Consider the following 276,115-nt stretch of genomic DNA (forward strand, 5'->3'; position numbering starts at 1 on the left):
GGTTGGTCCTGTTTGTTGTCTGTTGTCCCCTGTCCCCCTCCCCCCCCACCCAGTGTAAATCCTGTATACAAGGGACCTCTTTCTTTTAACACCATTTTATTTTATTTTTATTTTTTAACACCATTTTAATAGCTTTATTTAGATATAATTCACATACTATAAAATTCACCTTTTTAAGGTATACAATTCAAGGGGTTCGATATCTTCACAGAGTCATGAAGCCATCACCACCGTCTTCCAGAACATTCTCATCACCCAAAAGAAACTCCATACACAGCAGTCATTCCCCATCCCTCCCTTCCTCTCGCCCCTGACATCCATGACTCTGCTTTCTCTCTCTAGACTTGCCTATTGATGTGTTCATTTTTTTTTTTTTTTTTGATGTGTTCATTTTAAACCATCCCTATATCTCCAGTGAGCAACCAGTGCTGGGAAGATGGGTTGGTTATGTCCCCATTTTACAAATGACAAAACTGAGGCTCAAGACCCCTCCAGAAACTGACTTTCCCTTTTTTCAAGCCTGGTGTCTGGTATCCCCCTCAGAGCTGGGCTACACTGGGGAAGCTGGAAACTCAACAGAAAGAGAAGGAATGAGGTGTGAACATGGAGTGGGGGGGTCCCTGCTCAGCCACCTGGCTGCAGCCCATACTTGGGCCCTCTCGGGCTGGGAGGTCACTTTCCTGGGCAGGCTCACTGACTGCAGATTCAGGGAGTCTTCATGCCCTCAGTGCTGGTGGGCTGAGCTTAACTCTGTCTGGCCTGTGCTGGAAACAGACCAGTGCCACCCTCCCACAGGAGAACAGCACAGGGACATGGGGGCAGGCAGGTAAGGGGAAGGCCTATCCCAGTACCTGGACGCCCAAGAGGGCTGAGGGTAGCTGGTGCAAGAAGGACGGCCCAGTCAGGGGCAGTGGGGGGCTGTTTGTTGAAGTTAGGAGCTCTGTGACTTTGGGCAAGTGACTGCATTTCTCTGGACCTTTGTTGCCTCATCTGTGAATGGTACCCATCCCTGGGGTACACCAGGTTGCTCTGAGCCTGGAAGTCCATGTGGATGCACCCACCACCACATTGGGAACCAAACACAGGTTCCCTCCCTCCAGACCCCTCACCCCAAGGAGCCTAGGCTCAGAAAGGCTGGCGACTTGTCAGAGGCTGAATGAGGGCCAAAGCCAATGGTAGATTTCCTGACCCTTTGAAGCCTGTCTCCTCAGCTGTAAAAGAGGTTTAATAATCATTCCTCCCTCCCTGTGAGTGGTGAGGGCTAGGGGTGTGTAGTTATCAGCACCCTCTGGGCCTCAGACAGGGAAACCAGACAGGCTCCTTGTTACCCTCAAGCTGCCTTCCCTCCCAGGGCTGCTCTCATCCTGGCCTCTTTCATCTTAGGTTTAATTAGCCAGGCTGCCCCACCCCGAAGTCCCTTGGGCGGGAGTCATCACTCCCATTTTATAGATGGGGAAACTGAGGCACCTAGAGGGAAGTGGTTTGGGGCTGCCGCCTGTGAGTCAACTATGGAGCCAGGGCCCAGAGGAATTGGGACTGGGCTTTCCAGCTGGACTTGTCCCTCGGGGTGGATCCCTGTCTCCATCCCCTGGCATCCCCAGCACTGTGGGCACCCAGACAGCCTCATTTCCAGCTCTCTCTGCCCCACCACTCCCTACCACCTTCTATCTGGAGGACAACAGGATGGGGTAGGGAGGGGCCCGCGAAGCCTGGAGAAAGGAGAGAAACTGGTTGGCAGCGCTAACATGGGGGCTCAGGTCTGTTTCATCTTCAAAGCCGCCTAATTATAGCCAAAGGTGTTACTGTAGCCCGTGTGGCCTGCACGCCCGCAGTTCTGGGTCCTGGAAGCCTGTCAATGGGGCCTCTGCGGCGCAGTCCAGAGCTCAGGAGACGCTGCTTGGGGAGCCCCAGGCAAGCCCCCCTTAGTGTCCCCAAACAGCTCCGATCCAGCCCTCTGGAATTCAAGAATGCTGGGTCGATGCCCTGCTTGGCCCTAGGTCTTCAGTGGTGAGGTCGCGGTTTCCAGGTCTGGGCTCCGCAGGCGTGAGCCCCGTGACCTCCCGGGCCCTGCCACTCTGCACATCTGCATCCCGTTGCTTCCCGCCTTCATCCAGGATTACGGCCTTGCCCTGCCCAGCTGCCCTCCCAGCTGTACCCTGGCGCGGCTGCCGCAACCCTTGCCGACCGTCGGCTGCTGGTGCGGCCTAAGGCAAAGGTCACCAGCTTCCGCCCGCCGTGACCCCGGCACCGCCGGCTCCGCGCCCCCAAGCCCAGCCGTTGGGGGACGGGGGCTGGCGTCAGAGAAGCGAAGCCAAACCCGGAGGCGCCCGCCCGACCGGTTCTGCCGGGGCTGCGAGCAGCACTTCCTGCGGGCGCCCTGGGACCGCACCTGGCACACCCCCCAGCGGGCACCCCGGGAGCCCAAAAGACCCGCACCCTACTCCCCCCGCAGGGTGCGCGGCGCTGCGCCCGGACGCCCGCGGGGATGGGGGCGCGCTGGTTGTCATCCTCGCGGGCCCGGCGGGCGCCGAGCCTGGAAGGCCCTGGGATCGCAGGGCGCGCGCGGACGGGACCCCGGCAGCCGGGAGCGCGGGCCCACCCAGCCCCACCGCCTGTGCCCGGGCCTGCGGCAGTTTCGGGGAAGGGGCGCTGCGCGCAGCGGGACAGTTACTCAGCCCCAGCGAAACCGGCGAGTCGGCACCTGTTGGCGGGGCGGAGGGGGAGGCGGCCCCGTTACGGCCCCGCCCCTGCCGCCCACGCGCCGCGCGCCCCGCCCCGCCGCGCGCCGCCGCCCGGAAGGAGCCGGCCAGCCCGAGCGCCCGCGGCGGCTGAGTCAGACGCGGTGAGAGCGGCGGGCCCGTTACCGCGGGCGCCGGGGGCCGGGGCGGTGCTGTGGTTTCGGTGCCGGCAGCGGGCGGGCGGCCTAATGAGCTCTCGGCACGCACCCCGCGCCGGCGGCCCTGCCCCGCGGGGACCCTTGGCTGCCCGCCCTGGAGTCGCCCCCGAAACCTCTCGGTTTCGTCTTGGGGTTCAGGCGCGGGGTTCCCCTGGCGTCTGCGCGTGGCAGGGGGCAGCTGGGATTCGAGAAGCGGCCCTCGGGTGTCGGTGGCCCCTTTGGGGTGCGCGCAGGTGCTTGGGCGCCCTCTGGCGGCCACGGGCCTGACCTTCCCTCGCTTCTTTGCAGGGACCTGGGTGCGGGACCATGGGACCCCGGAGCCGGGAAACCTGGGCCCAGCGCCTGGGCGCCTTCCGGGCCAGCCCGTCCGCCTTCATGGCCGGTCCCGAGGGTGAAGATCTGGGTTGTGACCTGCTGAGCGAACTGAGGAGTGAGAAGCTGAGCGAACAGACCAAGGTAGGCTCTGCGTGCACCCCCTGCCCTGGCCCATCTGGTCAGCTCCGTCCACCGCGCCCTGAGCCTCATTTCCGTGATTCCCACCCAAATCTCCCATCCCCAGGTTTCCTTGCTGGCCCTGAGCCTGGAGTACCCAGCCCAGCTCTGGCCGGACACCGCTGCGGCCGAGGCAGCCGCCACCTCCCTGTTGGACACCCTGGTCCTTCTGCCCCCACGGCCCTCGGCCCTGCGGCGGCCCCTGCTGCTGGCGGCCACCACAGCCTTGGCGACAGGAGATGCGCTGGGCCCCACCTCTGCAGCCTCCCTCCGGCTCCTGCCCTTGCTTCTTGGCTTGGCCTCCGGCAGCGATCTGGGGCGAGGCTTTGGCCCCGCCTCGGAGCAGCGCTCCCTGCAGGCCACAGCGTGTGAGTGCCTGCGGGAGCTGGAGAGCTGCAAGCCTGGGCTGCTGGGTGGCCGCCTGGGGCTGCTACGGGGCCTTCTCGGGCAGGAAGGCCCGGTCCAGCCGCTCAGCCTGCTGCTGGCGCTTGCCCTGCGCAACGCCTTGGTGATACAGGCCAGAGCCAGGGCTGGCCTACAGGGCCTGCTCATGGCGGGGGATGCTCCCACTGTGGGCATTCCCTGGAACTGGGCATTAGCTGAGGAGGGGGCTGCCCACCTGCAGCCCCAGGCACCTAGCTGGCCGGCCACTGAGGCGCAGGAGTGTGGCTTTGCTGTACTAGAGCCCAGTCCTGAGGAGGCCCGGGAGCTGCGGGCTGCCGTGGCCCAGCTCCTGGACACCTCCTACCTGCTCACTCCTGTGGCTCAGGCCCAGCTCCTGTGGCTGCTGGGCTGGGCTCTGCGGGGTCTTCGGGGACAGCCTCCAGTGCTCTTCAAGCCACAGCTGGTACGGCTGCTGGGCACGGGACAGTTGACGCTGCTGCATGCCATTCTGGCACTCAAGGCAGCCTTTGGTGAAGCACTGTTCACGGCCCAGGACGAGGCCTTGCTGCTCCGTCGGCTCACCTTGGCTGCTCAGCACCCAGCCCTGCCCCTGTCCGCCCATCTCTTCTACCTGCACTGCCTGCTGAGCTTCCCGGAGAACTGGCCTCTAGGCCCCACAGGTGAGGAGGCCGCTCCACTGCTGCTCGGGCCCCGGCTATGCCGTGGCCTCCTGCCCAGCCTCCTGCATGACCCGATGGCCCTCCTGGCCCGCTTGCATCTGCTTTGCCTGCTCTGTGCGGACGATGAAGAAAAGGAGGAGAAAGCCCAAGATTGGAGCCCCCAGCATTACCTGGAGGAGCTACTGGCTGGCCTGCGGCAGAGGGCAGCCCTGGATGGGGGCCCTCGGGCCTTGGCCACTCTCTGCTTCCAGGCCTCATACCTGGTTGTTCGCTGCCTAGCCATGCAGCCTGCTGTGCTGACACCCTTGACCCGTGGACTGGCCCAGCTGTACCAGTCCCGGCCTGCGCTGGCTCCTCATTTTGTGGATCTCTTGGACAGGGTGGGCCCTGAGCTGGGGGAGCCCCTGAGAGTGGTATTACGGCAGGAGGTGGTGGCCAGGCCAGGCAAGGACGAGGCTCTTTGTTGGCACCTGCAGATACTGGCAAAAGTGGCAGATGGGAATGCTCAGAGTGCCACCCTAGGCTTCCTGCGAGCTGCGGCTGCTCGCTGCACGGACTGGGACCTCCAGCAGGCCCTGCTACAGGTCTGCCGGGCCTTGCTGCGGGCGGGTGTTGGGAAAGGCTTGGCCGATTTGCTGCAGGCACTGGCCAGGCAGTTGGAGGACCCTGACGGGCGGGACCGTGCACGCCTCTACTACATCCTCCTGGCCCACCTTGCGGGGCCCAAGCTGGGGGTGGCCCTGGGCCCCTCGCTGGCCGCACCTGCGGCCTCCTCATTGGTGGCCGAGAACCAGGGCTTTGCTGCTGCGCTGATGGTGCAGGAGGCCCCAGCCCCAATTCGGCTAAGCGTGGGGCCCCGCAGAGCCGAGGGCCCAGTCCCCGTGCTACAGCTCCAGGTGGAAGTGCTAGAGCCAGTGTACTCTCTGGAGCTACGCTTCCGTGTGGAAGGACAGCTCTACGCACCCCTGGGGGCCATCCATGTGCCCTGCCTGTACCCTGGCCGTCCTTGCCGTCCCCTGCTCTTGCCTCTGCAGCCCCGGCGCCCGGCTCCCACGCATCTGGATGTGCGTGCCCTGTACACCACACCCAGCGGCCTCACACGCCACGCCCACCTGCCGCCTCTGCTTGTGACCTTTGCTGACCTTTTTCTGCCTTTCCCTCAGTCCCCTGAGGGGGACAAGCAGGGCTTCTTTGAGGAGCTCTGGGACTCCTGCCTGCCCAAGGGCGCTGAGAGTAGTCTCTGGTGCCCTCTTGGGCCACAGGGGCTGGAGGCCTTGGTGTCCCACCACCTGGAGCCCTTTGTGGTGGTGGCCCAGCCCCCCACCAGCTACCATGTGGCCATCCACCTGCCCCCCAACTCAAGACTGCTGCTGCGACTGGAGGCGGCCCAGGTGGACGGGGTGCCGGTGGCTCTGCGGACAGATGACTGGGCTGTGCTGCCCTTGGCTGGGGACTACCTCCGTGGGCTGTCAGCCGCTGTCTGAACATGGATGCCAGCTCAGGTCCTCAGAGGGGCTTGCCCAAGGAGGGCACAGAGGCCCAGGACACAGTCCTGTGGCTTCTTTCCTAAAAAAACAAACAACTTAAGTTCACTGATGACATTCACTGGTTTGTTTTCTTTTGAGCCCTGGTTGGGGGCATGCACACTGGGATGGGGGAGGAGAGGCTCCAGGAGTACTTCTAGACTAGGAACCTCCATACCTCCCTACTGCAGTGTTCCAGAGTTTCTTCCTGCCCAGCAGGAGGGAGAAAAAATATCCTTATCTCTGCCTCCCTGAGAGAGTCGGGCCTTGGCCCAAAGCCCTGTGGTAGCTTAGGAACTCGAGCCTCCTGGACTTGGGCCTCTTCACCAAGTGGCCAGTGCTTTTCAGTTCCAGAGGCTTGTAGGGTCCCTGCCCCAAGGAGCTCAGGCTGGCTAGGACGGCAGCGGCCCCTTTCCTTGGTGGGGGCTCTCCACACTGTGTTGACGGGACCCAGATCTAGGAGGGCCCATCAGTAGAGTTTGGGAGCTAAGAGAGAGTAGCCCCATGATGTGGGCTAACTCTGAGCTGACATTTCCTCACCCCAACACAACCTGCAGACCTAAGAATCTTCCTGGTGAGAAACGAGTCCCCCTCATCCTCTTTCCAAACATGTCAGATAGTTTGAGCTCAAGTATTTTGAGGCCGACTCTGCTGCCAGGCACTGAGCTGGTATTTTCCACATTCACTGCCTTTCTTCGTGCTTGCAACAGCTAGCAGGGCCCCACAGATGAGGAAATCTTTAGGCCAGAGGGGTTGAATGATTTTCCTGTGGTCACCCAGCTGGTTAGCAATCGTATTTTGTCATCTCGGACCAGGTTTCTATTGCCACATCGTCAAAGCGCAACCTGTACGGACCAGAGGGCCACCGAGTCCCCAGGCCTCCCTGCCTTGAGCCAGCCCTCGGGAGCTTGCAGGAGCAGCCATTGGCAGTGCTGGGTGGAAAAGGACCGAGGGCTGGGGCCTAATTGTTCTACTGGCGAAGGGTCTGTTCTGGGGCCCCTGCCTTGGACTCCCAGCCCACAGGTTCCTGGAGGCCATTCCTTCCCCTCTTGATGGTGGCGGGATGGGAACGAGAAGTAGGGCCTGGGACAAGCAGGGCTGGTGCAGGTCAGGTCAGGAGGTCTGTCAAAGGGCTGAGGTACGGCAGTAACTCATGTGATCTGAGGCACATGTGAATCAGGAAGGGGTTGGTTCTAGGAAACAAGCTTGTCCAGCTGTTTGCAGCAGACAGGGATTTAAGATAATTGACTACTCCCAAGGTGTCTGGGAAGGCCAGAGAAGGGGTGCCTCCGGGAGCCAGCCTCGGCACTGCCAAGTTCCAGAACAGACCACCCTGCTTGCAGTCCAGTTCCTCTCAGTGCCCAGATGCTGGGCCTGGACCCCGGAACGTGGGTGGGCCTGCCAGTACCGCCCCTTGACACCCACGAAACCTGAGCGTGCTGGCACTGCTACAGAAGGGCTGAGCTCCCAAAGCTGCCGAATGGCCCCGGCCTGGTTTCCTCTGCCCACATCATTCAGAGGGCATCCAGTGAGTGGGCCATATGTCTCCCACAGACCTCAAGCACAGGGAAGTCTAGAAAATGTCCTCAGATGTAGGAGGTAGTGTTAATCCTTAGTGTAAGATTGAGGTAAAGGGCCTGTGTAAGGGCCCCAGATGGCCTCTGACTCTCCCACCCCCACCACAAATATGCCACAGTGGACTTCATATTAGGAGGGGCAGGAGGATGGGCGCTGAGCATGGGCAGCAGCCGCAGTCCGGGGGCCGCAGGGGCCGTGGTTCTGGCGACAAGAAGTCCAAAAAGCGTAGCCAGCGCAAGGAAACCTACTCGATGTATATCTACAAGGTGCTAAAGCAGGTGCACCCGGACATCGGCATCTCTTCCAAGGCCATGAGCATCATGAACTCATTTGTGAACGATGTGTTTGAACGGCTGGTTGGCGAGGCCGCCCGGCTGGCCCAGTACTCCGGCCGGACCACACTGACATCCCGGGAGGTCCAGACAGCGGTGCGTCTGCTGCTGCCCGGAGAGCTGCCCAAGCATGCTGTATCTGAGGGCACCAAGGCCGTCACCAAGTACACCAGCTCCAAGTGACCCAGGGCCTTCCATTAATAAAGAGTGAGCTGCTCCAAAAAAACAAAACAAAACAAAACAAAAAACAACATCGTACTGTATGTCTTCATAGCCACCTTTTTTTTTTCTTCCCCAGTCACTTCGTTTTTACTACTTCACATTTTCAGCAAACAAATAAAGGTGCAAACAGGGTTTATTTCACATTAATATATTAACTTTTTTTTTTTTTTTTTTTTTTTGTCAAATAAATAGGGAATTCTCTTTTAAATAACCATCTCCTCCCTTCTCGGCCAGTCCAGAAGCAAATGAAAGCAAATTTTAGTGCATCCAGGGGGCATATCACCAATTATGCATGAAGCTTAAATGGACAAGTTTTTTGTTTGTTTGTTTGTTTTTTGTATAAAAACCAGAAGAGGGAAAGTTTATTTGAGATGCAGGATTTGGAAAGGCAAGCCTGGGCTTTTATTGAGAGTTGAAGCGTAAACATTTTTGAGTTCCCCTAAGATGTCTGGACTAAAGTAACAGACTTCTTTGTTCACAGCCAGGACTTCTAATCTTACATTTGTGACACCCCCGGGTGTCTCCACATATCTCCGGAGGTCCTGTAAAATTACCTTCTCAGAATGCCAAGTAAAATAATTTAAATTCATTTAAAAATTATGCCACACATGTCTGCAGGCAAAGGAGGCTGTCCTGGAGTCACAAGAACACTTCTAAGTATTAGAAAAGCTTGATCCCTGTCGATTCCATTTTAGTCTCAACCAACTGATGAATAAAGGACATTGAGCAAGAGGAGACTGTGCGACTTCTGGTTTGTTTTTTTTTTTTTTTGAAGCGTTTTTTGTTTGTTTAATACATCTGAAAAGAATGCATATACAAAGAATTGAGATATGAGAAAGCATTGGTTCAAGACTAATGAATCTACAAGAATTAGGATTTGGGGAAGGGGGAGATGATTACCTAAATATTTTTAAAAATTGGAAATTGCAACCAAAATAAGTGGATAATATCCCTATTAACACTTATGAAGAGTCTACCTAAGACTCCATGATTTTTTTTATTAAACCAGAGAGCCTTAACGAGCTACTCTAGGGTTCCTCATATGCAAAACAGAAATAAGGGGATTCCCCTGACTGGTCCCCATGTTGTTAAATGTTCTCCCCACCCCCACCCCCACCCCCACCCCCAGCTTCTTCATGAAGCAGGTCTCCATCCTCCCAACTTAAAAGAGGATGTGCATCATTCCATAGACATCTGTCTCCTAGCACCACCTCTCACATTTCTTCGATTCACCAGGTCTTCAGTTGTGTTCTAGGAACACTGTTATCATACACTATTAAGCTGGACAACTATGCTAAGCATATAAGACAATGACTGACAGGGAAAAAATGTTTTTTAATTACGTACTCAATCCATTTGGTGTATTTCAAAAGGTGCAATACTTTTCTTCATTTATCAGTGAAAGAAGTTAGAAATTAACTTAAAAAAAAATTCAGTAAATGGCAAACAAATTTCCCCCCTCATGTGTCTGTGTGACACTTCCCCTGGGGTACACACTAGGAGCAGAATTATTGAATCCTAAGGCATGCATGTACTTAAATTTGACTAAGAGATATCCAAGTAATTCAAGTGTTTAGTTTCGCCTCCTCTCAGCATGCCTAGGAGGGTAGGGACAGACATGAGTGAGCCAGCCCATGACATCCACCACAGTCCACCCCTTTGCATGCTCAGTGTCCATGTAACCCTGCTCATATTTAAACTTCTTGAAGGTCATAGGAACAGCAACACACTCCTCCACCAACCCCTCTTACAACCAAGACTTCTTCGCCAAGAGGGAAGAACCCCAAATTCCATCAGCCACTGGCCACCCATCTGGATGTCACCAATGCTCACCAGTTACTGGTTCTCCACTTCCAGGTACATCCATACCCTTCCCCACTTCCCTGAGGTTAGGCCTGGCCAGGAGATCAGCTCTGGCTAATGGAATGTAGAGTGTTGATTTGGGGGCAGAACACTCACTGCTAGCACTCAGCCTCCTGGCCCTCTCTCGCCCTGGCATGGCAGTTGTGGAAGTGTTCACAGTTCGCAGTGTTGATGTGGAGGTGCTGGATAGTTGAGTCACAATCCCATCTCAATCTACTGTAACAAACACTGGATTATGAAGGTAATCATCAATAACGCACTTTATATGACACTGGGGAAAGGCATGAGAAAGAATATTGGTTAAGCTATATTTTACTTGCAAGGAAGAAAGTATGGTGGAATGAGCTACAAGGCCATAATGGGGGCTTCCAGCTTTAGCAAATAAGTATATTGTACAGCATGTCCCATTAACTTCAAAGAAACAACAAATAATTTTTTAGTATCAATATGTCCCAAACATTAGGACAAACTTTTTCCAAAATAAAAGAGTTTCTAAGAAATTCAGATGTAATTGGGCATCTTGTATTTTATCTCTCGGTCCTAGACATATTTATAACTTGTTTCTCCTACAATCCACTCTATTTTTTTTAACCTTCAAGGCTCTTTATCTAGTAAAGTGGCCTTCATCCCTGAGAGACGTGAGTCCTTGGTAAGTCTGCTTGTATTGAGTGTCTTTAGTTTGTTGAGTGAATGTTATCACTGGGTCTGGCAGTCCTGGGATTCTGCTTCCATTGTGTGGCAGCAACAGTTTCTTCACTGATCACCAGGACTGATCATCCTTCTGGAGCTGTTGTTTCCAAGGCTCATAAACATAACTAAATATACTCAAAACAAGTGTTTGAAGATATACAAAATCTACTATGAGAAAATTTTTAAATAGAAATAGATAAGACCTAGGAAAGAATGAAGGAGGTTGATTGAACTCAGGAGAGAAACGGAAGAAACAGACTATTATCTAGAAATACAGATTACATTATAAGATGCCCAAGGGAAAATGGACTCAAATAAATGTATAATAAGGGGCACTGAAGAAAGACAGAAAAACAACGAAGAGAATAAAAATGAGATAAAGAAGTAGAAGCCAGAACAAAATAATAGTAGCAGAAGATTGTCAAAGAAGAAATTCTATTTGTATTATTGGAGTCCCAGAAGAAAAACCAAACAATGAACCAGAGCTGATATTTAACATATAAGAAAACTTTCTAAGAGCAACAGATTTGCAAATTGAAAGGAACTGCTGGGAACCTTGAAAAATTAACCCATAACAACCAATGTTGAGACATATCCTCATAAAACTATTAGATTTCAAAATATTTTTTTCAAAATATTTTTTAAAGATTTTATTTATTCATTCATGAGAGACACACACAGGCAGAGACACAGGCAGAGGGAGAAGCAGGCTCCCTGCTGGGAGCCCAATGCAGGGACTCAATCCCAGGACCCCAGAATCACACCCTGAGCTGAAGGCAGATGCTTCACCGCTGAGCCACCCAGGCATCCCAATTTCAAAATATTTTTTAAAAAGAATTCTCAAAAAAAAAAAAAAAGAATTTTCAAAGGGATGCCTGGGTGGCTCAATTGGTTAAGCATCCAACTCTTGATTTCAACGCAGGTCATGATCTCGGTGAGGTCAGGCTCTGGACTGGGCATGGCGCCTGCTTAAAATTCTCTTTCTCTCCCTCTGCCCCCTCCCATGCTGGCTCCCGCGCCACCCCCCCCCCCCTCAAACAAACAACTCAAGATCTTCAGGAAGAAAGAACAAATAACTTACAAAGGCAAAATAAATAATGGCATCAGATTTTAAAAAGCCAACTGACATATAATACAGCAATGGGACAGCATTTTTTTTAACATTCTATTTTCTAAAGTGTGAACCAAGGATTTTATATTCAAAAAGTTGTCCTTCAAGTATCAAGGTCATACAAAACAGTTTTCTGTTTTTTAGCAAGTAATTCTGTAATTCTGCACCGATGAGCCAATCTGATAGAAAATGCACTTCATCCAACCAAGAGCTGAAGAATATATATATAAAGGACCTAAGGTGGGCAGCCCGGTGGCTCAGTGATTTGGCACTGCCTTTGGCCCAGGGCATCATCCTGGAGACCTGGGATCAAGTCCCACGTCGGGCTCCCTGCATGGAGCCTGCTTCTCCCTCTCCCTCTCTCTCTCTCTCTCTCTCTCTCTCCGTGTCTCTCATGAATAAATAAATTAAATCTTAAAAAAAAAAATAGGGAAGCCTGGGGCTGTTGTGTGAGCTGTTCATGCCACAGTCAGTAACAGAGGACTCATAATTCCAGATGCTTTCCCCATCTCCTCTTCTCCTGGGGACCTTCTCCTAGGCATTTCTCTCCTCTCTCAGACCCTCAGGATGGGACACAGTTGGATTTCCCACCCAACGGCCAACACCACCCAATGGCCCTTAATCCACACCCATGGCACCCCACCTGCCCCTGGGGGCCTGCCCGCCTTTGCCCTGACCTCAGTATCTCTAGGTCATGTTTGCCAAGGGGCAAACCTTCCCCTCAGAATGGGATGGGAAGGCCCACCAGGAGATGACCCTACAGAATAATATGGGAAGAGAAGGCCCAGAGACACCTAGAGTGGTAATGTCTAGGGAATCCTGGGGTAGACTTCTCTGCACTATACAAATAGCTCAATGCCAGGGTGGCTGAGCAGTTGAGTGTCTGCCTTTGGCTCAGGGCATGATCCTGGAGTCCCAGGATCGAGTCCTGCATCGGGCTCCCTGCATGGAGCCTGCTTCTCCCTCTGCCTCTGTCTCTGCCTCTCTCTCTCTCTGTCTCTCATGAATAAAGAAATAAAATCTTAAAAAAAAAAAAAAAAAAGGCCTAAGGCTAAAACAAAGGTAGCATGAGGGTAAATAAGTAGAAATATTATATATTGCGATAATTAATGTAATTAAAAGCATGGGAGAAGAAGAGAGGAAGGGAGGAAAATAGGGTAAAGCTCACTAATGGTTGTATGAGTGACTCTCAGCTCTCAACTCACTCTTACTGGCTGCTCTGTGAAAATAAATCTGGGCCCTTTAAATATTGGGCTTTGCTTCTGGCTCATTACTAAGCTTTGTCAGCAGAGGGCGCAGAGGAGCCATTGCAGAAGGACGTTTTCCTTCCACCTTTGATGAACTCACTAGATAATCTGAAGCTTCTCCAGTACCCAAGGCTCCAGGCATCAAGCAGCTCTAGCACCCAAGGCTTTGCCAGCACCAGCCTCCTGTAGTGCATGACAGTCAGCAGCCGCCAGCAGCCAGCAGCTTCCCAGAACCTTTCCTTGGACAGTTTTGCAGCAGAGTATCTGCAGTGAGACCTCTCCCCATAAACAGCCTTCCCTGGCCCCCTACAGAATGGTTTTCCAGCAAATTCTACCAGCACAGCCCACAGAAACTTCTCTTCACACTGTGAACCACAGGCATGCTTTGTCCAACTGGATCTGGATCTCAGACTTGTGGTTAGGAAGGGAGGTGCTCCTCCAGGTACGGCCTTGACGTAAATGGGGGGTGAGGAGAGCTACTTCTTATATCTGGCATTTCTGTACTCTTCTATGCTCTTTGCAGTTCTCTTTTCCTATTACTGGGCAATGCCTTGGTACTTCAGTCCCCTGTTAAAGTTGATAATTCTTTATATTAAACTTCTCCTATTCAAATTACTGTGTGATTTCTCTCCTGGTTGGACCCTGACCGATAAATAGGAAGGCTTATATTTTTGTTGTAGTGTTTGCTTTTCTATTTATACCTTTAAAAATCCTCAATTTCAAAACCATTTTCAAAACAGATAAGCCACATAGAGTTTTGAAACTGAAGTTTTTAAAAAAGGTATAACTATAACACTAAACACTAGAACAAAAATATAAGCCTTCCTATTTATCTTATAAAATAAAGATCAGACAATATTTTTGTTTTTTAAAGATTTTTATTTATTTATTCATACAGATGCAGAAAGAGAGAGGCAGAGAGAGAAGCAGCCTCCATGCAGAGAGCCCAACGCAGGACTCGATCCAGGGTCTCCAGGATCACGCCCTGGGCTGCAGGCAGCACTAAACCGCTACACCACTGGGGCTGCCCATAAAATAAAGATCAAAGAAGAGGTGCCTGGGTGGCTCAGTTGGTTGAGCATTCAATTCTTTTTTTTTTTTTTTTTTTTAATTTTTTTTTTTAATTTATTTATGATAGTCACACAGAGAGAGCGAGAGAGGCAGAGACACAGGCAGAGGGAGAAGCAGGCTCCATGCACCGGGAGCCCGACGTGGGATTCGATCCCGGGTCTCCAGGATCGCGCCCTGGGCCAAAGGCAGGCGCTAAACCGCTGCGCCACCCAGGGATCCCTGAGCATTCAATTCTTGATTTCAGCTCAGGTCATGATCTCAAGGTCATGAGAGCAAGCTTCACGGTGGGCTCCATGCTCAGTGTGGAGTCTACTTGAGATTTTCTCTCCCCCTCTGCCTCTACCCCTTCCCCCCACTTGCACTTTCACTCTCTAAATAAATATATGAATAAGTTCTTTTAAAAATGTATCAGGGGTGGCTCAGCAGTTTAGCGCCTGCCTTTGGCCCAGGGTGTGATCCTGGAGTCCTGGGATCGAGTTCCGCATCGGTCTCCCTGCATGGAGCCTGCTTCTCCCTCTGCCTGTGTTTCTGCCTCTCTCTCTCTCTCTCTTTCTCTCTCTGTCTCTGTCCCTCATGAATAAATAAATAAAATATTTTTAAAAATAAAAATATACCAAAGAATATACAGATCATAGAGAAATTTCAGAACCAGAAAAGATCCTGAATAGCCAAAGTGATGTTGAAAAAGAAAACCAAAGCTGAAGGCATCATAATCCTATACTTTAAGCTGTATTACAAAGCTTCAGTCATCAAGACAGTATGGTACTGGCACAAAAGCAGACACATAGATCAGTGGAACAGAATAGACAACTCAGAAACGGCCCCAGAACTATAAGGTCAAGTAATCTTTGACAAAGTAGGAAAGAATGTTCAATGGATAAAGGACAGTCTCTTCAACAAATGGTGTTGGGAAAATTGGACAGCAACATGCAAGAGAATGAAACTGGACCACTTTCTTATACCATACACTAAAATAAATTAAAAATGGATGAGGGATCCCTGGGTGGCGCAGCGGTTTGGCGCCTGCCTTTGGCCCAGGGCGCGATCCTGGAGACCCGGGATCGAATCCCACGTCAGGCTCCCGGTGCATGGAGCCTGCTTCTCCCTCTGCCTGTATCTCTGCCTCTCTCTCTCTCTGTGTGTGACTATCATAAATAAATAAAAATTTAAAAAAAATAAAAAAAAATGGATGAAAGACCTAAATATGAGACAGGAATCTGTCAAAATCCTAGAGGAGAACACAGGCAGCAACCTCTTTGACCTTGGCCATAGCAACTTTTTACTAGACACATCTCCAGAGACAAGGGAAACAAAGGCAAAATTGAACTACTGGAACTTCATCAAGATAAAAAGGGGAACCCTGGGTGGGTTGGCACTTTAGTGCCTGCTCTTAGCCCAGGGTGTGATTCTGGAGTCCTGGGATCAAGTTCTGCATCAGGCTCCCTGCATGGAACCTGCTTCTCCCTTTGCCTCTGTCTCTGCCTCTCTCTCTGTGAGTGTGTCTCTCATGCATAAATAAATAAAATTTAAAAAGATAAAAAGCTTCTGCACAGTTATGGAAATAATCAACAAGACTAAAAGGCAACCAACAGAATGGGAGAATACATTTGCAAATGACCATCAGATAAATGGCTAGTATACAAAATCTATAAAGAACTTACCAAACTCAACATCCAAAAAATAAATAGTCCAGTTAAGAAATGGGCAGAAGACATGAAAAGACATTTCTCCAAAGAAGACATACAGATGGGGCACCTCGATGGTTCTGTGGTTGAGCATCTGCCTTCCGCTCAGGTCATGATTCCAGGGTCCCAGGGATCAAGTCCCACATTGGGCTCCCCGCAGGAAGCCTGCTTCTCCCTCTGCCTATGTCTCTGTCTCTCTCTCTGTGTCTCTCATGAATAAATAAAATCTTTTTTTAAAAAAAGAAGACATACAGATGGCCAACAGACATATAAGAAAATGCTCCATATCACTTGGCATCAGGGAAATACAAATCAAAACCACAATAAGATACCACCTCCTACCAGTTAGAACGGCTGAAACTAACAACTCAAGAAACAATAGATGTTGGCAAGGATGTGGAGAAAGAGCAACCTTCCTGCACTGTTTGTGAGAATGAAAGCTGGTGCAGTCACTCTGAAAAACAGAATGGTGGTTCCCCAAAAAGTTAAAAATACAACTATCCAGGGTGCTTGGGTGGCTCAGTTAGTTAAGTGTCCGACTCTTGATTTTGGCTCAAGTCATGGTCTTGGGGTTGTGAAATTGAGCCCCACATCAGACTCCATGCTTAGCAGGGAGTTTGCTTGAGATTCTCTCTCTCCCTCTCCCTTTGCCCCTTCTCCTGCTCTCTCTTTAAATAAATAAATAAATAAATAAATAAATAAATAAATAAATAAATAAATATTTAAAAAATGGAACTACACTATGACCCAGCAATTGCACTTCCAGGTATTTATCCAAAGGATACATAAATACTGATTTGAAGAGGCACCTGCACCCCAATGTTTATAGCAGCATTATCAATAATAGCCAAAGTATGGAAAGAGCTGAAATGTCCACTGGCTGAGGAGTGGATAAAGAAGATGTGGTAGATATATACAATGAAATATTACTCAGCCATTAAAAAATGAACTATTGCCATTTGCAAGTTGGGGTGTGACTGTGGAAAGAGTGACCACTTCATCTTGACCACATCAGTGCAACAGGTAGGCGATAACCTTCCAAGTACCTATGTTTGTGTGTAACTTACTGGGTGGCACAAAAGCAGGCTTGGATGGCCAAGCCTGGTAAAACTGTCAGGATGAACATGTGATTCTTTTAAATGTTAAAGATTTTTGTATAGGAAAAAAAATCCATGATGTGGATGAAACTAGAATACATTACTCTTTTTTTTTTTTTTTAAGATTTTATTTATTTATTCATGAGAGACAGAGACAGAGAGAGAGAGAGGCAGAGGGAGAAGCAAGCAGGCTCCATGCAGGGAGCCTGACATGGACTCGATCCCGGGTCTCCAAAATCATGCCCTGGACTGAAGGCGGCGGCGGCGCTAAACCGCTGAGCCACTGGGGCTGCCCAGAATACACTATTCTAAGCGAAATAAGTCAGTCAGAGAAAGTCAAATACCATATAATTTCACTCGTATGTGGAATTTAAGAAACAAAAGAGATGAACACAGGGGAAGGGAAAGAAAAATAAGATAAAAACAGAGAGTGAGGCAAATCCCAAGAGACTCTTAACTGTAGAAAATAAACTGAAGGTTGCTGGAGGGGAGATAGGTGGGGGATGGGCTAAAGGTGATGGGAATTAAAGGAGGGCACTTGTTGTGATGAGCACTGGAGTTATATGTAAGTGATGAGTCACTAGATTCTACTCCTGAAACTAATACTACACCATATGCTAACTAATTTGAGTTTTAAAAAATCTTGGCGGAAAAAAATCAAATATAACAAACATAATATAAAATATTATGACAGAGAGTTAAGACCAAATATGCCTATTATATTGAGAAATGTAAATGTAAGGCTTAACTTAGCTATTCTTAAAAAGTTCTTAACTTGGTTCAAATAGCAAGACCCAACAATATGTAATCTATAAGAGAAACACTTAGAGCAACATGATTCAGAGAAACTAAAGGTAAGAGGACGAACAAAGGTATACAGGCACATGGAAACAATAAAAAATCAGAAGTAATGCCCCTGATATAAAACAAAGTAGAATCCAAGTTGCAAAGTATTAGACATGACAAAAGAGTCACTTTTAAACATTATAAGCCATAATTTACAACCAAGCTGTGACATTTGTCAATATTTATGCACCAAATAGCACAGCAAACTTTCTTTTTTTAAGTAATCTCTCCACCCAATGTGGGGCTTAAACTCACAAACCCAAAATCAAATTCACACACTCTTCTAACTGAGCCAGACAGACAACCCAGTAAACACTTTTAAGATATAAACTATAGAAGATGCAAATAAATATAGATGGAAATACACTAATTACAGGATATTCTAATTCATCACACTTGGTGTAAGACAAATGAAGAAGAGGGCCAAAAATAAGGAATGAAAATAAGACATAAACAACATAATAATCAGTATAGTAGATCTCAAGGATGTCTGTTGAACTCTATACGCTAGCAATGAACAATCCATAAAGGGAATTAAGAAAAAATTCCATTTATGGTAGCATCAGAAAGAATAAAATACTTCAAAATAAATCTGATAAAGAAAATGCAGGGTTGCACATTGAAAATATAACACATTTCTGAAAGAAATGAACGAAGATGTAAATAATGGGAAGGCAATCCACGTTTATGGATTGAAAGACTGAATATTATTTTTTTAAGGATTTTATTTATTTATTCATGAGAGAGGCAGAGGGAGAAGCAGGCTGCCTGCGGGGAGTCCGATGCGAGACTCCATCCAGAGACTCCGGGATCACACCCCGAGCCAAAGGCCAGGTGTGAGCCACCCAGGTGTCCCTTGGCAATGGTTTCTTAGATATGACACTCAAAAACATAAGCAGGAACATAGGTAAATTGAACTTCACTGAAAATTCTATTTTTTTTTTAATTTTCATTTATTTATGATAGTCACAGAGAGAGAGAGAGAGAGAGAGAGGCAGAGACACAGGCAGAGGGAGAAGCAGGCTCCATGCACTGGGAGCCCGACGTGGGACTCGATCCCAGGTCTCCAGGATCGCGCCCTGGGCCAAAGGCAGGCACCAAACCGCTGCGCCACCCAGGGATCCCTTCACTGAAAATTCTAAAACTTGTGCATCAATTGATAGAGACACTATCAGGAAAGTGAAAAGATAACCCACAGAACAGAAAATATTTGCAAATCATGTATCTGATAAGGTTATAATAGCAACATATATTAAGAATTATAATATGGGGCGCCTGAGTGACTCAGTTGGTTAAGTGTTTGGCTCAGGTCATGATTCTGGGATCCTGGGATGGAGCCCGGTGTCTAGCTCCCTGCTCAGTGGGGAGTCTGTTTCTCCTTCTCTCTCTGCCCCTCCCCCTTTCATATTTTTTTTCTCTCTCTCTCTCTCAAATAAATAAATAAAATATTTTTTTAAATGTGCAAAGGAATGGGCTGCCCGGGTGGCTCAGCGGTTTAGCGCCACCTTCAGCCCAGGGCCTGATCCTGGAGACCCGGAATCAAGTCCCACATCCGGCTCCCTGCATGGGGCCTGCTTCTCCCTCTGCCTGTGTCTCTGCCTCTCTCTCTCTCAATCTCTCTCTCTCTCTGTCTCATGAATAAATAAAATATTTAAAAAACAATAAATGTGCAAAGAAAAAATAAAATGTGCAAAGGACTAGAGTAGATATTTCTCCAAAGAAAACATATAAATGGCCAAAAAACATATGAAAAGATGCTCAGCATAAGTCATTAGGGAAATGCGAGTCAAATGCAAAGCACAGAGAGAGAACATGCAAGGATGCAGTGAGAAGGTGGCCATCTACAAGCCAGGAAAAGAGCTGTCATCAGAAACCAACCTTGATGGCCCCTTGGTCTTGGATTGCTAGCCTCCAGAACTGTGAGAAAATAGATTTCTGTTGTTTAATCCACACAGCCTGTGGTTGTAGCATTATTCATAATGACTAAAATGTGGGAACAACCCAATGGGCATTGATAAATGAATGGATAAACAAAATACGAATATTATTCATCCGTAAAAAGGAACAAGACCTGACGCCTTCTACAGCATGGAGGAACCTTGAAAACATTGTGCTAAGTAAAAGAACTGAGAAACAAAAAGCCAGATACGAGATCATTTTTATGAATCTTCAGACAAGGCAAATCCATAAAGACAGGAAATAAATTAATGGCAGCCAGAGACTGGAAGAAGGGGAAAACAAGAAGTGGCTACAAGTGGAAATAGCATTTCCTTTTAGCATGATGAAAATATTCTGGAATTGGATCATTGTGGTGGTTTCATTATCTTGTGAATATACTAAAATGACTAGATTTTATACTTTAAAGGGGTGAATTTTATGGTGTGTGAACTATTCATCATTATGAAATTTCCTAATGATGGTGACTTGTTCAAAGTATGAAGGAAGTGAATTTGAAGGAGCTCTCAGTGGCCAAGCCTGGAATGAGTTAAGTAAGAAAATAATAACAATAGATTAAAACCATTAGAATGAGTAAATATCCTTGAGCCCATGTTGATATAAGTAACTGAATGAATAAATGAGAATGGACAGCTCTAGAATTCCAATTAATCAATGTAGAAGGAATGTCTGAAATAGAAAATCACTACCAGGCAAACACCATAGTAGTAATAGTTTCAGGCAATCATCAGAGAATTCTTTTTTTTTTTTTTTTTTTTTTTTTTTACCAGAGAATTCTTAAATAGTGGGAAAAGTGTGATAAGGGTCAGATTATTTGCATAGTCTCAAAATACTTCCATATAAGACACTTATTATTTATAAAACATAGTAACTCTAAAGGAGAGGACTCTGCAGTCACCACCTTCACCAAGTGATTGGAGTTAACATACTGGTAATAAGGGTAATGATGGGGTGCCTGGCTGGCTCAGTCTGAGGAGGGTTAAATTCTTGATCTCGGGGTTGTGGGTTCGAGCTCCACATTGGGTGTAGAGATTACTTCCAAATAAAATCTTTTTTTAAAAAAATGCAGTGAGGGATCCCTGGGTGGCGCAGCGGTTTGGCGCCTGCCTTTGGCCCAGGGCGCGATCCTGGAGACCCGGGATCGAATCCCACGTCAGGCTCCCGGTGCATGGAGCCTGCTTCTCCCTCTGCCTGTGTCTCTGCCTCTCTCTCTCTCTCTCTGTGACTATCATAAATAAATAAAAATTAAAAAAAAAATGCAGTGATATGTGTTGGTAGAGAAGGGCATAGTAGCACTTCTGTGATATTTTTGCCAAAATTAAATATCTTCAATTCAGTTGGGAGAAAACATCAGGCAAACCCAAACAGCGATATTCTACAAAATAACTGGCCAGTGCTTTTCAGAAGTGTCATGGTCATACAAGAAAAAAAAAAAATGATTAAGGAACTGCCACATATAGTAGAGGCTTAGAAAGCATGATAATTAGGTGTAATGTGAAATCTTAGGTCAGATCCTGGACCAGAAAATGTACATTGATGGGAAAGCTGGCAAAATTTGAATATTGTCTGCAAATTAGTTCTTAGTATTGTATCAGTGCTAATTTCCTCATTTTGATCATTGCACCCTGGTTCCATAAAATGTCAACATTAGGAGAAGCCAAGTGAAGAGTATTTGGGAACTCTTTCGAGTTCTCTGTATTCTGTAAGTCTAAAACCAGTTCAAATAAAAGTTTTTAAAAACTGTGAGATAATCATTATACATAAGAGAAGCCTACTTTTATCCCTTGGTTCCCAGATTCTCATATTCTGATCAAAAGTGGAAAAAAAAAAAACCCCACCACACCACACATAGGTCCTTGATTCAGAGCACGGTTCTCTGTTTTCTTAAATTCTGTATTTGTCTATTTGACATCCGTTAATTACAGGACTGAACTAACAGCCAAATTTGTTTACATTTCTCCTATAATCCAGAGCCCATACTCTGAAAACCACCTCCTCTATTTATTTCTCAAATACCAAGCCAATATTCCCTTGCCCTGAATCAGCCCAGGGCCAGGTACCAGATACCTGGGGACAGTCCCTATGCCCCAAAGTCCACCAGAATTATTCAAACTAGCCAGTCCTAAACTGTTTACTCTGCCCTGCCTGACTTTCCCACAGAAGCCCTGAAAAGGCAATGGCCTCCTATGCCTTCCCTTCACTTCTCTCCACCTCCGACAAAATCTGGTGCTTCCCTGTGAGGCCCTGTGTGACTTGCCAAGCCTCTTGTTTTCAGGGGAACTGTAAGTAACATTGAATTTTCTTTCAATGGCACTGACCTCTCCAAGTCGTCACTCAGTCACCACTCTAGATTGAAATTCACAGATACATTGATAGGACATTGATAGGTATGATAAGGACATACATATCCTATAGGGCAGCTGCTTGAAACTAGCAACAGATTGTCTCCCAGTGGGCGGAGTACCTGGTTTTCAGGAAGCACTCCCCTGTTCTATAAAGCCTGCTGTCCTGAGACGGCTCGCAGTAAGACCTGTGATGCCCATGGACCTGGTCCCATTGCCTCACTTCTTTTCCAGCCAAAAGAGGTTCCATGCTTGAAAGCGGTGCTGTGGGGGATATAGCCAATTAAAATACTGGTTGGGGCACTACAGTCAAGGAAAGAAAAGCCATCTCCAGAGTAAGCAAATTCTGGAGATGAATTTCTGCCCCCTTCATAATAGAGGCAATCCAATGTAATCAAACTGAAACTGAGGGTTTGGCTAACCTCTTGGAACATATTCTGCTATATCAGGAGTTCAGTGCAGGTCTCTCCTTCTGGACTGTGGGGCATTTATTTGTGGCAGTGGTAAGATCAGCTTTGCTGGAGAGAAATCCATGTTGTTGAGCTCATTATGCGGCCTCTATCCCTGACCCATAATGACTTTTTTTCATGAGTCTTTTGGGCAAGAATAGGCATGAATGGGAAATTAATGTCTCTTCGCACCTGTACAAGGTGCCCTTGTACAGGAGATAAAACATTACACTCAGACCCCATTCCAAGAAGTCTATGCACATATCTCTTTATTAGGCCTCTTTGCCACTAAGTTTCTCCTCCTCCTCCTCCTCCTCCTCCTCCTCCTCCTCCTCCTTCATCTTCTTCTTCTCCTTCTTCTTCTCCTTCTTCTTCTTCTTCTTCTTCTTCTTCTTCTTCTTCTTCTTCTTCTTCTTCTTCTTCTTCTTCTTCTTCTTTTTAAAGACTTATTTACTTATTTCAGTGAGAGAAAGAGAGAGAGCACACAGCAGGGAGGGACAGAGAATGAGGGAGAGATAAATCCAAGCGGACTCCCCACTGAGTGTGGAGCCCAATAGGGGCTTGATCTCAAGACCCAGAGATCACACAGACCTGAGCTGACAACAAGATTTGTATGCTGACTGACTGTGCCATCCAGGCGCGCCACTAAGTTTCTTTTTTCAAAATTGTATTGAGGTATTACTGACATACAATACTATATTAGTTTCAGGTGTACAACATAGTGATCTGAGTCACCAATTTTCTCATCTTTCCACGTCACAGAACATCTGCCTAAACTTAAGCTTCCACCATGAATCACTGCAGAGCAGTAGTTATCAACTCGGGGTGGTCTCATTTTCTAAGAGACATCTAGCAATAGAGGGAGACATTTTTGGTTGTCATAACTGTAGGGGACTTGGGGAGGGGCACTGCTATGGCATCTAGCGCATAGAGGCCAGGGATGTTGCTAAACATCCTACAATGTAAAGGACAGCTCCCACAACAAGAATTATCCAGCCCCAAATGTCAGTAGTGTCAAGGTGGAGAAATCTTTTTTTTTTAACTTTATATTTTTTATTTTTATTTATTTATGATAGGCACACAGTGAGAGAGAGAGGCAGAGACATAGGCAGAGGGAGAAGCAGGTTCCATGCACCGGGAGCCCAACATGGGATTCGATTCCGGGTCTCCAGGATCGCGCCCTGGGCCAAAGGCAGGCGCTAAACCGCTGCGCCACCCAGGGATCCCAAGGTGGAGAAATCTTGATGTAGAGCCACGCTGCTGGGCACCCTCTTTCTAGGCCAGGTGGATAACTAGATGTCCACTTCTCCTTCTGGACTCCTACCAGTGGGCTGTAATGATACAGCATTCTATGTCCAGTTGGTACTTAGGATGCACACCATCTATAAGCCCGTCTTGAACTTTTATTCCTCACTTAGTTGGTCATAGGGGACCTACCCATGAGGTCAAATATATAGTAACTAAGAGACTTGACTGCAAAGCAGAAGTGGGACCCTTGGGGGCATGAACAATTAACTCAAGACAGCAATGTAACATTTATGACAGCAGGGTAACAGGGAATGTTACAAACTGAAACTGGGAATACTCTGATCAAGGTATCTGCACTTCCCTAGAAGTGGTATAGTGTTACTTGAAAGCAGACTTAGATTAATTATAAACATATATTGCAAACTCAAGGGTGACTACTAAAAATATTAAGTGTAATTGATACACTAAAAGAGGAGAGAAAGTGGAGTCATATAAAATGCCAATTAAAGGCCAAGAGAGCGGGATCCCTGGGTGGCGCAGCGGTTTAGCGCCTGCCTTTGGCCCAGGGCGCGATCCTGGAGACCCCAGATCGAATCCCAAGTCAGGCTCCCGGTGCATGGAGACTGCTTCTCCCTCTGCCTATGCCTCTGCCTCTCTATCTCTCTCTGTGAAATAAATAAAAATAAAGATTTAAGGATTGTCAAGGTGGCGTCGCTTTAAAAAAAAAAAAAGACCGAGGGATCCCTGGGTGGCGCAGCGGTTTGGCGCCTGCCTTTGGCCCGGGGCGCGATCCTGGAGACCCGGGATCGAATCCCATGTCGGGCTCCCGGTGCATGGAGCCTGCTTCTCCCTCTGCCTATGTCTCTGCTTCTCTCTCTCTCACTGTGTGCCTATCATAAATAAATAAAAAAAAAAAAAAAAAAAAAAAAAAGACCGAGAAGGCGTGGGGGGGGGGGGGGGGCTGGCTGGCTTGATCAGTAGAACATGTGACTTGGGGATCCCTGGGTGGCGCAGCAGTTTGGCGCCTGCCTTTGGCCCAGGGCGCGATCCTGGAGACGATCCTGGAGACCGGGGATCGAATCCCACATCAGGATTAAAAAAAAAAAAAAAAAAAAAAGAACATGTGACTTGATCTTGGGGTTGTAAATTCAAGCCCCACAATGGGTACAGAGATTACAAAAAAAAAAAAAAAATTATTTTTAGATTTATTTATCTATTTGAGAGAGAGAGAGAGAGAGAGAGAGCGTGCATGAGGGGAAGGGGCAGTGGGAGAGGGAGAGAGAAACCCGAGCATACTCAGTGCTCAGTATGGAACCCAATGCAGGGTTTGATGCCACAACCCTGGGTCCACAATCTGAGCTGAAAGAAAAAATCTGACAGCCAATTGACTGTGTCATGCAGGAGCCTCAAAGAATAAAATCTTAAAAAAATCCAGTTGATTAGGGACACCTGGGTGGCTCAGCGGTTGAGCATCTGCCTTCGGCTCAGGTCATTCTGGAGTCCCGGGATGGAGTCCCGCATCAGGCTCCCTGCGTGGAGCCTGCTTCTCCCTCAGCTTATGTCTCTGCCTTTCTCTCTCTGCGTGTCTCTCATGAATGAATAAATAAAAATTTTTAAAAAATAAAAATATAAATATAAAATAAAGGCTGATAAGGCAGAAAGGAATATTTTTTTAAAGTGCCACAAATAAAACAGTAAAAACATGGTTCATATTAATCCAACTGTATCAATAATAATCAATTTCATCGTGAGTACACCAATTAAAAGACAGAGACTGTCAGCATGAATTTAAAAAAAAAAAAAGACCCAACTATATGCTGTCTACAAGAGACCCACTTCAAATATAAAGACACAGGGGGAGTAAGACAGATACACCATGCTGACACTGATCCAAAGAGAGCTGGACTAGCTATGTTAATTTCAGACAAAGCAGGCTTCAGAACAAGGACGTTTATAAGGGATAAAGAGGGGCATTATAGAATGATAAAGGAGTCAATTTTCCAAGAAGACCTAACACTCTTTCATGTGTATTCGATGCACCCAACCACAGAACATCTAAACATGAGGCAGGGGCACCTAGGTGGCAAGGATAGTTAAGGGTCTGGTCTTGATTTCAGCTCAGGTCATGATTTCAGGGTCGTGAGATTGAGCCTTGCATCAGGATCCATGCTGTGTGTGGAGTCTGCTTGGGTTTCTCTCACCCTCTCCTCTGCCCCTGATGAGGCATGTGAGGCAAAAACTTGACAAAACTGAAAGGAGAGATAGACAAATGCACTGCTTGTGGGAGACTTCAATACCCTTTTGTCAGTAACTGCCAGACCAGCAAGCAGGAAATCAGTAATTATGTAGTTGAATTGAACAGTACCATTAATCAAATGGACTTTTTAAAGATTTTATTTATTCATGAGAGAGAGAGAGAGAGAGAGAGAGAAGCAGGCTCCATGCAGGGACCCCGACATGGGACTAGATCTGGGTCTCCAGGGCCACACCCTGGGCTGAAGGTGGCGCTAAACAGCTGAGCTACCCCGGCTGCCCTCAACTGGATTTTTTTTTTTTTTTTAAGATTGTATTTATTTATTCATGAGAGACACACACAGAGAGGGAGAGGCAGAGACAGGCAGAGGGAGAAGCAGGCTCCTCGCAGGGAGCCTGATGTGGGACTCCATTCCAGAACCCCGGGATCACGCCCCAAGCCAAAGGCAGATGATCATACTGAGCCACCCCGGCATCCCTAATCAACTGGATTTAATTATATAATACTTCTGTAGATTATAGAATATTTATAGATAGAGTACTGCATCCAACAGCAGCAGAATACATGTTCTTCTCAATTGCACATGGAATATTCACTAGGAAAGATCACATTTGGGGCCATAAAATACACCTTAATGAATTTAAAAGAATAGAAATCTGTTCTTGGACTGAATGAATTAAATTAGAAATCAATGACGGGGGATCCCTGGGTGGCGCAGTGGTTTGGCGCCTGCCTTTGGCCCAGGGCGTGATCCTGGAGACCTGGGATCGAATCCCACATCGGGCTCCCAGTACATGGAGCCTGCTTCTCCCTCTGCCTGTGTCTCTGCCTCTCTCTCTCTCTCTCTGTGTGACTATCATAAAAAAAATAAAAATAAAAATAAAATAAAATAAATTCTTAAAAAAAAATAAATCAATGACAGAAATATTGCTGGAAAGTTCCCAAATAGGGATGCCTGGGTTGCTCAGCAGTTGAGCATCTGTTTTTGGCTCAGGGTGTGATCCTGGAGTCCTGGGATCAAGTCCTGCATCAGACTCCCCACAGGGAGTCTGCTTCTCCCTCTGCCTATATCTCTGCCTCTCTCTGTGTGTCTCTCATGAATATATAAATAAAATCTTTACCAAAAAAAAAAAAGTTTCCAAATATTTGGAAATTAACCAACACGCTCCTAAATAACCCATGGGTCAAAGAAGTCTTGAGAGAAATTTTAAAATATATTGAACTGGGATCCCTGGGTGGCGCAGCGGTTTGCTGCCTCCCTTTGGCCCAGGGCGCGATCCTGGAGACCCGGGATCGAATCCCACATCAGGCTCCCGGTGCATGGAGCCTGCTTCTACCTCCGCCTGTGTCTCTGCCTCTCTCTCTCTGTGACTATCATAAATAAATAAATAAAAAATTAAAAAAAATATATATTGAACTAAACGAAAATAGAATATAACTTGTCAAAATCTGTGGAATTCAGTAAAAGTTAAACTTAGAGTGAGGTTCCTGGCATTAAATACACATATTAGAAAAGAAGAAATCTCTACGAATCAATAATCTAAGCTGCTGCTTTAGGAACCTAGAGAAGGAAGAGTAACATAAGCCTAAAGCAGGCAAAGGGGAAACAATAACAAAAATCAGAGCAGAAACCAATGACATCAAAAGCAGGAAATCAACAGAGAGCATCAATGAAACCAAAAGCTGATTTCATGAAAAGATCAGTAAAAATTGATAAGCCTCTAGTCAGACTAAGAAAAAAAGAGAGGACACAAATGACGAATACCATAAATAATAGAGGAGTCATCACTACTGATCCCACAGCCATTAAAGGGATAATAAAGAAATATTACAAGCAACTCTATGTCCACAATCTGATAACTTAAATGAAATAGACCAATTCCGGGGCACCTGGGTGGCTCAGCAGTTAAGCGTCTGCCTTCAGCTCAGGGCGTGATCCCGGGTCCAGGGTTGGAGTCCCACATCGGACTCCCTGCATGGAGCCTGCTTCTCCCTCTGCCTGTGTCTCTGCCTCTCTCTGTGTTTCTCTCATGAATAAATAAGTAAAATCTTTAAAAAAAAAAAAAAAGAAATAGACCAATTCCTTGAATGATACAAAGCAAGAAAACTAGAAGAAATAGATTATCTGAATAGACTCATATCTATAAAAGAATTTGAATCAATAATTAATAAGTATATAAAATACAATAGTTACCATTATATACTGTTAATATATAACATATAATTATATGTTATATGTATATAAATTATATATATTTATAACACTAAACATGTGGGGTGATGGAAGTGTTACTTAACTGGATGGGAGGAACTCTCACAGTGTATGCATGTATCAAATCATCATGATGAACAATTTAAATACCTTACAATTTAGCAATATGATCAATCTGAAAAAGATTTAAAAAATCTATTTAAAACTGAACAACAAAAAAAATTAAGGTTAATGTTAATTAACCTTTCAAAAAAAGAAGCATCAGGCCCAGTTGGTTCCCCTGGTGAATAACAGTGGTGAAAACCCATTTAAGAAAGAACAATAAAAATTCTCTATAAACTCTTCAGAAAATAGAAGTGGAGGTAATACTCCAACTCAGGTTAGAGGGAACAGGGAAACACAACAGGTTTCTCTAAATATACCTTACTTTATGGATTTGACTTTGTAAATATGGGGGGAAAACCCATACTTGTTAAGCAAAAGTAACTTTTTCAAAAGCTATCTGAAAAAGTCAAAAGAAAAATGAAAGGAATAATCCTCACTTTGTATCCCATTGATGGCATACCCATAACCATAGGACTATTTCCAGTAACTTTTAAAAACAGTAATTGAAGGGACGCCTGGGTGGCTCAGTAGTTGAGCATCTGCCTTTGGCTCAGGCGTGATCCCCGAGTCCCGGGATTGACTCCCACATCAGATTCCCTGCAAGGAGCTTCCTTCTCCTTCTGTCTATGTCTCTGCCCCGCCCCCTCCCCCATGAACAAATAAATAAAATCTTAAGAAAATAATAAAATAAAAACAGTAATTGAATTATATATCTCAGTGGAATATATCTCAAGGACAAAGAGAACTCCAAAAATCAATGGTTAAACTATGTTTGTTAATGTTATTAGTTGTAGTGTTGTTATTTTTATTCTGATACTATTATGTATAAAGTGGGAATAAATCTTAATAAATAAATCTTCAAAAAAGGAATAATAACCACAGTTAGCTAAATTATATCAAAATGTTAAAATCTATTACTTAATATTTTTTTAAAAGGTCACAGTTGGAGCATGCCAGGGAAACAACTTACCATTTTAAAAACAGAAATAAAAGGAAAGTATATATATTAAAAAAAGGAAAGTATCAAGCATTTATTTTGCTTTTCTTAAAATTACTCTATCAAAAAAAAAATTACTCTATCAATGGGCAACCAGGTAGTTGATGAGGGGGAGTGGTCTTTAGAGAAGTATTATAGACAGTGAAAGAAGAATGATGGACTTAGAACATTGGTTTTATAACCCCTAATGAATGAAGGGATCTGGGTCATGATCATCTATGACTGCTAACCTCCCAAAAAATTGATGAGGTATTATGTACCCCTGGTGGAAAAAGATGCCACCACTCGAAAGAGTCTTGCCACCCCCCCGCCCAAGAATCTGATGAAACTTCTATATCTCACTACTAATTTGCAGGACAGATGACCATAGCAGTAGGAACACAATCACTAGAATCCATACTATGGGAAAGTTGCAGAATAATAAATACAAAAATATGGGGATCTCTGGGTGGCTCAGCGGTTTAGCCCCTGCCTTTGGCCCAGAGTGTGATCCTGGAGTCCCGGGATCGAGTCCTGCCTCAGGCTCCTGGCATGGAGCCTGCTTCTCCCTCCTCCTGTCTCTCTCTCTCTCTCTCTCTCTCTCATAAATGAATCTTTAAAAAATACATAAAATAAATACAAAAATAAAATCCAACATCTACAGTTAAAAAACAGTTAGTAGTATAGTATATAACAAATCAAAAGGTAGCTTCACAATTTTTGGTGAAATAGCAAAGCAGTCCCATGAAAATTTCAGGAAAAAGAAAAGGATGTCCACTGATACTAGTAACATGTAAGATTGTTCTGAAAGTGCTAGAAAGCGCTACAAATTACACAATGCAATGAGGAGGCAAAGTTATCATTGTTTGGAAGTGGAAAGAACTAACTCTGGACAACCCAAGAAAGTAAAGTGAAAATTCTTAGAAATAAGAGAAGAATTCAGTACCTATCTGGTTTAAAAACTAATGTGTAAGAATCAACAGCTTTCCTGAAAACTATGCCTGCAGACCAAATCCAGCTCACTTCTTGTTTTTGCAAATAAAGTTTTTCTGGAAGACATCCATGCTTATGTATTGCATACTGTTTATAGTTGTTTTATTTATTTTTTTAAAGATTTATTTATTTATTTATGATAGACACAGAGCGAGAGAGAGGCAGAGACACAGGAGGAGGGAGAAGCAGGCTCCATGCAGGGAGCCCGACGCGGGATTTGATCCGGGGACTCCAGGATCACACCCTGGGCCAAAGGCAGGCGCCAACCTCTGAGCCACCCAGGGATTCCCCTATAGTTGTTTTAATGCTACAACAAAGTTGAGTAATTGTGACAGAGATAATATGTGAGATTTGCCAATCTCTGCTTTAGATAACTGATAGTTAAAAAGAAAATGGAAAATGGGGCGCCAGGGTGGCCCACTTGGTTAAGTGACCGACTCTTCATTTTGGGTTAGGTCATGATCTAAGGGTTTTGAGATTGAGCCCCACCTTGGGCTCTGAGCTCATCTTGGAGTCTGTCTCTCTCCCTCTGCTTGTCCCCCTGCTCTCTCTCTCCCTCTCTCTTATAAATAAATGAAATCTTTTAAAAAAGTCTCTCCCCTTCTGGCCTTCCCAACTCCTCTGTCTCTAAAAGTAACAAAATAAAATGAAATGGAAAAAATCTAATTTATAATGGAAACAAAAACTACCTAGGAATAAACATAAAATATGTAATAACTATTATATACAAAAAAAACTTTAGAGTTGCTTTAGAGATGATTTAACTCATCTCATAAAGATGAGACATCTCTCATTATGTCTTATGAGAGAGCAGACATAAAAGGAGATAAGAATAAGGGTGGCTCAGTGGTTTAGCGCTGCCTTCAGCCCAGGGCTTGATCTTGGAGACCTGTGATCAAGTCCCAGGTTGGGCTCCCTGCATGGAGCCTGCTTCTCCCTCTGCCTGTGTCTCTGCCTCTCTCTCTCTCTCTCTCATGAATAAATAAATAAATAATCTTTAAAAAAAAGAATAAATGGTATTAAAGGAAAAAAACAACAACAAATGGTATTATATATCTTATTCTTGATAGAAAACTACAGCAAGATGCTCTAATCTGTTAGTACCCTCCAGCCAAAGACTACCAGGAACACATCTATAGTTGAACAGACGTGTTTATTACTCTTGTTCTGTTGGGCATCTCAGTAAGATGGTGTTCAGAAAGGATTTATAGGATTTGGCTTGTGCTAAGTGATTTGGGGGAGGGTTTAAGAAAGCCAGAGTTTTTCTCTGGATTGGATACTGTCAAGAAGGGGAAGTATTTCTAGGATGGGATATATTAACAGATCTTACCCAGACAAAAGCTAAAGCTGTAATTGGTAAAGTTCACTTATATTTCCCAACATGGTCGATGTTTCATCATTCTTGTGGTTTGGACAATGTTCCTCTCTTTGTTGGTGTTCACATGACTATAGAGTGATCTTGTTTTTGTCTTGATCCCTCACACCACGCAGTGACTTTGTCCAATGTTGATACTCTGTGAAATTGTTCATGTTTAACAGAACACCACGGCCAGTACCTGGATGTCTGGAGGTGTGTTTAACTTTCTCAAATCTATAAATTAAATGCAATTTTAAACTTAATTGCCAGTTATGTCTGTTCTTGTTTTACGAAAGAACTTGACAAAACATATTTGGGTATCTGAACAAATAAACATTAGGAAAGAGTTAAGAAACCAAAAAAGAAATAGTATTGCGTAAACAAAAAAGACGTAAGAAGAAAAGATTGATTAATCTACTACAAAAAAAAATAAGTCAGTTTGGAAAACAAATCACAAACTCGGATAAAATAACTTCAACGCATTTGAGGAAGTGATGTCCCCAGTAAAACAAACAAGCAACTCTCCCTACCAATAACATAAAAAGAGTACTTTTCGGAATAGTTTCGATTTTTTACCATAACAGAAACTCCTGAAGATCATTTTCAAGAAAAAAAGACTGGGATTTGAACACATCGAGGCAGGGCTCGCAGAGGCTCAGAGGAGCCTCAAGGAAGGACTACGCTTCCCAGGAGGCTCTGCGCTGAGCGTCCCCGGACTCCCGACAGGCTCCGCGCGCTTTACGCGCCAGCTTTGGCCTTGGCCACCGAGCAGCGGAATCGGCGGCGGAGAATGGAGAGTAGCGATGAGGCAGCAGTCGAGAAGTGCCGCGTCCACTTGCGCCCCGGCACGCTGCGCGACGCCGCTCGCGCCACGCTGCATCTTCTGCCTTGCGAGTTTCTAGTTAACCGGCCTGCCCCCGTGGACCGCTTCTTCACCCCAGCCATTCGACAGGGTCCGGACGGTGAGTGCTCACCGCCGGACTACGACTCCCGGCAACCCCCGCGCCCACGCCACGTTCTCCTCGGCGAGGAGTGGCGCGAGGGCTCCTGGGGATCGTGGTCCAACGGAGGTGGCGGGAGGGCCCGGGGGGCTTGCCCCGCAAGGCCTGAATCAAGCCCGTACCGAGGCCCCGAGCCTGCCTTCTGCAGGACTCGAAGTGTCGTTTCGGGGCCGCAAACTACGAGGCGAGGAGGTGGTGGTGCCTCCTGGCCTCGTGGGATACGTGATGGCGATGGAGGAGCAGGGAGAGGTGTCGATGGAGGACGACTTCTCGGAGGGTGACGAGCGAGAGGAGCAGGAGCGGGCAGAACCCCGCGAGGCGCTGGAGCGGGACTTCGTGAGCACGGGGGTGGAGGGACAGGGCTGGAGAGTGGTGCGGGCGGCAGCGGTGGCCCTCATGTTGAGCCGGGTCCCTTCCTCAGGACCAGTTTATCGGAGCCATCGCCAGTTTCAGCCACTTCACGCTATGGGGCCTGGAGACCATTCCTGGTCCGGACGCCAAAGTGCGCGGGGCCCTAACCTGGCCCAGTCTGGCCGCAGCGGTGAGTAGGGGGATGGGACCTCACTCTTCAGGCCCCATCCATTCCCTTGTGCCTTCAAGGGTATTCCCTGGACTGTCCAGAATCTTGTCCGAGTGGACTTGGGGCTTCAGGGCCGGGGAGTACAATGGGGCACAAGGAGCCTGGGTCTGACTGGATTAGACTGGTCAGGGGCTGGGGGGCTTCCCCACCTCTGACCTGTCTAGAAGGGGTTGTCATTCTGAGTAGCTGGGTCACTCCCAGAGTATGTGGGCCACCCAGTGTGTGTCAAAAACCCAATAGTAGAGGTGACTCCTGTTGCAGATTCACGCACAGGTGCCTGAAGACTGAGAGCCGGAACTTGAAATTGAAAGCCACTGGTTCCTTCACCCCAATAAACCAGCTCTTCATTTTGGAACCACTGATTCCATCACCCCAATAAACAAGCTCTTCACAGCACCTGCGAGTTTGTGGGCACCTTGGAGTCTTCTAAGCTGGCACTACCCCTTCTCCCACAAGAAACTTTCATGGCTCAGTCTATAGAAAGGATTTATTGCCAAGGAGCAGTGAGGGCAAGAGAGGCCAGAATTTTGCTGCCAGTACCCACCCCTCCTCCCAACTCCTACTTACAAAAGAAATTTTTACAGCCACTAGCCCTCTGTACAGAGTGCACCCACCCCCCATCTCACTGTACATAGCTGCTTGGCTCTGTCCAGTCCCTGCTTCATAGCAGGCCCAGACCTGCAGCCAGTTGACCTTGGAGTTGACCTGAGCCCTGAGCTCGCCTTGGTGCTGGGCAGCTAGCCCCTACCAGGCCTGTCCTCTCCTTATGAAGCTGTCTTCAGCCCCACCTCCCTTGGTGTGCCTCTTGGGGGCCCTGGTAGGGGTGGGATGTGCTGTCAGCCCCAGTTCTGCTTTGTTGCCACTGCTATAGACAGTGCCTGGTCACCATTTTCCCCTCTTGCTCCAGTCCTTGGGAGTGAAGTGCAAACACTTGGAGTCGATTCGAAGGAGCCGCTTGAGCATAGCTCTTTCATGCCCATCCACGATGTCCTCAGACAGTGTGAGGATATACTGGCCCTGGATGGGAGATAGGACCGGAAGGGTCAGCCCATGTGGGGTGCACACTCTGCAGCCGTACACACACGTCTCCCCCTGCCTGCCTCCCTACCTTGTAGTAGTTGATGAGGTTGAGGTACTGTAGAGTAGAAATGACATCCTCCTTCTTGATGCTGGTGATTTCACTGATCTCGCTGTGGGAGGGCAAAGATCAGGTCCTCTGGAGGCCTTCCTCTCTGCCCCAAGCCCCCAGGAGCCCCAGGAATGAGGATGGGCCATGCCATGCACCCCCAGGGTCAGAGGTAGGGCCAGGCTCACTTGATGGTGATCTGTGGCCTCTCCCCGCTCTCTGACTTCAGCCCCATCAGGATTTCCAGGATGGTCTGGGACCAGTAGCTTCGGTAGGATAGGAGGCCAAGGTCTGAGAGGGGCTTCTCAGGGGTCCCTGTTTTCCCTTCCACTTTGGAGAGTTCATAGCCTACAGCAAGGCAGCAAGAAGGGGTGGGTAAGCGATCACACCTTCATGCAACTTTCAGAACATGGTTACAGGAGTAAACTGCCTGGTTCCCATCTCACCCTTGCCATGTGGTAGTTCTGTGACCTGACATACGTAGCTAGTCTGCTGTGTCTGTTTCCCCAGAGAGCTAATGAGCATTCACTCTTCATCTCTGTGCTGTGGAGGGTACTGAAAGGAACAGCTATAATCCACCTGGAGGAAAACTCAGGAACCAGGGAAGTGCAGAGAAAATGACAAGAAAGGCGAGTGCCTGATTGTCATCATTCCAGACCATATCTCCTGGGTATGTGAGAAGGGAAGGCAGCCCCCACGTGTGGTCTGGGCCTCAGGATGTCTGGATTTGCAGTCAAGTCAGTCCCCCTAGCTGTGACCTGGGGAGCATTGGCTGCTCCAGGACCAGGCTGGCCTGACTAGGTGTTGATAAGAAGCAAGGAGAGGCACTAATGTACTTCCCAGGTCAGAAGGCGGCCGTTCCACAGCAGGTAACTCATCTCTCCAGAGGCACTCTCCGACTGCTCTGTCCTCCTCTACCCTGCTGATTACTGGGCACTAGCAGGCAGTTCCCAGGGAGCCCCTCAGGCTGTGCAAAATCCTATATGGTTTCGTGTCTCTTGGCAGAGTCTTCATTCTCTCCCTCAGGGTCCTGGGGTGTCCTTCATTACCTCTATAAGCCCTTCTTCAGCCTCAGTCACAGCTATGTGGGCTCACAGCCCTTTTTGCCTGCCCCTCCCAATCTTTATCAGCTAGTCTTCCCCAATCTTCTGTGACTTCCACCAAGCAGCCTGCTGGGGAGAGGGACAGAGAAGCTCCTGCTTTAGAGAAAGGAAGCCTGGAAGAGGAAGGGAGCACACCTGGGTCCCTACTTGACTTTGCTGGGCCTGCCAGTGCATGTGGGATCCTGCCACATCAGCCTCCCCAGCTGCAAGGAGCTCCTGGCCCCTCCCCAGTGAACATCCACCTGCCCTCAAGAAGTGCCCAAAATGGGCATTCCCAGTGCACCTGTCTGCTCCTGCTGGGCAGAAGTGAGCACATCACATTGGTGCCCTTGCCCACATCCTATCTCCATGGAGGTCTGAGCTTCAAGGCTTGGATTCATTTTAAGTATCCGCCCACATATTAGGCTGAGGGCTTCCTGAGAATGTGACCCCATCTTGGTATCATTCTATTAATAAAATAACTCAAATGGATCATGACCTTGATCAAGTCAAGCCTCTGTGACTTCACCAAACAGCTAAGTCTCCCTCCTGTCTCTCAGGTCAGAACTTAACTATCCCAAGGGTTCAGTGAGTGGTGAGTTGAGTGGAGTGATATAAGATGCTGGGAAGCAAAAGGGGGCCTTGCGGGTGGGGGACATAGAAGAGTTCACGGATGATGAGGGGCAGAGTCCCTTGTGGGCTTTAAGAGACTGACCTGCCTGAATCCAAAGAGCAGAGACCAAATCCACACAAATCAGTGCTTCCTTATTTTCCTGAGTTAACATCACGTTAGCATTTTGAACATCCACTATCTGCAAGGCTCAGGTGACAGCTGGGGAAATGAAGCACTGGTCCTCACTCAGGAATTTGTATGGTGGCACAGAACCAGGCAGATGAGCAACAGTGGCTCACCTGGTTTCTGCTGATGGCTCCCTGGATGGGAGCATATGAGTCAGATTTGTGAAAAGTTGGGTGGTGCTTAAAACCTCACCCAAGGAAGAGTGAGGAGCTGAAAACCTAGCCCAGACAAGCAGGGTAGTTGCCCTGAAAATGGAGAAAGCCTTGGGAGAGTCCCACCTTTATTTCTGGCCAGCTCCCCTGGTGACAGCAGAGTTAACAATCATAGCAACCTAGCTTGTCTACAAGGGAGGCACAATGGCAGCACTGGCACTGAGCCTGGGCCCCTGGCTGGGAGCAAAGGTACTACTCACTGAACTCGATCAGCAGCTTGCCGTAGCCCCGGCGCTGGTAGGGAGGCAGGGTCAGGATGCAGGCCACATTGTAGTCTTCTGTGGATTCCTTTTCCTGAAAAGGGGAGGAAGGTGAGTGAGGAGGGGACACAGCTCAGGGCAGGGCCAAGAGATGATCTGGATGAGCACTCACCTTGGAGAAGTAGCCGACGATGTGGAAGCCCTTGCAATCATACTCTGTCATGACATAGAAGAGGAAGGGATCTGTATCATAGTACAATGTCTTGTGGTCGAGGAAACACTTGGCCAAAAGACACAGGTTCTGAGAATAACTCTGCAAAGGAAAAGGCGTGTCACCACCCTGGGTACCCTGTCTTAAATGTGGTCATTTGGTTTCTTTACCCAGGGCTGATAGATGATGAGTCTTCCTCCCTGGCGCCTGACCCGTTCTATTAGGCTGTCCCTCCCACTCAGGCAGAGCTAATTCTCAGAGTCAAGGAGCCCATGTACCAGCTCTGTGATAGTGTCTGACCTCCTGTCTTGCTGGTGAGCTGGGCAAGTTTACCCCTGTTCCCCATACCTCCCCCTAAGTCTTGTCTGGGGGGCTTCCACTGCTCTCTGCTGCAGTAACAAAAGTCAATAGGTTGTGGCATGTCTAGAAAGACACTGCCAAAGCTTAGAAGAGGACCTCTACCCTGGTGATAGTCTTAGGAATCTACCTTTTAAAAACCACAAAACTCTCCCACCTCCAGTCACACATACTGGAGACTGATCTCCTAACCTACAATGGAGATCAGGTGTTCTGAAACTCAAAGTAACTGCCTTAGGGGTCTCCCCACCAAAAGGATTCATCTTGCTGCTTTGCTTTACCTCTATACACATTTTCTCCTGCATATAAGGCATGGCTTTTTAGCCAGCTGCTGGGCTATCAGCATGCCCAAGTCCACACAGAACAGTAGTGAAAGCAGCCTCCTTCCCTTGAGCTTCCTCAGCACCCAGGCCAGAGCTCCACCCTGTAATTCAAGATGCCCTGCTTCTCCCTTACTGCCCTCTTTGCCCCAGGAATGGTCCCACAGTCTTAACGGTCCAGATTACTCCCTTCTTCCTTCCCACAGACTAAGGCAGGTTTGAAGCCCAAAACCTGCAGTGATCCCTACTCCTCCCCCAACTGGCCACCTTCTCCCCACCTGAGCTCTGTATCTTGGAACAGCCTTGCCTCATCCTCTCTGCTTCTCAGCCAGAATGATCTTTACCTTTCCCACCATCTGTACATCTACGACTGCCCTTCAGAACCCCACTCGTTGGGCTTCCCTTACCTATCTTATCCTTCATGTTAAGGATCAAAGATCATCTCCTATGTGAAACTGCTGGCTACCTCTGGGTCCTGATAACCCACCCTTTGTTTCATGACACTTATCTCTGGGATCTGAGTGGATGTTGGCAGATCTGTTTTTGCCATGAACTGTGAACTCAAAGATTCTAATTACTGGTCATCTTTATACCTCCCATTAACTACCTCACAGCAGAAACTCAATAAAAATGGAATGAGCTAGTCTGTTGGCCAGACTGCCTAGTATTTTCCTGAGCAGGAAAAAGCTGCTCGTTTAACTTCCCCCCAGACCACCAGTGCCAATGACTCCCCACTGCCCCTCAGCCACAGACCTTGTTCTTCCGTCCATCAATCTCAAAGAAAGAGATGGTGCCCTTGCGGTAAATCTCATTGCCTGGGGGGTGTCGCAGGTCACACTTGGTCTGAGGAAGAGAGGAGGATCAGAGGCAGGGACAGGGTGGGGGATGGTAGGAAAGCAACCTCCTTGGACCCCTCATACCAAGTGACGCTGCAGACACTTCAGACTACGGCCGTATTTGAGGCAGAACTCGCAGAGGTAGAGGACGGGCAATGTGGTAAGTTCCTGTGGGTATGGGGAGAAGTACCACGGCTTCAGGCGATGCCGGCCCAGCTCGATACACTCAATGTTCTTCATCCGGGTGACAATGTCGTCGTGGCTGCGGTCAGACACCAAGCTGCCAGTCATGCGTGGAGCGGACGGTATTCCATCTGAGCTGTCCTGGGAATCCTGCCCAGGCCCAGTGGAAAACACCAGGTTATAGAAGGCAGCTCAAGCAGGACACCCGACAGCTCACACAACCCTTACATAGCTTTCCTTATTTTCAGAGTGTAACAACAACTCTATGGCAGGGGAAGGAAAAGGCTGGTACTACATTATATTCCCCACTTTCCAGATAAGGAAAGGGAAACTAGGTAAATTATCAATTGCAGCTTGAAAAAGATCACCAATGACTGATCTGAATCAGCTCTGCCTGGCTCCCAATCCTGCCAAAAACCATCATTGCCTGCCACCTCTTGTTTATTTTTTTAAGTTTACTTATTTATGTATTTTTAAAGTTTTTTTTTTTTTTTTAAGATTTTGTTTATTTATTCACGAGACAGAGAGACAAACAGAGACATAAGCAGAGGGAGAAGCAGGCTCCATGTAGGGAGCCCGACATGGGACTTGATCCTGGTCTCCAGGATCACACCCTGGGCTGAAGACGGTGCTAAACCGCTGAGCCACTCGGGCTGCCCTGTTTTTAAAGATTTTATTTATTTATTCATGACAGACACAGAGAGAGAGAGGCAGAGGGAGAAGCAGGCTCCATGCAGGGAACCCGACGTAGGACTCGATCCTGGGTCTCCAGGGTCATACCCCAGGATAAAGGCAGTGCCAAACCGCTGGGCCATTGGGACTGCCCGAGTTTATTTTTTAATAATCTCCACCCAAGGTGGGGCTTGAACTCACAACCCCAAGATCAAGAGTGGCATGCTCTTCTGACTCAGCCAGGTGCCCCTTCTTGTTTATTTTTAAATCCATCAGTAAACTCTCTGTGCTACCTATATTTCCTCCTTTTCACCTAGCTTCCCTCTTCCTCAGACCTACCTCGTCAGTGCCCAAGCAATTTGATTTTCGCTTCCGTCCTGGCTGAGCTGCCACTGCCCTACGGGCTGATCCATTCTGTAGGTAAAATAATGAGAACAAGAAAGGAGGATTGTGAGAGGAGCCTGATCGGGGCTACCAGAGAGTAGACAAGAGGAAGAAAAAAAGGGTTTGGGGGACTCACCTGGGGAAAAACTGAAGCTGGGGCTGTCTCGCTGGGCACTGGAGTTGCTGGTGAAACCACCTCCACCTTCCGTTTCTGCAGAGAGAAACCAAGAAAGGTGGGTCAGAAGGTAGAGAAGGTGGGACCTCAGAGGAAAGCAAGGTCCCTGGAATTGCTGAGGGTACCGTTGAGCGGTGGTTGGGCTGCAGGCAGGAGCTGGAGGAGAGCGGCTGGTCAGGCTCGCCACCGGGAATGGCCTCCCGCTCCTTGGGCAGGTTGAAGCGGAGTGTGATCTGGACCGGGATTGGCAAGGTCTTCCCGCTGGCCTGGGCGGAGGCCGGCTGTAGAGATAGGTCCAGGGTCTTCCTCTAGGGTGGGGATGGTGGTGGGATGGGAAAGGGGAGTAGGGCCCCTCAGCATGATCAAGTCCCACCCTCTGCCCTCTCAAGGACACAGGAACAGCTACTGGACTCTGGAAGCTACAATTTGGCCCCCATCCTTTTGCAAGCTAAAGCCAGAGTAGAAGGATGCAGACTTCTACCCATCCAAAAACCCCTGAGGCCAAGAGATGAGAAAAGTAGGAGGCAGGAGAGAAAAGGTGAAGCAGGGGACCTACTCACCACCTCTCTCTCTGGAGAGCCGGGGCGAGACCCAGGAAGTCCGTTCTTGGTGGGGGTCTTGGCCTCTTTCTTGGGGAACTGGATCTTCTTTAGGTCCAGCCGCTCGTGGGTCACCCATTCATCCAGGCGTTTGTTGACTGTAGCAGTGGGGATGGCTCAGGAAGGAATGCCAGAGACTGTTTCCCAACCCCTCCCCGCAGCCCTACCTCACCCCAGCCCAGGACTCACAGTCAATGTAATGGACGTAGAAAAGCTTGCGGCCACTGATGTCCTTCACGCTCAGGATCTCGGCCAGGGCTGTGGAAACAACACAGGCAGGAGCCTTAGAGGAGCCAGGCGAAGAGAATTCACCCTCCTAAGACCTGATCTCCACCGTCAGGCCGATACCTAAGCCCCAGGACTTGGAGGCTTTCACCCAAACCCCCTTCAATCACCAAGTGCCGCCCCCTTTCCAAGCCCCGCCCTATCCATTCGGAGCGGCAGAAAGCCACGCCCCTCCTGAGTATCGGCGCCCCGCCCGCCCCAGGATTATAGAGGCCCCACCCCCTCCCGAGGGTTCCGTTGACTCCCGCCCCTCGCCCTCAGGTTCCTTAACCCCGCCCCCCGACGTCACTCACGCCACTCATCTTCGTTGTCCTGGTTCCGCCGAAGCACGGGCAGGCGGCAGCCCTCGATTATCTCCCCCTGGGGAGACAGCGCGGCGCCAGGGTCGGCTACTGGGGGGCCTCGGGTTCTACCCACCTCCCCTGGCTCCCTCCGCCCCGCCCCGGGCACCGGACTCACCACCTCCGCCATCTTCCCTCCCTCCACTGCCACTTCCGGCCCCTCTGGGAGACGTCACTTCCGGGACTGAACGCGCTGTAGGCCCGTGCCTCCTCAAGCCGCTTTAGAAGAAGACTTTTGAGAGACACCGCTGCTACCCTGGAAGCAGGCAGCCGCGCCGTTTGGCTGGCGGGAGAGTGGGATGTTTTAAGTTTCGGCCCGAGTCCTAGGCAGAATCCCCGAAACGCGCTCGATTGGCGGAAAGCTGAGTCCGTCACGTGACGCCCACCGGGTGCGACGCCGGTCACGTGGATACGGCGCGGGTCACGTGCAACTAGGTTTGTGCTTCGAGGACGGCCCGGCTCGCGCGTCTCCTAGTGGCAACAGGAGGCGTCGCCGGGAGGAACTGCGCGTGGTTGGCGCCGGGGGCGGGGAGTTGGGGGAGTTCTACTGGGGGGACTTGGGAAGCTGGATAAGGGGGCGCACTGCAAACGGACCTTGTGCCTGGCGCTTGTGGACTTCTTCCTTAGGGTTGGGATTCAAATACTCAGGCTTGTTTTTGTATATTTTTAATTTTAAAAATAATACTCATGCATACATTCAACAGATATTTGGTGATCTTCTAGCATGTACCAGGCATTATTCTAGGAGCTTCTACTACACTAAATATAATAAGCCTTATCTCATGGAGCTTACAGTCTTGGGGATTGAGAGGAAAAAGGGGCATAGATAATATGTGTATTTAAAATTAAATTATTTAGGGCAGCCCCGGTGGCGCAGCGGTTTAGCGCCGCCTGCAGCCCAGGGCGTGATCCTGGAGACCTTGGTTCGAGTCCCGCGTCGGGCTCTATGCATGGAGCCTGCTTGTCCCTCTGCCTGTGTCTCTGCCTCTCTCTGTCTCTATGAATAAATAAATAAAATCTTAAAAAAAATCCCAATGGATAGTTTCCAAAAACTGGCAAGCAAATTGTCAAATGTGTATAGAAGTGCTATGGGTCAGTCACATGTAACTAATAAAAAAATCTTTTAAGATTTTATTTCTGAGAGACAACACAAGCAGGGGAGTGGAAGAGGGAGAGGGAGAAGTAGACTCCACTCTGAGTGCAGAGCTCAACATGGGGCTCAATCCCAGGACCCTGAGATCATGATCCAAGCCAAAGTCAGACATTCAACCTACTGAGCCACCCAGGTGCCCTAATTCTTTTCTCTATTTTAAAAGTAGGTTCCACACCCAGTCTGGAGTCCATCACAGGGCTTGAACTCACAACCCTGAGATCAAGACCTAAGCTGAGATCAAGAGATGGACACTTAACAGACTGAGCCACCCAGGCACCCCTAAGCAGTTTTTTTAAAAAGAATGAATGGGGGATGCCTGAGTGGCTCAGCAGTTAAGTGCCTGACTTCAGCCCAGGGCGTGATCCTGGATCCCAGGATTGAGTCCCACATCAGGCTCTCTGCATGGAGCCTGCTTGTCCCTCTGCCTGTGTCTCTGCCTCTCTCTCTGTGTGTCTCTATGAATAAATAAAATATTTTTTAAAATAAAATTAAATTATTTAGTATATGAAGAAGTGATACATATTATTAAAACAACCCCCCTCCCCCAAAACAATGCAGGCCAAAGGAGATGGGTAGGTGGGTTGCAGTTTTAAATAGAGTGCTCAGGGAAAGCCTGACTGGAATGGAGTACTTGAGCAAAGCTTTAGAGGGCCGAAGGGATGAGCCATGCAGGTATCTGGGAGGAAACTGTCCCCAAAAAAACACCACAATAAAGGGGAGAAAAGTATAATCTCAGATCATCACAAGAAAATACCTGCAGTGAACATTTTGTTTGATTGTCTTGGAGACCTGAGGTGGGTAAACTAGCTGGTGGGCCAAATCCAGCCCTCTGCTGGTTTTTTTTAAAGCCAGTGGGATGGTTTTGTATTTGTTAATGGTTGTAGAAACATCGAAAATAATATTTTGTGATACATGAAAGTTATGTGTTCAAATACTCCTCGTCTACATTTTATCTATGAAGCCTTCACATTAAGATTGGATGATTGTGCTTGGGATATGTCCCATAAAACCTAAATTTTTTACTCTCTGGTGCCTCGCAGAAAATGTTTGGCAACCTCTGCTTTATAGACTGCTGTGTTGTCTGTTCAGTACAAAAGGATATTCTTGATCGTGTATGTTATGCTGTTCCCAACTCATTTGCTTAGCAACATAAATGGAACACTTGTCACTAAATACTCTTTAGCAGTACTTCAATGGGTATGTAGTGTTTTGTTGTTTAGATGCATGTTAGCCACCATAACCAGTTTCCAGTTGTTGAATACTCCAAGTTACTTCTGATTTTCCCCTATTACATAGTACTACAAACAGCATCCTTCCTTATACAACTTTCCAGCTATTCATCCCAGCATGATTTGCATTGAAGATGTAAGTGGGGGAATGATTTTATCTGCATTTTGAAAAGATCACCCTGGTGGCACTGTCCTTGGGTTGAAAACCAGAACAGGACCAATCAGAAGATTGTCAAAATTGACTGTTCACTAATAAATCAGTAAATGTTTATCCAGGGGCTGATATGTATCACAGTTAGTACAGGTTCAGTCCCTGCTGCCTTGTCAAAGTCACCAGTGACCCCCCTGTCAGTCCTATGGCTGCCGCTCTCCTCCAGCTCCTGTCTGCAGCCCAACCACTGCTCAACGGCACCCTCAGCTGAGTTTGGCGGGGAGAAATCTAAGCTGAAGATAGGAATTTGGGAAACCTTGGCATGTGAATGATATTTAAAGCCATGAGCCTGTAAGGGGATCATGAAGAGAGTGGAAACAGACGCAAAGTCCAGGACTGAACCTGGGCTCCGTGGACATTTAGCAGTCATGGACAGGAAGAGGAACAAGCAAAGGAGATAAGGCACAGCCACAGAAGTTGGATGGGAACCAGGAGGGTCTGGTATCCTGGAAACAAGGACAACAGTGTTTCAAGGACGAGAGAATGACCAACCATGCCAAATGCCACTGACAAGTGGATCAAGAAACAGCTATGGGATTGATTTATCTTTATTTTTTTAAAGATTTTACTTATATTTGAGAGAGAAAGAGCACAGCACGGGCAGAGGCAGAGGCAGAGGGAAAAGTATGCTCCACACTGAACAGGGAGCCCGACACGGGGCTCGATCCCAGGATGACGACCTGAGCCAAAGGCATACGCCCAACCGACAAGGCCACCCAAGCGCCCCTCCCACTATCTTTCTTGTCCCTGCTAGTGATGATTTATCCATCCAGTTTCTCAGACCAAGAACCTTGAAGTCATCTCACTTTACCTTTCACTCAACCAGTCAGCAGATATTCTAGGCTCTATCATTTCTCTCTGCCGTCAACACTACTACTCTGCTGCAAGCTACCACCATCTCCTCCCAGAACTATTGCAATAGCTTCATAGAAACAAGAGGGATCATTCAAAAGTATAATTCACACCTGGGTGGGTCAGTCAGTTAAGCATCTGACTTCAGCTCAGGTCATGATCTCAGGGCACTGGGATCGAGCCCCTTATCAGGGAGTCTGTTTCTCCCTCTGCTCCTCCTGTTTGTGCTGTGCTCTCTTTCTCTCTCAAATAAAAATTCTAAACATTATATGTATATAATTCATACCATGTCACCCTGATGATCAAAGTCCACCAGTGGTTTGTCATTTACTCAGAGTAAAACCCAAAATCCCTGTATAAATCCAGCCCCATTACCACTCTGCTTCTTGTCCTTCTGTTACCTTACTCACTACACTATCCACACTGCCTCGCCATGTTTCCAGGACATAGCAGGAAGTTCCTTTCTCTGGTCCTTTGCTGCTTCCCACCTACAACATTTTCTCTCCATTTATCCACTTGGCTTAATCTCCTACCTCATTCAAGCCTTGGTTCAAATGTTACCTTCTCAGTGATGCCACCTTTGACCTCCCCAGGTAGGTCTGCCCATCCCCCACCCACCTCATTCCCCCCCCCCCTTCCTTTGCTTTGTTATCCTACAGGGCATTGATTAGCTGTTGAACCATATATTTTGCTTATTCACTTGTTAACTGTCTTTCTCTCACTAGAATATAAGATCCCTGGACACAGTGTTTATATTGTTTTGTCCGTGTTGTTTTGTAGTGCTTCTTTCCAGTGCTGTTTTCCCAGCTTCTAGAATTGTGCCTACCATCAAATGGATTAAGTACATGGTCTCCCCAGTGAGCCAGAGATGTGAACTGATATTTACTATAGAGAGTGATTGGTCTTGTAAGATGGAAAGGAAAGCTAGGGCTCAGAGAAGACAGATCCAGGAAGGGATCCCAGAGCAGCTGAGATCTGACATGTAGTTTAGAGGATGAATAAGTGTTGGCCAGAGGAAGGACTTGGGGCCATTCCAGGAAGTGAGGACGGCAATAGCAAAGAGGGTAAAAAAGGAGAAAAGGAACAGCTGTTGAACAGGGCATAAGGCATTCAGCAACATTAATTGAGCACCAACCGTGTGCCATACCATGCAGGAGCAACTTGAGTGAAAACAAAGGAGGCCCCTGTTTGAGGGGGATAGACATGAGCAATTCACAAAACAAAACAAAAATAATCCATGTGGAGAGTGTCAGTGATAAAACAGTGAGATCTGGCTGAGATTGAGGTACTGGTCAGTGTGGGCTTCTCTGAGGGCGGCCAGTCAGGATCTCTACCACCCAGAGCCTCACAATGCCTTGCGTCCAACTGGTCGAATGTCTTGGCCCATGTGGCCCGAAGGCCTACAGGGCTGAATTCAGAATGGCTTCATTGTCAGTGTCATCAACAACGAAGTTCATGTCTTTCCACTGCAGCATTGTCATGATTACCTTCCTCCTACATCATGGTGGGTTCCTCTCATGATCACAGGACAGCTACCCCTAGCTTTCAGGCCTACATGTGTTTGAGGCCATAGCCAAGGAGAAAAATATCTTACCCACCTACTGAAGGGAAGTCCTGGGCTTTCCTCAGGGTGAACCATTTTAGGGCATGTGCTTCTGCCTCAGCCAATACCTCTGGTGAGGGGATGGAATTCCACCGGTTTGGACAAAGCAGGGTCCGTCCATCCAAGCAGCACAGCAGCTGGAGCCAGGAGAGGTTAGAACAGCTGTTGAGGTGGCCAGGATGGCCACTGCAGAAGCTGACCTATGACCTATGACCTGAGACCTGAACAAAGAGGTAGATGAGTGGACAAAGAAGATGGGGTACAAACATACAACATTACTCAGCCATAAAAATAATGAAATAATGAAATCTTGCCATTTGCAACAACATGGATGGAGCTAGAGAGTACAATGCTAAGCAAAATAAGTCAGAAAAGACAAATACCATACAATTTCACTCATGAGTAACTTAAAAAACAAATGAACAGGACACCTGGGTGGCTCAGTTGGTAAAGTGTCTGCCTTCAGCTCAGGTCAGGATACCAGGTTCCTAGGATCAAGTCTCACATCAGGCTCCCTGCTCAGTGAGGAGTCTTCTCCCTCTCCCTCTCCTCCTGCCCCTACCCCCTGTTTGTGTGCATGCATCCTCTTGGCTCTCTCTCTGTGTCTCTCTCTCACTGTCTCTCAAAATAAATAAATAAATAAATAAATAAATAAATAAAATCTTAAAAAACAAAAACAACAAATGGACAAAGAGAAAAAGAGACAAAAACCTTGACTCTTAAATACAGAGAACAAACATGGTTACCAAAGGGGAGGGGTGTGGGGACTGGGTGAAATAGGTGGAGCGGATTAAGAATATGCTTCTCACAATGAGCAGTGAGTCGTGCATAGAATTGTTGAATCACTATATTGTACCCCTGAAAATAATATAACACCATAGGTTAACTATACTGGAATTAAAATTTTTAAAAAGAGTAAAGGCACCCTTAGAAGATCTGGAGGACATGTGTTTCAAGCAGCAGGAATGGCAAGTAAGGAGGTCAGCTTCAGCGGGGAAGAGAAGCCAGTGTGAGTAGGGGGGTTGATGTTCCAGGAGTCAGAGAGCTAGTAGGGCCCAATCACGGAGCCTTTCATGGCACATGTGTAAGGAAGTCAGATTTGCTTTAAGTGCAGTGGGAAGCCATTGAAGAATTTGGAATAAGAAACCAAAGTGTCTGATTGAAGTTTTATTTTATTTTATTTTTTGAAAGATTTTATTTATTCATAGAGATGCAGAGAGAGAGAGAGAGAGGCAGAAATACAGGCAGAGGGAGAAGCAGGCACTATGCAGAGAGCCTTACGTGGGACTCGATCCAGGGTCTCCAGGATCACACCCCGGGCTGCAGGCAGCGCTTAGCTGCTGCCCCACCGGGGCTGCCCTGATTGAAGTTTTAAAAGATGACTAGGGAAAGAATGTTGTTGAAGACACAACACACAAGTAGCAGCCTGAATGCAGCTGGTTCTTACTGCCATGGGCAGGGACTGAAGCTGCCTGCAGACTGAGGTGTAGCCCAAGCATGGTGAGAGAAAAGGCCCTGCCTGGCAGGGCAGAGGGACAGGGATCCTGATCCTGTTGGGGGAGCTTGTGGTTCCACCCAGGCCCCAAAACTCTGGGGAGGTCTCAGATCCTGCAGGAGGAGAATACTTATTCCAAGAGCTTATCTCTTCAGAAAAAATGAACATGGACTTGTATTTTCCAAAAGCATGCACTGCAGCTATACCTAATAAGATCCCAATCCATTGGAATGCTTGCTGAACTCAGTGAGGATAAAGGATGCTTGGCATGGGGTCCTAGGCTGAAGGCTTAGGTCTGGGAATCCCCAGCCTAGACAGCAGCAAGGCCAAGAAAACGCCCACTGGACTCAGTAGAGTGGCCATTGTAGATTTCAGGGGGGCCTCTTTGCAGAGGTGGTGTTAGGTGAAAGCTAGTATGTGAAGGGATTGAGGAAGTGGAAGCAGCAGACACCCCTTTAGGGCAGTTTGAATTTGAAATGTTAGAGAAGCTTAAGTGAAAAATGGAAGAAAATTATAAAAATCTTAGCTGTGGGGTGCCTGGGTGGCTCATTCGGTTAAGTGTCCAACTCTTGATTTTGGTTTAGGTCATGATCTCAGGGTAGTGAGATCAAGCCCCACATCGTGTTGGACATGGAGCCTGCTTAAGATTCTCTCTCTCATTCTCTCCACTCACCGAAATCAGGGGGAAAAAATCTTACAATTCTTCTACAATAGTTAAAGCTTAGCAGTCAATGTGGACACATTAATGCCTAGTGGGCAATCGTTAACTCACTGATGTCAGGTTGACAGCAAATGCAGAAATAGGAGTACATAAGGGAGAAGTCATCGTGATGAAATTAGTTTTGCTTTTAGTTGTTTCCATTTGCAAGTGTGGGTTCTCCTAGTCCTATTTCTTCTAACAGTGAGGCATCGTTTTTTAAAATTAATTCTGGTAAAATATACATAACTTAAAATTTATTTGTTTTTTGAAGATTTTACTTATTTATTCATGAGAGAGACAGAGGCAGACACATAGGCAGAAGGAGAAGCAGGCTCCCTGTGGGGAACCTGATATGGGACTCAATCCCAGGATCATGCCCTGAGCCAAAGGCATATTCAACCACTGAGCTACAGAGACATCCCCAAATATACATAACCTAAAATTTAACATTCTAACCATTTATAAGTGTACAGTTCAGTGGTATTAAGTACATTTACATTTTTGTGTAACCATCACCACCATCCATCTCCAGAATATTTTTCATCATCCCCAACATGAACTCTGTACCTATTACCCAATAAGTCCCCATTCTCTTCTTTCCTCAGCCTCTGGGAACCACTGTTCTACTCTCTCTCTAAGAATTGAATTGCTCTTGGTAACTGATGTAAGTGGAATCCTTCAATATCCATCTTTTTGTAGCTAGTTTACTTCACTTAAATAATGTTTTTAAGATTCATCCGTGCTGTAGTGGGTGTCAGAATTTCATTCTTTTTTAAGGCTGAATAATATTCTATTTCATGGATAGACCGTATCAGTGAATCCTTCTTGCAACTCACATACTAATAAGTCTATATGTAAAGTATCCTTTATACAAATCCTATGAATAGTGTTCCAAGATCTAACACCTTTTGGAAGTACAATAAGTCCTTAAATTGATTATTTTGACATGGCATTCCATGCCATTACATGGCAGTGTAACATTGCACATCTTGCTAGAAGATACAAATGTTCATTATTCAAATACTACCTAAGAATGTTCACTGAAGTATTCCAGCATTTAAGTATCAGCTGTAGGTGGGGTGCCTGGCTGGCTCAGGCAGTCGAGCATGCAACTCTTGATCTCGGGGTTGTGTTTGAGCCCCACGTTGGGTGAGGAACCTGCTTAAAATAAAATTAAAAATTAAAAGATACATATATTAGCTGTAGGCTACAGCTGTTGCAAAAATTTCAAGAGGAGAAATCCAAGGAGATGAAGAAGATGTGAATGTGGTGAAATACTGGCAACAGGAAAGCAGAAACTGGTCTGAAATCTGAATTAACAATATTGATTTCAACAACAAAACCAAAATCAGGACAAGCACACAAAAGATACTCCTCATTAAAAAAAGGAAATGATGCTTCAACATGGATAGAACTGGAGGGTATTATGCTGAGTGAAGTAAGTCAATCAGAGAAGGACAAACATGGTTTCATTCATTTGGGGAATATAAAAAATAGTGAAAGGGATTAAAGGGGAATGGAGACAAAATGAGTGGGAAATATCAGTGAGGGTGACAGAACATGAGAGGCTCCTAACTCTGGGAAACGAACAAGGGGTACTGGAAGGGGAGGTGGGTGGGGGGTTGGGGTGACTGGGTGACGGGCACTGAGGGGGCCACTTGACGGGATGAGCACTGGTGTTATCCTATATGTTGGCAAATCGAACTCCAATAAAAAAAATATACAGGGCAGTCTGGGTCGCTCAGCAGTTTAGTGCTGCCTTCAGCCCAGGGTGTGATTCTGGGGACCCGGGATCAAGTCCCACATCGGGCTCCCTGCATGGAGCCTTCTTCTCCCTCTGCCTGTGTCTCTGCTTCTCTCTCTCTCTGTCTCTCATGAATAAATAAATAAATAAAATCTTTTTAAAAATTTAAAAAAGGAAATGGGCTTACATGAAGGATATATGCCCAAGTTGAAGTTGCTTGTGGACACCTTTTCAACAATTTGATCAAGGTCAATGAAAAATGAAAGAGAGGTTTTTACATCTAGAATATTTGTCACAAAACAATTATCAGGACTATCAGGTAGGCCAGTTAATACTTTGTATGTTCTATGTTTTCATTTTAAGAAGTGGTAACCTCTAAAAATTAAGTACTCATTATATTTGTTTCTTGGTAATTGGCTTTTAATTGGCATTGAATTTATTCATCTCCTTTTTTAAAAAATTGTATTATTTATTTGAGAGAGAGAGAGAGTGCACAGCAGGAGGGGCAGAGGGAGAGGGAAAGAGAATGTCAAGCAGACCCTGCACTGAATCCCACTTGGGGCTCTATCCCATGACCCTGAGGTCATGACCTGAGCCAAAACCAAGAGTTGGGTGCTTAACCGACTGTACCACCCAGGGGCCCTTCACTTCTCTTCTTTTAATCTTTTCTGTAATCAAATGTCTGAATTAGAGATTATTTTTAGTTGTCATTGACATATATAGTCTTGTGATAATTGGTTCATAATGATAAACCCTTTTTTTTAAAGATAATTTATTTATTTATTCATAGAGACACACACACACACAGAGAGAGAGAGAGAGAGAGGCAGAGACACAGGCAGAGGGAGAAGCAGGCTCCGTGCAGGGAGCCTGACGTGGGACTCTATCCCAGGTCTCCAGGATCACGCCCTAGACCGCAGGCGGTGCTTAACCGCTGCGCCACTGGGGATGCCCTGATAAACCTTTCAATTACTATATCTTTTTATAGAAAGCTCTGAAATTCTTAGTACAAGTCTATTACAGGAAAATGACTCAATGTTTATGTTCAGTCATTTTTATTTAAAAATACATAAAATATTGTGAAAGATACAAAATGACTTGTGCACTTGGTAGGATCATACATGGGGCATGGGGAATACATAGGTGAGTAAGAGGAGGGTGTTGGAGGAGAGAGAGGCCCCCTAGAGGCTGGAGACAGACCAGGGCTGATGCCTCTCACAGGAGATCCAGGACACTTCCCTTCCCATCTGGAGCCCTCCCTCTGACCTTTTACTACTCTTCCTATTTGCCCCCTCGACAGTGTGATAATGCTTTCTCAGCTCAGATGACTCTTCCTCTGGACCTCCCAGCCCAGGTTGCTTGTCATCTGGTAACATGTCAATATCTTTCCCCACCTTCCCAAACTCAGGCTCTGTGGAACCAGGGACATTTCTGCATCGTCCATCCCAATTTCCCCAGTGCCAGCATGGCACCTGCACAAAGGAGGCTCTCAGTGAACATTTACTGGAGAAATGAATCTGACCCCACAGTTATCCATAAATGGATAAGCCAAAAAAGCTCGGAGCTTTGGGGACTTAACCAAGCCATAGAACCAAGGATTAGCAGAGACATCATTTGGACACAGACCCTACCTTCCAATCCACTATCGCACCCACTGCCAGCCCTGCTCCAGGAAACCCAGAGCCGATGGGCAGGGACCCTGGGAGCACAGATCCCACCTCAGCAGAGAAACCCAGGGTGTGGTCTGAGTGGCTACAACAGTGACTGCTGGGCAGGAGATCCTTTAGGTACTGTGAGTAATCTTAAAGTTTATCTGAGATTTTTTAATTTAAATTTAAAGGAGTGGGCTTTCATTGTGTTGTTTTTTCATTATTGTTGTTACTAGGTAGCATTCATCTGGTGCTTTCTCTGTTTGTCCTAATAAACACACTTCTGCACATCAGGTAGTTTTCTGAATCGTAAGGTTGAGTAGGGCTCTGCCTAGAATCATCCTGAAGATGGAGGGTTCAGGAAGGCTTTTCACAAGTTTTATTTTACCTCATAGGATACCTGGATAGATTAGTTAAGCGTCCAACTCTTGGTTCCAGCTCATGTCATGATCTCAGGGTTCTGGGATCAAGCCCCATGTCAGGCTCCACGCCCAGCATGGAGTCTGCTGAGGAGTCTTTCTTTCACCCTTTGTTTCTCCCCTCTGCGTGAGTATGCACACACACACACACTCTCTCTCTCTCTCAAATTAATTTTTTTAAGTTTTATTTCACCCTCAACATACTTTTTGCTTAAAAATATTTCTATTCTTGGGATCCCTGGGTGGCGCAGCGGTTTGGCGCCTGCCTTTGACCCAGGGCGCGATCCTGGAGACCCGGGATCGAATCCCACGTTGGGCTCCCGGTGCATGAAGCCTGCTTCTCCCTCTGCCTATGTCTCTGCCTCTCTCTCTCTCTGTGTGACTATAATAAATAAATAAAAATTAAAAAAAAATAAAAATAATATTTCTATTCTTAAGTTTTAAAAAATATTTCTATTCTTTGATTATAGACAACCATTACAACACCTGGTCTACCCTCAGTGTTACCATTCTGTTGGGTTTGTTTCTCTGGAGAACCTGATGAATTAGTGGCCATAACACATGTGTTTTTACGCCTATGTAGGATTGTAAATATGTGCAAATGTTTATACACAGGATATGTTTTCATTTGGTTTCTTAGTCACTCTTAGTGCTTGGACCAAATGTACTTTCCTCACTCAGCAATACCTCGTGGGACCCCCCCTCAAAGCCAGGTGTTCAAGTCCTGCTTCATTCTTTAATGCCTATAATGTTCCACAGGTGGAAGTCAGCTCTCTGGGGCCTTTTGCTTTGTTCTTGGTTTTATGCCAACATGAACACAGCTACAGTAAATCCCTTGGGATGGGTTTCCATGAGTGGGATTGCTGGGTTTGAAAGATTTTTCAGTTAAACTCATTACTAGCTAAGTGAGTGGGATTTTTTTTAAGCAATGAAAAATGTGTGAAAATTCCTATTTCCCTATATCCCCATCAGCAACAGGTGTTAGAGGCCTTTTTAATTTCTGCCAGATTGATGGGTAAAGTGATGGAGTAGCATAACTTTAATTTGCATTTTGTGGCCTTTTGTCAGGTTAGCATCTTTCCTTCTGTTTGTTGGCCACTGGAGCTTCTCTTCCGTGAGTTGCCTTTCTATATGCTTAGCTCATTTTCTGCTATGTTGTTTGTCCCACCTTGATGGTAGAAATTTTGCTTTGCAAATATCTTTTCTAAATCTATCCTTTGTCTCTTTGCTTTGTGGCTGGCATCTGTGGCATGTGTACATTGAAGGTTTTTTAAATTTAAGTCAGAGAAGGGATCCCTGGGTGGCGCAGTGGTTTGGCGCCTGCCTTTGGCCCAGGGCGCAATCCTGGAGACCCGGGATCAAATCCCACATAGGGCATCCTGATGCATGGAGCCTGCTTTTCCCTCTGCCTATGTCTCTGCCTCTCTCTCTCTGTGACTATCATAAATTAAAAAAAAAAAAATTTAAGTCAGAGATGGCAATCCTTCCCATGGTAACTTCTGGGTTTGCAGGCTTGATTAAGACAGTCTTCTGGGGCAGCCCAGGTGGCTCAGTGGTTTAGTGCCGCCTTCAGCCCAGGGCGTGATCCTGGAGACCCGGTATCGAGTCCCATGTCCGGCTCCCTGCATGGAGCCTGTTTCTCCCTCTGCCTGTGTCTCTGCCTCTCTCTCGTGAATAAATAAGTAAAATCTTTAAAAAAAAAAAAAAAAGACAGTCTTCTCATTTTTTTCAAGTTTCTCATGAGATTTTTATTATGCTATTTTTAACATTTAAGTGTTTGATCCTTCTGGAATTTATTTGGGAAACAGGTGTAAGAGACTGACCCAAATGTATTTTCTTCCAGATTAACAGCGAGCTGTGTGCCAGTACCTTTCATTACATAATTCAGCTCTTTCCTGCTGAATCAAAATACCCTATGTGTCATATATTAATCCTAATAAAATGGATTTGAACCCAATATATTCTTTTAAGATTTTATTTATTTATTTATTTTAAATTTTTATTTATTTATGATAGTCACACAAAGATTTTATTTATTTATTCATGAGAGACACAGAAAAAAAGCCAGAGACACAGGCAGAAGGAGGAGAAGCAGGCTTCATGCAAGGAGCCCGATGCGGGACTCGATCCCAGAAATCTGGGATCACACCCTGCGCCACAGGCAGATGCCCAACCGCTGAGCCACCCAGACATCCCAGTTGGAACCCGATATTATGTCCCTGATTTGGCTCCATAAGTTTGTTTGTCTGCTTCTTTGCAAATTGTATATTGATTGTGTCATAGTGTCCTTATAATGGCTTCTTTCTGGGTAGGCAAGGCCCCGCATTATTCTTTTCTATATATTTTGACTATTCCCAGGCTTAGTATTTTTCAGGTTAAGAATTAGGATCATTTAAACCATTTAAAAGAGAAAACTTGTTAGAATTCTAATTTATTTATTTATTTAATTTATTTATTCATGAGAGACACACAGAAAGAGACAGAGACACAGGCAGAGAGAGGAGCAGGCTCCACACAGGGAGCCAGATGTGGGACTCGATCCCAGGGCTCCAGAATCACGCCCTGGACCAAAGGAAGACACTCAACTGCTGAGCCACTCGGGCATCCCTAGAATTCTAATTTAAATTGTGTGAAATATATCTACTAATTTGGCAACACATGACTACTTTATGCTATTTTGTCTAGCCATGTCAAAACCTGGGATACCTATTTGTTCTTTTTTTTTTTTTTTTTTGGAGAGAAAGTGTAAATGCATGCATGAGTGGGGTGAGGGGATGGAGGCAGAGGGAAGAGGAGAGAATCTTAAGCAGAGGCTCCATGCCCAGTGCACAGCCTGATGTGGGACTCAATCTCACACCCTGAGATCCTGACCTGAGCCAAAATGAAGAGTTAGATGCCCAACCAACTAAGCCCCCCCAGGTTTGCATTTTTAAAGTGTCTTTCAATGTGATATTTTTTTTAAAGATTTTGTTTGTTTGTTTTTTAATTTTTATTTATTTATGATAGTCACAGAGAGATAGAGAGAGAGGCAGAGACACAGGCAGAGGGAGAAGCAGGCTCCATGCACCGGGAGCCCGACGTGGGATTCGATCCCAGGTCTCCAGGATCGCGCCCTGGGCCAAAGGCAGGCGCCAAACTGCTGCGCCACCCAGGGATCCCTCAATGTGATATTATAGTTCTGTTCATATTGCTACATGCTTTCCTTAAAAATTTAGATTTGTCTTTGATCCATTTTGAGTTAATTTTTGTATATGATGTAAGTCAAGGGTCCTACTTCATTCTTTTGCATGTGGATATTCCGCTTCCTTGATACTATCTGTTGTAAAGACTGTCGTTTCCCCCATTGAATGGTCTTTGTACTCTTGTTGAAAATCCATTGTCCACGTATGTGAAAGTTGTGGTTTTTTTTTTTTTTTTTTTTTGACAGAGAGAATGAGTGAGCACAAGCAGGGAGAGCAGCAGGCAGAGGGAGAGAGAGAAGCAGGCTCCCCATAGAGCAGGGAGCCCAATGTGAGGGTCCATCCCAGGACCCTGGGATCATGAACTTGAGCCAAAGTCAGATAATGTTTGAGGGACTCAGCCACCAGGTACCCCCTATATGCAAGAGTTTTTTCTGGGGTCTCAATTTTTTTTAAAAGATTTTTTTATTTGAGAGAGAGAGAGTGCACAGGGAGGAGCAGCAGGAGAGGAAAGAAAGAATCTCCAGGAGAGTCTATACTGAGCTGAGCGTGGATCCCAGGTTGGGGCTCTATCCCATGATCCCTGAGATCACAACCTGAGCTAAAATCAGGAGTTGGACACTTAACTGACTGGACCACTCAGGAGTCCCTCTGGGGTCTCCATTCTATTCCAACCAGTCCATGTGTCTATTTTTGGACTGCCAGAATTATACTACTTCGGGCTGTTTTTTTTTTAACCTAATCTGGTAATTTACCTTTTATAGTAAGCATTTCAGTCCCCCCACGTTTTGTATAATGAATGATATACTTAGCTTATAATCTGTCAATGTTACATTATGGTTTGAATTTATTTTGTGTTATTACTTTTTTTACTTTTATTTTTTTGTTTAAAATAAATCTTATCTATTTTAATGTTTTAATGTACTATTGAGAGTTAAAGTGATGTTACAGAAAGAACCCTTGCTTTGCCACTTACTAGCTCTCTGATTGGACAAGTAATTTAACTTCTCTGAGCCTCAATTTCCTAATGTATAAGGTGTGAATAATTACACCTCTTTCATTTGGTGGTTGTGACAGATAAATAACTATTGAATGTAAAGATCTCAGTAGCATGAGTACACAATCATAGTAGCTAAAATAAGTTTTGTTGAATTAAGGCATGTTTAGTTTGTGATATCATGGGGCCTTAGCACTGGTGAGGTCTTTTGAGTTTGAGAACCCTTCCTTGGTATCTTTTTGGGGGGGAGTGGTTAACCAGGTGCTTTGTTGAGGATGTGCATGAGTGTATAGAGGCAAAAGAGGTTTGGGTTTGGAGTAGTTGACAATAAGAACTGGAGAGGGAACTGCCCAAGGGATGGGCTAAGATCAGGATGAAAAATGACTTCACTTTAACAGTCAGGGGGCTTCTGGTGTCCTTAGAAGATGGATCAAAGGGAGCAGGAACATTGCCGGGTAGAGTGTGGAGGACCTGGATGGAAGAGGATGTGCAAGAGAATCTGGGAGAATTGCTGGTTAAGAGTTGTTTAGGGGCTCCTGGGTGGCTCAGTGGTTGAGCGTCTACCTTGGGCTCAGGTTATGATCCCAGGGTCCTGGGATCAAGCCCCACATCAGGCTCCCTGCAGGGAGCCTGCTTCTCCCTCTGCCTATGTCTCTGCCTCTCTTTGGGTCTCTCATGAATAAATAAATTAAACCTTTAAAAAACGAAAAGAGTGGTTTAGAATTCAAGAAAGAAGCTGCTGCTGTGGAGTAGGTTGACTAACAGGGAACAAAGGAAGAATAGATGGACTTTGTGACATATTAAAGAACATACATCCTTGGACAGCCCGGGTGGCTCAGCAGTTTAGCCCCGCCTTTGGCCCAGGGCCTGATCCTGGAGCAAGTCCCATGTTGGGCTCCCTTCATGGAGCCTGCTTCTCCCTCTGCCTGTGTCTCTGCCTCTCTCTCTTTCTGTGTCTCTCATGAATAAATAAATAAAATATTTAAAAAAAAAATAAGGAGCATCCATCCATCTATCCATCAATCCTTCTATCCATGCAGTAGTCACAACACTGTTGAGAAAGCAGAGAATCTTTATTTCTTCCATAACTCAGCTTCATCTCTGCCTTGGGATCCAACATGCCTGGAGGGTGGGGGAACTAATTTTAGTAATTTTTGTGATGTGGTCTTGAATCTATGGTAGAGATGGAGAGAAAAGGGCCTAACGTGGAGCCATGGTATTGGTCATTTGACCTGATAGTTGAATGCTATAACTCTCTTTGGAAGAAAATATATTACCAGGGATAAAGAGAGACATTTTATAGTTGTGAAAGGGGTATAGCATCAAGAAAACATAGAAGTCCTAAGTGTGTGTATTCAATAAGAGTTTCTAAATTCATGAAGCAAAAACTGACAGAACCAAAAGGATAAACAGAAAAATGCATAGAAACATTAGCACTCATCTCTCAGGAATTGATAAAAACAGTACAGAAAATAACATTTGGTATATAGAAGACCTGGTAACACTATTAACCACCTTGACCTAACTGATATTTATGGACCAAAAATAGTCTCTGTTCCCACCAGTCAGAATGAAAGACTTCATAATACATCGGTCCTAGATGGGTCTTTCTCAGTAGTGAGGAATAATTAGCCAAACTAAATGTTGCTCTGGTCCCACCTAATAGATCTGTGTTATAATCAAAAATATACATTTAGTCTTTGTCTTGATTCCTGGCACAGAGCTCATAAAACCCTTGGAATTTACTGAATGATAGGAATGTCTTTTGTTATTCATAGTAAGCCCCTTAAAGTGATTCTCAAATTTGTGCTAATAAGGTGACTGTTGGTGGGCCCCTTAATAGCTTTAGGATGGGAACTGGTAGCCAGAGGAGCCAGCCTGTGATTAGAGGGTTAGAACTGTTAACCTCACCCCCAATCCTGAAAGAAGGGAGAGGGACTAAAGATTGAATTAATTACCAATAGCCAATGAGTTAATTACCAATGGCCAATGATTTAATCAATCATGCTTACATAAGGAGATCTCCATAAAAACTCCTAAACAATAGGATGCAGAGTTCTTCCAGAGTGGTGAACATCTATCTACACAGTCAGAAGGTGGTGAGTCCAGAGAATGCATGGAAGCTCTGTAACCCCCATACCCTCCCTTACACATCTCTTCTATTTGGCTGTTCTTGAGTTATGTCCTTTTTAATACGCCAGTAATTCTAAGTAAAGCATTTTCCTGAGCTCTGTGAGTTGTACTAAATTATTGAACCTGAAGGGGGAGGGGCATGGGAAACCTCCACATTTGTAGAACACCAGGCAGAAATGTGGGTAGTTTGGGCATCTCATCTGATATTGGCATCTGAAGTGAACTTAGTCTTGTGAGACTAACCCCTTATCCTGTAAAGGCTGTGCTAAATACAAATAGTATCAGAACTGAAATGAATAGTTGGATATTCAGTTGGGGCCAGAGAACTGGTTGGTGTGAGGGAAAAAAACTTTCAAAATCTTAAAGGCATGACTCAAAAGGATCAAACCATTTTAAAGTAATTTAACTGTGCCCCAAAACACAAGTCAAGAATATTTATAGGTATACAAAAATATTCTAGTCTTCCAAAAGGCAAAATTCATAATGCCTGGCATCCAACAAAAGATTACAAACATGCAAAAATGTAGGAAAAAGGACCCATAGAGAAAAGAAAAAAATCAATCAACTAAAACTGACCCAGAATTAACAGATGTTAGAATTGACAGATAAGGATACTTAAAAATATAACTATTCTATATGTTTAAAAAACTAATAAGAGGGGCACCTGGGTGGCTCAGTGGTTGAGTGTCTGCCTTTGGCTCAGGTCATGATCCTGGGATCCTGTCCCTCATCAGGCTCCCTGCAGGGAGTCTGCTTCTCCCTCTGCCTCTGTCTCTGCCTTTGTCTCTGTGTCTCTCATGAATAAATAAAAAAAAATCTTAAAAAAAAAAGAAGCTAAGAAGAGACATGTAAGATATAAAAATTCCCATATCTCCTGGGATGAGAACTACAATATCAGAGATGAAAAATATGCTGAATGGGATTACTAGATTAAACACTGCAGAAGAGGGCAGCCCTGGTGGCTCAGCAGTTAAGTGCCACCTTCAGTCCAGGGCGTGATCCTGAAGACCCAGGATTGAGTCCCATGTCAGGCTCCCTGCATGGAGCCTGCTTCTCCCTCTGCCTGTGTCTCTGCCTCTCTCCCTCTCTCTGTGTGTCTCTCTGTGTGCCTCTCTCCCTCTCTCTCTGTGTCTCTCATGAATAAATAAATAAAATCTTTTTTTAAAAAACACTGCAGAAGAAAAGATTAATGAACTTGAAGATATATCAAAGAAATTATCGAAATGAAACAGAAAAAGAATACAAAAACTGAAGTGTATCAGTGAGCTGTGAGACAACCTCAAGTGGCCTGAGATGTGTGTGATTGGAGTCCTTGAATGAGGGGAGTGGGACAAAAAATATTTGGAGAATAATAGCTAAAGATTTTCTAAATTTGATGAGAACTGTAAACCCACAGATCCAAGAAGTTCAATTTACTTCAAGCACCAGAAACATGAGGCGAAAAAAACCCAAATCAAGACAGATTATAATCACATTGTTCAAAGCTAGTGATTAACAGAAAAGCTTGGAAGCAGTCAGGAAAAAAGTAATTTGTTATATAGAAATAAAGATAAGGATGGCAGCAGATTTCTCACTGGTAACAATTCAAGCAAGAAGACAGTGAAGCAATATCTTTAAAGTGTTGAAACAGAAAAGCTGTTGGTATAGTAGAATTCTGTACCCAGCAAATGATGACAAATAAAGATTTGTAAAGAAATGAAATTCACACCATAAGAAATGTTAGGGAAAAAGATGTTAAGCCTTTTAAGTGGAAGGAAAATGACATCAGATGAAAGTGTGGGTCTACAAAAAGCAATGAAGTACACCAAAAATGGTAACTATGTGAATAAAAATATAAGATTTTAAATTATTATTTAAATCTTTTAAAAAATTTATTGATTTATTGAGAAAGAGAGCATACACAAGCAGGGGGAGCAGCAGAGGGAGAGGGAGAAGTAGGGTTCCTACTAAGCTGAGAGCCCAGCTCAGGGCTTGACCCAAGAATCTTGAGATCGTAATCTGAGCTGAAGGCAGATGCCCAACCAACTGAGCCACCCACATGCTCCTACTTAAACTTTTTTAAAAGATAAAAAAGGGTAACAAGTAAATATTTTTAACATTATATTAATATATTCAGTAATCTATGTGAAATGGACAAATTCTTTGAGACACAAATGACTAGAACTGATTCAAGAAGAAGTGAAAAATACAGAATAGTCCTATGTCCATTAAAGAAATTGAATTCATAAAACCTTCCCACAAAGGGAATGCTAGGTCCTGTTGGTTCACTGGTGAATTCTACCAAAGTTAAAGAAGAAATAATACCAACCCTACACAAATTCTTTTGGAAACAGAAGAGAAGACACATCCCAGCTTGTTTTATAAGGCCAGCATTACCTTGCCTTCAAAGCCATGGCTATCACAAGGAGAGAATATGTGGATCAGTATCTGGCATGAATATAGACACAAAATTCTTTAACAAAATATTATCAAATAATCCCTTCTCTCCATTACATGTATCTCTACTTGATATATTGCCACTGTACTTGATATATTACCTGTATCTTCCAAGTAGAATATAATTTCCCTGAGTGCAAGGACTTTGTTTTGTTCATGGCCATTCTCTCCACACCACCATCCCAGAATTTAGAACAGTGCTTGACCAATACTAGATGCTAAATAAATATCTGTTGACTGATTAAGAGATGAATTCCCAGGTGATTTCAAGAAACACATTGTTGCCCTTGTGAGCTCAAGTGCAAACGAAGATAATGGGACGCATTTTAAAAAGATTAAAATGAGGAACCCCAGTCCTGGCCCACACTTCCATTTTTAAAAAGATTATTCATTTATTTGAGAGAGAGCACAAGCAGAGGGAAAAGCAAAGTCCCCACTGAGCAAGGAGCCTGAGGTACGGCTCAATCCCAGGACCCTGGGATCATGATCTGAGCCAAAGGCAGATGCTTAAATGACTGAGCCACCAGGCGCCCTGGGAATACTATACCATTTTTATTTTTTATTTTTATTTTTTTTACTATTCCATCTTTAAATGTAACTAGGTATATGCCATTGATTCATTAATAAAGATTTAGTTTTTATTTTGGTAAAATATAGCATAATATTTATCATTATAACCATTTGTAAATGTATAATCGAATGGTATTAAATGTATTCACAATGTCGTGTAACTATCACTACTATATATCTTTTTTCATCATCCCCAACATAATCTCTGTATTACAAACAATAATTCACCATTTCCCTTTTGCACTCCCGGTAACCCCTAGTCTGCTTCCTGTCTTTATGAATTTCCTTATTCTAGGTCCTCATATAAGTGAAGTCATACAATATTTGTCCTTTTGTGTCTAGCTTACATCATTTAGCCATAGTGTCTTCAAGGTACATCCATGTTGTAGTATGTGTCAGAACTTCCTTCCTTTTTATGGCTGAATGAAATTCCATTGTATGGGGACATCTGGGTGGCTCAGGTCATGATCCTGAGTTCCTGGGATTGAGTCTACACCGGGTTCCCCTCTGGAGAGCCTCCCTCTCTGTGTCTCTCATGAATAAATATATAAAATATTTTTTAAAAATTCCATTGTAAAGATGTGGTATATGTATACAATGGAATATTACTCAGCCATTGGAAAGACAAATACCAAAAAAAAAAAAAAAAAAAAACCTAAAAAAAAAAAAAAAAAGGAAAGACAAATACCCACCATTTGCTTCAACGTGGATGGAACTGGAGGGTATATACTGAGTGAAGTAAGTCAATCGGAGAAGGACAAACATTATATGGTTTCATTCATTTCATTTCACTATAAAAAATAGTGAAAGGGGGATCCCTGGGTGGCGCAGCGGTTTGGCGCCTGCCTTTGGCCCAGGGCGCGATCCTGGAGACCCGGGATCGAATCCCACATCGGGCTCCCAGTGCATGGAGCCTGCTTCTCCCTCTGCCTGTGTCTCTCTGCCTCTCTCTCTCTCTCTGTGACTATCATAAATAAATAAAAATTAAAAAAAAAACTGCTTATTGGAGTGTCTCATTTAAAAAAAAATAGTGAAAGGGAATAAAGGGGAAAGGAGAGAAAATGAGTGGGAAATATCAGAGAGAGTGACAGAAATGTTCTGGGAAATGAACAAGGGGTAGTGGAAGGGGAGGTGGGTGGGGGGTTGGGGTGACTAGGTGATGGACACTGAGGGGGGCACTTGACAGGATGCGTACTGGGTGTTATGCTATATGTTGGCAAATTGAACTCAATTAAAAAATATACTCAAAAAATTCCATTGTATGAATAGACCACATTTTGTTTACACATGCATCTGTTGATGGATATTTGTTTTTGTTTTTAAATTTTATTTATTTATTTATCCTTGATACACAGAGAGAGAGAGAGAGAGAGAGGCAGAGACACAGGCAGAGAGAGAAGCAGGCTCCATGCCGGGAGCCCGATGCAGGACTCGATCCCGGGACTCCAGGATTGCGCCCCGGGCCAAAGGCAGGCGCCAAACCACCGAGCCACCCAGGGATCCCCCTGTTGATGGATATTTGGGTTATTTCTGCCTTTTGGCTACTGTGAACAATGCTATTATAGACATTGGTGTACACCTATCTGTTTGGGTCCCTTCTTTCCTTTTTTTTTTTTGGATATATGCCTAGGAGTGGAATTGCTGGATAGATCATATGCTAGTTCTATGTTTAACTTTCTGAAGAATCTGGGAACTGTTTTCCATAGTGCCTGTACCACTTTACATCCTCACCAGCAATGCATAAAAGTTCCCATTTCTCCATGTCCTCACACTTATTTTTTAATAAGGATTTAAATTTAATAATTATTCAGATTAATTAAACATTAAGTTTGATGGCTACAGTTAATAATTGTATATCCTAGAAATTTGATTAAAGTGTATACTGTTTCTAAGCAGCCTTTTCATTTTGAGAATGAGATTCAATTTTATAGACTCAAAAAAGTAAATCAGTCAAAATCTCAGCAGGCTTTATGGGTAGAAATTGAGAAGCTGATTCTAAAATGAATACAGGGGCAGCCTGGGTAGCTCAGAGGTTTAGCGCTGCCTTCAGTCCAGGGAGTGATCCTGGAAACCCTGGATTGGGATGGAGTCCCACATCAGGCTCCCTGCATGGGGCCTGCTTCTCCCTCTGCCTGTGTCTCTGCCTCTCTCTCTCTCTCTCTCTCTCTCTCATGAGTAAATAAATAAAATCTTAAAAAATAAAATAAAATGAATACAGGGGCACCTGGGTGGCTCAGTGACTTGAGCGTTTGCCTTCAGCTCAGGTCGTGATCCCAGGGTCCTGGGATCGAGTCCCACATTGGGCTTTCTTTGGGGAGCCTGGTTCTCCCTCTGCCTGTGTCTCTATGTCTCTCATGAATAAATAAATAAAATCTTAAAAATAAAAAGAATGAATAAAATGAATTCAGAAATTCAAAGGACCTGGAATAGCCGATATAATTTTTGAAAAAGAAGAATGAGATCAGAGGACATACAGTGCAGTGTAATATTAGCATAAGAATATAAATATATGGGCAGCCCCGGTGGCGCAGCGGTTTAGCACTTCCTGCAGCCTAGGGCGTGATCCTGGAGACCCTGGATCGAGTCCCACGCCGGGCTCTCTGCATGGAGCCTGCTTCTCCCTCTGCCTGTGTCTCTGTCTCTCATTCTCTGTGTCTCTATGAGTAAATAAATAAAATCTTTTTTTTAAAAAAAGAATATAAATATATATCAAAACAGATCTATGGAACAGAATAGGGTCCAGAAATAGATCCTCACATATACAGTCAATTGATTTGAGACAAAGGAGTCAGGATAAGTTAATGAGGAATGGATAGGCTTTTTAACAAATGAAGCTGGACCAGCTGCATATCCATTGGTGGAGGAGGGGGAGGAGGAGCTTTGATCCTTCATTCTTACCTATACAAAAACTAATTAAAAAAAAAAAAAACTAACTGGGATCCCTGGGTGGCGCAGCGGTTTGGCGCCTGCCTTTGGCCCAGGGCGCGATCCTGGAGACCTGGGATCGAATCCCACGTCGGGCTCCCGGTGCATGGAGCCTGCTTATCCCTCTGCCTGTGTCTCTGCCTCTCTCTCTATCTCTCTGTGACTATCATAAATAAAAAAATTAAAAAATTAAAAAATTTAAAAAAAAGTTAAAAAAAAAACTAATTCAAAATAGATCATATAACCTAAATGCAAAACTAAAACTAATAAGTTATAAACTATAACTATAAAACTTCGTGAGGGCAGCCCGGGTGGCTCAGCAGTGTAGCGCCGCCTTCCATTCAGGGTGTGATCCTGGAGTCCTGGGATCGAGTCCCCCATCCGGCTCCCTGCATGGAGCCTGCTTCTCCCTCTGTCTGTGTCTCTGCTTCTCTCTCTCTCTCTCTCTGTCTCTCATAAATAAATAAATACAAATCTTTTTAAAATAAATAAATAATAAAACTTCTAGAAGACAATGTAAGAGAAAATTTTTGTGACGTTAGGGGTCTTTGATAGGACATAACAAGCACGAACCATAAAAGAAAAAATTGATAAATAAAAATCGACCCTTAGACATCATTTGCAAAATGAAAAGGCAAACCACAGCCTGAAAGAAACTATTTGCAATACAAGTATTCAGACTTGTATTCAGACATATAAAGAACCCTAAAAACTCAAAACAAATACAGAGCAAAAAACTTGAATGGAAACTTCACAATAGAGGATATATGAAGCCAGATACAAAAGAGTACTGATTGTATTGTATGATTACATTTTATGAAATTTTAGGAAAGACTAATTGAATTAATAGTATCAGAAAGCAGATCACTTAATGCCTGGAGCATGGAATGGGTATGGAGATTGACTGGGAAGAGGCACAAGGGAACATTTTGGAAAAATGGAAGTGTTCTATGTCTTGATTGTGGTGATGGACATTTATGTTTGTCAAAATTCATCAAACTGCACACTCAAAATATATGCATTTATTGTATGCATATATGTCTTAATAAAATTGATTTTTAAAAAAATATTTTATTTATTTATTCACGAGAGACACAGAGAGAGAGATAGAGGCAGAGACACAGGCAGAGGGAGAAGCAAGCTCCATGCAGGGAGCCTGACATGGGACTCGATCCCGGGTCTCCAGGATCACACTTTGGGCTGAACGTCGTGCTAAACCACTGAGCCACCAGAGCTGCCCTAAAATTGATTTTTTAAGTGAAAATACCTGCCCTGCCACTCTTGTACTGTGTCCTTGAGTGGGTGTCTTCATTTTTCTGTGCTTCAATTTGTTCATCTGTAAAATGGGAATAATAGTATCTCACAAGGTTGTTTTGAGATGTAGATGAGGTCCATTCCCATGAAGTGTCATGTTGTGAGCACTCCACAAAGGCTAGGTAATATTATTGGGGGAGGGCTTCCAGCCCCTGCTGGCACCTATGGGAAGTCTACTTGGTCCCTTCTGCATCTTGCCCCTCCCTGCCATGAAGGCAGGGAGGGCCATTCCAGGTCTACCAACTCTTGATGCCAAAGCCATACAACTCTTGGTGGCAGAAGAACCCTTCTGTGACCCATCCCTCTTGATGCCCAGGGACTCTGTGAGTCCCATCAGATCACAGGGGCTCCCACTGACCATCATCCTTGAAGATATCCTTGACCTTGGCTCCAGCCCAGAAACATGACACAGACATGGGGCTGTCAGCAACCCAATCTCTCTGGGTCCTATTTTTATTTCTGTACCTCAGCCAGGGTGGGGATTGGTTGGGGGGGCCTGGGATACAGGGGAACACCCCAACTTTTTGAATCCTTCCTGAAACCTCTGCTGTTCCTATCATCTCTGCTCCTCATTGTCTCATGATTCCCTTCGGTAGGCATTCATTCTTCCAAATCTATTGTTATGACACTGAAACCAACATCATGAGTTCTTTTGTTCCACTGTGCCCTGAGTCAGTGACTAGCGAGTCACAGGATAAAAGGAAGTGTGTGTGTGTGTGTGTGTGTGTGTGTGTGTGTTTGACCTGTGATACTATCTCAGATGTTCTCCTATTCCAACTATCTGTTGGAGTAGGGTTGGGGAGGTGAAAAGGAAGGATGTAAGTCTGAGGGAACAGTGCCAACACTTGATCTTGGGCCATGGCTGAAATAGAGAGATTTGGGAGGCGGAAGAGGCCAGAAGCCTGGGGGAAGGTAAAGGGGACTGAGACAGGGAGTGGGAGGGCAGTGAGAACAGGCAAAGAAGCTTTGGGCTGAAGAAGAGCAGAATGTGAGTTTAGTCAGAAGTGCCCATGCTTTCTGGCTAGGAGAGGAGCTGGGGACAGGTGTAGGAGATAGTTGGCAGTGGTAGGAGTGGGAACTCTGGAGTTTGGGAGAAGGTAGGGAGGCCAGTGAATTGGGCTTGTTTGCTGCCTGCTTGTTTGGTGTATGGAGACAAGATTTTCTTTCCTTTTTTGCCAGAATTTGGACAGAATAAAGCTTTGGGATTACCCTGGACCTATGGCCCCTCCAAACCCCAGAAATAAGCCAGAGCATCTTATGTGGGCTCATTAGAGCCAGCCCAATGGCCTTGCTCTTTGTATTGCTACCTATTTTGGGACCACATTTTCAAAGGATCTTAAATTTGGAAAGCTGGAATAATCCAGAGATACTAGAAGTGTGTGTGTGTGTGTGTGTGTGTGAGAGAGAGAGAGAGAGAGAGAGAGAGAGAGAGAGAGAGGGAGAGAGAGAGAGAGAGAGAGAGAGAGAGAGACAATAAGGAACTTATTGTCTATCTCCCCTTTTAAAATGCCAGCTCCACCAGGGCTACAACTTTGTCTTGCTCAGTGCTCTGGCCCAGGCACATTGTGGGTACACAGTAAAAATCTGGTAAATGAATGAGTAGAAATCTGAGGGGATTCCCTAGGATGGGGACTAGATTTATGTCTTCTATAAGGCCCCATAAGGCAAAAGGCTGAGCATCTAATGGAAGCCAAAAGGAGGCAGATTTTGACCTTATATCAGAAAGGACTTTGAAAACCCAGAGCTGCTTTGAGCATCATGTTGCTTGAACTAACCATATTGGAGCCAAAAGTAAACATGGAGGGATACTAGGGAAGATGACTCGCTTCAAGGCAGACCTGAAGGGCCCCAAGGGTCCTTCCTGCCACTGCATCTGGAATTTGGCCATGGTCACATACACTGTCGAAGGTAATTGCAACAAAATGTCAGCTTTCGGGATCCCTGGGTGGCGCAGCAGTTTAGCGCCTGCCTTTGACCCAGGGCGCGATCCTGGAGACCCGAGATCGAATCCCACGTCGGGCTCCCGGTGCATGGAGCCTGCTTCTCCCTCTGCCTGTGTCTCTGCCTCTCTCTCTCTCTCTCTCTCTCTGTGTGACTATCATAAATAAATAAATAAATAAATAAATAATTTTTTTAAAAAGTCAGCTTTCCAGTCAGACAGAACTGGGTTTTAATCTTGGCTTTTCCAGAAGCTGTGTTACCTTAGGCATGTTACCAATGTCTTTGAACCTGCTACTTCACATGTAATGTGGAGATGAATGGTACAACACCTACCTCAAAGACTGGCTGTGAGCATTAGATTCAAGTGACTACCCATGTACAGCATTTAGTGCAATATCTGGCACACAACCAATTCTCAATGTTAGCTATTGTTACAATGCTGGAAATGGGCCAGGGGAGCTAGTTCCCAGGGCCCAGTGAACTAAGACAAGTCACATGTAAAATAAATAAACTGGTTGGCAGCCAGAGAGGTGCAAGGCAGTGATTTCTTTAAATATCTAGGTGTACTTTTTTAGTTTGATATAATTTTGATTCATACATCCCCCAATTACCACTGGGAGGACAATACCAAGAGATAGGGAAGACGCCATTTTTAGGAGATTTAATAGAAACAGATACTAAATCCATAACTGGTACAGACATTTCTCATATGTGTCAGAAAAACTGACAGATAACCTGGTTCTAAGTCCCTTACTTAAACTGGAAGGTTTGAGGTGCTTGGCCTGCTCAGTCAGTACAGCATCTGACTCTTGATCTTGGGGTTGTGAGTTCAAGCCCCATGTTGGGCATAGAGATTACTTAAAAATAAAATATTTTTAAAAACAAATAAACAGGAGTGCCTGGGTGGTGCAATCAGTTGAGTGTCTGACTCTTGGTTTTGGTTCAGGTCATTATCTCAGTGTCATGAGATTGAGCCCCCTGTCAAGCCCCACATGCAGCTCCATGCTAAGCATGGACTCTGGTTAAGATTCTCTCCCCCTCTGCCCCTTCCCCTCACAGATAAATAAATACAACTTAAAAAAATAAATTAGTAAACTGGGAGGTTTAAGGACTAGTTCTGGAACACCTGGGTGGCTCAGCAGTTGAGCGCCGCCTTCAGCCCAGGGCGTGATCCTGGAGACCCGGAATCAAGTCCCACATCGGGCTCCCTGCATGGAGCCTGCATCTCCCTCTGCCTGTGTCTCTGCCTCTCTCTCTCTCTCTCTCTCTCTCTCTCTCTTTCTGTGTGTGTGTCTCTCATGAATAAATAAAAAAAATCTTAAAAAAAAAAAAGAGATCCTAAAATCAGCCAAAAAGAAAGGATAGATTTCTTTTCTTAGAAAAAAAAGATTTTTATTTATTTATTCATGAGAGACACACACACACAGAGGCAGAGACACAGGCAGAGAGAGAAGCAGGCTCCATGCAGGGAACCCAATGTGGGACTCGATCCGAGGACTCCAGGATCATGCCCTGAGCCAAAGCCAGACGCTCAACTGCTGAGACACCCAGGCGTCCCATGATGGATTTCTTTCTTTTTTTTTTTAATTTTATTTATTTATTTATGATAGTCACACACACACACACACACAGAGGCAGAGATCCCTGCGCCACCCAGGGATCCCCTCAGGATGGATTTCTTTCTTTCTTTTTTTTTTAATTTTTTTCTATTTATTTATTTATCATAGTCACAGAGAGAGAGTCAGAGACACAGGCAGAGGGAGAAGCAGGCTCCATGCACCGGGAGCCCGATGTGGGATTCGATCCCAGGTCTCCAGGATCGCACCCTGGGCCAAAGGCAGGCGCCAAACCACTGCGCCACCCAGGGATCCCTCAGGATGGATTTCTAATAAAGAAATAAGAGTTAGAATAATAACAACCTTCTCAACACAACAAAGGGAGCCACAAGACAATCTGTAAAGTATTGAGAGGATAACCAAGAGAGAATTGTGTGCTTACCAAAATTGTCTTTCAAGAATGAAGGTAAAATGAAGTCATTTGCAGATAATCAAAAATTAAGAGCTTAATAGCAGGAAATATGTACAAGGATCTTTTAAAAGATATGTTTCAAGAGGAGAGACAATTATCCTAGAAGGGTGACTTGAGTTGTGAGAAGGAATGATCAACTATAAAAGCGCATGCATGTAGTTAAATCCATATAAACACAGATGCTTAGGGCAATAAGAATAGTGTCTACCTGATGTAATTAAAACAAAAAGTGAATCTGAGATATTCTGCTACAATTCTGTATTGATCGTGAGGGGTAAGACAAAAACCAAAGAGTTTTTTAAGGTCTTTTATTGTAGGGAAGTAAATGAGGCAGTTCAGATATTGTTTTACATTAACACTTTTTGAAGTTAAAGATGATCATCTCAATAGATGTAGAAAAAGCACTTGACAAAATCCAATAATAATGATAAAATTTCTCAGCAAAGTAGTAATAGAAAGGAATTTCCTTAACCTGATTAAAGGCATCTATAAAAAACCTGCAGCAAACATTTTACTTAATGATGAAAGAGAATGCTTTCCTCCTAAGATCTGGGAAAAGGTAAAGATGTCCACTGCCACCACTTTTATTCAGACTTATACTGGAGGTTCTAGCTAGAACAAGAAAGCAAGAAAGCAAAGAAAGGAGGAAGGAAGAGAGGGAGGAAGGAAGAGATTAAAAGGCATCTAGATTAGAAAAGAAAAGGCAGAGGGATACCTGGGTGGCTCAGTGGTTGAGTGCCTTCAGCTCAGAATGTGATCCCAGAGTCCCGAGATCAGGTCCAGGGATCAAGTTCCGCATTGGACTCCCTGCAGGGAGCCTGCCTCTCCTTCTGCCTATGTCTATGCCTCCCTTTCTGTATCTCTCGTGAATAAATAAGTAAAATCTTTTTTTAAAAAAAAGGAAAAGGCAAAACTGACTTTATTTGCAGCATGATCATCTATGTAGAAAATCCTAAGGAATTTACAATAAAGCTACCAGAACAAAATATGAGTTTATCAAACTGGGATGCAATATTCAAAAATAAATTATATTTCAGAGCACCTGGGTGGCACAGTTGGTTGAGCATCTGACTCTTGGTTTCAGCCCGGATGGATTCAGGGTCATGATATTGAGCCCTATGTTGGGCTCCATGTTCAACGAGGTGTCTGTTTAAGGCTCTCTCTCCCTCTGTCCCTCCCCTCACACATCCCCATATGCATGTGCACATGCGCGTGCTCTCTCTCTCTCTCAAATAAATTAATTAATATTTCTATAAACTGGCAACAATCAAAATTTTAAAATACCATAAAATATTGAATACCTAGAGATAAATTTGACAAAAGATGTGCAAGACTTGAACATTAAGAACTATAAGACATTACATAAAAATTTTAAAAAAACCTAACCAAGTGGAGATCATACCATAATCATGGACTGAGAGACTTGATATTAAGACGTCAATGTTCCCCAAAGTGATCTATAGATTGATTCAGTGCTGTTTTATAGAAATTAACAAACTGATTCTAACATTTATAAGGAGATGGAGGGCAGCCCCAGTGGCACAGTGGTTTGGTGCCGCCTGCAGCCCGGGGTGTGATCCTGGAGATCTGGCATCGAGTCCCATGTCGGGTTCCCTGCGTGGAGCCTGCTTCTCCCTCTGCCTGTGTCTCTGCCTCTCTCTCTCTCTCTGTGTCTATGAATAAATAAATAAAATCTTAAAAAAAAAAAGAAAATGAAAGGGCAAGACACAGACTGGGAGAAATATTTATAAAACATATTCAATAGCACTGTGTTTAGAATATGTAAAACTGGGACACTTGGGTGCCTCAGCGGTTGAGTGTCTGCCTTCAGCTCAGGGCGTGATCCCAGGATCCTGGGATGGAGTTTCACATCAGGGTCCCTGCAGGGAGCCTGCTTCTCCCTCTGCTTGTGTCTCTACCTCTCTCTCTGTGTCTCTCATGAATAAATAAATAAAACCTTAGAAAAAAAGAATATGTAAAACTTCTTATAATTCTAAAATATCCACTCATTTTTTTACATAGACAAATATTTGCATAGATCCTTTACTAAAAAAGATATATGGATAGCTAATAAGCATATGAAGCATAGGAAAAGATTCTCAAAAACCTCTGACAAGGTGTATACAGAAAAATAGAATGTACAAGTAAATAGCATAATGAATGAAAAGAGATAACTTTTCTCTTTTGGGGAACCTGGGTGACTCATAACTATAGTTACAGCAGATGTTAAAAAGATAATAAGAGAACTGTCATCAGTTTAATACCAATAGATTTAAGAATTTAGATAAATTCCTAGGAAAATACGCCTTCAAAATTGACTCAAAAAGTGGAATAGTCCTATAAATACTAAAGATTCCTTTATACTGAAGAAACAAAGAACATTTTTTTCCACAAAAATGTTGGTTTTTTAAAGCAATAAATCCTTAGACATAGACATACATAATTCTGTATTTATGAGTTAATGTAATGGTGGCTTTTAAATACTCCACCACCCCCTAAAACAGTGGAGGACAGAGATGGAGCAAAAACAGAAATGTCAATAACTTATGTAAGCTAAAGGCTGGGTATGTGTGAGTTAATTATGCCATTCTCTCTAACATTGAGTGCATGTGAAAATGTTCCTGATTAAAAGGTTAAAATAAAGAAAGTGTACTGAAAAAATAACAGCCACAGCCAGTTTTACTGGTGTGTTTTACCTATCTTTCAGGGATTAAATCATTCCAAATTTATATGGACTCTTCAAGAGAATAGAAGAGGGGGATTTTTCCTCCAGTCATTCTGAGGCTGGTACAGTTGTTTTTTGTTTTTTTGTTTTTTTTAAAGATTTTATTTATCTATTCATGAGAGACAGAGACAGAGGCAGAGACACAGGCAGAGGGAGAAGCAGGCTCCATGCAGGGAGCCCCACGTGGGGCTCGATCCCAGGTCTCCAGGATCACACCCTAGCGTGAAGGCAGCGCTAAACCACTGAGCCCCACGCCCCCGCCGGCTGCCCAAGTTTTGATACCAAAATTACACAAGGCCAGGAGGAGAAGATAAAAAAATTTTTTTAATTTAAATGGCAAAGCCACAGCCATTTCATTTACAAATAATAGTTGTAAAATCCCTTCCTCAGATATCAGGGAATCAAAGTCAACAATATAACACACTGTGACCAAGTTAGTTTTATCCCAAGAACACAGGATCGTTTACTGTTAGGAAATCTACATCATACTTTACATTGACAGACAAAGGACAAAAATCATATGATCTTTGTAGATGTAGGAAAAGCATTTGAAAAAATTAATACCCATTTACCATACATTTTCTTAGTAGAACTAGAACTAGAAACGAGCTACCTTAACCTGATCATGGACATGTGCCCCCAGGTTATATATACCTAAGCACAAGCACTGCAAAGAATATTTTCTGTTTTCAATAACCACACTATTGGTGGCAGTTGGTGTTGTTATTCTGAGAGTGTTTTGTGTATAATGTAAAACACATCAAATGAGTATTTGGTGATTTGATCACTGAGAACAGATTTTTTAGTGGGGTAAAATACGCATTGTATAAAATTTACCATTTTAACCATTTTAAGTCTATAGTTCCATGGCGTTAGGTACACTTACACAGTTGTGCAACCATCACTGCTATCCATTTCTGGAGTCCTTTTCATCAACCCCAACATAAGATCTGTACTCACTAAATACTAACTCCCCATTCCTCTCTCTCCCCAGCCCCTAGTAATCACCATTCTATTTTCTGTCTCTAGGAACATGACAATTCTAGGTACAATCATATAAGTATAATCATACAATATTTTTCTTTTTGTGTCTGTCATATATCACATAGCATAATGCCTTCAAGTTTCATCCATATTATATTGTAGCATATATCAGAATTCCACTCCTTTGTAAGGTTGAAGAACATGCCATTGTATGTCTGTACCACATTTTTTTAATCCGTTCATCTGTCTGGGGACATTTAGGTTGTTTCTATGTTTTGGCTATTGTGAGTAATGCTGCTATGAACATTGGTACATAAATACCTGTTTGAGTTTCTGGTTTCATTTGTTTTGTATATACACCCAGAAGTGGAATTCTGGATATATGCTATTCTGTTTAATTTTTTAATTTTTTGAGGAACAGCCGTACTGTTCTCCACAGCTCCATTTTACATTCTCATCAGTAACACACAAGAGTTCCAATTTCTCCACATCCTTGCCAACACTTGTTATTTTGTTTCTCTAATAGCAGCCATCCTAAATGGTTGTGAAGTGGTATGTCGTTGTGGTTTTATTTATTTATTTATTTATTTATTTATTTATTCATTCATTTATTTATTTTTAAAGATTTATTTATTTATTCATAAGAGACACACACACAGAGAGGCAGAGACATAGGCAGAGGGAGAAGCAGGCTTCTCGCAAGGAGCCCAATGCGGAACTTGATCCCAGACCCCGGGATCACAGCCTGAGTGGAAGGCAGCCACTCAACCACTGAGCCACCCAGGTGTCCCTCATTGTGGTTTTATTTGCATTTCTCTGATAGGTATTATGTTGAGCATCTTTTTATGTGCATATTGGCCACTTTATATCTTCGTTGGAGAAATAATCTAAGTGCATTGCCCATTTTTTGCATTGGGTTTTGAGTGGTTGTTGAGTTTTAGGAGTCATTATATATTCTGATACTAATTCTTAGCTGCTCATGCCTTGTAAATACTTCTTCCCATTCTGTGGGTTGCTTTTTTACTCTGTTGATAGTGTCTTTTGATGCAAAAAAGTTTTCAGTTTTGATAAAGTCCAATTTACCTATTTTTTAAATCTATTTTTCTTTCGTTCCCTGTGCTGTTGTGTCACATCCAAAAAATCACTGCCAAATCCAATGTCATGAATGTCATGAAGATTTTCCCCTCTGCTTTCTTCTAAGAGTTTTATAGTTTGGGGAACCCGGGTGGCTCAGTTGGTTAAGTGTCCAACTCTTGATTTCAACTCCGATCATGATCTCAAGGTTGTGAGACTGAGCCTGGCATTGGGCTCCACACTGGGCATGGACTTTGCTTAAGACTTTCTCTCTGTCTCCCCCTGTCCCTCCCCCAACCCCACGCTCACTCTCTCCTCCTCTTTTTTTTTTTTCTCCTCCTCTTTTCAAAAAAGTTTTATAAAAAAAAAAAAAAAGTTTTATGGTTTCAGCTCTTTAAGTCTTCAATCTATTTTGAGTTAATTTTTTTATATAGTTTAAGAATCCAACTTCATTCCTTTGAAGGATATCCAGTTTTCCCAGCACCATTTGTTGAAAAGACTGTCCTTTCCTCATTGAATGGTCTTAGCACTCTTATCAAAACTCATTCAGCCAGGGGCACCTGGGCCGCTCAGTGGTTAAGCGTCTGCCATTGGCTCAGGTCAGTTTGTGATCCCGGGGTACTGGGATCCAGTTCCACATCCGGCTCTCTGCAGGGAGCCTGCTTCTTCCTCTGCCTATGTTTCTGCCTCTCTCTGGGTCTTTCATGAATAAATAAATAAAATCTTAAAAAAAAAATCATTCAACCATATATGTGAAAGTTTCTTTTTCTGGGCTATCTATTCTATTTCTTTGATCTATATGTCTGTACCACATTGGTTTGATTAGCATTCTTTTGTAGTAAGTTTTGAAACCAAGAAGTATCACTCTTACAACTTTGTTCTTCTTTTTCCAGATTGTTTTGGCTATCCGGGGTCCCTTGAGACTGCATATGAACTTAACGATGGATTGTTCTATTTCTGTAAAAAGAGAATCGAGATTTAAAAAAAAAAAAAAACACAGGAGAAATACATAAGATGATTGAGGTTAAGTTTTTTTAACTCTATAGGACTAACCCTGTAGTCCTGAATTTGAAAAGGAGATCAATGTGAACTCTTAATGAATTTCATATTATATATATAGCCTCTTTATTGAAAAGATGTCCAATGACTGACCCAGTGTCAATACTTATTGATATTAGCACTCAGACTGTGGCCTCTAAATACCATTTCTTACTAAGAAGAACCAGGACTCCTTGGAAAGCTTTCCAATTCCAGATTTTGGATGCTAGAATTCTGGAATTGTGTCAAAAGGTTTCCACTGGTCAAAGATGGGACAATTCAGACTTCAATAACAATAGATCAAATATTAATAGGTCAAAGCACATTGGGTATGTTTAAATCTATGTATTCATTATGATTTTTTTTTAAATGGGGGCGCCTGGGTGGCTCTGTCAGTTGAGCCTCTGACTTTTTTTTTAAAGATTTTATTTTATTTATTCATGAGAGACACAGGAGAGAGGTAGAGGCTTAGGCAGAGGGAGAAGCAGGTTCCATACAAGGAGCCCATTGTGGGACTCAATCCCGGGAACTCCAGGATCATGCCCTGAGCCATGCAGGTATCCTGAGCCTCTGACTTTTTTTTTTTTTTAAGATTTTATTTATTTATTCTTGAGAGACAGAGAGAGAGGCAGAGACACAGGCAGAGGGAGAAGCAGGCTCCATGCAGGGAGCCTGATGTGGGACTCGATCCGGGTCCCCAGGACCACACCCTGGGCTGAAGGCAGGCTCTAAACCACTGAGCCACCTGGGCTGCTGGAGCCTCTGACTCTTGATCTCAGCTCAGGTTGTGATTTCAGGGTCATGGGATCAAGCCCCATGGCAGGCTAATCACTGAACAGAGTCTGCTCATCCCTCTCCCTCTGCTCCTCCCCCTGCTTGTGCTCTTTCTCTTTCAAGTGGATAAATAAAATCTTTTTTAAAATGCCTATTGATGGGGATCCCTGGGTGGCACAGCGGTTTGGCGCCTGCCTTTGGCCCAGGGTGCGATCCTGGAGACCCGGGATCGAATCCCATGTCGGGCTCCCTGCATGGAGCCTGCTTCTCCCTCTGCCTGTGTCTCTGCCTCTCTCTCTCTCTCTCTCTGTGTGTGTGACTATCATGAGTAAATAAATAAAATCTTTAAAAAAATGCCTATTGATCAATTTTCGAGGATATTAGAGAATCAAAGCTTTATTTAGAAAATTACTAAAGGGAAATTCTAAGCCCTAATAAACCACTTTTGGGTATATACCCAAAAAACCCTGGATACACATACACCAGGACACATTCAAGGAATGTTCTTAATAACACTGTTTATAATAACAGAAAACTAGAAACCCAAGTGGCCATTCTCAGGATGAATAAATAAACTGTGGTATATTTACACAACAGAATAGTATACAGCAATAAAAAGTGAATGAACTATGGAACAGATATGAATCTTAGTAATATATTGAGTAATAAAAGCAAATACCGAAGGGTAAGTAATATAACTCTCTTCTTAGAAGTTCAAAACTAATCAAAACCAAACAACATATTGTGTAGACATGTATATGAGTACATTTTTTTTTTTCTTTTTTAAGAAGTGTCAAGAGAATAACACAGAATACTGGGTGATGGTACATGGGACACCAGGGTAAGGAGGGGATGAATAGGTGAGGACAGATAGGTGGACACAAGTCCCAGGGGTGTTCTACCTACCTAACCCCTTAAATTTTGCAATAGGTTTGCTGCAATTCAGTGTGTTACGTCACAAGTATATGTGAATTTTTAAAAGAGGACCACGCAAGGATTAATAATTGTGTCATTAACCAAAGATTATAATTAATCCATTCTGTTAACCTGAAGTCGGCCTCCTCAAAAAAAGTCTGCTGACTCTTCAAATCCGGGCCAGCCACAGTTGAAACTGAAATGAGTGGGAGGAGTGGTTAACTGTTTTCACTTTTCTCTTCCTGTTTTTTCAGAGCCTGGGAAAGCAAGTCAGAATTTCCAGTCTTTTCCAATTCCCACATGATTCCCTAATTTAGAACGGTCTTTCTCCATCTGGGGAAGAACATACGGCCTGCCATCCAGCATCTTCTTCCTTTGGGGATGAGGAAAAAGCCTGGAGTGGGGGGTATTCCAGCCTCCTCCCTCACACCGCATACTGGCCTTGAGCTTGGCCTTGGGGAAGATCATTTGGTGGGTAATTAGTGGAAATGCTTTGGCCAACGCTGGACCCTAGCAGTAGGCCCTGGAGAGATGAGCGGAGGCGGGAATGACCCTGTCGGTTTAGGCAGCCCCAGAAGTACCGGACTTTCTAAGAAGGATATCTGGCTGCAGAGACGAGGCTCCTAAGATTTACCCCTGGGCGCCCCTTGTCCATCCATCGCCCCCGAGGGCCGACAGTATGGAGGAACCCTAAACGCACAGGCTTCTTAATCCTAAAAGCCCTCAGGTGCCCCCTCGCCAGCGGGAGCAGACGCGGCGCCACCTCGGTCGCCCTCGAGTGCAGCAGGCTCCACAAAGCCCAGGGTGCAGGCGCTGCCAGGTGGAGAGATCAGGTCGTTCCCCTTCGCCCCCACAGCGGTGGGTGGCTAATTAAAAAATGCTTATGCCGCGACCACCACCAAGAGGCGATTAGAAGCCCTGTGGAGTTCAGTCACCTGGCCTTTGCGGTCGAATTAGGCCCGGGCCTTTCCCTGCGCAGGGCGGGCGGCCGCAGCCAGCAGTCCTGGCTGGGCTCCAGACCGGGCCCGGTGACATCACCAAACTCCTCCGATCAGCGGGAGGGGGCCCCGAAATCCCCTAAAAACATTGTGAGTAATCACCGGGCCCGCCCTCCAGACGGAGCCTAGACCGGGGAGGGAGCCCAGCAGCCCTGCCAGCCCCGGGCGCGGCGTCGGGACGAGCAGCCTCTTAGTCCCCGGAGCGGCGCAACTTGTCCCCAGCCTCCGGCCGTGGCGTCTCGCGCGCAACCTCTCAGGCGTCGGCGCGGGGCACAGTTGCCCCCCGCCCCGCCCCGCCCCGCCCCGCCCCAGAGTGGCAGCGGTGGCGGCAGGGGCTGCGGCGGCCGCGGCGGCGGCGGAGGTGGCGCAGCGCGCAGGCGCGGCCGGATTCCCGGCAGTGACGCGGCGGCGGGCGCGCGCGGCGCATTTCCGCCTCTGGCGAATGGCTTGGCTGTAGCGCGCGCCGCGGGCCCAGCTGCGACCCCGGCCCCGCCCCCGGGACCCCAGCCATGGACGGTGAGGGCGCCCTCTGACCCCGCGGGGTGGACGCGTCGGGGCCGCGGGGATGGCGACGGGAGCCCCCGCGCCGCCTTCCGCCCCTTCCTGCGCCGACGGGTGCTGCGCAGGGAGCGGCCGGCCGGATGGTGGCGCGGGGCGGGGCGGGCTTTGAAGGGTCTGACTCAGTTTCCCCTTTGGGTGGCGGGGTCTTGACTCCGTAATCTCCGGGGTGGCTTCGACTCAGCTTCACCCCGGGGCCCTGGGCGCAGTTCTGACTTCGTTTCCTTGTTAGGGGAAAATGTATCTGACTCCGTTTGCTCTCAGGATGAGGCGTGGGGGTGCCCTCCCGTAGTTTTCCTTTTGGACGTAGAACAGTCTCTGACTCCGTTTCCCTCAGTAAGCAGAAGGCGCTATAGCCAGTTTTCCCTCAGGAAACAGGTGTTTCTGCCTTCTTCACCCCTTCCCCTTAGTTTCACCACAGGTTCCAGGGAGCGGGCCCTGCCTCAGTGCCCTTGGCGGGGAGGGATCCTGGCTCTCTCTCCTCTCCGTGAGGAAGCAGGCGCTCCCTGGTAAGGATGGAAAGTGGGCTTGTGCTGATCCTTGTCTCCCTCCCCTTTCAGACCTGTTTCCCCTCATCTTCCCAGCTGGTAAGTAGACCATCTTCTCTCCCGGTGATTAGGGGGAGGAGTGCCCTGGGTTAGGGGCAAGGAGGGCAGCCGCCTGATTGGAGCTGGTCGGTGTCTGGCCACAGAGCCCGCCCAGGCCTCTGGCCCCTATGTGGAGATCATCGAGCAACCCAAGCAGCGGGGCATGCGCTTCCGCTACAAGTGCGAGGGCCGCTCAGCGGGCAGCATCCCGGGCGAGAGGAGCACAGACACCACCAAGACCCACCCCACCATCAAGGTCAGCAATGACTGTTAGTGGTGGTGTGGGGGGCACAGGGTGGGTTTGCCGGAATGAAGTATGGAACCCCAGCAGGCTCACCTCCAGGTGGGGGGTGGGGGTGGGTGCAGTGTCTGGGAGTTAGGTTTGGACCTGCCGGAGTCTCTAGAAGTTCTCTGTACTTTGAACAGATCAATGGCTACACGGGGCCAGGGACAGTTCGCATCTCCCTGGTCACCAAGGACCCCCCTCACCGGCCTCATCCCCATGAGCTTGTGGGGAAAGACTGCCGGGATGGCTTCTATGAGGCTGAGCTCTGCCCCGACCGCTGCATCCACAGGTGAACTCCTGACCATCTGGGTATGGGGGGGTGAGGTGAGGAGACGGGAGGCTGGGTGGGTGTGTAGCTGTTATAGTGTTACTCCATTCTGGACACTGGGAAAAATACTTCACTCCTAGCTTTGCAAGCAGATTCTCTTTGCCTTGAAATTATCTGTGCATCTCAACTGTCAAGTAGATATGAGCTCCATGGGATAGGAATGGATCCCTAATAACCTCTGAACCCCCAAAGTAACTTCACTGATGAAAATAACATAGTTAGGTTGGAAGAACAGCCCACTGGTGGAGGGAAGGCCGGCAAGTTGGAGGTCAGGAAAAGCCTCTCTGTTAAGGTTTGAATAGTGAGGAGAGCAGAGAAGCATGGGAAAAAACATTCCAAGCAGAGTGAACAAATGCAAAAGCCTTGAAGTGGGGGTGAGTTTAGTGTGTTTGGGAAACAGAAAAGAAGCGGCTCTTACTGAGGGTAGGGAGCCCAGGCAGCAGGGCACAGATGCTTGTCAGCCAAGGTAAAGAGTGGGTTTCTTTGCAGCACAGTAGGAAGCACAGTGGTGATTTGGTGAATGGGTAGGGGAGGGAGGAACAGACTGGGCAGAGACAATGGGACTAATACCTGGAGAGGGACTCAGCTTCCAGAACCTGGGGATCCAGTGTGTAAAGAAGCGGGACCTGGAGCAGGCCATCAGCCAGCGCATCCAGACCAACAACAACCCCTTCCAAGGTGAGGGCTGAGGGCTGAGGGAGCAAAGGCTGAGACCTGTCCGAAGCACCCCCACCCTCTCTGGTCCTTCCAAGCCACCTCCCTTATTGGCCAAGACTCTTAGTACAGATGGAATTTTGCTGCCCATTCAGTACCCACTCCCATTTACCACTGGGGAAACTGGGAGCCAGTGAGGGGGCATAACACCCAGGGGCACAGGTGGGTCACACAGGTCAGTGATGGGTCTAGAATCTTCTCTCTCTCCTCCTTTAGGACTCCCACTGTTTGACACACCCTCAGACAATGCTCCCGGGTCCAGAGCTCCCTGCCCCCCTCATCCCCTGCCACGCCTCCCGGTCCCCTGACCGTCTATTCTTGTGGCAGTTCCCATAGAAGAACAGCGTGGGGACTATGACCTGAATGCGGTGCGGCTCTGCTTCCAGGTGACAGTGCGGGACCCGGCAGGCAGGCCCCTGCGCTTGTCACCTGTCCTCTCCCATCCCATCTTTGACAACCGTAAGTGACCAAGGAGCCATGGGAAGGGTAGAGGGAGGGACAAGCCTGTGAGGAGGAAGGGGTTGGCGGGGAATGGCCCACTAGAGGAGCTCTGGCTTCATGCAGGCATCTAGTGTATTTGTCACCTCTTCTGTGTCCAGCTCTGTGCTGGCTGTAGTGGGGGTTGGGGGGGGCGTGGTTAATGAGACAAAGAAGACCTGGAGCTGCCCTTAAGGTGTTAACTTCAAGGCTGGCAGGAAGTCAGATAGAAGACAGGTACTTGGAATATGTGATGGGAGGATGGTGTGCCCGTAACTGTACTAACGACTCTGGGAAATGAACTCCCAAGAACAAGATGATGTTACAGAGTAGTACTTCAATGATGAAGCTCATAGGAAGTTCACAGATGGGGACGCCTGGGTGGCTTGGCAGTTGAGCGTCTGCCTTCAGCTCAGGGAATGATCCTGGAGTCCTGGGATCCTGGGATGGAGTCCCACATCGGGCTCCCTCTATGGAGCCTGCTTCTCTCTCTGCCTATGTCTCTGCCTCTCTATGTCTCTCATGAAAAAATAAAATCTTAAAAAAAAAAAAAAAAGTTCACAGATGAATTGGGCCCATGTTGATCATTTGTAGTTTTAATCAAGTAAACAGCAAGGATGAATGAAAATAAAAGGACTCTGGAGCCCTTAGGACAGGAAACCAGGATGAAGTGGAGGTCAGGAGGGAAGGGTTTGTGGCCACACAAACTGGGCCTTGAAGGTTGCTTGGGTCTGGTGGAAAGAGAGGTGTGACCAGACTGCTTCCCTGGACTATAAGCTCCATGAGGTCAGAGATGTTTGAGTTTTGTCGTGTTCTCCGTTCCTAGAATGGTACTGGGTCCATAGTGATACCAGTATGGAAATAGTTGCCAAATAAGTTGGGGGTGAGGAGCCATGGGATTGGTTGCACCTCGGCTGCAGAGGTATGGTCAGCAAGCTCTGGACAACCTTGACTGTGGGATGGATAGGGAATATTGCAACTCCTGCAGGCCGGTCCTGGAGACCTCTGAAGGGGGCTTATTTTCTCCCCACACCCTCAGGTGCCCCCAACACTGCTGAGCTCAAGATCTGCCGAGTGAACCGAAACTCTGGGAGCTGCCTCGGGGGGGATGAGATCTTCCTGCTCTGTGACAAGGTGCAGAAAGGTACACACCCAGAAGGGGGCTAGACTCTGGAGCAGGAGGTGAGGGGCAAGGCTGAGCAGAGATGGTGAGTGTCAGGAGGCTGGCTTTAAACACTCCCCACCAACACCTCGGGGGCAGCAGATTGATGTATCTCGGGAAACAAGTCTCGGCAATTGTGGGGGGCAGTGAGCTGTGTGAGTTGAGTGGTGACCCACACTGATGCCCCATCTCCCACAGAGGACATTGAAGTGTATTTCACGGGACCAGGCTGGGAGGCCCGAGGCTCCTTTTCTCAAGCTGATGTACACCGACAAGTAGCCATTGTATTCCGGACACCTCCCTACGCGGACCCCAGCCTGCAGGCTCCCGTGCGTGTCTCCATGCAGCTGCGGCGGCCTTCTGATCGGGAGCTCAGCGAGCCCATGGAATTCCAGTACTTGCCAGACACAGGTACACAGCTGGGGAGGGAAGCAACAGGGCCATCAGGCTGGACGCCTGAGGCTGTAGTTGAGGGTCAAACACTCAAGCCGGGGCAGGAATGTCTGCAGCTGGGGCAGGGACTGTCTGCCTCTTTCTTGCCTCAGTTGATAGGAAGAATACCCAAGACTCACTGAGTCCTTATTACATGTTTGGTCCTATTCCAAGCGTATCAGTGAATTAATCTGATTTTGGAAGATAGCATTTAACTTGGCTCAGGATCACAGAGATAGTTGCAGAGTTAGTATTGAAACCCAGGCTCTCTGGCTCTAGGGTCCTGTTGCCACACTGTGTGCCTCTACCACATAGTCATGATCTGGTCATGATCATGGGTTTTGGGCACCTGACCACATTAGGAACAGCCAGCATCATCTTCAATCCAAAGCCCATCATTTAGTCAGAGGCTGTTTTTTTGCCCTCAGAGCAGTCAAACAGAGTTTGGAAAGCAGCCCCTGAAACAGCCATCAGTTCCTGCCACAAATAATTACCAAGCACCCACTTGGTGTCAAGACCCATGGCAGGTAGAGGGAACACAAAGATGAACGCAGTATGTTTCCTGCACTCTGGAAGGTCAGTCACATGAGAAAGACAAACCTGCAGAACAGATTCTAAAGTGACAGAATGAAATGAGCCGGAGGGAGGTGGTGCAGAGAACTGGAGACGGCCTCACAGAGCGGGAGCATCTAAGGTAGAGAAAGACCCAGAATTCTGTGCATTCTCCAGGCAGGTGGACAGGCACCTGGAGGTGCAGGTGTGTTGGAGGGTGCCCACTGTGTTTGGGGGCAACTTTGTGGGAGCTGTCAGTGGGCAGTGATCAGGTGCTGGTAGGAGGGCCTTGAGTGTCAGACTCGAGGCGTTTATCCAAGATTTCATCCTAAAGGCAGCGGGGAGCCACAGAAGGTTCAAGCAAGGGGAGGGGATATCAGTGGATCTGGAAGCTCACACTGGCAGGAGTATGTAGAGGAGCTGAGAGGGAGAGACTCAGGGCAGAAAGGCCATGGTGGAAGATGCTGCAGTGGTCCAGGAGAAGATGTGCTGTGAACCTCATGGAGCCGATGGCAAAGGTCCCCTCCGCTGCTGTCCTCCCTAGGTACTCGTGAGCCCCCGGGCCCTTTTGTCTGAAACACACTAAGCTCAGTCCCTCCTCAGGACCTGTGCTCCAGCTCTTGCCTTTATTTGGAATGCTTTGGCCCAGATCTTTACATGATGAGCTCCCACCACAGTGCTTCTCTGGCCACATCTAAACTCAGCTTTCCAGCCTCACTTCCGGTTCTATTATGTCACCCTGTGTCTCTTCCTCAGCATTCCTATCATTGTATATGGTTGTGTCCCTGCCCCGTGTAGCTAGGATGTCCACTTCTGGGGGAGCAGGAGCTTTGCTTACTCCCGGCCATAGCCTCTATGGCCAGAGTGGAGTCTGCACAGGGTGGGTGCTTGGTGAATGTGTGTCATGTTAGTGGACAGTGGGGAGTGAGAGAAAGGAAGATGTTGATGATGATTTCAAGGTTTCTAGTTCGGGTGATGGGGAAGATGGGTGGCGAGCAGACACTGGAGGAGGAAGAACCAGGTTTTTGAGGTGAGATGATGAGGTTGGCTTTGGGCCGACAGTGTTGAATACTTTGGGGTTACCCCACATGCCACAGTACTTAGAAAGGCAGTCCCGGAGGTTGCGGACTGAGCTAGCCGGTTGGTTGATAGCCAACCATCAGAAATGAATACGGGTCTCTGTTGGTCTTCAGCAAGCCCGTCATGCCTCAGCTTCCCCAGAGCACAAAGATCATGGCCAGGCCTGGATCAAGGCTGTGGGTGAGCTAGGACCTGGGCAGTGCAGGTAAGAGAAGAAGCTGGAGACAGGGCTCCACGAGGGGTCCTGTTCCCTAGAGCCTGGCCGCTTCATTTGGAGTCATCCCTGTGGCCTTTGGTCTGTCACATTCAGCTGATACAGGCCTTCTCAGAAAGCTGTGGGAGTCTCACAGTTGTGTGTCAAAGTATCATGCAGCTCTTCTCCGTGGTGGGGTGGGTTTGGAGAATGGGTCTTACGGAAAGCTTGTCTCATCCTCTTCCTCCTGATGGTCATTTGAAAGCCTTGGGGATCCATCTGAAAAGAGCGAGGCCCACTTCTCCCCATTACTTTTCTAGATGATCGTCACCGGATTGAAGAGAAACGTAAAAGGACATATGAGACCTTCAAGAGCATCATGAAAAAGAGTCCTTTCAATGGTAAGGGGGCAGTGGAGAGCATGAGAGAAGTGGCCAACGGGGGAAGGGAGACCAGGAGGGGACGAGGAAGTGGGAGCTAGAACTGACCCGTCCTCACCCCACAGGACCCACTGACCCCCGGCCTCCACCCCGGCGCATTGCTGTGCCTTCCCGAAGCACGACTTCCGTCCCCAAGCCAGGTGAGGATTTCCTGTTGTCCCACCAGAACTACAAGCTCAAATCTGTTCAGCCTGTGGTTGGGGGGATAAGCAGTCAGCTTCACCAGCAGGTGTCTGAATCCTGCTCTCTGTTGGGCTCATGTTTCTCAGGGCTTGAGGCCTAGTTACTACATCAAGAGCCATTTGGGGTGTGGAAGACATGCATTCCCGGGCCCCATTACTGACCTGTGCAATCAGAGGCTTTGGAAACATGGCCCAGGAAGCAGCTAATGCACTAGTGAGCACTGAGGTCTGAGAGCCACTGTGTCAGCTAGGTCCCATATTGGATGCCTTGGGAGATAGTTTAAAAATGTAGTCTTTGACCTCAGCTCTCAATTGAATTAGGGAAGCAAAATCCCCTCCAATGTAGTAGAGTGTATATGCTGGTAGCTGGTAGCAGAGTAACAAAAAAGTAACAAAGTGCCCTGCTTCAGGCCATGACACTGGATGCTACTTGGGCTCAGTGTCCAGGCTCCTGGTCTCTTGAAGTTTTACCAGCTGATCTCTGACAGCATCCCTTCCTCTTAAAGGCTAGGAGAGCTTTGTGGGGCCCCACAGGAGGGGGTGAGGATGGAACTGCACGGGTCAGATGGAGTAAAAGGAAGGAGTGAGGGTGCTGGCAGGGAGCTCCTAGGGAGGTGTTGATCCTAATCCCTAGCACAGGGGCTAGGGCACAGACAACGGGGTGGGTCTCTACAGCTTCCTCTGGCCCCTGATTCTCTGTCTCTTTCTCCCAGCTCCCCAGTCCTATCCCTTTACGCCATCCCTCAGCACCATCAACTTCGAGGAGTTCTCCCCCATGGTCTTTTCTTCGGGGCAGATCTCAAGCCAGACCTCTGCCTTGGCATCAGCCCCTGCCCCTGCCCCAATCCTGGCCCCGGCCCCGCCAGCCCCAGCCCCAATCTTAGCCCCAGGCCTTGCTCAGGCCATGGCCCCCCCTGCCCCCAAGACCACCCAAGCCGGGGAAGGGACGCTGACAGAGGCCCTGCTACAGCTGCAGTTTGATGCTGATGAAGACCTGGGGGCCCTGCTGGGCAACAGCGCTGACCCAGCCGTGTTCACAGACCTGGCCTCCGTTGACAACTCTGAGTTTCAGCAGCTGCTGAACCAGGGTGTATCTGTGGCCCCCCACACAGCTGAGCCCATGCTGATGGAGTACCCTGAGGCAATAACGCGCCTGGTGACAGGGTCCCAGAGGCCCCCTGACCCAGTTCCTGCTCCCGTAGGGGCCTCTGGGCTCCCCAACGGCCTCCTCTCAGGGGATGAAGACTTCTCCTCCATTGCAGACATGGACTTCTCAGCCCTTCTGAGTCAGATCAGCTCCTAAGTGGGTGTTACCCTGCTCAGAGCACTGGGTTGCAGGGGATGGAAGCCCTCCCAAAGCAAGCACTTACGGATTCTGGGGGGGGAGGGGGGGTTGTATGTGCTCCAACTGCCCCCACCTTCTTTGGGTGATGTCTTGGGGGGGGGGTGCATTTTATTCTTTTATTGGCAGTGTCTCTCTTTTTGGAGGTGCTTAAGCAGAAGCATTAACTTCTCTGGAAAGGGGGGAGCAGGGAGGACTCAAACTCTTCCCCTATCCTAATGTTCAGCTCCCTTCTCTTTATAAGGAATTCTGGGGGCCCCCATCCCTACCCTCCAGCTTCTAATACTCTCCTAGAGAGGGCCAGCTGGAGCTATGGCCTTTGAGGCCACAGAGCCTTATCACCAAGTGTCTTCCTCAAATCATGGATTCATTCCCACCTTGTGCCAAAATAATGCCCCCTACCAGCCCCTCTGTGGTGCTGGCATTGTCCTTGAACTAACACCAGCATTTGAGGGCCTGTCCCCCTGGCCCTGCAGAGGTCTCTACCAGCTCTTCCCTTGCTCAGCTGTGGCCCAGGGGGACTGGTGGGACAACACTGGCCCTTTCCAGGATCCAGGGAGGTTCAGTCCGAGACTTTTCTGTTCCCCCTTTTCTCAAGTGCCTTAATAGTAGGGCTAGGTGTTTGGAGAGTAGGGGGTAGGGCAGGCTGGCAGCTCTCCAATCAAGAGGCTCAGTTTTTACTGAAGAATGAAAGCAGTTGGACTCTTGCTCTTTCTACTCTGAACTAATAAATTCGTTGCCAAGCTGGCCGTTGGTTTCCCTTCTTTTAGCAAACCGAACACTCTTGGCTGGTCACGTCAGGCTGGACATTAGTGAGAGCTGGATGAATATTTACAGTGCCTTCTAGAAGTCTGAGGATCAAAGCCCGTGGGTCAAGGCAGGCAACTAATGTGGGTGGGGGCTCAGCATAGAGAAGAAGGCCCAGTGGGGCCCACTGGCTGTGGGGATGGAGTAGTTTCAGGAAGGGCATCAGAGAGGCCATACCAGCTTTAGGTCTTAGATCAACAGAGGGAGGAGTCTTACAGAGCCGCTACCAGCGTTCCAATGTGAGACAATCTTGAAAAGCTTTGATGGGGCCAGGCTTTAAAGGTCAAGGACTCTGAACTTAAAAAAGGTTTGAATTTCATCTCTTGAGTGGCCAAAGGAAAGTCCACATCTGTTGAGGAAGAGGAGATTCCAGGTAAAGGTCTATGCTTTGACATCCTGTTCTGCGAGGGCCGGAGAAATAAATCAGCGTAGAGAGGCCTAAACAAAAGCCAGGCCACAGCCCAAAGCGGCGGAGCTGTAGTACTTCCTGCTCAGCCCCACGCAGGCGCGGTAAAGTCGTGTTCGCGAAAGGCCCCAGCCCGCTAGACCCTGCCTTCTAAGTGCGCAGGCGCAGATAGCCTTCTGCGGGGGAAGCAGGTATGGAGCCCTGGGGGAAACCTCTACCCACAGTCCGACGGCATCTAAGTTCTGGGCTTCGCACAGGAGGGTGTGTGGGAGGGTGAAGGCAGAGGCGTGCGGGTTATCGGTGGAGCTTGCTGCAAAAGCTAGTGCGTCCCCTGGGGACAGCAGGCCCTGGCTGCAGACTCCCACGGACCGTGCCGCCTGGAACACGCCAGCGGGCCGCGGAACGCCGGGGTACCGGAAAGCGCCTGGAGCGCCGAGCGTGCCCTCCAGCCTCTGGCCCGGGGGGCGGAGTCACGGGCGGGGCCTGGAGTAGGGCGGGCCACTCAGCGGGCAGGCCACGGGGCGCTTCCGCGCAAGGGGTTGGTCCCGAGCGTGGTCGTCAGGTGAGGACCCCTGAGAACCTTCGGAGTAGCACCCCGGGAGGCGGGGCGCGATGGATCCCCAGCAGCCCGGCCGTGGCCAGGCTGCAGCTGGACCACGAGGGGTGAGGAGGCTCCTCACCAGAGGAAGCCGGTGACTGAGCTGAGAGCGGTGCGCGCCGCCTAAGGCCCCAGGGGAAGGAGTGAGCCCCAATCCTCCCGCCCAGGCCACGCCCCTCCCTTAGCTTTCCCAGTGTCATAGTCACCTCTCTCGGGGCCAAGGGAGCACAGGCCTACGCCTCAAAAAGTCAGAGGGCCTTTACATCCCAGCATAGTCAGGCTCTCCTTAATCCCTAAACTTCATCTCTCCCTCTCCTGCCCTGCAGGTCCACTGCATGTCCACGTCTGTCCCTCTGCCCCTGATCTCCATCCCTCACGTTTGGTTCCAGGAAAAGGGCCTAGCTGGGGCTGGCTCCCCCGACAATGCAGAATAGGTGTGGGATGTGACCATCTGCTTCCCAACAGACCAGTGTTTGTGAGAGAAGCCAACGGGTGGCCTAGCATCCGAGAAGCCCTCAGTGAGTGCCAACCTAACCCTGAGCCAGTGTTCCAAAGTCCTGTCCTGAGTGGTCCTGGGGACTTGGCTGGAGCCTCTGGGGGCAAAACCTCTCCCCCTAGTCATGTCATGAACACCCACACAGACACAGAGTAGTGGCTTCTTTACTCCCTGAAGTCCCCTTTTCTCCACAGAATATTTACACACAAAGGATGGGGGAAGGGCAACTTCACCACCAAGTATCCAGCGGGGGAGTTGTGGGGCAGTGCTAAGAGAGAGTTCCTGAGGAGGGCCCAGGGCCCCAGGGGGCCCAGGTATCCTGATGACCTGAGCAGTTAGGTCCATGGCCAGGCTGCAGCTGGAGCAGAGAGCTCAGACGGGGTCGGTGGTGGGTGAGCCCAGCTGCTTGGAGGCCAGGAGCAAGCGGGTGGCTGCGCTCTCCGACTCAGCCTGCAGTCTCTGGTTGTTGTGCCGCAGGCTCCGCACTTCCTCCTCCAGGGCTGCCCTGTCTGCCTTCTCCTGGGGTGGTGGAAGGCATGTGTCAGAGCGCTGGCTCCTTTCCGAGGGCAGCCCTGTAATTCCCTGCCGACCCTCAGCCCACCCTGTCACCTTCTCCAGGTCTTCCTGCAGCTTCCAGAGCATGGACTCCAGGTGAGAGACCTTCTCGGACAGGCTCCCAGATTCTGGCCTGAGGACATAAGGGTCAGGTCATGGGACCAGGTAGGCAGCAGTACCTCTGGCTGGCTCCCAGGCCCACTTAAATGAGATGGGCGCGTTTTCAGACTTATATATGGGGGAAAGCAGAGCCCTGCCTGGGACAGTGCTTAACTCGTGTATGGTCACATGGGCACAGTGAAGGGGCTAGATCACCACAGGGAGGCTTACTCAGCATCAGACTTTGGAGTTTCCTTCACATCTCCACTCTCTGGGATGGGCTGTCCTGTGGGGAGACAGCGATCATTAGAGCAGGTAGGTAAAAGGAGAAAGAGCCCTACCCTATCCTGGCTCTGACCCCCAGTGCCCTCGTGCCTTACCATCCCGAGACAGTGACTCCAGGATGGTGTTGCAAGAGGAGGCGATCTCCGAGATGGACTGCCACTCGTCTTCCAGGGTCTCACTGCCCACCTCGGACATGACTATGGGCACAAGGAGGTGGGCTCAGCCAGGGAAGCCCAAGCCAGCTCCTCTGAGCCCCCACCCCCATACCCCACCTTGCTTGAGACTCACTTTTGCTGATGGTGTTCTGCAGAGACAAGGTTCGTGGAAGGAAGGAGGCCCTCAGCTCGGGGGCCGGGTGTCCACTCTCCTCACAACCACTGGAGCTGTCTGGCCCATCCTGGAGGGTATTAATGAGTATGGATGCAGTGATGTCCACCTTCACCACTGTGCCCACCCCTGCTCTTTGGGCTCCAGAGTCCTGTTTCTGCTTACCTGGGTGGGGGATGTCTCTCTGCCAATACTGGGTACTGCCGGCTTGGCTGTGGCGGCCAGGAGGAGGTCTGGGGTGGTGTTTGGCAGGACTGGGGCCTCGTCTGACAGGGAGCTGGGGAGAGCAGAGATAGCTCAGCAAGAGAAGCTACACCCCATGGCTCTGGCCTTTACACACCGTGCCTGTCTAGCCTCACCGGGCTGGAGAAGAGGGAAGGCCGAAAGACGGCACCTGTGGGGTGATGGTGAGTTCTGGCTGTGCAGGAACTCAGTCCTCTCTTCAGCCAAATCCCCAGGCCCTGTGGGAATGCCACCATCATGCAGGCATACTTCCAGCAGCTGCTTTGTGTTGGGCAGCAGGGTCACCACCCCCAGGGCCTCATCCTGCACCGGCTCTGGGGCCCCCCGCCGGCTGGGCTCCTGCAGAGATAGTGTGTACAGCTCCGAAAAGCTCCTGCGGGGAGGAATGGGCAGTGTCAGGCAGGAACCCCCAGTCGCCAGTGTCCTGCATCTCCAAACCCACTCCCAAATGCGCCTGAGGCTCACTTCCAGGAGGAGAACTCTCCGAACTCCCTAACTATATATATATTATATATAGTATATACATATATACACTATATAAATATATAAATATATAATATATATATAAATAAAAATATATATACTATATATAAATATATAACTATATATTATATATAATAAGAAAATGTTTGCCTGACTACTAGCTATTTTTCCAGACCCAGTGCTGCCCCTGTGTATCCTGGGCAACTCACTCCAAACATTGATTTCTCCATCTGTGAAATGGGGCTAACAGTACTGATTTATAGCTTGCTGTGAAGCTTTAAATAGTAACACAGGTAAATCACTTAGTATAGAGATCTAAAACCTGCCTGGGAACCAAATCCAGCCTGTGCCTTTTTCTGTTTTAGCAGCCATGCCTATTTTTGTACTCCTGTGAGCCAAGAGTGGTTTGTACATTGCTAAATAGTTGAAAGAAATAAAAAGGATATTTCATGACATGTGAAAATCAATAAAATTCAAATTTCAGTGTCCACGAATAGTTTTAGTGGAATAAAGACAACTCCTGCATTTACCAATCATCTAGGGATGCTTTTGTGCTACAGCAGAGCTGTGTAGCTGTAGCACAGACCAGATAGCCCAGAAAACCTAAATATTTACTATCTGGCCCTTTACAGAGAAAGTTCACATATACTGGCTTAAGGCAGCAAGTAATTAATCATGTATGTTCTGTGGATAATCCTTTAAAAAAAAAAAAAGATGGGGTTGTAGGGGCGCCTGGGTGGCTCAGTCTGTTGAGCATCTGAGTCTTGATTTTGACTCGGGGCGTGATCTCTGGGTCGAGATCCAGCTGGCGTAGACTCTGCACTCAGCTGAGCCTGAAGTCAGCTTGAGGCTCTCTCCTTTGCCTCTGCCCTTCCCCCTGCTCCCGCTCTCTCACTCTCTCTAAATAATTTTTTTAAACTTAAAAAAGAAAGGGCTGCTGTTAAATAATGAGCAAGACAATAATGAGGAAGACAGCCTGCTTAATTGGCTTCACTCCACGAATGTGACTCAGATTAAGAGACGTGGGATTCTCCCGAGGAGGCGAGCCCTCCTCATGGTATTATGTATTCTCGGGAGAACGCTCATGGCACCGGGAGGCACAGGCTCCGGGTGGCCAGCTGCCTGGTCCTCCCACCGCCCCGCGTCCCCGCCCTGACCTGCGGGGCCGGCCGCTCTCGTCGGGGGGCAGGACGGTGACGCAGACCTTGGGCGCTGAGCGCAGCAGCCGGGTAGCCCCCTCGGGGCCCAGCGTGGGCAGCGTCTGGCCGCACACGCGCAGCAGGCGCGCCCCGGGCCGCAGCCCCGCGGTCTCTGCGAACGTGAAGCGCTCCACGTGTGTGACAAAGCCCTCGGCGTCCACCTCGAAGCCCAGGCGGCCTTGGCCGTCGCGGGGCAGCGCCAGCTCGCGGGTCTCGCAGCCACGGCTCACCACCTAGGGCCGGGCGGGGCGTGAGCGGGGCGTGAGCGGCCGCGCCAGCCCCAACCCCACCCCCGCGGGGTCCCAGGCCACAGGGGCCTCCTGGGGCTCAGAGAGCCACTTGCCCGAGGGCCCCCTCCCCCCTTCCCAGCTTGGCCAAGCGCCAGGGCCGGGATTGCCTACCTCCCTATCTCCCCCACCGCGGGACACGGGGCGGGGGCGAGGGGTTCCGCTGACTCCCGGGCCTCACCTGCAGGCGCGTGACCACCTCGCCTACGGCTTGGCCGGGGGCCCCGTCGAACCGCAGTGTGATCGCCTCCCCGCGGCCGTGGTACAGGTCGAGCCGCTGCTCGGAGAAGGTCCAGGCCAGCACGTCGCGACAGGCGCAGTTGAAGACGACGCGGCCGTCGCGCGGCGCCACCAGCACCAGCGCCTCAGCCGAGATGCCCAGCAGGCAGGGCACCTCGGCGTCGTCCAGACCGCCGGCCTCAGCCCCCGCCCCGGCCGCGCCCCGCGCCCCAGGCGCAGCTCGCACGCCCCACACCAGAGCCCCCGCCGCCTGCAGCTCGGTCCCCAGGCCCCGAGGGGGCGCCCGCCGCCTCCCGCCTAGGGAGGGCAGGCCAAAGCGCGAAGCTGAGTCCAGGGACGTCGTGGTCACTTCGTTGGTGGCCAGGTCCTGCAGGTACTGCTGACGCGTGCGCGTGGCCATGGCGTGGAACTGGCGTGCGTGGCCTGCTGCCTGCTCGCCGTTGAGCGCCTTGGCCAGCAGGAAGGCACGGAAGTCGGCATTGGCGGCAAAGGGGCCTCCGCCCTGGGGCAGAGCTGGCCCAAAGGCCGGGGTGTCCTGGGTGCGGCTCACAGCCACCCTGAGGGGAGGGAGGCGGGAATTAGGGGCAACTGGGAGAATCCCTGACAGCCGCAGAACCAGGAGCACTTAGGCACCCACCTGTAGGAGGTGTGCGGAGTGCAGGGTGCGTGAGCCCGCACCACTAGGAACACGTGCTGGAAGTGCGAGCGGATGGTGGTAGGGCAGAAGGGCTTGCTGTCAGGTTCCTGGAACACGATCGTCACGATGTCATTCCCAATGTGGCGTTTGCGCAGGAGCTGGGAGTTAGAATGGTGGGGGATGTAAGCTGGACCTGTCTGTCCCCCAGACCCCTCCTCAGTCAGGGCAGAGCCTGGGTATCAGTGGCTCCCCGACCTGCCCCTGGTGAAGTCTGGGTGTTTGTCTTTGGGGAGGGTTGTTAAAGCTCAAGAGAACTCAGGCCAAGGTTCAAATGCCCCCACCCCCACCATACCTCTCCCTGGTCCCCCAGAAGCCCTTGGCATTCCCCCAGCCCCATCGTTGCCCCCTCACACCTGCTGCTGGTTATTGGGGGTGTAAGGCAGCATCGTGGACACGTGGAACATGATCTCGTGGTCCTGGTATGTGGTATAGAGGGAGTGCGTGCCTGTGGAATCCGCTGTGGCCGCAGAGGGAGAGGAGGGGGGATCTGCTTGAACTTGCCATCTCTACCTGCAGTCTGGAGCTCCTATGACCCCAACCAACAGATGGGCTACCCCTTCACGCCACCAGGCCCTGAAGTCTAAGGGCCTCAGATTTGGCTGCTCCCTTTCCCTCCCCACCAGGCTCCAGCCTCCAGCCTCCGGTCATGGGGGTGCTGAGAGAGAATGATGACCCAATGAGGAATGGCCTGCTATGAGGGATGAGGGGGTGGAAGTCCCAGGAGAGGATGGATATTGGCCCAGGCACCAGCATGTGTGGAGCTGCTGAGAGTGGGAGGCAAGACCAGTGCTCCAGAAGGGGCCCTGGGGCCCTTCCAACCAGGGAGGCAGGGGCGCTCCCCAAGAAGCTGGGCTGGTGGAATATGTGTATTTGAGGGGCAGGTGTGGTGCCCGCAAAACCCCCTTGGCTGCAGCTCAGGCAGCAGGGGCACCACCCTAGTTGCTCCTTCCAGCCTATGGCTTGCTTGGCCTTTGACCTGCATCCTCAGCCTACCCAAAGAGTTCTCCAACCCCAGCCCCAGGCCCGGGACAATGCGGGACAGAGAAATGACAAGGCAGTTGGTTCTCACAGAGGCTGTCTGCCCCTCGGCACCGGTCTGCCTCACTCCCCACCCCCTGGGCCTCACTTTTGGTGTCCAGCTGGGCCCTGTAGCTCTCAAAGCCTTTGAGCCGCACCACGTCGCCCAGCAGGGTGAGAAACTGCATGAAGGCCGGTCCTGCCTCCTGGTTGTTGTACATCTCCTCCTCCGAGCCCTGGCCCGCGCGGCAGTACAAGATGCCCACCTTGCGCTGGAAGCTTAGCTGCAGGGGAGGGCACAGTCAGAAGGCCCTGCACCCACAGCTTCTGGGGGATGCCCAGGGTGGCTGTGCTATTTCTGTGCGGGGCCCTGAGCACCACCCTCCCTATGCTGCCTCTGGGTCTCTACTCATAAGAAGCCTGCTCCCAGTGCTCAGGAAGGTAGTGAAGCCACAGGTGGAAGGGACTGGGAGGGGGTCGGTTCTCACATGATCACAGTGGAGGTGATTGGTGGAAAGGATCCTGAATCCCAATAAATGTTCACATTGTCACCCTCTTTATCTCAAGGCTAGCCTGTCCTTCCCTCCCTAGAATCCCAGGCACCCCCAGCCCAGCCCCTGGAGGCCTTGACCCTGTACCATCTCGGCTTACCCTGCGCCCGGCTCCTTTGGCCTTTTCATCTGGGGTCAATCACGCACAGCTCTAGGTGCTCTGGCCCCTCTGGCTCTGGCCCTGTCTACAGCACAGCCCCTGCTTTCATTTCATCCCTCCTAAGCCCTGAAGCCCCACTTCTACTCCAGCTCCTAAACCCCAGCTTCCCTTGAGGGCCCACAGCATGGCTTCATCCTGGCACACTCTCACCATAGTGAGCTGGAACTTTACTTTGCCTGAGCCCCTAGCGACCATGTTGTCTCAGGCCTGGGCCTCTTCTCTACCACAGTCTTCGCCCTCAGTGACTGCAACAGCTGCCTCCATGGGAACACACTCCAGTCTCTGCCCCCAGCCCACACCTTTCTTCTGAGCTCCAGACACCCTTCTCCAGCTGCCCAGATGTCCTTTCCTCACCTTGGCACCTCATCTCACTGGATCCTCCCATCCCACCTCTCTACCCCTGGCCTGTCACCTCCTCTTCACTTCTGCCATCATCACCACCAGGTCTGGCCTGGATGAATGCAACAGCCTTTGGCCTGGCCTCCCTGCTCCTCCAGTCTGGCTCCCATACTACAACCAGAGGGCTGCTCTGCCTCTCATATTTTCCGTGGCTCCCCAGTGCTCCCCAGCTGGACAAGCTGGATGGCAACCAGGTATAGCCGTTAAGCTGAGGGTGGGGGTGGGGGACACTGGCTACTCACTACTTGCTCATCCAGAGTGAGTAGCGTGCGTGGCACCTTCGGAGAAGCTGAGCCCAGGCGCAGGCAGGTCGGGCTCAGCCGCGGAGCCACGTGCTCCAGAAGCTTTCTAGGGGACAGGCCCCTTGGGGGCCCCGGTGGCAGCACATCCTCAGAGATGGTGCCGCGGAGGGTCCGGAGCTGAGGAGGGGAATGTAGGGACCCTCAGAATCCATACAGGTTTCCAAGGAGGCAATCCGCGGTCTGATCCCATGACCCCGGCCCACCTGTGTGGTCCGCACAATGATTCGATAGCTGTGCAGAGTGCCCCCTCCGCTGCCTTCCTTCTCCTCCCGCCGCAGGCTTACTGCCACCGGACCCAGGGCCTCGTCCAGTCCGAAGAAGTTCTGGTGTTCTGACGAGGAGGGGAGCCAGGGTAGTGGATGACCGGTCCTGTGCCCCTGGGAGTCCCACTGGGGCTCAACCACACCCATCGCTAAACCCTGCTCACGCCCCATTTCATCACCTAGTGATGACTCCTGAGACTAAACCATCAACCTAGTCTAGACCCTAGACTAAGGCTCATTCCCTCTGCTGCCAAATCCTTATTCGTGCAGGCTCCCTAACACTCCAGCCAATGCCTAGCCGCCTTGGCGGCTCTGTACACATCACACCTTGCCCCAGACATAGGGGGCCAATGCCTGTCTGCTTCCAGGCCTAGATCCTCCCCTAGGAGGCTTGGTCCCATGCCTTGCCCCCTTGGCAAGGCCGTGCCCGCCACGCCCAGATTCTGAGGCAGGATGTCTTGGACCCTCCCTTCTGGGCACTGACGAGAACAAGGTTCCCAGGTGCAGAGGTATTCAGGCCTAAGTTTTCACTTCCCACAAACGTTGATTGGAAATCTCTCCCCAGCCCTCAGGGATAGGAGGATGAATCAGATGGAGGCCAAAGGCCTTACTTAGGGAGGTGGTTAAAGCGAGGCTCCACAGCACAGCCTTGGCCTCAGAGGCAGAGCCTGATCCTTCATGTGGCCGGGAACTTAACAGGGAGAGGACAACTCATGAGCTCTACCGTGTGCTCCTCAGGTGACAGAGACGGCTGCCCAGCCAGGAAGCCCTCCCCTTACCTTTGCCATAGAAGTACTTGCGGTAGTAGCCAGCACCCAGGTCTGCATGCTCCAGGCTGTAGGCTGAAGTTCGGTTCTGCGGCTCCTCCAGAACGGACACGGCCGCATTGGGCAGCGCAGGCGGCACAGGTGGGGCCACGGCTCCACCCAGGCCCAGCTCGCCCTCACCCCCAAGCTCACTCACAAAGCCGGGCGCTTCAAGCAGTAGGTCCGAGCTGGCAGATCGGTCCTCGGCAGAGGCCAGAGTCCCAGAGGCGGACTCTGCGTGGCCCCCCGTCCCCCGCGGCCTCGGAGCCCAGTCAAAGAGCAGACTCTGCACATCATAGTGGGCAAACCAGTGGGGCTCAGGCACTGGCGGGAAGGCGGGCTCTGGCTCCTCGGCTGGCAGCCCCAGCAGGGCCAGCGGGTCAGTGAAGAGCCGGGTAGGGCCGGCGGCTGGGCGGCCGGCCTCCTCGTGGCTGTGGGCACGGGCGCGGGGGCTGGCCGGTGTGGGGGGCCGGGCCTCGCCAGCATCGCTGCCGCTGCGGAGGAGCGGGCCCCGGGCTGGCCGTGGCTCAAAGGTGTGCGGGGTCAGCGGGGGCCGGGCCGGCTGGCGTAGCTTGCGGGCGAAGAGGTCATCAGTGGGCGCAGGGGCGGCGCCCCGCCGCGGGCTCCCCACACCGCCAGCCCACATGGGCGTGCCGTGGGCCTGGCTCGCCGGGGGCCCGGTCGCATTGGCGGGCACAGGTGGTCGGTGCCCGAGTGGTAGGCCAGCTCCTGCCCTGAGGGAGGAGGGGGCTGCTCAGAGGGGCCTGGGGAGAAAACAGGAACCCAGGCCACCAGCCTGGTCCTCCACCACGCACAGGGTGGCTTCCGGCCCCCTCCGCAACCATCAAAGCCGCTTCCGCTTTCCTGGCCACTTCCTTGTCTGCCTTAGGCTGAGGTTTCCAGCCCCCTCCTCCACTGAGTGCTGGGCAGGGCTGGGGACTGGGCTGTCCTCGCCTTAGCCCTGGGGGATCTGGGAACCTGGGTGGCCCTGGGGCTGCCGGGCTCCCTCGGTTCCTACTCATACACCTTGGCTTTGGCCTGAGACCAGAATAAGGGTCCCCAACAAGTCCTGGCCCAGTTGGACAGATGATCTGTCCATGGGCCACTGGTGTCTGGGTCCTGCCCGCTTGACAAAGGGAGGACGTCCTGTCCCCAGAGACTTGCCCCTCCCACTTCCTCCAGGGTCCCTGAGGAGCTGGGCACCCAGAAGCTGGATCTCGGTGCCCTGGCCCTCTGACTCCAATACCTCAAGGACACAGGGATTCCCAGGGGACACTGGCAGGGCAACAGAAACGGCAAGAGGACTTCCTTCAGCACAGGAAGTGGCCCCAGCTCTGAGCCCGGCCCCTTATCCTGAGGAAGGTGTTGGGGTCACATCAGCTCAGTCATGGGACCCATCACCCTGACCTAAAGCACAGGCCCAGGCTCAATCTCTGCAAGCTACTGTGGCCATGCCTGGTGGCAGGGGGAGGGGTCACAAGGCTGGAGCCCCTTTGCAGGAACTGGGACCCACGGGACCTCTGCCTACCTGGACTCACTGATGCTGACAGGGAAGGCTGAACCTCATGTGACAAAGAGTCACACTGAAAAGGGGATGTTCTTTCCTGAAGTAATTCCATGTTACAGCTAGGATCTGGGGTCTGTCGACCTCTGGGGCCTAAACAGTGCAGTACCTGCCCACTCCTGTTTGTGGGTGCTGGGTGAGTGGGGGTTGGGCTGAGGTTCAAAGTCTCACAGGATGTAAGACTGAGACACCCAAGGCCCCAGGGACCTGCTAGATGCGGAAATGTCGCGACCAGGGGCAGGTGCAAAGGGTAGTGTGAGAAAGTGAGGGGAAGCCACCCCAAGTGAACCCCAGTAGGTGTGGGCAGGCAGAGAAGGGATGTGGGACGCTCCACTAAGAACACAGACAACTGCTGGCAGGTCTTAGTGCATCCTCCAGTGACACTGTGAGTGGCTGGGGTAGGACAGGGTGGGGGCAGAGGCTCTGTGTACCCCTCATCTAAAGCTCCAGGACCAAGCAAGTGTGGGCCTCCAGGAAGCTTGGAGTGCCTCCTCCGGTTTCTCTTAGAAGAAAGAGTCCCGTCTTTGACACGGACCCAGAGCCTCTGTTCTCTCATCTCTAAAATGGGGTTAATCCTTCTGCCCTTTCCCAACACCATGGGGAGACTTGCAAGATGGTTCAAGAGTGTAAAGCTGACCATGTGTTAAGGACGTGGTGGTGAGGTAGGCGCTCGCTCCATGGGCCGAGCTCTTTGGCCTGGGCTGTGATGTGTGTGTTGGGGTGGGAGGGGACATGAGAGGGAAGCCGAGTGGGCCTCTGCTCTGTGTGGGCTGAGCTCTGCCTATGTGTGTGTGCACAGCCCATGGGCTGCCTCTTGTTCCGGCCCAATGCTGGGCTCTGGCCCTGCCTTGGGGGTGTTCTTGAGCTCTGCCCCCCACCCGGCAGCCTCACACAGGGTCCATTGAGGCCGGGACATTCCTCTCAGCCTGTGTCACTGGGGGGAGAGGGCCGGCCCCGCCCCCACAGATCCGGAAGGCCTGGCTGCCCCAGGAGGAGGCGCTGGATGCTTCCCAGCACATCTGGAGGTCATGACCCCATTTCTGCTGCCAGGGGGTGCGACAGATGTTTCCTCCCAGGCCAGGCCCGAGACTAGGGGCCGGCGCGCAAAGGCTGGGGAGGAGGCCGCCTCGCGACAAGGGGAGCGCCGGGACAGCGGGGTAGTCCCACACACGGCCGGCATTAGGGGCAGCCGCCAGCGCCGCCCAGAGGAGTCAGGGACCGCCTCATCCAATCGCCCGCACACTGACCGGACCAGGCCGGGCGGTAACGCCGAGAAGTGGGGGCCGCGGGTCGGACTCAGGGGAGTGGACGTGCTGACTCGGAACTGGAGCTGGAGCCCAGAGGTTAGGAGGGTGCAGGCAGCGAACGCGGCTAGGAACCCCCTTCCACACATACACCCCCCGGGCCCACGCCAAGCCTTTTCCCCTGTCCGGCCCCACCGCGGTGCTTCCACTCCCCCGCTCCCGCCGGTACCTCTGGGGCTCCCGCCTGGTGGCCGCCTCCCGCGCTGGGGTCCCGCTGCCTCTCCCGCTGCTGCTCCAGCACCGGCTCCGCCTCGGGGGCGGGGCCTGTCGGGGGCGGGGCCGCCGCGGAGGGGGCGGGGCCGGCCTGGGAGCAGTCTGCGGCGGGAAGCCCCGAGGGCGGGGACTGCAGACCCGGTGCACTCGGGGCAAGAGAACCGAGCTAGGCCCAGCGAGCCAGGCCCAGCACAGCGCGCTGTTGGGTCTCCTGTGTCAGTTGAGAAACGCAAAAACATAGACCTGCCTTCCAGACCAACTGGGACGCAGGATTCCTAGTGTTTAGCAGCCCCTTCCCTCACACCCCTCCACCCCACACCGGCCAGCACAGAGCAGGTGCCCAGAAAACAGTTGACCATTTATAAGCACTTAACTAAGCACTGGACCCTGCTCTCCACACGCTCTCATTCTTAAAAACACCTTAGACAGGTGTTTTCTCTGCTTTATAGCTGGAGAAATTGAGGTTCAGAGAAAGGCTTTTGCCAAGGTCAAGGCTGATAATTTTAGGCACTAGCCTCATGAGGTAGAAGTCTTTGAAAATTCAGGGGTGAGAAACTGAACATGAATTTCAGACCAAGGCTTAAAAAGGAACAAGGTTGTGAGGAAGGGGACCTAAGCCTACTTGAACCCCACCTGGGTCTTACCTCTGTCTCCATCATTACCCAGCCCCAGATTCTTGATCCCCCTCTCTGCTCATCTACCCTGACCTGGCCACCTGCCTCTGTCTTCCACCCAAACATTCCCAGACAGAAAAAGAAAACACCAACCAAAATCAAAAATAGTGTTATTAATTCTGGTGTCTCCGAAGCACGAAAAAAAAAAAAAAAAAGAAAAAAAGAAACCACCCTTCCCACATTTCAGCCCCAGGTCCAGGCCAAGGGCTGCCGCCTCTGAAGGCAGAGCGGGCCCAGGGGCCAAGTCCAGTCAGTCCTGGCCATGGGCTCGAAGCGGGACCAGCCCATGGATTTGGCTTTTAGGGCCTGGCTGGGAGGCTGCCTGCCTCAGTTTTGGGAGCCCAGGCCCTGGACTAGGGATGAGAGATCAGGGATCAAGGTCAGAGGTCTGGGCCACTTAGTTCTGATACTCTGGCTAAGGCAGCCAGAGGTCAGGGTTCAGATGTGGAAGCCAAAGCCACTCAGTTCTGTGGTCCAGGAGAGAGGGCCAGAGGCCGGGGATCCAAGTTACTGAATCCTGGGGCTGGGATCCAGAGGGTACCAGGCTGCTCAGTATTGATGCTCCAGCAGGGGCTGAGCGGCCGGGCTCTCCCGCTCCTCAGCAGGGGCAGGCCAGTCCCCCAGGGTCCCAGTAGGTGTGCCACTTTCAGGAGCACTGCTGTCCAAGCAAGGAATGTCCTGGGCTGCTCTGGGGGGCGAGGAAGCATTGGTGCTGATATCCGGGCTGAGGCTGAGGTCTAGGGGCGCCTAGGGGAGGGAAGAGCGGTTGGTGGAAGAGCAGACCTGAGTAGCTCAGGACCCAATCCTTCCACAGAATCCTTACCTGAGATTTGGGGGTGCCTCCTTTGGGGCTCCCTGAGGCTGGTTCTGCCTCAGATCCCCCTAGCCCCTTTCGACCCCCCAGGCTCCACTTCCCACTAGGACCCTCAGAACTGAGGAGCCCAGGGCCAGGGGGCCTTGAGGGCCGGGGACCCTCCGTTGAGGCAGGGGAGGCAGGGGTTGGTCCAGGGATCCGAGGGGGTGGCCACTGCAGCAATGGAGGGGGTCGCCCATCACCAGAACCGCTCAGGGAAGGCCGAGGGCCCCAGCCTGGGCCCGGGGGGAGGGCCTGGTCGCCACTGCCTGTGGGAAACAGGTAAGAGGGTCAAGCTTTCAGCTAGGCTGTCCTCCTCACTCACTGGCTTAGGTTGGCCTTGCTCACTCACCTGCTGTGTTCTCAAGTGTGGGGTGTGCCAGGGCAGGGTTATTGCTGAGGGAGGTTAAGCCACCACCTCCGACACAGTCCGAGTCATCCACGTTCCCACCGCTGTTGCAGCCGGCACCACAGCCCTTATGAAGCCTGGAATGGGGGGCGGCAGGGAGGGACAGGTTGGCAGGCGGAGGGCCTAAGACTCCAGAGGCGCAAGTCCCCAGCTCTAGGACAAGCCAGCTAATATCTTCTGAGCCCCAGGATCCCGTCTCTAAGAGATGTTGCCATCTCCTTTTCAGGATCTTCTAAGAGAGGTGTCATTGACAGCTCAGAAGGCAAAAGGCCACCTCTAACTTTGGGAAAGCAGCATGAAGGTGGGTCAGCTCTAGGGCAGTGTCACCTCTCAGGACCCAGGCCTGGCTCCAGCACTTCCCCACTCTGAGCCTTAGGAGGAACCTGCTTCACCTCGCTGAGCCTCCGCTTCCCACTCCAGGACCTCAGCCCCACAGGCTTGGGGCAGCGTTCAGGGCTCACCTCTCCCAACTGCGCAGAAGCCAGCGGGCAATGGCACTCAGGCTGACTGGGCCACCCCACAGAGCCCGCAGCTGGGGGTGGCTACCGGCCAGCGAGGTGGTGAGGGGCGACACATAGATGGGGTAGCCCAACGGCTGGTCACAGGAAGAATTAATCATGTTGCGGAGTGCCTGCTTGGCATTCTGGATACTGCCACGTTCAGGGTTGCGGTTGCGCAGAAACACCAGCTCCTGCTGCTGCCCGGCCCATAGGCCACGGACGCACTCACGGTTCACCTGCGGGTGGCCATGCACAAGGGTCAGGGGGGGGGCCAGTGCCTGGCAGGGGACCAGGTGCCTGGCAGGGATGGGCCATCCGCACCTTGATGACTCGGAAGCTGAGGTGGCGCCGGTTGAGCATGATGATCTTGTACTCATCGGAGGCATCATCTAGGACGTGGCGCAGAGCCAGCAGTGAGGGTGTGTTGCTGAGGATGGCACTGCGCCAGGCCGGGTCACCCTCATGCGAAATGACCAGGCGCTCCTCATTGGCGGCAATGGCATCATACAGAGCAGCTGGCTCCTCATACTCATCTGGGGACGTGAAGTGGTCCTGGGGGGCCAATGGGAAGCCTGGTCAGTGGCCCCTGACCCAGGGAGGGCTTCATCTCCCAAATGCCCACCCTACGTGGGCACACTTCTCCCCACCTGGTGAAGCTTGAGGGCCATGCGAACCCCAGGTGCCACCACACGATGAAGCAGGTCCATGTCCGCGAAGACCCACTCGTCGCGTGGGGAGGTGATGCGGAAGTCGCCCTTGAACAGGGCGTGCAGGCCGTAGAGGAAGGGCTCCAGGCTGGGGATGAGAAGGAACAGGCAAGCATGAAGGTTTCTGAGCCCTGGCTCTCCACACGGTGGTCTGAGCTGAGACCATTCTTTATGCTGGGCCTCTGTTTCTCCATCCTGACAAGGCCGGTGTCTGTCTAGGTCCCTCATAGGGTGGTGAGGAACAGGCAAGGTCTATAAGTGGGAGGTACCCTGCCCGAGGAGAAGAGCCACCCTGAAGGAAGGACTGAGGTGGCTCCTGGGGGCTTCTGGCCCAGAGCTCTTTGTGGAGGGGGTAGAGGGGAACACGGCCAGACCTGTGGCACTCACCTGGCCGACATGCTATGCGAAGCTGTCCCCAGGGCCCGGCGGCCCAACACACACAGGCCAAAACACAGCGTGACCAGCGGCGAGTTCCAATCTTGGTCCACGGGCTGTGGCACAAGGACCCCGTCCCCAGAGCCCAGCTCAGACCCAGGACAAGGAACCTGGGATGGGGGCCAGGGCCCAGACCAAGGGAGGCCGAAAGAGGAACCCATCCAGGGAAGGGAGAGGGGGCAGCCCCAGGGTAGTGGTGGCCAGACCTGGCTGCGCCGGGAGGCACAGTACTGGATCCACTCAAGGTGCACCGCACAGAAGGAAGGCAGTGAGAGGCCAGAGAGGCGAAGGTCATAGTCCTCATCCACACTCAGTGAGAAGGTGGGGTCCGAGTCAGCATAGCCGGGCGCCCTCACTGGGCGCAGGGCTGCCGAGATGCCCTCATGGCTAAGCCACGCCTCCAGCTTCGGTGAGCGGCTCACGTAGTAGATGATGCTCTGGGAGGAGAGGGCAGGCATCAGAACTGGGGCCAGTGACTGGGGTGGTACCCTAGCCTCGGAGGACAAAGCACCAGGATGCTTCCTAGGACACCAACCTCGTGTCCCCTCTGAGTTCTCTGAGGCCACATAGGCTAGTGTGCTCCCCTCTCCGAGGCCAGGGAGGAGGAGTGAGAAAGCTACCAGGAAGCACCCTCCACCCCTTGCCTTACAGAGCATCCCCCGGAAGGTTCTGCACTGTGGCAAGTGCTCACCTGCTTGCTTCAGAAGATTCCCCCCCGCCCTGCTTTTTTTTTTTTAAGATTTTATTTATTTATTCATGAGAGACAAAGGGAGAGAGACAGGCAGAAACACAGACAGAGGGAGAAGCAGGCTCCACGCAGGGAGCCGGATGCAGGACTCGATCCCGGGTTTCTAAGATCACACCCCGGGCCGAAAGTGGTGCTAAACCACTGAGCCACCTGGGCTGCCCAAGACCCCCCATTTGTAAGACAGACTGAGGCTTGGGAAGACAGTGGACTTGGGGTGCCTGGGTGGCTCGGTGGTTGAGCATCTGACTTTGGCTCAGGTCATGATCCCGGGGTTCTGGGATTGAGTCCCGCATCAGGCTCCCTGCAGGGAACCTGCTTCTCCCTCTGCATGTGTCTCTGCCTCCCTGTGTGTCTCTTATAAATAATAAATAAATAAAAATCTTTAGGAAAAAAAAAAAAAAGAAAGACAGCAGACTTGCCTGAGGTTACTCAGCAGGGCAAACTGAGCTAGGATTGGAACCCCCAGGACCTTACCACATCATAATGCTATGGGATCCATATCTCAGAGGCCTTGGAAGGCCAGGCGGGGGCTGCCTACAGGCCAGTGGGCCTAAGTGCCTGAGTCACGGGTCCCTTTAGGCAGCCGAGGTGTGACAGCCACAAGGCATCCCCTCAGAAAAAAGGCAGAGAGGCACATATCGTGTGTCCAAAGTCAGAGGCTCTTACCCCTTAAAAGAATGTTGGTTGCTGAACAGGGGTTTGAGCAAATGGAGAAGAGCTTTTGGAAGGCGGACAGGATGGATGGGCAGTGCAAGGCTGGTGGCTGGCAGCCAGCAAGGTTATTAAGATTCCATGTGCCACCCTGGGATGGAGCTGATGGGGCTGGCCCTATGCCTGGGTACAGGGTGAGAAGTCCAGGGCCGGGGAGGGTGCTACAGCTGGCCACGAACAGAGGCCACCCAGGCAGCAGGAGTAGGAATGTCCAGCCGGGTAGCTCTAGTAGAGTATGCAGGCCCAAGGGGCTTCCCTGCACAGCTGCCACCCCACCCAGACACTGCCCCTGGCACCCCCAACTCATTCTTCCAAACTTCACCTGACACTCTCTCTTTGGCAAAGCATTCCCCAGGTACCCCAGACACCTCTACCCAGCTCTGACTGTGCCCAACTTTTGAGGCTGCTGGAGCCATGGAGAGTTAGCTTCCCCCAGGGGATATTAAACTTGGCAGGGGTGGAGCTCATCTCAGTCTGCCAGCCTGAGCCTGGCTGGGTGCCTGGTGTGCTACCATGAGGCTGCACTGGCCTTGAACTGGGTTTGTGGGAGCAGGGTGACCTGGGTAAAAGCACTTCTCTGACAACAGGGGAGGAAGGTGGAGAGAACTGTGACCCCTGCATGACCTGAGGCTGGGAATGTCCCCATTTGGACCACAGCCTCTTTCTTGGAGAAGGCGAGGGGCACAAGATTTGCAAACCCTTCCCTAGGAGTGGATGGGTGGATAGAAAAAATTACAGGAATTATAGCTTCTCTGACATGTGTCCCAGATGGGATGTCCATGGGGATAGTAGGACAGCTGGGAGGTGCAGAAGACTGCCCTGGAGAGAACCTCAGGTGAGCAGGCTTCCCTGGGCCCCTCCAGGCCTCCCCTCCAGGCTCTGCATGGGGAGCCCCAGGGTAGATGCTAAGAGGACACAAGGGAATGTGGACAGGAGCCACCCTCACCCCACTCCCATAGTAATCCCTCTTCAAAGAGATACACTTAGGCACAGCAGAGGAGGTGACAATCCAAAAGAGGCTTCCTAGAACCCAGTCCAGGGCTTCTGCTGGACCCCACACTGCCTCACAACCCTCAACAACCCCGCGGGTTCTCAGAGCATCCGGAGTCTGATAGGGAGGCCCAGGCTTGGGTCTAAGCTTGCCTCTGCCATCTTCACCTTATCTGGGGCCTCAGGCTAATCATTTTGTTCTCCCAGCCAGCTTCCACAGCTGAGACATCAGAACCTCTCTGGGAGGGCGTGGTGGGCTTCACCCAGCTCAGGAGGGTTGCCTGGCACAGAGCTTACCCCTCGGTAGGCATCAGTGCTTGGTAGCCACTCCTATGATTATCATTTACCACTACCACTGTGAATATTATCGTCACTGTCCGCTGGTGGGAGTTGGGCAGGGTCCTGATGGTCTAGAAGGCTGGCCTCAGCAGCTGCCCTTCCCAGCACCATGGATTCCCAATGAGGGGATCCATGCACAAGCTGCCCACCTACCCCCAATACTCACTGTCCAAGGTGCCTCTTCCAGGAGGGTGACAGGGAACCCCACCCCAGACCCCATTAGAGCCACATAAGCTGCTGGAGCCCCTGAGGCCTACTGGCCAGTGGCAGGTGGCACTTTGCAGGATGCTTAAACTCTCTAAGGCTCCTGTTTCCCTTGGGCAAAATGGGCTCCCTACCATCCTGAAGATGACACTCAGGATGCTCCCAGTCAGTGAGTGCTAATTAGCAGGGACTCTGCTGCCCAGCCACCCACCAGCCATACCTTGACATAGTAAGTGATGAGGATTTTGCGGAGATCAAACACCTGCAGCATGGAGGCAGCGTTATTGTCGCTGATGCTGTAGCCTTCCAGCACGTACTTGCTGGCTGTCACCTCCCAGGCCAGCCAACGCTGCCCAAAGGCGGCATTGAAGGACAGAACCCGAGGCAGGTGGCCAGGCTCACAGCAGCAGCAGCCCTCATCCTCCTCCACGCCCTCTGTGATGGCCTCTACCTCACGCTGCTGGCAGTACGTACCTGGAGGCAGGGAACGGCCAGTCAGGGGGCTGCCAGGACCTCCCTGCCTGCCTTCTCCCTCACAAGCACCCAGGCCTTCACCGTTCCCTGCCTGGGGATGCCGTGTGAGTAATCGCTAAATGCGGGGGTCAACAAATGAACCCTTTTCCTCCTGACTCCCAGAGGCCACGGTGAAGACTGCAGTTCAGAGAGGAGTGAGCGGTGCCTCAAGCCGTTCTGTACCCTCAGGACCCTCTTCTGAAACTGGCATCCGACACATACATCTTCCTGAGGGCAAGGAGCTAGCCCATTTACCAGGGGCTATACATGGCGCCCAGCCTGAGCCAAGCCCAAGAAAAGAGAGCAGGCAGGAGGAGCCATGGGAGAACCCAGAGCTCCAGGCCCGAGCTTCCATCAAAGCCACCCACTCGGGCCAGTGGACCCAGAGTCAGGGCATGGATACAGTGTGGCCACAGGAGACCCTGCCACCTCACCACTCATCCTATGAACCCCAGGCCTAGGGAGGAAGAATGCTCTGTTCTAAGTCACTCTGCAAACCAGGGCAGGGCTGGACTAGAATCCAGCATCTGGCCCAGGCTCCACAGCTTACCCCGGAACTCAAGGCCACGCAGCTGGAAGGTGACAAGGCCATTGCCAACCTCAATGAGGTGCACCAGGGCGTTGAGGTAGTCAGAGGCCAGGACGAAGCAGTCGCCGGGGCCGTAGTTGCCCCAGCGGCCCAGCACCAGGTCCCCACACAGTGTGTGCTGCAGTGAGCGTGTCAAGTGCTCGTAGAAGATGGAGTTGAGGTTGTTGTCATCAGCGCCTGAGACCCAAGACAGACAGACAAATGGACAAAATGACAAATAAGTGAGGCCCCCTCCCCAGAGAGGCACCGCCCAAAAGTCCCCTGGATGGCCGAGTACACACCAGGGTTCCGATCCAGCTGTGTGACCAGGCGGGTGTTGGAATGATCCACACGTTTAGTGCTGTTCAGACAGAATGACAACACAGTTGGCCAACAGGGTGAGGCTGCCAGGGTTCAGATGATGATCCTGCCAGTCCACCACCACATCCTCATAGCCCACACCCCTGTTCTCAGGGCAGATGCCATGACAGTCCCATTTCACAGGAGGCTGAGGCTCCAGGACATGAGGGGACTCCCTCAGGAGCACCCAGCCAGGAAGCCCAGGGTGTGAGCCCAAGGCTTGGCCCAACTCAGGTTCTGCCCTCATCAGATCAGTCACCTGAAGCCCACTGTGCTTAAGCACTTGCAACCCTGCTGTGCCCTGTCTTTGCACCACACCTGGCCTGGGCTCCAAGCTCCCTTTCCTTCCAAGGCCCCTGTAGGTGATCCGCCTAGTCCCTCCAGACTCACTTGTAGTCACGCTCCCAGAACTTGAGGGGTCGAGCATAGGACATGATGAAGACGGCGCTGCCCAGCAGGGGGTTGAGCGGTGTGGAGAAGAGTGCGGAGAGCAGAGCTTGAACAAACAGCATGGCCGAGTCTGGGCACGAGTCAAGGAGGCGGCGGGCATACGGACCCGCCCTGGCCTCCCTCACCACCCCACCCCGTGCCCCCCATCAACCCACCCCACACTCCCTCATCCAGTCCCCCTCCCCACACTTCCCCAGCCAGGTGGCAGGCAGCAGGCCGGCAGGCTGGGTACGTGGCACGGCAAAGGGCTGGGCAAAAGCGTGGAAAGCTGAGCCCCAGGTGATCTGCCAGGGCGCGATGTAGGTCAGCACGAAACGTAGCTTGTACAGCAGGTCCCACAGCTGGCAGAGTCAGAGGAGGTAAAAGTAGACAATACGCAGGTCACACAGAGGTGCAGTTGGCCAAGGACCCATTCAGAGCCTCCACTACCCCAGTGGCTGCCACGTGGGAGTCAAGCTCAAGCCCAGCCCTTTCTCTCTGGACCTGGCTCAAAGCACCTGTTCCTGTTAGCAAACCCTCTAAAGGAGCATTAGCCATCTATTTGCAGGACCACCCTGTGAGCTTCCTATTCTTGCCCCGTTTCACAGATGAGAAACTTCAGAAAAAGCAGAGCAGGACAATGACTTGCTCAAGCTATCAGTCAGTGATGAGGCTGGGCTTCCACCATGATGCTGAAAGTCGAGACAAGCCCTGCCCTCAGAGGAGGGCACAGTTTGGATTGCTACCATCTGGAACCAGACCAGAAAACCGGACTGGGACGCCCACATAGAAGAGAAAAAGCTTCAGGGCTTTGCCGGGATCCCACTGCAGGCAACCCTACAGGCCTTCCAGACAGTGCCAGGGAATGGTTCTTTGTTCAGTGATCCCCCTCAACCCCAGATCAGGGCACCCCACAGCCTGGCAGATTCAGGGAGCCCCACCCCATAACCCGATCCATCCAGGCCCCAGGGGCTTGTGAAACTCTGCTCTTAACTGCTCCCCAGGGCTGTGGCTGGGAGAGGGGCAGAGCTCAGAGGCTGGTTCCCAGAGAACAAGGACAAGTCCTCACCATCTAGTAACTGCTTAAGAGGAAGATGAGAACAGACAGCGAAGTCAGAAAGACCTGCTCACCAATTCTCTAGGGAACCCCGAAGCAAGTCACTTTAGCTCTGTAAACCACAGCTTCCTCTGTGTCCCTCGGGAACCTGGGGCTGATGTGGAGCTGCAGGCCCCTGGGGAAGTTCTCCCCACCACCAAGGCAGAAAAGTCCTGCTCTCCCGTACAGCCCAGAGCCTGCAACTCAGCCACCAACTCACCTTGCTGCAGAGCAGAGACATGAGGAAATAGTCGAGCAAAAAGCCCTGGGAGAGGCGCGGGTAGTCGAAGTGGAATAGCAGGACAGTGAAGGCCAAGGTCAGGTACTGCTGGGGTGGGCAGCAGAAGGCTGAGCGCAACAGCTTCAGCCCAGCCACAGTCATCAGCAGTGCCCGGCAGCTGTGGGTGAGGAACAGACATTGTGTGCCAAGTGGGACTCAGGGGGCGGAGGGGGTGGGTGCCCATCCTTCCCGAATCCTGGACTGGGCTCTGCTGGGCTGGGTCCTACTCTCGGGGGGCCAGGGACTCTCGGTCATCACTGTTTTAAGACCCATCTGGGAGACACATGTTTTCAAACAGAAGGGTATCAGGATCTAGAGCATTGTGATAGCTTGCTGGGCAACTGAGGCAGGTTGCATTCCCTCCATAGGCTTCAGCGTCCCACGGGCCCCTGGGAATGTGGACAGTGAGATGGTGGGGGGTGGGGCAGTCCTTACGAGAGGCAGAACTTGTCTGGGTGGCTGACAACAGTGTGGGCGTCCACCGTGAGAGCGTTGAGCACCACGGCAGGGTAGATAAGATACTTCTCAATGCACTGAAGGCTGGCATAGAGCTTCTCAAACCACATCACCTGGGCAGCACCTGCAACAGAAGGCAGGACTATTGGTCCTCCACATCCCCCTCTCCCTGAAGGGTCAGGTCAGGTGCCCTCCTGAAGAGAACCCGGAGGGAGGGCGAACTATAAGATGTGGCTCTCCAGGTTCCCAGAGAATTTGTGGCAGCTCAAATGAGGGTGATGAGACCCGGGCAAGGCGTGTCAGGGTCTTCGGGTACATGCTTTGCCTGCTCTGCGGTCTATAAAAACAAACCTAAGGAGGATGTCCTAGATGCCCACTGGAGCCAAGGCAGGCTAGGTAAGGCCCACATCCTCAGAGACCCAGGTCACTGGCACCTGGCTTGTGTTGACTGTGGGAATGCACAGACCAAATGAAAACCAGCCAGGGAGATCTAGTCTATCGACAACCAGTTGATAATTCTGGACAACAAATCCCTACAGGGCCCTTGGAATTGTACATCCTCTATCTCCCCACAGAAAGCAAGATGGGCAGAGAAAGGGCAGGGTGGGCAGGGTGGAAGCGAAGCAGGGGCCCAGCCAAGGCACAGCAGGCATGAGGAGAGGACAGGGGCAGGGCTGCGAAGGGGCCCCGCAAGGACAGCGCGGCTGGACGGAACAACGTGGACAGGGCAGTGTGGGCAGAGGCTGCCCCCTGCTGGCACTCTCAGCCAAGAGAAGGCTGCCCTCACCAGGCTGCAGGTCCTGCGGGAAATCAGAGCAGCAGGGGTGCAGGGGTCCCAGTCCCAGGGCAGGGACTCACCTCGAACTTCATACTGGCTGTACTCTGATGGCTTCAGCACAGGCTGTGACAGGCAGAACCAGGGCAGCTGTTTGCGGAGCTGCGGCAGCAGGTAATGTGTGAAGAAGCCCACAGCCCCGGCCAGAGCATACAGCACGAAGCCCAGCACTGACTGCAGGGGAGAGGCCAGAGGCTCAGCTTAGAGGAGCGGGCCAAGGAGCCCACGGGGCCTGGGCACAGGCCAGGAAGGGGTGGAGAGGAACATGAAGCCATGGGTGCCCAGGGCCCTCAGGTGGAGTGGGCTCCTGTGAAGACTGAGGGGGCAATGGGGGCGGGGGGGCACACGCACCTTCAGGGCAATGAAGACAGTGCTGGCACTGATGGCAAAAGTGAGCACAGCAATCACCACACACATCACCAGGTCAGAGTGCAGGACCTCACGCTGCAAGGCCAGGAAAGACTAGCTTGGGTGCCCACCACCCAGGAGCCAACCACACACTATTAGCCCTCCGCCCCGAGAGTAGAACCCCACACTCCAGGCTCTCACCACCGACTGGCGCATCTTGTCTGGCAGTGGATCTGGGGGCTCAGCTCGAGCAGTCTCTAAGCTCCGCTCCTCCAGCTCAGGGAAGAGCTTGCTCCGGATCAGAGACCTGGGTTGGGTGAGAAAAGGCAGGAGCCCGGAGTCTGCGGAGGCCATTCTTCCTCCCACAGATTCCAGGGTCAGTTGGTGACAGGCACATGCACAGGACCACCCCTCCAACCCTTGCCATGCACAGACACTCACACAAACACACACAAGCGCACAGACAGGCACATGCAGGCACCCACCAGAGCACAGTGGGGTCACTGCTCTGACGGCTCAGGTGGTAGGACAGTGCCACCAGGAGGCCACAGAAGACCGAGAAGAGGACAGGGACGTGCTGCTCCGGCCAAGGAGTCTGGGGAGAGAACTCATGCTGGTCAAGGGAGGCAAGGGTAAGCGTGGCAGTAGGGGGATCCCCCCATGGGAGAAGCCACTGCTGAGCCCACTTCGCAGCCCTATCCCACCCCACCCCCCAGGTCTCAGCATGCCCCCCCACCCCATAGGTCATCCCTACCTTGATGGCCCCAAGGCAGAAACCATAGAGCAGGGCAGCAGCCAGCAGGCTGCGAGAGAGGCTGAAGACTGCAGTGAGTGGACTGGTGGCGGCTGTGAGGGGAGAAACAGCAGGTAAAGCCTAACTTCCATCTGCTAGCAACTCACCTCACCCCCACCCCACTGCCCCTCGATTCCCACAAGCTAACCTCCCTGCAACCCATCCACAGCCCATTCTTCTCTGGTCCCCAAGCCTTGAGAAGCCTTCAGATCTTCTGGCTTTCTTGGGTTTAAACCATTGCTTGGGAAGGGGGCAAGATGGGCTCTTGAAATCCATAGTATAAACAAAGGAGAGGGATCAGCAAAAGGCTGGAGCCACATACCTAAACCACAGCACTTCCTGGGCCTCACGCTGCCCCCCCCAACCCCCAAGCCACCTATGGGCCCCATACCTGTACCCCCGAAGCCGTGCATATCTATCTGCTCCAGCAGGTACATGAGGCAGGTGTTGACCTGGGGCAGGAGGCCCAGGAGGAAGACGAACGGGAAGCACAAGGTGAATACTGGCAGGGAGGGAAAGCAAAGGCCTAGTCGGTCAGCCCGCAGGCCACCCCCTGGCTCACCCTTGGGACTTCGCTCCCCTGGGCCACCTCAACGTGGCCCAGTCTCACCAGTGGCCACGTCCCGGGCACAGAAGAAGAAGGAGGCGGAGAAGAGCGTGAGGCCATACAGGGAGACGGGTGGGAAGGGCTGAGCTGAGCCCAGGGCGTCCAGTAGCCAGATGAGCAGACAGCAGATGCAGAAGTAGACAGGCCGGCTGTATGCAATCACCCAGTTGTGGCCCTGGGAAGTGGGACTGTGAGGAGCCAGATCTCCCCAGCTGACCAACCCACACACACACACGTACACACACACACATGCACGCACGCACATGCTAATGCACGCTCGTGTACCCTGCCCATGGCCCTGGATCCAAGACAGAAAGCTTGGCAGGGTGAGGGCCACGGGACTGAGGATCTGAGGCCACAGGGGTAGTCCTCCCAGGACCCTCCAAGCCTATCTCAGCCCCCTGCCTGAGCCTCCTGGGTAAAGGCACAGGTACTCACGTGCATGGGAGATGCCGCATCAGGCTGGACACTCTGGAAGAGACAGGAGCTACATTGGCAACAAGAGCCAGAGCCCAAGAGAGGGTCAGAGACCCCAGACTGCTTAGTTCTACCATTGGGACCATCAGGAGTGACCAGGGCAGGAACCTAAACCATCCTGAGCCTCAGTTCTCTCATTAGAAAGATGGGGGGCTGATTACAGGGGCTTTTAAGCACCTTATCTGCTTTCTAACTCACACTCCTCAAAACAGGTTGTGGGAACGGAGACATCTGGAAAGAGGTGGGTGGGGGAAAGAAAGCCAAGGAATAAAGCCTGACCTTCAGCAGGGAATACTGGCAGGAGGCAATGACCAAACAGAACTGGAAGACCCAGATATCCGTGAAGAAGCCCTTGAGCAGCAACAGGTAGCCCAGGAAGGCAACAAGGCTGCTGAGGCCGACGCCAAGTATGTTCTCCACCAGCCCCCGAGTCCTGGAGAGACAGCAGGGTCAGGGTACACCCATCACCTTCCTGGCTAATGGGGCAAAAGCAGGTTGGGTGGGGAGGACAGGACCCAGCCACAAGGACCCACATTTGAGCCTGTGCCCACACCACCCCTCATCCTCTAAATATCTGAACTATATACCTTTTAGGGACAGGGATAGGGCCAGGTCGCACCTGTTCAGGAAGCTGCCCCATTGCTACCCTGCATACCAATCTTTGCGCCTTCTAGACTCTAAAGGCTCCAAGCACCACCACCCTGGGGCTTGCCTGGCTCTAGCTAATGTGTGCCTCATCAAGCATGCCCAACAAACACTGTGCCAGGGAGGAAATCCAGAGTGTGGGAAGCCAGGACCCAGGCTCAAGGCCCAAGTCATCCACATAGACAACAAAAGTCATCTGACTTCTGATCGGACTTCCCCAGCCTCAGTTACCCCATAAGAAATGGGGAGATTGAGACAAAGGGTTCGCTAGGTTTTTTTAGACCATAAAACTCAACTTTGTCAAATCTAACTCAGAAGCAAATAAAAGCAAGAGACTAGATGAGAATCTAGTTTTGAGCAGAACTTTTGGACAGGGGGATGCCGGGGTGGCTCAGTGGTTAAGTGTCAGCCTTTGGCTCAGGTCGTGATCCCGGGGTCCTGAGATCGAGTCCCGCATTGGGCTCCCCACAAGTAGCCTGCTTCTCCCTCTATCTATGTCTCTGACTCTCCCTCTCTGTGTCTCTCGTGAATAAATAAATAAACCTCCTAAAAAAAAAAAAAAAAGGAAAAAGAAAACACATACACAAAAAGAAACTTTTGAACAGGGAATAACCACAGCAGTCCCCATTCGGCCACCTCTTTTCACCCCAGAGGAACCTAGTAAAACCCCACTGCAGACCCCACCCCTCAATGTACCTTCAGTGACCCCCGGCAGTTAGGTTCTCTAATGCAATGACGGCTTCCACACATTTAGAGGGTCCAGAAGGCCAGGGGCTAGGGACTGGGGGCCAGGCAGGCGGGCACTCACCGGTCCAGCAGGGCCAGGAGGGCCAGCCGCTCATAGCGCACAGATGTCCAGCGGCCAGGAAGAAGCCAGTACTTGTAGCTGTGCTGGGCGCGGGGCGGTGCCTCCTCCATCAGCGTCTGCTCCTGGGATTCGTGCAGGGAGTCCTGGTCCAGCAGGTCAAGCTGCGGTCCCCATACCGCAGCCATCAGCCCCTCGCCCCCCAACCTGGCCCATCGCCACCGTTCCCCTTCCCAGGGCCCACTGTCAGCCATTGCCTTGGGCACAGGAAATCCCCGCCATCTAGTGGCCCTATGGCCTATCCTGATCTTCCACCACAAAGGCATGCTCCTTTCTTTCTCCAGGTCCCCAAGACACGGCTCAATGGCAGCTGGGGCTGCTAGGGTTGCTGAGGGCCAGAGTCGCCAGTGCCTGTGCCTGTTCTCGCTACTCGGGTACCTTCTCCTGCCTCTTTCTGGGCTCAGTGAAATCCACCCTGTCCTTTGGGACCTGGTACAAATGCTACCGTCCTCCTGGACAGAGCATCAAGGTCACTCTGACCACTCTACCGCAGAGCACACAAAGTACCAGCCCTGACGACAGGCCCGCTGATGGCTATGCGATGAGGCCTGAGACAAACTACTCGATCTCTGGGAATTTCTTGTGTCCTTCATTCAGTAAATACTTAGAGGGCAAGCTGTGGGCCTGGCCCTGTGCCCAGCCTTGGGGATACCATGCAGAGCCAAAGTTGCACAGCCCCCGCCTATGGATGTGGCCATCAGCTCTATCAGGACCATGGTGGCTACCCTGTGTGACAATTAGGGACAATAAATGCCTCAGTAAGGGAGACATGAGGCTTCCAGACACTGCATGTGCTCTATGACCCTGAGCATTAGATGTGTGGGTACCTCTTTTACCACTGTTCTTCAAGTCCCGAGTCTGTGTTTTATGTGTCCTTAATGCTTCTGCTATTACTACACTGACCATGTGAATTATTGTCCAAACTGGGACACTTCCAGGAGTGAAATGGGAGGGTATGGTAACAAGCACAGAGTACCCCAAGCCGTGCCATGAGCCTGGGCCCAGCCCAGTAAGCTGACCAGTCTCTTCTGCAGGTTTCACCGCAGATACCAACTGCCCCCTCTACCTATGGGACCCTCCAGAATAAAGATACTCCAGACACGCTTGTCTGATAAGCAAACGAACAACTCCTTGAATCACAGAAATCCAGAGCCTGCACACCCAGTGCCAGCTGTCAAAGGACAGGACAGACACCTAGGGCCCCCTAAGAGTCCTCACTCGAGTGGCCAGTCCCCCTGGGTGCCTGGGCAACTGCTCTGCGACCTGCTCCCCTGCTGCTGCCCCTCCTGCAGGCCCTTCCCTGACCATTGGCTCCTCACCTCTGGGATCTCCAGGGGCACGCGGCGCACCTGCATGCCCTGCAGAACCACAGGCCTTGGCTGCAACAGGTTCAGGCTGCCCGCTGCCTCAGGGACATCAGCCGAGTGGAAGCTGGAGGAATGTGAGTGGCGGTCCCTGTGGGAACAGCAGCCATGAAGACTGGGGCCACTGGAGAGCCCTGGGACAGCGGTGGGATTAAGGCCACAGCCAGGCCGTACCTGGGGGCCTCAGGGGGCTGCTCAGATACCCAAAAGGAGGATCTGGAGAAAGCAAATGGCAGAAGTGCCTCCCTCCCAGGCCCTGGGCTTCCTGGAAGCCTCCTGCCTAGAAAGGTCATGTTTCTACAGTGTCAAAGGATCCCTGTAAGCCTGGCCTTTGCCGCTCCCCACTCCCTTCTAGAAGTTCTGAGCTGCCCCTGCGAAGAAAGAGAAAATCCCTAGAAATGGCAACCCACCAGGCTGCTGGCCAGGAGAGCCCAGGACTGGGGACTCACCACGCTCCGTTGGCTGCCTGCTCCCCCTGCTGCCCCACGGGGTTCTCATAGCCGCCTCCAGCTAGGCCAAAGGTGTAGGAACGTCGCACGCCTGGGCCAGGGGTGTGGGACACAAGGCAGCACGTCAGGGACAGGAGCCCTGGACCTGACCCAAGTGACCATCTGATGAGGAAGAACCCCATCCCCTGGTCCCCTGCATGACAGCCCAGCCCCTAGGGACCACAAGCTGGAGCAGAGCGGGCCTGTGGGTCAGCCTGCCCTGGGTTTGGGTCCCTGTTCTGCCATTTGCTCAACTGTCACTTCAGGTTGTGCCTCAGCTTCCACAGAAGCAGAGCAGGGATAACGAGACCACCCACGTCCAGCTGCAAGTGTGACAGCAGACAGCACAAGTAAAGTGGTCGCTACAGACCCGAAAGGGTGCTAAGTACCCAATAGAGCGAGTACTACCACTGGGGCGACAAAGACGTGCAGCAGAAAGGGGCGGGGGGTGGGGAATGCTGGGATCAGGGGCTTGGCCACAGGACTCAGAGAGGGGCTCACCGCTTTCGTCGTAGAAGTAGTGCACAGCACCCTCAGACGTGTCATCGAAGGTGCAGGCTTCATGCACGGTGGCACCGGCCCGTGTGAGCAGCAGCGAGGAGGCGAAGTGCAGGGCAGAGGGCAATGTCAGCGCCCGGGAGTGAGAGGCAGCCCGACCACGCTGAGCCTCCTGCAGGCTGCTGAGGAGGGGTCAGCACTTAAGTCAGCGCCACTCAGAGCCACTGGCCCCCACTGCCCCTTTGACCAACCAGTAGGTGCTCACCTGGGCGGGGAACCCATGACAGAGGCTGGAGGAGTAGGGTTGCTGCCTGCATTGTGGCGTCTGCGGATGGCCTGAGTCCGCCACACACTGCTTGTGCGGTCTCGTTTACCAGGCTCCTCAGCTGCTGCCCAGAGAGAGGTCCCATGCGTAAGCCAGAGAGACTTGGACACAGCCTTGGACATGGTTGGGGCGAGGGAGGGCAGGAGGGGATAGCTGCTCCTGCACGGAGCTAAAGGTGAGGCCTAATCCAACTGTGACCTGCCTTTGGGGCCTAGCCAGGTCACCTAACCACTCATGACTCAGTTTCCACATTTGGAAATAAGGACAAGATCTTCCCCTGCCCTGCTGACAGCCCAGGGGAATGAATGTGGATGCTGAGAGTTGTCGATGGGTAGGTGCTTTGTGCAAACTACAGGACCTGGAGCCGAGTGTCTGAGGTCTCCCAGCCCTGCTTATCTGAGGGGTTCGGCAGGTGGCACTCAACCACTCAGTCCACATCCACCTGCTGCCTGAGACAGAGGCTAAGATGACTCTGACTGGCTCCACTCCAGCGCAGCCCTTGTCCAAACCCAAGCCCAAACCTAGCTCGCCTCCCCACCCCCACCCCCCAACACAGCAGGCACTCACCTCCCCCCACAGCACCTTCCTCTTGCAGCTCCCCCCGCCAGCCGGGTTGGTTGGCAGCAGGTCCCCTGTGGACCTCAGCAGGCAGCAGAGCAGGCTCAACAGAAGCCAGCTCCACCCCCGCCTGGGCCTCCAGCTCAGCCTTGGAGCCAGCCAGGGGGGCCCTCAGGACATCACCCCCTGCCCCATCCATGCTCAGCACACGGGCATGTGTTTTGGCGCTGGCGGTACTAGGCGTCCGCTGGGTCCCATAGGGCCGCTTGGGGGGTACAGCAGTCCCCTCCTCAGCCCCATGAGGGGCCCGTCGCTTCCGGGGTCCCCCTGCTGCACCACGGGAGCTCTCAGGGGAATAACAGGAAGTAGAAGAAGAACTGTCAGTACTGTAGCGGCGCTGAGATCGGAGGCTAGAGGCTGGGCTCAGTTCACTGCCCTCGCTGGTGTCCTCATCCTCAAAGAAGCCCCCACTTTCAAGCAGGGGCCGCCGAGGGGCACGGCCAGGAGGAGAGTGTCTTCGCATGGGTGGTCGCCGTTTGGTGGGCCGCAGCAAGGCCAAGTCCTTGGGCCGCACAACCAGGAGTGGCTCAGCTGGGCCCGGCGGTGTCCCTGCTCCTATGACTGTATCAAAGGAACGCAGCGTGTCATCTGAGGGGACTCCAGCATCTGGCGATGCAGGCAGCTCAGCCTCAGAGGGTGGGTCTGTGTCGCTGCCCTCCGGGGCTTGCCCACCGGGAGGGCTGTCCAGGTGGGTTGAGTTGGTCTTCTCACTCTTGAAGCTGCTCAACGTCTCCCTGTCAGTGCCACTGAAGCAGGAATCTGAGGAGCCTGCTTTCTGGGGCGTGGGCTCACCCGAGCCCCGCCGGTCCAGGGGCTGGTAGCCTCCTGCTCCCCGGTGCTGTTCCCGTCGACTGCTGGTCCTCACCAGGGCCCGCTCAGGCCGGGTCAGGGTCAGGAAGCTCTTGCTCAGCTCCTGGCTGAGGCTCCCCTTCAGAAGGGGGCTCATGGGAGTGTCGGCCACACTGCTCCCACTCCAGGGGGCTCCATCCCCAGCCAAGGGAGAACGTTCTGAAGAGTCTGTGCTGGGGAGAGAGGGGTCTGGGGCAGCCCCCGGGGGTGTCTGGGGAAGGTCTCCAACTATCAGAAAAAAGGAAGACAAAATGAGGGGAGGGCATGCTGCAAAAGGAACCAGCTGCTGAGGGGGTCCTGTGGCCAGGCCACAGGATGAGGTAGGCTACAGGACGGGGCAGATGGGGCAGGACAACGAGAAAGCCCCATCCTAAAGGACAAAAAGAGCTCCGGAAAAGCAAAAGTTGAGGTGACTCAAAGACCAGACAGCTAGTCCTCCCCCTAAGCCCCTGCCACGTCACCCCCACTCACTCAGTTTCTCCTGTGAGCTTAGCTTCAGCATCTCTCGATCCGCTGAGGTCACGATCACATTATTGCTGCCCTGCTCTCGCACCAGCTCCTTGATGTCTGCAACCACGGCCCCACAGGTGTCAGCAGGACTTCGAGGCATCGCTGTGCCATCTCATTCCACACCGCCAAATTCAGACCTGAGCAGCAGCCACCTACCTCTGAGGGGCCCAGAGTCCTCCATCCGGGGCAGCAGCTCCTGAGCAAAGAGAAAAATGAAGGAACAAAAAGAGTAAGACATACCCCAATGAGGATGGGCTCCCAGGAGAGGAGTGGGACAGGGGTAGGAACCACTCACCGAGACCTGGTTGAAGCCAAACACAGAATGCTGGGAGCTACAGCGTACCGGGGGTGTGGAACTCACTTTCCGAAACACTGTCATTTCCACTCCAGGGTCCCTAGCAGTGGAGAAAAGCATCAGCTTTCAGCTAACCTCCTGCACCTTTATACTATACTTCCTCCACTACCCCAGCACTCCTTTCTTCTCAAAGGTCCTCTCACAAGTCTGGAGCTGACCACAGAACAACTGCTCACCTGCTCATGGAGCCAATGTCCCTAAGGCCCCAGTGCTTAAGCCCAGGCACTAAGCACCCTTAATTCCCAACACAGCCCCTCCGAGACTCACCTGGGCAGACTGCTGTCCCCCTGTGCAGGCTCCTCCTCTGGCTCCCCCATGGTAGAGTTACGCTTCTCCACAATCTCGCCCTGATCGAACATAGCGTGTAACCGATAGTTCACAGTCTTGATGGTAGTGAAGATGACAGCCACCACGAGGCAGTACACGCAGGCCACCATCAAGCTGGGGGGCAGGACCTGGAGGTGGCAACAAGTCAGGTTCCCCCTCACGCAGCCCTGACCCTATGGGGTAGACCTACCACCAAAATCATAGCTAGCGTTCACAAGAGTTCATCACCCATCCCTCGGAACTGCTACAAACACCCTCCTCAGGGAACTCTGTCCTCTTATTGAAGAGAAATTAAGTGAGAGACTCAAGGTCACCCAGCCCAGGAAAGGAATAATTTGGCCACTTCTCCATATACCCCCAAACTCTGCAGGAGTCCTCTGTCTCCACACCCCACGCGCCCAAGGCATATCCCCAAATCCCTGCCAGCTTGGCACCCCTCCGTGACATCTGCCCTCCCTTTCCCCAGAGGGAGTTACAGGTGGCGGGAGCATCTCACCATGTACAGCAAGAAGGGAAAGGTGAGCAGGAAGATCCAGACATAAAGGTGGAAGCAGTTGGAGAAGGTGCTCTGGTGCGGGTCGAAGAACCAACCGCCGGTGAGCGAGGCCCACACCCCCTGGCGCAGGATCTGCAATACCTGCGACCCCATGGCCCCGCCGCTGCTGCGCGCGCCCCCCTCCCGGGACCCTCATGGGGGCGGCCGCCGGCCCACGCCCCGCCTGGCGCCCGAGGGCCCCGGGGCCCGGCCTCGCGCTCACGCCATGGTCTCCCACAGCCGGAGAGAGGGGTCGGCTGGGCGAGGGGGCGGGCAGGGGGCGGGGCCGACCCGGGCAGTCAGCGGTGCGAGGCCTGGACGCGGGGGTGGAGCCTCATCAGGGGCGGGGTCCAGGCCCCCACCCCTGGCCCAGAACTGCTCCGAGAGGCCGAGCCGGTAGACAGGCGCGGGGCACGGGCCAGACCCTCGTCGGCGGCATCCAGAGATGGGCGTGGGGTGGGTGCTCCGGGGATGCAGGCGACGGCTCCCTCGGCTCCGGCCCGGGGAGAGCCCCGGGACCCTGAGGTCCACTTCCGGGGTTACAGGTCACTCGCTTCGGTCTCCGCGATCGCCCGGCTACTGCGGGACCCGGCCCAAGGGGGAGGCCGGAAGGAGCAGCGAGCCGCCAGCCAGCAGTGGCGCATGCGCCAGACGGGCCTAGTTGGGACCCGGAAAAGGAAAACTTGAAGGCATGAAACCTGACGCACGCGCAGGAAGGTTGTGGAGCGCTAAGACGCGGGGGAACCCTTTGGGCGTGCGCGGAGTCCAGGCCTAAAAGAGCTCCAAAAGTGGTAGCGCTAGGGCGCATGCGCACACCTAGGCGTTGTCAACCCAGCAGACACCCCTGGGCGGAACCGAAGGGATAGTTGAGTGGCCACTGAGTAATGGCGGGATTAACTGGCACAAAACTCTCTCAGTGAGTTACAGGAGGCGGAGCAAAAAAAGGCGTGGACTTCTCGGGGCTACTGCGATAGTTGTGTACCACCAAGGCACGCCCCTCTCGGTCCGCCCCTTTCAGTGTAGGACCGCATACCCGCACTCTCGCCCCAAGCAGCCTCTACTTCCGGGTCAGAGCTCAGACTTAGCGGGTAGAGAGCTACCCTCCAGAACAGGCATGAATAATAGAAATAGGATAGCGTCGCTTTTCTTAAAGTGACAGGCTCAAGGCAATGGGGGGGGCGGGGGGATGTCCATCCAGCAGCTGTAAGGGCAATTTAGCTCTTCTGAATCCAACCACTGGGCGAAGTTCAGAATTACAGTCTCAGGTTTCCGCCCACTTGGCTAGGGGTGAAGAAGTGGATTGTTTCCCAGGTAAGGGGAAGAGGACGGTCTTAGACAACTCGTTCCAAGAGTTTGAGATGCAGCCAGTTCCGTCTTCCAGTCTTGCCCACTCCCATCCCAAGCAGAGCTTCTGGTCCCTATTTCAGCTATGAAGGGAAGGAGGCGAGAAGATGAGTTATGCAGTCCTGCAACTTCGGAGCCAAGACTAGGCTTGCCCCACTGCCAAGCCAGGTTCTTTACCCCGTTTTGAGGATGCGGATGCGGAAGAGATGGCCTGTCCTTAGCAAAGACCAACCCTGACCCTGAACCTTCTGCGATGGGTGTTCGGGGCGATCATCCCCTCCTGCCCTTCATTGCCCGCCTACCCGGGAACTCCCGGGACCGGCGCCGGCAGCCTCTGGGAGGGGAGCAGCGCTACCCGCCCGCGTCATCTGATGCTGTTTCCTGCAAGAGGGAGAAGAGCGGAAAAAAGTGAAACTCCACCCTCCACCTCTGCCTCCCGCCCCCGGGGCCAAAGTACAAAGGGAGGAGGAAGAAGGGAACGGGGTTGGAGCCGTCGGGCTGAGGGAGCCGGACTGGGAAGCGGCAGCTCGACCAATCTAGGAACACTCCAGCCACCCCCTGCGCAGAGACCCAACGGAGTCCCCGCGCTGCCCGTTGCGGACCCCACCTTGCCTGGCGAGTGCTGGAGCCAATCTCCCAGGACTGCTCTGGGACGGAGGGACTTCAGGCCCCTCCAAGCTGGCCATGGTGAGACGCAGGAGGCCCCGGGGTCCCACCCCCAGAGCCTGACCACACTGCCCTGGGTGGCCCTCTAGAAGCCCGAGATGCGGGGGGCTGGGAGTCAATACTCCTGGCTCCCCAGAGAGGTGTGGGTCTGGAGCTGAGGGCCAGGGCCCGGATGCCCAGGTTCCGGGACTAGGGGGCCTCAGCAGCCAGCAGGGGTGGGGACCAGGGGACACCCAGGGAAGATACCCTGCTTGCCCCCAAATCAACTCCAGCCATGGAGCCCTTGAAGAACCTCTTTCTCAAGAGCCCGCTGGGGTCATGGAACAGCAGTGGCGGTGGGGGCGGTGGGGGCAGTAGCGGAGGCTGGCCAGAGGGGTCCCCGAAGACAGCGGCTTATGCCAACCCCGTGTGGACAGCCCTGTTTGACTATGAGCCCAATGGGCAGGATGAACTGGCCCTGAGAAAGGGCGACCGTGTGGAGGTGCTGTCCCGGGATGCAGCTATCTCAGGCGATGAGGGCTGGTGGGCCGGCCAGGTGGGTGGCCAAGTGGGCATCTTTCCATCCAACTATGTGTCTCGGGGCGGTGGCCCACCCCCTTGCGAGGTGGCCAGCTTCCAAGAGCTGCGGCTGGAGGAGGTGATCGGCATCGGTGGCTTCGGCAAGGTCTACCGCGGCAGCTGGCGAGGTGAGCTGGTGGCTGTGAAGGCAGCTCGCCAGGACCCCGATGAGGACATCAGTGTGACAGCCGAGAGTGTGCGCCAGGAGGCCCGGCTTTTCGCCATGCTGGCACACCCCAACATCATTGCCCTCAAGGCCGTGTGCCTGGAGGAGCCCAACCTGTGCTTAGTGATGGAGTACGCAGCAGGTGGGCCCCTCAGCCGTGCCCTGGCTGGGCGACGTGTGCCCCCCCACGTACTGGTCAACTGGGCTGTGCAGATTGCCCGTGGGATGCATTACCTGCACTGTGAGGCCCTGGTGCCTGTCATCCACCGAGACCTCAAGTCCAACAACAGTGAGTTTTGGGGAGCATGGTTGGAGGGTGGCACAGCCCAAGCACACACCAGCCAACTTCTCAGCTGAGTCCCCTGGGGATCTACTCGAGGCAGGAGCTCCTTCCCTAGGGGAGTCCTAGTAGAGTCGGGGTGCCATTTACCCACACTGGCCGCAAAGCAGGAGACCCAGGCACCAAACAGTACTTCACGCCCCAGCCTCAGGAGTCTTTGACCCTGGCTCACAGCCACCAGGTTAAAAAATTGGGATCTCTCAAGTGAGCCATAAGTGTCCTGCCTAACCATGGGCACCACTTCAAGGCAGTAGAGCTCTGGATGCTGGCAGTCATCTTCTTCCCCCCTAAAGTTCATGCCCATGCTGTTGATGCTCTGTTCTTGGGGTAGGAAGCTCCTCCAGAACAGAGATCTTGGAGAGGAAAGCCCCCACCAAACCGGTGGTTGTCAAGGCTGGGGACAGGGCTGGAATTCTGGCTCTGCCCATACCCCTGACTGCATGACCTTTAACTGGTTATTTCAACTCAGAGCCTCAATTTTGGACTCTGTAAAAAGGGAGTGACCAGGAAGGTGAAATGGTGTAAGGGGCTGGGTGAGCCTGGTGTCTGCTGCCTGGCACACAGTGGGTCTGCAGCTATGTGGGGGAACATTCGAGGGCTGGATCACCTAGAGGGCTTTGCCTGGAATTAGCACTTAGGGTGGGCCTGGTGGGGTTAAGGGAGACTCAAGCAGTCCAGTACAGCATCTCCAGCCATTTCAGGCCCAACACACTGCCCAGCATGGGCCCAAGACAAGCGAGTGACAGGTTCAGAGGGCTTCCTGGAGCAGATAAGCTTCACACTAGGCCACAAGCAGGCACCCTGTTGGATGTTCAGGTAGAACATGACCAGAGCAAAGGCAAAGAGGCAGGACTCAGAACCACCTACCCTGCCCCCAGTAGTGGGGACACAGGGCTAGATTTGCCAGGGGAGGGGGGAACCAGGGTCCAGGCTGTAGAGCAATAGGAAGTGCAGAAGGAATTGATGGGTTATTGGAGAGGCTTGGGCAGCTCTTGGTGGCGGGTGAGCATAGATATTTTGGACCGCCTGGCTTGGGCTGGCCATATACAAGTGGCTTGTGGGGAGTAGGACGCCATGACACAGTAATATCCGAGTCCTTGCCAGGCCCGGAGGGACAAGGGAAGGCCTGCCAGCCACCCCACCTACTCCTCTCATCCAGTGGGGTACTTCTCACTGCTCGCCTGGCGCTAGCCCTCCAGGGACCCCCACTCCCTGCCCCAATCCAAGGGAGATTCCCCGAAGGCTTTGGGGGAGGGGACTCCCTTCTTCTGTTTTTCCTCCAGTTTTCTTTCCAGAAAAAATGGAACAATAGCCCAGGCCCCTGCTCCCCACCCTCCCCACTGCTTCCTGCGTTTCCTGCTGCCCCTGAGCCGGCTTCCTGCCCCTGCTCCAGCCTCTGCTCCCTCCCCACCCCAGCTGCCTGCCGGGGAGGAAAGAACCAAGGGAGGGGGGTGCTGTGGGAGAGGAAGGAGCCAGGGATTGCATCCCCCCCTTCCCCTGTATCTCTCCCAGAGTCTGGGTGATGGTGAAGGACAGGCCAGGTGCCCTCAGCCTCGCTGAGCCTGGCCTCCCACCTTGGAGACCCCAGTCCTCGGCTTGGGGTGCTGTCTGTGGGATGGTGGGGGGAGTCCCTGGGCTGGGGGGGGCACAGGCAGGAAACAATGGCGTGATTTTCCTGGACAATGGGGGCCTTGTGAGGAAGCTTGGCGGGGAGTGGAGGGGGAATTCTCTGGGCCCACGAGTCACAGGACTGACCAGCCAGCCCAGCCTGGGTCAGACCTCCCCCAATTTCTCCCCCAAAGGACTCCCTTCCCAGTTGGAGACCTGGTCTCAGCCTCCCAGAAAGGAGAAGTAGGGACCATGGGAGGGAAGCGGAAGAGGCGTGAGCTGCCCAGGCCACTCCCTGGCCCCACAGAGGCTGGCCTGGGGAGGGGGCTGGGGGCCAGGGCCCTGAATGGGACTGAGCTTGGGGTCTCCAGCCTTCTCCGCTCCAGGTGGCCCCTGACCACCCCTTCCCCAAGGTCTATATCATACACCAAAGGGGCAGATCGGGTTGGGACAAATTCAGGGCACTTGGAAAAAAGCAGGGGATGCAGAGGTGAGGATGAGGCTTCAGAAGTGTCAGGCCAAGTTGGTGGTGGGAGGTGACAGGCCACTAGGACAAAGATGTCCCAAGATTTCGGATAAGAGGCTGCGTGTCTCTGGGCCTCAGATTACCTGATGGAAAAGAGGAGGCTGGCCCCTCAGCCAGAGAGGCTGGTGCAGAAGCCCTTCACTGGTCTGTGAGGTACGAGTGGCTAGAGACCTGACCAGTTGGTCTTCAAGAGGATGGGTTGGTGCTGTTACCAGAGGAGATGGGAGTCCCTCTCCAGCCTCCACACATAGACCCCTTTGCCTGGTCCCACTCCAGCCACCTGCCCCCACCCTGCTGTGGTTCTGCTTTGGAATGAGCTTGTGTAATGTCTACTAAGTGGTCCAGTTCTGAGCTTCCAACAGCCAGGACAGAGGCTGTTGCAAAGCCGGGAGTACCCTTGACAAAGGACAGCAAGGAGAGTCCATATGAGAAGGTAGAGGACTAATCTTTAGGACAGCTGACAATCTTTAGGGTACTCATACTAGATGTCACCCCCTGGGCTAAGGATTTAAGAAGTATGATCTTGTTTGGGTGTCTGGGTTGCTCAGTCAGTTGAGCATCCAACTTGATCTCAGCTCAAATCTTGATCTCAGGGCTGTGAGTTCAAGCCCCATGTTGGGCTGCACACTGGGTTGTGGAGCCTACTTAAAAAAAAAAAAGTGTGATCTTGTTAAATACTTATGACAACCATCTGAGGTGGGTTTTGTTATCATCCTTAGCTTTATTAATTGTTTGGGACTCAGCAAGTTGGGGATCTTGGCAAGTTGTTTCTCTGTCCAGTCAGTCTGGCTCAGAGGAGAGGGTGGATTGTAGGACCATTCTCTGAATCAGGAGAAATTGTCGGAAGATTTGCTGGTATGGTAGGATGATGAAGGTGGTTCTTGAGGGCCTTTGGACATCAGACAGGGCAGTGATGGGCAGCTGAATTGGTTTCCGACCTAGAGCTCCAAATGTGGGAGAAGCCAATGGGGAGTGGGCAGTGGGGCACTTGGGAGAGGCCAAGACAGCCTGAGGGCAGTGGGCAGAGGTTGAGGAGAGGCCAGGCTCTGAGGAACACTGGCACTGGAAAGGCTGAGGTTAGAGGAGGGCCTAAGGAAACAGCAGAAAGGGCACCTGGGTGGCTCGGTGGTTGAGTGACTCAGGTCATGATCCCCAGGTCCTGGGATCAGAGTCCCACCAGCAGTGAGCCTGCCTCTCTCGGTGTCTCTCATGAATAAATAAATAAAATCTTTAAAAGTGGGGGGGGGGGGCAGCAGAAGCAGGCAGAGGCCCCAGAATCAAAGACAGAAGGGAGCAGGTGGACAGCAGTACCAGTTGCCCCCACAAGGCCCAGAGAGTTTGGCCTGCAGCAGGATTGGGGGTTATAGCTTTATGCCTGGAAAACTGAATATCCTAGTTCCACCACCAGCCCTGAGAAGTCCTCCATTTTGCCAGGTTAGGTTAGGTGTCCATCCCCTCTGCCGCAGCCCCAGTACCTTGAGCTGTGCCCAGAAGGGTGCTGTCACCCTGGACAGGAGAGCTGAGAGGTGCATGTGCCCTAAAATGACATATGTGCGGGAAGGTATTTGGCTTGGATGTCACTTCTCTGCAGTAAATAGAAAAGTGAGAGGCCCTTTCAAACCCTCGATGATTCTATGACTTTATCCCCTTTCTGTCCTCAAAACCTTCTCATTTGAGTCACGTTTGTCCTGATGAGAGATTTGCAAGTTGCTGCTTCTCCTCTCTGTACAGAGTTTGGTGGCCCCATCTGGGTCAACACCATGAGCCCCTGCCAAGTCTGACCATCCACTCCTACATTTGTCCCCAGCTTCTTTCTTTTCTAAGAACCTTCAGTTCTTAGACCCCCTATTTCTTCACATCCAACTGCATCAGTAGACGTCTTTTGTTGGAGTCTTTCTCTCCCGGGAGTGGTTGTACTAGCCAAGAGGCAATAAGGGGACCAGGGGCCTGCTGGGCTTCCTCTCTCACCAAGGAGTTCCCTCCTGCTCCCTCCTGCTCCCCTCCCAAGAGAGGTTCTAGTTCATTCTTCTGCTTCAGCAACATGACAAGACACATTGGGTTTCTATCCAATGCAGCATTAGAGAAAAGTTAGAACACTGGATTTAGAACCACATAGATGTGGTGGAAATTTGTTCTTTATTTGCAGATGATCTTGGCAAGTTGTTTCTCTGCCCAGTTTCCTTTTCTATAAAATGAGGATAATGGTGTGTACCTCAGAGATTTGTTAGTGAGTGTTAGAGCTGAGTGTATATGCCCCGCCCCAAGTAGCCCCTCCACAAGTTTCCCAGTATTGCTATTTCTCTCTGATTCTACCCCAACCCCAGCTGTGAACTCTCCAGAGCAAGATCACTTCTATGCTCCCAGTACCTAGCCTGCATGTCTGTCAGGTGATGGCTTGCTCCTAGCTCCTCCCCTGTCCCCACTACCTGATGTGGAGCACCTACAATCCAGCTGCCCTTTTCCCCAGTTCTGCTGCTGCAGCCCATTGAAGGTGATGACATGGACCACAAGACCTTGAAGATAACGGACTTTGGCCTGGCCCGAGAGTGGCACAAAACCACACAAATGAGTGCTGCAGGCACCTATGCCTGGATGGCTCCTGAGGTCATCAAGGCTTCCACCTTCTCTAAGGGCAGTGATGTCTGGAGGTGAGACCTGGGTAGAGACTGGGCAAGGCCATCTGTGGGGCTGAGGAGGACACAGGTGGCTGCCAAAATCTAGGGCTGGGTAGAGAGGCAGTGCCCAGTGGAGAGGGACCCGTCATTTGGTTCCTAGTTGTTTTGGGGTGAAATGGCAATGAGTAGGTAGAGGAGTGGATACAGACCTTTTGTCTCGCCCACAGTTTCGGGGTGCTGCTGTGGGAGTTGCTGACTGGGGAGGTGCCCTACCGTGGTATCGACTGCCTTGCTGTGGCCTACGGAGTAGCCGTCAACAAGCTCACACTGCCCATCCCATCCACCTGCCCTGAGCCCTTCGCACAGCTCATGGCAGGTAAGGGGAAGGGGCTGGAGGGGGCGGGGCAGAGCTCCTGGGCACAAGACACATCCACCCACAGACCCCTTCTCATTCTGTCCCCCCCTCCACTCCGTGTCCCCAGACTGCTGGGCGCAGGACCCCCATCGCAGGCCCGACTTTGCCTCCATCCTGCAGCAGCTGGAGGCGCTAGAGGCGCAAGTCCTGCGGGAAATGCCGCGGGACTCCTTCCATTCCATGCAGGAAGGCTGGAAGCGCGAGATCCAAGGCCTCTTCGATGAGCTGCGGGCCAAGGAAAAGGTGGGGGGTCACGAGGTTGGAAAGAAACGCCGGGAAGTGCCTCCCCGGTTTCCTTGGGGCAGGGGTGGGGGCCGACGCTAGGGCCCAGACCCGGCTGATCCCACCGCCTTCACTGTTCCGGGCACAGGAACTTCTGAGCCGCGAGGAGGAGCTGACCCGCGCGGCGCGTGAGCAGCGGTCACAGGCGGAGCAGCTGCGGCGGCGCGAGCACCTGCTGGCTCAGTGGGAGTTGGAGGTGTTCGAGCGCGAGCTGACGCTGCTACTGCAGCAGGTGGACCGCGAGCGGCCGCACGTCCGCCGCCGGCGCGGCACCTTCAAGCGCAGCAAGCTCCGCGCGCGGGACGGCGGCGAGCGCATCAGCATGCCCCTCGGTAAGGGGCGGGGCCCGGCGCACCGCCCAGCCGTTGGCTGCGTGAGCGGAGGGTGGGGTCAGGCCGCGCTGGCCACACGGATTGGCCGGGGTGTTGGTGGGCGGGCCTGTAAACTGAAGGCTGGGAGGGGTGGGGCCCGCAGCGCTGTTTCGGCGTGTGGGCGGGTTCTGGTGGAAATCTTGGCTGGCGGCCGGGGAGGGGCGGGGTCAGGAAAGTGCCGGTGAGGCCTTGGGGACCCGGACGGTGTCCTCCCGGGAATCAGCGAGTCCCTCACTTCTGATGGTGGCGGCGTCCAGGCTGGCTGCTTTTCTTACCGAGAACCTGGGGCCCGTGAAGGTAGTGATGCTCGCCTCGGTCACACAGCCGCCGTGCCAGGCCCGGTCCTTGCGCTGCCTTGGTGGCCTGGGAGCTGGCCGAGAGGACCCTGAGGGTTGGAATCCTGGCTCTTGTCCACCACAAACCTGTACCCTGCTTTCCCCCCAACACCAGATTTCAAACACCGCATCACTGTGCAGGCCTCACCTGGCCTGGACCGGAGGAGAAATGTCTTCGAGGTCGGAGCTGGGGATTCGCCCACCTTCCCCCGGTTCCGGGCGATCCAGTGTAAGAAACCTCTTCCCATGCTCCCCCCCCACCCCACACACATACACCCCGCCCCTTATCTTTCTTTCAGACCTTGTCTTAGGAGGTGGATTCCACCCACTGTCTCCTCCTCTAACTCCCCACATCCAGGCTCCCTTCCCTGTCTCTAGACTGATAGTTCCAAGTTCCCTGGACAGCATTCATTTTATCTAAATTTGGAGAAGAGAAAAGTGAAAAAAGTAACTTGCCTAATGTCACACAGCTAATGATGGGCAGGGCCAGAATTCAAACCCAGGCAAGTTTGCCACAGTGTGCTAACTATTAAGCACAGATGCCAGCAGAAGGACTAGATGAGATGTCCCACCACATTGCTAGCCCCAGGACACAAACCCACCTACCCCATCTCAGTTCTGCTCAAATTCTCTGTGGCCCCAAACCCACCCTCAGAATGGTATGGGTTCCAGCCTCATCCCCCATCCTCTAAGAAGTTGTCCCTGGTGCCCACCTCTCATGATAGGGTTCTTGACCTCAGCTCAGACTCCCTGGTTTTCCACCTACAGTGGAGCCTGCAGAACCAGGCCAGGCATGGGGCCGCCAATCCCCCCGGCGTCTGGAGGACTCCAGCAATGGAGAGCGGCGAGCATGCTGGGCCTGGGGTCCCAGTTCCCCCAAGCCTGGGGAAGCCCAGAATGGGAGGTGAGCGCCTGAGTGCCCCCAGCCCGGCATTGTCCACCTCTCAGTAATTCTGAGATTCATGAAGTCCAACTCCCCTCCACTCCCCAGGAGAAGGTCCCGCTTGGATGAAGCTGCGTGGTACCTGGATTCAGATGACTCATCCTCCTTGGGATCTCCTTCTACACCCCCGATGCTCAATGGTGAGTGGTTTTATCTACCCCACAGCAGACTCTTGCTGTACTCCTGTGGCTACTGCAGGGAGAACTATAGGAAGTTAATCCTGGGTTCAGGCCTAGCCTGCAAGAGGGAGCTTTCCTAGCCCTGTGGAAGCTACTGTGCCTCAGCAGGCTGTAGGGAAGGAAGGAAGACAGGGAATGGTACTCCCCATTTGGGATCCAAAGGAAACTGGGTTCAGGGAGGGGAGGGAGACCACCCATGCATAGTGGAGCCAGGCAGGTGGCTGCCACACTGGCACTTCTCAGTCCCAGGGATCCTCTAGGTAGAGAAGAGGATAAGAAAGCTGAGCAGGTGGGGATCCAGGGCCCACTGTCACTGCATCTGGGGCAGTTCTGAGCTTCTCTGTCCTCCACGAGGAGAGCAGCAATTACTAGGTGCCAGGCATTCCATCGGATCAACAGCCCTGTGAAGGATGTGCTATTATTATTGCCATTTTAGATGAAAAAATTGAGGCTCCAAGAGGTAAAGTAACCTACCTAGAGCCCTAAGCTAAGGATTTGAACTCAGAGAGACTTAGAAGCTTTTTGAAGAAAGAGTTGGGTACATACACACTGCTTGGGAAGCTAGGGGGTTGGGCAGAGAGCAGGGCCCCTGTTTCAGAGGGATAAGGGCTCAGCTCAGGATTGGCAAAGAGTAGGAAGCTGCATCCTTCCTTGCCTCTGGGTCCTGTCAGAGCCCCTGTCACCCCACCCAGCATATCACCTCCACCCTTACTTGAGTTATACTTGATAGTAGGAACAACGGGTAACATTTACGGGGTGCCTCCTACGTGCCAGACAATGCTGTGAGGTGGGTATGATCATTAGCACCATCATAGAGAGGCACAGAAGGTTATGTGGTTTGATGTAGGGCACACAGCAGAATAGTGATTGGAACCAAGGTCTGACTCCAGAGGCAGGTCCTAGACATCTGCAGTACTACTCCCCGGTCCAGAAATTTTACTGCCCCCAACTGGCTGTGCTGCAGGGACTGAACTGAGAATTAGAAGGCCAAGCAGGCCGCTTGGATTCACCTGCTCTAGAACATACCAAGCTAGAAGGGCCAGGAGAGAACCTAAAGTACCATCAACCCAGGTGTGTAGGTTGAAGCAGCCCCTACCATATTCTGCAGAGCCCTCTGGAGGAAGCAGGACTAGGGACACAAGGGCCTGAACCCCTCCTTCTCAAGCTTGCACTTTATCTGGAAGGATCTCACCAACCCCAGCCCAACTGCTCGCTGAGCACTGGGTTCCCCGAGCATAAGCCCACACTCCAGTGGCTGTCTTGAGCCCACAAGAGTACATGAACTTGACCTACAGCCAGAACCAGAAGCCTGGCTGAGAATCAAAACAGATCCTGTGAGATTGCCCTAGGCGTCAGCCATACTACTGGGGAACAGGTCGCAGTAAGCTCCCTGCTGATGGATGCAGTCAGCCTCTACCGAGAGAACGTCCCTGTGCAGCACGTTGTCCTCGAGCCACTGTCACATGGCACCTCCTCTCTGTGAGGCCCCATGGAGGCGATTTCACCTTCATCTCTGGGTCAAGGGTGGTTGTACTGCTTTATCCTAAACTACAGGGTTGCCAGCTCTTCATGCTAGGAAGCTTAGAGGCAAATTCAAGGAACTCCTTGCTGCATTACCTTGAGCAAGGCACTTAACCTTTTGGAAACCTGTTTCTCAGGCCACTGAGCACAGGAACGTCTTTATGCTCTCATTTTGTGCGGGTACTGATGTCCACCTTCCCTTAACTTTGTCTCATTTCTCTTCCTGGTTTTGTTTTTTGTTTTTTTTTTAAGATTTTATTTATTGGGCAGCCTGGGTGGCTCAGCGGTTTAGCGCCGCCTTCAGCCCAGGGTGTGATCCTGGAGAACCGGGATCGAGTCCCACATTGGGCTCCCTGCGTGGAGCCTGCTTCCCCCTCTGCCTGTGTCTCTGCCTTTCTCTCTCCTCTCTGTGTATTCTCATGAATAAATAAATAAAATCTTTTTAATTTTTTTTAAATTTTTTTTATTTTTTTAAGATTTTATTTATTTATTCAGAAGAGAGAGAGAGAGAGGCAGAGACCCAGGCAGAGGGAGAAGCAGGCTCCATGCAGGGAGCCCGACATGGGACTCACCCGGGTCCCCAGGGTCATGCCCTGGGCCAAATGTGGCGCTAAACCGCTGAGCCACCCGGGCTGCCCTCTCTTCCTGGTTTTAAACATGTTTTCCCCTATTCTGTTTAATATCACTGTAAAGGGTGAGTTCCTTCACCTTAAAGTGGTTGTTGCTAGGGTCGTAAGAATGGACCCTTCCATCAAACATGTATGGATGCATTTTATGAGCCAGGCGTGGACCTATTAGAAATCAGCCCTGCCCTGACCCGGGAGAGGGCCTAGTCTGGTGGACAGGGCAGCTCAGAAACAAACAAGTAGAGCCGACCGTAGTAAGTGGTGGGGCAGAGGCAGAGGCTGTATCAGGCATGCTGTGAGCAATAACTGCTCAAGTGAAGAGGGGTTCAGGGAAGGCTTCTAGAAGAGGAAAAAGCTCTTGTTCTCCTCTAGGTGTTGCCAACTCCACTTCTGACACCACAGATGTGGCTCATGTTCAGTCCTGACATAGTCTAGCTGGAGTTATTAGCATCAGACCCCCTGGGTGAAGGGCTCAGTGCCATAAGCCTGCCCCCGACCTGAGTTCAGACTCCGGTCATGAGTCCCAGCTGTCACCTGTGCTTCTGACCAGCCAGTTCTAAATCTCAGGTTCCTTCCCCTTGGGCATGATAATTGGCTAGAGCAGCTCACAGAACTCAGGAGAGCAGTGTACTTATTAGATTACCAACTAAGTGTAAAGGACCACAGACCAAGCACAACCCGAGAGAAGAGATGTGTAGGGCAAGGTATGTGGGAGGGGGTGTGGAGCTTCAGTACCTTCTCTGGGCATGCCACCCTCCAGCACCTTGATGTACTGACCAACCTAGAAGCTCTCCAAACCCTCTGGCTGGGGTTTTTAGGGAGCCTTCATTACGTGCACATGATCAATTGATTAATCATTGGCTGTTGGCGATAGACCTCAATCTCCATCTGCCTAGTCATGTGGCTCATTCCCCTGGCAACTAGACCTCCATTTTTTACAGGCTTTCCAAAAATGACTTTGTTAATATGAACTTAAATGTGATTCATAGGGGCTGGTTAGGAAGAGTGGAAGATGCTCCTTTTACTTCTACCCACCTATCACTGAGTAAGATCTGAGAGTTTTAGTTAGAAGTTCTGTGCCAAGAAGGAGATGAAGACCAAATATATATTTCTTACTATAATTAACAGCATCACAGTTTCACAGAGGAGGCGCCCTTTCACCTAGGTGTTAAATCGTGAATAAGAGATCATGGAAAGCCAAGGTGGAGAAGGTGTGCTGGGCATAGGGAATAGCGTGTGTGTAGGCACCGGGCTTATCACACCCCAGGAAAAGGAAGCTTGGCTGGAACTCAGAGGAGAGCTGAGAGCCAGGGAGTTGCAGGCCTTCATCCCCCAGGTCTGTGGGGCCCAGCCCAGTCCCAACAGATGTCAGTTGAGTGAATGAGTGGGTGAAGCTGGAAAAGCAGGCAGGAGCCAGTTCTGGAAGGGTGATGGGGAATTTAGCCAATTTGCATTTTAAAGGCAGGGGCCTGGATAAGTAGGGATAAGTCGAAGACTGGATCAGGGTTGTAGCTGAGAAAAGGGACCCTGAACCAAGTCTTGGGAGTAAAAGCTCAATTTCCCCAGCATTGCATTTCTTCCTCTGGACACTCAGCCCCATGTCCCACTCCAGGCCTGGTCCAAGGTACGTGGAGTAAGGGAAGGCTTTGAAAACCTAGCCAAGGAGCTTGGACTTTATTTTAGTGGTAATGGAGAGTGGCAAGTTCTAGCGCCAAAGACGACTTTGGGCTTTGTGGGAGGCCATCATAGGTGGCGCTACCACCACCCCCTCCTCAATTTCAGGTTCCCAACACTCACCCCTGGTGGTCTAGAATGGAGTCAGGCCAACTTTAGGCCCATAGGTAGGACACTGATGTCCTGAAATCCAGAGCAGAGTCTGGCTAGGAAGTAGTGGAGAGCAAAAGACTCCGTTGCCTCCACCTGGAGTGAAGCCATCTCTAGCCCTCACTGGCTGTGCAGCCTTAGACACACCCTTAACCTCTTAGAGCCTGGAACCCCTGGGGCACGAGGATCAGACAACATAATGCCCCTAACTCACTGAGCTCAGGCCTGGCACAAACAACTGACCACCCGAGTCTCAGTTTCCTCATTTCTAGAATGAGGACAGTGATGTGTGCCTCTCCAGGCTGTTGTGTACAGTGTAATTGACCTGTGTGCCCAGTTCAAGCTACGGATGGAATAAGAGCAGGTGGGCAGAAGGACCAGGGCTGAACAGCCAGGAAGGAGGTGGGCACAGGGCACAGGTCCCAGCTCTGTCCCTGGAGCCCTGCAGATGCCCCTGGCTGCCCATTAAGGCCACTGAAGTCAGCTGGGATCTGGCCTCAGCTTACCTCCTGGTGGACCCAGCCCCACCCCTTCTCTTCACCCCAGTCCCCAGCTCTGGGCTCCAAGGCACCTAGCTGCCTCCCAGGCTTTGTTCCCGCTGGCTCCTTAGCCTACACTGCCCTCCCATACCCACCCCTTCAGAAAGGCCAAAGTGAGAGAGAGAGAGAGTGAGAGGTGGGGGGAGGCCGTCGGGGTGGAGGAACTGGGTGGGGGAATAAGGGAGTCAGGGGAGATGTTGGTGGGGAGCAGAACTCAGTCCTTGTTCCAGGGCCACTGAGGGGTCCCTGGGGTCCCCGCCCGAAGACGGCCTAACATGTGCCCGCCCCCGCTGCCAGGTAACCCCCCGCGGCCGAGGGGGAGCCCGGAGCCTGAGGAGCCTCGGCGCCCAGGCCTGTCGGAGCGCGGGAGCGGCTCCGGGACGCCCAAGCTGATCCAGCGCGCCCTGCTGCGCGGCACCGCCCTGCTCGCCTCCCTGGGCCTGGGCCGAGACCTGCAGCCCCCCGGGGGCCCGGGCCGGGAGCGCGGGGACACCCCGCCAACGCCCCGCGTACTACCCTCCGTGTCCCCTGCCGAGCCGCCCCCGTCCCAGCTCCTCCGCTTCTCTCCCAAGACGCCTGACGCCCCCGCCTCCCCGCTGAGCCCCGATGCCCCCAGCCCGCCGGCCCCCGCGCCCCTGCTGCTGGAGCTGGGGGTCCCTGTGGGCCAGCGGTCGGCCAAGAGCCCCCGGCGTGAGGAAGAGAGGCGTGGTGAGTGGCTAGTGGCTGGCCCACTGTGGGGCCGGAGGGGAGGGGGGCTGCTGGATGCCAGACCGGGCCCTCGGGGCATGGGGGCGCCTATAGGGGGCTGACTGCCAAGTTCAGTCACCCAGTGGAGGGGGGTGGGGTGGGGCCCGGCCTGGCGGGTTGTGAAATACTAGGAATAATCATGGGGTGAGGAGAGCAAACGCCTACTGGTTGCTAACTGGCGCCAGGTGCTGTTCCTACTGCTGTAGAGACCTTGTCTCACTAAACAACCCGGGGAGTGGGGGGGACCCTGTGCACAAGGCACTCCAGTCATACCCATGTTTTAGATGAGGAAGTCTAAGGCACAGAGATGGGGAACTCAAGGCTCCCACCAGTACCAGGTGGAGCTGGAATCCAAGTGCAGGCCCCTCTACCCCAGAGATCTTGCTCTTAACCACTGCATAAACAGATGCACACACACACACACACACACACACACCCAGCAGAGTACAACAGGGCGGGGGGCATGGAAGTTCAGAGTCAAGCACTCCCTGTGCAGATGGTAAAACCAAGGCCCAGAGCTGGGCAGTGCCTCGGGTGGATGCCCAGGACCCGATGGCTGCCTGACCCTAGGCCCCCTCTCCCTACTCCCTAGGAAGTACTGTCTCACCCCCACCCGGGATATCGCGCTCGGCTCCTGGCACCCCAGGCACCCCACGCTCACCACCCCTGGGCCTCATTAGCCGACCACGGCCTTCACCCCTTCGCAGCCGCATCGACCCGTGGAGCTTTGTGTCAGCTGGGCCCCGGCCTTCACCTTTGTCTTCGCCACAACCTGCGCCCCGCCGGGCACCCTGGACCTTGTTTCCAGACTCAGACCCCTTCTGGGACTCTCCACCCGCCAACCCCTTCCGGGGGGGCCCTCAGGACTGCAGGGCACAGACCAAAGACATAGGTGCCCAGGCCCCGTGGGCGCCAGAGGCAGGGCCGTGAGTGGGCCGGGCTGCTCCCCCACGCTCCAGCTGCCCTAGAGGAGCCACAGTATACACTGGAACAGGAGCCGGGCAAGCCTCTGTAGCTGCCTTGGTTTCCCCCAGGGACCCCACCCCTTCTGGGGGTCAGGAACACTACACTGCACAGGAAGCCTTCACACTGGACGAGGGGCCTACGTCCCCCGACACACCTGAAACCTGTGGGTCCCCCGACTTACCTGCCCCATTGGGGCCCAACACTGTACCCAGCTGGTTGGGAGGACCAGAGCCTGTCTCAGGGAATTGCCCCCAGGGTTGGTGCAGGAAGGAGGGGATGTGCCTGGGAGAGGGGCCAGCCTCAGCTGTCACCAGCACTTTTGATCAGGCCCTACTACTATAGCCCCTGCCCCAGGGCTCAGTGCCTGGGCACCCCCCCCCCACCCTCACCTTGCCCTGAGGTCATTTGGGGCTAGGACTCTCTGGGTGCCTTCCTGCTGCCCCGGCCAGGGTTGGGGCCTCGGCCTCAGGATCCAATGAAGCCAAATAAACTCTCCAAGCTGTCTCCCCAGGCATAGCCTGTCACCTTTCTGAAGGTAATGGGGCGGGTGGGGGAGATCCAACCCATCACACACCCCTCATGACCTAGTGCCCCCAGCGCGATGAGCAGTTGGCTTGTGTCTAGGCTGGAGTTGAGTCCACTGGCCTCAGCCAGGTGGTCTAGGCCGGTTCTCGGCATCCACATGCACTGGTCTCACCCACCTTTACCCTGCCCTTGCCAGGCCTTTCCTGCCATTACAAGTGACTGGTGACTGTTCACCCCGATTCTTCCTGCTGCTGGGCAGTCTCTGCTTGTCGTCAGGGCCCAGCTCCAACATCACCTCCTCTGGGACATCTTCCCTGACTGTGCTGCCCCCACCAGTTAACTTGCTAAGCTTAGGGGGCTGGAGCCCTCTGGGCAGCACCTTGGGGATTTGTCCCAGGTTTGTCTGTTCCATGGTCTGGAACTGGAAAGAGTGACCCACACTGGCACCCAGCTCTGCCCATGCTTCTTCTGCTGCAGGCTTCTGTGGGCAGCAGCCGCCCTCACATCATGCCCCAGGGCAGGGCCCTCCATGATTCAGGGGAGTCGCAGCCTAGGCTCCTCCCCTCCCCTACACACTTCCTAGCAGCCAGGCCCTCTGGGTCCTCCATGTTCAGTGGGGCAGGACTCAGGAGGGCCCAGCTCAGAGGGTTTTCAGGGAGGACTCAGAACGGAGGTGTGAGAGCATCATCTGTCCAGGGTCCTCTGGGCATCCTTGGCTTCTCTTAGTTCACCACCCTGCCTCTACCTGGCCTGTCCCAGATCCTGCCACTCCCCTCCCCTCTTCCTTCCTACCTGCAGTAGCCCCCCAGAGGTCTCCCTAGGCTATTCTTGTCCTCATGACCCCATGTCTTTACCCTCTCTCCCACAACAGCCAGCCCGCTGTTCCTCTCACACCCCAAGCTCTCTCCCACCTTGACTGGCCTCTTCTGTTCCCCAGCTGAAATGTCACTCTTCACTCCTCCAAAAGCCTTCCCAGGGAGTCCCCCCTGCCCCAGAACTTCAGGCATGTGTAACTGTGAACTTGTCACATCTCCTTGCTAACAGTTTTCTTGTGGCAACACCAGGAGGGAAGGGACCTGTGTCTGTCCTCTTCTTAGTGTCTTCAGGATTGAAGTGTGTGCTGAGTAGGTGAATGCAGTGTGTGTGACAGAGGAGTGAGCTCCTCCTTGAATAAGCCACCACAGTGTGATTTTTGAGCCAGTCGCTATCTCTTAGGGCCTCCTCCTGCTGCACCCCACCCGTATCTCCCCAGCGCAGGGAATTGAGCAAACAATGCCTTGCCCCCAGAAACCGGGCAGAGGGACCCAGATGCCCTCCAAGCTCATTCACACTCTCCCTTGCTGCGTCCTAGGCATTGCTCTGTCTTCAGCCACCCACGTAGCACCTCCTCCCTACCCCACCCTGCCCAGCCCCTCTGAGGTAGGTGCCTGTGGTGGCGCCGCCATCAGCTTTCACAGCGGATCCAACCCCGGGTAGCTCACCATGGGGACTCTGAGGCCTTGGGCCCGGTTCCCACTCCTGGTGGCAGCCCACCTGCTGGCCCTGGGCATCGGGGCTGCCGTGCTTCAGGCCCTGGAGGGGCCTCCAGCGCTCCAGCTCCAGGCCAAGCTCAGGGCAGAGCTGGCTGCTTTCCAGGCGGAGTATGGGGCCTGCCTGCCACCGGGGGCGCTGGAGGAGCTGCTGGGCACTGCCCTGGAAGCCCAGGTACACGGGGTCTCCAGCTTGGGCAATGGCTCAGAGTCCAGGACCTGGGATCTGCCCTCAGCCCTGCTCTTCACTGCCAGCATCCTCACTACCACGGGTAAGGCCGCCAGACGGCCCAGCAGGAGGGGTTCCTGGGGGCACTGGAGGTGTAGCCCTTCTGCCAGACCCAAAATGCCAGACAGCCCAGGCCTGACTAGGCCTGATGTCACAGCTGGGGCTTCCCACCCCAACACCCCAACTGGTGCCTCAACTTCAGCTGCCAGGTGGGGTGTGCCCTCCTCAGCCACACCCTCTTGCCTGCCCCCCAGACCCAGGAAAGATGCCCAGACCCGTGGCCTGAGGCCAGGTAAGGGACAGATACTGTGGGGCGAATTCTTGAGTGGAGTAAAATGGAGTGGACCCAGGAGTACAGATTCGGACCACCAACTCAGGAGAGTGTGTCCAGGGGGAGGAGGCCCTGATGACGTTAGCCATGGTGAGAGGGCACAGAGATGAGGGATTCCTGGCAGATGAAGAGATTCCTGGCAGAGGGAAGATGTGCAAAGGCCCGGAGAAATAAAGGAATGGGACCCACAGCCCTGGAGGTTTCTCCACCTGCCAAGTGTCTAAGTGTTTTTTGAATTAAAATCTATATTGCCAGATTCTTTTGAACAATCAGGAAACCTACTTGCATGGAGCCAAAAACCCTGCAAGGGATTCCATATTGTCTGGAGTGGAATAGGCCTGCACTTTGGGCAGAGTGTGTCCTCTCCAGGCCAGCCCAGTCCCCACCACTCCCTCTTGTCTCACAACAGGCTCCTCTAGGCATTTGAATTTACAACCTCTGGACTAGCTGGTCCTGTTTGCCCAGCACACCCTGCTCCCCCACCTCTCCCTAACTTTGCACATGTTTTTCCAGTTTTGAATGCCTTCTCTCAGGCATGCTGGCTCTCTTGCCACCCTTCACATGAAGTGTCTCTACTGATTTTCCTGCCTGTCTCCAAATGGCAGGGCCTGAGCACACTCAGATTCCAGTGCAAGGCCTGGCACACAGGATGTCTCAGTACACCTTTGGGAAGTGATAGACTGGGTATTATTCTTCCTAGGGGATTTGGAAGTATCAAGGGCAGAACTAAGGAATCTGAGAAAACCAAGCTTCCTCTGGGGCAGGACAGCAGTTCTCAAAACTGTCCCAAGCTACAAGAGGCCTAAGGTGACTGCTTCTTTTAATCCTTACATTTTCCAGAAAAGATTGGCCAAAGACGTTGGTTGGTTTGTTTATTTAAGAGTAGGGGAGGTTGGGGAGGAGGACGGTGCCCAGAGAGAAAAGGAGAGAGAATCTTAAGCAGGCTCCAGGCTTTGATCTCATGACCCTGAGATCATGACCTGAGCCAAGATTAAGAGTCAGACACTTAACTGGGAAGAGCAGTTACAGAGGTTAAAAGACTGGTTAAAAGACCCGCAGCAAATGAGGAGCAAAGCCAGCCAGAGCCCAGGTCTGAACAGTTCCCATCATCTCAGCCACCAGAGGGCAGCCTTCTGCCAGCGGCCTTGTTGGGGGAAAGAGGGGAACCACACCTGGCACCCCACGCAAGTGACCTTGCCTACCACCTCTCTCCTTTCCAGGTTATGGCAACATGGCCCCACTATCAGCAGGTGGAAAGGCTTTCTGTGTGGTCTACGCAACCCTCGGGCTGCCAGCCTCCCTAGCACTCCTGGCTGCTCTGCGCTGCTGCCTGCTGCCCCTGCTAAGCCACCCTGGGGCCTGGGTGGCCATCCACTGGCAGCTGGCCCCAGAGAGGGCTGCACTGCTGCATGCAGCTGGATTGGGCCTGCTGGTGGCCGGGACCTTCGTGCTGCTTCCAGCACTGGTGCTGTGGGGGCTGCAGGGTGAGTGCGACCTGCTGGAGGCCATCTACTTCTGCTTCAGCTCACTCAGCACCATCGGCCTGGGGGACCTGTTGCCAGGTGGTAGCCGTGGCCTTCATCCAGTACTTTATCACCTTGGCCAGCTTGCACTTCTTGGTGAGTCCAGCTGCCACAGAGTGTGGGAGAAAGGAGAGGAGGGAAGTGGAGCCTGGACTAAAACTCCCATAAGCCACCAGGAAGGCTGAGCCTCAAGGGTGAAGGAGCACTGCCCTAGGCTGTGGAGTGGGAGTTGTAGTTGGAAGAATCCTGATGGTGGAGTTGAGAGAGTTGTGACTGGCAGTGGGTACTGGTGGGGAGGGGGTCACCTGCCTGGGAGGTGGGCAGGGAGCATCACTGGCACCCCAAGAGCTGCCCTAGCAACCTCTCCTCACCAGGTTACTTGCTCCTTGGGCTCCTGGCCATGCTGCTGACTGTGGAGACCTTCTCAGAGCTGCCACAGGTCCATGCCATGGTGAAGTTCTTTGGGTCCAGTGGCCTGCTGACTGCTGAAGACCAAGGTGGCATCCTAGGCCAGGATGAACTGGTTCTGAGCACCCTGCCACCCTCAGCAGCAGCCCCAGAACAGGCTGCAACCTGCTGACGGGTGTCAGGTGATGGAGTGGAGCTCCTCTCAAGTGGACAAGCCTGACAACGAAGCCTCCAGAGATGGGAGGGGGAATTGTAAGGACCTCAGGCAATAATGTGTTTTAAAAAGGGGATGGTGTAAGAACCCCAACTGTTTTTTGTCTCTTCCTTCAAAATGGGACCCCCTAGAGCAATCAACGACCCAAACCCCATTATCCTTAACCACCTACCCCCAGTCCTTTGAAGGTGAAAGCCAGGCAGGGCCCTCCTCCGCATCTGGGAACCTCAAAGCCAGAGCAGGCCCCACTTGGGATCGCAGATAACCTTATCGGCCTCTGCCCCACCCCCTTCCGTCTATTGAAAGCCCCCTCATGAGAAAGGCCATTGTGGTGTAGCTTCTCCAACTTTATTGCTCACGAAGATCAAGAATGGGGGAAGGAGGGGGGCGCACGGTCCAGCGGCCATCCCTGCTCCCCAGCCCACAGGCCGAGGGCCCTCGGCCTGGGGGGCGGTGTCGTACTTCGGGACACTCCTGGGACCCCTGGGACCCCCTGGGACCCTCCCCCCGCCCCCGCCACCGGCGAACACACGCACACACTCACACGAACAAATAAATACGGCCCCGGACTGCACGGCCGTCCAGCCGCTCCCATCGGTCGGGCTCGGGGCCGCCCTGCTGCCCTGCTCCCCGCCCTGTGGGCGACGGCGGCCCCACGAGTGGAGCACGCTGCGACCATGTGCGGTCCTCCAGGCGCCAGCCCCGGGGCGGCGACCCCGTGCTGCGGCGAGAAGGGCTGCGGTGCGAGCCGGAGGCCTCAGCTCAGCGAACAGCGCTCGCGCCGGCTCAGCTGGCGGCTCAGCTTACGGCGCCGCTGCTCCAGGCCGCGTTCCAGGCGCTCATCCTCCTCCAGGGCGCTGCGAGGGAACCCCATCGGGTCAGAGCGGGGCGCTGGCCCCCTCCGCCCCCTGCCGCCGAGCCCAGCAACCCCCGGGAGTGCGCCCCAGGCCCTCCCCGCCTCCCCGCGCGGACCCTACCCACTCACATCCGCTCCTTGTGGTCCAGGTCCCGGACCAGCTCGTCGCGCTGGTTCACCAGCGACACCAGCTCCTCCAGGAGCAGCTGCTCTCGGTGCTGCTGTGCCGCGGTTTTCAGCCAGTCTGGGAGCAGAGGGGGCTAAGAGTCAGGAGGCGCCGGCCCCTGCTGGGTCCTGCTCTCGGGCCCCCACCGGCGCCATCTCCCAGGTCCCATGTCCCACCTTCGATAGCCAGCATGGCCCGTAGCTCCCGGCTCAGCAACTCAAACCTCCGCTCCAGGTCCTGCTCCTCGATGCTGGGGTAGGGGTAGGGGGTGGGAGTAGGGGTGGGTCAGGTAGGGGGAATGGGAGGGGGAGGGGTCTCAGGGCTCTGACTACTCGCTGGCCCCCATCCCACTCCATGACCAATTTGAGGGAAGGCCTGGGCTGAGAGCAGCGCTATACCCCGTCCCTGCTCCAAATCATCTTCCTTCCAACTCTTCTCCAAATGCTGAATGTTTATATTGTCTCCTCCCATCCTCACTGCTCTTTTTTTTTTTTTTCAATTAAGAAACAATCTTGCAGGATTGTTTGGATGAACATTATTCACAAACAGCAAGTATTAGACAAAATTATTCTGAAAATTGATCCAAAATGCAAAAGGGAAGAAAAACCATCTTCATCATGCCAGACTATAAAAAGAAGAATCACGTTTGATCCCACTTGGGAAACCAGCTCAGATCTCCCTGGGCCTCAGTTTTCCTTATTGTAAAAGAACAAGGTCAAACTGGGGCACTAAGCCCTGACCTGCCTGTACTATGTTTTTATCTTGGGTTTTGGATTCATAAAACAGTTCCAATTTAAGAGGTATGTAACTTATACAGGACTTTTGAGAGGAAAAAAATAAGATGACTGAACAATTTTTCAAAAGAATCTTTGAAGAAAGAAGAAAGCCGTGAATATTTGTAACCAATGTAGCCAAGATTCCCTATTCTGCAGGCCCTGGGTTAGGGGTGGTTGACGCCTGCCCCAGGGGGGGCCTGCCTGCACTCACAGCAGCTGCAGCTGGTCCTGCCTTCTGATGAGAGCATTCTTCTTGTTGACCAGTGTGAACCACTCCTGGATCAACATCTCCTCCTGCAGCTTGTCAGCACCTGAACCAGGCCAAGAGTGTCACCAGGCCTGCCAGCAACCCAGGTGGCAGGGTAAGGTGGCTGGAGAGTGGGGAAGGGGCTTGCTTCATTATGGCATCCCAGAAGCCAGTGTGCCTCCGGCAAGCTGCTTCCCTTACCCAGCTGTAAATGGGGACAGTGACCCCAGCTTTGCCCTCTCCCAGCTCCTCCCCAGAACAGGAAGTGCTGCAGGGCTAGGCAGCTCTGGTACATTGTGCAGGGGAGTGGACTCCAGGCGCCTGCCCCACCTGACTCCATAAGTCTCCTCAGTTGTGTCTCCACCTCGGCTGCCCGCCCATCAATCTGTCTTTGCTCCTGTTCCAGGGCCTGCAGCTCTGCACACACATACTGACTTGTGTCCTGGAACCGTTGCTGCAAGAAATGGGGGCAAAGGACAGGGTGGACTCAGCCCAAGCTCTGCCTAGGAAATGCCACCCACCAGTTCCACCCACCTCGGCCATCCTTACCAGCCCAGCCTCTTCCCCTGGACTTAGGGGTGGCTCCTCTGATGGGAGACTCTTACCTGCAGACAGAGACCAAGCTAAGGCACCTCCAACTGACACCTGCCCTCAGGGTATCCCCAGTTCAGGATCAGCCAGAGCTGAGCTCGGTCACTACTCCAAAACTACTCACCGGGGGACTGCTGTGGGGCTGCAGTCGTGGGTGGGCCAGGGGCAGAGCTGGGGTCAGGGCTCAGACCTTCCTGTGGAGAAAGAGACCAGTGAGGCTTGTGGGGGTTTCCCAACAGCCCCACCCTGGGGCCAGCCAGAGGCTCAGTGCACACACAGGGAAGGAGGGGCCCTCAACTCCAGGCCCTGGCCACCCCAGCTGCTTCTCCAGTCCTGCAGGCACAGAACTCCACCCCCACCTCCTTTAGGAAAAATGCCTCCTCAAGCAAAGGCCACGGCCTTCACCCTCCCTGGCTCTGTGGTCCTGGGCCAGTCCACTCCCACTCTTGGAGCCTCACAGTCCTCATTCCCTGGGCTGGGCTGATAATCCTGGCTTTATAGGGATTTTGTGAGAGTCATCAGTGAAAGGCTGAGAAGGGCCTGACTGGGGCCTCTCCTTCCCCGTCTCACCCCTTCCTCCATGGATCTCCCTCAGGTCACCTCCGACTCCCATGACCTAGCTCTTGCATCTCCAGCATGGTCAGGGGACCACACAGTGACAGTGAGCTGACCTGACTCACCTCATCTCCTGACCTAGGCTGTCCTGAATCACCACCTCCATATCCTGTCCTAAAGGGGGCACCCTCCCACCTTATCAATTCCCATGCTAGGGACTGTAGTGCTCTTCCTAGAACACTCAGAACAGGACAGGTTGGCTAGACCTACCACTTTTAGCCTGGAAAGGCAGGGCTGGCCCCTACTGTGCGTTCCCTACTGCCCCCTGCCCTGGCAACTTGCTGGGAGACTCAGCGCTGGGGACTTAGATCTGAAGACAGCCTAGCCCCTTTGATGGCTCCTGCTCTGGCCACCCTTCTAGGTCACAGGGTGGGAAGAAGAGGTGGAACCACTCTACTGTCCACTCCACCCCACACTTCTCTGTGAGCCATCGCTGGGCAGATCCCACTCAGGTGCCATCTTCTCTGGCCTGGGCCAGTAGCAGCCTCCTCACCAGCCACTGCCCAGGCCCTGCCTGCTGACGCTCCCCTCAAGCCATAATGGAGGGATCTGCCTAAAACCTTCACCCGATGGGGTTCCTCTGCCCTGAGCCCTCTCAGGCCCCAGTCTTGTTGCCAAGGCCTGGGGCCAGCTCCAGCCTCAGCTCCTAGTAGCCCACACAGCACCCAGACTCCGCCTAGCCATAGCAACGGCCTTGGGCTTTCACTTCCCCAAAGTTTCCTCAGCCTGGGCTGGCCTCTAGCAGGGGCTGCCTCACTTCAGCAACCTCCATGACCCAGCTCAGCTCAGCCTCTTCAAGCACCCTTCGGGTTCCCACTTGGGTTTCTGTATCCCTTCCTGACCTTCACGCCTCCCAAGGCTGTGATCCCCAGGCCGCACGATGCTCCCCTCACAGCTTCCCTGGCCTTCCTCAGCACAGCTCCTACCCTAGTCAGGGCCGCTGGTGAGGTGACCCACGTCTCCCTGCCCAGAGGTCACCTCTGCAGGCAGGGTGGGGCCCAGAGCTGGCATTCAGGGCCACTGATGAGAGCTTATTGACAACAGTTATGCATTGGACCCTGCACATGTACATTGACTCCTTCAGTTCCCCCAACAACCCTGTGAGTCATGGTGATCACCATCCCGAATTCACAGATGAGGAAACTGGAGGTCAGAGGTGAGGCTCATACAGAACCCGGCCTTGGACCCATGGCTGTCTAATCCAAAGATTTGCTCCCAAGCTTGGCCACCAACGTACTGTTTGCCTCTGGGCCAGTCACACCCACAAGGCTTCCATTTGTGTCTTTGTATGTGAGAGAAATCCCAGACTCATGTAACCTGGGGGCTGCAGGGCTCCTGAAAGGCAGCTGGGAGAGAACACAGTGCCCCTTTTTTGACAGCACCCTGAGCTGGTGTCTCAAGGCCACTCCATAAGAACTTTCATGTGTTTGGCTCTCATCCTCAGGGAAAGAGCACAGAGAGGTTAAATGGCTTGCTCGGGGTCACACAGTGGGTCAATAGCACAGGACCTAGTAGAGAGCACCATTTAAGAGTTCTGTGTTCACAGGTGTTCTCAACTTCCTTTGCCTCTGTCTTCACCTCCCTAAGTCTCAATGTTCCCACCTGCAAAATGGGGTAATGGTTCCTCCCTGGAAGGGGCATTGTGTGGAGTCACTTAGGAGCTGATGAGGGGTCATGGAGCTGGGCCAGGCACAGAGAAGCAGGCACTCCACCCACAGAGCAGGCAGGGGCAGGGGAGTGAAGGAGAAACCCCAACCTCAGCAACAACAGAGCTTACTCACACTGGCCCTGATGGGAATTCATTCCAATGCTTCCTCATGTCTGACCCCAATTCCCCTTTTTCTGCACCTTCATGTGTGGCCCCTCCTCCAGGAAGTCTTACTGGGCTGCAAGAGAGGCACCCTGCTCTGCTCACAGTGTTGTGTCAGCCCTATCCCAGCTTCTGGGTGCCCGATTTTGTCCCATCCAGGATTCTGGGAATTGCCAAGGGCGCAGCAGGGCCTGACCTCCTCCCACCGCAGGCATAGGGCATGGGGGATGGGACTGGCCAACATGGAGGAGTCCCAGAGGAGTCCCGGGGTGCCTGGGTGGGTCAGTCAGTTGATCTTGGTTTCCGTTCAAGTGCTGGTCTCGAGGTCATGGGATTGAGTCCTTCAGCGGGCTCAGCACTCAGCTGGGAGTCTGGGTGAGATCCTCTCTCCTTCTGTCCCTCCTCCCACTTCTCTCAAATAAATAAATCTTTACGCGGGGGGCGGGGTGGGGGGAAAGGAGTCCTCTCCAGGCCTGTGGGTCAAAAACCTCCTGTGGGACAAGGGCTAGAGAGTGGCCTGGCTTGGAAGGACCAGACGCTGGGACTTGGGCAGAGAAGGGTGTAGGATGGAGCCTCCCCTCAAGATTTGCTGAGCCACTGACACACATCAACAAGGCTGCGGTCATGGCCACAGCCATGGACGGCTGTGTCCCCCTGACCCCAGCCTATCACATCTCCTATGGGTGCCCCAGGTAGCCCTCCCTATCTCCCATTCACAATGCAGTGCCTCTGACTCTGTTCTCAATGCTTCAGTTCTACAAGCCAGCCTCACCACCACTGCCGCCTGCTGACATTCTGGGAGGGGAGTGGCAGGCAGACCCCGAAACGAAACCTGAGCCTTCCTGCTAACACACTTTTACTTCAGCAGGTCCCCCCACGTGAGAACTAACCCCTCCCAGTTTTCACCTGGGAGAGCTTGCCCACCTTATCAGCCTCGCTCACATGGTGGCTGCTTCCAGAAAGACCTTCCCCATTTATTCTCGCTTTTTAAAAGATTTTATTTATTTATTCATGAGAGACACACACAGAGAGAAAGGCACAGACACAGGCAGAGGCAGAGGGAGAAGCAGGCTCCATGCAGGGAGCCCGACACAGGACTTGATCCCAGGTCTCCAGGATCACACCCTGGGTTGAAGGTGGTGCCAAACCACTGAGCCACCCAGGCTGCCCAATTCTCGCCTTTCTTTAGCACTCAGGGGTCATCCCTGGGCAGCTGAAGGCTTGGAGTGGCCTGACAGAGCTTCCCCTGTTGTCCCAGGCAGGATGGGTGCAGTGAGTGGAAGGAGCCCCAGCTGGGAGGCTACTTCAGTGGCTCTGAGTCCTTGAGCAAATCCGTACCTTCTCTGGGACCATCTCCCCTTCAGTGCAGTGATCATGTGACACCCAGGGAGACCCTGACCTGGGACCTGCAGGGGCTGGTGTGAGGGACATGGGCACCTGGCAGGGTCTACCATCCCCAACCTCCCATTATTAGAGAAGAATGGGTTTCCAGGATCTGGAGTTAAGGATCCAAGTCAGAGATACTTGGGGTTGGGAGGCCCTGGATGGTCCCCTGGAGCATAGAAGCTTTGTCCCAGCTTACAGAACAAATAGTGGCTGCTGGTCGACCCCTGCAGGGAAAGAAACACCCCAACCCACTTTACAGTCTATAAAGAGCAGTGCACTGAGTGCTGAAAACCTAGAGCCTTCTAGGAACTACCCACTACCATGATTCTACTCTACCTGGATGTCAAGCATTAAAAACCATTAGCATATATGGGCAGCCCGGGTGGCTCAGCGGTTTGGCGCAGCCTTCATACTGGAGACCCGCATGGAGCCTGCTTCTCCCTCTGCCTGTGTCTCTGCCTCTCTCTGTGTGTCTCTCATGAATGAATATATAAAATCTTAAAAGAAAAAAAAAAAACAGCATATATCCCAAGGTTGGCAGCAAAGGTGGAGGCCCTGCCCAGGCCGCTGCTCTGTCCCCCAGGGGGCCTCGGCTTGCATGTGTCCCCAGAGCAGGAGCTCACTACCTTGCCAGGGTACTCTTCCGTGGCACCATGGTCCCTCCACTCAGAAAGCACTCCGCGGGGTCCAGCTGAGCCCTGCTGCCCGGAAGCGGCCACCCCTGGGCCAGCTCGGCCCTTGGGGCCCCTCCACGCCGGTGCTTCTCTGCCCAGCTCCCCCTATGCCACAGGAGGGCACTCACTGCAGCCGGGGCTCCAGTCGCTCCGCTGGCTCCAGCCGCTCCCGAGTCCGGCTCGTCCGCCGAGAAAGAGTTGCTGTTCCGCAGCCGCGAGCGCCTCTTCTTGAGGAGGTCGGCGTCCCGCACGTGGGAGAAGGAGCCGTGCGCGCGGGGCGGGGGCACGGGCCCGACCTCCCCGTTGACCGACGACCGCCGCTGCCTCACGCCGCCCCCCGCGCCTGGGGCCCCCGACCCGTTCACCAGCCCTTCGGCCGGGGGCGCGGATGGCCGGGCTCCGGGGCCGTCGCCAGGGGCCTCCGCGGAGCGCGCTTCCAGGGCGGGCTCGGCGCCGCCGTCCTTGGAGGTCGCCTCGGGAGCCGCGCGGTCAGGGCGGTCCTCGGGCTCCTTGGGCTCCGCCGGCGCCTCGGTCCGGTGCTCCCGCAGCCGCTGCGCCAGGCCCCCGGTGTCCAGGCTGTCGGGCGGGCTGGGCCGGGCGCTGGCCACACAGTACGTGCCAGCGCCGCCGCCGCCCTCCAGCTGCACCAGCTGCAACTCCTGCCCCGTGCAGAAGGCGCGGATCTGGCACAGGTACGTCATGACGATGAGCTTGTCGGGCACCGACAGCAGCACCATGTCCGCTGGCTCCAGCAGCCGCGACACGCCCAGGGCCGCGAAGCCATCGAAGGCCTAGGGACCGAGCGCGGCGATAAGCGGCGGCGGGCGTTACCCAGGGACGCCGCGGCCCCCGCCCCGCCCTCGGCCGCCGGCGTTGTCCGACTCTCAGGCGGGGGTTTGCCTAGGGAGCCTTCACCCTTCTGTTGGGGGAGATCCAGCAACAGGGCCCGCCCTCCCGTCACCCAGCAACTGCACACCAAAGGGTGGTTTTGGAAAAACCATCTGATGGAAACAAAACTAACTAAACTAAGGAAAACGAACAATTTAAAGACCAAGAGAGTAAAAAGTGGCAGAACTTCTAAAGTCTGCTCTGGGGGCCCTGCAGCCCATAGATTCCTCTCCCAAAGACCGGCCGACTCTAAATCTGGGATCTAGGGCCTAGCTCAGGAACCTTTCCCTCCAGGCCTTGGTCCTGTCCCGTCTCACCTGCTTGTTGTTCTGTTTGATGTTGAGCGGATCCAGGGAGGCGTAGTCACTGCAGGGAGAGGGCTGGTCGGAGGCTGGAATCACACTGCCCTCCCAGGAGACTCCCTCCTTCATTCCCACCCCCTCTGGCAGCTCACATCTTGTCTGGGTGGAATCGGTGCAGGATGGCACAGAATGCCAAGCCATTGCGCCAAGACGTAGTAAAGTTGGTGACTCGGACACCACGGTAACCAGCGGTGACTTCCTGGCACCACTCCAGCAGGGATTGACTGGAGCTGACCTGGGCAGGTGGTGCCTAGAGACACAAGGATGCACTCAGGGAATGTGAACATAGGACTGTGCCCTCTGCCCCTTGGACACAAAATAGCTCCAGCTCTGGGTTTACAGGGGTCACCAGAGACCACTGGCCAGAGCCCTGGGACCAGGCAAAGGGTTTCCAGCTCTGTGGTTATCTACCACGGTCACCTAAAAGGCCAGTGGGCCCCAGGCAAGATCAGAGGTAACCAGCAGCCACACCTCAAAGTCAGCCCAGAAAATCAGCTTAGGGGTGTCTGGCTCCATGCAGCCCAGGGAAGACAAGATGGGGGAGCCAGGGCATCCTGAGAGAGGAGAGGGTGAGGGAGGCTCCTTGTAGCTGAGCCCCGGTCCTACCACACCCCAGTTGACCAGGTGGGTCCATGCAGAGCCGCCGTTAGCTCAGCCCCAGGTTAGCGGGAAGCAGCAGACTGGGCCCTCGGCGGCCCCCATCCCTACCTGGCTGCCCAGCAGCCTCCCGTCCTCTTCAGGCTCCTCTGGGGAAGAGGCCCCTGAGGGCTTGCGCACCCCAGCCCCCGCCCTACTGGCCACCTGTGCCTCAGTCAGGCTGGCCTCTGGGAGGTTTAACTCAGCGTCTTTTCCCTTCTCAGTTCCTGAGACCCCAGTTTCTGCATCCTGGGGCTCCAAAATACTTAATTTGTTCTCTGGAGGCCCTAAGCCCTCCATCTCTGCTTCCTGGGCCCCCAAAACCCCAGATCTGGCCTCTGAAACCCCCCAAGCCCCAGCTTCCACCTCCTGGACCCTCAAAACTGTAGTCTCTGCCTCTGACTCTACCCCCTGGGGTACTACAACTCCATGCTTAGTGATGGAGTCCTGTAGAGCCTCATATTTGAGGGTCTCCCAGAGCCCAGGCTCTGCCTCCTGGGCCTCCAAAGTCTCTGCCTTCACTTTCACAGTCACTAAAACTCTAGTTTCTGTCTGTTGAGTCCACAGTCCCTCCATCTCTGCCATTCCAACCTCTGGTCTCAAAACCCTTGAATCAGCCACCTCTGTCTCCTGGGCTCCTGCTACTTCATTCTCTATCCTTGGGACCCCTGCACCCCCAGCTGCTACCTCCTGGGTCCCCAGTATCTCAGCTGCTGCTGTCCTGGTCTCAAACCATGGGACCCCTGAACCGCCTATCTCTGCTTCCTGGGTCCCTGCCATCTTGTATTTTATCCCTGAACCCCCTACTTTTGTCTCTTGGGTCCCCAATATCTCAGCCTCTGCCCTCCTAGCCTCGATCTCTGGCACGCTGGCACCTCCCACCTCTGCCTCCTGAGCCCCCCATATTTCAGATTCTGCTGCCTCAGCCTCTGTCCCCAGCATCCCTGAACCACCAGCTGTCTCCTGGGTCCCCAGTATCTCGGTCTCTGCCATCCTAGTCTTTGTCCCCAGAAATCCTGAATCCCCAGCCTCTGTTTTCTGGGTCCCCAGTTCCTCAGACTCTGCCATTCCAGCAGCCTCTGACTCCAGGACCCCCAACCCCATGTTCTCTGTCTCCTGGGCCTCCAGGGCCTCAGCCTTTGCTGTCCCAGCCTCTATCTCCGGGAATCCTGATCCCCCCACTTCTGTCTCCTGGGTCCCCAGTACCTCTGACTCTGCCACCCCAGTCTCTGTTCCCAGGATTCTCGAATCCCCAGCCTCTACCTCCCAGAACTCCAGATCCCTAGACATCACCCCTTGGTCAGCTGCTGGTGGGGCCCCCTTGTACCTGCTCACCTGGGGCCTGACACCTGCTGCTCCAACAGAGGGACCCTGCTCCGGGCCTGTCCCCCCAATACCAGGGATTCTGCCTCTCACCTCTGTACCCTCTCTCTCGTGTCCTGCAGCAGCCCTGTCACCTTTGAGGTCACCAAGATGCCTGGTGTGCCCTACAGGCTCTGCTGCAGGTGTGCTCAGGATTGTAGGAGCCTCATCCCCGGTCCTGACCCCTGTCCTCCCTTGAGAGCCCCTTGGTGGAGCCTCGGGAGTCTCCCTGAATCTTGTCTCAGACATCACTCCTATAGCCTCTGGTCCCTTAGTGTCCACATGTCTCACCTTTGACCTCTGCTCAGCATCCACTTGACTCACTTCTAAACTCTCTTCAGCCTTCCCAGCTCTGATGTCTAATCTCTTAGTGTTCACCTCTGTGACTTCTGACTCATGCTCTGTGTCTACCCCTCTAGCCCCTGGCCTGTCCCCAGGGCTCCCCTCCTCAACCTTGTTTTTCTGCCCTACCAGAGAGTCTCTGGAGCCTTCATCCTCAATGCCTGGGCCCAGCTTGGCTCCCTGAGCCTCTGTCCCTTCCTGAGGGCTTTCCTGGACTTGGATCTCCCCAGAAGAACCCACTCCTGCTAGGGGGGCCCCTGAGGCTTTGGAAGCCTCATCTTCCCCTTGGGGGCCTGGGGGCCAGGGGGCATCAGAGCCTTTCCGGAACCGAGGGGCTGGAGTAGGGGCCACATCCTGGCGTGGCTGTCTTGAGGACCTGAGGAGAGAGCAGGAGAAAGCATTGGGGAACCCACTTGGCTCCCCACTGTCAGCCCCATCCCCACCCTTCAGGTTGCTAGGGCACTGGAAAGGTAGGTTGGTAGGGGGAATGCAGCTTTCTAACAGTAGAGCAGGGGATGGAGGTGGGGCTCATTCCAAAGCTCACCTCTCCTCTGGTGGGGTTCCCAGGGGCCTTGGGGCCTTGAGCCCCACCTGGCCCCCTGCTACAGTAGCTGGTTCTGGCCCCTGGCCCCGGGAGGCCCTGGCTGGGGGCGCAGGGGCACTCACAGGGGTGGGGCTGGTATCCTCCGCACTAGAAGGGCTGGCAGCTGGAGAGGAAGGAAGGGAGGGGCGCTGAGGCCTGGGCCCCAGACTGGAGGTCCATTCCCTCCCCAACCCCAACCCCAGCCTGGGCCTCACCTGCCTGCCGGGACTGTACCCGGCCCTCCTCGTCCTCCTCACAAAGTGTCTTCAGCTCCCGAGAGGGGTCTGGGGTGGGGATGGGGGGCAGGTCAGCCCAGGGGAGGACCCCACAGGTCTGACGGCTTCCCCCCAACCAGAGTTTTGGGCCTACCTGGGAAACGCCCCAGCCTCAGGGCACTGCCCCGACCTGCGAGAAGAGACAGGCCCTCGGATGCAGACAGAAAGAGAGAGAGAGAGAGAGAACCACAAGGATAGACAGAAACAAAGCCTTAACAAGCAAAAGGGAGGGATGAGAAAGCTAGTGGCTGAGTACCAGGGTGGGAGGCGAGGCCTGGAAAGAATAGACTGCATCTCCCCACTGTGCTTTTGGCCCAGCCAGTTCAGGGTAGGTACTGACCCAGTCAGGCACCCACTCAGGGCTGAAGACAGGGCCTGTGGGACTCAGCTAAGGACCCAGGCCGCCATGGGACTAGGAGCCAAGTTTGAATAGTCAGAGCTGCTGGGCAGGTTGGGACTGCCTGGGCAGGTGAGCCCCCCGACTGGGCATGCGCAAGCACCACCCCGTCCCCCCCACTGCACAGCCAGCAGCTCCTGGCCTGGCTTATCCCCAGCACTCCCTAGGTCCTGGTGATCTCATCCATGGCAGGCTGTGAGCCCACCTGGCTGGGGGACATGAGACCGTGTCTCAGGGGCCCCTGGGCCATTAGCTTCCTCCTCGTCACTCTCAGCAAAGTCATCCAGGTTGCCCACATCGCTAGGCTTCACGCTCATGAGGCTCGCAAGACTCTGCATGTCATCGTCCCTGGGGGGTCAGAGGTCAGGGGTGAGGGCTGAGGTCAGAGGTTCCAGATTCAGGCCAAGGAAGGAGGATGGGCACTCACGTGGCACGGCCCTCCCGCAGCAGTACCCCCGAGAGAGTGAGGCTCAGCTCAGCTTGTACCACCTTCACGGACTTGGGCTTTAGCCGCAGCCGCAGGGGTGCTCGGGCAGGCACGGGCCCCGCGTAGTGGGCCAGGTCCACCTCAGCAGTGGCCAGCACCTTCCGTTGTCCCTTAGATTCCTGTGAGCCAGGAAAAGAGGCGGGCGGGGAAGGATAGTCAGTGCTGCCCCAGAATCCCCAAGAGCCCAGGTCCCAGCCTGCCTGGCCACTCACATTCTCGATAACAAATGTCCACTCCTTGGCCTCGTACTGGTCCACGTGAGGGTCCTAGGAAATGAGGACACCAGTGAGTACAAGGGCTCTGGGGTGAGAGCAGTGTGGGGAGAAGGGCCAGCTGTCTCTCACTGTGTGCGGCAAGTATGTGTGCGTGCCACCCCCTCCGAGGAGACCTCTTGGGCCATCCCTACTCCATCTTGGTTCTCCATCTCACCCCTCTGTTCTATCCTATTTGGATGGATAACCCAATGGGGATCCCCCGGGGCTGCCTGGGTTGTAATCGTCCCCCCACCCCCGCATTCCCACCTATGCAGAAGGGCTAGAGACTCACCCTGTAGAGGGTCACAGAGATGTCCACATTCTCTGGCACCATCCACACCACGGTGCCCCGGTATGGGTTCTGGATGCCTGGCTGCCAGCTGTGGGCCTGCAGGGAGTGGTGGAAGGCCTCCCCTGACTCTTAACTCTCCCCTCACCACCTGCCCTTAGCTCCAGACTTGATCTCATCTTTCTCTCCCTTCTATGGATTCTAATCCAAACCTGAACCTGACTCTACTCTCCTATCAGTTCTCATGTACCCACTTTCCCCACACCCTCTGTTAGCCTCACCCACAACCCACAACCTGGACCCCTTTCCAGTTGACAACCTCCCCCACCTTGGAGCAGATGCGTCGATTCCGCCGGGTCCACACCACCACCAGCTTATCCGGTTGCCTGGGAGTTGGGAGAGGGGGTCTTCTCAGTCAGGCCCACCCACCCAGCCTCTCCATATCCTCCAGGGTCTTCCTTCTGCCCACATCCCCCTCCCCCAGGAGAGGGCCCCCCGCACAGCCCCTTATCTGGAGCCACCAGGAGCAGGGTGGGGCTGCGGAGGCAGGGTGGGGCCCAGGGCAGAAGGGCAAAGGCTCCAGCGGGTCAGCAGGGATTACGAAGACTGACAATGAGAGACACAGAGACATAGAGAGAGACCAGCACACACAGAGAGAACCACATGCACACAGCAAGGACCCTCCAAGAGACACACTGACTCAGAGAGACAGACATGGAGTAAAACAAACCCATTTGCTCACAAATATTTGGGCAGTGTGGATGTAAACCCAGCCCAGTTTAGAGGCAGAGCAGGGCAAAGGAGAAGCAAGACCCTTCTCAGGCTGAGGACAACAGAGGTTGGGGAAGAGTGCCAATCGAGAAGGGAAATAAGTTAACCAGCTGACTTTAGGGAGACAGGAGAGAGCCACTGGGGTCTCCTTGAGGTTGGGGTGTCTGAGCAGAGGCTCAGAGGGGAGGGATGGGCTGTGTGAGTTGTCTAGAGAAGGAAGGCTCAGGAAGAAGGAATGGAAAGCACAGAGGTCTGAGATGTGGGGAGATTCAGGGTTAGAGTGAGAGTCAGAGGTTGGGAGGTGGTCAGAGAGGCAGAGCATCAGCTTGTCATTAGACAGCCACCCAGGGCCTTCTATGTCCAGCCCTCTGCTGAGCCCAGGGGCCCTGGGAGTCAGCCATGCTCCCCATCTCTCATGCCCCAAGCCCGGGACTCTAGCTTTGCAGGGCCCCTGATTCCCACAGGGGGCATCAAGGAAGACTTCCAGAGGGTGACCTCCAAGCTGAACTGCATATGCCAGGGCAGACTCAGAGGAGAGGCAGAGATGTGAAGAGAGCAAAGAGTTGCCTGAGCAGGCCCGGCCCCACAGAGCTAACGTGTGGCTGGGCCTGGCAGGGAGAAGGCTGTTTTGGGTTAGAAGTTCCAGCTCCTGCTCAGGAGGGTGGAGATGGTTGAGGGGACCATGAAGCCGAGGACAATGCAGGAGCCCTTCTTGCTTGCACCCAGCCCCATGCCAGGACACTTAGGTACACCCACCCCCCTGCCCCTCTGCAGGCTGAGCCAGGATAATTGGCTCTGCTGTCAACCCCTGAGAATGCTGAGGCCCAGAGAAGTTGGGAGCCAGGGAAGGTCACAAAGCCAAGCCCAGAGCTCTCTGGCCTATAGCCAAGCTCCCCTCCCGAACCCTAAATTGCAGACAATGCAAACTGCAAACTTCCCAGAAAGGGGAAGCAGACAGGGGGTGCCTAGAGAGGGCGGGGCCTGGCTAGGCAGCCTGACTCAGGCTGGGCACGTCTTCCTGGGGAGCCAAGACCTGGGCATGGGCAGCTTCCTAGCATGGGCTCCTGGCTAGGAAGCCCAGGAAGCCCTGCCCACCCCCGTGACTCAGATGCACTGATACTGCCCGCACCCCAGGCCTGCTCTCTGGGACCAAGCCCAGCGTCCCCTTGGCCTCACCCAGGATGCTGGGGCAGAAGGCAGAAGCCAGAGACCAGAGTTGAAGCCCTAGCTCTGTGCTGTGCTACTTTAGCCAGCTCTTATCTTCTCTGGGCCGCACCAAATGGAGTGAATGGCCTTCTGGCTGGCCCAGTGAAAACCAGGGACATGGCTGCTGCCCAAGGGACCCTAGCCTCCTGCTCACTACCCTCCCTTTGGACCCCATGATCCCTTCCTGCCCCAGCAGCTCTTCCTCTTGGGAACCTAAATTTAGCCCCGCCTGACGGGTGAGGCCCCCACAGCTGTGCCCTAATCCAGCCAAGGGAAGCCGACACCAGTGAACACGTATATTTAGGGTGTGACGCAGGGGTCCGGGCAGCTGCGGGTGGGAGCATGTGAACAAGATGCCTCTGGGCCCTTAGGCAGTCCAGGCCAGGTCCTGTACTCTTCTCACAAATCTCCCCCCACCAGGCTACCTCACCAGCCCCGAGACCTCTCCTTCCCAACTCACAACCTTCTAGGCCTGCAGGCCCCTTTAAGCCATCCCTGCCTCCCTCCTCATCCGTCTTGATGCTCAGTTTCCCCTTTTAAGGACATAGTGGAAACATATCCAGCCTCCCAGCACCCATTCAGCTGAAGTGGGTGTGTGGGTTCCTTTGGCTCAACAAGTGGGTGGGCGAGGCAACATCCTTGTTCTGGGCTGTACCATGAAGGTTTCAGCCACAGCCTGGCCACCAAAAGACCTCAAAATTTGCTACCTTTTCTGATGTTACCCTGAACCATCCCTCTAGTCAAAAAAAAAAAAAAAAAATGAGGCCTCCCTTCCCCCAGTGCTGCATGCAGCTGAGGAAGGTGTGAGCACAGACAGATTCTCAGGCCTGCAAGTTCTGACCTCAACACCCCAAAAGCTACCCACAGCCCCAACTCCGGGGGTCCCACAAGCTGCAAGGGCACTTTTGAGTCTCTGTGTCTGGGACACCAGAGCCCAAGGTGGGGGCGAGGGGCCTAGTTGGCCACTGGGCTGGGGAAAGGTTCTCTCTGGCTCCCAGCAGCGCCATGGGGTCCCAGCCGAGTACCCCAGGCCTCCCAGCCACTCACCATTTCTTGGTGCACTCCACCACCAGCTCGTGGTAACAGGCCACAAACTGGAACTTGGCGGCCCGCTTGCCCACGCGCTGCAGGCGCTTCCACACCGAGGTCATGGCCCCCTGCCGCCTTGGCTGCTGGCTCTTCAGACTCGGGGCTTCCGCTGGCCCGCGACCGCTGGCCCGGCCTGGGTCCCCATGGCCTCCCGGGCTGCTATCCGCGCCGCCCGCCCCGTCCGTCGGAGATGTCCGAGGCTCGGACCCGGAGCCGATTTCCCCGCAGCGGCCGCTGGGGCCCGCCGGGGGCTCTGGCTGAGTCGGCGGCCGGGTCGTCCGGGGCGCGTCGGGTCGCGGGAGCGCTGAGCCGCCAGCGCGCCGTTTCCTGGAGCCGCACCCCCCGTCGGGAGGCGGGCGGGGCTCCGGCGCGGGGCGGAGGCCGGGGCCCCGGCCGGGGCGGGAGCGGGAGCGAGGGGCGGGGCGGCCCGGCTTCCGGGACTTCGCGCCGTCGCCGCGGTTGGGGGGGTGGGGGGGCCGTACCAAGGGGGAAGCCTGGACCGCAGCGCCCGCTCGTAGCGCGCGGCGGCGGTGTGGACGCGCAGGCCGGGGAGAGAACCTAGTGCCGCCCTCGGGAGCATGGCCCGGAACGCCACCCTTCCTGCCCGCAGCCCTGGGAGGTACGTACTGATGGCCCCATTTCACAGGCGGGGGAAATAGAGCCCCAGAAAGAACAGACTTGCTCAGGGCCAACTATTCTCAACATCAGGAGTCTGCCACCCACGTCTCAACCTCAATAGGAAGGAGCAGAGTCAAGGATCAACCTGGGTGGCCCTACCTGTGGGCAGCACCCACTTGCCAGTCTCAACTTAATTCCTTAGCTGTCAAGTGGGAGGATGGTCCGAACATCCCACAAGCAGCCGATTTCGAAAAACTATGGGACCTTGGGCAAAGCCTTAACACTCTGAGCCTGTTTCTACCTCTGTTAAATAGAAATAATTATATTTCTGTCTCTTACACAGCCACTGAGAGTATGAAATCTTGGGAAGCATTTAGTTCGGAGACTGGCTGGTTTTCTAGTCTCATTAGAATCCGTTATCGCGGAGGAGAAAGTGTGTGAGTATGCGCACCTGCGCAAACACGTGTTTACTCTCCCCTAAGAAGCCTGCCCCAGGCATTAGCCGCCCTGTTCACACGTCGATTAGAACCCTTATCGCCCACCCGCTGGCCTGGCATGGTAATGAGCACCAGCAAGTATCACAGCCGGAGTTAGAGAACTGTCCTGGGGCAGCGCATCAGCTTCTTTCCCTCTTGGCCAGCACTCAGCAAGGGTTGTGAATGAACTGGGTGCTTAATACTTGGTTTGAACAGGATATCTGTCTAATCTGCCAAGAGTGATTGCGGTTGTCTCCAGAGGCAAGTGACTGTGCATAGGGTGTGGGGATGAACAGCCTGTAAGCCTAAGTGTGTAACTTCGAGGTCCTCTCCTCTTCGTCTCAGGGAGTTGCGGGGGTGTTATGTATGTGCCCAGATGTCTGAGCATCCACCGTCCCCAAATGTGCAGGCTTCTTTTAGCGAGCCTGACACGTGGTCTGGCTCCCAGGCCCAGCGTTGTGGTCCTCGGTTTCCTCTGTAAGAGAAAGCCCTTTACATACAGACCAAAGGCTCCAAGTGCTATGGGGGCAGCCAGGAGGCCTGTATGAATAAGTGCAGAGTATCTGGCACCCAATCACTCCTCACCGAAACTGGGTCTCAGGTACGAAGCCCAGGACCCTGCCCCCTGCTTTCCCCCGCCCCAGGGTTTATGTGGCCTCCAGGGAGACACGGGCCTATGCAACTTCACCCCCTTCAGCTTCTGCAGCGGTTTCCTCCCACTCAAAGAGCACTCACTAGCTCCCAGGCCCTTCCGGGAGGCGCCTTCCCCTCTCCCGCCTAGAGGCCCTAGGCCCAAGGGCTCAGGCCCACCCATTTCCTGTGCCGCCCCAACTCCGCCCCTACTCGGGGTGGAAAGTTTCTCTCAAGATAGGCGGTTCCTTCTCCTTCCTTCCCGCCGGGAAGGACGAAAGCAAGTCGGGGTGGGGGGGTGGGGGGTGGGATCCCAGATCTCTGGCCAGAGAGGGGAAATTACTCGCCCGCCGTCGCAGAACCGCGGTACTAGCTCCGCCAGCTGGATGTGCTCCCCAACCTCGTCAGTGGAGGGAGGATTCGCACTTATTTGGCGGCAGGCCTTTCTTCCACTCGGGGGTCTTGCACGCCACCTGCCGGCAGAGCGCGGGGCCGCACTTGCCAGAAACACCGCTATCATCCCCTCCCAGAGCCAGGCATTCAAAACACAAGAAAGCTGAGAGAGGATTTATTTAACTACGTGCCCAAGAGTCTGGCCCCTAAACTTAAATATCCAGCACGGAGCCTTGGCCCTCCCGGCCGTGGGTGGGTGCAAGAATGGGTATGCCCTGGTCTAGAGCAGTGGAACCCAGGGACCAAAGGTGGGATGCCCCTGAGCCAGCAGCTGCCATAGCAGCAAAAGGTGAAAAGATGGGAACCAAGCACTCATCCCAATCCCAGAGACGTCAAGGGGAGTGCCAGATGCTTTGGGCCCCACCACCAGACTGAAGGTTGGCCAAGCTGGGGTGCACACATGTGGGAGTAGTGGAGGTCCAGCGTGATGGGCAAAGGCTGTGGCCCAGGTGCCTGCCCCAGTGTTAGCTAACCAGAGTCAGAAAAGAGGTGGTTGGCAGTTTTGCCTCTGAGGGGCTCAAGGCTTGCCTTGTGAAGTGGGTATAGGGGAAAGCAGGCACTATAAGTCTGAGTACTTACTAAGGGGTGAGTTTCTGAGCCTTTTGCATGGGTGCATGTTCCCCCCACCCTCAGCTCTTCAGAGGCTGATGTGAAAGGCGTCCTGCAGCCACTGGTCACGGGCATTGTGTGTCTGGGGCACAGTGAGGGGTGGTGGGTCCGGGGGTAGGCTGGCATCAGGAGGCTCATCATCATCAGAAAGGCCAGCATCAGGTGGATAAGAGCTGTCTGAGTGCAGGGAGGATGACAGGTCCTGGCACAGGCTCAAGTCTTGGCACAGGTGCTTATAGTCTTGGATTGACTCGTACAGGCCCCACAGCTGGCACAGCAGGGACATATCCAGCTGCCGCAGCCCCACCTGCAAAAGACTGAGGGTGGGCTGGGGTTGGGGTCCAGGCTACCCTCAGCCCTAGCCAGTCTTCCTGCACCTTTTTAAGCATAAAGTTTTGTGGACATCAGATTGCCACCTGCAAGCTGACTCCTTAGGTAAGTCACTGATCCTCAACTGTAAAAGGGGATAACATTTACCTAGCAGGATGCAATGAAGTAATATGAGTAAAGCATTTAAAAATACATGGTAAGTATTGCCATAGGTAATAACTAAAATCATTGTTACTATATCCCCTCTGACCCAAAGGGCTTTTGTAGATCTTCTGAAACTCAAGCCATGAGTTCCCGATTCCGTGCCTCTGCGCTGCACCCCATCCTGGGACCCTCATATTCAGCTGAGGCCCCCCGCCCAGCTGGCCCGGGGCCCAGCTACTCACCATCTCTTTGCGCAGCGCTGCTAGTGCTGAGTCGAGATTAACAGGACGACGCGGGCCGGGGGGACCTGCGGCGGCTCCCGCGTTGGTGGCGCCCGCCGCGTAGCGGGGCCCATCTGGGAGGCGGGCGGCGCGGCTCAGCTCGTCGTGGATGCGGCTGCGCTGGCTGTAGACGCGCTCCAGCTCCCGCCACGAACCCCCGCTTGCGTTGAGGAGACCGCTGAGGCCGCGCGGTAGCGGAGGGAGCCCGGCTAGGGCGCAGCCAGCGCCGCCCGGCGCCTCGGCCGAGGGCAGCCCATTCATGGCCTGGCCAGCGCGGACCGCGACGCTGCCTACTGCCCTTCAATGCTCCGCCCGGGCCGCAGCCCGCAGGCTCCGCACCGCGCGGCCCCGCCGGCCGAACCCAGCCGCCGCCCGCAGGCCGCGCTTTGTTCCTTCCCCCGACTCCTCCGACTCCGCCCCTGCCCCACCCCCTTCGCATAGGCAGGGCCTCTCTTAAAAGGGCTACGTTGGTGGACCCACAGTGTGAATCCTAAGCAAGGGGAGTGAGGCAGCCACTGAAAGGGAGCCAAAAAAAGGGGCGTGGGGGGCGGCGGTGGGGAAAGACCCCAAAAGCGACGAACACGTCTCTTTTACGGCTCTTTCTGCTCCCCCTACAACAACATGTTTAGTTATTCTGCCCAATTTTAACTCTCCAGGGTAAGATCTAAACCTGGGGTTGGGGCGGAGGGAGGGCGGGGTCATGAGACTAGGGTAAGTCCATACTTGGTCCCCAACGTGCAACCTGATGCCCTGTCAGTGTCTCAGTGTCTGAGACAGGGGCATGAGGTGGGTCGGGATGATGGTATCAGAATGCTCAGGGGAAGAAGACCCCATAGGGGCCTGGAACCCAAAATGTCATTCAAGGGTGGGAACTGAGCATTGGAGGGCTGAGGAGCCTGAAGGGGTGCTGTAGTGGTCTATCTCTCTTGGTTCTGCTTTTAAGGAGGCTCTTTCTCCTCAGAAAAAAAGTATCACATAGTTCTTTCCCTCCTCCCTCATTCTGAGTGGGGAATCCAAGCTGAAACAAGCCCAATTAATCTCTCAGGGCATCAAGGAGAGCAGAACAGTGGCAGGGTAAGAGGCCAAAGGCAGGAAAAAGGCAACCGGAACTGGAGCTGGCATGCACACTCAGAACCAAGAAAAGAACAAACCACACAAGAGGACAGCTGTTTTTCTAGAGGGTTTTTCTCAAGCGGGGCTTTTTTAGTGTTGAAGCTGCCGAAGGCTGCGCAGAGCCTCAGCACAAGCCCGGATCAAGCTACACAGCTGGATACTAGTCTCCAGGGAGGTGCTAGAGCCCAGGTCAGCTGAGGCCCAGGTCAGCTTCTGCAGGAGGGCCTCCTGTGTGCAGGCCAAGACATCTGCATTTGGAGGCACAGCAGGAGGGGGTGGCCCCTGGGCTGCCTTGAGCCCTGCTGCAGCTCCCTCACAGTGCTCTGGACGGGGTACTGGGGGCTGAGGGGCTGGCCGAGAGCCCGAGGGGAGCTCCGCGGCAGAGGCAAGCTGGTGTTCCCGAGCTTGGGAGAGAGCGGCCTGGGCATTCAGAGCTAAAAGAGGAGAAAGTGGGTGGAATGATCAGGAAGCATGTCCTGCGTCAGCCTTGGACCACTTCCTCTTTACTGCTCTGTTCATTCTGTACTTGAGATGCCTCTCTATAAGGTAACTCATCCATTTTCTTCTTGGTGTCACAGTTATTTATGCCCTTGCTTCATCTCTCCCATCAACACTATGCCCGACTTAGCTCAGACTTTTCATACTGTCTGGCACACAGGTGTTTAGTGCCCCTAATAAATGAATGCTCCTCTCTAGATCCGAAAGTAGAAAGCACCTTACCTCCTCTTCACCCACAGACTCCATTGTCACCTCCCAAACCTACTGTTACCGGGCCTTTATCACCACGCGGCTTCTCCACCAAGCATACTCGGCCCCTCACCCGGATTATCTTTATCCACGTCTGAGTCGAGCTCCTGACAAGCCACGCAGTAGATTTTCCGCTGTTTGTCTTGAAGGAGGATCGTCTAGAAGCAGAAAGCACGGGGACATGGGTGAGACGCAGGGCGATGCGGTCCAGAGGGGAGAGCTGGGGTAGGGCCGTGCGGCCTGGTCCGCGGCCCCATGCCCGATCCCAGGTCCCGAGCCTCTCCTCACCCCGCAGTCCGCGCACGTCTCGCCCAGCATGCGGTAACCACGCAGCAGGTAGTCGCCCATGAGCCGAGAGATGCGATCCTGTCGCTCCCTTCGCGCTTGCAGAACCTTCGTCTCCGCTTCGGTTGGGGGCTCCCAGGAGAAGTCGTCGACTTCTGGGGTTAGAGAGGCACAAGAGACAGAGGGGTCTTGCCCGAGCGGGCTACCTCCTGCACCCCGCAACCAGAGGCCCCCACAGCCCAAGTCCTCACCAGCACCGTTCAGGGCCATGTTGCCGTTGTCGCCACTAGGCTCAACGGACGTGACGTACAAGCGGAGCGCTTTACGCTCGGCTCCGCCCCCTCCGCTTAGACCTAGGATGGGGGCGGAAATAGCGCCTCTCAGACGTTAGGATGCCGGTAGTGGGGCGTGTCTGCTGCGGGAGATCCTGGCCTAGGGGCGAGCCCCTCGGCCCGAACCCAGTGGACGAACTGGGCTGGCGGGGCCGCAGGAGGGCAGTCTCCGGGGTAACGTCGCTCAGGGCGCAGGACCTGAAAGTGGCTGCGCGGGGTCGCCCTTCCTGCCGGCCGCTGATGGAGAAGACCCCTTGGCTAGAGAAATCCACGCTGGCCTCCGCCTCCCCTTGGATTTCCCGTTCTGCACTGGTCGGACCTGGGCCAGGCGGGGCAGCGGCGTCATCACAACACCACCCTAGATAATAACAAGTGGCCACTTGCGCGCCGCGCCCGCACAGCCTCTTCAGTACTCGGTGCTTTCTCACTTCAACCGGCAAGGCAGGCCAGGCGGGGGTCGTTCTCCCTTTCTATACCTTTCAGCCTATTTCAAGACACCCTCACCCCCTTCTGCATGTTCAGAGGCCCAGTCTGCGGATCCCCTTAACTCCAAGGCCTGGGACTGATGTAAAGTCTGCCCCTAACTTTTTTTTTTCTGTTTTAAGTTTAAGGCCCCCAAACGCAGGCTGCTTGGAGAAGCACTGCACTGGGCTTGCCCAGGTCCGGGTCCGCAGCAGCTGCAGAGGGGTTCCTGATGGATGGTGAGGCTGAAGGACCTAATAGTTACGCTTATGACCGTTATGCTTTTTTTAGGTGGGCTCTGTTAAAATTACTAGTGCTCCCTGAGCACTGGCCTTAATTTTGCCCCCTCTTCTGTGTTCTCTTTCTTTACGCATCCTCTCCCTTATTAGATTTGGAGAAGCCAGATAGGGCAGGTAGTGGTGCCCAGATGTGCAGCCTGAAGTGCCTTAAGGCGGCACATCAGGGCAGAGGAGAAGGAGCTAGGATTTAGACCGTACAATCTCATTGCAGCCTCCTTTTTTGACTAGACAGCCCGTGCTTCTGCATTCTTACCTGAAGAGCAAATGCCCTTCTGGTGCCATCTTCCTTCTTCATGGACTCCATCATCTGACCCTTGCTGCCACCTGCTTGCAGAGCCTTGTGCCCCTCTTCACTCTACCAGCAGGCTCTCTGCCAGTGGTGTTCCTGACTCAGGGTCTGACCCTAGGTCAGTTCTGCCAAGCTGATTAGAGGAACTCTTGGACTCTAGCCTGCATGCACAGACCCTCCAGGTCCGTACTGTCTTCATCTCCCAACACCATCCGAAATTCCTCAGTGTACCCTTCTGGGTCATCATAATGGCCAGTATCCAACAGCTTATTCTTTCTGGAACCAAATAAAACCCTGGCATTTGTCCTCCTATTTAATCCCTGTCATTTACTCCTCATGACACCCTTACCAGGAAGATACTACTGTTATCTCCATTTAACAGAACAGGAAACAATAATCCCTTTATTTATTTTAAAATTCTATCTATCCATTCATGAGAGAAACAGAGAGAGAGACAGAGACACAGGCATAGAGATAAGCAGGCTCCATGCAGGGAGCTCGATGTAGGACTCGATCCCGGGACTCCAGGATCACGCCCTGGGCTGAAGGCAGGCACTTAACCACCAAGCCACCTGTGCGTCCCCAATAATCCCTTTAAAACAAAAATCAGGGACTCCTGGGGGGCTTAGCAGTTGAGCGTCTGCCTTTGGCTCAGGGCATGATCCCAGTTTGGGGATCAAGTCCCGCATTGGGATTCCTGTGGGGAGCCTGCTTCTCCCTCAGCCTCTCTGTGTGTCTCCCATGAATAAAAAAGACAAACAAAAATCATAAATCAGAGGGTGCCTGGGTGGCGCAGTGGTTGAGCATCAGACTCTTGGTTTTGGCTCAGGTCATGACCTTGGGATGATGGTATCAAGCCCTACATGGGGCTCTTCACTCAGCTCCCTTCCTTTCTACCCCTCCCCACCATGCTCTTGCGCACATGTGCTCTCTCTCAAATAATCTTTTTTTAAAGATTTATTTATTCATGAGAGACACAGAGAAAGAGAGAAGCAGAGATACAGACAGAAGGAGAAGCAGGCTCCCCACAGGGAGCCTGATGTGGGATTCCATCCCGGATCCCGGGACCATGCCCTGAGCTGAAGGCAGATGCTCAACCACTGAGCCACACAAGTGTCCCAATAAATAAATCTTTAAAACATAAATTAGGTCAAGGATGCCTGGGTGTCTCAGTTGGTTAAGCATCTGCCTTTGGCTCAGGTCTTCATCCCAAGGTCCTGGGATCAAGCCCCCGATCTGGCTCCCTGGTCAGCGGGGAGTCTGCTTCTACCTCTCCCTCTGCCCCCTGCTCATGCTCTCTCTTATGCTCTCAAATAAATAAATAAAATATATTTTTAAAGATTTTACTTATTAATTCATGAGAGACAGAGAGGCAGAGACACAGGCTGAGGGAGGAGAAGCAGGCTCATGCAAGAAGCCCCATGTGGACTTGATCCCCGGAATTCGGAATCACACCCTGAGCCAAAAGCAAACACCCAACTGTTGAGCCATGCAGGCATCCCTAAATAAATAAAATATTAAAAAAAAAATCAGGTCAAATCACTCTTGCTCAAAACTCTCTGGCATCCCCCCATCACACTTAGACAAAAATCCAAAGTCCCACAAATCTGGTTCCTGGCACTGCTCATCCCTTCCCACTCCCCCTACAACCCCTTCTCACTACTCAAGGGCACTCCCATCACCTTTCTCCCCTCAGGGCCCCTTCCTGCCTCAAGTTCTGCAAGAGGATGGACAAGGCACAGGCCTGGAATTAGGCTGGATCTGCTGCTGTGTCCCCAGGAGTAATTCACTTCATTTCTCTGGACTTCAATTCCTCATCTGTGAAACTGGGTCAGTTATACCTACTTGGCAGGGGTTGCCATGAGGATTTAGTGAGATGTGAGGAGATAGGTGGTAGGAGACAATTGACTCCCAGTCTCTCACATGAATGCAGGTTTAGTGAGCAGAGACACTACCTTTGTTCTGGACTGTCTTTTCCAGAATGCTTGTATAGTGAACAGCCTTGGACAACAGAGATAACTGGCTCCCTCCAGAGCAAAGGGCACGCATACTTACTGCCCATTATAAAATACCTAGATGCCCCAAGCTCAGAGTTAGTTCCTCCACTGTAACACAACTCACCGCTGTGTGTAGGCATTCATATGAGTCCACCTGCCTTGCTTTGGTGAGACTTGAGGATAAGAGGAAGTGACAAATATACTCATGTTCATAACACTTGTGTGCTGGGAGGAATAAAGTCCTTTATCTCTGACCCACAAGTCTCATGTCCTCTGCCAGTATCATGAAATTGTGTCACCATAACTTGTTAATTTGAAAGTAGGCTGAAATGATCTAAAAGGAGGGGGGACGCCTGGGTGGCTCCTTGGTTGAGCATCTGCCTTTCGCTCAGGGCATGTTCCCAGGCTCCTGGGAATGAGTCTCGCCTTGGGCTCCCTGCAGGAAGCCTGCTTCTCCCTCTGCCTGTGTCTCTGCCTCTCTGTGTCTCTCATAAATAAATAAAATCTTAAAAAAAAGATTAGAGAAAATCAACTAACCTACAAATTAATTCATTGAAAAGAGCAACAAAATTGACAAACCTTTACCTAGACTGACCAACTCAAGCCCAGCTTAGCCAAAGGATATGAACTTTGCAGCTCCAACTGGAAAGCAATGTGACTGTGGTTGCTAAGTCAAGGAGTCCCCAGATGTGAGGTAAATAATGTCAGTGACTACCCAATAGGGGGTTTTAGACAGTAACATTTCCAGCTGACCGTGGAAACAAATTACAGCTGATCCATCTAGAGCACTTAGGTAGATGCCCATGCTAATGGGTCATTCTCTAATGAGACTGACAGGAATCAAGCTGTTGATTGACACTGCATTGCCCAGATTGTCTCCATTTCTGCCTGGGTCCTTCATCATAACAGACATGGCAACGTGTCCACCAACACAGAGTGGGAGCAAAGTAAAGGACTCTTTACTTCTGGTGCGGAGCCCACTGCCCCATGCCAGACTTGTGATTCCTGACAACTTTCATCTGTATGTCCTGGAACTAGAGAGGCCACATTGTATGCAGTGTTGCTCCTGTTCCCTCCTAAGGGGTTTAAATACATAGAATCTTTTACTCCTCCTTGGGGCTATGGGCGATGGCTCACACTTTTCCAGGTTACAATGGCGCTGCTCCAGTCCAATCAGCCAACTTCAGCCACATCATTGTGGTTCCTGAGACTTATCTGTGTTTTTTATTTTCTGGGTGATTTCATTTAACAACAGTGCAACTTTTATCCCAAAAGCTATTCAACAATGGGCTGATAGTCTAAGTATTTTGTGGTCCTTCCAAGCTCTCTATTATCCACTGTTGAGTGGATACTGTTGAGTGTTGAGTGTTGAAGTGGTCTCCTCAAATATAAACTCAACAGATGCCTGGGTGGCTCAGTGGTTGAGTGTCTGTCTTTGGCTCAGATCGTGATCCCAGAGTCCCAGGATCAACTCCCACATCGGTTTCCCTGTGAGGAGCCTGCTTCTCCCTCTGCCTGTGTCTCTGCCTCTCTCTCTGCCTCTCATGAGTAAATAAATAAAATCTTTAAAATATATATATAAACTCAAAAAAGCATTCAACTCTTGATCTCGGGGTCATGAGTTCAAGTCCCACATTGGGGATAGAGTTTACTTAAGAAAAAACTCAGAAAGATTTCTGGCCCTCCCTCCTGGCCCACACACAGTGCAGCAGTTCAATCACTGAATGTAGCTGTCCCCAGGATGAAGCCATCTCCTCTTGGTCAGGTCCTTTGTTAATGATCAGGATAAGAAGTATGGGGTTTAGATAGACCAGTGTTAAAAATTCACTGGGGCATCTGGCTGGCTTGGTCAGGAGAGCATGAGACCCTTAATCTCAGGGTTGTGAGTTTGAGCCCCACTTTGGGTGTAAAGATTACTTTAAAAGAAATAAAAATTCAGGCTTCTACACTCACCATTCATGGACATAGAATTCTTTCTTCCCCCTCACACTAGCCCCAGCCTGGTTGGTGCATCTCTTGGGTGGCAGCTCAGTCAAAAGGGGGCCTACACGATTTACACTGAATTGTGGTTCAACCACTGAGGTTCTCTTGTTGGACTGCTATGGCCCTGGATCGTGAGAATAACTGGAGTGTTCAGTTATATCTCTTTGAGTCAGTGGCCCACATGTAGACTGGGGGGACATAATGAGTCCCTGTACATTATATAAAAATTTCCTTTGGGACACCTGGGTGTCTCAGTGGTTGAGCATCTGCCTTTGCCTCAGGTTATGATCCCAGAGTCCTAGGATCAAGTCCCTCATTAGGCTCCCCTCAGGGAGCCTCCTTCTCCCTCTACCTGTGTCTCTGCCTCTCTCTGTGTCTCTCATGAATAAATAAATAAAATCTTTTTAAAAACGATGTCCTTCTTGTGCCAGATCCTTCCAGATGAGAGGTATAAGTAGGGAATGTTTGGGAAAAGGTGAAATTCTAGCCACTGGAATAGAATAGATTGATTTTATAACAATGGAAGGAAAACAACCACCTCAGCAGCTGGGGAAGGAGTTCGTCAAACACAGGAGACATAGAGGAAGAAGAGACTTTAATGATCTTTGTATTTCCAAGCCACCTGGAGTCTCCCTTACTGAGCAAAATATCTTGGTCCAATTTGTATGAGTTGGACTGTCACTTAAATTTAACTGACTGCTGGGTCTGGTATCCTCCACTAGACAGTCTGACCTTGATTTGATTGCCGTTCTAATCCTACTGAAGGCATGGAAGCAGCAGAGGGCATCCTCAGCTCCAATATTTCCCACATAAAATACTATGCCAAAGCCAGCACCTCCAGGTTCCCTCCTCATCCCCCATCTTGTAGCCGTCATCACTCACAATTCCCTGGGGCAGATGAATGCCATTTGGCTAGTGGCATGGACAAACAGGACAGGCTGGGCCCTCAGTGGGTCCATCCCAAAACAGGGACTAGACTCAATTCTTTGGCTCGGACTGGAAACTCAAAGGCTACTAATGTGTGGAGAGGCCATGCCGGGGGCACTGTCAGCCTGGGCTCCCCAGCTGATGTAGGTCTGTCCCACTCGGGGGGTGCCAGATTTCTTTCCAGAAGCACCATGTGCACCTTTAAGACCACACAATTTGTTTGGAAATCAAACAGAAACCCGTCTCTTTCTTGAAAACAGGATGACTTGAAACTTATCCCCAACTTTAGTTGAAGTGATCGATGGCAAATATTGGCCTGGAAGGCTCTTAGGAGCCCTTTAATTCACTAACGTTGCTATAGATGATAGAAATTCCCTGGTCTTCTTCCTTGCAGGTCAGGGCAGAGTCTGTGTGACTGTTAATATATTCTGCTATGCCTGGGTTAACACTTTTGACCAAGTGGAGGGGCTGATACAGAGAACTAAGGAGCAAGCAACCTTGCTTTTTAAGGCAGATCTGATGCTTCAATGAATTTGTTCAGCTAAGACCCTGAGGGGTCTTGGTTGAGGTGAGTATGTAAATTGGCCTCATCCTGCTGCTTAAAGTCCTGTTGAGAGCAGCCTTAAGTAATGCTGTGTGACAAATTGAATGGGTTTGGCTCCAGACCCTGTTGATCAGGTTTGCCAATAGAGTGATGCAGTCATGGGAAAATCTGTCAAAATCAAAGACAGTTCAGAAATGAGGGTTGGTTATTATCACAAAAACAATTCTCCAGGACTCACACATTTTGCACTGACTCCCTTGTCCTGGACTCTTCTCAGGAATGTTTGTGTAATGAGCAGCCATGGGAAGATGGAGACGATGTCTCCTCCAAAGCAAAGAACAGACGTGCTTGTTGACCATTTGAAAAGATTTGGCGTTCTCTAAATTTAGAGTCCTTTCCACATTGCAATGCCCTGTGTGCAGACATCTATCTGGCCCCCTAGTGCTCTTTCCATGGGACTTAGGGACAAGGGGATTGATGCCAATAGGCTGATGATCACACTGTTTACTACATCATGAGTAATAAAGTCCTTTGTCTCTGACCCAAGAATCTCGTGTCTTCTGCCAGCACGCACAAAGCAGTGGTGGGCTCACTTATTAGTTTGCAAGTAGGGGACGATCTCAGTCCCTTCCCAGTCCTTGACAGGGGTACATAGAAAATCCTAGAAAAGCTGACAGTAAAGCCTTTTCATAGCAATCATGGTGGGTACACCAGTTGTCTGGGAAGCAGTGGGCTTGGGCTCTTTCAGACTATTCCCTCACCAAAGAATCTATCACACCCTGATGTGAGGCAGCCCAACATCTGCCCCTACCTGTGGCATTGTTGACGTGGTGGTAGTTAGGCCCATTCCTCAGGGACAGCAAACACCATGGTGGCACATATGCTCACACAACTCTATTCCAGCCACCGCTTGACTGCCTGGTTTGGAGGTCAGGTTCACACAGTACCAAGTGGTCTATGCTGAATAGCTGTGAGTCTGAAAAACACAACTTATGTTATTGTAGTTTCACACTAACAGGCACTCAAAAGGGGTCAGTTTTTCTTCTTGTTTTTCACCAAGATGTGAATTGGCCTGATGTTTCTGTGAAACAGGAAAGAGCTAGATGATGCAGTGATAGAAATAATACTATTCAGCTTTTGGAGCAGCTGGATGGCTCAGTTGGTTAAGCATCTGCCTTTGGCTCAGGTCATGATCTCAGAGTCCTGGGATCAAGCCCTGCATCAGGCTCCTTGTTCAGGGGGGTATCTGCTTCTCCTTCTGTGCCTCCCCCTTCTCCCTGCTCGTGTTCTCTCTTCTCTCTCTCTCTCTCTCAAATAAATAAAATCTTTTGAAAAGAATACTATTCAACTTTTGATGCCTGTTTTCTTTGGCGCTGTATGAAGGGCTTTGCATGAATTATCTCACTTAATGCTCAGGACAGCGCCGTAAATTAGGTCTTATCATCATCCCCCATTTATAGACGAGGAAGCTGAGGCTTGAGCAGGATAAGATTTCTCCACCATCACTCAGCTGGGATGTGGCGGGGCTGGGACTCCATCCGGGCAGTGCACATCTAGAACCTGATTCTCTCAGTGGGGTTTTCCTGTGTCTGAAAGGTGGAGAAGGGTAGCAGGGCCTAAGATCCAGTCTGATTGCTCCAGCATGAAGCAAGGTTCATTTCATTGTCCAATCCCATCTCTCAGTGCCCTTCATCTCTTGGTGGCACATCGGACAGCCATGCTCAGCAGAGTGTCTTTGGAGAGAGATGCTTCAGGGCAGAACTGTCCCCTCCAGGCTTCTGAAACTTCCCACCCTCATCTTCAGAACTGATGAGGAGTCTCACCCCCCACCCTCCAGAGCCATGTCTTTCTTCAGAACCCAGAAGCTTCCCAAAGACATTCAGAACTCTGAAGGTGGCCCAAAGGCTCTCTTTCGGGGGCTGTGGCCCACATCCCCACAGGCAGCCCAGCTTCCACTGGCCAGCCTGTCATGGTTCCCAGACCCAGATCACAAGGATAGGAGCTATAAGATATATTGTGCACTTACTACGTGGCCAGCACATACCAAGGGTTTCCTAAGTGTCAGCTCATTTGATTCTGGGTTTAACAATGAGGAAATTGAGACTTAAAGATGTTGAAGAATTTTCCCAATTCCCATAGTTAGTACAGGATGCAGCCAGGAAAATCTAAGGCCAGAAAACGACTGCTGTGCTATGCCGCCTCCTGAAATAGAACCTCCTTATGCAGGCTGCTGATGCCCTGTCCGGCCAATTCCCCTCATGAGCCATCAGGAGCCCTGGGTTGGAGTCCTGGCTCTGCCATTGACCGGCGGTGTAACCTTGGCCAAGTCCCTTGCCTTCTCTGGGCCTCAAGAACCTCTGCACAAAGGAGCCTTTCCTAACCTTTAAGCAGTCTTAACATTTCCTGAGTCTGGGTCCCCTGTTTCCTTTTTGCCCTATTCCAGTGGAGCTCCTCATTGCTCTCAGGGCCCCATTCACCTATCTTCAGGATATTTGTGGGACCCTTCCCACTCCTCCTTCCCAGGAGCACTGTCTAGGTTTTGGATCAGGCAGGCTGGATTTCAGTCCCCATGCCTTACCTGATGACCTGAGTCTGTTTCATCTTTCAAAGCCTCAGTCCAGAGGGCCAAGGGTTGTTTTAGAGAAGTATGTAGGGAAATGCCTCCTACAGACAGGAACCTTAGACAAGAAGGATCATCCCCACCACCCCATCCCACCTCCCAACCCCACAAAGGATCCTGTGGGCCTAGGCCAGCCAAGGGAAGCCTGGAGTTTTTTTTAAGCAGGGGAGTAGCATGGTTGGAATCAGGTTTTATTTTTTTATTTTTATTTATTTATTTATTTTTTTATTTATGATAGTCACAGAGAGAGAGAGAGAGAGAGGCAGAGACATAGGCAGAGGGAGAAGCAGGCTCCATGCACCGGGAGCCTGATGTGGGATTCGATCCCGGGTCTCCAGGATCGCGCCCCGGGCCAAAGGCAGGCGCCAAACCACTGCGCCACCCAGGGATCCCTGGAATCAGGTTTTAAAAGGCGACTCTGGCACCAGGTAGAGGAGGGACCAGGGCAGGCAGAAGTGGCAGTGGGGAGCCCTCTTAGGCGATGGAAATTATCTAGAATGACAGAAGAGGTCATGTCTCCTTGGACTTGCAGAACTCCGTCTAGGGGGCGTGGAAGCATGCCAGTAGATTCTAGGGAAGTGGATGGCTGGTGTGGTGACACAGGAGATAAGGACAGAGAGTGTGCAGGCCAAAGATACCCCATGGGCTGGACTGTCACAGTCTGCCCTGCTGGTCCACTCTGCCTCCTTGTCCTCCCTGCTCCATGGCCAACCTCGTGTGCTAAAGCCCCCCAGGGGCCTCTGCCTGCAGGCTTCCTTTGGAGTTCAGACCCTGGGAGGCCTGGCTCAATAAGAGGAGACTAGGGGAATATTTATTTCCCCAGCCCCCCTCCCTGCAGACAGCAAGAGAGTCTCTGCTGCAAGCCACAGGAGCTTTAGTTAGTGGGGCACTAGATCCCCCTCCTAGTCCCTTCAGCGGCCAGGGCTTCCCTCTGTTGTCCCTGGTGGTCTCCTAGCCCTCTGTAAAAACTCCCTCCCATCTAGCCCCCTCCACCACCCACTCCTAGCCCACTGTTCCCTGCTGAGCTTTAGGAGTTTTGTAATGACAATAAATGACATTTACTGAGCTCACAGTATGAGCCAGGCACTGGGCTGGGTGCTTGCTTGCACTGCCCCAAGTCACCACCCTATCCTGCTTTCAGCAGCAGGAGACACCATTGGCCACACACTCCTCCTAAAACACTCCTCTGACTCTTTCCAATCATGTCCCTGGTTTTCCACTGTGCCCTCCCCAGCTGCTCCTTCTGAGTCACTTCTGACTCTGCCTTTTCTCCCTGATCTGGGAGTGGGGACCTCCCTGGGTCACCCAGGGCCCTCTTTCCTCCCAGGCTAAGCCCGTCCTTTGCCACTGCCATCGATGCCCCTGTATGCTGGGGACCCTAAGTCTGTGTCAGCAGGCTGCACATTCTGTCTGAGCTCTAGGCCTCTGGGTGGAGATGTCTCTTTTTGGATGATACAAGCATCTCAAACTCAGCAAGCCCCAAACAAAACTCCAGACTCTTCCCCGTGTCTCCCTCTCTTCTGCCACCCTCCTCACCCACCCACGGGCTCAAGCCAGAAACCTGGAACCATTCATGCCACCTGCCTCTCCCAGTGTCTGGAGTCCACCGCCCAAATATATCTCTGTGTCCAAACTGTATCATCTCTCCAGGGATGTTGGCAACAGCACCCCCTCTTGCCCTGATACAGTCCCATTGCAATGAAAAGGAAACCCAGATTCCTCATGGTGGCCTCCCATCTCCATATTCTCTCTCCCCCTTCGAACCCTGTAGCTTTGCTTGCCTTCTATTAGTTCCTAGAAGAACAGAGCCTCTCCCCTCCCATCCCTCAGACCTGCAAGCCGTCTGTAACTGTCTCTTGATCCCCTGACCCTCTCAGGCCCACTGAAGGCTCCTCTCCAGCGTGGCCGGCTTCACATACACCCTGTGCACCCCTGTTCCTCTGCCAGCTTCCTGCTTACAAGTCCCCTTGTCCAGGTCCCACCACACCTTTGCTCTTCTCTCACAGCACCAGTCTCTTATACCCACAGTCATGTGTGAACTGATTTGTGTCACATGTCAGTCCCCTCCTGTACAGAGGCTTCAAGAAGGCAGGGGTTGGTTCTATTTCTTGGCAACAGCTCGGTATGTGGTAGGTTTTCAGTTTGTTGAACAACTAGATCCCCATTTCACAGGTGAGAAAACTGAGGCTCGGAGAGATTAAGACTCTATCCCTGGTCTGTCTGTACTGTGTTCCCAGGGGAGCCACAGCCTGCTCTAGGGTCACCGGAGGGTCAGGTTCAAAGGAGTGTGAGGAAAATATGACTGTAAAACACTCAGCCTTGCCTCTGGCAGGTGGTAAGCACTCAGTAGTATTCCCTGAACCTGTACCCTGAGGGAGGGTGGGGCTGCTCCTCACACCCTCTTTGGGGTTCCAGCAGTAGGGATCCCCTGAGGATGTGGCCTCACCCCATCCCTGCAACACCAGACTGTATGAACAGGTCAGAGACTACTGAGCAATTCAGGTAAAGGCACCACTTTAAGGGTCTCCCTTAGCCCCATCGGAAGCTACCCAAATAAATCTGTCTTCAAAGTAAAAAGCAGGAGTTCCTTGGACAGGTGTTTCTAAAAGCAAGTCTCCGAACCCCCTCTCCTCAGTAGAGGGTTTGGTGCCACTCTGACTTAGCAGTGTCCCCATCTGGATACCCTGGTCACACACACACACACACACACACACACACACACACACGCACCCCCAGCATAGTCTGTGAGTCAGACCCTGAATCCTGGGGTCTCCTGGCCGGGCTCTGTCACTATGGCTGGGGCCTCAGGACACTGCGGCTTTCTGGGCCTCCGTTCCAGATGAGTGGACAGGCCTGGCCCCTCCTCAGCCCCTGCCAACCCCTGCCCTGGGGCCCTGCTGTGTCCCTCCTCAGCCCCCTGGGCCTTCAAGCTGCACCCCCCTCCTCCCGGCTGTTAGCCTGGGAAGGGGGCCAGGCCCTGAGCTCAGACCTTGGCGATTCCAGAGTGTCTGAGGCTCCGAGCCAGCCCCGCCAGCCCGGCCAGACAAGGCGAAGGAGGTGGGGGCAGGGTGGGCACCAGGAAGCCATGGAGGGGGGGGCTCGGCAGGGAAGCTGGGTCTCCAGCTTTGTTCTTTCTGCCCCTCTTCTGGACCCCTCACGGAGCCCCTGGCCAAAACGGTGCCCTCTGCCTTGGGCCCCCTCCTCAGAAGGGAACGGACCGGCACTAATGAGAAGTGACTCTGGGGGTGGTGAGCCCCCCGCGTGCGCAAGGGCGGCTGGGAGGGTGCCGAGGGGCCGGGGTTCAGCCCCACCTGGCCGCCGGCAGCCGCGTGACCTCGCCGGGCCCCGGGCCCTCCCCCAGCCTCGGTTTCCCGCTCTGACGCGGCCGCGCCGCCCCGCCCCGCCCGGAGGAATCTGGCGGGCGGGCCGCGTCCCAGGTGAGGGCCCTCTGGAAGGCGCCCAGCGCTGCGGCGGCGGCGGGTTCCGGCGGGGCGGGCATCTGGGGCGGGCACCGCCCCCCGGCCTCCGCCCGCCCGCACGCCCTCGCTCCTCCGGGCGGCGGCGGCGACGCTCGAAACAGAAAAAAACTGTCTCCCTGGCCCGGGGCCAGCGTCCCAGCCCCCCTCGCCGCCGCCGCGCCGCAGCCAGGGAAAACAACTGCTCACTTCTCCCTGCGTCCGCCCCGCGCGCTCCCTGCTTCCCGGCGGCCGCGGGAGCCCAGCCCGGCCGGGGGAGGCGCGGAGCGGGCCGGCCGCCCGGCCTTCCTCTCGCCTCGCTCCTCCTCTCCGCCTCAACTCGCTCGGCCTTCGCGCGGCCGCCTCAGTTTGGGGCCTCCGCAGGCCCCCGCCCCCGGCCCCGGTTCGTGGCTGGGCTCCTTCCCGGGGCTCTGGAAGTTTCCGGGCTCCCCGCAGTCCAGCCTCCATCTCTTTGCCTCGCGCCGGGCCCGCGCCCGCGCCTGCCGTCCCCTCCCTGCGCGCTTCCTCTGTTCTTCTCCCTCTCGGCCCTCGCTCCCGCCCCCCGGGCTCCCGGCTTGCTACCCCAATCCCCCACCCCCGGGCGCCGCGACTATAGCCCGGGCGGCCCCGGATGCCCCGGCCCCGCGGGGCTGCTGGCGGCCAGGCCCCTGAGATGCGCGGGGCGGGGGCGGGGGCGGCGGGGCTGCTGGCGCTGCTGCTGCTGCTGCTGGGCCCGGGCGGCGGGGCCGAGGGGGGGCCGGCGGGCGAGCGGGGCGCCGGCGGGGGCGGGGCGCTGGCCCGCGAGCGCTTCAAGGTGGTCTTTGCGCCCGTGATCTGCAAGCGGACCTGTCTCAAGGGCCAGTGTCGGGACAGTTGTCAGCAGGGCTCCAACATGACGCTCATCGGAGAGAACGGCCACAGCACCGACACGCTCACGGGCTCCGGCTTCCGCGTGGGTGAGGGCCAGGGGGCGCGGGTCGGGGGAGCGGGAAGGCAGGCACCGGGACGAATGCGGGAGACACGCCCGGGTAGGGTACATGACACCGGGGGCCAGGGGTGCGGAAAGCAGAGCTCTGGGGCCTGGGGCCCCGGTGACCTGAGGAGCTTGGGAGGCTGGAGTCCTGAGGCTAGAGTCAGAGGGCTGCATGGACCCCGCCTTACAGCTTTGGGGTAGGGCTGAGACCTAAGGTATAGGGTCATGCTGGGGTCCCAGATGACACAGGCCACTGGGAAGGCGCTGGGTTCTGAGAGGGAATCAAAGTCAGCACACAGGGGCTTTTGAGGGATGTGAGCTGGGGCCTGGAGGTCACAGAGAAGGGATAAATATTCCCTTAAGGAACAGATTTGCTGGAAGAAACGAAAAGTCCTTCCAAAACGTCTAAAGCAGGGCCTGCCAGGGGTAGACACCTGCATGCTCTGGGAAGAGCCAAGGCCAAGGCTGGGGGTGAAGTTAGATATTGGCAATGTCTTGGAGGAAAGAAGTGCTGAGGCCTACCAAGTGGAATGCAGGCTTGGAGGTGGGGGCTGGTTTGGTTCCTCGGTCCTCCTTTTTCACGGTGTCCCATCTATGCCTTCCCCTTAAGCTCTCAAGAGCTCTGCCGCAGAGTCTCCCTTCCCTAACAAGCCCTCAGGACTCCCCAGTTCCAACTGGAGCCTGCCCCTTCCCCGGCATCTCTCTTCAAAGGGCCAGCCCTGGCGCTCCACTCTCCTCCTACCAGGGCCCTGTGGGCCAGGCTGGGGGAGGTGTCCCAGCAGTAATTACCCTCCTGGACAGGGTAATTAAGCTGGGCCCAGGATGGCACCAGCAAAACGGCCCCTCTTACACATTCCTATACTCACATACAGACTCACAGACCCAAGGAACCCCACTGATGTGGTCCATAGTTCTTGGGAGGTGTGTGTGTGCTTGTGTGCGTGCATAGGCTTTGGAGTAACACTCTGTGATTAATTACATGTTTCTTTGTGTTGTCTTGGGTGCATGTCTCCAGTCACTATGAGAGTGTTTCTGTGAGCTTGTGTTGGTGCCAGAATGAATGTGTGTGTGTATGTGTGTGTGTGTGTGTGAGAGAGAGAGAGAGACAGAGAGACAGAGAGAGAGACAGGATGACCGTGCATGTGAGTGTATGTGGGCCCAGCCTCCCAGACCCCCTGGCCATACTGCCCAGGCTGCTGTCTCCATCTGTGCTGCCCACATCCCTCAGGCTTGGTGCCCAGGCCACAGTGGGCGGGTGTCATTGAGAGGTCACCCTCACCGCTATGGGTGACTCACTGGAAGGCAGGAAGAAGCGGATCCTGTCTCCCCCAGCCCAAGACACGCCTCTTCTGCCCTGACAGTCCTGGCAGGATGGGCTGGGCTGGGATGCTCTTAGCCAGCCCTGATGGCCATAGATGTGGGTTGTCCCTCTGAGGCACTGCAAGTGTCCAGAAGAACATCACCCTCATCTTTCCATTCTAAGAAGTGAGAGCAGGCAGGAGAGGGGCTGGGTCTGGTGTGAGAGCTCAGGGCCCCAAGGCTGGATGTGGGATGTGAGTGTGTGTTGCAGAAAGACATAGATCTCAGCCTGTCACTCAGTCACTCCTTCATTCATCCCCCCTGAACCTCCTCTGGGGGGAGAGGCAGACCCAGAGCTGAGGCAGACCCAGCCCTGCCCTCCAAAGCACCCTTTACAGTGTGGGAGACAGACATAAATATAACCAAGTCAAGTGCCAGACAGAGCTGGGTGGAGGGTGATAACTCAGGAGAGGGAACAGAGGTGAGGGGGGTGGGTGTATGGGAAAAGGCTCCCTTCCCAGAGGAGAAGCTGAAGCTGGAAGGGTAATATTTGAATACGTAGAGGTGGAGGGTCAGGGCCCCAAGGGGAAGCAGTGGCATGAATAAAAAAAAAGCCATAGTGGCAGGAGATGTGATATGTTTTTAGGAGGAGGGAGAAGAGTGCTAAGGCATGGGGTGCATGTGGAAAGAGCAGAGGGGGATTAGCTTATAACAGATTCATTCTGGGCCATGGAGAGCCTTAAATGTTTGGATGATGAAGCAAGCAGTGGGCAGGGGTGTGATATCAGGGCTTTGCCTGAGAGGGGTTTCTCTAGGGGCAGTAGTCCAAGATGGGAGGGGAAGAGGGGGAAGAGGATGTGGATTTCTGACAGTGTTCCCTGGATGGAGGTGGCCAAGAGAGGTCCCAGAGAGGTAGTAGCTAGAGATGTGGGCATCGCTGATAGTGGTGAGGTATAGGCCCTGGGATGGCAAGGCAGAAGGAGGAAAGGAGGGAGGGCTCAGAGAGGGCTGAGGTCTGAAGGAGGGAGAATTTAGAAGAGGAGGAAGTGCCAGATAGAGGTCACATTCCCAGGAAAGTCTGGAGGGGAAAGCCAGAGGAGAAAGCAGCTGTTCCATCACCACCAGCACCATCATTTGCTAGTACTTTTTAAACACCCTCCATGTGCCAGGCACCGTGCTGAGTATTTGTACAGGCATTACCTCCTTGAGTAGACACAACAAACATCCCTACAGATGAGAACGCTGAGGCACAGGGAGGAGGAGCAAGATGCTCAGGGCCACACAGCTGGCACATGGCCTCCTTGCTAGGATTTAAATCCAGGATTTAAGACTCCAGAAGCTAACATGGGTAGAAGGATGTTGGGAAGACCTAGAGAGCAGTTTCTACAGGTTCCAAAACCAGCTTCTCAAGGAGGACAGAACCAGTGGGTGGCAAGGAAGTGGGGAGGAGGGGAAAGAGAGGGATGAGGAGGGACCTGGCTGAGGACTGGGGGCTGGGGGTGCCGATGTGCCTGGACCCTGATCTACCTCCCCTCCTCAGTGGTGTGCCCTCTGCCCTGCATGAACGGTGGCCAGTGCTCCTCCCGAAACCAGTGCCTGTGTCCCCCGGACTTCACGGGTCGCTTCTGCCAGGTGCCCGCCGGAGGAGCTGGCGGGAGCACCGGCGGCTCGGGCCCTGGGCTGGGCCGGGCCGGGGCCCTGTCCACAGGTGCGCTGCCGCCCCTGGCTCCAGAGAGCGAGTCTGTGGCCAGCAAGCACGCCATCTACGCGGTCCAGGTGATCGCTGATCCGCCGGGGCCTGGGGAGGGACCCCCTGCCCAGCATGCAGCCTTCCTGGTGCCTCTTGGGCCAGGACAGATCTCAGCAGAAGGTACCGGACCACACGGGGCAGACCCGGGGAGGCCAAAGGGGGCGGACACACTGGTGGTGGGACCTCCAGGAGACCCCGCCCCCTGGCTCGACAACCTGTAGTGTGGGGCAGCACTGAAGCCACCGTGCACCGCCCCTCAGTGCAGGCCCCGCCCCCCGTGGTGAACGTGCGCGTCCACCACCCACCGGAGGCCTCGGTCCAAGTGCACCGCATCGAGGGGCCGGGGCCGAATGCCGAAGGCCCCGCCCCTTCGCAGCACCTGCTGCCGCACCCCAAGCCCCAGCACCCCCGGCCACCCACCCAGAAGCCCCTGGGCCGCTGCTTCCAGGACACACTACCCAAGCAGCCCGTGAGTGAATCCACAGTCCAGCTGGACCAGCCCTTGGGTCTCAGGGTTATCCTGTCCCAGCTCAATGCTGATTGCGCAAAACAGGGGTCCCCTGAGGAGGGAGGCCGGGCGGGGCTGGGCCCCCTGTGACCCCTGTTCCAACTTCCCCTAGTGTGGCAGCAATCCCCTCCCGGGCCTCACCAAGCAGGAGGACTGCTGTGGGAGCATCGGCACCGCATGGGGCCAGAGCAAGTGCCATAAATGCCCTCAGCTGCAGTGTGAGTGCCTGGGCTCAGGGATACCCGCTGCTGCAGGGGGGAACCCATGCATACCTCCTCCTCCCCTACAGGGGGAGGACCTAGCCTATGCAGCTTGAGCCTCTCACTGCCCACCAAATTACCCCCCTCCCAGCATCCCACTCTGCTCCTCCCCAGCGCCCTCCTTTCCCTCCCCGCAGGACCCCCAGTATCCTCCCCTGCCATGCTGTCCTCTCTCTGCAGACACAGGGGTGCAGAAACCAGGACCTGTACGTGGGGAGGTGGGCGCCGACTGCCCCCAGGGCTACAAGAGACTCAACAGCACCCACTGCCAGGGTATGGGCCAGCCAGGAGATTCTGTGGACTGGAGGGACAAGCCAGTTGTCACTGTGGGAGGTCCCATGGTGGGTGACAGAGGAGGTGGGGCTGGAGCAGGACCTTGAGGTTCTTGGAGCAGCTTGCTGTCACCCTGTGGCCCCACACTAGAGAGATCACATTCCCACTTACCACAGATATCAACGAGTGCGCGATGCCGGGCATGTGTCGCCATGGTGACTGCCTCAACAACCCTGGCTCCTATCGCTGCGTCTGCCCACCTGGCCATAGCTTGGGTCCCTCCCGAACGCAGTGCATTGGTGAGAATGGGGGGCTCAGGTCCTGGGGAGGTCACAAGGCATGGACAGGAGAGGTAAGGCTCCAAGCAGCAAGGATCAGAGGTCGCAAAGGTCAGAGTGGGGTCAGGGTTGATTGGAGGAGGAATAAGGCCCAGAGCCGATAGGATCAGGGATCAGTGGGCTCAGGAGTCACATGAGATCTGGTTAGAGGTCACATGGGGTCAGGGGCTATACAGAGCGAGGGTCATATGAGATCATGGGCTGGTTGGGTAGGAGGGATAGAGTCTAGAGCAACTAGAATCAAGGGCCAGTGGGGCCAGTTGATCACAGAGATTTCAGGGGTCACATGCGGCCAGAGAAACCAGGTTCAGGGATCACATGAATTCAGGGTCATGTGAGGTCAGAGGCTGCATGAGGATCAAGGGTGGTCTGAGCCAGAGAGGCAAGGTCTGGAGCAGTTGGTAAGAGGGACATGGGCAGTGTTCAAGGCAGGATGCCCATGCCTGCCCCTGGCCCCTGCAGCGGACAAGCCAGAGGAGAAGAGCCTGTGTTTCCGCCTGGTGAGCCCCGAGCACCAGTGCCAGCACCCACTGACCACGCGCCTTACCCGCCAGCTCTGCTGCTGCAGTGTGGGCAAGGCCTGGGGTGCGAGGTGCCAGCGCTGCCCCACTGATGGCACCGGTGAGCCTGAGGCGTGTGGGGCTGAGGGGCCGTCTGTGTGCCTGTCCAGGAAATACTCATTTTTCTGCCCCTTGCTCTGGCAGCTGCCTTCAAGGAGATCTGTCCAGCTGGGAAGGGGTACCACATCCTCACTTCCCACCAGACACTCACCATTCAGGGAGAAAGTGACTTTTCCCTTTTCCTGCACCCCGACGGGCCACCCAAGCCCCAACAGCTCCCTGAGAGCCCTAGCCGGGCACCACCACCTGAGGACACAGAGGAAGAGCGAGGTCTGGCCTGACCCTTTCCATTCCCTGACAGATGCCAAACACCTAGACCTGACCCCTGGACTCCTGACCTGCAGATATGACCTCAGGGTCTAACGCCTAACTCCTAATCCTTGACCTAACCACTGGCCCCCAGAGCTAACCCTCTTGTCCCTAAGCAAGGTTGCAACCCTAGGATTTATCCCCTGATCAACAGGATCTGACCATCCATTTTCCTCCAGATTTATTCCTCTGAGTACGGAACCCCTTTGATTTCCACCAGGGCATTGATCCAGCTCAAATGTTGTACCTAGATATGACCTTCTGACTCTTGACCCAAGGATTTTGACTCTAGAGATCACCTCCTAAGCCTTATTCTATAACCCAAGGACCTTGACCAGCCATTGTTCCCTATAACTGTTTCCCTGGCCCTAGGATCTAACTCTTGACACTTGACCCAGAGACATGATTGTTGAACTCTTAGAGACCCTAACCACAAATAACTGCCGATCCTAGTCGTACTCCCTCCTCCCAGCCCTGCACTAATGCCCCATCATCTTCCCTTTTAGGGGTGAGCACCGACTCAGTGAGTATGAGCCTGGGCGGGAGGAGCAGGGAAGCTAAGGAGACAATGGGAAGCTAAGGAGACTACTGTCCTCACAGCCAGTGATCGAGGAGGAGTCAGCACAGCAGAGTCACCCGACTGCCACCATGTCTCCTGCCAGGCCATACCCGGGTGAGCTGGGCACTGCAGGAACCAGTCCTCATGGGGGTGGTTGACAGAGGAGCCACAAAAGGATAGTGAAGCTGGATGTGAAATCCTAGCCAATGGCTTGCCTAGAGAGGGGTGGCTTTCCCATTGTTCACAACCCCTGATGGATCTACACTTCTGCCTACAGAGTTGATCTCTCGGCCCTCGCCTCCCACTGTGCGCTGGTTCCTGCCAGACCTCCCGCCATCCCGCAGTGCAGTGGAGATCGCTCCTACTCAGGTCACAGGTAAGACCTGTCCACCTAGGCCACGTCCCAGAGAAGACCCCTCCCTGGCTTAATTTTACTCCTCCCTCACCACCTCCCCAATCATTCCTGAGCACTAACATTTACCCTGGGGTTACTCTGTGCCAGGCTGTGTACTGCACTGGCCTCTGGGGAAGCCATTGTGTGCAGCAGAGACCCCATTCTGCCCTTGAATAATGCCAGTATTTTGGTGCTCAGCTCAGTCCGAGGGTACTAATCCACTCATCCAACAAATATTTATTGAGCACCTACTACATGCCAGGCACTGTTTAGGTGCTGGGGATACAGTAGTAAACCAAAGCCAGAAATTCTCTGTTCTTGCAGGGCAAACAGACACCAGACAGATCAGTGGCTAAAAATCTAGTATGTCTCATAAATGCCGTGGAAAAATAAATCCAAGAAGGAAAGAAGTTTGGGAGTTGTGATAATATGGAGGGTGGCAAGGAGAAAAGGTTTTCTGGGCAGGGCTTTGAAAGAGTGTTAGAAATGAACAAGAAGTGGGGAAGGAATGGGTGTGCAGGTTGGGAAAACTGACATTCCAAGGGAAGATCAGGCAAAGGGTACATGAAACATTGGTGGATGGAAAACCACACACAGCCCAGTGTTTTTGAACCAAGGGAGGGCCAACTCACAGAGCCTTGTTAAGAGGCCTGGGTTTGATCCCAAAGGCTGTGGGAAGAGTCCGTAGGGTTTGGGGCATCATGATAATTGCTAGCTATGGCTGAGCAACTGCCTTGTGCCAGGCACTGACTGAAGGGTTTTACATACTAAATATCATTTAACCTTCTCCTACTGTGAATGTGGGTATGGTTAGCTTCATCATCCAGATGAGAATACAGGGGCTCAGATTCAATAGCTTGTTCCTCCGCCGCAGTCAGGAGCCAGATTCTAGTCTGTCTGGGTGGGCTCCAGAGCTACAAAGGAGCTACCAGCTGATTGGAATCTAGGGGGCTCTGGGGGTGGGGGCCCAGGGTGGCAGTCCTGGAGGCCTGTATGGGCTAGGACAGCGAGTGACAGCTCCCTCAGGGCTGTGGGAATGTGGGGGAAGAGGCACCTGGGGAGGCTTCTCAGGGGAGGGGGTGTTCAGGAGGCTGGGGAGCCAAATATTCTAGGTGAAAAGAGCAGCCTGCTGGGTATGTTTGGGTTGGGGCAGAGCTCAGGATCCAGTCCAGGGTTTCAAGGAGGAGGGAAGTGAAGGAGGAGGAGGAGAAACAGGAGGCAGGGAGTTCAGGACTGGTGACAAAGAGTGCAAAGGGGGTTTCTGGATCTGACCACTTCTGCACAACCAGGGGGCATGCAGATTCCCAGGAAATGAGCTCCTTGCCTGCCTTGGGAGGAGGAGGAAAGCAACCATTCTGGAATAGGGGACCCAGGTCCTTGAGGCAAAGGTGTTGGGGTCACTGGGCTAGAGTATAGGGGAGTGTATAAGGCTACAGGGTTTTAAATATTGTGAGTGGAGGGGGAGGGTCTCAGAGCCTGTTGGGTAGGGGTATTGGAATGACTGAATGGCCCTGAGGGGAGGTGATGGTGTTTGGGGTGCTGGAGATGGAAGGCAGTAGGGATAGAAATATCAGGGATACTAGAGTTGAGGTTAGGAATGGAACCTGGGGTTGCCCTCTGGGGTCGTGATGTTGGGGTTATCTGGGATGGAGGTGCAGGAAATCCTAGGATTGGAGTATGAGCTACAAGGACCCGAGGTCATGGTGTGATCAGGCTCGGGTATCTGGGTCATAGGAATAGGGCATCGAGGTCTGCCCGGGAACCGGGAACCAGAACCATGGCAGAAAGTGAGCGCTCCCTGCTCAGCCCCCTGCTCAACCGCCTCCCCCTCTCCCGCCTCCCAGAGACAGACGAGTGCCGCCTGAACCAGAACATCTGTGGCCACGGAGAGTGCGTCCCGGGCCCCTCGGACTACTCCTGTCACTGCAATCCCGGCTACCGATCGCACCCGCAGCACCGCTACTGCGTGGGTGAGCGCGGGGGAGTGGGTGGCCCCGGGGCGGCCTAGGATCCCAACGCCCTGAGACATCTCCCCGCCCGGGTCCTTCTCAGACGTGAATGAGTGCGAGGCGGAGCCATGCGGCGCCGGGAGGGGCGTCTGCATGAACACGGGCGGCTCGTACAACTGCCACTGCAACCGGGGCTACCGCCTGCACGTCGGCGCCGGGGGGCGCTCGTGCGTGGGTGAGCATGGTGGGGGCTAGCGCGGGGTAGGGGTGGGGCAGGGCGGATGGGGGCCTCTCCTCTGGATTGCCGTGTAACCGCCTCCACCGCCCCTGGCAACCCCCTCACGCCCTCTTCCTCCTACTCAGACCTGAACGAGTGCGCCAAGCCTCACCTGTGTGGCGATGGCGGCTTCTGCCTCAACTTCCCCGGCCACTACAAGTGCAACTGCTACCCCGGCTACCGGCTCAAAGCCTCACGACCACCCGTGTGCGAAGGTGGGGGAGACCCCATCCAGACCGACAGGGGGTCCTCTACTGTCCCTCGACCTGGGCTGGGGGCAGGAGGCCTGGACTCCAGCTCTGGGCCTCTCAGAGGTTGGGCTGCGGGAGCCCAGAGGACTGGGTTGGCCTTGGTGATCTGTAACGGAGGGAGGCCCCACCCGGGACACTGAGCGCCTGGCCCGCCACATTGTCCCCAAATGGGTCTCCCTCCTCCCCCGCCCCGCACAGACATCGACGAGTGCCGAGATCCCAGCTCCTGCCCGGATGGCAAATGCGAGAACAAACCCGGGAGCTTCAAGTGCATTCCCTGTCAGCCCGGCTACCGCAGCCAAGGGGGCGGGGCCTGCCGCGGTGAGGGGCGGGGCGTGGATCCAGACGGGGCGGGGATTCGAAGGCTGATGGGCGGGGCCCGTGCGGAAGTTGTCTCCGGGACCCAGCAGTTTCCGGGTCCTGTTAGGACAGGGGCGGGGCAGATGGCGGTGAGAGGCGCCTGGCAGTGGGGGCCTGCCCCATCCCAGGCAGAGACCCCCGCCCCGGCACAACGCGGGGTCCGAGGGGGCGGCGACCGAGGCGCGTCTTCGCCGCTGCAGACGTGAACGAGTGTGCCGAGGGCAGCCCCTGCTCGCCCGGCTGGTGCGAGAACCTCCCAGGCTCTTTCCGCTGCACGTGCGCCCAGGGCTACGCGCCGGCGCCCGACGGCCGCAGTTGCCAGGGTGAGCCCCAGCCCCTTCCCCGATGCTCCCGCACCCACTCACGCGTGGAAGCTGGGGACCGAGTAAGCCTGTCTGTCCCATGTTGGGCAGGAGATAGCTAATTCACCCTCCAGTTCACTGGACCTGGCTGATGAAAGGGCCACCAGAATTTCTACAGAAGAAGGGTCTTAGGGAGGCGAGGCTTGAAGCTGCTTTTGCAAAGCACATTTCTTACATTTAAAGGGGAAAAAAGATATTAAAGGACAAGGAGGGGCGTTAGTAGTTCTGCTGCACTGTTTCTTAGGCACCAAGAGGTGGGCTGGGGCTGGGATTCAGAGAAACTGAGGAACATTAGGCACAGACTGGAGAATGCAGGGCTGTGGGCCTGGCTGGAATGTGGGTTCGGGGCTGGGAGGAGGGGAGGCCAGAACTGCCCGGAAAGAACAGTAGGAATTTAACCAAGCAAAGAAAGCCAGCACCAGGGAACTCAGAGGTGAAAATCAGTGCGGGATGCACAGGAAACTGAGGTGTAAGCAGAGGGTGAGGGGCTGAGTTCTGGCTGGTGAGGGGCAGGGCCCCACCCTCTAGGAGGCCTCCTGAGCCCTGCTCAGATGAGGCTGAGCTTCATCCTGAGGGTGTTATGAGGCACCTGAAGCATTTTAAGGGGAAGGCCGATGAGATTCACCATTGGCTTTAGAAAGTTTCCTGCTGCTGAGTGTGCAGAGTAGCTGACGGTTTGCTGGAGACTCAGGACACAGATGGTGGTGGACATGATGAGGGTAGTGGCCTCAAGATGGTCATGGGGTGATGTGATATAAGAGAAATATTAAAGCAGATTACCTGGGCTTGTTAACTGGATGTCAAGGTGAGAGAGGCGGGGAGAGAGGGACCCTCCAGGTTTCTGGTTTGGGTGACTCTGTGGGTGGTGCTGTTTGTTGGGATAGGGCCTCCAGGGGTGGTGCAGATTTGAGAAGGAAGACACTACATTTCATGCTGGACAAATTGAGTAGGTGGTCCCTGTGGGCCTCTGAGCTGGAGATGCCAGCAGAGGGTGGGCGGTACAGATTAGAAGCCTTGGCCAGACACAGTCCCCTGGAATTGTGGACTTCTGGGGACTGTGGAGCCTTGGGGTGTGCTTGCTCAGCCAAAGAGGGTGGGTCCAGTGAGTGGAGCCTCAGCAAAGCCTTGTGGGCAAGGCCACATCAACAGAAGGTAGGGGGATAGGAGTGAGAAGTGGGGGCGGATGGAAGAAGGCTCAGCGAATATGAGCTGAGAAACTGGGGAGAGGCTTCCAGGGCAGAGGAAGATGAACCAAATGCACAAGAGACGTTCTTGTAAAGTAAAAAGTGAGTAGTGAGATGAGAAAGTCCCTGGTAACCTTGGTTGGGTGGCTTCTGTGGCATGAGGGGGCCAAGAGATGCAGGCGGCAAGTGAGGAAGAGTGGGACATGGGGCTACCAGAATGGGGTTTAGGGTTGTAGGCTAAGGAGATACGAGGAAAGTAGGCCAGGGGATGATAATCGCAGCTGGGGGAGGAGCCATGGGCAGGAGAAGGGACATCTCTTGCTCTAGCAGATGTAATAATTTTCAGGAGGTTAAAGGAGATTACCCTTAGTTTTCTCAATGAACACTGGAGGAGGGCCTGAGTCCAGCAGGGGACTTGCAATGACCAGTAGAGGTTTGGGACTGCCCAAGGGCATGGGAGCTGCCTAGGGACTTTCCAGAAGTCCAGACTTGGAAGGAGGGGCAGGGTGGTGCCAGCCACGCTGAGTATCAGGCAGGGCCTAAGGCCAGAGGGAGTGGCCATGGCCCAGGGTGCTCAGCCTGGCCATAGCCTGCACCCTACTCAACATCCTGGATCTGGAGGCCCAGAGGGAAGCATGGCCTGGCAGAGCAGTGCTGAGGGAGGAGAGGTGTTGCAGGCCTCTGAGGGAGAAGGTGGGATAGGGGACTTGAGAACAGCAGAGGCCGGGAGCAGGGGTGGGGGGGGTGGGGGAGGAGGAGGAAGCAACTGCCACTAAAGTGAAGGTCACAGAAACTGATGGTGTAAGGTCAAGGCTAGGCCTGGCTGACCCTATGGACGCTGAAAAGTACTCGAGTGGGGAGCAAGACAGAGAAAGGGAGACTAGGAAGGTGGGTGCTGACAGCAAAGAGAAAGTGAAGGCTGGCATGGGGGCCAAGTGCACCGTGGAGGCAGAGCATGTTTGGAAGGGATCTGAGGTGTGGCCAAGAACCAGCTTCTGCCACAAGGGACTGCAGAGAAGCATGCTTTCAGGGGAAGGCCAAGTTCCTTTACTGCACAAGCAGAAGACTTTATTCTGTGAGAAGGACAAAGAGAGGGGCTTGTTTACGTGGGAAGAAAGGGAGCCATGGCAGATGAAAGGGTGAGAGCAGCTGGGCAAGGAAGACCAGGGCAGCATGGGAAGAGGAGATGGGGAAGGTGCCCTTGTCTGATGAGGATGGACGAAAGCTGGGGAAGCTTGAGCTCTTTGGAACCAGACACAACCCAGGGTCCCTGGCAGCACCTGGCCTGGTCACCAGGGCACTGTGTGCCACACAGAGGGGTGGTAGGGGCCTGTACTTCCCTTGAGCACCCCGGGCCTCAGCTCCGGTGCTCCATGCCACAGGCATGGGTGGGGAAAGGGGATCAGAGGCCTGAGACCATCCCGTGCTGGCCCTCACCTCCCCTCCCCCATGTCCTACAGATGAGGATGAGTGTGAGGCCGGGACTGTGTGTGACAATGGCATCTGCACCAACACGCCAGGCTCTTTCCAGTGTCAATGCCTCTCTGGCTATCATCTGTCAAGAGACCGGAGCCGATGTGAGGGTGAGCAGTGCCAAGAGTTGGGAGTTAACCTGTTCCTCCCTACCTCAGGACTTCCACTGCGCAGGCTCCAAGCCCAGGGGCTCCCTGTAAACAAGCCAGGCCCTTTCCTGTCCAGCCCCAATCCGGATCAGAGATGGGGCATGAGGTGTGGGCCCGACCTAGGGGTCTGGGGGTAGCCTTGGCAGTCTGAGTGGAGTGCTGTCTGAGTGGAGTGAGTCCTGAGATCCCCTACCTTTGATCCTCTACAGACATTGATGAGTGTGACTTCCCCGCAGCCTGCATTGGGGGTGACTGCATCAACACCAATGGTTCCTACCGATGTCTCTGTCCCCAGGGGCATCGGCTGGTAGGCGGCAGGAAGTGCCAAGGTATGGGGGGGATTGGCTGAGAGTTCCTGAGGAGGGATGGCTGGGAATGGCAGTCATCTCCTAGACACACTGTTGATCTGTCTTTCCATAATCCGTCTGCCCACACATTCACACAGCCTTCAACTCCTTCACCTAGAATAGCAACAGTAATAATGAAAGTAATTATGTGGCACTTACTCTGTGCCAGCTCACCCTTAGGTGCAGTAGCCAGCAGGAGTTTACTGAGAACCTACTATTTGCCACCTTCTATCCGATGTACAGGTGTGGAGCAACCACCCAGGGTTCCCACTAGGGGGGGCTGACATATAAACTGATTCCTACCATTCAGGATGCCAAAAGAGGTCTGGACAAATGATTAACTGGCAACAGAAAGGTGACAGTTGAATTGGAACTTGGAGCATAAAGATGGTCCCCTAACACATAAATAAGTCCCCATGCAGAGAGAAGCACGGATGGTATTCCAGGCCCAAAGAACAGTGTGTTCAGAGCACAGAGATCTGGAAGGAGCTAGTTGTGTTTTGTGTGGAGAATGCTCCTAACATAGAGTTGGGGGGTGTTGGTGTTTAAAGGATAAAACTGAAAGATATCAGGAGGCCAAACTGCAGGTCCTCAAATGCTGAGTTGAGGACTCCATTTGTTGTCAGTGACAGCCATCGCAGGTTTCAGGAAGAAGACAGTGAATGTGCACACCTCTACCCACAGGCACAGACAGACACGAGCAGACTTCCTGTTGTGTGTACTTTGAGATCAAAGTGGAAGTTTGAGTTCTGAGCTTGTGTGAGTCCCTGGAGGCACATCCTTAGAGAGGAGGGGCTGGTTCCCTTGGAGCAACTATTTCTGCTTCCCTCCCTCACCACAGACATAGATGAGTGCAGCCAGGACCCGGGCCTGTGCCTTCCCCACGGGGCCTGTGAGAATCTGCAGGGCTCCTACACTTGCATCTGTGATGAGGGCTTCACGCCCACCCAGGACCAGCACAGCTGTGAGGGTGAGTGCCCTCCAGGCTCCTCCTCAGGCTGTACCACTTCCGTTAGCTGCAGCTTTGGTGCAGAGATGGACTCTGGTCCCACCCTCTGGAATCTGGGGAATGGGGAGAAGTGCCTTGCAGGGGAGCCCTGAATGCCACCTTGAGGATGGAGCTTGACCCTGGACAGGGCAGCTGAGGGGAGCCAGGGAATGTGAAGGAGCAGAGGAATGAGGTTGGTGGGGAGGTGGGTTGACGAGACTGCAGGGCCCTGAGCTGCCCTCCGCTCCCCTCAGAGGTGGAGCAGCCCCACCACAAGAAGGAGTGCTACCTTAACTTCGATGACACGGTGTTCTGCGACAGTGTACTGGCCACCAATGTCACCCAGCAGGAGTGCTGCTGCTCACTGGGGGCTGGCTGGGGAGACCACTGCGAGATCTACCCCTGCCCAGTCTACAGCTCAGGTCAGGAGTCTCCATTTCTTCATTTTGGAAACAGAGTAGGGGAACGGCCCTCCCTGGGTCGGTGGGAAATGGGGCGGAGAGTTCCGGCCTGAGCCCGAGGGCTAGTGCGCACGCGCTCAGTCCTGCCTCCTTTCCTTCCCACGGCCGTTCTCTCACCGCAGCTGAGTTCCACAGTCTCTGCCCAGACGGGAAGGGCTACACCCAAGACAACAACATTGTCAACTATGGCATCCCGGCCCACCGTGGTAAGCCCCAACGCGGCTCCGCCCACCGATGTTTGGACCGCCCCGATCCCGCCCGTGCTCTCTAGTTCGGTAGCGAGCACTGGGGTAAGCCCCGCCCACGCCTTCAGCGCCTGCCCCGCCCCTACCCCCGTCACGGCAGCGTCGGGAAAAGCCTCTCCCACGGAGTTTGCTCCGCTCCCGCGGTAAGCCCCGCCCACCTCCCTGACCGCGTGCCGGAGCCGCCGGGCAGGTGGAGGCCACAGGCACCCGCGGCTTGTCACTCCATAGACATCGACGAGTGCATATTGTTTGGGGCGGAGATCTGCAAGGAGGGCAAGTGCGTGAATACGCAGCCGGGCTACGAGTGCTATTGCAAGCAAGGCTTCTACTACGACGGGAACCTACTGGAGTGCGTGGGTAAGGGGCCATTGGACAGTGGCCGGGAGACGCGCACAACCGTCCCACTTCGGGCCAGTACCCTCCACTCGCGCTCTTCCTCCCCGCAGACGTGGACGAGTGCCTGGACGAGTCCAACTGCCGGAACGGAGTGTGTGAGAACACGCGCGGCGGCTACCGCTGTGCCTGCACACCACCTGCCGAGTACAGCCCGGCGCAGCGCCAGTGTCTAAGCCCTGAGGAGATGGGTGAGGCCCAGGCCTGCTGGCTGGGGAACCAGGAGGGGAGCGGGGGCGGGCCGAGCTGTGACCGCCACCCCCCCATGCCCTCGCTACCCGTAGACATAGACGAGTGCCAGGACCCGGCAGCCTGCCGCCCTGGTCGCTGCGTCAACCTGCCGGGCTCCTACCGCTGCGAGTGCCGCCCGCCCTGGGTGCCCGGGCCCGCCGGCCGAGATTGCCAGCTCCCAGAGAGCCCAGCCGGTGAGGGCGAGTTGTCCTGGGCCGACTCCAGGGCCCGGACCTCCACTGTGTGGTGTCCAGGGGTCGCAGCCCCGCAAGGGTAGGTTGGAACCGGGAGCTGACTGTCCCCCCTAGCTGATGCCTGGTGTTCCTCCATAGAGCGTGCCCCAGAGCGACGGGACGTGTGCTGGGCCCAGCGTGGAGAAGATGGCATGTGCGCGGGGCCCCTGACTGGGCCAGCCCTCACCTTCGACGACTGCTGCTGTCGCCAGGGCCGCGGTTGGGGGGCCCAGTGCCGCCCCTGCCCACCTCGCGGTGCTGGTGGGCACCACCTGGGAGCAGTTGGCAGAGGAGTATTGGGGCGGGAGCCTGGGTGCATCCCAGTCACTGACCGCCCCTGTCCTTCCCAGGGCCCCAGTGCCCGACATCGCAGAGTGAGAGCAACTCCTTCTGGGATGCCAGCCCCTTGCTGCTGGGGAAGCCCCCTCGAGGTGAGTTTAACAACGGGGAAGGGACAGAGGCGACGAGGGTCATCAACCATCAGCTTGGTGGAGGTGGAGGTTGATGTCCGCATTATCCCCGCCTGGCGCAGAAGAGGACAGCTCTGAAGAGGATTCAGATGAGTGCCGCTGCGTGAGTGGCCGCTGCGTGCCCCGGCCGGGCGGTGCGGTGTGCGAGTGTCCCGGCGGCTTCCAGCTCGACGCATCTCGTGCACGCTGCGTGGGTAAGCGAGCAGGGCGAAGGGGGCAGGGCAGGGGTTCTGGGGGGTGGGGCCAATGCCCAGGCCAGCTGCAGGGGGGTGGAGGGGCACACTAAGGGGGTTGAGTGCTCTGGCGCCCTTGATGAAGCCCGCACCTGTCGCCCTCACTTCCAGACATCGATGAGTGCCGAGAGCTGAACCAGCGCGGGTTGCTGTGCAAGAGCGAGCGCTGCGTGAACACGAGTGGCTCCTTCCGCTGCGTCTGCAAAGCTGGCTTCGCGCGCAGCCGCCCGCATGGGGCCTGCGTGCCCCAGCGTCGCCGCTAACGGAGAGCCAGACCTTGGCCATCAGCGAGGGGCTTCCACCTGACCCTCTGGGCGAGCTCTGCCTCTATCGTCTGCCGTGACTCGGGGCTTGGACCCAGAGCTCTCCAGGGCCCGCAGACCCCTTCCTGTGCCTGGAGTTACAAGGGCATCTGTAGCGGGATGCCACCCAGGTCACAGGTGGAGATTGGGTCTGGGGCACTGGTGGCTTCCTCCCAGAGGGCATTTCCTGGAAACTGATAAATCAGATTGTGCCTCTACTTTTGGCTTTCGAACAAATCGATGTTCACGTCTGCGATGGGCATGGACTCCACAGGGCAGCACCAGACCCAAGCCTCCTAGGAGGGGCTACACTGAGCCCAGCACCGGGGTGTGAAATAGAATTTATTGTGGCTCTGATTATGTACACGTGAGATGTGTCTGGCCAGGGGGCCAGGCTGGCAATGGTTTGTACAATAAATACATCTGTGGGCCTGCTCTCCACAGCTACAAGTGCCCACACCGACAGTTCAATCCAGCTTGCGGGTCCCCAGCTTCATGGGACCCTTGGCTGCCTTCTTCTCCGCGCGTTTGGCCTCCATCTCTCGCCGCCGCTCCTCACGCTTTTTCCGGGCCAGCTCAGCCTTCCCTTGCCCTGGGAGCAGGAGGAAGAGGTGGGCTGAGGGCTTCAGGACCACAGGGGTCTCGGCTTCCCAGCGTGCACCTGCCCAGGGCCCTGGTCCACCCCCCCCCCCGCCCCCCGCCACTGCCACCCCTGCCAGGGGAAGCACTTCCCAGGGGAAGCACTTACGGCTCTCTGTCTCCAGACCCTCCCAGTTGTCATCGCCCCAAGAATCAGGTCTCAGCTGAAAGGGAAGTGTGGCTGGAGTGGAGGTGGACTCCCAGCTGAGGTATACCCCAATCTGTACCCTCAAGTGGATGGGTGCCAAGTACCTGGGTGCCAGCCTCCCGTCGTGCAGACATGGCAGCAAAGGGATCACCTTTGTCACTGGGCTCCGAGCCACCCCAGTTATACTCGCTGGCCAGCCTTGTGCCCTCAGGGGGCGGTTCTGGGGGACTTGGCTCCTGCCAGCCCTGCTCCCATGAGCCCTCGGCTTCCCAGCTGCTCCAGTCTGACTCAGGGGATTTGGGGTCCACATTGCTGGTCTGCAGGTGGAGAGGTAGTGCCTGATGGGATGGGGGGGGAGCTGACCACCCCCCACACAGGAACTCCCCTGTCCCACCCCACTTACCTGCCCACCACGGCTAGCCTGGCCCCCAGTACTCCAGTCTTCCTGCTGGGCCAACACAGATTCGGCCTCCTGCTGCAGTGTGGGAAGGGGAGCACGACTATAGACACTTCAGCCCCCACCCAAAGGGCAAGGAGCCTGCCAGCCTCTTCTCAGCCATGGGCTCCACCCTTTCTTCTTTTGCATTCCATCTCATTTGCTCCTCAAGCCTTGTTTCCCATCTACAGAGTGGATGTGCCATCATTCCTCTGAGGCTAGGGAATGAGATCTAGCAGTTCCACACCCCTCTCCACAGCCCTGGGCCAGAGACTGCTGTCAGCAGTGGAGAGGTCTGCCCCATTCCCTTCAGGGTAGCTCCACTCCATAGGCCTGGGAATGGCCTCTCCTTACTAACCATTGGAGCTACTGGGGGAAGGATGGGGAGCAGAAGAGGGTGAGAAGACCAATGGACTGCCTCCAAAACCACCCACCTGGACTTTCATTTCCAGCCCTGCTCCCAGAGGCCCTTGGGTTTAGTGGGTGTCAGCTGCCAGCTCTTATACACCAGGGCCACTCCATGACACCTACTTACCAGGGATGCTGTGCAGAGGCCAGGCATGACTCCAGCCAAGCTCACCTGAGCTCTTTGAAGGCAGCCTATAACCTCTGAGCTAGAGTGGCCTGAGGAGACCCTTTCAGCCCCACTCACCTCCAGGCTGCCCCAGTCTTCATCATCCCATCTGTCGGCAGCACTGCTGTCCTCCGCTGTGTCTGTGCTCTCCTCTTGTGTCTCCCAGTGGCCTGAGGTTGTGGATGTGGCAGGGACAAGGGTGGGGGCCAGGGCAGGAAGTCCTGAGGAGCAGAGGATCACTGAGCTCCCATACACTGGGGCCCAGAAAGGTCTCAAAACAGGGAGAGGTTGCTGGGGTAGGGGGGAAGGTAGGGAGGAGAAGCTCATGAAGGGATAAGACCCTGCCCTGTCTCCCACGTCCCCACCACCACCCCTGGGGAAGCCAGACAGTAACAACTCCTCCGAGCCCTCTTAGTCACTGATGCAGCCCTGGGGCACTCACCCTCAGGTGTGGGTCTCTGGGGGATGTTGGGCTCAGCCGGGGCAGCTGTTGGGTGCGCACGGATCAGCTTGGAGGTGAGCGAGGAGACTCCTGTCACAGCCCAGCCTGCCCAGCTGGCTGCAGCTCCTCCCATTCCTGGGCTGGAGGCCGCATGGACATCCTTTTCTAGACAATGATGAGAGAGAGAAACAGGTATAGTCACCCCAGGGCCTCATGGGGAAGATGACAGGAAGGCAATAACTGACACGGAGCAACTTGTAGTGGCCCTCTCTTCTCCAGACCTGTGCATCCGCACCCCATCTGTGAGATGGGAGTGGGGTGGGTGAGGAGCAATGGTGTCAGGTCTGCTCTCTGGGGTTCTTCCAGCTTTCAGATACTCCAGGGAGGTGGAAGGGGGCCATGTCAGGTGATAGTTGAAGATGTGGGAGAAAGAGGGAACATGAGTGTGGGCCACTCACCCACTTCAGCCAGCTGGGTGGGGTCCTCTGACACAGACTCCAGTTTGGACAGGAAGCTTCGAATGGCCTTGAAGGCCTGTGGGGTAGTAAGGGGCAGAGCTGGGGCCTCCAGGGTTCCCGTGAGCCCACCAGGCCAGCTAGAGCCCAGATATCCCCTGAGCCTCAGCTCCAGAGCCCGGGCCCAGCTGTGCCTCACCTGGTCTCGCACGGATTTCTCGGGATCCACGGTGAGGCCACAGAGCACAGGCAGGATCTTGTGGGCACAGTCATTCATCGAGTAGAGGTTGTGGGTGGCAGCAAAACCCAGGACCCCCGCCACCCGGGAAGGTGCAAAGGGGTCCTTAGTGGCACGGCTGAAGGCGGAGGTGAGGACCCTGTGCCTAGTCTGGGAGGGGCAGGGGAGAGGGCTCCTGAGTGTGGGGTCAGTCCTGGGACCCAGAACTGCCAGACCTGCTGCAGAGCAGAGGCCATCCACAGGCCCCCTGACCCCAAGTCTGAAAAAGATGAGCAAATCACTAACAAAGGAGGAGAATTTCTACTTAAAACTCCAGCTTGGCTTCTCCTCCCAGTTCAGTGGGTTCATGATGCCTCAGGACCATAGGGGCCAGAGCAGCGGCTTCCCTGGAGCCTGTGCCTCTCTCCCCACCTACACCATTGATACCATTCATTCATTCATTCATTCCTGCTGTCTGTGCGTTGCAGTAGTCTCCATTTACAAACCCTGGCTGAGGGAATGCACATGGGTCATGGGGCCAGGCAAGCCTAGGTTCAGTTCCCAGATTCACCACCATCTACCCCTCAGACACTGGGGCTGGGAGGATGCCAGCCCCTGCACAAGGAGGCCTAGCCCTAGAGGATGCTGGGTCCTGAGACAGGGACAGAGGTCCCAGGGCACTCACACTGGCATTGAGGTAGGAGCCGATTTTGCCCAGGCAGACGGTAGTGTTGCAGCGAATGGGGCCCTGTTCATCCTTGGCCTGCAGCCGCGCGAAATGCTTCATCAGCTCCACATTGAGGTTGGCCTCGTTCAGCTTTGGGGCCAGAAGCAGCATGGACTGCAGGGTGGGGGAATGTGGAAACTGTGGGCTACAGCCAGCAAGGGTCACATATAGGAGTGGCCTCCTGGGAGGGTGCGGAGGCCAATTGGGACACTGGGCTCTGGCAGGACCTGCCAAAGCCCTCCCAAACCTACCTCCCTACCTGGTCCTGGCCCCTACCCAGAGTGTCGAGGAAGGGGATACTTCTGTCCCCTTTACAGCAAAATCTCCAAAGTTTGTCACATTCTCACCTCCCATCACTCTCCTTCTGCTCCCTCTTGGATGCATTCAATTCAGACTTCCACAGAAACATCCCTGTACCACACTCTACCAAGTGGCTCGAGTAGAGGTCACAAGGAACCTCCATGTTGCTAAATCCAATGGCCAGTTCTCCATCCAAACCAAAACGATATCTGATCCCTCAGCAGCTTTGACACCCCCAAGATCTCCTTCCTCCTTGAGACTTCCATCTCTGGCCCTCCAGGACCCCACCCCCCACTCCTGGTTCTCCTCTGACCCCAATGGCTGCTCCTTCTCAATCTCCTGTGGATGAGACTGTTCAGATCCCCAGATCTGTTCCCCAGGCCTCTTCTCTTCTACCCCTCACGCTACGCGATCTTACCTCCTTTGTGACTTTAAATGCCTTATTAGCGGACAATACCTAGGTGAGCACCTCCTGCCTAGGCTTCTTCCTTAAACTTCATACATGTATAACCAGTGGCTGAACAGACACCTGCACCTGCCCAACTTACGTGGCCAAGACCAGACCAACCGCTTCCTGTGAAACTGCTGCTCCCAAACTTCTTGATAAATGGCAATGTAAACTTGCAGCTGCCAAGGCCAGAAACCTCAGAGCCACACTTGGCTCTACTGCCACCCATCAGCATATACTGTCTGCCCCACCTTTGGGATGTGGTCCCTTCTGTCCACCTGCTACTACCGTTCAGATGGGAGCCACTGTTACCTCTGACTCTGCCTCTCTCCCCATTCCCCTTCAGCTATGCTAAACTTCCTCCTGCTCCTTCACTCCAGGCACAGGCTGGCCTCAAGACCTCTGCACATGTTCCTTCTGCAGGGAGCACATTTCCTCCCAAGCACCCTGGAGCCTGATCCCTTGTCTCTTTTCCTTAAATGATACCTCCTTAGCAAAGTCTTCCCTGATCGCTGTTTTTAAAACTGCAAACCGGGGATCCCTGGGTGGCGCAGCGGTTTAGCGCCTGCCTTTGGCCCAGGGCGCGATCCTGGAGACCTGGGATCGAATCCCACATCGGGCTCCCGGTGCATGGAGCCTGCTTCTCCCTCTGCCTATGTCTCTGCCTCTCTTTCTCTGTGTGTGTGACTATCATAAATAAATAAAAATTAAAAAAAAAAAAAAACCTGCAAACCCTTCTCTTTATACTCTGTGACTTTCTGACATATCCTTTCTTTTCCTTATTTTTTTTTTTTAATATTTTATTTATTTCTTTGAGAGTGCAGGCTTGGGTAAGCAGGGGGAGCAGCAGAGGGAGAGAGAGAAGCCGACTTCAGGCTGAGTGCAGAGCCTGATGTGGGGCTTGATCTCAGGACTCTGAAATCATGACCAGAACAAAAATCAAGAGTCAGGCTCAACCTACTGAGCCACCAGGAGCCTCCTAACATACCTTTTCTAATCCAGTTTACTGTCTGGCAAGCCCATTCCCTGCGACCTCAAAAAGCAGCTTCCCAAGACATACTGCATCCCAGCATGGGGCACAGGGCTGGGCATAGTGAGATGCTCAGCCAGGGTCTGCTGTACAGAGGACTACAGGCCATGCCCACCCTGCAACCCCCACCAGCTGCTGAGCTAAGCCCAAAACCTGGACCAACATGCAGGATGGTACCTGCCCCTCCCAACCTGCTTAGATGCCCAGGCCAAAACCAAGGCCTCTGTGTCCTCATGTGAGCCCCATTCAAGACCTGGAAAACCAGGGCTTAGCTACCTTGACTGTCTGCTCTCGGATGGCAGGGTTGGTGTCCAGGAAGCCATGTACAACATGGGGGAAGATCTGTGTGTTGACTGTTGGCTCATCAAGGTACTGGATAAACTGTTCCATCTGTGGTCCAGTAGAAGTGAGAACACAGTCAGCCCTTCCTACCTGACCATGGCCACCGGCCCGTTTCATGGCTCGGTTATTCCCTCTACGCAGCCAGCGGCTAAACAGGTGAGTCTCCTGAACCCTCCAACTGGCATCTGGCCCTTCTCTGGCCTTGGACCTTGTGGAGTGATGAGGAGAGCCCAGGAGGGTACTGGGAAGAACCAAGGACTAGGAGCTGGAAGGTCTGGCCTCTGGGCCTGTACCACACCCCTTCTTGGAGCCTCCACTGTATTTTCTATAAAAGGGGTTATAACCCTGACCCAGAAAGTAGCAAGGGGAAAACTAGCATGTTTGGCAGTTAGAGAGAGAATGATACCTGGGAACCTCTAGGATTTCCTTGCTTATCAGATGCCTCCACCCCCGAACCCATAGATTTGTCTGATACTTCCAACTGACCTAGAGTTGGCAGGAGAGACACTCTATTATCCCTACTCTAAATGGCTAAAGTGACCAAGCCAAGAGATTGGATGGCAGGGGTAGGGCCTGCAGTTTGGGCAGGATGTGCCTTCCCAAAGCTGCCAATGAGCCCTGATTGTCTCCATTTCCTAAGAGCCTAGCCTTACCAGTATCTCACCTGTGTGTACTTAGGGAAAGGTTTCTGGGGTGCTAGGGTGGGGGCTTTGGCTACCTGCTGGGTGCTGGAGGGGGGGGTCTCCCCAGCAGCCAAGGTGGGGTCTGGGTTGGGTAGAAGGAGACAGGGTCTAACTATAGCCCCTACCTGCTGTAGGAGGCGGATGCGCATGGCCCGGTCAGTGGATGAGAACATCTTGACCACAACAGGGATGATCTTCTGCTGATACTCCTCAGCGTTGAGAAACTTGCCCACCTTCAGGAAAGAGCAAGAAGAGGGAGCTCAGCTACTTCCATAGAAGTGGGATGACTTGGGCAGCCCCGGTGGCTCAGCAGTTTAGTGCCGCCTTCAGCCCAGGGGTGTGATCCTGGAGTCCCAGGATCGAGTCCCATATCAGGCTCCCTGCATGGAGCCTGCGTCTCCCTCTGCCTGTGTCTCTGTTTCTCTCTCCTCTCTGCGTATTCTCATGAATAAATAAATTAAAAAAAAAAAAAAAAAAGAAGTGGGATGACTTTACTAGGCTCACTTACTTTCCTGGAACTCCCTGCTGATTTCCCAGGGTGGGAATGGGGTGATGGTAGGAGTCAGGCACTTTCCAGCAGCACCTCTGCCCATACTCCATCTCAGGCAGACCTGCCCTTAACCTTTCTGGGTCAAGGCAGCCTCCCAAGAAGTTGATGAAAGCTCTGTGCTCCTCCCTATAATCAGGCACCAATATACCACATGCACACAGAATTCTAAAAATAATTCCTTTTTTTAAAAAAAATCTGTTATTTTGTTTTTAATTATCCTAAGCCTTATCACATAATTTACATATTTGTGCTGATGATATATCACCTCTATTTTAACCCTTCTAATGACTTGGCAAAAGCACCATTACCAATCATACATATATGGTAATTCTACAGTAGTGTCTTTGAATAGCTGTTTAGAAAATAATCCTGAATTATAACTTAGTCTTGATTTAGTAAAGAATTCACAAGCCAAGTCTGCAGCTTTATCTTGTCACACTGAATTTTAAAAGCAACTGACCGTACAGATCATCTGTAAAATGTGAGAAGTGTTAAATATTCTTCATTTAATATTACCACATAAACCACACTAACATGCCTTTCATTAAGCAAAAGGCAACATTTTAGATGCAGGGAATTTTAATTAAATTGGCATGGTTAAGACCAAAAAGATAAAGTGGACACTGCCAGCTTATCTTCAGTCCTTGCCTCTAACAGGCAAAGCAAAACAACTTGAAACACAGCCGAGTCTTGCTGTTCTGAGACAGTGAAGGGATTTCCTCAGCGTTTAAATACATTAATATAACCAGTTATATAAGTTTAAATATAAAACCAATCTCCTTTAAGTTTAGAGATGACATTTGCCATCTCTGTGAAAAGCTGAACATCAATAATCAATTCCAATCATACTTTTAGAAGGGGGAAACAGTGACAGCACTTGCTGAACCAGAATTACTATCAAGTTCAAAAAGCTGATTATATTCATTTAACCACAAGCCAGCCTTATTTAAACCAGGACTGTCCAAAAGAAATATTCTATCAGCCATTCATGATCTGAATTCTGGCCTTTGAGACCCATTTGAATATGGTACACTTAAAGGTTATGAGACATTTTTGTTTTGTAATAAATAAGGCAATGGCCAACTATTATCCTTATTAGCTCTTTTGAGATAAGCTATCAAGTTCAGTCTTTCCTCCGTCTTCTTAATGTCAGCAAAGATCATTTTTGTTCCAGGAATGTGCTTCTTGGGATTCTGCAAACACTCCATCAGTGTCTCCTCTCCCCAGGTGGTGCCTTCATTCTGGTTGGCATCCTTGTAAGAAAATCCAGGGGCTTGACCTGTCTTTCACCCAGATAAACCACAGAGATCTGGCCCAGTCCTGCGCTTGCCTCCCTTTCCTACAGTATGGCACTGGGCACACCTCTGAACCAAAATCTTCTTGCCCTTCTCACCATCACCCATTTTTTTTTTAAGATTTTATTTATTTATTCATGAGAGACACAGAGAGAACGAGGCAGAGACATATGCAGAGGGAGAAGCAGGCAGGGACCCCGACGTGGGACTCGATCCCAGGTCTCCAGGATCACACCCTGAGCTGAAAGCGGTGCTAAACCGCTGCGCCACCGGGCTGTCCCCATCACCCTTTTTTATTTATTTATTTATTTATTTATTTATTTTTTTCATCACCCTTTTTTATTTTTTATTTTTTTTTTTATTTTTTTAAAGAGAATCTTTTTTTTTTTTTTTTTTAATTTTTTTAAATTTATTTATGATAGTCACACACAGAGAGAGAGAGAGAGAGAGAGAGAGAGAGAGAGAGGCAGAGACACAGGCAGAGGGAGAAGCAGGCTCCATGCACCGGGAGCCCGACGTGGGATTCGATCCCGGGTCTCCAGGATCGCGCCCTGGGCCAAAGGCAGGCGCCAAACCGCTGCGCCACCCAGGGATCCCCATCACCCTTTTTTAAATTGTTCTTTTGTCCCCCGGGAAATGAAGGTGCCCGCTGGCAAGCTGGATGTCCCTCTAACTCTAATTCTGTAATTTCTGGAGATTCCCAGCCATACAGGATTTGCTTGCTGTCTTTCCCCCTTCGGGGGAAAGGGTTCTCCCAGGCTAGATAGAGTAGGGAATGGCAGGTGCCCAAGTAAGAGTGGGCTGGGGTCTGAAGAAGGTGGGGAGGATCGAACCCCTAGAAGTCAAATGAACAGAGGGCCAAGTGGTCAGGAGAGAGGACGGAAACTGGGGTTGGAAACTAGAGCGCACAGTCAGAACAAGGGCGTTGTCTTGGGGAAATGGAGGAAGGTTTAATGGCTCTGAAGTAAGGGGTCTTCGAAAAAAGAATTTTAGAGGCATAGGGTTTCACCTCCTCAAGGACAAGAAGTCCCCACAGCCTCCCTGAGATCAAGTGGCCCTTGGTAGCTGAACCAATGAGATATCAGCAGTAGCTCCTCAACTGCATGCGTGTGTCTCTGTGTGTGTGAGCGTGGTCTGCCCCCTGTGTATATGTGTATCTGCCGTGTGTGTGTGTGTGTGTGTGTGTATGGGTCTGCAGTGTGTGTGTGAGTGTACACCTGCAGTGTGTATGAGTGTGCATCTGCCCTAACCAGGCTGTCCCTCCCCAGAGCCTTCTCTTTTGCAATGGACACCCACCCAGCCCCCGCCCACCTTGAAGAGCGGTGTGAGGACCACGGCTCCTGCATTGCCAAACTCGAAGGCGGTCAGCAGCTGGGGCAGTACCCTGTGCCGGCAGAAATCCTCAGGGAAAGAGTCTAGGCTCTTGCTCAGCTCTTGGAAGAACTTTTGCTTCTCAGCCGGCTCTTTGATCTGGGGGAACAAGGACAGAACACAGGTAGGAGTTCAGTGTCATCAGGCCATTCCTCAGCTATGGGCAAGGACAGAGGGTCACCAGCCCCCACCCCGAAAAAGAACTTAAGCTTATGAGCTCTGGAGCTGAACTGGTCCGGGTTCAAATCCTTGGGCAAGTTCCTCCATCTGTGAAATGGGTTAATAACAATACGACCTCACAGAACTGTTGTGCACAGGAAAGCTGCCAGCACAGTGCCTGACACAGCATGGGTGCCTGGTCAGTGATCGTCACTCCCATCACTGTGCGTGACCTGTTGCTGGGAAGCCAGCCGCCTGGGGCATAGGTCCTTTGTCAACATGGCCTCTTCTCCTCCCAATAACCCAAGGTGTGGGTACTATAAACCCTAGCACAAGGATGAGGAAACTAAGGCTCAGAGGGGAGAGGGTTTAGTTCCCCCATCCCCATGGCTCCAGCTGGGTTGGTGTTTGTGGCAAACTGAGGGGAAAGCAGGGATTAGGTGCAGTTGACCTCTAAACCTGGTCTTCCCACTGAACCCAAACAGGCCAGACTGTAACCTCAATGATCCCCCAACCTCCTTCTGAGGCCGTGATCCCCACAACTCACATTTCCTGAGGATAGACTACAGGCCAGTCAGAGCGATATACTAAAACTTTTACACAGGTTAAATAATCTCGTCACAACTTGATGAGCTAGGTGCCAACATAGTCCACGTTTAATCCACCAAGAAAGCTGAGGCACAGAGAGGACAAGGAATCTGTCCAAAGTCACATAGCTAGGAAACAGTCAGAGAAGAGTGTGATTTGGTGGTCTGGTGCCTCCACTGTGCTGCACCTTGTGAAGAGGCACTCATCCCCTCATGTACAGGCAAGGAGGCTGAGTCTCAATGTCACTAGCCAAGAGTGACAGAGCAGGGATTATAACCTAGTTCTGCATGCTTCCAAAGTTCCTGAACTCACGATCGTACCTTCATTCCCCTAAGCCACCGCCTGGTGCAGAAGAGCTGACCTCTGGCTGGGGAGGAAGAGGACCTGGTTGGCACCTGAGCAGTCCAGTCGAGGGTGGAAGGGAGTCTTCGTGCTCTGACAGCAGGGCTCATGAGGCGCCAAAGCCCAGAGGAAGACCCAACCACACTCAGGGTTGCCTAGCTAAGCCCCCTCCCCTGGTCTGCCCTGTGACAGGAAGGGGGGCCCCCTGGCACTGCCCTCCCACATTCTCCTCAGGACTGGCCAGACACAGCCCGTTTCCTATGGAGCACATTTTTTAAGAAGGGCAGCCTGGCAGAGTCAGCCATGTGAGAATTCCACAGATCTTGCTATCCCCACACTGCCCAGGAGGCACGGGGCTCAGCGTCTCTGGTGCCTCTGCGCCAAGATGCAGCTCAGGTCCCCCCCGCCCCTGCTCCATCAGGGTCTGTGCAGGGGCCTGTCACTCTTTTCCCGCTCCAGACTCTCTGTCACCTTTCTGTGTGCCGCACACATGGCCAGGTCAGAGCAGGCATCTGGGGCTGAGCCTTCCTCTTTCATTCCCTACAACTACCTACCGGCCAGCAGAGACTACTATTATCCCCATTATACAGACCGGGAAACTGAAGTCTAAGGAGATTAAGCCAAAGATTCCTTCCTCACATCTTTCCATGTGCTATTCCCCCTGCCTGGAATATTCATTCCCAGTTATCATCCCCATGGCTCCCACCTTCCTACTCTTCAGGTCTCAGCTCAAATGCCAGCCCTGAGAGAGCCCTTCCCTGGGCACTCTGACCCACTATTTTCCTTCCTGGTACTTACCCCTGTCCTGGGGAGTTCAAATTCCCTTATTTATGTATTTTCTGTCCCTCTCCACGAGCTAGAATCCCCGAGAGGGGGTACCTGGCCCATTTACTCCCTGCTTGATCCTTGAGGGCAGGGATCTGGGTCTGATTCCACCCCCACCCCACCACCCCCTGCCACAGCACATCGCAGCACTGGGCACAGCATATATCAGAGCCAGGGCCACTATGCACAAGTGGTTACTGGAGTGCCAGGGGAGTCCCTAAGTACCTACTATGTGCCAAACACTATGCTGTGCACTTCAGACTCACTGAACCCTCACCAAGCTCCTCTGAAGTAGTAGGTACGATTATTAGTAACAAGTGTCAGACAAGTCACACAGTAAGAGTCGGAACCAGGGTCCAGACCCAGAAAGCCTGGCTCCATAATCCATGGTTGCCTCCCAGGGTCTAGTCATGGAGGAGCCCACAAAGTGGGTAGGGAGGATGGGGTGAAGAACCCAGGACCAAAGCTCAGGATCGGCTGGAGGGCTCACCTGAATCTCTTCCAAAAAGAGGTTGGTCTCCACAAAGCGGTTGTTCATGAAGCCGCCGGGTGCCCGGCAGTTCTGCAGGAAGCGGGCTGGGTTGGGACGCACCTTGGGGTTGGCTCCAACTAGTTCACAGTAATGGGGCACCAGCGATTTTGGGATCTGTGGGAGAAGGGTCAGTGGCAGGGCAGGGCTGGTTGGCTGGCAGAAGCGGGCTGGGGTTGGGTAAGACACTCACCTTCCCAGGGTTGCGCAGGGCAGCCGCCCGAGGTAGGGGCCCATTGAAGACTTCCCAGATGAGGCAGCCCAAGCGCCACATGTCAGCTGACCTGAGGCAGGGATCAGAGCTGCTCCAGGCCCTGCCACCTGCTAGTACAGGCCTCCAATCTGCCTCAGGCACCAGACACTAACTATATGGCAAACCCTGAACTACGTCCCTCAGCTGATCCTCTCATCGGCCCTGAGAAGCAGGGTTCATTAGTCCCATTTGACAGATAAAGAAAGTGAAGCTCAGAGAAGGAAGGACATCCACCCCAGATCACACATCTTTCAAACTCAGAACCACCAAAACACACCCAAAGCCTGTGTTTATCTTGGCCTACCTCTTGGAGGACCCTGGTTCCCTCCCCAGCTGGGCAGCAGGGGACAGGGGAGTGTCAACTAGTTGAGGGGTCCTGAGACTACAGGAGCTTCCAGAATAGGGTGGGCTGGGGCATGCTGCCCCCAGTCACCCACCATTTCTCTCTAACTGCTCTGCCACTGCCATCAGCCAACTCCGGGGGGTCATACTGCTCAAGTTCGGGGACCCCCTTCCGGGGGGGTCCCCCACCATTGCCCTGGGCCGAATACATGTAGTCCAGACCCCCCAGCTTCCACTCGCCGGCACGGTCCACGAACACGGCAGCCATGCAGATGTTGTTGTGGATGAGGCTGCAGTCATTTACCAGGAAGCTGAGGGCTTTCTGGGGGCAGAAGGAGCCATCACACTCAGCAACTGAAGTCCCCCACCCTGCTCTCATCACCACTGCCCCCCACCTCACCACAATCTGGTGTAGGCCCCAGGAGAGTTCTAGCTCCTTCAAGCCACCAGCCTCCGCTCGCTCCTTGAGGTACATTCCCAGTGGGGTCACTGCCTCTGTCACTACATGGAGGCATTTGTCCGTCTGAAAAAGGGGACATGGTGTAAGAGGAAGGGAAGATGAGAGGCATGGGGAGACAGGTGGAGAAGGGGATCAAATTTGCGGGTGCTGAGGCAGGAGGGGTGGAAGCAGGAAGGCAAGACAGGGAGACTGGAAGAAAGCGAGGGGGCAAAGACGGGGCAGCGCCCTGGGCGGGTACCTCCAGCCCATCGATGTAGGCCAGAATGTTGGGGTGCCGGAGAGTTTTGAGGCGCTTGAAGGCAGCTTTGGCCACCTGGGTCTGCTCATCGGCACCGGGCTTCACATCATACACGAAGATGGACACCGGGCTGCCTGTGGCCTGAGGGAGGAGGGCAGAGGAACCTGAGGGATGTGGGCCGGGCCCCAGGCGACCAGGCCAGCTCCGAGATGGTCCCCAGAGCTGCTAAGCGCGGGGAGGACAGGGCCGCCGCCAGTCTCTCCCCAGGTCGGCCCTCGGGGCCTGAGTCGGGCCCACGTGACCCCGGTTCCGTCCGCCTGCTGTCCCTCGGTCCTCCGCCCGCCACGTCGTCACTGACCGTCCCCCTCCCGCGGCCCGTTGCCCCGGAGGCTCCGCAGCCACGTCAGGCGGGGCGCGACGCGGCGGGGCCGGCGGCGCTGACTAGGCGAGGCCGAGGTCGGCCAGGGCCTGCAGAGCGGGGCCGTGCTCACCTTCTTGCGGCCGCGGTGCAGGACCCAGGGCCCCGGCGGGCCGCCCTCTGGGGGGTCCTGGCTGAGCTCGAACGGGAAGTCCCGGACCGGGTCCCGGGCAAAGAACCACATTGTCTCCGCCGCCGCCGCAGGCTGGGGCGCCTGTGCTCCGGGTCCTCAGGCCGCCGAGCCGGGGGCGGGGCGAGGGCGGGGCGAGGGCGGGGCCTGGGCGGGGGCGGGGCAGGCGGGGCGGGGCCTGGGCGGGGGCGGGGCAGGCGGGGGCGGGGCGGACGGCGCGTTGACCAACTGCAGGCGGCGCGGCGGGGCCTTGCCGGCCAGGTGCGGCCGGTTACCAGGTGCGTAGCTCCAGCGGGCCACCTCAAATCTCTGAGCCTCTGTGTCCTTGTATCTAAAATATAGGTGGTGGTAGAGTCCACCTCCCCTCATTACCATGGGGATGAGAACTTGAGAAGGGACAGGGGATGGAGAAACCGAGGATGGGCTTTCCTTATCCAAGCTCCTGTGACGGATGGTCACACAGAGGCAGGGATACAGAGACAGATGGAAGAGGAAGTCATAGGCAGACGCGAAGGGGTGAAGTGAGAAGTGGGGTAGATAGAGAACTGGGGAGGACGACTGTCCCCAAGCCAGATGTTCTCTCCCACCAGCCAGTGGGCGGCTCCGGGATCCAGTGAGGCATGGGTATTGGTGGAATGACTGATCAGGGAAGAAACCCAAGGAGACAGAGGCCCTAAAAGCAGGGCCAGGGCATGGCAGAGAGTGAAACAAAGGCCTAGGGGAGGTCCAGAAACCCTGCGGCAGGGAGGGAAGAAGCAGTAACTCTGGAAAAGAGAAAAGTGGAGGGGGAATGGCCCAGAAAGTCCAGAAGAGGCCAGAGGGCCAGGAGAGGCCCCTGCTCTCCTGGGCACAGCAGACCTGGCTGTCTGGTTTACAAGGCCAGCATCTTTTCCAGGCCCCACATTGCCTGTGCAGGCAGGCATATCCTGTGGCAAAATGGTGTTAGCAGCTCAAATGCCTGGACACTGGGCAGGCAAAGACCCCCCCCTTCGGGGGGGGGGGCTCAGGGGACCCAGGGTTGGGGACGGTCCTGCAGCCACACCCTATAGGGCATGGGTGAGATCCTAGAACTGATTATGAAATGTTAGTTGGGAGGCCCTCCAGAACAGATTCAAGAGCAAGGATGTCAAAGTCAGGAGAGATGGGTTCAAATTCCTCGCCTAGTGGCTTAGTTGCTTAAGCGTCTGCCCCTGGCTCAGGTCATGATCCCAGAGTCCTGGGATTGAGTGCCACATTGGGATCCCTGTTCAGCAGGGAGTCTGCTTCTCCTTCTGCTTCTCACCCCACTCGTGCTTTCTCTCTCACTCTCAAATAAATAAATAAATAAATAAAATCTTAAACAAACTCCTGCTCAACTCCTCTCACTGGCTCCTCTCACCTTATCCTCTGAAAGCCTTGGCTCCCTCATCTAATAAATTGGAATAAACAGTCCCTGCAAGTCACGTGACAGAACAGCCACTTGGCACAGACTCCTGGTCTCCCTTTCCTTATCCAAGCCCCTGTGACGGATGGTCACACAGAGGGAGGGTTGGACAGGGTGCTGGCTGCTTAGAGCAGAATAGAAATAACCACTAGAGATTTTCCCGTGCAGCTTCTATAGGAAAACAGTGAGGACTGTCTTGTAAATATGGAATTTGCAACATTGTGGGGTGGGGATGGGGGCAATTTGAGGTCTTGAATGCCAGAATACAGAGGCCAGAAGAGGTAAGCCAGAGCCTGAGCTGTGTGTGAGTGTGACATGATGGAGATGACATTTTGGAATCATGGTTGAAGGGGACAGTTTAAGAACATAGGGTTCATGTAGTGGCGTTTAGTTAGTGGCATGTTCTCTTAAGCACCTGCCAAATGATTTGTCTGTGCAGTGCATGGAGCCACACCCAGAGAGGAAATGGGTGCAGAAAGAGAAAGCCAGTGGTTGGGAGAAATCTGGGAGTTCCCAGTGCACAGAAGGACAGCAGGGAGGTAGGGACTGAGCCTAGAGCAGACTAGGGAGGGCACACCAGAAAGCACAGCCACAAATGAAGAATAAAGTCTGCTCACATACATCCACCACTTAATCCCTGGACCCTGTGAATATGTTACCTTACATGGCAAAAGGGGACTTCACTGTTGTCATCAAGTCAAAGGTCTTGAGATGGGGAGGTTTCCTGGTGATCCACGTAGACCTGATGCAATAACGCTCTTTCTGCGCATGAGGCAGGAGGGTCACATTGAGTGACAGATGTACCAGTCGGAGCAAGAGGGCGGAGTGGTGTGAGGGAGGGGTCATGAGCCAAGGAATGCAGGCAGCCTTCTAGAAGCTGGAAAAGACAGACTCTTCCTTGCAGTCGTCAGAAGGGATGCAGCCCTGACAACACCTTTGTTTTAGATTTTGGAATCCGGAACTGTAAGATAATAAATTTAAGCTGCTAAATTTGTGGAAATTAATACAGCAGGTACATTGGAGGGTTTGTGAGTTACTGTATATAATTGCTTCAGTGCATAGCATGTAGCTGGTGCTCAGTAGATGTGGATCAGAGGGTTGCTTGTAATAATGGAAAAGTGGAGTGATCTACATGTCCAGCAGGAGTGGAGGGATTCAAAACTCTACCCATACTAGGAAACCACAACAATGGCTAATACAAAAGAGGCTGTTCTATAGGTATTGGTGTGGAGACATGATGGTGACGATGACAATGATGATGACGATGATGTCACTGTTGTTTTCTTCTTTTTTTAAAAAAAAATATTTATTTATTCATAGAGACACAGAGAGAGAGGCAGAGACATAGGCAGGGGCAGAAGCAGGCTCCATGCAGAGAGCCTGACGCAGGACTCATCCAGGGTCTCCAGGATCACGTCCTGGGCTGCAGGCGGCGCTAAACCGCTGCACCACCGGGGCTGCCCTCACTGCTGTTTTCTGAGTCCTCCCTGCATGTCAGGCACTGAGCTGGGTGCTCTCCCTCCTTGCGATCCTCATAACAATAGATAGGGTCAAAAAGTAATTTGAACGGGGAAAGTCTAACATAAAGAATTATTAACTGTAACGGGATCGGAGTAACAGGGATTGGCTAGTAAGAAGGAAAAATACTCTAGAGACGGTCATCCCAGGGCAGAGATAGAGCACTTCCTCCCCCAGCCAGAACTGCCCCCATCCAGGCCCAAGTCTGAGGTACAGACCTGGTTGGAGAGGGAACATCTGTAGCTCACTGAATAGTAGAGAAGTTGCTGAAGTACTGTGCAGGCCCCATGGAACTTGCTGGTAACATACTTTAAGGGGGCTGGGGAAGAGGCCCTCCACTACTCCCAGGGTGGGAGTGGGGTGTTAAGGGGAAGCAGCTGATGGTGGGTCCGGCTGGCTACCTGTGCTGGAGGAGCCTGGAGCTGGAAAAGCTGTTCCCTGGGGGCCGGAGCTGAGCTGGAGAAGCTAAGCCTACTGCAGAAGCCAGGTGAGAGAAGCCTCATCACTAGGAAGCAAAGCCTCTTCTTCAAGAAATGGCTGTCAGCGCCCTCTGCTGGCAAAATTTACCATTGTTCCACCGGGCAAAGAAAACTATTTAAAAAGCCCAGATCCGTTTTTCACAGGCAGATACAATGAATTTGGAGCTGAGAGGCAATAAAAAACTGGCACTGAAACCTTCGTTCCATTTCCACAGATGAGGAATGGAAGCCCCAGAAAGGGGGAGCAGCACAACCAGTCCTAGGATTTGCTTTGCTCTACAAAGTGTTTAGAAAGTGGGTTGCAACATCCATGCTATGTCCTTGTGGTAATAACTCCACTAACCATGAACATGCACAGACATACTCTCCAGCCTGGAGAAATACATATCAAATGCCAGTGGTTCTCTCCAGGGCATGGAGATTACAGGGAGTTCTTCTTGCTATATTACTAGGTTGAACAGTATAAAATCACTGTGTTTGTAGGTCAAAAAATAGTGAAATATTGGAAAGTTTTTTCAGATTTTATTTATTTATTCATGAGAGACACACAGAGAGGCAGAGACATAGGCAGAGGGAGAAGCAGACTCCATGCGGGGAGCACAATGTGGGACTCAATCCTGGTACTCCGGGATCATGCGCCCTGAGCCAAAGGTAAATGTTCAACCGCTGAGCCACCCAGGCATCCTGAAATATTGGAAATTTCATACAGCTCAATACAGTATTTCTGTGATGTGATATTTGAAGTTTTTATGAGTGTTTACTTTTATAAACAGAAAATTATATATATACATGAAACATATAATTACACATGCACATATGTATACATTATAAACATATGTATTATGTATGTGTGCTTTGGAAAGTCCTTCCTCTTTTTTTTAATATGCACCCCTATGTTTATTGCAGTATTATTTACAATAGCCAAGATATGGAAGCAACCCTTCCTCTGTCTTTTGCATGCAAAGTTATCTTTCCCTTTCCTTTATATTCCCATAAAATAGAAACTTTATGGGACACCTGAGTGGTTCAGCGGTTGGACGTCTACCTTCAGCTCAGGGCGCGATCCTGAGGTCCAGGATGGAGTCCCACATCAGGCTCCTTGCAGGGAGCCTGCTTCTCCCTCTGCCTGTGTCTTTGCCTTTCTCTCTTTCTGTATCTCTCATGAATAAATAAATAAAAATATTTTTAAAAAATAGTAACTTTAAGCTTAGCTAACAGGGACCCACAAAGACTTTAGGAGAAAATAATTGTTCAACCCACTATAAGATTTCAAGAGCTGGGGATCCCTGGGTGGCTCAGCAGTTTAGCGCCACCTTCAGCCCAGGGTGTGATCCTAGAGACCGGGATCCAGTCCCACATCAGGTTCCCTGCATGGAACCTGCTTCTTCCTCTGCCTGTGTCTCGGCCTCTCTCTCTGTCTGTCTCTCATGAATAAATAAAATAAAATAAAATAAAAATTTCGAGAGCTACTTGCTAATGGTTCATACTTTCTTTTATTTTTTTTAAGTAGGTCCCATGCCCAGCATGGAGCCCAACAGAGAGTTCAAACCCACAACCCTGAGATCAAGACCTGAGCTGAGACCAAGAGCCAGAGAAGCTCAACCAACTGAGCCACTCAGGTGCCCCCGCCCCTGCTTTTCCTTGACAGCTTACCATATGGAGAACCTGTCATTTGTGTTCTATTTATTTTATGACAGTTAAGTCATAAAACAGAAAAGCTGCTGTTAAACAATGGTGGGTCTTATGTGACAGTTAGCAAAACTTCATTTTAGAAAGTATTTGGGGCAGTCCGGGTGGCTCAGCGGTTTAGTGCCACCTTCAGCCCAGGGCCTGATCCTGGAGGCCCGGGATCAAGTCCCATGTCAGGCTCCCTGCATGGAGCCTGCTTCTCCCTCTGCCTGTATCTCTGCCTCTATGTGTGTGCATGTGCGCGTGTGTGTCTTTCATGAATAAATAAATAAAATCTTTTAAAAAAAGAAAGTACTTGAATTGTATTTTGTCCTAAGTCTAAATATTGAGAATTTAAATAAAATACTTCAATGTCTGCAAAACCATGAGAATAATTTTAAAGTAAAAGTTACTTTGCCTCCATACTATTGCCTTCCCCTGGCTATGTGGAAGGGGAGATTTGTTTTGTTTTGTTTTGTTTTTGGCAAACATGATACCCCAAAAAGAAGCTTCACATGGTTCTTGCCTACTTTGGTAAGCAGAATAATAACCTCACCCCACCCCCAAATGTCCATATCCTAGTCGACAAAACCTGTGAACACTGCATGAAAAAGGGGGAACTAAGGTTGCAGAGGGAATAAAATTTACTAATCAGCTAAGCTTAAAATAGATTATCCCAGATTGGGCAGCCCCGGTGACAACGGTTTAGCACTGCCTGCAGCCCAGGGTGTGATCCTGGAGACCCTGGATCGAGTCCCACGTCAAGCTCTCTGCATGGAGCCTGCTTCTCTCTCTGCCTCTCTCTCTCTCTCTCTTTCTCTGTGTCTCTATGAATAAATAAATAAATAAAATCTTAAAAAAAAAAGATTATCCCAGATTATCCAAGTGGGCCCAATGTAATTATAAGATTCCTTGAAACTGAAAGAGACCCAAAACAGCAGAATATACATTCTTCTAAAATACACATGGAATGCTGTTCAGGATAAACCACATGCCAAGCCAAAAAAATAAAACCTCAATAAATTTAAAAGTTTCTCTGAACACAGTTGAATGAAATTAGAAATTAATTATAGCAAGAAATTTGGGAAACAAATTTGTGGAAATTAAAAACAACACACCCCTAAATAACCATATTTCAAAGGCAAGGGAAAAATCAATAAGGAAATTAGAAAATATTTTGAGATGACTAAAAATGAAAGCACAGCATACCAAAGTTTATGGGATGCAGCCAAAGCAATGCTTAGAGGGAAATATATGGCTGTAAATGACTGTATTAAAAAGAAGAAAGAGCTCAAATCAATAACCTAAACTTTCACCTTAAAACACTGGAAAAAAGGAAGAGAAAACTAAACCTGAAGCATGTAGAAGGAAGGAAATGAAGATGAGAGTAGAAATGAATGAAATAAAAAATAGGAAAATAAAAGACAAAAATCAATGAAACCAAAAGCTCACACTCTCTCTCAAAAGAAAAAAAGAGAGAAAGAGAAAGAAGACATAAACATCAGGAGTCAAAGAGGGGACATTATTAATGCCCTTACAGAAATAAAGAGGATTGGGATGCCTAGGTGGCTCAGCGGTTGAGCAACTGCCTTTGGCTCAAGGTGTAATCCCGGAGTCCTGGGATCAAATCCCACATCAGGCTTCCTGCATGAACCTGCTTCTCCCTCTGCCTATGTCTCTGCCTCTCTCTCTCTCTGTGTGTGTCTCTTGGGATTAAATAAATAAACTCCTTTAAAAAAGAAATATTATAAGTAATTGTATGCCAATAAACTAGGTAACTTAGAAAAAAATGGACACATTCCTAGAAAGACACAAACTACTAAAACCAACTCAATAAGAAATAAACCATCTGGATACATCTCTAACACATAAAGAGATTGAGAATTAGTAATCAAAAAAACTACACACATGCGGTGCCTGGGAGGCTCATTCGGCTAAGTGTCTGCCTGTGGCTGAGATCATGATCCTGGAGTTCTGGAATAAAGCCCTGCGTCTGGCTCCCTGATTTCCTTCTGCCCCTCATCCTGCTCATGCTTGCTCTCTCTCAAATAAATAAATAAACAAACTTAAAAAAAAGTTTTAGGGGATTTCTGGGTGGCTCAGCAGTTTAGTGCCTGCTTTTGGCTCAGGGCATGATCCTGGAGTCCCGGGATCAAGTCCCACATCGGGCTTCCTGCATGGAGCCTGCTTCTCCCTCTCTCTCTGCCTGTGTCTCTGCCCTCTCTGTGTTTCTCATGAATAAATAAATAAAATCTTTTAAAAAAAAGTTTTAAAAGACAGCACACAAAGTCCAGGCCCAGATGACTTCAATAGTGACTACCACCAATCATTTAAAGAAGAATTAATACCAGTTCTTCACAAAAACTTCCCAAAAATTGAAGGGAACACTTCCCAACCCATTGTATCAGGCCAATATTGTGCTATACCAAAATCATACAAAACTATAAACTCTCCAAGAAAGCTATAAACTAAAACCTCTTGTGAATATGGATGTAAAAATTCCCAAATCAAGGGCTCCTGGGTGGCTCAGTCAGTTACGTGTCTAACTTCAGCTCTGGTCATGATCTCAGGGTCCTGGGATCGAGCCCCATGTCATACTCCCTGCTCAGCACGCAGTCTGCTTCTCCCTTCCCTCTGCCCCTTTCTCACTCATGTTTGCTTTCTCACTCTCCCAAATAAATAAATAAATAAATAAATAATCTTTAAAAAAAATCCCCAAATCCATAAGCCAAATCTAGCAACATGTAACATTTGGGAATAAATTTGACAAAAGAAGTACAAAACTAATACTCTGAAAACTTACAAAAACATTGTTGAGTGACATTGAAGACTATATAAGTCAATGGGAAAACATCCCACACTGATGGATCGAAAACTTAATATATACATTTTTAAGATTTTATTTATTTATTCATGAAAGACACAGAGAGAAAGAGGCAGAGACATAGGCAGAAGGAAAAGTAAGCTCCCCTCAGGGAGCCCAATGCAGAACTTGACTCCTAAACTCCAGGATCATACCCTGAGTGGAAAGCAGAGCTTAACCACTGAGCCATCCAGGTGTCCCCATCGAAAACTTAATATTATTAAGATGGCAATACTCCCCAAATGGATCTATAGATCAACACAATCCTTATCAGACTTCCAGCTGGCTTCTTTGTAGAAATTGACAAGCTGGTTTTTAAATTCATACGGAATTGCAAAGGATGCATAGTTGCTAAAGCAATCTTGAAAAAGAACAAAGTTTGAAGAACACATGCGTGGCTCAGTGGTTGAGTGCCTTTGAGTCAGGTCATAATCTCCAGGTCCTGGGATTGAGTCCCACATCGGGCTCCCCACAGGGAGCCTGCTTCTCCCTCTGCCTATGTCTCTGCCTCTCTCTGTGTGTCTCATGAGTAAATAAATAAAATCTAAAAAAGAAAAAAAAGAACAAAGTTCAAGGACTCATTCTTCCCGATTTCAAAATTTCAAAATCAAGATGGTGCGGCACTGGCATACGGATAAATGTATAGAGAAATGGAATAGAATTAAGAGTTCTAAAATATCTTGATGGTAGTAGTAGTTACGAGGGCATATATATTTGTCAGAACTCATCCACCTGTACACTTAAAAAGCTATGAATTCTATTGTATATAAACTGTACCTCAATAGAGATGATTTTTTATTTTATTTTGTTAAGATTTTATTTATTTCTTCATGAGAAACACAGAGAGGAGAGAGAGAGGCAGAGACACAGGGAGAAGCAGGCTCCATGCAGGGAGCCTGAGGTGGGACTTGATGGGGGGGGGGGGGGGCTGGAGGCGGCGTTAAACCACTGAGCCACCTGGGCTGCCCGAGACGATTTTTTTAAAACATATACCTCCTGACTCAAAGAGTAAGGCCAAAACAAATGGAATCATGACAAAGTACACACATGGTGTGGTGTTTTATCCAGGCCGGAGGACCCGCACTTTTACCCACAGGAGCTTGGTGTATGACAACATTCCACCTCCTTTGCTTTTGGCTTATCTGATGACGGTTGTTTGTAGATAACAATCTTTCCCAGTCAGTGAGTCCTATGGGAAGACTTGGAAGGCGCCCTTGGCTTGAGATGGGGAAGGTGGAGCCAGGAGGTGGGCAGATTATGAAAGGCCCCTTGGTCAGATAATGACAGTTGACAACTGGAAGACCAAGGCCATTGAGGTGGGGGGCACAGATTGCACTTTAGAAACATCTATCTAAAAAAACAAAAACAAAAACAAAAACAAAAGAAACATCTATCTAGCAACAGCCTGAGAAAAGACTAGGAGTAAAAGAATCATCTAGGGCAGCCCCAGTAGCTCAGCGGTTTAGCGCCTACCTTTGGCCCAGGGCGCGATCCTGGAGTCCCAGGATCGAGTCCCACGTCGGGCTCCTGGCCTGGAGCCTACTTCTCCCTCCTCCTGTGTCTCTGCCTCTCTCTCTCTATCATAAATAAATAAATAAATAAATAAATAAATAAATAAATAAATCTATCTTTAAAAAAAAATCATCTAGAGTGCAGTTGGGATGGGTTGTGGATGTCCAGTGAGGGGAGCTGGGTTTGGGCCTGGGTGGAGGCAGTGGGCAGTGCAGAAACTGTGGAGGGTGTGGAAATTCAGTAATGAAAACAAAGAACAAAATAGATGTTTCTCACATAGGCTCTGAGTATTGATCCCTCAGAAACTCTTGCTGAAAAAATTTTCAGATGTACCTTACAAAGAAGCACCTTGAGGCACCTGGGTGGCTTGATGGTTGAGCATCTGCCTTGGGCTCAGGTCATGATCCCGGGGTCATGGGATGAGTCCCACATGAGGCTACCTCCGCAGGGAGCCTGTTTCTCCCTCTGCCTATGTCTCTGCCGCTCTCTCTGTGTCTCTCATGAATAAATAAATAATCATCAAAGAAGAAGAAGAAAAAGGAGGAGGAGGAGGAGGAGGAGGAGGAGGAGGAGGAGAAGGGCCTTGAGCCCAGAAGGAGGGAACAGGATTCAAGAAAGCAGATAAAGGGACAGGAGTGGGTCAGGCATAAAGGACAATGATTAGCATTGTCTTGGGAACATGGAAAAACAAGGTGGTGCTGGATCCTCAACAGTAGCAGGCAGGGGTGTACTGAAGTGCTTGTGCTGGGGCTGAGGGTCCAGAGCCCTCAGATATCTGTGGTTTTAAGTGCTCTGCTTCCAAATGCAAGGGGACACCAAAATATTATAAATAGTGCAAGTTTCATAGCAATGAAAAGACAAAGGAATCAAGAGAAGATGAAGGTAGGAGAGGCTGGGGATAGGCAGCAGGGTGGGCAGTGGGAAGGATCCTCAGCTCAGGGGGAGTGTAGAGCAGCTCAGGACAGAGGAGCATCTGGAGCTGAGGGTGTGACCCACAGATAGATAGCCTTCCGGCCTCCTGCCTTGGCTCATGCTGTGCCCCTCCCTTGGGGTGATCTGTCCTCACACCCTCACAGGTGTGAGCCCCAACATTTCACTAAGGCCTAACTCAGATGCTTTCTCCTCCAGGAAGCCCACCCTCCTTCCAGCCCACCAGGCCCTGGTCCTGACTCCCAGGAACCCACCATTCTTTTTTTTTTTTTTTGGAACCCACCATTCTTAAGTGTAGGTCAGGGCTGATGGCATGGGACCCACATCTGCTCTGTCACCAGCTTGGGCCACAGTTGGCTGGCGAAAGTGCGCAGAGAGTGTGTATGGGTGTGTGGCAGGGCGCCTGGCTTCAAATCTCAGCCACTAACTGGTGGTAGTAAGTGTATTCCAGTCAAGGATGAAGGAGCGGGCTAGTGCAAGCTGTGACCCAGGGCCAAGGCAAGGTTTGGATGGGAAACCAGAAGGCCGGCTTCCAGGAGGCTCAGAGAACATGCAGAGTGGAGGAGAGCAGGGCAGAGGGCAGTTGGGGAAGGCTTCATCACTTAGGGAGGCTCCGAGCTAGACCTTGAAGGAGTGGGGTTTACACATGGAGATGAGCAGGGCAGAGAATATTCTAGAAGGGGGTAAAGGCATGAGGGAAGGCCAGAGATGGGACAGTGAGGGGCTGTGTGGGGGGAGAGGGTGGTTCTTTTAGGGGCAAGGAAGGGATTGCCAGTCAAGCAGGGACGTAGGTGTCAGAGATCAGGAGGAGGCAGGTGAGGGGGGCATAGACAGAATCTGGATGGGAACCCTACCAGGGTCAGTGACAGTGGATGAGTGGGGAGCAGACAAGGGTCTCTGGAAGTCCAGTGGGTCTGGAAGACACCCTGGCAGCACTAGCCTAGGAAGACAACATTGAGGGCAGCCTGGTGCTAGCACCACAGTGAGCAGGGCAGGGTACCGACAGGAGAGGCATATGAGAGGGAGTAGGCGGGATGGGCTGCAGAATCTGTGATGAGGGGAGAGACAGAGCAGGAGCGCCTGGTGCAGAGTGGAGGGCTCCTAGGTGGAGGAGGCATCCAGCCCGGAGCTGAAATGGGGGTTTGAGATGCTCCATGCAGGGTACAGCACATGTCAAAGCCGCCGGCAGAGGGAGAGAAGGTGGGGTCCAATGGTTGTGCCTCTGCTCACCTCCCAAGTCTCCATCCCAAGCCCCACTTCCTTTCCTTCTGGCATCTGTGACCATGGAGTAGTCTCTGTCATTGGGTCATCCCTCAAGGTGTCGGCTCCACTGGGGTGCGATGCTTTCTGGCTGCTTCCTCTCAGCATCCCCAAGCCTAGGATAGTGCCTCACTCTTGCTCAGCCAGTATTTGTGAATAAGCAAATAAATGCATGAAATTACATTCAAGAGGCAGGAAGAAGAGGACATAGAGCCCAAAACTGACGGAATTGCATGGAGAAGCCAAAGGGTCTGTGCAGGCCCCTACTGCACGTGGTCCTCAAGGGTCCAACCCCTGTAACATTACCATAGTGGGGAGGGTCTCTGAGAGCTGGTGGATCCCCCCAAGACCCATGTTTGGGCTCTGGCGCATCCATTCTGATCACCCAGACCCGTCCAGTTGGACATCGCATGGGCCTCAGACCAACAGTCCAGCAACACTCACCTCACTGTCTTCACCTGCCTGGAACCTTCCCACACTCCTTCCTGCCCCGCTCTGCCCCACTCTATCCCCTCCACCCCTGAAGCCAAAGACCAGGGGCCTTCCTCAAAGCCAGTCTTCCTGAGACCCAGCCTAAGTATCTCGCTCCCTCAACATGCCTCTGCCTCTCTGAAGCCATTCCCTGAATCCTTTAGGATGAGAGCATTGCCTCCATGCTCCTCCTGTGTGTGCTTCGCAAAAAACACTGTTAGGCCCTTTGATTAAGCTGGTACTCAGAATAAATATATATAATATATATGATAAACATATGATATATATAACTATAATAAATACGTAAAAATAAATATACATATGATAAATATATACATAATATATATATCCTGTTCTTTGTGACAGCATCCTGGGTAACATATTATTCTGGCCATTTGACAGAAGAATTAAAACAAGGCCTAAAAGAGGTAAGTAACTTTCCCAAGTGCACACAGCCAGTGAGTTCAGGAATCAGGACCGGAGCCCGAGTTTCACACTGCTGTATGGAGGTGTATGATCATTGTTTTTTTTAATCATTCTGCTTCAAGACTTGGAGCTGCTAGAGACAGTCGATTATTTTCCTGTGCGTCTTCACACAGTAAAGTGTTCCAAAGGTGCTTTTCTTTGTGCATTTCCTTTCTCCTACAGGTTTATTGGTATACAATAAACAAAGTATACAAAGTGTATAATTTGATGAGTTTTGACATCAGTGCACATCTACAAAACCAACACCACAGTCAAGGCAATGAATACATTCATCACCCTCAGGCTTACTTTATGCCCCTTGGTAACTCCAAATCTACTGTTATTTCAGGTTGGTCCTCATTTTTTGAGAATTTTGCATAAAGGGAGCCAGACTACATGTATTTTTTAACATTTTTTATTTAAATTCAATTAGTTAACATATATTTCATTAGTTTCAGAGGTCAAGGTCAGTGACTCATCAGTCTATTTTTTTTTAAGATTTTATTTATTTATTTATGAGAGACACACAGAGAGAGGCAGAGACACAGGCAGAGGGAGAAGCAGGCTCACCTCAGGGAGCCTGAAGTGGGACTCGATCCAGGGACCCCAGGATCATGGCCTGGGCCGAAGGCAGGCGCCAAACCGCTGAGCCACCCAGGCATCACTCATCAGTTTTATATAACACCCAGTGCTCATCAGATCACATGCCCTCCTTCATGCCCATCCCCCAGTTACCCTGTCTCCTCATCCTTCTCCCCTCCAGTGACCTTCAGTTGGTTTCCTATGATTGAGAGTTTTTTTTTAAGATTTTATTTATTTATTCATGAGAGACACACACACAGAGAAAGAAGCAAAGACACAGGCAAAGGGAGAAGCAGGCTCCATGCAGGGAGCCCAACGTGGGACTCCATCCGGGTCTCCAGGATCAGGCCCTGGGCCTAAGGCAGCGCTAAACTGCTGAGCCACCTGGGCTGCCCCTGATTGAGAGTTTCTCATGGTTTGTTTCCCTCTCTGATGTCGTCTTGTTTTATTTACTTATTTTTTTTTTAATTTATTCATGAGAGACACAGAGAGAGAGGCAAAGACACAGGCAGAGGGAGAAGCAGGCGCCCACCAGGGAGCCCAATGCAGAACTCGATCTCAGGACCTCAGGATCATGACCTGAGCTGAAGGCAGACCCTTAACCAGCTGAGCCTCCCAGGTGCCCCTCCATTGGATATTCCTTCCTGCTTTGTCGAAGAGTAGTTGACCATAGAGTTGAGGGTATATGTACTTTCCCCCCCCATATTGTATTTATTTATTTAGAGAGTGCAAATGGGGGGAAGAGCCGAGGGAGAGGGAGAGAATCCAAAGTATGCCCCAATCCTAAGCATGCAGACCCTGATGCAGGACTCAATCCCATGACCTCAAGACCTGAGTCAAAGGCAGCCCTGGTGGCTCAGTGGTTTAGCACTGCTTTCAGCCCAGGGTGTTATCCTGGAGACCCAGGATCGAGTCCTGCATTGGGCTCTCTGTGTGGAGCCTGCTTCTCCCTCTGCCTGGGTCTCTGCCTCTCTCTCTCTCTTATGAATGAATAAATAAAATCTTTAAAAAAAAAAAAAAAAAAGAAAAGAAAAATGCAATTCGGAAGCCTGGGTGGTTCATTTGGTTAAGCAACTGCCTTCAGCTCAGGTCATGATCCTGGAGTCCTGAGATCGAGCCTTACATCTGGCTCACTGCTCAGCAGAGAGTCTGCTTCTCTCTCTCCTGCCCCTCCCCTCTACTCCTGCTCTCTCTACCCCCCCCCCAAATAAATAAAATCTGTAAAAACAAATCAATTCATATACCTATCATGAAACATATCAAGAAAAAGAAAGCATATGTCCACACAGACTTGTACACAAATGCTTATAGTAGCTTTATTCCTAATTTCAAAAAACTAGTAATAACTCAAATATCCATACAATGGAATACTACTCAGCAATAAAAATGTTTGTTGAACGTTCAAGTGTAATCAAGTATTTCAAGGACAATGCCTGCAATGCTACATTCATTCACTAGATGGCAGGAAAAGCTCATTCGTTTCCAGTTCTATTTCTGTGGTCTTCCTTACCACAGCCGGCAGGCAGATGGCATCAACCCCATTTAACTGGTAGGAAAACAAAGGCCTGGAGAGGGCAGGTGACACCCCAAGTTTGCCAACCTGCCAGAGCCACATCTCCTGGACTTTCTGGGCTTCTGAATCGACAACCCAGATAGACACTCCCAACCCTTGGTCAGCATAGACCCTGTCCCCCTCGACCCAACTCACCCATCCAACCCCACCCCTCCAAGTGCTCTCAGTCTCCTAGCTGTCACCCCTGTACTGAAGTACTTGGATGCTAGGCCTGGGAGGCCTGAGGGGAAGCTTGTGAGGCTGGGAAATGTGGAGCTACCACTTGAATTCAGGTTTGTTTTAGCCACTACTAGGATTAGCAAATCCAAAACAACTGGTATGAGCCCTTTGTACAGCTTGAAGGGTTATATAAATACCTATGGTTTGTCTGTTATTATGACCCCCTTAACTTGCATATAATCTTTGGGAGAATTTTATGTTGGCCTCTTCTGAGTTCCCTTTTTGTGCTCAAAGGGTAAGAGGTAGCTTCTGGCCTGCTTTTCTATCTTCTGGTTAGCTAACCCCGTGTCTGGTCTTTACATTTCCAATCCTGGACAATTTAAAATCTGCTCAGCATCAGGAGCCATGTAGTCCCTAGCAAATAGAACGCCTTCCTCTCTTACTACCTTGCTCTCCAATGAAGTCTTGTGCTTCTAGGGAGCCTTTCAACTCTGGAAAAACATCGAAGACCTTTCTCCAAAAGACATTAAGACAGCAATTCAGAACAGGCACGTAATCAAGCTCAGGGAACCACGGTTCAGCTTCCCTCTATCCTCTCCATTTCGGATGCAACCCTTCAAGGAAAGAAAAAGTCGCCCTGCCTGCACAGGATGGGTAGGTTGGAGGCTGGTCTGCTGACCTATCTGGACTGTGGCTTCATGTCAGATGTTCATGAGCTGAAAAAAGCAGGAGTTGAAGTGTTGCCAGACCAGGAATCAAATCCCAGCCCCGCAGCCATGGCAGGGACCCAAAGCCTGCTTCTCCACTTGTAACACCTTCCCGAGTTGTGAGTACAGTAATGTAGAAGAGTTCTGTTCCCTGAGGCCTCCTTCACTGGGCTGAGTGTGGCCAGCAGCACGATGGGAAGCCTCGGCTGGGTGTTAACTCTTTAGACCTGGGTTCCCCACTCTTCTAAACCTGGCTGAATGAGCCTCTTCTTCAGGCAATAGGGTCACTTGAGAGTAAAAACAGGGACACCTCAGGGATTTAGTCACCAGTTAAGACAAGTATTTCATTTAGAGAGTTTGTGTATATACAAGGATCATTTTAGTTGCAACCAAGGCAGGATCACGAGGTATCCAGGCCATTCCACAGAACAGGGACCAATGGCCAATTTGTTTGAGGCACTGACAAGGATTAAGGACGTTATCAGCCTAAAACTTCAGAGACCCCACAGCACTGGTCTTTATTAGCATTTAGGGGCAGTGCCCCTAGGCCAGCAAAGGGTTTTCACAGAAGCAATGGAAATCGGCGTGCCCCCCACCTGTTTCTCCATGCTGTGGCCCAGCTCACCAACTGCTAGACAGTACAATGCAAGCTTTCCTATGGGGAAAGTTACTGGATCCTTTAGGTTGCTGACCCTATGCCACTTTCCCCAAGTCCCTCTCCCTACCTGAAGATCATGCTGTATATCATGGTAACCAGCAACAAACAAGGTGGAGAACCTCCCCACAAAACACCCTATCTTCCCTCAGCTACCCATGATGGACAGGAGTTTAAGATTTGTTCATGAAAGACAGAGGAGAGGCAGAGACACAGGCAGAGGGAGAAGCAGGCTCCGTGCAGGGAGTGGGACGTGGGACTTAGCTGAGACTCCAGGATCATGCCCTGGGCCCAAGGTGGCGCCAAACCACTGAGGCACCCAGGCTGCCCCAGGAGTTTGGTTTATACACAAAAGAATCACACCAATGAAGAGCCAATTTTTAAAAAAATAATTTATTATTTTTATTAATATGAATGTTTAAAGTTTTCCATAACAAGTCTTCTCCAAATACTAGATGCATGGGGACCACCTGAAAATTAAAGAGACAAGGCAGTTATCATTAGGTTCCCACATAAATAAAAACAGATTTAGGTTTCTGGCTGAATTCCACAAAGTGTTTTTCCATCTCCCCCCAATCCCAAAGCCTAACATCAAAAAGGAGGAAATGGAAGGAGGCCTGAAGATAAGAGATCATAGTTCAAGCAAAGACACCGCAAGGATTTGAACCCTGTCCTGGAAATCCAGGAGTGCCAACCACCAGCATCTTTTGCTTTTTTTTTTAAGCTAGGAAAAGGCTAAAAAGCAAAACCTGAGAAAACAAAAGTTTTGTTTTCTCAGGAAAAGAAAAACCTTTACAACCCTACTGAAGAACACTGGAGTATCTGCTTCAGCTAAGATGCTAGCTTAGCCAAGTCTCTTATGTTCACCTGAAAAAGTCTTAGCAGAGAATTTTTGCAATCCCACCCCAACAGTCCTCAAAACTAAAATGCCTATCTCTGATTTGTAAGGTCTATGTTCCCACCCAACATTACGGTCTCAAACATTATCCTCCATTCACTGGCTTAAGTGTTCTAACCACAAGATAACAGTGTTACAATATTTAGTCGTGGTTCTAATAACATTTAAGCATTTGCAGGCAAATTAATGGCCTTTTCTAGTAGTGCAACCCACCAGAAGACCTCAGCACCACTGTTACCTTGAAACCGATTAGGGGTCATGCCCTCAAGGATCCAAGCTACTGGCAGCATCGAGGTGAGGGGTGAAGGGTCTGCGCTAGGCCAAAGGCAGGGAGTGGCGATGTGGCAGAGTAGTCACTTGTGGGGAGGCCTTGCTTTTTTAACAGGCTTCTGGAAAAGCTAGGGAAAAGTGGTTGCCCTCTTTCCCCATTTCCCTCCCCTTCAACCATCACTTGAGGTATGGGCTTTTTAAATAGCTGCTATAAAAGCAGCATAATTGTCAGGACAGGACAAGCCCAGGGGTACAGAAGATACTCAAAACATTCCTTTAGCTGCTCCGTTCCCCGAAGAGAGCCTCAGAGCATGTCTGCCAAGTGTTGAGGCAAGTCCTCATTTCTAACAGAAGCTGGGGTTAGGAGGCTGACACCATTTTTATTGACCTTAGTGTAATAGCGCTTTGTTGTCTCTCTTGCCACAGGAAGGCTCCATGGTTGTCCTACTTAAGCCTTCGATGCCTTTAGAGGGGTACCTGAAAAATCTTAAAAAAAGGCTTAGCGCCCACCTTACCCCTCCACCCCCAGGCCAACAAACAGCTGCTCACATGCTATTTATTCCAGCATAAAGCTGAAAGTCTATTTAACACTAAATTACTAATTCATAACGGATCTGACTTGGTATGTAAACATAGAAAAAAGCGTGTTCACCTGTTGTCCTCATTTTGTCCACTGGTGAATTCAACTGGAAGCTCCTTCTATAGTCTGAAGAATACCATCTGAAAGAACTAGTGGTTCCCAATCCCCACATTTAAAATGGACTGTTTATTTAAAGTAAATAAGCTATTTTTTTCCTTACTGGTCTGGCTTCTCTGGCCCTTCGCATACGTCTGCTGTTTTGAATGTTCCTGTGTGTAAGAATTAAGACCAAGGGAGGGGAGAGAGAAACCCACACAAAGAAAATGCACTAAGACCACTGAACTGATAAAACGTTTCCACTTGCCAGTTAAATTTCTCGAAGGCTGTTGCTTGTTTGGAATTTAATTCTTGTCACTGATTTTAAGGTGCATCTGGAAAAGACTAAAGGCTTCAGTACCCTCCCCACCCCCCTACCAGAAGTGAACAAAAAGCATTTTACCTAAAGAAGCACAGCAAAAGGTACTTGGCTTCAATCACAAACACGAATGCTTAAAAGCTGCAGAAATTTCCTCAACACTCAGCCTTTATCACTCAGCTGGATTTCCTTCAACAATCACTACTCCAAGCATTGGGGGAACACAACTTTTAATCATACTCCAGTCGTTTCACAATGCATTCTAATAGCAGCAGATCAGAACAGTACTGCATTACTTGCCAACAGAACAGACAGACCTGAAGTCAAGACAACTGCATTCTGTGTGGTCTGTAAAAAAAAAAAGCTAAAACAAGTAAGCCCCTCCCCCTCCTCCCCTCCAAAATCAGGGGAAAGTTTACTTGAATATTATGCTGATACACTGCAAGGTCTCACACACTCACTAGAACAGAAGGCAGAGCCAAGCGCTTATATGCAAGTCAAAATCCTGAACAGCTTCATGAAGGATGAAATGAAGCCTCTGCAAAGAAAATTCTTTAAAAACCCACATGCCCCCCCCCCCCCCAAGTACCTATATGAAAAGGCCAGTTGTGTCAACACTGGCTAACATCAGATGAGATGATTAGAAGCATTTAAAGTTCACATGCAACTCTGGAAAAGTTGACAGTATATTATTACTCTACCACTGTCAAATTTAGAGACCCCTGACTTTCTGGAAATAGTGTAGGTGTAGTTACCTGTTATTCTCATCATAATCTCCCACCTGTCTAAGAGGTATTTATTCCTTATTTAGAGGGCCTCTATTGCCATGTGCCTGGAATTATTAAATGCTCATCACTTTACGAAGGATAAAATGTTTTTCCTGCCTTAAAGTTAAATTCGTTCTTCCGCTCAATTCCTGATCTTGTCCATTAAAGAGTGTTCGCAGACAAAGTTTCTGAAAGATTAGAGAAGAATCCCCCCAAGATTGCCCAACACTAACTACAAACAAACAATACTTTATTTAAATGAGGAGACAGCTTTCTAAAAGCATACATTCTCTAGATTAAAATGTTTTATTTTGAAGTATTTAATGTTTTCTATACAACGTACATCACAACACAAAACTTAAGTTTTAGCAAGATTAATAACATCGGATTCTTAACAGCACAATATGCTAGCCTTTTGTAGAATTTAAGAGATTCAATTTTCTTAGTTTTATCAACATTGCCTTATGATTAAGGCACTACTACTCTTCAAAGCCTTTAAGGAATTACTTGCCTCTGAACGAGGTGTACTATCCCATCATGGAAGCCCACAGTAAGTCCTAATTTTAAAAGGCTAGATGGGAAAATTCCCCACACTCCTGAAATCCTCTAAGGAAGGGATCAGGAAACACAGCCACGTTCAATACTTAAGACCTCCACAGTTCTATTAAAAATAAGCACTTATCCCTAACATGCAATACTGCAGATTCAAATTAAACTTATCTGTTAACAGCTGCCTGCTGTTTTCTGCTCCCAGATGAAATGAAGCAACTCTTCTGATAATGAAGAGAAACCTGTCTGAGGCAAACGAAAGATTGGCAAACAGCACAGCCTTCTCTCAATCCATTTGATCCCACTCTGAATTATTTCAGCTTCTTTTATTCCAGGATTAATGTTGATTTTACCATTTTTCATTTTGTTTTATTCTGCTTTTGTAAAAGCAGTATTTTGAGATGGTTATTTGATCTTCGTTGTTATTTCTCATCAATTCATTATATTACGGCTCATCAATTCTTTTTGTGTGTGGGTATAGCTTGATAGGCCATAACTTTTAAATGGTAGATTCCATTAACTTTAAATTGGTAGTTTCACTTGCTTAATTTTTTTTGCATATGCAGATAATGCGTTCATCAGTAGTTAAGGATCTCAGGGTTATGCTTTTTTCCCCAATGGAGGTATGAAACAATCTTTTCTGCCTTTACTTATCATCATTCACCAAGATGCTGTTCCCTCTCCATCTAGGTCATCGTATTTGCCAGGCTGGTTATGACTCAGAGGTTATCTGAAAAAAGTCTACAGAAAAAAAAAGGTTTCCCCGCCCTCATCCACAAAACACCACCCTTTTTTATCAGAAATTATTAAAATATACAATTTACAGTAATTTTGAAGCATACCTTAACATCTTGTTTGCAGTTAATGGAAAAATACTTTTCCTACACTAGAGAAAAGAAATTTGCTTATACACAACTGAAAATAGAATCTTACTTGATAATATAAAAGCTACCACCAGGAAGAAATCCCTTCAGGATCATTAAGCCACTTCCTTTGCTCTGAAGCTCCTATAGTAGTATTAAGTTATATTAAATCACCTGAAAAAAATTCCAAAAGAGAACCACACACTACCATATCCAAACAACTTTAGCCATTTTTTAAAAAATTCCCAAGGTGATATCTAAGTCAGCCAGTGGGCTAGACCAACCCCCAGTCCTGTACTTTCCTTCCCCAGGCCTTACACTATGAATCCAGTGGATCTTCATGAACTTCCCCAGCTGCCCAATTCAAAAATTGGGGGAAAACAAAAACTAGAGGATTGGGAGTTACTTGCCAACTTGGAAGTTGAGATTTCTTTAGTTTTTCCATCCTAAGTATTTAAGTTCTCGGGCATGAGTTATCTGAAATCATAAACTAAACAATTACCTAACCCCCAACCCTCCCCAATCCCAACCATTAACAGGCCACTGCCAACTATCAATTGCCAAAATTTGCCCCTCCCCTTTAATAAAAGTTAAAGATCACATTACTTGAAAACTTAACTTCAACATCTGGCCTAGTCAAGCTCTTCTGAAGTGCTCCTGAGAAGACTGAGTATGAACCAAAGCTGCACTGTGCTGTACCATTTCAGCTTCAACTGGGAATACTCTTCCAAGGAAAAAAGCAGCTCCAATCCCTGAAGGTGTTCGTGCCAACAGCATAGCAGTACAATCCTTCTCTAACCCAGTTTGTCAATAGTACTATAGCATCTGTGGAAAATCTTAGAAAGAAAATTTTCTCCCCCAACCCTCTTCCCTGTTAAGGCCGCCCCAAAGGTAAGTAAATGTAACGAATTTAAAGGGTTATGTATTAAAATATCTGATGAAGAAGTGGAAAAACAGTAACTACCAGCCATTTCTCCAATGGACAGCTCCGCCACAGAACTCAAAAGTGAGAGCTGCTCGCGCTCTAGTTTCTAGAACTGTAAACCTGTGGTGTTCTGATTATCCTGATACTGGATTTTCTTTTTTTCTGTTACCTTGATTCATTTGCCTTTGGGACTCTAGACAGACCTAAGGGGAAAAGAACTCAAAACATATTTTTGCGCCCCCATCCCCACAAAAAACTCCCCCCCCCATACACAGCCAAACTCCACATTTAGAAAACTTGAATACAGGGTGAAGGAAGAATAGGTCATCTATTCAAAAAACTGAAAGGCTTCATTACCCCAAGCTAAAAACTTCTTACAAAACTTGCCAGAATTTTGTCTCAAGGTTGATCTACCAAATTCATTTGGTTTCCCTCAAATTGGTTAAAACAAAACAAAAAAACTTGCCATCTACCATTCCTCCAGGCCTTGGAAGTCTGCCCTCAAAAGCTTCAGACAAGATGAGAAAACAAGCCTGAAAAAGAGAAACCTACGACACCCGGAAATCGGCCTACACCCCCATAAATCCCTTAGCGCTTAAGTACCACAATTCCCCCGTTACCATTAGAAAAGCAAATAAACGTTACCATACTGAAGTTACAAAAACCACGTCAGCCCATCTCTGGTATTTTTACCACACCACTCGTCCTCCCTGGGGCCTCGCACACTGGGATGCTGCTCTAGGATCCTCTATCTAGCCTCCACAGCGCCTGTTCGCCGCCTCCGCGTGGTCGCCAAGCCAAGCTGCCAAGCTGCTCGCTAGCTTCGTCACCACATCGCACTGGCTCCTCCTTTCTGGAATCCTCTCCTAGCTTCACCTCCAAATCGTTAGGGCTCCTTCTTTCTTCCTAGCTTCCTTCCTTCACCAAACCGCACTGGCTCCCGGACTTCGCCTTCCTTCCTATCTTCACCACGAACTGCAGCTCGCTCCTCAGTCCTAGCTTCACCAACACTGGCTCCTGGAATCCTGTCTGCCGCTCCTGTCTTCCTAGATTCACTGAATCCACTTCTGCGTAGTACCTGGGTCTGCTGCCAATTAACGCTAGTCCTCAGGATTTAAAAAACCATCTTAGCTCAAAGTCCAATGGGAGAATGTTAAGTTGGTAGTTATTCTTGATCTTGCATTACTTCAGTTATGAAAGTTCTTTAAATTCTCCAAGAACACTAAAAGCTACCCTATTTAAAGACCCTCACATTTTTAACTCCAAAAATATTCTACTTAAGTAACTTAAGTCTTTTTGGTAGCAAACGCTGCAAATCTCATTTTTATCTTTCCTTTCTAGCTCCTGGGCTAAGCTGGGTCTCGGTCTACAGTAGTTTTAACACCTTCAAATCTAGCTTCTGCACCAGAAATTAAATTCATGGGCTTTTGGAAAGATTCCAGTAACTACTTAAAAATTCTTGGTTTCCTGTTTTTACTTTCTCCAATTTTTTGGCTTTAAACTTCTCTATCTTCTTTTTGACGTCTATCTTACGTGCCCGTATTCAGCGGTTGTCCTAGCTTTTCATTTTCTACCTGATGTACTTTCCCTGACCTTATTTTCCACCTCGTTTCCAATTTCTGGCTTTCTCAATTTGTATCTGAGACCTTGTTGCCTTGTTCTTCTCTAAATATTTTTTCTTCTGCTTCCTGCCTTCGAGGTTTAAATTATTTTTGTCTTCTAAAAGGCGTGTAATTTTTCTTCCAATTTTCCTATCTTTTCTAAGTCTTTTCTTCACCTTTACTTCTGGTCTTTTAAATCTTCACCTTCCTGTACTTCGTTCTTGCGAGTTCTCCGCTTCAATTTTCTAATCTCTTCAAATTTCCACCCTACCACTAATTAATATTTGCAAGTTTTAGCAAGTAATAGCTTAAGATCTAGGTATCAAATGACGCAATCACTAACCCATGAATTTGAAGGGCTCTTAAATCACCTTCAAGTTAAGCTTCTTAAAAGACAAACTTTTAATCTTTGCCACCTACAACCGGTCTTTCTAAAACACTTAGGCTCTATTTAGGTCATTTACATTTCAACGACAACCTGAAAGGCTGCCCTCAGATTTATTGAATCCTGAACTTTGCAGTCCTCAACAATTCTTCTAAAATTAGGTTTTTCTCCACTCCATTAAGCTTCATCTCTTAACCTCCGTCTGTTTCTACAAAGAGCATTTTCTTTCTCAAGCTACTCTTTAAAATCTTCATGGTTTTCCTTTTAAGCTCTCTTTAAGATTACAATACTACTCTACGAATTTAATGCTAAGCAATATCTCAAGAAGTATTACCCCTATTTACATTTCCTAAAGATTGCTTCAATTCCTAGCTTTCTTTTTTTTTTTTAAGAAAAACTTATCTGCTGTCGCCTTAAGCAGCCCCTCCTCCCTCACCAGCCGTCTCTGCGCTCGCTGCCTGAATGCCTGCAGCAGAACCCGGGAGAGGCATATTTATAGACGAAAGACAGCTCACACCGCGATTTCAATAACCCTCCGCCGCCTTTGTGAGGGGAAGCAAAAATAGTTCCATGCCCGGGTTAAAAATAGAACCTAGGTTTGCAAGACTTTCTGGAGTTTTCGTGACCGTTCAGGCAACTTGATTACCCCCCGTGTACCCAGAAATAGTCAAAACTTACTAGCAAGTAGATTTGAACTGAAGACTTAGGCACAAAAATCACATTTAAGTAGATCAAACAGCTTTCCCTAAACTCAGAACCATTACTTAGAAATTTTTTTAGTAGCTTTAAAAATCCCTCATGTTTTCTTGGCAGTACAGTAGATACTATGAAGTGCTTTATGAAGGACGGTTGAAATGGGTTTGTTGACGGCCTCTTATTTCCATTATGTAACCGAGCCTCAGCCTCGTCAAGAGATGGCAGCCATCTTAGCTGCGGCAAAGTGTCCGTTTGTCCCCCAAAAAGCCTCGGGTCCTGCCAGTCGGTTCTCAGGTTAGACCCGACATTCTGATTACCCTGTTATTGGAGAAGCCCGGGCGGTCCGGGTTATCTGCTTAAGAATTCTACTAAAGGTGGAAATGCACTTCTAGAAAATGTCTCAAGTAGTTCCGGGGCAGGGCTGCCTCCTGCGTCCGAACCAACACGGGGACTTGTGTTACTTCACGGGCTCAGTGGTCCGGCTTTGGGCTCCCTAAATACTAGCTCGACCCCCCACATCTCAGCCTTTTTTAATATCATGCCCACACTTTTTGTTCTGCCCAAATGTGAACCGTTTCTGAGCTTCCAAGCTTCTCGTCAAAGTTACCCAAATCCAAAACTGTCAAAGCCAAGTTTTAAGTGTCCTCTTTGATCCCCAAAGGCCAAAGCCTTTTCTTCTAAAGAGGAAACGACCTTGGGCAGCCCGTCCGGGAACGTTCTCCGACATTCATGAAACTGCTTAGGAGTGTGCTTTTCTAAGTTTGTGCTTTAGAATCTGTATTCTCTCTGGCTTGGCTCCACTTCCAAGGTTTTTACAACGGGAGCTAAAAGGGAAACAAAAGCTCTTCACCAAACCCAAAGCCCGTCCTTTCTGTACAATTTGAGCAGTTTTGCTTTCAAAGCACCCCCTGGAATTTCCCAACCAAAGGGGAAGCTGACTAAGCATCGCGTGCCAAAGACCCTGAGAAGAATCTCGTTTCCCGGGGCGGCAAGATCGTGAAGCCCGAGCGAGGCCGGAGAAATTGGGAGCAATAGCGCCAGGGGCTTCCCATACACAAGGTTTCCACAGGGCCACTGCGGCTGCGCGGAGAACCGGGCGAGGTGGGACGTGTGGGGGGCGAAAGGGCGCGTGTTCTTCGGCTCCCCTCGGCCAAGCTCTGCTCCATGTCCAGACCCCTCGAGGGGGCTGCAGGGGCCGCGGGGAGGGCTGGGGGCAGGGGCTGGCCCGGAGACCTGAACCGCCGCAGCTGCAGGCTGGAGACAAAGGCTGGGGGGAAGGGCACAGCACGGCGCGCACCCCGCACCCGCCCGGCGCAGGGATACGCGAGCCGTGAGCCGCCGCCTCCCCTTGTGAGGCGCCGGCTCGCGGGCGGGCACCGCCGGCTCTAACCGGCTCCAGCCGGTCCTGGCCGCCTCCGGGAGCGGTGGCGGTTGTCGCAGGGCGCCAGTGCGCATGCGCGCCCCGCCCCCGGACCCTGTGTTTGTGCCAGAGGTTGGCGGGGCGGGGGAAGGGCAGCAGAGTTTGGGGAGTGGGCGCTCTGCGGCCGCCCCTCCGCTCTTTCACCACACTCAGGCAGCTCTTACTCCCCTGGGGCAGCTGTTGTCCCTCCCTCCTTCCTTCCTATTTGCTACCGGGGTCTGCCCTTCCTTCGCTTTTCCTGCCCTTTGTCATTCTTCCATGTTGTATCAAAGCCGTCCGTTAATTGAAAATTCGCACAGGATCCCCTCGGAATTATCAAATGCTGTTTGTTTATTGTAACACACTTTGGGTGTGTGCATGTCACCGGGTCTTATTAGTGTATAATGCGCGAGGTGGAAGAGTCTCAGAAACTGACTTGGCAGCTGCCTTGTATTTAGGAAAAGAAACTGAAGCAGAGAGAAAGAGGAGCTGTGGGACTCAGGTTTGGTTTTGTTTTTAAGATTTTATTCTTGAGAGACAGAGACAGAGGGAGAAGCAGGCTCCCTGCGGGGAACCTGATGTGGGACTAAATCCCGGGACTCCAGGACTCAGGTTTAAAGCCTGGAGCCCTGGACAGGGGCTGACACCCGACCTCTTACCTCAGGGCCTTTACTGTGGAACCTGCAGGATGGCCGGTCTCTAGGCAGGGAATTCGGAGAGGGAAAGATGGAGTTCGGGGACGAAGTGTAGGGTACAGTGGCATCTGAGTAGTGACGGGGAATTGCAGGAACTTGATACAGTTCCTCTTTGTGAAACCCCTTTGGCTCCTGTAAATGACAGTAGTTATCATGAAGGTGTCGGGGAGCAGAAGGGGGTGTGGGGGACGAAGGTACTGACACCCTCCCACCTTTGCCCACCCCTGTGACCCCTGGCAAAGGTGTTGGAGTTTATTGTTCTTCCCCACTTTCTCTTTAAGGGTGGAATATTACTGCGATGCAGATGGTAACCTTCAGACACAGGCTTGATGTTTTGCTCTGGGTTGGAAAATTTTTAGTGAGATTTTAGCGCTGGAAAGAGGAGAAATGAGTCGGGTCACCTCATTTTACAAACAGGGACCTCGGAACCTGGGGAGTTTGTGATCTGACAGCTAATTAGTACCAGAAGCTATTCTTTTTTTTTTTTTTTTTTTCCAGAACCTATTCTTGAATCCCAGAAAATGACCTGGAGCTCCCTCCCTTCCTCCTCCCCGCCCCCAGACCCTCTTACTGGCAGTCTCTTCTACAGTTTTCTCCAGGGCTGAGGGAGGACTGGGGGACCTCCTCTGCCATCCATGCTCTCCCACTCTGGAGCTCATGACATGAAGAGCTTTAAAGTGCTTTAAATAACTGTCAGTGTTGTAAAGCTAGTCATCTCCATTCTCTTACAGATAGCATTTTCCGCATAGGGTTAAAATGGCTGTGTATTATTTAATTAATTCTCTATGGGTTTGGGGAAAGAAAGAGAGAATTGAAAGAAGGTCAGCACTCAGGAATCTGTTGTGTGGAAAGGTGACTTGCCAAGACCAGAGAGTAATTTTTTTAACAGTAAGTAAGTGATACTTTGAAGGAGATTATGGGTGCTAAGTCCTGTTTTTATTACTGTGTAGGCCCAAACATTTATGATTTCATCTCTGAGAGGTTTTGTTTGACAAAGAGAGCTTTGCTGTCTCTAAAATATTCTCATTCCTTCTCTTTATATAGTAAACCCCCCCTTTTTTTTTTTAAGATTTCATTTATTTATTCATGAGAGATGCCGAGAGAGGCAGAGACACTGGCAGAAGGTGAAGCAGGCTCCCTGCAGGGAGCCCAATGTGGAACTCCATCCCAGGTCCCCAGGATCACAACCTGAGCCCAAGGCAGATGCTGAACCACTGAGCCAGACAGGCGTCCCAAGTCCCTTCTTTTCTCAATGTTTATTTAAACAAGTGGGCCCCAAATCACCATGTTCTTTGGTGAGAATATTAATAATACATTTGATTATGTGCCCTTTCCTCAACTCCTTGAATGATCCCTTAAAAACTGTTTTTTTGGGGGGACAGCTCTGGTGGCTCAGTGGTTTAGCACCGCCTTCAGCCCAGGGCATGATCCTGGAGACCTGGGATCAAGTCCCACATCAGGCTCCCTGCATGGAGCCTGCTTCTTCCTCTGCCTGTGTCTCTGCCTCTCTCTGTGTGTCTCTCATGAATAAATAAATAAAATATTTAAAAAAAAAAAACTTTTTTCAAGGCACATTAATAATACATTTGATTATGTGCCCTCTCCTCAACTCCTTGAAGGATTCCTTTTACATAAAACTTTTTTTTTCAAGGTACCTCTTCTCTGGCCTACATCTCTGTTCCCTTTAATTTCAGAATGTCTGATGACAGTTGTTCCCTACACTGCTGCTTCCATATCCTGCATCACTTCAGTCTGAAACCTAGTTTTCATCTGGGCCTAATGACTCAGGTAAAACAGGACAAATCCATTTTAGCCAGTGGTTTTATGCCCCTCCTCAACTCCCCCCCTTCAAAAAAAGCCTTGGCTAAATATAGGTGGCCCTTGGTCTGTTTGTGGCAGTCACTCACTGACAAACACCCATGTGATCTTGGGCACTAACCCAAAAAACTTCTCCCTGGATGTTTCCTTCTGTGTAAAATGAGGACATGAGATGAAAGGAGTGATGATGCCAATTCCATAAAATGCAGTAAACAAAGATGAGAAGGGAGAATGAAAGATTTGAGGCCTCCTGGCTGTGGTTTCAAGGAAGTGGGACAATAGAAAGGACTAAAGAAACAAAAATTTAAGGTCAGGTCTCCAGGCCTTTTGTCAGCAAGGCCCGACCTATTACTCCAGACTTACTTCAGGGCAGAAATCTCCAGAGAATGCCAGAATCCACTTCACCTCCTCCCCTTTTAAACAAGGCCAGTCAGGCTTCCTCAAGAGAGAAGCTAGATGGCCTTCATTTCTGGGTCAGGGGTCCAGAGTTCAATCTGGGTAAGACTCCAGCTACACTTTGTTTGATGTTTATCTAATCCTGTGATTATTATCTAATACAGCATTATTACCAAAGATTGTTCTGGAAATGCAGATCAAGAAGAAAAGGCAAGGGGAGGGACACCTGGGTGGGCTCAGAGGTTGGGCGTCTGCCTTCGGCTCAGGTCGTGATCCTGGAGACCTGAGATCAAGTCCACATCTGGTTCCTTGTGTGGGGCCTACTTCTCCCTCTGCCTCTCTCTCTCTCTGTCTCTCATGAATAAATAAATAAAATCTTGAAAGAAAGAAAGAAAGAAAGAAAGAAAGAAAGAGAAAAAGAAAAGGAGAACCCCGATAAATCAACTTTTTTGTTTTTTAAAGACTCTAGAAACTTGCAGTTCCCAGCCCCCTACTGCCACCCACCTACCCAGAGCTCATCTCCGGAACAAAAATGGTGCAAACATTTGGCTCCCTATCTTTGCACAGTAGCCAGCTCTGGCAGCAGGAAAATGCCACTGAAGTGTCTTTCTGCGAGAAGCATCCATCTTCTCACTACCCTCCTCTGAGACACAGAGGATTCTGTTTGAAGGGGGAATGAAGGAGAAGGCATCTTAGAACAGTCCCCCACCCCCAGCCCATGAGCTCCCTGCTGCTAGTTCCTTTTTTGTTTATTCATCACATAATGTCCTTGGTGCTAGGCCTTGCAGCCTATTTGTGGATCTTTCTGGAGGGCCATGGGCTGTTAGAGGACAGACTGACAACAAAGGGCTGGACATGCCTTGGGGGGAGCTGTTTTAGCTTCATCTTCGCAATTTAAGAACTCTGCAAGAGGCCTCTCACAGGCTTCACCCCAGCGTTTTCTAGACCTTTCCACCTGCTCTGCTGTCCTCTTCCCTCTGGCCACAGCCAGTCTTCAGTGGAGACTGTCTACGCACCTCCTCTCCCAGGCTGGGAACAGTCTGCTGTGCTTTCCTTGGCCCCTCCATGGTCTCTGATGTGTCTGCAGGACAGGAAATACAGCATGCAGCTTTATTTTCTATGACTTTTTTAAAGATTTTATTTATTTAGTCATGAGAGACACAGAGAGGTAGAGACATAGGCAGAGGGAGAAGCAGGCTCCCTGCAGGGCCCCCAATGCAGAACTCCATCCCAGGATCCCAAGATCACGACCTGAGCCGAAGGCAAATGCTCAACCAGTTAGCCACCCAAGTGCCCCTATTTTCTGTGACTTTTTTTTTTTTTTAAGATTTTATTTATTTACTCATGAGAATACACAGAGAGGAGAGAGAGAGAGGCAGAGTACACAGGCAGAGGGAGAAGCAGGCTCCATGCAGGGAGCCTGATGTGGGACTTGATCCCGGGACCCCAGGATCACTCCCTGGACTGAAGGCAGCGCTAAACCTCTGAGCCACCCGGGCTGCCCTATTTTCTGTGACTTCTATTGAGCTCTGAGCTGCACACCTTCCAGGCACTTCTCTCCCTGGTTCCTTGTAAGGGAGATGATGCTGCTGCTGTCCCCAAGACTAATGAACAAATTGAGGCCTAAGAGGTCTCAGCACCATTAGTGCCTGGCACACAATAGAAGCTCTGTATGTGTCTATTGAATAATGACTAAATAAATACATTGGAAAAACATCTCTTTTGGAGTCAAAACCCCAAGCAGAATAGAGAAGGGGCATATGCGGTTCATGCTCAGCCTGCAGTGGAGATCAACTGCTAGCAGAGCGTGGCGGGGGCCATGAAGGACAAAGGGGTCCCTGACCTGGAATGTCTCAGCCAGAGTCACCAGAGGAAAATAAGCTCAGTCACCATGGAGGTTTTCAGTGGTTTGCTGTGCTGCTTGTGTATTAATATTGTGTCTTGGGGATCGCTGAGTGGCTCAGCGGTTTAGTGCCTGCCTTCGGCCCAGGGCGTGATGTCCCGGTATCGAGTCCCACATCGGGCTCCCTGCATGGAGCCTGCTTCTCCCTCTCTCTCTCTCTCTGTATCTCTCATGAATAAATAAAATCTTAAAAAAAAATTGTGTATTGAAGGGTGTTAGGAAGAAAGAAGGAAGTGATTAGACACAACCTGACACACTGTTTTAGGAGCAAAAGGCACCTGGATTTGGCAGAGATGAGCCTGCCCAGCTGGGTGCAGAGCTATGGCAGAGAGCTGTACTCTGACAGACCGACAGACCGGGAACCACTTCTCTCTCCTGACAGGTTCTGGACACACTGATCCATGGGGAAGAAACCCGAAGACCACCTTGGTTCTCTCTCCAGGGAGCTCCCATTAAACACTCAGCCTCCAGAGGGAGGGGAGGGCTGAAGACTCAGGCCTTGCAGTCATTGCCCTGTGTGACGCACTGCGGGAGGCCGAAGGCAAGCCTCACCCTTGCTGGGGCCTGGCCTCTGCTTACTCAGCATCTGGGGCCTGTCCAGTGGACCTTCAGAAACAGCCTGAAGGAACGATGAGTCTATCCACATTCTTGTATCCTTGATCTATTCGGTCACCCACTGACCCTGACAGATGTTTGTGTTAGCACCGCATACCCAGCATGATGCTTATTAAACATATCACGCCCTCTGCACATACTCATGCACACGTGCACTGGGTGTGCCCATTCAGCCTCCACACAGCTGTGGCCCACCTTTCACACAGACAAGTCTTGTGGAAAAAGGGGGCAGAGGTCATCTGGTTCTAGGAACTTTTCCAAGGTATATTTTTCAACACAGGCCAGGTATAAACAGAAGCCCATGGCACTACAGGTCCTTCTCCAGAGCTAATAAACGGAGAGCCATACAGTGATTGTGGTGGAATAGACCTTAAAGCTCCTGAGGTGATGGGAACTCACTAGAAAGAAGGGGAGGCACGAAGGGAGGACTGGGGTCAGCGCTGGCAGGCCTTCGGTTATCTGGAGAAGTTTGGACTCTGGGCCTCTCTGAACTGAAAAGTGTTGTGTGGCTGCTCTTCACAAGGTAGCTGAGCTGAGAGAGATGGCAGATGTGAGGACACTGGAGTCCATTGTTACAGCCCAAGTCAGAGGTCATAGAGGCCTGGACTGGGGTGGGTGGTGGCCACAGGACAAAAGAAAGAAGACAGGGCAGCCCTGGTGGCGCAGCGGTTTGGCGCCGCCTGCAGCCTGGGGTGTGATACTGGAGACCCACGTCGGGCTCCCTGCATGGAGCCCGCTTCTCCCTCTGCCTATGTCTCTGCCTCTCTCTGTGTGTCTATGAATAAATAAATAAGAGAAAGAAAGAAAGAAAGAAAGAAAGAAAGAAAGAAAGAAAGAAAGAAAGAAAGAAAGAAAGAAAGAAAGAAAGAAAGAAAAGAAAGAAAAGAAAGAAAAGAAAGAAAAGAAAGAAAAGAAAGAAAAGAAAGAAAGAGAAAGAAAGAAGAAAGAAAAAAGAAAAGAAGACAGAGCAGTCTACCTGAGGCTCTCTGGGATCCCCACACTGGTTTCCTCCTCTCTGGGTCTTCAGCATCCGTGGCCCTTTCCCAACTCATGTTCTTTTTTTTTTTTTTTTTTAAGATTTTATTTATTCGAGAGAGGCAGAGACACAGGCAGAGGGAGAAGCAGGCTCCCACCAGGTTGCCCGATGCGGACTTGATCCCGGGACTCCAGGATCATGCCCTGGGCCGAAGGCAGGTGCTAAACAGCTGAGCCACCCAGGGATCCCTCCGATTCATGTTCTTTACTCTCCATGACACATCTGTTTGGAAGGTACCTTCCCTCTTCTTCACATGACACTCATTACCCTGTCTAGAGGTCACTCCCCGAGAATGGCCTCTCTGACCAGCATATCCAAATTGTCTCATATCTACCAGCCCATAGTTAGTCTCTATCACAGCACAGCCTATATTTTCCTGGATACCAATGGGTGTTGACATGTTACCCTTGCTCCTCTGAAGGTCAGGGGTACTCCAGGGTTTACAGCAGGTTGGCAGGGAGGATAAGGTACCCCTTCTGGAGCCTGAAAGTGGGGCCAGAGGAGCCTCAGGCTCACTCACATACAGACATGGGAGAGACGCATCTGTCTCAACCTCTTTGATGGAGAGGCCCTCCCCGGGTGTGGGCAAAGGGTGCAGACACCCCAGATCCAGCACCCGGCTCCGTTCTGTCTGGCCTCTGCATTCTCAGCTGTTGCTATTTGGGAAGAGCCCAACCCCCTAACTGGAGCTGGGGCGGAGCTGGGAGCCACTTGTGCCGAAAGTGGGGGCAGGAGGGAGGGAAGAGAGGACTTCAGTGTCTTCCCAGCCCCACTCTCTCCACAGAAGTCACTCTTCCACTTAGGAGCTTCTAGAAATAAATGTACAAAATACTACCCCCTCCAAGAAAATAGAGCACCTGCATAACTTCTTGGGAGCAGAAATGGTGTACCATGAACACTCAGGTGCCCCGGGGCCTATTCCAGCCCTGCTACCCTGTACTCTGGTAAAGAGACACCCATGTGGAGCTGACTTGGCTAAAAATTACTGCAGTGATGGTGGAAGCTGCCAGTCCTCCCCTATGCCTTCCCAGGAACAGGAACTCTGGGGCCTCTGAGACCAGCAGTGAAGGGACAGCCTGGTGTTCCCATGTTCCATAGCAGCACGATGCCAGGTGCCTGAAGTTCTGACAGTTTGGGGCCAGACAGGTTTTCTTCAGCTGTCACCAAATCTCCAGGGCTGCCCCAGGCCTCCACCACAGCCTGCATAAGCAAAAGAACTGTGGACACAGAAGGGCCTGGGAAGAAGGTGGGGCTGAGAACAGCTTAGGGAAAAGGACTTAGGTGGAAATTTCCATGACTGTTCTGCTTGGGCGAAGACCAGCTGAGGCCCAAGGTGTAGACAGAGGCTGTAGAGAGGTTACAAAGGGTCACCCTTCCTCATTCTCCCAGATCTTAATCACCTACTGCCCCACCCTGAATCTGGGTCATAGAGCTCAATCAGTTGTGTCCCCTCTGTGTCCCCACATCCAGCCCTTTTTACTGTCAGCTCCCTGGTTCATGGACATCTGCCACCTCTCCCCCCATTCTCCCTGCCAGTCAGACCCCCCACACACACCCGCTTTAGGGCCCAGGTGGGATCCTTTTCCTGCTACAGGAGGCCTTCATACCTGAATGGTCAGTCTGTCCTGCAGACATCATGGTCCAGTGACCTCAGCAGCACTCCTGTGACCACACCCTTTTCCCAGGGACTCATCTGTTGTTATCTTAAACTGTGGCATATTTGTTTATCCTTGTTACTTTATATCCTTGAAAACAGAGTCCCAGTCTCCCTGTAGCCCTGCCCCAGCTGAGAGCAGCTCTACATGTGGGTTCTGCAGCATCCATGCAGTTGATCCTGTGTGGCCTCTGGCTTGGGCTGGCATGGGGGGGCCTCTACTTTCCAGCTGCTGGTTCTCCAGATCTGCCCCCAGCCCAAGCCAGCACGACCCCAGTAGATTTCGGGCAGGAAATTTGTATAGCCTGGACTCCCTCCTTGCTCCCAGCCAGAATGCCAGGCATAGCCAGTTCCAGAGGCTGAGAGTCTTGGGCCCTGGCCAAAGTCTTCCCTCTGGGGTCTGTCTGGTCTCACTCACCAACCCTCAGCTCCAGCCTGGCACCTGGAGTGTCCTGAACCTGCTTTTTTTCCCCCATTCTTCCACACAGCCTAAATGTCACCCTCCTCGCTGAAGCTCCCCTGAAGTCCCTTGAAGACCATGGATGTCTCCCTCCCATCCTCTACCCCATCGGGTCCTTCAACACTGAAAGCATTACACAGAGGAGTCACGAAGAGAGTGGCCCCAAGAGTCCCACACACTTGGTCCGAGCCTTGTTCTTCCACTTGCTGTCTATACTCTGTGTGACATTGGGAAGTTACTTAACCTCTCTGGATCAAGTTTTTTCCTCAGTGAAATGGGAATGATCTGTATGGTACCCATTGTCATGGTTGTGAGGTTGTCAGCAGCTTACTACAGTGCCCGGCTCAAACGATGTGCCCTATAAAGGGTGGCTGTCACTACCAGACAGCACCTTCCCTCCCCTGCAGCACTAAGCCCAGAGCAGGGCACACAGCCCACCTACCAGGCTGTCAGATCTGACAGGACCCAGGCACATCTAGGGAAAGGGTTAAATATCCACAGTGACTTCATTCGGGCTTTGGAACAGGAAGGAGGCAGAGAAGGTAACAAAATCAGGTCTTAGCCAAATGGAATTTTCCAGTGCTCATAAATAGGACCAGTCAGGTTGCTAAGGGAGGTCACCATGGAAACAGTCATGTGCTCCACTTTCTGGTTATTCCAACCTGGTTCCAGGACGATGACACAAGCTCGAAGCCTCTTCATTGGCTGACACCTTCCTCTTGCCACTTAATCTGGCTGGAGATTGGCTAAGTGCAGTTGCTGGGTTGGAGTTAGACATTCCTCCCTCTCCGCTGTTCCCTGAAACCTGCTGGAAGCTGTTATTTTGAACTAGAGGGAGAAGAAAATAGGCCGGCAGAGATGTTGCCACAGCAACCGGTTTCCTTTCTGCCCTCCTTGGAGTTAGTAGTTGACTTGTCTGCAGCTCAAGAACTTTTCCAAAGGCAGCCATTTTACACTGTCTTAATTTTATTTTGAACAGGAACTCCCTCATCTTCCAGAGTAGTCAAGGAACTTCTGAACCCCTACTTAGGGCCTTGGTACCAATCCACCCTTAGGGGCCTTTGTTTCTCTTCATGAAATGGGATTTCATTCCAGGACTCACTAGTTCCAGGCCTGGAGTAAGGCTCCCACTGGACCAAGTTTGCAAATGCTCATTATAAACTGTAAACCTCGGTACAGTCACCTTGTGTCTGTAATTGACAGTCATTGACATCAGGTTAGTGTGGAATGACCCAATGAGGGTTGGCAGCCCCACAGACTTGTTTAGCAAAGCCTAGAGTCCTGAGACCCAGGAACCCCTCAGGATTCTATTTCTTCTGTCACCAATTGCCTTCTGGAACCAGCAGCAGTTCACATACTCCCCCAGGGACTAATTTTCTCTTTCTCTAAAAGGATTCTTCTGTAGAAGATCTCCAGAGGCCCTTTCTAGCTCTGACATTCCACAATCCTGTTAAAGGCCTGCCTGCTTTCCATAACTAAGCTGTGGAACTCATCATCTTCTTGTAGGAGGCAAAAATACAGGCAACTGCCCCACACCGAGCACTTTCTATGTGCTGCACATGCATTATTAGCTCAATCTTCACAACAACCTTATAAGATTAATATCATTATTATAGCACCTACTCATTTTACAGATAAGGTAACTGAGGCCCCAAAAAGTTCAGTAAATTTGCCCAAGGTCACATAGCCAGCAAGTGGCGAGGTCAGGATTTAAAGTCTGGTGTCTGGTGCTCGCTTCGGCAGCACATATACTAAAATTGGAACGATACAGAGAAGATTAGCATGGCCCCTGCGCAAGGATGACACGCAAATTCGTGAAGCGTTCCATATTTAAAATAAATAAATAAATAAATAAATAAATAAATAAAATAAATAAAGTCTGGTGTCTGGCAGCAAGTCTGGGAAGCTCTCTTTCCAGGTACCAACTGAAATGAAGATAAAACAACATGGGCCAATTCAAAGTAGACAGAACATTGGGTGGAGCAAACCCTGGACTAGGATTTACAAGCCTGGGTTCTACTCTAGGTCCTGCCATTGAGTACCACAATGTTATTTCCAGAAAGTCATTTTTCCTGTCTTGGCCTTAGTTTTCCCATCTATAAAAATAAGAGTTTAGGAGTGCCTGGGTGGCTCAGTTGGTCAAGCATCTGCCTTTGGCTCAGATCATGATTTCAGGGGCCTAGGATGGAGCCCCACATGGGCTCTCTGTTCACTGGGGAGCCTGCTTCTCTCTCCCTCTTGCTCTGTGCTCTCCCCTGCCCTCAAATAAATAAACAAAATCTTAATTTTTCTTTTCTTTTTTTTAAATGTTTATTTTTTTAAAATTTTTATTTATTTATGATAGTCACACAGAGAGAGAGAGAGGCAGAGAGAGACACAGGCAGAGGGAGAAGCAGGCTCCATGCACCAGGAGCCCGACGTGGGATTCGATCCCGGGTCTCCAGGATCGTGCCCCGGGCCAAAGGCAGGCGCTAAACCACTGCGCCACCCAGGGATCCCTAAATGTTTATTTATGATAGTTACACACACACACACACACACACACACACACACACACACAGGCAGAGACATAGGCAGAGGGAGAAGCAGGCTCCATGCACCGGGAGCCCGACGTGGGATTCGATCCCGGGTCTCCAGGATTGCGCCTGGGCCAAAGGCAGGCGCCAAACTGCTGCGCCACCCAGGGATCCCCTTAATTTTTCTTTTAAAGATTTTTATTTATTCATGAGAGAGAGAGAGAGAGAGAGAGAGGCAGAGACACAAGCAGAGGGAGAAGCAGGCTTCCTGCTTCCTGCGAGGAGCCCGATGTGGGACTCAATTCCGGGACTCTGGGATCACGCCCTGAGCCAAAGGCAGACATTTAACCACTGAGCCACCCAAGCGTCTCAAGACTGGCCTTTTTTTCAGAGATTAAGCTCTTCCTGTATCTTTTTTTTTTTTTTTTTTTTTTTTTTTAAGATTCCCCTTATTTAATCATGAGAGACACAGAGAGAGAGAGAGAGAGAGAGAGGCAGAGGCACATGCAGGGAGCCCGACACGGGACTCGATCCCCATCTCCAGGATCACGCCCTGGGCCTAAGGCCACGCCAAACTGCTGAGCCACTTGGGCTGCCCCTTTCCTGTATTTTTCATGTTATAAAATCCTTTTTCTTGTGAAATGATGGTGATACTGGTTGGTAGCTATTTTGTTGCAATGTTCTGACCTGGGAAATGTTGGCTAATTGGAGAAAGATGACTAATCTTATGTCAATATATTATGGAAAATTTCAAGATTTATTTTATTTTTTTAATTTTTTTTAACTGCCTCATTGCTTTATTCCGCACTGTTATTTTTTTAATTTTTAAGTAAACTCTATGCCCAACATGGGACTTGAATTTATGACCCCGAGATTGTTTAAGAGTCACTGTTCTACCGACTGAGCTAGCCAGGTGGCCCAATTATGGAAAATTTCAAACATATAAAAAAGTAATGAGAATTGTTTAATGAATCCCCATGTTACCCTTGTTACCCTTCACCAATTACTAACCCTGGCCACTGTTTTTTCCCAATGGTCCAATATCTCCATGCCCCGAATTATTTTTTTTTAAGATTTTATTTATTTATTTATTCATGAGAGACACAGAGAGAGAGAGAGACAGAGGCAGAGATACAGGCAAAGGGACAGAAGGCTCCATGCAGGGAGCCCAATGTAGAACTTGATCCCGGGACTCCAGAATCATGTCCTGGGCTGAAGGCTGACGCTCAACCACTGAGCCACCCAGGTGTCCCCCCCTGAATTATTCTAAAGCAAATCACATGGCAGCCTGGGTGGCTGAGCGGTTTAGCACTGCTTTGGGCTCAGGGCGTGATCCTGGAGACCTGGGATCAAGTCCCCCATAGGGCTCCCTGTGTGGAACCTGCTTCCTCCTCTGCCTGTGTCTCTGTCTCTCTCTCTCTGTGTGTCTCTCATGAATAAATGAATAAAATATTTTAAAAAAAGCAAATCACAGACATCATATAAATCCATCTGTAAAAACATTTTTTTAACATAACCACATTAGCATTTTCACACTAAAAAAATTAACAATACTTCTTTCAGACTAATCTTCAAATATACAGTTTGTCTCAAACTGTCTCAAATATACAGTTTTTCGCAGTTGGATTGCTTAGTCAAGATGTATACAGAGTTCACACATTTGCTTTGATTATATGTCTCTTAAAACTCTCTTGACCTCAGAAGTTTTGGCTCCCCACCTTTTCTTCCCTGTAAGTTATTTGCTGAAGAATCTAGGTTTGCCCTTGAAATTCTCCACACTGTGGGTTTTGCTGATCACATCCCTGTGGTATAATTTCTTCTTCTTCTTCTTTCTTCTTCTTCTTCTATTTTTTTATTTTTATTTTTTTAAAAAGATTTTGTTTATTTATTCAGGAGAGACACAGAGAGAGAAGCAAGAGACACAGGCAGAGGGAGAAGCAGGCTCCACGCAGGGAAGCCCAACGTGGGACTCAATCCCCGGTCTCCAGGATCACACCCTGGGCCGAAGGTGGGGCTGCCCTCTTCTTCTTCTTTTAATAAACTGAGTTTTTTCTTTTAAGATTTATTTATTTATTCATAGAGACACACAGAGAAAGGTAGAGACATAGGCAGATGGAGAAGCAGGTACCATGTAGGGAACCCGACGTAGGACTCGATCCCCGGTCGACAGGATCACGCCCTGGGCTGCAGGCGGCACTAAACTGCTGCGCCACAGGGGCTGCTCTTCTTCTTCTTCTTCTCCTTCTCCTTCTTTATATATATATATGTATATATATATATATATATATATACACATATATATATATAAAATCTTTTTTTATTTTTATTTTATTTTATTTTATTTTATTTTATTTTATTTTATTTATTTATTCATGATAGACACACAGAGAGGGAGAGAGGCAGAGACACAGGCAGAGGGAGAAGCAGGCATCATACAAAGAGCCTGACGTGGGACTCAATCCCGGGTCTCCAGGATCACGCCCTGGGCTGCAGGCGGTGCTAAACTGCGGTGCTAAACCGCTGCGCCACCGGGGCTGCCCCGTATATCTTTTTTTTTTTTTTTTTTAATTTTTATTTATTTATGATAGTCACAGAGAGAGAGAGAGAGGCAGAGACACAGGCAGAGGGAGAAGCAGGCTCCATGCACCGGGAGCCCGATGTGGGATTCGATCCTGGGTCTCCAGGATCGCGCCCTGGGCCAAAGGCAGGCGCCAAACCGCTGCGCCACCCAGGGATCCCTCTTTTTTTTTTTTTTAAAGATTTATTTATTTATGATAGACACAGATAGAAAGAGAGAGGCAGAGACACAGGCAGAGGGAGAAGCAGGCTCCACGCCGGGAGTCCGATGGGGGACTCCATCCCGAGACTCCAGGATCGGGCCCTGGGCCAAAGGCAGGCGCCAAACCGCTGAGCCACCCAGGGATCCCCAATATTTGTATATCTTTTTAATTGGAGTTTGATTTGCCAACATATAACACCCACTGCTCATCCCCGTCAAATGCCCCCCTCAGTACCCATCACCCAGTCACCACATCCCCCTGCCCACCTCCCCTTGCACTACCCCTTGTCCGTTTCCCAGAGTTAGGTGTCTCTCATGTAATGTCACCCTTTCTGATATTTCCCACTCATTTTCTCTCCTTTCGCCTATAATCCCTTTCATATTTTTTATATTTCCCGAAACCATGTAATGTTTGTCCTTCTCCGATTGACTTACTTCATTCAGCATTAATACCCTCCAGTTCTATCCACGTTGAAGCAAATGGTGGGTATTCGTTGTTTCTAATGGCTAATATTCTATTGTATATATAGACCACATCTTTATCCATTCATCTTTCAATGGACACTGAGGCTCCTTCCACAGTTTGGCAATTGTGGACATTGCTGCTATAAATATTGGGGTGCAGGTATCTCAGTCTTCCACTGCATCTGTATCTTTGGGGTAAATCCCCAGTAGTGCAACTGCTGGGTTGTAGGGCAGTTCTATTTTTAACTCTTTGAGGAACCCCCACACAATTTTCCAGAGTGGCTGTACCAGTTCACATGCCCACCAACAGTGCCAGAGGGTTCCCCTTTCTCCACATCCTCTCCAACATTTGTTGTTTCCTGTCTTGTTAATTTTCACCATTCTCACTGGTGTGAGGAGGTATCTCATTATGGTTTTGATTTGTATTTCCCTGATGGCAAGGGATGCGGAAAATTTTCTCATGTGCTTGTTGGCCATATCTATGTCTTCTTTGGTGAAATTTCTGTTCATGTCTTTTGCCCATTTCATAATTGGATTGTTTGTTTCTTTGCTGTTAAGTTTAATAAGTTCTTTATAGATCTTGGATACTAGCCCTTTATCTGATATGTTATTTGCAAAAATATTCTCCTATTCTGTAGGTTGTCTTTTAGTTTTGTTGACTGTTTCTTTTGCTGTGCAGAAGCTTCTTATCTTGATGAAGTCCCAATAGTTCATTTTTGCTTTTGTTTCCCTTGCCTTCATAGTGTATCTTGCAAGAAGTTGCTGTGGCCAAGTTCAAAAAGGGTATTGGGTGTGTTCTCCTCTAGGATTTTGATGGATTCTTGTCTCACGTTTAGATCTTTCATCCATTTTGAGTTTATCTTTGTGTGTGGTATAAGAGAATGGTCTAGTTTCATTCTTCTGCATGTGGCTGTCCAATTTTCCCAGCACCATTTATTGAAGAGACTGTCCTTTTTCCAGTGATTAGTCTTTCCTGCTTTGTTGAATATTAGTTGACCATAGAGTTGAGGGCCCATTTCTGATAACATATTCTTCCATCCCCTCTGCATTTCTTGTAAACAGGTGGTTAGATCTAAAGGCTGGAATGCAATTTGGGTTCTTTCTTTCTTTCTTTCTTTCTTTCTTTCTTTCTTTCTTTCTTCTTTCTTCTTTTTTACAAAGACATTTTACAGATGATATTGAAAATACCCAATTTAAAATAAATTTAAGGGGATCCCTGGGTGGCTCAGTGGTTTGGTGCCTGCCTTAGGCCCAGGGCATGATCCTGGAGTCCTGGGATCAAGTCCCACATTGGGCTCCCTGCATGGGGCCTGCTTCTTCCTCTGCCTGTGTCTCTGCCTCTCTCTCTCTCTCTGTCTCTCATGAATAAATAAATAAAATATTTTTAAAAATAAAAAATAAAATAAAATAAATAAATTTAAATAATAAAATATAATTGTTAGTCATGTAAACCAAAAAGCTGGAAGCCACGCTGCTCAGAAGAGAAATCTTTATTTCCGGGCCGCACCCTGGGTCTAGCCAGAGCCCCAAACTCCTGAACTCCTTCCTGGGCCTGCAGAGCAGCACATGCTGAGCTCCCAGAGCCCTGCTCCCTATGGATGCTGCAAGGCTCTGGGAACAACACCTCAGCTGAAAAAGCTACCACATTCCCATAGGAAGGCCTGTGTGAGAAAGTTCTTCTGTTTAAAGTACCAGCAAAAAATTGACCTACCCTGAGGAATTGGGAAAATTTCTTTTTCCTTATGGATATGACAAATCCTATAACAGATTTTGTTCCTGTTTTTGTAAGGCTCCCAGGAGCTCAAAGCCACAACTGAAGCACAACTTTGGTGGTGATCCAGAACTCCATGCCTTTCCCCAAGCTTATAAGCCTGTTTGAGCTTTGAAATATCTAGCAAGCTAGTTCACTCTCACTGTATGTTTAGATTTTTTTAAAATGTTATTTTAAAGACTATTTATTTATTTGACACAGAGGGGGAGAGCACAAGCAGGGGAGCTGCAGGCAGAGGGAGAGGCAGGCCCCCTGCTGAGCAAGGAGCCCAATGTGGCTCAATCCCAGGAGCCTGGGATCATGACCGTAGCCACAGGCAGATGCTTAACTCATTGAGACTCCCAGGCGCCCCTTACTGTATGTTTAAAAAGCTGACTCAACCCCCCCCCCCAAAAAAAAAAACTGATGGCAGTCCTTTGTGTAAAAGAAGGATATAAAAAGATAAATTTTTAAAAAAATTAGTAGCAGAACAGGACCTAGTTATCTTGACTTCTAGCTTTCAATTCTTTCTTTCTTTCTTTCTTTCTTTATTTATTTTATTTTATTTTATTTTTTTAAGATTTTATTTCTTTATTCATGAGAGAGACACAGAGAGAGAGAGAGAGAGAGGCAGAGACACAGGCAGAGGGGGAAGCAGGCTCCATACAGGGAGCCTGATGTGGGACCAATCCCGGGACTCCAGGATCACACCCTGGGCCAAAGGCAGGCGCTAAACCACTGAGCCACCCAGGGATCCCCGCTTTCAATTCTTTAGTCTTGGGGGAGAACCTTAATTATTCAGTAAAGACCCTCCACACAAGTCACAGCTAGTGAAAAGACAAGAGAAAGGCAAGGCCAGGCTTTCCTGGAGTTAATGTTCCTTCTAGCTGGGGAATGTAAGTGTTCTGAAGTGAGTATGGCCACGGGATGCAGGGAACCAGAGGAGGAAACCCATTTTAGATAGGGTCGAAAAGAAGGTGACATTTGAACAAAGATTTGGAGGATGAGAAAGAACCAACTCTGAGAAGAGAGGGGGAATTCTAGACGGAAGGAAGAAAAGGAAGAACGAAGGCGGACAGATGAGGTCAGGGCTGTAGATACTTCCCTCTGGAGGTGGGCTGCGCCTAGGCAAGAGGGAGTTTCCTCTCCCCAAGCCCTGCAGGAAGTCTCCCAGTACCAGGCCATCTGCCCTTGGCTGGAGACTGAACTATGCAGCTGTTGCTCCCCCACAGATTCTGGGCACCACCTGCGCTGAAACATGCCCACGGCCGTCTTTGTGGGTGAAGACCCCAGGCCTTCTGACCCTTGGACTTAACCTTAACAGGCAGCTTCTGAAGCCCTGCCTTCTTATACCACATGTGTTCTGTCCTTGATGTCTGTTCTAGGGGCTGTGCTGCGGGGCAGGAGCCAGATTTCACCTGGACCAGACCAGCTCCAGGGGAGCCATCACCCCTGGCCCCCAGAGAACAGAGCTGGTAGCTGGAGAGGTTTTCAAAGCCCAGATGTCAGCTTTCACTAGGCGTTGGTGCATTAGCCACCAACAAATACTTGGGTCAAGTTCAAACCAGAAGAGGCTCCACCCTCCGATTTTGGGCTTACCTCAGCAGGCAGAGGTAGGAAGGCTCCCAGAGAAAGAATCCTAGAACATCAACTAAGCCTTGGGGCTTGGTTTCGTCATGGCAATACCAGTCTTTAGCTAAATCAGTGCGTTGGCCCTGCTTCCTCTCCGGCCCAGGGTGTGCCCAGTCTTTGCCATATAGTAGGTGCTGGGTAAACAAACATTTGTTTAGTGAATGAATAAGGGGGTATTAAGAACTTTCAAAGCAGTGATGGTGAGCTCCTATTAGTGGGAGGAACCAAGGAGCTGCTGGAGGGCCATTTGCGTGGGGTCTCCTCTTAGGGAGTGCTGGGGGCCTAGGAGAACCTTGCATCGCAGGGCGTGTGAGGCTAACTCAGAATGGTCCGGCCAGGGCGGCAGGCCGCGTGCTCAGCGGCTTCGAGCCCTAGACCCCTCCGCGGCTCCGGCGCCGCGGGCTTAGTTCACCCACTCCCGCACCGCCGCACTCCCGGCCGCGTGGCTCCCCGCACCCGGAAGGCCAGGCCCGCGCCTCCCCCTCGCGCGGCTCTGGCCCGGGGGCGCAGTCGGAGGCTTGCAGGAGCTGACGCGGCTGCCAGCGTCCCAGGCAGGCTCCCCTCTCAAGAGCGACGCGCCGCCGCCGCAATTGGAGCTCGCGCGTCACCGCCCGGTGAGCTCAGCCCGCGCGGCCCGCGCTCCTGCGACTGGAGGGGGAGGGGGAGGACGAGAGCGGCCGCCACCCCAGCCCCAGCGTGGGGCGGGCCGGAGCCCTCAGGCACCGCACCCCTCCTTCCTTCCGAGCTGTTCCCTACCCGGCCACCCCACCCTCCACACACACTCCGAGCGTCCCCTGCCGCCCGATTCCCACAGTGGCCGAGTGACCCGCCCCCCTCAGCTCCCATCCCTTTGCGGGCCCAGCCCTAGAGCCTCCCCCCCCCTCCGGGCCAGGCCCTGTGCCAGCGGTGTTCGCACGCGCTTTGGTTCCGGGTCTGGGGAGCCCGGAGAGGAAGCGGTGCCGAGAGTGGCTGGCAGACGCCCCAGAGAAGGCTTCCCGAAAGGGACTGCTCTGGGGCAGGGTAGGGGGGCTCGGGAAGTTGGGGTCCGGGTGCAGGGAGCAGTAGGTGCAAAGGCAAGCAGGAGCGAGCAACCGGGGCGGACCGGCGGGGGCTGTGTGCAGAGCAGAAATGAGGAGAGGGCCCGAGAGGGCACTGGCTGCCGTGAGGAAGGGCTTGGGGGTAGGCGGTGTGGACTTGGGCGCAGGGAAGGCCGCTGGCCCGGCGCGAGCGTGAGAACGGGGCAGAGTGGGCCTCGGGAGCACGCGGGAGGCACCGGGAGCCGGGGCTTGAAAGCTGTTTGGGAGTGGCTGGGAGGACAAAGTACAGACGTTTCCGAAGACCCACTTTCCCCCATCTCAGTGCTCCTCTCAGGATGCTGCCCCCATCCTCTGGCCAAAACCTGGGACACTCTTCTCCCGCAGTCACTCCTGACAACCCAGCCCCCATCCGTCCAGAAGCCCAGCCGTGACCCCAGGTTGCTCCTTCCAGGGCAGAAAGCCCTGGACTCCCCTCCCCTGCCTGGAACTCCCCGTATGTCCCAGTGTGTAAGGCCGGGGCAGAGACCCTGGGAAAGGGAGAAGCGAGGCCTGGGAGTCCTAATCCCTCCGCCCTCGCGGGACCCTGAGCTGGAAGAGACCTTCCGCGGGTTAACCCTGCTCTGACCTGGGAGCCCACCAATTCTTCCGGCCTGACTCAGTCAGCCGGCGCCTCACGTGACTGTTCTAGTAAACAAACGCTTTCAGAGTCACTGAACTGATCCCCGCACCCCAACAGGCTGCAGGCTGGCGGCCGCCTCTCCTCAGTGAGATTCCCTCCTCCTCCCCAACGTGTGATACTTGGGATGGGTGGCCTGCAGGCCCAGGTGGCATCTGCAGGGCTGGGAGACAGGGAACCAGGTGGGAGGGTACTCTGGGGTCTGTGTGGGCCTCAGCCTTTGCTCCTGGCTCACTTCAGTCCTCCCCTCCCTCTATCATGGTGAATTCCTTTGTCCGTTTTTTTTTTTTTTTTTTTAAATTTATTCAGAGGCAGAGAGAGAGAGAGAGAGAGAGAGATTGAGGCAGGCAGAGAGAGAAGCAGGCATTGAGGCAGGCAGAGAGAGAAGCAGGCTCCATGCAGGGAGCCAGATGTGGGACTCGATCCCGGGTCTCCAGGATCACAGCCCAGGCTGCAGGCGGCGCTAAACCGCTGCGCCACCGGGGCCGCCCTTCCTTTGTCCTTAGATCTCAGCTCAGCCCTGCAGCCTTCTGGAAGACAGGGGTGTAAGGTCCTGCCCCAGGGCTCCCTGACCTGAGGAAGAGAGCTGATTAATTCCTGCTTCCTGGAGTCCAGCTCCGGACTCAGGACAAGGGCGCTGATGGAACCAGGCCCCAGGATTGTGTCCTCAGAGCTCAGAGTGCTGCCACCAAGTATGGTCAGTCCACTTTCCAATCAGTTGACACTCCTAATTTGGGAAAGGTCAGGATCAACGAGAAAATCTAGAGAAGGGGTTAAGTAACATGCTCCTCTATTAAGAAATAATTATTTAAAATTTGGAAATAAGGCAAAATGATGACTGCCAGCCCCAATTTGATGACAAGCAGATTGATAAAATGTAAATAATTTCTATCAGGTAGAAAAGCTGGCTCCGAACGTAGTGGTTTTATTTCCCTATAGGCATTAGCCGGTTGAGTATGTAGCTCAGCAGTCTCACTGCAACACTTTTTTTTTTAATTTTAATTTTTATTTATGATAGTCACACAGAGAGAGAGAGAGGCAGAGACATAGGCAGAGGGAGAAGCAGGCTCCATGCACCAGGAGCCCGACGTGGGATTCGATCCCAGGTCTCCAGAATCGTGCCCTGGGTCAAAGGCAGGTGCTAAACCGCTGCGCCACCCAGGGATCCCTGCAACACTTTTTTTAATGCCTCTAAATACTTATGTCTCTCTGGCTCTCTTTGTTTTTTTTTTTTTTTTTTTTCTTCTGGCTCTCTTTGAACTTGTACTTCCACCTTACTGCTACCGTCCTTAAGGCATTAAGTAATCTCTGACACATACTCTATATTAACAAGGGTTATGGTTTTAGCTTTGGAAATTGTGCACTGTGACACTTTTTGAAACTGTTCTATCAAGATGTCCAATTGGATTCAGCAGCCAGAGCCAATTAAACTTTGTTGCAGGAAAAATGTGTCTCATAGGTTCACCTAAAACTGCCTTTCCTACCTCAGGCTTCCTGGCTCCAATCTATGATTTATTATTGTTTTATCTATTTAGAAATGTTAAGTACACAGGGGCGCTTGGGTGGCTCAGTGGTTAAGTGGCTGCCTTTGGCTCAGGTCATGGTTCTGGGGTCCTGGGATGGAGTTCCGCATGGGGGGGGGGGGTCCCTGCTCAGCAGAGAGTCTGCTGCTCCCTCTGCCTCTGCTCTTCCTCCCTGCTCATGCCCTTGCTCTCTATCTCTCTCAAATAAATAATCTTTTTTTAAAAAATTTTTTATTTATTTATGATAGTCACAGAGAGAGAGAGAGAGAGAGAGAGAGAGAGAGGCAGAGACACAGGCAGAGGGAGAAGCAGGCTCCATGCACCGGGAGCCTGATGTGGGATTCGATCCCGGGTCTCCAGGATCGCGCCCTGGGCCAAAGGCAGGCGCCAAACCGCTGCACCACCCAGGGATCCCTCAAATAAATAATCTTAAAAAAATATTAAGTAGGGACACCTAGGTGGCTCAGCAGTTGAGCATCTGCCTTTGGCTCAGGGTGTGATACCAGATTCCAGGGATTGAGTCCCACATTGGGCTCCTTGCATGGAGCCTGCTTCTCCTTCTGCCTAGGTCTCTGCCTCTCTCTCTCTGTATGTCTCTCATGAATAAATAAATAAAATCTTTTATTTTTTTATTTTTTTTTTTAAATTTTTTTTTTTAATTTTATTTATTTATGATAGGCACACAGTGAGAGAGAGAGAAGCAGAGACATAGGCAGAGGGAGAAGCAGGCTCCATGCACCGGGAGCCCGACGTGGGATTCGATCCGGGGTCTCCAGGATCGCGCCCCGGGCCAAAGGCAGGCGCCAAACCGCTGCGCCACCCAGGGATCCCAATAAATAAAATCTTTTAAAAAAATTAAGTACATAGATACTGTCTTGTAAAATTTAAACAGTACTGTTAAAGTCCTGTGGACCATCACTTCCCATCCTAGGTCTGCCCCGAAGCTGACTACTGGTTTTCTGTCTTACATATATTCATGTGCAAAATACAAAGACTCTAGTTTATATGTCTGTATACAAACATAGATATGTTAATGCACATTTATGTATACATACCACACATATAGACTTAATATGTCTCTATATACATCTCTATTTAATATATGTGTATATATAGTATATACATATATAGAAATGTATTATTATTATTATTTTTTAAGATTTTATTTTATTTACTCATGAGAGATACAGAGCGCGAGAGAGAGGCAGAGACACAGGCAGAGGAAGAAGCAGGCTCCATGCAGGGAGCCCGATGCGGGACTCGATCCCAGGTCTCCAGGATCATGCCCTGGGCTGGAGGCGGCGCTAAACCACTGCGCCACCGGGGCTGCCCCGAAATGTATTATTTTAGTAGTTATGGAATTTTTTTTCCATAAAACATATTATACTAGATATATTGTTTTGCTTGCTTTTCTCATTCAGAAATAGGATTGGAGATCTATTTTGGTGGGTTTTTTTTTTGTTGTTGTTGTTGTTTTTTATTTTATTTATTTATTCATGATAGACATAGAGAGGAGAGACAGAGGGAGAAGCAGGCTCCATGCTGGGAGCCCGACATGGGACTCTATCCCGAGACTCCAGGATCACGCCCTGGGCCAAAGGCAGGCACTGAACCGCTGAGCCACCCAGGGATCCCGGAGATCTATTTGGGTACATGAGACCTACCTTACTCTAATTGCTCACATGGCAACACAAACTATAAAATACCTAGGAATAAATTTAAGAAATATGTGAGACTTTACACAGAAAGTTATTAAAGATTTTGTTATAGGGACACCTGGGTGGCTCAGCAATTAAGCATCTGCCTTCAGCTCAGGGGGTGATCCTGGAGTCCCGGGATCGAATCCCACATTGGGCTCCCTGCATGGAGCCTGCTTCTCCCTCCGCCTATGTCTCTGCCTCTGTGTGTGTGTGTGTGTGTGTCTCATGAATAAATAAATAAAATCTATCTTTAAAAAAAGATTTTGAAGAAAAAAAGATTTTGTTATAAAAAATTAAAAGGTTGTAATATTTACAGCCCTGTAATACGTATACATTCTATAAGCAATGGAATGCATAAAGGAAAAAGTAGAAATACACACGCATGCTTCCAAGGCAGCAGCATTGTGTTTTTCCAGGTGGCTTCTCTATCTTTCTAAACATATTTCTGCAATTTGGCTTGGGGCTTGCGTTACGATGCCTCCTTCTGAAGAATCAAACACATCCATAAATATCCCTGACGCAGCGTGGGCTGCGCCAAGTGCTACAGATGAGCCAGCCGGTGCTCTGGAAATTTGCGTCAGGGAGACAGTCATGAGCCACAGGGGTGGGGCTTTAATTAGGCCTGGAAGGAAGAGGAGGCTGATAAATTGGACAGGGCATTGCAGGCAGAAGACTTTGTCTGGAGGTGGGATGATGTTTCTGCATGTAGAACCCTGACTAGGGTGAGACTGAAGGCCCAGGGAGAGGAATGTATGGTTGAGCCAGGCAAGGGCAGGCATGGCTAGTATCTTGGCTCCTGCCTTGTGGAGAGCCAAGGTGAGGGGGTCGGGGGACACACCCAGACCTGTGGCTCAAGTTCCAGTTCCATCAAACAGGAAGGGTACAGGCAGTGAACTTCCTGTGCCCCCACAGAATCGGGGCCATGGAGGAGCATCTCTTTGCTGCAGAGAGGAGTTCTGTACCCAGAAAGGGTCTTTCCAGAATGCTGGAGCTGGGAACATGCTTGGTGCAGAAATGGGAAGTACTCATGCTACAAACCCTGACCACACCAGGGTACCCTGCAGGCAGCCACCAGAACACAGTGGAAGCTGGGGAGGTAGATCTGCCTCCTTGGTCTATTTCTCATCGCATCAGTTGGCAAGTGAATGTGTTCATCCAGCATCATGAGTTCCAGTTCTGGGACCCCCGGGAATCCCTTTGAGGAACGCACACTCTCTAAGGATCCAGTGCTTCTGCTGCAGGCACACAGTGTGGGGAGGGTGACACCTGCTACCCAGTGTGAGGCAGGACCTTCATCCCCTCAGCAGAGTGCTTGGCGGGAGAAACCAAGAGAGCAGGGCCTGGCTCCCAAGCCCCTCAGAGGAAATAAAAGCAGCAGGTCTAGAATTCAGATTTCCTACCTCTCAGAGTTAGGTCAGGTCTATAGCTGGTTTTTATTCCCCCTCCAGAATGTTACCCAGATCCCTTTATTACTTGCCCGAAGTCACCCAGCTAAGGCGTGTCAGCATTCATGTGCTAGGCCAATGTCTAGGTCTAGCAAATCTTCAGTTTTACCTGAAACTCCTACCCTACCTCAAAAGAACCTAAGTAGAAATAGGTATCCATTGTAACATGTAACTAAAAAACTCAGGCAGTCTCTTCTCTGGCATGGCTGGGCCAGGTGTTCTCCATGGCTCTCTACCTTGAGGCTCTGCTATACTCTGACATGCCTTCCTTCCCAGACAGGCCTTCTCAAAGTGGTTTATATCGTAGTAATAAATAGGAAATACTTGTTAAACTGACTTAACAAGTATTTAAAAATTGACAGTACAGGGGCATCTGGGTGGCTTAATAGGTTAAGCCTCTGCCTTCTGTTCAGAATCCCATCAGGCTCCCTGCTAAACGGGGAGCCTGCTTCTCCCTCTGCCTGTGTCCTACCTGTGTCTCTCTCTCAAAATTTTAAAAATAAATTAAGTAAATAAAATCTTTTTTTTTAAATATTTTATTTATTTATTCATGAGAGACACACACAGAGAGAGAGGTAGAGAAACAGGCAGAGGGAGAAGCAGACTCCAGGCAGGAAGCCTGATGTGGGATCTAATCCCGGGTCTACAGGATCACGCCCTGGGCTGAAGGTGGCGCTAAACTGCTGAGCCACCCGGGCTGCCCAATAAAATCTTTTTTGAAAAAAAATGACAGTTGACTGTGAGTGTACTCATGCTGTGGAACTCCAGAGCTGGAAGAGGTTCCAGGGAGCTATTTCCAAGTTATCCAAATACTAGATTCATCGGACTACCATGAAACCAGAAGGGTAAGGGCAGTGTCAGGGTCAAAGCAAAAACAGTCAGACCTGGCCAAAAGAAATTCAGAGGGGGATGTGACAGTCAAGGGATCACAACACAGGGAGAGAAACAGATGCCAGGAAGTCTGGGTCTTGAGGTTCAGTGTGAGTTCAGGAGACGAGATCTGCAGAGGCTGAAGGGCGAGGGAAGGACAAGCAGTTTCTCCGCCCAGCTCAGCACTAACTCAAAGATGAGGACAGTGTGACAGATTCATTTCCCATGCTCTGTAACTGGAGGGCTTGCAGTACACAGACCCATTATGTAGCTAACAGGGGCCCTTTCTGCAGCTTGCTCTGTTCTGTGTGCCTCATTTTTGCATGGTGTCTCTAGGTCTAACATTCTTCCATTTTCCTGCTGAGCCCTGCTGAGCTCTTCCTGTGATCTCAGATTCTTCTGGCACATGTTGTTGGGAGAGAATCACCTGTGGGCAGGAAAGGCCAGGAGTTGGGGCATTTCCAAACAGAGGTTCTCTATGTATTTCATGGCCTCCTGTGAGATCTTGGAACATGCATGCCTCCATTTCTCTGCTAGGCCTGCTTCCTAATCACAGGAACCTCTGCAGCCTGTGAAGGTCTCTCTCCTGGCCATTCCTGTACCCCTGTCTCAGGAGGTGTCAAGCAAAACATGAACTCATAAAAAGGTGGGAAGAAATAAGGCAGCAAGATGAGCCTGTGGAATTGCCAGGCTTCCTCAAGCTTTTATCTATCTATCTATCTATCTATCTATCTATCTATCTATCTATCATCTATCTATTTATTTAGATTTTATTTATTTATTTATTTATTCATGAGAGATACACAGAGAGAGAGAGAGAGGCAGAGACACAGGCAGAGGGAGAAGCAGGCTCCATGCAGGGAGCCCGACGTGGGACTTGATCCCAGGTCTCCAGGATCAGGCCCTGGCTAAACCGCTGAGCCACTGGGACTGCCCATTCCTCAAGCTTTTAATGAAGAGCCCCCAACCTGAAGATATCCATCAAGAGTCACTCTAATAGAACAAAAGACACTCCTATCACCCAGGGAATTCCAAGGGATTTCAGAGCTCTGTGTCAGAAACAGGTCCCAGACTAAACATTAGAACAAAGGATGCTCCTGATGCTCTTATCACTTGGGAAATTACAAGGGTTTTAGGAGCTCTGTGTGAGGAACTGGGGCAGAGACCAATATATATATTTTCTATCATTTCACAGGCTGCTACAATAGAATCTCATAGACTGCATGGCTCAAACAGCAAAAATTTATTCCTCACAGTTTTGGAGATGAAGACCAAGCAAGATCTGGATGCCAGTACGGTGGGATTCTGGTGGGAACCCTTTTCCGGGCTGCAGCCTGCCAGCTTTTCACTGTGTCCTCACGTGGCAGAAAGGGAGCAGGAGAGCCTTTTGCAATCTCTTTATAAGGGCACTAATCCCATTCATGAGGGCTTCACTCTTCTGAGGTAATGATCTCCCAAAGACTCCATTTCCTAGCACCATCACATGGGGTGGGGAGTACGATCTCAAAATATAAATTTGAGAGGAAACAAAAATTCAGTCCATAACAAGTGTATTTTGAAAACTGAGAAATGTGCCATAGTACAATTCAGTGAGCTTATTCAGAGTTTAATGGTTTTACACACACTCATCTATGTGTGTGTTGTAGAACACTGTGTAATTTATGTCATATGTAGATTTGTGTAACAACTACACCAATGAAAATACAGAATTACTCCATCACTATAGAGATCCTATCTTATGCACCCTTGTCCTCAACCCCTGGCACTTACTAAATTTGTTCTTCAGCTCTATAATTTTGTTGTCATGAATGATGTACAAATGGAATCATAAAGTATGCAACTTTTTTTAAAGAGGATTTTTTTTTACAGATGAGGACCCCCGTCCTCCTTACAGGTGAGGACCCCATCCTCCCGGTGGGGGCAAGGGACGTCTCCTCAAGACCCCCAGTCGATGGCCCACCAGCGCGTCCACTTAAGCCAATGCCGACCTAATACAGATTGGAATTCCTTCAGGTTAGAGCTCTCAGAAATATGCGCGCAAAAGGTGGAAAAAGTTGAGTGCACTCACCACGCGTGAAACCCTCCTGATGGGGTCCTGGAGGTTTCTTGGATCCCGGACGAGCCCCCAAATGTTGTGCCCAAGATTGCGAATCCGAGAAACCACCAAGGAGCCGACACCGATGCAAACACACGAGGGTTTATTTACAAGCTCGAGCTTGGGTCCAAGTATACTCGACACAGCGGAGCAGGGACTTGGACCTAAAGAGGATTTTTTAAAAGATTTTATTTATTTATTCATGAGAGACACACAGAGAGAGGCTGAGACATAGGAAGGGGGAGGAGAAGCAGGCTCTATGCAGAGAGCCTGATGTGGGACTCCATCCCAAGACCCCAGGATCATGCCCTGAGCCAAAGGCAGATGCTCAACCACTGAGCCACCCAGGCATCCCTAGTATGCAACTTAATGAGATTAACTTTTTTTCATTCAGCATAACTGCCTTTCTAAAAAAAATATTTTATTTATTTATTCATGAGAGACACACAGAGAGAGAGAGAGAAAGGCACAGACACAGGCAGAGGGAGAAGCAGGCTCCATGCAGGGAGCCTGACGTGGGTTCGATCCCAGGTCTCCAGGACCACACCCTGGGTTGAAGGCAGTGCCAAACTGCTGAGCCACCCGGGCTGCCCAAGCATAACTGCCTTGAGATCCATTTAAGATATTTTGTTCCCGGGATCCCTGGGTGGCTCAGCGGTTTAGCACCTGCCTTTGGCCCAGGATGTGGTCCTGGAGACCTGGGATCGAGTCCCACATCAGGATCCCTGCATGGAGCCTGCTTCTCCCTCTGCCGGTGTCTCTGCCTCTCTTCTCTCTCTGTGTCTCTCATGAATAAATAAATAAAATCTTAAAAAAAAAAAAGATGTTTTGTTCCTTTTCATTGCTGAGTAATTGTCCATGGTGTGGACATACTTACCATTCACTCACTGAAAGATATCTGGATTGTTTCCACTTGACTATTATAAATAAGCTGCTATGAACATTCATGCATATATATATATATAATATTTTATTAATTTATTCGTGAGAGGCACACACACACACACACACACACACACACACACACACACACACAGAGGGGCAGAGACACAGGTGAGAGAGAAGCATGCAGGCTCCATGCAGGGAGCCTGATGTGGAACTCGATCCCAGGTCTCCAGGATCGGGCCCTGGGCTGAAGGTGGCGCCAAATCGCCGAGCCACCCAGGCGGCCCTCATGCACATATATTTTTAAAAGATTTTATTTATTTATTCATGAGAGGCACAGAGAGAGGCAGAGATACAGGCAGAGGTAGAAGCAGGCTCCATGCAGGAAGCTCGATGCAGGACTCAATCCAGGGACCTTGGGATCATGCCCTGAGCCAAAGGCAGATAGATGCTCAACCACTGAGCCACCCAGGCATCCCCAATGCACATATTATTGAGTGGATATATGTTTTAATTTCTCTGGAATGTGTGCCCAGGAGTGTGATTGCTGGGTTGTATGGTAGGCATATGTTTAGTTTTAAGAGAAACTGCCAAATGGTTTTCCAGAGCAGCTGTACCATTTACATTTCCACCAACAAAGCACCAGGGTTGGTTTCTCTCATCACCCACCCCTCCACAGACAGATTATACATCTATTTGTCTCTATTCATTAGGCCATAATGAGCCTGACAAGTGTTAGAACTGGTCACTATCCCTGTATGAGACACTCATATTAATGGGACACAGGAAGAAGCATGCAAGTAGGCCCTTCCTTTCAGCAGGCTGAAAAACAGCAATTTCCTTTCAGTCCATCCCTATCCCCAGCCTCCTGAGGTCATCATCCCATGTCTTCATGCAATTCCTCTGAAATGTCTGTTGTGTTCTTTGCTCTTTACCTTCTAGCTAATGTTACCGCACGATGGTATACACTTAGGGGTTCTCTTCTGGCTTTCAGAATTTCAAGAGGCATGTGTGGTTTGTAGAGGGTTAGACTCATCTTGTATTGAGCTATAGAGTATTGTCCATGGATATCTGGCAGGTTGTACAAGATTGACTTGAAATGAGGGGCAGGTATCCATGAGAGATGGATCTCTGTGTCTCTCATGAATAGATAAATAAAATCTTAAAAAGAAAACCCACAACTTTACCAAGATATAATTTACATACTATAAATGGACCCATTTTAAGTGTACAGTTCAATGAGTTTTGACAAACAAAACTACAACCATCATGAAGATTTCTGTGGCCCCACAGATTCTCTGTATCTCTTTGATGTCAGTTCATCCACTGTCCCCCAGTCAGACAACTTTAGATCTGCTTTCTGTTACTTTAAATTAGTTGTGGCTTTCTAGAATATCATTTAAATGGATCATACAAAAAAATAAATAAATGGATCATACAAACCTATGCAAGTCTTTAGCATATGCCTTCTTTTTCTCAAGGTATTTTTGAGATTTATCCATGTCTTTATGTGTTTTAGCATTTTTTTCCACTTTGTTGTTGAGTAATATTCCATTTCATGGATATATAATTGTTTATCCATTCCTCTGTGATGGAGATTTCGAGTATTTTCAGTTGGTGGTTATCCTGAATAAAACTGTCCTGATCATTCTTCTACAAGTCTTTGTATGGAAAAAAAGGGGGAGCATCTGCCTTCGGCTCAGGACATGATCTCAAAGTCCTGGGATCGAGCCCCACATTGGGCTCCCTGTTCCATAAGGAGCCTGATTCTCCCTCTGCCTCTGCTATTCCTCTGCTTGTCCTCTCTCACTCTCTCTGTCAAATAAATAAAATAATTATTTGGGCCACACCAAGAGGGGCTTCCCAAATTATTTTTATAAAATAAAAATCTTTAAAAAAAAAGTCTTTGTATGGATTTATGTTTTCATTTCTCTTGGGTGAATACCTAGAAGTACAACTGCTAAATCATATGGTAAGTATATGTTTATAAGAAACTCCAAACTTGGGGCACCTGGGTGGCTCAGTCGGTTAGGCATGTGCCTTCAGCTCAGGTCATGATTCCAGGGTCCTTGGATAGAGCCTCAAGTTGGCCTCCTTGCTCAGCGGAGAGTCTGCTTTTCCCTCTGCTGCCACCTCAGCTCTCTCATCTATGCTCTCTCAAATAAATAAAATATTTTTAAAAAAAGAAACGGCAAACTTGTTCCCCATTATATCATTTTACAGTGGCACCAGCAGTGCACGAGAGTTCTTGTTGCTCCACATCCCTCCCTATACTTGATAGCATTCAGAAATTTAAGTAATCTCTACACCCAACATGGGGCTCAAACTCACAACCCTAAGATCAAGAGTCACATGCTCCACTGAGGCAAGCAGGCACGCTTGTACAAGTTTTATTTTATTTTATTTTTTTTATTTTTTATTTTTTTTTACAAGTTTTATTTTAAATGAGTACCCTCAAGATCCCTCCCCACCATTCCAGAAATCCCTTGGGTATTCACAGGGGAGAGAGACATTTGTTTATTTTCTTTTTAGATTTTATTTATTTATTTATTCATGAGACACACACAGAAAAAAGCAGAGACATAGAAGGAGAAGCAGGCTCCCCATGGGGAGCCTGATGAGGGACTTGATCCTGGGACCCCAGGATCATGACCTGAGTCAAAGGCGGATGCTCAAACACTGAGCCACCCAAGCATCCCAAGACATTTAGCTTCAAAACTATAGAAGCTTGAAAAGGCTGATAAAACACAATTAGAATGGTAATTCTTTTATTTTATTTTTTTTTAAGATTTTATTTATTCATGAGAGACACAGAGAGAGGGAGGCAGAGACACAGGCAGAGGGAGAATCAGGCTCCATGCAGGGAGCCCGATGTGGGACTTGATCCTGGGACTTGATCCTGGGACTCCAGGATCACGCCCTGGGACTGAAGGCAGGCGCTAAACCACTGAGCCACCCAGGGATCCCTAGAATGATAATTTAAAAGCATGTTTTGAAAATGAAGAGTCAGAATAAATAAGGTAAAATGAAAGTGAACGCTGAATTAGATTTACATTTGAGAGGAAAGGAAGTTACTATATTGTTCAAAAGAACAAGGAGAACTATGACATAAGTCTGTAAAGAATTCACGGTTTAAGGGAATAAAATACCTAAGATCCTTTCTGTTGGGTACTTTTTACAGGCTGAATTGTGCCTCCCCGCCCCACGTTCATAGGTTGAAGTCTAAATCCTCCGTACCTAAGAATGTCCTGTATTTGGAGATAGGGGTGATTAAATTAATATGAAGCCATTAGGATGAGGCCATAATTTAACACAATTAAAGGGGCAGCAAGGGGTGCTTGGGTAGCTCAGTCAGTTAAGTGTCTGCCTTCAGCTCAGGTCATCATCCCAAGGGTCCTGGCATTAAGCTCTGGGTTGGGCTCCCTGATCAGTGGGCAGTCTGCTTCTGCCTCTCTCTCTGCCCCCCACCCCCACTTGTATGTTCTCTCTCTTCTCTCAAATGAATAAATAAAATCTTAAAAAAAAAAAAAAAAAAAAACAACAACCAGGGTGTCTGGGTGGCTCAGTTGGTTAAGCATCTGCCTTTGGTTCAGATCATGATTCCAGTGTCCTGGGATTAAGCCCCATGTTAGGCTTCTCTCAGCAGGGAGTTTGTTTCTTCCTCTGCCCCTCCCCTCATTCATACTTGTGCTTGCTTTCTCTCTGAAATAAATAAAATTAAATTAAAAAAAAATTTTAAAAGGCAGCAAGAGGGCAACCATCTGTAAGATAAGAAGAGAGCCCTCAGATATATACCAATATATACCAGCCAATACTGTGATCTTGGACTTCCACTCTCTAGGACTGTGAGAAAATAAATTTTTGTTGTTTAAGCCACTCAATCTGTGGTGTTTTTTTTATGGCAGTCCTAGCAAACCAAAACAAGGATATAAAGTTCCATTGGTTTTATCATTTGTTGCTGGATCCAGCTGGGCCTGAAGACAGAGACTACCTCAGGTCTTTTGAGAAGACCTAGTGTTGCCATATCCTAATGGTAGAAAGCTAGTTAATTTCTCTGTACTCTGTGTTTTTTCATCACTAAAACAGCACTTAATAATAGGGCAGCCCGGGTGGCTCAGCGGTTTGGCACCTGCCTTTGGCCCAGGGCGTGATCCTGGAGACCCGGGATCGAGTCCCACCTCAGGCTACCTGCATGGAGCCTGCTTCTCCCTCTGCCTGTGTCTCTGCCTCTCTCTTTCTCTCTCTGTGTGTGACTATCTTGGATTCTGTTCTTAACTACCTTGAGACTCCTGTGCTGGAGAAGTTATCGATGGCCCCCAGGGCCTCTGGCTTAAACAGGACCCAAGACCAGTGGCTGCCCTGTGAAAGGGCCATCATGAACTTGCAGCCTCGCTGAGCCTTCAGGTTGACTTCAGCCTCAGCAAACATCTGACTACAACCACATGGGCCTCTCCACAGGACTTCTCACAACACGGTAGCTGACTTTCCCAGAGAAGTCATGAGAGATGGGGATCTGATAAAGCCCCACTAAAGCCTTCAGATGACTGCAGGTATACCTGATAATTTGACTGCAACCTCTTAAGAGACATTGAGCTGAAACCACCCAGCTAAGCCACTGCCAGATTCCTAAGAAACCAGTGAGATAATAAATATTTGTTGTTTTAAGCCACTATACTTTGTGGTGACTTGAATGTGGTAACAAATAACTAATACATGTGGTAATAGCCTCATTTCATGGGTGAAGGTGAAGATCAGAGGGACAAGATGACCAGCTCAAGGTCATGGAATGAACAAATGACAGAACCAGCCTACACTCAAGAGTAGGATCTTGCACATGACATGTTGTTGACAAGTATTTGTTGAATGGGCCCAATTATTTTTTTCTGTTGTCAAGTTAGGTTATAGTTGAAGTACAATAGCGATGAGTTATAACCAATTATTATACACATAATGACAATCTTATGACTAATTAAATGCTGTGGGTCCCAGAGGCCTCTCCTTTCCATTAAGTGACTTGCTGACCCAAGGAAAGGCAAAGGCCTGTGTATGTGGACATTTGTTCTCTTTGTAGCCCAGAATCCAAATATGCTTATTTGAGGGGAATCCCAAGAGAGATAAGAAATAGGACCTGTATCAATCAGGGTCCAATCAGAAGAAACCATACAAGAATTTAAACAGTGATTTAATATAAAAATTATGAACTGTCTGGTAAGAATTCTTTTGGCGGGGGAGGGCAGCCCAGCCCGGGTGGCTCAGCAATTTAGCACCGCTTTCAGCCCAGGGTGTGATCCTGGAGACCTGGGATCAAGTCCCACGTCAGGCTCCCTCCATGGAGCCTGCTTCTCCCTCTGCCTGTGTCTCTGCCTCTCTCTCTCTGTGTCTCTCATGAATAAATGAATAAAATCTTTTTTTTTTTTTTTAAAGAACGTGGTTTGGATTTCAGGGCATGGTTCAGATTTATGAAATACATACAGAATAAATATCGAGAAATTATTGCCGAATGGCAGAATTTGCCGGAAATCACCCCTTTAGGATACTGGGGAAAGCTGTTCATGGGAAAGTGTCTCACCAAAAGGATTTCATTATAAAACTGCCTATAGAAGTAAGCCAGGGAAAGCTGCTGGCTCTGGGTGCTGCTGACTGCTGGGCACTGCAGGGGATTGGTGCTAGAGAAGCCATCTGCACTGCAGGAGTTGGCAAATGAGCAAACCAGGAAGGAAACCTCCTTCTTTTTGCAGCGTGTCTCCAGTGCCCTCCACTGACTAAGCTCCACATCATGCCTGCTGTCAAAGGAAAGATATTTAAAGGGCCCAGATCCATTTTTGAAGAGCAGACAATGAAGAATGAATTTGGAGCTGAGAAGCAATAAATTGATAACTCGCACAACCTGGCTCAAACATTATCCACAGAAATTCTACAGCTCAGACATTTTGCTCAAGGCAACAAATGACAGTTTTTCCATGGCTTGAGAAAAACAGAAAAACAAAAACTAATTATGGTAACCAGCTCCATTAGGCAGAAGTCTCAAACTAAAGTTGGGTAGCCAAGTGAGATACAAAAGCAAGCAAAATAGGCTTGGTACATAAAAAATCAAATGCCAGGAGGGGGAAAAAACATCTAAACTTTTTTTAAAAATTTATTCATGAGAGACACACAGAGAGAGGCAGAGATACAGGCAGAGGGAGAAGCAGGCTCCCTGTAAGGAGCCTGATGTGGGACTCAATCCCAGATCCCAGGATCACACCCTGAGCCAAAGGCAGACACTTAACCACTGAGCTACCCAGGCGTCCCTAAACTTTTTTTTTTTTTTAATTGAACCACAGTGCAGGCATGTAACATATAAACTTTATGATGTTGGATATTTCAAAATAAAAAATTTAAAATATACACTGAAAAATAGAAATCTTTAATTATTAAAATTTTTGTTCATAATCTGTTATTTCTTTGACTTAGAACCAGAAACCTGACACCTGTTTTTCTGTACCAAGATGTCAATGTCTGGTCTCATATTTCGAGTTGCAATGTATAGAACTGAATGTAATCTTGTATCCTTTAAGTGGGAGCAAAATTTAGTTTTACTCAATTTCATAACAGAAAACAGTTGTTCACAAACATAGGTGCTTCCAAGCATGGACAGAATCTTTGCACAATGGTTTCTATATCTAGGGTAACTTTTGCTGAGGTATTTGTAGAATTCTGGTATTCCAATGTCATCATATTTATGGTTTTTTTTTAAGATTTTATTTATTTATTCATGAGAGACACAGAGAGAAAGAAAGGCAGAGATACAGGCAGAGGGAGAAGCAGGCTCCCCACAAGGAGCCTGATGCGGGACTCAATCCCGGACCCCAGGATCTCGCCCTGAGCCGAAGGCAGATGCTCAACCGCTGAGCCACTCAGGTGTCCCCATATTAGTTTTTAATACGGTATTACCCTGTAGTTCAATAACTTCCATTTGTGATTCTTCATTAACACTGTTAATGTTAATTGAGAAAGGTGAGCTAAACGATATGAGTTCATTTTCATAATGTTTGAAGTCAAAGAACCTTTTTTGGAATTCAATTTTTGGCTCCACAATTTTGGGGACATAGATTAAGCCATCATTCTCATTTCCTAAAATTGATTTCAGTGTAGGAAAGTGAGCCAGATTATTTACAGCCAAATGAGTTTCCCAAAGACTCAATTTTGCTGGGAAAGAGCAAACTGAATCATAACATTTGTGTCAGCACTTGTGAACGTCTTTGCAGAGAAATATTCAAAGTGTTTAGGTGGTTTGTAATGTCAGCCAAAAAGGCCAGGTCTCTGATCCAGTCTTCACTAGTGAGCTGGGAAAAGGGTTTTCCCTTGGAAGACATGAATAAATTTATCTCTTTTATTAATTCTAAAAATGTCTCAATACCATGCCATGAGAAAGCCACCTTACCCTTTGTATAAAAGATTACCAGATTGTGCATCCAGTTCCTCAAGCAAAGCACTGAACTGCCTGTGGTTGGAGCCACGAGTGCGTATCCAGTTCACTGTGTTAATCACTATATCCATGACATGTTCTAATTTTAACTTTTTAGTACAAAACAATTCTTGGTGAGTAATGCAGTGAATAGACTTAAGTTCTGCATCTTTGAAAAACTTTTTGACCTTGGATTTGAGTTTTGCAACACATCCAGTGTTATCACAGACCATTGCAGGAGCACGATCTGTGGTTACACTTACTAGTTTGACCAGTCAACATTAAACTTTTCAAGACTTTTCTCAATATAGGGGATCCCTGGTTGGCGCGGCGGTTTGGCGCCTGCCTTTGGCCCAGGGCGCGATCCTAGAGTCCAGGGATCGAATCCCACGTCGGGCTCCCGGTGCATGGAGCCTGCTTATCCCTCTGCCTGTGTCTCTGCCTCTGTCTCTCTCTGTGTGACTATCATAAATAAATAAAAATAAATTTAAAAAAAGACTTTTCTCAATATATAAAAATAAGTCATTTTCAGATGTTGGGTCTGTCATGGGCACCATGTCTAAAAGTTCTTCAGTGATGTCAAAATTCTCATCAACACCCCAGATAAATATAATTAACTGGCTTGTATTATTTATGTATGTGCTCTCATCAACTGCAATAGAAAATGTCACAAATGATTTCACTTTTTCTTGCAACTTATCCTGTAAGTTCTCAGCCATATCTTTTACTCAATGAGCAACAGTGTTTCCACTTAGATTTTTATGTTTGCAAATGCTTGTTTCTGCTCTGGACACATGATTTCTGCTGCACTCAACAGACAGTCTTTGATAAACTCACCATCTATAAAAGGTTTTGATGCCTTTTATTAATTTTTTCATTTATGCAATTTTTTCATTTATGACATAACTGCATTTCACAGCAGCATCGTTTACCTTATTTGTATTTGATGATAAATGCAGAAGAAAGTTTAGTACTCTTTTTAGTTCATTAAGGTTTTTTTTTTAAAGATTTTATTTATTTATTCATGAAAGAGAGAGAGGGGCAGAGACATAGGCAGAGGGAGAAGCAGGCTCCATGCAGAAAGCCCGATGTGGGACTCGATCCCAGGATCCCGGGATCATGACCTGAGCCGAAGGCAGATGCTCAACCACTCAGCCATCCACGCGTCCCTTTAGTTTTTCATTACACATCTTTTCCATATACCAATCAAGATTCTTACTATGGTTTGTTTCATAATGGTGTCTTAAGTTGTTTTCTTTTGATACAAGTCTGGTTACATACTAAACACATAGGACTATTCTTAACTTCCACAAAGAAATATGCTGGTTCCCACTTTTCTTGAAACATGCAGCGCTCTTGATCCATTTTTCGTTTTCCCACTTTGACAGAGACATAGGTACAAAAAGAGAGTTCACTTCTCTTTACTATAAGAGAAACAATAGTTCAAGCCTGATGATAAATGGTAACTGATACTGGTTTGGAGGAGTGGAGGAGGGAGGAGTGGAAACTGCAGCAAACTGTAAAACCTTCCAAAGGGAGCAGCCATTACTCAGCTGGGGTGGACTCTTCGTATGTGGGAACGCAGGTCCACTGTCACCAGATCTTCCTAATTTTTGAAGCAAAAGCAGATACTGTACTTTAACACAAAATCAGCCTGTTTTTAGATATTGTAAATTAAAGCAAAAAATATTAGATACTGTGAAAGGCAAACAAATAAGTCTAAGGATTGTAAACAGCCCCGTGGCAGCAGTTAGGCCTCTGTAGCCCCAGTCACCTCCTAGCATGCGGCCAACCATCTCCAGGGTCGCCAGAGCTTCTACCCCACACTGACCCAGGATGGCTTCATCCGGCAGGGGAGAACCTGCCAGAAGCACAACTTTATCCTCAATGGTGTGGCCCTCCAGGGAGGCTACATGGGTCTAGGGAAGAAAAGGAGAGTCAAGAGTGTTGTCTAAGGAAATCACAGGAAGCCAGGCAAAGGCACACGGTTAGGGAAGCTCAGGGATACACTATTACCTTTGCCTTGATGTGAGCAAAGGCCTCCAGACCAGTCACTTCAAGAGTGTGCAGCTCCCAGGCACGGACGAGGAGCTGCATGTCAGTCACTTGCGGGCAGAGAAGAGTGAAGCCGCAGATGGGAGACGCAGGGAGAGGGGTGTGGGAGTCCAGGGCAGTTCGTGGCGCCACAGAACACTTGTGCGCGGGACAGCATCCTAGGGGAATGGGGTGTGGGCAGAGCTAGCCAGAGCCCGCAGTGAGGACATGCACCGGGAGGGGGGCGGCCCTCCCGCGAGCCCGGGCCCAGGCCCTGCTTCCCAGTTCCCCTGAGCCGCGCTGCCCCCCGTCCCTCAGGCATCAGGTTTCCCCTCTACACCTGTGTTACCTGGGACACAGCCTCGCGCCGCCGTAACCGTGGAAACGGAAGCCAGAGGCTACGCACCGAGGCACTAACTCCCCCGCTACCCAGGGCGCTTTGCGCCACTGCCCGCCCCCCGCCTCCTCCCCCCGCCTCCCCTCCCCCCGCCTCCCCCCGCCTCCTCTCCCCCGCCTCCTCTCCCCCGCCTCCTCTCCCCCGCCTCCCCCCGCCTCCTCTCCCCTGCCTCCCCCCGCCTCCTCTCCCCCGCCTCCTCTCCCCCTCCTCCCCCGCCTCCTCTCCCCCTCCTCCCCCCTCCTCCCCCGCCTCCTCTCCCCCTCCTCCCCCTGCCTCCTCTCCCCTGCCTCCTCTCCCCCGCCTCCTCTCCTGCCTCCTCCCCCCGCCTCCTCTCCCCCTCCTCCCCCCGCCTCCCCCCCCCCGCCTCCTCTCCCCCTCCTCCCCCTCCTCCCCCCGCCTTCTCTCCCCCTCCTCCCCCCGCCTCCTCTCCCCCTCCTCCCCCGCCTCCTCTCCCCCTCCTCCCCCGCCTCCTCTCCCCCTCCTCCCCCCTCCTCCCCCGCCTCCTCTCCCCCTCCTCCCCCTGCCTCCTCTCCCCTGCCTCCTCTCCCCCGCCTCCTCTCCTGCCTCCTCCCCCCGCCTCCTCTCCCCCTCCTCCCCCCGCCTCCCCCCCCCGCCTCCTCTCCCCTCCCCCCGCCTCCTCCCCTCCCCCGCCTCCTCCCCCCCTCCTCCCCCCGCCTCCTCTCCCCCTCCTCCCCCCGCCTCCTCTCCCCCTCCTCCCCCCGCCTCCTCTCCCCCTCCTCCCCCCGCCTCCTCTCCCCCTCCTCCTCCCGCCTCCTCTCCCCCTCCTCCCCCCGCCTCCCCCCCCTGCCTCCTCTCCCCCTCCTCCCCCGCCTCCCCCCCCCCCCCCCCCCGCCTCCTCTCCCCCTCCTCACCCCGCCTCCTCTCCCCCTCCTCCGGAGGCTGCAGGCCAGAAAGCCGTGTCCATGCTGAAGGCACCTTTCGCGATCCTGAGACGCAGGCTTTCTGCACCCTGGGGGACCGGGCAGATGATGGCAGCCCCTTAGCCTGACACTCAGAAGTCCAGCTATTTGTCGGGACGACCTCTGAGCTAGGCGTCCCCCGCTAGAACTTCGGTTTTCTCATTAGAGGTGGACATCTGTTTAAGCACAGTGTTAGGGTGCAGAACAAGAGGGGAGGTGGTAAAGAGCGCAAGACGGGGGTGCCTGGCTGCTTCAGTGAGAGGAGCCTGCGACTCTTGATCTCTGGGGTGTGAGTTTGAGCCCCAAGTTGGGTGTAGAGATTACTTAAAATCTTTTTAAAAAGATGGGAGAGAGGGACCACACGACTCTGGGGCTTCATGCGTGGCCAGGATGTAGAGGTCTCACTCAGAGAGGATGAGGCTGGGAGGTCTCAAGTGGCCTCAGCTATAAGGAACTGCATGTTCAGTTGGACACCCTCTTTTCTTAGACTGGGGGCAGGGTGTAGACTGAATGGGACTGCCAACCTACTCTGTGTTCGCAAGCCTTTATTCCATTGTAACCCTCAGGCCTCATCCAGCAGTAGGATGTTGTGTTGGAAAGAAATACTCAAAGAGGATTCTTTTTTTTTTTTTTTTTAAGATTTTATTTATTTATTTGAGAGCACACAAACCGTGGGGAAGGGCAGAGGGAGAAGCAGAGCTGGACATGGGACTCCATCCCAGGACCCTGAACCAAAGGCAGAAGCTGAGCTGACTAAGCCAGCCAGGCACTGGCTCAAAGAGGATCCTTAAGGTAGAATAGTTATATCCTAGAGTGTAGGAAAAAAAACCTGTCTGAATCCCAACTGAGAATTTATCCTTGGGGCTTGACTCTTCTGTGAAACTGGTAATATTGTCTTGCAGGATCGCAGGAAATATGTAGGACTCTCACTTAGCATGGTGTTGGGTATGTCTGCATAAAACCAAAACCAGGAAAAGCCTGTATTAGAAAGGTAGACTTTTTTAAATATTGAAAACTTTTGATCTTGGCCTGGTATAATGGTTCAGACTTTGGAACCAGACTGAATTCAGATCCCAGCTCCACGGTTTACAATCTCTATGACCATGGGCAAATCACATAATCTTTACTTCAGAGTAGGGGAATAGTAGAACCCACTCATATGAAAATTTATAAGGCATTTAGAACAGTGTCTGGCATCGGATAAATGAAACAAACTATTGTTAATAAATAAAATATACCATGGTAGGACACCTGGGTGGCTCAGCTATTGGGCGCCTGCCTTCAGCTCAGGTCATGATCCTGGGATCTGCGATCGAGCCCCGCATCGGGCTCCCTGCAAGGACTCTGCTTCTCCCTCTGCCTGTGTCTCTGCCCCCTCCCCCACTCTGTTTCTCATGAATAAATAAATAAATCTTTAAAATATATATATATACCATGTTAAGTTAGACTTGTGATCCAAACATTTTTTCATGACTCTTCAAACACAACTCACTTGAGCCTCACAGATAGAAGCAGACACATCAGAGGCCAGCCCTCCTCCAGCCTTGTAACCCAGTAGTCTAGACTCCTGGTCTTTGCTTCTGCTTTGCTCCCTACCTGGGATGTTCTTTCACTTGTTGAGTTTCTGCCCAACCTTGGAATCCAGTGGCTGCGAGGCAGATGGTGGTTTCTTTGCTTCAGACACAGAGCCAGGGCTGTCTAGTTACCCTAACATGCTGGAGTCTGTGGCTGAGTGCTAGTTTGTGGAGCTCCTGCTCCTGGAGTCTCTCTCTCTCTCTCTCTCTCTCTCTCTGTGACTATCATAAATAAAATAAAATAAAATAAAATAAAATAAAATAAAATAAAATAAAATAAAATAAAATAAAATAAAAAAAAAAAAAAAAAAAAAGAACAGGGCAGCCCCCGTGGCGCAGCGATTTTTTTTTTAAAAATTTTTTTTTTTTTTTATTATTTATGATAGTCACACACACACAGAGAGAGAGAGGCAGAGATACAGGCAGAGGGAGAAGCAGGCTCCATGCACCGGGAGCCTGATGTGGGATTCGATCCCGGGTCTCCAGGATCGCGCCCTGGGCCAAAGGCAGGCGCCAAACCGCTGCGCCACCCAGGGATCCCGTGGCGCAGCGATTTAGCGCCTCCTGCAGCCCAGGGCGTGATCCTGGAGACCCTGGATGGAGTCCCACATCAGGCTCTCTGCATGGAGCCTGCTTCTCCCTCTGCCTGTGTCTCTGCCTCTCTCTCTCTCTGCATCTCTATGAATAAAAAAAAAAAAAAAAAAAAAAAAAGAACTCTGTTCCTTTGTTTCAATTGATCCGAGTCTCCCGGCCTAAGAAAGGGAGAGAGCATCCTCAGAGGGTCATCTACAGCACCCCCAGCAGCTATAGCCTTGGTTTTTTCATTTATACATTGATTTTTTTCTTTATTTTTTTTTAATTTATTCATGAAAGACACAGAGGAGAGAGAGGCAGAGACACAGGCAGAGGGAGAAGCAGGCTCCAAGCAGGGAGCCCGATGTGGGACTCAATCCCAGGACTCCAGGATCATGCCCCAGGCCAAAGGCAGGTGCCAAACCACGGAGCCACCCAGGGATTCCCTTGATTTCTTTATTTATCCCAGAGGTACTTTTAGAGCACTTAGTGCCAGGCCCTGTGCTGGACATTGGTGACCTAGCTTGTCCTGGCTCTAAACTAATGGAAAGGGGAAGCTCTTGACCTGGAATCTGGAGGTGGTGTGGTTGTTTGATGCTACTCGTCTGCAGACTGTTTGAGGAAACAGATCCTCAGCTGTGGGGAGATGAAGCCTCAGAATTGGCTTATCATCCACACCTTTTGCAGAACCCCCACTCACCCAACCGGCATGCCCTTCTCTGTAAGGTGCTTCCAGATGCACATCACCCACCCTGTCTGCAAGCACCACCTGCATCAAGCTCCAGATAAGGAGAGACCTCTAGTCAGTGGGTTAAGCGAGTCAGACTTCTGGTCTCTGCCTTTTCAGGGCTAAGAGGGTGGGAGCCCAGAAGGCTGATCCATCCTTCCTGTCCTGTAGAGAGATGAGCACCTGGCTGCGACCGGCTGACCTCCTTCCTTCTGGATGTGGAGGGCTTCCCGTGATGGTGACCATCACCCAGATCAACGAGGTGATGGGAGACCATGCTGACCAAGAGCAGTTACATTTTGGCTCCTAGAGAAGAGCTTCTGGGGGCAGCCCAGCTGGCTCAGCACTTGGGCATCTGCCTTTGGCTCAGGGCATGATCCTGGAGTCCTGGGATCGAGTCCCACGTCGGGCTCCCTACATGGAGCTTGCTTCTCCCTCTGCCTGTGTCTCTGCCTCTCTCTCTCTGTCTCTCATGAATAAATAAAATATTACAAAAAAAAAAAAAAAAGAGCTTCTGAAGTTTGGTCAAGCAGCGTACATGACAATGTTTCCTACACTACAAACAAGCTTTAGTGGTGATGGGAAAAGCAGAGTCTCAGAGCTGGAGAGAGGTACTAGAATTGTGATTCAGGGAACACAGTGGGATCCTTGGGACCAATCCCTGCCCTGAAAGGGGGAGGTATGGGAGCTTGCAGAGGTATCAGCAGTGGGAGGGAAGATAGGGCCAGGGTCAACAGCTAAGCGCCTTCAAGGAGAGAAGTCTGAGACCCACCAGGAGCAGCCAAGTGAGGGATGTGATGGCTGCTGGCACCCCTCTGGTTCCTTCTTGCTTCACAGTCTGGATGGGGCCACTGGCTGCTCTGCCTGGTGGGAGTATATATCCTAACACAACTCAAGCACAAGGCAAATTAAGGCTCTGGAAGTGGGTATGGTGCCCGGAGGGGGTGAGCCTCAAATCTCTCCCTCCTAGGCCACTTTGTCCTTGTGATCTCACTCCTGTAAGCAGGTGCCCTGCTTTGTGCCAGGCAGGGCAGTGTTGGGTCCTACAGAGCTGGCCCAGGGCTGGGCTTGAAGGATGGTACTGCCCTCAGCCCCCAAGTGGAAGGGCTCCAGGGCAGGGGATCCACCATGGATTGTCCCCTCCGAACCCCCAGCCCCCATCTCTTCCACTTCAGATCCTCTTTCTCCAGCTCAGCATAGCAGCCACGAATGTTCCTCAGGACCTGTGGGCTGGTGCCTGATACAGGGAAGATGAAGAGCAGTTCTGGGGGACCCAGTGCAAGCATGTTCACCTTTCATAGCTACTCTGGCCTCAGCTCAGATCCACGTGGTGTGTGACCTTCCAGCTGGGTGAAACTA

The 276,115-nt window shown here is 51.4% G+C and overlaps 14 protein-coding genes, 4 long non-coding RNA genes, 1 other non-coding gene and 1 pseudogene across 44 annotated transcripts; 11 read left to right on the top strand and 9 right to left on the bottom strand.

Moving 5' to 3' along the window:
• Positions 1-2,784: 2,784 nt before the first annotated feature.
• AP5B1 (adaptor related protein complex 5 subunit beta 1) lies at positions 2,785-6,044 on the top strand. Its single transcript, XM_041722149.1, has 3 exons — positions 2,785-2,842; positions 3,185-3,352; positions 3,456-6,044. The coding sequence occupies exons 2-3, from the start codon at positions 3,203-3,205 to the stop codon at positions 5,934-5,936; spliced, it is 2,631 nt and encodes an 876-aa protein (XP_041578083.1). The 5' UTR covers positions 2,785-2,842; positions 3,185-3,202; the 3' UTR covers positions 5,937-6,044.
• A 133-nt stretch (positions 6,045-6,177) lies between these two features.
• LOC121471405 (histone H2B type 2-E1-like) lies at positions 6,178-8,842 on the top strand. Its single transcript, XM_041722152.1, has one exon. The coding sequence runs from the start codon at positions 7,700-7,702 to the stop codon at positions 8,066-8,068; it is 369 nt and encodes a 122-aa protein (XP_041578086.1). The 5' UTR covers positions 6,178-7,699; the 3' UTR covers positions 8,069-8,842.
• A 23,507-nt stretch (positions 8,843-32,349) lies between these two features.
• On the top strand, positions 32,350-33,586 carry RNASEH2C (ribonuclease H2 subunit C). Its single transcript, XM_041723221.1, has 4 exons — positions 32,350-32,571; positions 32,759-32,946; positions 33,032-33,151; positions 33,452-33,586. Exons 1-4 carry the CDS (start codon positions 32,400-32,402, stop codon positions 33,476-33,478), a joined length of 507 nt encoding a protein of 168 aa, XP_041579155.1. The 5' UTR covers positions 32,350-32,399; the 3' UTR covers positions 33,479-33,586.
• Positions 33,587-33,659: 73 nt separating this feature from the next.
• On the bottom strand, positions 33,660-41,408 carry KAT5 (lysine acetyltransferase 5). Of its 5 annotated transcripts, none has more exons than XM_041723217.1 (14): positions 41,091-41,408; positions 40,925-40,991; positions 40,536-40,604; positions 40,308-40,444; positions 39,873-40,055; positions 39,709-39,783; positions 39,528-39,602; positions 38,418-38,666; positions 38,251-38,340; positions 36,782-36,922; positions 36,610-36,703; positions 34,505-34,664; positions 34,299-34,380; positions 33,660-34,207 (listed from the first exon to the last, which is right to left on the bottom strand). In XM_041723217.1, the coding sequence occupies exons 1-14, from the start codon at positions 41,100-41,102 to the stop codon at positions 34,073-34,075; spliced, it is 1,569 nt and encodes a 522-aa protein (XP_041579151.1). In that variant the 5' UTR covers positions 41,103-41,408; the 3' UTR covers positions 33,660-34,072. The 5 variants fall into 5 exon arrangements, with proteins under 5 accessions (XP_041579151.1, XP_041579152.1, XP_041579150.1 ...); XM_041723218.1 differs by having other exon boundaries at positions 39,873-40,028; positions 41,091-41,407; XM_041723216.1 differs by having other exon boundaries at positions 39,873-40,028; positions 40,925-41,407.
• A 37,009-nt stretch (positions 41,409-78,417) lies between these two features.
• Positions 78,418-87,140, top strand: RELA (RELA proto-oncogene, NF-kB subunit). Of its 5 annotated transcripts, none has more exons than XM_041721759.1 (11): positions 78,418-78,574; positions 79,177-79,203; positions 79,287-79,459; positions 79,630-79,778; positions 80,404-80,495; positions 80,859-80,990; positions 82,048-82,152; positions 82,369-82,581; positions 84,748-84,828; positions 84,933-85,007; positions 85,763-87,140. In XM_041721759.1, the coding sequence occupies exons 1-11, from the start codon at positions 78,568-78,570 to the stop codon at positions 86,350-86,352; spliced, it is 1,644 nt and encodes a 547-aa protein (XP_041577693.1). In that variant the 5' UTR covers positions 78,418-78,567; the 3' UTR covers positions 86,353-87,140. The 5 variants fall into 5 exon arrangements, with proteins under 5 accessions (XP_041577693.1, XP_041577695.1, XP_041577692.1 ...); XM_041721761.1 differs by having other exon boundaries at positions 78,419-78,574; positions 79,308-79,459; XM_041721758.1 differs by lacking the exon at positions 79,177-79,203 and adding an exon at positions 79,027-79,125 and having other exon boundaries at positions 78,420-78,574; positions 79,236-79,459.
• Positions 87,141-88,846: 1,706 nt separating this feature from the next.
• Positions 88,847-99,779, bottom strand: SIPA1 (signal-induced proliferation-associated 1). Its single transcript, XM_041721757.1, has 16 exons — positions 99,649-99,779; positions 96,585-97,345; positions 95,746-95,873; positions 95,483-95,659; positions 94,240-94,414; positions 93,467-93,570; positions 93,054-93,211; positions 92,358-92,973; positions 91,848-92,122; positions 90,359-90,580; positions 90,130-90,241; positions 89,926-90,034; positions 89,733-89,834; positions 89,584-89,638; positions 89,308-89,386; positions 88,847-89,217 (listed from the first exon to the last, which is right to left on the bottom strand). The coding sequence occupies exons 2-16, from the start codon at positions 97,255-97,257 to the stop codon at positions 89,071-89,073; spliced, it is 3,132 nt and encodes a 1,043-aa protein (XP_041577691.1). The 5' UTR covers positions 97,258-97,345; positions 99,649-99,779; the 3' UTR covers positions 88,847-89,070.
• Positions 99,780-100,459: 680 nt separating this feature from the next.
• Positions 100,460-121,431, bottom strand: PCNX3 (pecanex 3). Of its 6 annotated transcripts, none has more exons than XM_041721918.1 (35): positions 120,365-121,431; positions 119,809-119,996; positions 119,482-119,581; positions 119,343-119,382; positions 119,148-119,243; positions 117,777-118,904; positions 117,150-117,270; positions 116,888-117,063; positions 116,348-116,438; positions 115,854-115,989; positions 114,478-114,638; positions 113,304-113,457; positions 112,986-113,018; positions 112,551-112,722; positions 112,332-112,442; positions 111,902-111,993; positions 111,633-111,742; positions 111,349-111,454; positions 111,151-111,243; positions 110,823-110,973; positions 109,944-110,088; positions 109,449-109,626; positions 108,386-108,494; positions 108,094-108,223; positions 107,646-107,704; positions 107,326-107,541; positions 106,483-106,736; positions 103,477-103,707; positions 103,223-103,326; positions 102,776-102,923; positions 102,450-102,680; positions 102,090-102,364; positions 101,572-101,705; positions 101,190-101,488; positions 100,460-101,113 (listed from the first exon to the last, which is right to left on the bottom strand). In XM_041721918.1, exons 1-35 carry the CDS (start codon positions 120,515-120,517, stop codon positions 100,916-100,918), a joined length of 6,123 nt encoding a protein of 2,040 aa, XP_041577852.1. In that variant the 5' UTR covers positions 120,518-121,431; the 3' UTR covers positions 100,460-100,915. The 6 variants fall into 6 exon arrangements, with proteins under 6 accessions (XP_041577852.1, XP_041577851.1, XP_041577853.1 ...); XM_041721917.1 differs by having other exon boundaries at positions 117,150-117,273; XM_041721919.1 differs by having other exon boundaries at positions 114,478-114,620; positions 116,888-117,066; positions 117,150-117,273; positions 120,365-121,430.
• A 304-nt stretch (positions 121,432-121,735) lies between these two features.
• Positions 121,736-137,485, top strand: MAP3K11 (mitogen-activated protein kinase kinase kinase 11). Its single transcript, XM_041721928.1, has 10 exons — positions 121,736-123,426; positions 128,079-128,259; positions 128,454-128,602; positions 128,709-128,884; positions 129,012-129,255; positions 129,745-129,858; positions 130,398-130,533; positions 130,621-130,712; positions 135,559-135,969; positions 136,601-137,485. The coding sequence occupies exons 1-10, from the start codon at positions 122,688-122,690 to the stop codon at positions 136,936-136,938; spliced, it is 2,580 nt and encodes an 859-aa protein (XP_041577862.1). The 5' UTR covers positions 121,736-122,687; the 3' UTR covers positions 136,939-137,485.
• A 97-nt stretch (positions 137,486-137,582) lies between these two features.
• KCNK7 (potassium two pore domain channel subfamily K member 7) lies at positions 137,583-141,922 on the top strand. Its single transcript, XM_041721929.1, has 3 exons — positions 137,583-139,300; positions 140,809-141,207; positions 141,486-141,922. The coding sequence occupies exons 1-3, from the start codon at positions 138,982-138,984 to the stop codon at positions 141,689-141,691; spliced, it is 924 nt and encodes a 307-aa protein (XP_041577863.1). The 5' UTR covers positions 137,583-138,981; the 3' UTR covers positions 141,692-141,922.
• Positions 141,923-142,062: 140 nt separating this feature from the next.
• EHBP1L1 (EH domain binding protein 1 like 1) lies at positions 142,063-158,131 on the bottom strand. Of its 6 annotated transcripts, none has more exons than XM_041721924.1 (20): positions 157,754-158,131; positions 155,058-155,115; positions 154,733-154,828; positions 154,399-154,452; positions 154,127-154,305; positions 153,905-154,047; positions 153,397-153,432; positions 153,243-153,311; positions 152,989-153,151; positions 152,574-152,820; positions 150,197-150,354; positions 150,060-150,108; positions 148,983-149,645; positions 144,494-144,563; positions 144,328-144,383; positions 144,109-144,232; positions 143,743-143,842; positions 142,932-143,005; positions 142,719-142,833; positions 142,063-142,590 (listed from the first exon to the last, which is right to left on the bottom strand). In XM_041721924.1, the coding sequence occupies exons 1-20, from the start codon at positions 157,855-157,857 to the stop codon at positions 142,491-142,493; spliced, it is 2,658 nt and encodes an 885-aa protein (XP_041577858.1). In that variant the 5' UTR covers positions 157,858-158,131; the 3' UTR covers positions 142,063-142,490. The 6 variants fall into 6 exon arrangements, with proteins under 6 accessions (XP_041577858.1, XP_041577856.1, XP_041577859.1 ...); XM_041721922.1 differs by having other exon boundaries at positions 150,813-152,820; XM_041721925.1 differs by lacking the exon at positions 153,397-153,432.
• Positions 158,132-160,071: 1,940 nt separating this feature from the next.
• On the bottom strand, positions 160,072-162,446 carry FAM89B (family with sequence similarity 89 member B). The gene is made up of 2 exons (XM_041721931.1): positions 161,298-162,446; positions 160,072-160,888 (listed from the first exon to the last, which is right to left on the bottom strand). The coding sequence occupies exons 1-2, from the start codon at positions 161,595-161,597 to the stop codon at positions 160,610-160,612; spliced, it is 579 nt and encodes a 192-aa protein (XP_041577865.1). The 5' UTR covers positions 161,598-162,446; the 3' UTR covers positions 160,072-160,609.
• A 59-nt stretch (positions 162,447-162,505) lies between these two features.
• ZNRD2 (zinc ribbon domain containing 2) lies at positions 162,506-163,814 on the bottom strand. Its single transcript, XM_041721930.1, has 4 exons — positions 163,733-163,814; positions 163,485-163,636; positions 163,270-163,354; positions 162,506-162,883 (listed from the first exon to the last, which is right to left on the bottom strand). Exons 1-4 carry the CDS (start codon positions 163,749-163,751, stop codon positions 162,540-162,542), a joined length of 600 nt encoding a protein of 199 aa, XP_041577864.1. The 5' UTR covers positions 163,752-163,814; the 3' UTR covers positions 162,506-162,539.
• A 13,199-nt stretch (positions 163,815-177,013) lies between these two features.
• Positions 177,014-193,798, top strand: LTBP3 (latent transforming growth factor beta binding protein 3). 3 transcript variants are annotated; one of them, XM_041721767.1, is made up of 28 exons: positions 177,014-177,345; positions 180,202-180,531; positions 180,672-180,880; positions 181,032-181,137; positions 181,360-181,452; positions 181,629-181,751; positions 182,253-182,411; positions 182,495-182,680; positions 183,226-183,242; positions 183,320-183,392; positions 183,556-183,654; positions 185,517-185,642; positions 185,725-185,856; positions 185,985-186,113; positions 186,348-186,470; positions 186,710-186,832; positions 189,516-189,638; positions 189,887-190,006; positions 190,866-190,994; positions 191,267-191,434; positions 191,596-191,679; positions 191,947-192,075; positions 192,165-192,302; positions 192,396-192,536; positions 192,675-192,836; positions 192,926-193,006; positions 193,108-193,239; positions 193,390-193,798. In XM_041721767.1, the coding sequence occupies exons 1-28, from the start codon at positions 177,021-177,023 to the stop codon at positions 193,539-193,541; spliced, it is 3,912 nt and encodes a 1,303-aa protein (XP_041577701.1). In that variant the 5' UTR covers positions 177,014-177,020; the 3' UTR covers positions 193,542-193,798. The 3 variants fall into 3 exon arrangements, with proteins under 3 accessions (XP_041577701.1, XP_041577702.1, XP_041577703.1); XM_041721768.1 differs by lacking the exon at positions 183,226-183,242 and having other exon boundaries at positions 182,495-182,681; positions 183,319-183,392; XM_041721769.1 differs by lacking the exon at positions 192,396-192,536.
• A 111-nt stretch (positions 193,799-193,909) lies between these two features.
• On the bottom strand, positions 193,910-207,637 carry SCYL1 (SCY1 like pseudokinase 1). Of its 4 annotated transcripts, none has more exons than XM_041721774.1 (18): positions 207,465-207,637; positions 206,974-207,114; positions 206,676-206,798; positions 206,371-206,597; positions 205,874-205,964; positions 205,642-205,797; positions 203,178-203,336; positions 200,147-200,254; positions 199,273-199,386; positions 197,177-197,332; positions 196,474-196,662; positions 196,278-196,353; positions 195,820-195,984; positions 195,456-195,598; positions 194,771-194,839; positions 194,472-194,684; positions 194,329-194,383; positions 193,910-194,172 (listed from the first exon to the last, which is right to left on the bottom strand). In XM_041721774.1, the coding sequence occupies exons 1-18, from the start codon at positions 207,573-207,575 to the stop codon at positions 194,048-194,050; spliced, it is 2,421 nt and encodes an 806-aa protein (XP_041577708.1). In that variant the 5' UTR covers positions 207,576-207,637; the 3' UTR covers positions 193,910-194,047. The 4 variants fall into 4 exon arrangements, with proteins under 4 accessions (XP_041577708.1, XP_041577706.1, XP_041577707.1 ...); XM_041721772.1 differs by having other exon boundaries at positions 194,472-194,705; XM_041721773.1 differs by having other exon boundaries at positions 194,771-194,842.
• On the bottom strand, positions 200,866-202,054 carry LOC121471273 (annotated as a pseudogene).
• Positions 207,638-232,843: 25,206 nt separating the features above from the next.
• LOC121501290 lies at positions 232,844-239,299 on the top strand. The gene is made up of 3 exons (XR_005990567.1): positions 232,844-233,636; positions 235,524-235,617; positions 238,329-239,299. It is a non-coding gene; the product is annotated as an uncharacterized LOC121501290 (long non-coding RNA).
• A 4,139-nt stretch (positions 239,300-243,438) lies between these two features.
• Positions 243,439-243,545, top strand: LOC121472443. The gene has a single exon (XR_005982909.1). It is a non-coding gene; the product is annotated as a U6 spliceosomal RNA (small nuclear RNA).
• Positions 243,546-250,935: 7,390 nt separating this feature from the next.
• Positions 250,936-260,311, top strand: LOC121501291. The gene is made up of 3 exons (XR_005990568.1): positions 250,936-251,467; positions 259,300-259,547; positions 259,974-260,311. It is a non-coding gene; the product is annotated as an uncharacterized LOC121501291 (long non-coding RNA).
• Positions 251,813-254,818, top strand: LOC121501292. 2 transcript variants are annotated; one of them, XR_005990570.1, is made up of 3 exons: positions 251,813-251,873; positions 253,073-253,263; positions 254,768-254,818. It is a non-coding gene; the product is annotated as an uncharacterized LOC121501292 (long non-coding RNA). The 2 variants fall into 2 exon arrangements; XR_005990569.1 differs by having other exon boundaries at positions 251,820-252,014.
• A 7,104-nt stretch (positions 260,312-267,415) lies between the features above and the next one.
• Positions 267,416-271,058, bottom strand: LOC121501439. 2 transcript variants are annotated; one of them, XR_005990604.1, is made up of 4 exons: positions 270,915-271,058; positions 270,548-270,744; positions 270,306-270,450; positions 267,416-270,137 (listed from the first exon to the last, which is right to left on the bottom strand). It is a non-coding gene; the product is annotated as an uncharacterized LOC121501439 (long non-coding RNA). The 2 variants fall into 2 exon arrangements; XR_005990603.1 differs by lacking the exon at positions 270,306-270,450.
• Positions 271,059-276,115: the final 5,057 nt, after the last annotated feature.

This window comes from Vulpes lagopus, chromosome 11, assembly GCF_018345385.1.
Source record: "Vulpes lagopus strain Blue_001 chromosome 11, ASM1834538v1, whole genome shotgun sequence".
In the NCBI taxonomy this organism is placed as follows: Eukaryota; Metazoa; Chordata; class Mammalia; order Carnivora; family Canidae; genus Vulpes; species Vulpes lagopus.

Coding starts and splice junctions, on each gene's coding strand:
- AP5B1 (XM_041722149.1), top strand. CDS start 3,203: ATGGGACCCCGGAGCCGGGAAACCTGGGCCCAGCGCCTGGGCGCCTTC. Junction 3,353..3,455: donor AGCTGAGCGAACAGACCAAG/GTAGGCTCTGCG, acceptor TCCCATCCCCAG/GTTTCCTTGCTGGCCCTGAG.
- LOC121471405 (XM_041722152.1), top strand. CDS start 7,700: ATGGGCGCTGAGCATGGGCAGCAGCCGCAGTCCGGGGGCCGCAGGGGC.
- RNASEH2C (XM_041723221.1), top strand. CDS start 32,400: ATGGAGAGTAGCGATGAGGCAGCAGTCGAGAAGTGCCGCGTCCACTTG. Junction 32,947..33,031: donor AGGCGCTGGAGCGGGACTTC/GTGAGCACGGGG, acceptor TCCCTTCCTCAG/GACCAGTTTATCGGAGCCAT. Junction 33,152..33,451: donor GGCCCAGTCTGGCCGCAGCG/GTGAGTAGGGGG, acceptor CTCCTGTTGCAG/ATTCACGCACAGGTGCCTGA.
- KAT5 (XM_041723216.1), bottom strand. CDS start 41,102: ATGGCGGAGGTGGTGAGTCCGGTGCCCGGGGCGGGGCGGAGGGAGCCA. Junction 39,603..39,708: donor CAGCTTCAGTTTTTCCCCAG/GTGAGTCCCCCA, acceptor TTTTACCTACAG/AATGGATCAGCCCGTAGGGC. Junction 38,667..39,527: donor ATTGCTTGGGCACTGACGAG/GTAGGTCTGAGG, acceptor GGGCCTGGGCAG/GATTCCCAGGACAGCTCAGA.
- RELA (XM_041721758.1), top strand. Junction 80,496..80,858: donor CAACAACAACCCCTTCCAAG/GTGAGGGCTGAG, acceptor TTCTTGTGGCAG/TTCCCATAGAAGAACAGCGT. Junction 82,582..84,747: donor CCAGTACTTGCCAGACACAG/GTACACAGCTGG, acceptor TTACTTTTCTAG/ATGATCGTCACCGGATTGAA.
- SIPA1 (XM_041721757.1), bottom strand. CDS start 97,257: ATGTGGGCTGGCGGTGTGGGGAGCCCGCGGCGGGGCGCCGCCCCTGCG. Junction 93,212..93,466: donor CCCCCAATAACCAGCAGCAG/GTGTGAGGGGGC, acceptor TCTAACTCCCAG/CTCCTGCGCAAACGCCACAT. Junction 92,974..93,053: donor ACTCCGCACACCTCCTACAG/GTGGGTGCCTAA, acceptor CCCTCCCCTCAG/GGTGGCTGTGAGCCGCACCC.
- PCNX3 (XM_041721915.1), bottom strand. CDS start 120,517: ATGGGGTCGCAGGTATTGCAGATCCTGCGCCAGGGGGTGTGGGCCTCG. Junction 119,244..119,342: donor GGACTCTGGGCCCCTCAGAG/GTAGGTGGCTGC, acceptor CCGTGGTTGCAG/ACATCAAGGAGCTGGTGCGA. Junction 102,924..103,222: donor TCGCATAGCATGTCGGCCAG/GTGAGTGCCACA, acceptor TCTCATCCCCAG/CCTGGAGCCCTTCCTCTACG.
- MAP3K11 (XM_041721928.1), top strand. CDS start 122,688: ATGGAGCCCTTGAAGAACCTCTTTCTCAAGAGCCCGCTGGGGTCATGG. Junction 123,427..128,078: donor AGACCTCAAGTCCAACAACA/GTGAGTTTTGGG, acceptor CCTTTTCCCCAG/TTCTGCTGCTGCAGCCCATT. Junction 128,260..128,453: donor AAGGGCAGTGATGTCTGGAG/GTGAGACCTGGG, acceptor TCTCGCCCACAG/TTTCGGGGTGCTGCTGTGGG.
- KCNK7 (XM_041721929.1), top strand. CDS start 138,982: ATGGGGACTCTGAGGCCTTGGGCCCGGTTCCCACTCCTGGTGGCAGCC. Junction 139,301..140,808: donor CAGCATCCTCACTACCACGG/GTAAGGCCGCCA, acceptor TCTCCTTTCCAG/GTTATGGCAACATGGCCCCA. Junction 141,208..141,485: donor TGGCCAGCTTGCACTTCTTG/GTGAGTCCAGCT, acceptor TCTCCTCACCAG/GTTACTTGCTCCTTGGGCTC.
- EHBP1L1 (XM_041721922.1), bottom strand. CDS start 157,857: ATGACCTCGGTGTGGAAGCGCCTGCAGCGCGTGGGCAAGCGGGCCGCC. Junction 150,109..150,196: donor CGATTCCACCCAGACAAGAT/GTGAGCTGCCAG, acceptor CTCTCCCTGCAG/TGACTACGCCTCCCTGGATC. Junction 144,564..148,982: donor CGACTGGAGCCCCGGCTGCA/GTGAGTGCCCTC, acceptor CTTTCTCCACAG/GAAGGTCTGAGCCCTGACCC.
- FAM89B (XM_041721931.1), bottom strand. CDS start 161,597: ATGAATGGGCTGCCCTCGGCCGAGGCGCCGGGCGGCGCTGGCTGCGCC. Junction 160,889..161,297: donor CAGCGCTGCGCAAAGAGATG/GTGAGTAGCTGG, acceptor AGTCTTTTGCAG/GTGGGGCTGCGGCAGCTGGA.
- ZNRD2 (XM_041721930.1), bottom strand. Junction 163,355..163,484: donor AGACGTGCGCGGACTGCGGG/GTGAGGAGAGGC, acceptor TTCTGCTTCTAG/ACGATCCTCCTTCAAGACAA. Junction 162,884..163,269: donor CGTGGATAAAGATAATCCGG/GTGAGGGGCCGA, acceptor CTCCTCTTTTAG/CTCTGAATGCCCAGGCCGCT.
- LTBP3 (XM_041721767.1), top strand. CDS start 177,021: ATGCCCCGGCCCCGCGGGGCTGCTGGCGGCCAGGCCCCTGAGATGCGC. Junction 190,007..190,865: donor AGGCGGCAGGAAGTGCCAAG/GTATGGGGGGGA, acceptor CCCTCACCACAG/ACATAGATGAGTGCAGCCAG. Junction 193,240..193,389: donor ATCTCGTGCACGCTGCGTGG/GTAAGCGAGCAG, acceptor CCTCACTTCCAG/ACATCGATGAGTGCCGAGAG.
- SCYL1 (XM_041721771.1), bottom strand. CDS start 207,575: ATGTGGTTCTTTGCCCGGGACCCGGTCCGGGACTTCCCGTTCGAGCTC. Junction 197,333..199,272: donor TCCGAGAGCAGACAGTCAAG/GTAGCTAAGCCC, acceptor CCCACCCTGCAG/TCCATGCTGCTTCTGGCCCC. Junction 196,354..196,473: donor AGAAATCCGTGCGAGACCAG/GTGAGGCACAGC, acceptor ACTACCCCACAG/GCCTTCAAGGCCATTCGAAG.